Source organism: Rhinatrema bivittatum, chromosome 9 (genome assembly GCF_901001135.1).
Source record: "Rhinatrema bivittatum chromosome 9, aRhiBiv1.1, whole genome shotgun sequence".
Taxonomy (NCBI): Eukaryota; Metazoa; Chordata; class Amphibia; order Gymnophiona; family Rhinatrematidae; genus Rhinatrema; species Rhinatrema bivittatum.
This window is the reverse complement of record NC_042623.1, coordinates 131,476,827-131,765,184: the sequence shown is the minus strand read 5'-3', so window position 1 is coordinate 131,765,184 and position 288,358 is coordinate 131,476,827.

Genomic DNA, 288,358 nt, shown 5'->3' with positions numbered 1-288,358 from the left:
TTATTCTAAAACTCTTTTAAACTATCAATACTTGAACAAAACATTATTTTTGAAAGGAAATCATAAAGAAAGCAACATAAACAACTAAATTTAACCAAATAGTAGTTTGTGCTGCAAAAAACTATAACCATTTTTTGGCTCATGTCATCTGAACCTGAGGTAAACTATCATATTATCCAATGCTTCCAGAGAATGCACTCTGCCATTCTAAGTGGGGTACGTTCTGCATTTAAACAATTATTTATTTATTCAGTCATATATGCCATCTAAAGAGTTTCAAACTGTATCTGAATCAGGCTACTGTGGGAACTAATGCCTTTTGCAGAGATGTAAAGTGGATCCTCTGATAAAATTACTATCCTTAATTTCCTGAAAACTCTGGGGCTTCTGTCACCTTTCCGTCTGCCTTACAAGTATAAAAGATGAATTATTTTTTCAAAAAGTTTTGTCACTTACTTACTAGGAAGAACTCTGCCTCTCTGGGAGGTCCTTTCTTCAACCCACCCACCCCATGGTCTACTTTTCTTTTATAGATAGATTCATGAGTAAAGATTACATTTTTGGTCAATTAGGTAGACAAATTCCTTAAATTATGCTCATTAATTGCTGCTCCTCCCTTAATTAATCTTACATGATTTAGTGATTTCCTACTCTTTTACATCTGGAAGAGTAATTAAAAGCCCCTGTGTAATCCTAATTTGACCAATATTTCAGTTATTCATGGTAACTGGTATAAACCTTTTAGAAATTGCCAGTTCTATAAGCAGATTGGGGTAGATATTGTATGCCTTACTGAATCATTGAAACATAGAACATGATATCAGATAAAGGCCATACAACACATCTAGTCTGCTCATTCACTTCTCCTGCTCAGCTTTATAGTCACTTCCTTTTCCTCAGACAACCTCTGTGCTTGTCCCATGCTGTCTTGAATTCTGATACTGTCTTTGTCTCCCCCACTTTCAAAGGGAGGCTGTTCCATTCATTTACAATCCTTTCTGTAAATAAATATTTCCTTAGATTTCTGAATCTACTATCTCCTTTCACTCTAATCCCATGTCCCTTCATTCTAGAGCCTCCTTTTCAGTGAAATTCACCCACCACTTGTGCATTTATTTCTTGGAAGTTTTTAAATATCTCCCATTATTCTCTTTCCTGCTTTCCTCCAGGGTACACATGTTTAAATCTTTAAGTCTGTCCCCATATATTTGAAGATGACGACCATTTACCTGTTTAGTAGTTGCCCTATGGACCGACTCTATTCAGTTAACATCCTTTTGAAAGTGTGGTCTCCAGAATTGTACCCAGTACTCCAAATGAGATCTCACTGGAGACTTATACAGAGGCACTATAACTTCCCTTTTGCTTCTGGCTGTTCCTTTACCTATGCAAGTGTAATGAGACTAAAATGAAAATTAAAACTAATATTAGAATTACCTGACCAAAAGAAGGGCATCAGGAGAAAACTGGCATGGCTGGCTGATGTGCTGATGGAACATCAGGATAGTGCTGTGCCCGGCCTCAGTGTTTCAGGGTTCCTTATAAAGGGAAAATTGTTTTGTTTTGTTTTTTTTTCATTTGTGTTTTGTCCCAATACATCTCTGAGGCTGGCGTCCAGGGAAGAGGTTCCATGGGAGCTGCAGGAATTGTTTTGGTTGCTTATTTCGTGGTCGGAGAGATCTGAGTCAGGCTGGAGCACAGCCGTGACTCCAAAAAGGGGGGGGGGGGGGGTGTAGAGTCAGGAGCAGTTTTCGTGATCGGTAGAGTCAGGCTGCCGTGGCTACGTTTTGTTTTGGCAATCCCCCTAAAATATTATACACAAGCTGTTATATATTCATATTTATTAACAATCCCCCTAAAATATTACACACTTAAGTATGAATGTATAATATTTTAGGGGGATTGTTAATAAATATGAATATATAACAGCTTATTCAATGTGGAGGATTCTGTATACTGCACGTGTTCTTATGATTATGTTTTAAACACATTGGAAATATGAAGGTTTTGTTTAAATGATTGAATAAAAGAAATTTATGTGTATGATATTTGAAAATGTTAAGTGGGTTGATTCATTCAATATAGTGCCCCCTATTGGTGTATATGATGTTTATTGATATCACTTTTGGGCCAGTAGTGGTGCTGATTTAAAATAAATAAGTTAAAAATAGTTAAAATAAGTAAAAATAAAATAAAAGAGTACTTGGATACAGGTCAGGGGAACTTGACCAGACTCAGGATGGGATTTTAAACGTATAAAGAGTTTGCGATCCCAGCACCAGTATTTAAAACAGCCAAAAGCAATCTAAATAATTAAAAATAAATGTAAAGAAAACCTGAAAATAGATGAAACGAGCCATAAGTGAATCTCTGTGAGTTTTTAATGCCACAGGAGAGAAAATATTAGCAATTTTCAGCACAAGCATAAAGTGAATAAATATAATAAAAATGGATAGAATATACAAAAAAACACACTACTGTAAAGTAGTAGGGGACATCTAAATAAGCTTTTATCATATTCAAAATGTGAAGGAAAAGATAAATTTGGCAGTAGTTAACATCACCAGATTTTTGTGATAAAATGGGGAAAAACAATGGATAAGATCAACTTGGCATATATTAACCATCTATAAAATGCCTAAGTAACATTTTTAGAAGTAAAATATATTTTTAGAAAGCAAATAATTATACAAACTAGCTCTATTCTGGACAGAAAAATGAATCCAGTTTGGGTTTTCCCTACTCTAGAAAAGAGCTAAGCTGGGCTCAAAACTAAAACAAACAGCCATCACAATGGAAACCAGGCTACTTTGTGGCAAAAGCTAAGAAAACAACAACATGAGATGGTCAGCAGAACACCTAGGATATACTGTGACCAGCTCCCCTGAGGTTTTTGAGAATATTTCCATTAGTTTTAATGACATTAAAAAAATTTACCCTTTAATACCACCTTGAATAGGGGATACCAGTGGATATAGAACATCATATGAAGAACTTTAAAGTACCCTATGCGCACTACTTTTTTTAGTGACATCATTAGAGCAAGAATAATAACATAGAGTAAACTGTGTGACTATTTAGAATTATTGAGAGAGAGATGGTGCTCATAATGCATGTCAGAAGTGCTGTCACCAGGTTCTGTCTTAGAGGAAGAAATAATGTGAAAACACTTTAGAAATTGAAGCAACATTGATAAGTACACATGAATGACATTTATGTGAATGTATTTACATTTTTAAAAAATATAAAGAAGGATAAAGGAAAGCAGCAGAGTAGATTTAATGGTAATCATCATAGTTGGATCATAGGAAAAAGTCCCCAACTTTTATAGAGAAATATGAAAATGGTTGAAATTCTGGAATGAAGGATGAATTAATAGCAAAGTGCTGCTTATTCACTCCAGCTATACAGAGTTACTGAACACCTTTAAACCAAGATCATTTTAACTTCCCCTGTTGAGTGACAAAGTTTCCTGAAAAAAAAAAAAAGAAAGAAAACATTGATCTTTGATATTAAGATTTCTGCCAGAGTGTGGCAAGGAAAATGATTAAATATGTTTTCACAGTCAGTATCAGTTTGTAGTCTTGTCTAATATAAGGAACCAAAGGGAGCTAGATTCAAAAGTCCTAACTTCATACAGCAAATTTTAAAAGAAGCTCTGGAGGATGGGTATAGAAGATCTAGGACACAGTACAAAGTCTATTTGATTATACGATTGAATTTTGGACTTTAGCCACAGAACTCTCCTGGCAGGAAGACTGCCTGCATGCTATCTACCTGGAGGGGCCAGTGACGGATCTCATCGATCTGACTGGCTGAATTGATCATCATCTCCAAGAGCGCCACCGGGAGAATCGGATGCCCAGAAAGCCCTCTCGGGTTCGCTCCCGCTCGCCTCCGGCCACTAGCCCTACCTCCGGTAGGGTCTCCATCATGGCCAAGTCGGAAGAACCCATGCAGTTGGGCCGTGGGTGGCTGTCCCCGGAAGAGTGCCTCCGACAGAGACAAACAGGCCTGTGTCTGTGTTGCGGAGCACCTGGCCATCACCTGCAGGCCTGCCCAGTCCATCCGGGAAACTACCCAGCCTAAGTTCAGTTGGGGTCCTGAACTTGGGGGCAACGTCACCGGCCCCTCAATTGTCCTTACCAGTTACTCTGATTTGGGACTCTCGGTCCTTTCCAGTCCTTGCTCTGGCGGACTCTGGAGCAGGAGGGAATTTTATCCTCAAGGATCTAGTTCAACTTCTGGGTACAAATACCCGTCCTTTGGAGACCTCCTTGTGCATTGTCTCAATCTATGGAGAACCATTACCTGGTCGAATTTCCCTGACCACTGAGTCAGTTCAACTCCTTACTGGAGCCCTTCATATTGAAGAAACTGAACAATTGGTTTTAGAGAAATCTATCCACCCTATAGTCTTAGGACTACCCTGGCTCCAATGTCATGCCCCCCCAATTTGTTTGGGGGTCGCTGCAGCTGGTGGAATGGGGTTCCACCAGCCATCAGACTTGTTTACAAAAAGTGGTGCCACTCCTTGTGATTCCTTTGGCGACTACCTCTTCAGGTATACCAGCTTCCTATACAGACTTTGAAGATGTTTTTTTCAAAGCAAAGGGCAGACCTTCTACCACATCTTTGGAGGTTTGACTGCCCTATCGAACTTCTTCCTGGGACCACGTCTCCCCGAGGGTGTACTTATCCTCTGTCCCGTCCTGAGACCAAGGCTATGACAGAATACATCCAAGAGAACCATGCTAAAGGGTTCATTCATCTCTCAACATCACCTTTGTTATGAAAAAAGATGGATCCCTAAGGTTGTGTATTGATTACTGCAGCTTAAATGCCATCACCCGCAAAGACAAATACCTGTTGCCTTTAATCTCTGAGTTATTTGATCAACTACACGGAGCCTCTATTTTCACCAAATTGGATTTACACGGAGCTTACAACTTGGTGCGATTCTGCCCTGATGACATCTGGAAAACAGCTTTCAACACCAGAGATGGGCATTACGAATATCTGGTGATGCCCTTTGGCCTCTGTAATGCTCCCGCAGTTTTTCAACGAATGATTAATGAAATCTTCAGAGATCTATTATATGTCAAGGTTGTGGCATACCTTGATGACATCCTTTACTTCTCTAAGGATCTGGCTACACACCACACTGATGTCCGCATGGTTCTTCAACGTCTCCATGAAAACCACCTATTCATGAGATTAGATAAATGCCTGTTTGAAAAATCCAGTTTGCCCTTCCTTGGGTATATAATTTCACAATATGGATCTTGAAAAACTCAAAGGAATCCAAGATTGGCCTCAGCCCATGGGTCTAAAAGCTCTACAATGATTTCTAGGATTCACAAATTATTACTGCCATTTGATTCCTCATTACTCAACACTGGCAGCCCTCCTCTTACCACATTGACCCGTAAGGGCAAAGATACCCGGAACTGGACCCCGGAGGCCATTACAACTTTTCAACGCCTCAGAGGCCTTTCTAGCTGGATCTTGTCTCCATCATCAAGACCCAAACCACCCTGTCCAGGTCGAGGCAGGGCAGTCTTGAGTCAGCATTCAACCTTTGGATCCCTAGTTGCGTACTCATTCTTCTCATGCAAATTCTCTTCTGCGGAACAAAACTACAGCATTGGAGATTGCAAATTGCTTGTTATCAAATTAGCCCTAGAAGATGGCACCCGTGGCTAGAGGGTGCTCAATATAAATTCACCATTTTTATGGATCACAAGAATCTGGAACACCTGAACTGTGCCCAGTGCCTTAACACCCATCAAGCTCAATAGGCCCTGTTTTTTCTAGGTTCAACTTTGAACTTTGCTATCGTCCAGCTGGAAAAAGTCTTCAGGCAGATGCCCTGTCACGTTCCTTTGAACCAGAAGATACTCCTGAAGAACCCGGTCACATTATTGACCCAGCTTGTATTTGTTTGTCTGCGACTCACCAAGTTCCGACTGGGAAGACCGTTGTGCCTCATCGACTCCGTGAAAGGGTCCTCTGATGAGCACATGACTGTTTGCCGGTCATCCAGGATGAGAGCAAACTCTAGCATTGCTCCAGCGGTTCTTCTGGTGGCCCATTATGGTCACTGATGCTAAAGTGTACGTCGATTCCTGCAATATCTCTGCTCAACAGAAAACCCCTGTCGGTCAACCATGGGGTTTGCTCCAGCCACTTCCAGCTCCCGAAGAACCGTGGACACATCTCTCCATGGATTTCATCATGGACATACTGCCATCCAAGGGTCACACGGTCATATGGGTTACCATAGATAGATTCTCTAAAATGGCCAATTTTGTTCCACTACCAGACCTACCATCTGCTCCCGAATTGGCATGCCTGTTCTTTCTCCATATCTTTCAACTACATGGCTCGCCCAAGGACATTGTCTCCAATAGGGGCCCACAATTTGTTGCCCGATACTGGCACGCTCTTTGCAATAAATTTGGCGTTAACATCAGTTTAACAACAGCATACCATCCACAAGCCAATGGACAAACTGAAAGAATGAACCGCTCCTTAAAATCATTCCTCTGTACCTATATAAACAAGTGTCAAGACAACTGGTCTGAACTCCTTCCTTGGACGGAGTTCTCTCACAACTCCCATATTGCCACTGCCACAGGTACATCGCTCTTTTCCATCGTTTATGGGAAGCAACCACAACCACCACTAGGGATGTGCATTCGTTGTGAATGAATGTGCAATCTGCAATGTATAGGCCCCTATTCATTGCATTCGTGGGTTTGCGAAACCTATGGCGAACCCCCACGAATGCAACGAATCCTGAATGAATAAACCCCCCACCCTCCTGACACCCCAAGACTTGCCTAAAGGCCCTGGTGGTCCAGCGGGGGTCCTGGATTGATCTCTTGCACTCAGGCTGTTGGCTGCCAGTATTCAAAATGGCGCCAATAGCCTTTGCCCTTACTATGCCCATATGACAGGGGCTGCCATTGGTCTCTCTCCTCATCCAGACCTCATCCTTGTCTTGCCACTGCTTACGGATTGCCGCTGGCTCTGACTCCAGCTTGCTCTATGACACATCTTCAGTCTATGTCCTGGACTTGGCCTATTCAGGCTTTGGCCTGTACTTGCTCGGGTGCCCCCTGTCTGACTTTGATTCTATTGGCGCCTGGGTCTCCGGGACAATGCCTCATCCAGTATAGAATTCTTCATTCCACTATTGCTGCCTCTGGGCTGACCCCTCGGTCCTTTCATCGATAACGACATATGGAGACCCACCTAAGTCCAGACAGCCCTGATACCCAAAGACTCAACCCACGGGGAACGAGGGCTGGAATTAGTGAAGTTCCAGTCGGCCTCCGTCCTTCAGCCCACTCCGCCTGCCGACAGTGGGGACCCATAAGATCTCTCCTATGGGTAGCATCAATCCCACCTCTGCCCAAGAGTCCACCTGCAGTGCAACAAAGATAATGTATTCAAAAGACAGAGAAAGAAGGAACAGTGCTCCTCAGGCACTCAAGCAGTACACACTATGGTTACTAGCTGCACACACTACCAGTGGTGGGCGATGAACCAGTAAATTCCAACATCGATCCCAAGCCTCAAACCCAAGCTGCCTCCTCATTTCTTATTACAGCTAAGTGTGCACACACAGACTGAGATAAAAATACAGGTATAGATATTCAAAACTTCAGAGCAGGTCTAAAGTTATACAGCCTTGTGGGCCAGATAATGTGCTATTTAGCTGGATAACTTGAAAAGATATCCAGCTAAGTAGCACTGTCATTATCAAAACCAAAGATTCAAAGGGCTAATCCCCTTCCTTCTCTCCCTCCCATCCCAAAACAATACAAAGGCCCTCGGTACATACTCATCTGCTCTCCCCCCCCATCTTTGTCAAGACTTAGGATGGTGCCAGCATTGAAACTGGCCCCTGTCCTGATTTTCCATTAAAGAGGTTCAGGCCACCACCTCCCTTCCTGCCCCCCCCCCCCGGCCACAAGGAATCATGGGGGTACCTAGTCCCCCATCCCTCTGACCCTCCCCAGTCCCCCATGATACTTTTTAGATCGGAGACAGGAGCGAGGGACCTTCTGCCCTGCTTCTGGTGCCTCTAGTGCTGCTCTGACAGAAGCAGTGCTGGAATCATAAGCTTGCATTGAAGATTACGTTTCCAGTGCTGCCTCTGTCAGAGCAGTGCTGAAGAGCGGGGCAGAAGGCCCCCTCACTCCTGAGTCAGATGTAATAGTTATCAAAGAGGACTGGGGAGGGTAGGAGGGATGGGAGGAAGGCTCCCCTATGATTCCTTGTGGGTGGGTAGGTATGGGGTTGCAGGAAGGGATGCAGCCTGAGCCTCTTTAATGGAAAATCAGGACTGGGGCTGGCATACAAAGCTGGTCCCATCCCAAATCTTAACAAAGCTTTTGGGGGTAGATAAGTGAGTATGGCCTGAGGGTCTTTGTATTAAGCTTTGGGATGGGATGGAGGGGATTAACCTTCTGAATCTTTGGTTTTCATAATAACAGAGCTACTTAGCTGGATATTTTTTCATGATATCCTTTTAAATAGAACATTATCTGACCACACAAGGCCAGATAACCGCAACATTCAAACATAGCCAGTTGGGATTTTTGTTATCTGGCTATATGTAGCCAGGTAACTTTAGACTGGTATTCTTAGTGGAATGTTTCTCCTGCTGAATATATGGGACAAGTTATCTGGCTAAATGCAGACAGATAAACTGTTCACTAGACATGGTACTAAATATGGACCACTTAAAGTCTAGCTAGACAGAAGCTTATGCAAAAATAGGGACAGAAATAAAAGTAGAGTAAGAAAACAAGAAAGAAGACAACATATATGCATGATGACAGAGAGAGAGAGAAGAAGGAAACAGAAAGAACAACAAGCATTTAACAAAAGAGAAAAAGAAAAGAAATAACACAGCATACTTACCATTCCATAGAGTAAAGGTCAGAAATATCTACAAAAGAAATGTTTACAAAAGAATACAATTCTTTTATAGTAATTTAAAAATTGTTCAATATCTAACTGTAACTCAGGTCAGAATAAAAAGTAATTGTACTTATCTGATAATACAATCTTTTCAGATTATAGAACCTGTTCTAAGTAAATATGTAACATAATTGGTATAGTAAATACATTTCAAAAATTAAAGTTTCAAAAATCAACTTTGATTCTATCTGATTTTGTTTAAATCCTGCCTTCCCTCTTTAACTCAGAGAGTCTGATCAGGTGGGTTCCGAATCCCATTTCTTTTGGAGGAGACCTGGTAGAAAGGAAAGTGGTTCTAACTACCATCTTTGTGTATAATAACTAGTGATCCTACTTTTAGAATATCAGAAATCTCATTTAACACACTTACAGGGTCATTTATCAAATTGCGTTATGGCATTTTTGCATGCAAAAACGCCTTAATGCACATGATAAGCACCATAACGCATGGTGCGATGCAACATTTTAAAAGGGGAGGAGTTGGGAGTGGGATTTTAGAAAAAGTGGGCTGGCCTTGGGCATTTTTAGGCTGTGAGAGAGAGAGAGAGAGAGAGAGAAAGAGAGAGAGAGAGAGTAAGACTATCTATAAGGCCCTTCTAGTAGTTGGCTATTTATATCTTGATAGGAGGTCTACCTAGTAACTCAAGGTGAGGTTTAGGTAATAGTGTAGGGGTTAGGGGTCACTTTTACATGCAGAGTGAGATGTACGAACAGAACAGTATACCCTTGTGAAGATTTGATGTCCTTTGGAATGAGAAAACGTACACAAAGATGAGATTTGTACAATGTTCTCTCTACCTAGCTTGATGTTACCCAGGTAGAGGGTCCATCTCACTCTGCATGTAAAAGTGGCCACTAACCCCTACACTACTACCTAAACTTCACCTTGAGTTATTAGGTGGGCCTTCTATAGTAGGACCTTGTAGATTGGTTCTCTTTCTCTCTCTCTCTCTGAAATGAGAAAGTAGGCAAATGTATGCAATCATGAAGGTATTACCACAAAGTGTGATAAGTTAACACACTTTTCTGTAATACCTATGTTCTTCTTTATATAAATACATATTTTTGATTTACTTCATTCATTATGATTCAAAATAATCCGCGATCATGAAGTTAGTACGCTGCTGAATGCACATTTGAAATAGAAAAAATGTTTGCTGCTGAAAGGGATAAATAGCGGATCAAGACTATACTGCAGCCCCTGAAGAAGGAGGTTTTCTGAAACTTGGTTAGGTTGGGATTCAAGAGCAGCAGGGAGAATATTGAGCAGCAACTTGAACACCAAAACAATGGAATCAACAGTCTGAACAGCAGCTAAGTATTCAATATTTTAAAGAAAGAAAAAAAATCTTTGGCGGCTTTGGATTATTTTGAATCATAATGAATGAAGTAAATAAAAAAATAACAAAAATATGTATTTATATAAAGAAGCACAGACACAGTTTTTCACTCAAACATGTTTTTATTGTTGGTGGCACTACTATACAGAAATATAAAAGGTGATATTTCATAGTTTATGATTATGATTATAAACAAGTATCTATTGGGTAACTGGGATGATACCTATTAATAGTATATGAAACCATCACTATTTACTTTAACAAATTTATTGGTTTGAGCAGTTTTGTATCCACTACAATAAAAATTAAATAGAGGAAAGGGTTTATGCTGATAGGTAGTATTTGAAGGTAAACCTACTTCCAGTGGTATTTTTTTTTTAATGTTTTATTTATCAGCATTTTCAATAATCACAAGCAAAAATCTTGTAGAGAAATTACAGCACCAAAGGAAAAAAAAAAAAAGAAAAAGAGTATTTCAGATTTATATATCTGTAATTATATACAGCACTGTTTAAATAAAAGAAATATAGAGGCTCTGAAATTAGAATGTGACCATACAAGGAAAAATGTCAAGAAAAAGGTTACTTAGTGAGATTTAACAAACATTGTATTTGCCAAGCCAAGCTAGGGGTATATTAGGTACGTGAATCCAAGAACACCCTTAATTGGTGTGTGTGTGTGTGTGTGTGTGTGGGGGGGGGGGGGGGGGGGTGTAAAAAAAAAATTCTAATCTTGATATTTAACAGAACATTTACATGGGTAGTGCAGTAAAAACCATGCCCCCATCTGTATCACTTCAGAACACATATTTACAAATGTCTTTCTTCTAGCTAACACCAGACCTTTTGGCCATAAAATGAAACAAGCCTATTACGAAAAAATTGCCTTAGAATATTATTTTGATCTAATAAAAATGCAAAAGATACTAGAAGAGATCTTCTTCTAGCAACTAAAGTCTCTTGAGACATCTTGAGGACCTGAGAGATGTCCATAACCGGCAACTGGTCCTCCGCTTCTTCACCAGTACTTCTTACCAAAGGTAAGTAATAGGCTTTGGTAACCACTGGTCTGGCTGATTCTGGGATCTTCAAAACTTGAGAGATATACATCTTAAACAATTCCATAGGAGAAATCAAATTAATATCAGGAAAGTTCAGAAATCTCAAGTTGTGGGAATGCAAAGAGTTCTCTATATTTTCCAGCTTTCTATTATTTATCAAGACAGTTTGTACCAGATTTTGCTGCACTTTTTCAACACCTTCTATTCATTGCTCCAGGGCTTCTATCTTCTTATTTTGCTAAGATAACATATTAACATTTGTTATCTCTTGATTTTTTATTTCCAGGGTAATCGTGGATAGGGACACGATAGAAGCTTCCAAGGATTTTATAGCTGCCCATATAGCTGCCTCTTTCTTGATTGGCTGGGAACTGTGAACAAAGTGCCATAGATTGATATAGAAGCAAATGATGCAGTTCTGTACTGACATGATGCAGAAGCAAAGTTTAGAATGAAAGGATATGATGACTAATGCAAGTCACAACCATATCCCTCACAGTGGGAGAAAGGGTCTTTATCAAAAAGATCCAACATCACAATAAACTTTCCATACTTTTTTGTCCTGAACCATATTGGGTTACAAAGAGCAATGACTCTATGGTCACAACTCAAAGAAGAGGTCACAGAAAAAAACCAAGATGTTTCACATTTCAAACTGTTTCATAACATTTATGACATTTTCACTCAATAAGAATATATGAATGATGATTGAGAAGTGTCCTCTAAATCTTAACCATCCATGATTGACTTCAACCCCACGTTTAGGTTACAGATTATCATTTGTGTCCTTAAACAAGTTGCTCCCAGCCTCCAGTTAATTTGAAGGACATTTATCCGGGTAAATAGGCTGTCTGAAAGCTGACCACCCAATATATGAGTAAAATTAATGCAGCAGGATCAACAACATGCAAATTTTTACACACTGGAAAAGTAGAGGGACTCAGAGGTGAGGTTAGGTTAGGGGAGGCAACAACTTGTGTAGTTTTGCAGGGAAACATATCTGCAGAAAGAGTGAGTACAAATCTCTGAGGGCATTTATTTAGACAATTTTCAAAGGCAAAGTATCCCTGTACCTTCCCTTTGAGAACAGATGCAAAGTCTACTGGTAAAAGTATCCGAGGACTTCTCAACTCCTTGCAGAGTTTTGAACTAAAGAAAAAGCCTCCTCTATGAATTAAGAAAGCCTGTTTCTAGTTCTAGTTTGTCAAAGTTATTGATTTTCAGTGGATGTTAGACATGTAAAAAAAATCTTTTGGAAGAGGGGAAGAATATAGAGGTCCATATTCAAAAGCATTTGGCCGGCTAACTCAGAAATTAGCTAGCTAAATGAATATTTGGGCACATATCCAGCTTAATTCTAACCAGCTAATAAGTTAGATGGCTAGAATTTTGCCAGATAAGTTAGGGGTATTCCAGAGGCATAACTGGGAAGAGTTGTCTCTGCTGGCCAAGTTAACCAGCTAACATCAATATTCAGAGTTAGCCAAATGACTTAGCCAGCTAAGGGCTAGATTTTCTAACACCGCAGGGATTTGTGAATCCCGTGGTAATGGAGGGCGAAGGGGCGAAGTGTGTGTGTGTGTGTGTGTGTGTGTGTGGGGGGGGGGGGGGGGGCGGGCCTGTGCAAGCCGCAGCGTTCGCACCACTGCGGCTTTCGCACCACCGCTCCACCGCACCACCATGGCTTTCATACCCAATAGCGCCACCAGAAAGGTGGCGCTATTGGGTGTGCTACTGGCAGCGATAAGGGGTTCTACCCAGGGGCGGATTGTGGGAAAATAGGGCCCGGGGGATTTTTCTCCATACTGGCCCATAGGTACCCAATTACATATACAATATAATTTAAATATATAATTTACATATATTTTACATATATATTGTCACACCTCCATATTTCGGCATGGTCCTCCCGTATCAACACAGTGCTATTTGCCAAAACTCAAAGAATAACAACCCCATCTATGAAAAAGAATACCACAAATATTACACCAGAATCTAAAATATCAATACACCTCCTATCAGGTAAACAGAACAGGCCAAGCTACTACAGATCCCTACAGAGAAATCACATGCTAAAAGCATGCTTCATCTCAGTCTTTGCATGCAGAACACAAACTCTCACCAAATACAGAATAAAGCCACATAAAGTATAAATAGAAATGTGCAGACAAAAACTAAACTGTAAAACGTATCACGCCAGACTCTATACAGTGCAACAATGGAAAAACAAAAATGTCACCATTCCTCATGAAACAATAAAATCAAGATATATAAATCATGAATCATAATTTTAAAATCATACTAATAAAATAATTTCAAAACAGCTGATGAATAGAATATCCAATAATTAAAAACTCAAGCAAATTTTGAAACCTTTACCAAACACTAATAAAATATTTCAAACAGCAGACACATCACATACTACCCAATAATTAAAATGGTAGTCAATCAAGAAAAATGAACTTAAAAAGCCACTTTACTTACACTCTCCAGCAGTTCTCCTACTCCTTTCCCTTGCAAGCCACACCAGAAGCAGCAGTAGCTGCTGAAGCTGTCCTCACGGTCCTCTTCCTTAGGGACCACAACCAGTCTCTTCTCTCTCTCTCTCACACACACACACACACACACACCAGTCATCCCCTCAAGACCAGTTTCTGTCTCTCACACACCAATCATCTCCCCAACCAGTCTCTCTCTATCTCTCACACACACATACCAGTCATCTCCCTGATCAGTCTCACACATACACACGTCACCTCTCTGGCCAGTCTCTCTCAATCACACAATGCTCTCGCTCCCTCTTACACACAGGATTTCAATCACATACATGCTCTCTCTATTTCATTTACACACTAGCTCTCAATCACACACATGTTCTATCTCACTTGCAAACAGGCTCAATCACACACATGCCCTCTCTCACAGCCACAAGCCAGCCAAAAACATGCTCCATCTCTCTTGCACACACACACTGACACACACAAGCACCCTCCCTGACTCACATATACACCACACACATACAGAAGCACCCTCCCTTTCTCACATACACATTACACTCTCACAGAAGCACCTTGCTTTCAGACTTGCAGCATTTTTCACTTTTACTAAAAGTGAAAGTGATGATCCCAACCGTTAAATAAGAAAACCACATTCCTATCAGAAGGCGAAATGACACCCTTCCTTCAGGTTCTGTCCTCCCAAGGGACAGCCACCCACACCGTACAGCATCTCTTGTTTTACGCTTTCAGGCAATAAAGCAAGTGTCTTTCTTCAAACTATCAGTCGTATGATTATTCATGTGGAAAATATGGAATAGAAAGACATCCTTTGTCACCTTCCCTTTTAAATGGGAAGATTCCAGTCTTAGTCATTTAAAAATATACATTTTCTAAAGGCTTAAAAAAAAAAATAGCAAAACCGTTTCATTGGAACTATTCTAGTCTTCATGCTTAAATTATGCTTCAAAAAAAAACAAACAAACAAAAAACCCCACCTGGCATCAGTATCTTAAATTTGTGATTTTGCTGAGATGAACATTTTAAATATTTTAATTTTGTTTTGCTTTAGTATTTGTCTCTACCCACTTTGCTAAATTTTATTTTCCAGAAGAGGGATGCTTAAAATTCAGTAATTTCATCTTTCATCCAACTTTTCAAAAGTTGCGCTACCAGCACAAAAGTTGAGGTATATGTATTATCACATTTCATTTTTTTAAAATGGCAGATTCCTTTCTCACATACATACCACATACACACACACATACACACAGAAGCACCATTCCTTTCTCACACATCACACATACACACACAACACACACACAGAAGCACCATTCCTTTCTCACATACACACACACATACACACACAACACACACACAGAAGCACCCTTCTGATCTAAGGCCCCCAGCTGAATAGCTGGTCTCTGGTGGCAGTTAGCAGCACCGGTGTTCACTTCTTCGGCCCCCGCCAGCCTTCGGGGCCGAAGAAATTAAAATCGAGGCTGGCGGTGGATAAAGAAAAGAAGATGGGCGCCTCCCAGCCAGCCCCGGGAGGCGCCCATCTTCTTTTCTTTGGCCGCCGCCGGCCTCGATTTTAATTTATTCGGCCCCCACGGGCCTTCAGGGCCGGCCTTTGGGGGCTGGCTGTCTCCCACCGAAGAAATTAAAATCAAGGTCGGCCTCGATTTTAATTTCCCCGGCGGGGGCTGGCTGGGAGGTTCCCATCTTTAATCCTTCGGCCCGCGCTGGCTGATCTTCTTTTCTTCGACCTCCGCCAGCCTTGATTTGTATTTCTTTGGCCCCTGCCGGCTTGGTCTCCGGCAGGGGCTGGCTGGAAGGCGCTGAGGCTGGGCTGAGGAAGAGCCACGCGGGTCTAGACCATGTGACCAGCTAGACCGGCCCACCGGGGGAAGCCCGATCCCCCAATAGGCCAATCCGCCCCTGGTTCTACCTTTTCGCCATCAGCAAAGTCGTCGGGGAATCCGCCCCGACGCTGCCCCCACTCCTCCCCTTGCGGTGCGGACTCCGCCCCAATTTAGCTATCGCACGTGAAAAGGGACTTTTCGCGAGTGATCCCTTTAGAAAATGATCCCCTAAGTCTGATCAGGCCAAAGAGCTATCCTAAAGTTAGCCAGTTATAGTTAGCCAGCTTTTTTCAATAGCGTGGTCACACTATTGATATACCTCCAAAGACAGCCAGCGTTTTCCAGAGTGCATCTGAGTATGGACTGCCTAGTGTTCAGATGAGATTTTGTCCAGGATCTTGGCCATGCCTTCAGTGAGACTTTTGCTGTTGGGACATCCAGAGTGATCTATCCTGTGTTTCTGGGAAGACCAGAAGCTTTAGGAGACAGGTAAGAGGTAGCTGGTTTTAGATGTTGATCTGTAATTAAGCAAGCAAGGAGAATAAGGTGCTGTGCTTGAAATCAAAGGAGTCTGCTGCCAGACATAACATTTGTACAATACACCTTCAAATCAAGAACACATTAATCAATAATTGCTCTATCACTGATGTTATAAAATGGACGTTCCCATTTGTGGTATGTGGCCTAATTCTATATGAATTAGCTCAAAATTAGGGCTTCTATTCATAAAAGTCAATTTTAAAAGCCCTCCGCACACCTAAGCTGGGAGATATGTGTGTGTCTTGGGCCAATGCATGAGTATGCATGTAACTCCTGGTACATGCACAAATCAAAAACTGTAAAAAAGGAGCGGTACATAGGCATGATCTGGGCAGAGCATGGGCTGGACATGGGGTTCCAGGAATTTACCTTGAAACATGCACAACTATACCCTAGGGTCCTGTTGCGTTCGTGGCTGCTCTAAGCCCTCACTCCACCCTCTCTACCTCTGTGGTGACTCCCTCCGGCCCTGATGGATGGCTTGCTGCCGCGGCATCTCCATGCCGCCTCTCTCCGGCGTTCCCAGACCGGCTCGACGCTGCAGATCCGCCATGTTCCTGATGATGTAGGGTGCGCGCGCACACGCACTCCGAAGTATGTACCAGCAAGGGCGCGAACCTCAGGGGCGTCCCCCTGTATTGACGTCATCCACTTCCAACATAAAAGGTCTTCACTTTCGCTTACGATTCGAGTTAGCAAGGACGGACGAACGAATCACATACGGATTCGTCCCATCTACTCTGCCTCCTCAGACTTACCAGAGGTACCCGCTCATTGGGGGCCTCGCTCTCTTTTCTCTATGTCATATTGCAGATAGGAACAGGTACTCGCTCCTCGAGGGCCCATGTTCCTGAATACTCTGAAGATTCTCTACTGCCTGGAAGCTATCGCAGATACAGACATTTGTGAGTTGTTATTTCAGAATGCAGATAGGAACCGATACTTGCTTCTCGAGGGCCCATGTTCCTGAACACCCTGAAGATTCTCTACTGCCTGGAAGCTATCGCAGATACAGACATTCGTGAGTTACCACCGCTCTCTCAGAGCTTTCCCTGGAACCAGGTACTCGCTCCTCGAGGGCCTAACTCTTTCCAGCTACTGAGCATCCTTAAGAACCTATGTGAGTTTATCATCTACTACTGGCTATGTGTACAGCATACCCTGTTTACTCACTATCTATAGTCTTTCTACAGCTCAGCAACCCTGGGATCGCAGTTCCAGTATCTGAGGGACTTCAGTCCTGCCGGGCATATTAGCTCACTACTGCCACCTCTGGTGGTTCTACTAACCTGTCTAATAAAAGAACTACCTGTGTCTGTCTCCATACCCAAGCCTAGCTGGTGGTCCCTCTCAGGATATCCTCCTGGGGGCGCTGTCATCTGCCATCAGCCCAAGGATTCACCTATTTACATTCCTTTCCAGCTGAGTACCCTCTCTACCACTCCACTGGTACAGATTGCCAACTCAGCAGTCTATATCATATCAAGATTGCTAGTTCCGCCTATGGAGCATATCAGATTGCTAAACTCCTCCTTCCATGGGAGCCAGTCCCTAAGAGATTGCAACTCCGCATGGTGGCTCATAACTCCTCCACTTCAGGAGCTGAGTACAACAGATTACTGACTCCTCCCCTCTGGAGGAGCAAAACCTAACAGGTCCTTTACTGTGTAAATTTACTTCTGCTATGGACATAAGTATTAAAATAAAAAAAACTAGTTGAGTCAGTGGGGTTTTAAGGGTCAGGGTTAAAAGGGTAAAAGGGAGGCTACATAACGGGAAGGGGGGGGGGGGTTAGGAAGTCCAATTCATTAACTAGGTGAACTGGGAACAAACTGGGAAAAAGGGCTATTGTGTCGGCTCATATTGTTTTTAAAATCTCCCCCACTTACATGGTAAAGCTGGCATTTGCATTCACATATGCGCATCTACATATAATTGTGTGCACATGTGTACTCGCACAACTGATTTTATACCATGTGCGCATATAGGCGCGTATGTTATAAAATGGCTGCGTCCTTTCACGCAAGCCAGCATATGCGCCTACATGTACACCCATGTGGCTGTTTAAAAGTTATCGACTTAGGTTTTTATAAATTGTAAATTTAGATGTTTGTTTTCCAGATAATTAGGAGTTCTTTCAGAGTACAGAAAATCTTCATTTATCAGAGTTTACATTGCACAGGTACATTGTTGATTACCTTTTCAGATTGAATTAAATACATACATTTGTACAGCTGAGGAGTTGTCAGTGTGGAAAAGGTACAAAATAGAGTGGAGGACCAAGGCAGGCAGAGGGAGGGGTGAGAGAGTACTAGGGGATGTAATGTTTTTCTGGTGTCTATCCAATAAAACACCATCACCTATTTTATTTGTATTGCATCAGAAGTGTTTTATTGGTTTATCAATTTAAATCTAAAATCAGAAGCCCTACTTATAATGTATGTGGGTCTAACATTCAGGAATATTTCAGCTGATTGGACAATAATGAGTTTTGCATTTTGAGACAAGCATTTTCCCTTCCAAGCCATGGTGGGATAAAATTCTATTCATAAATCATAAAAATGAGCAGCCTAAAGTATTTACCAAGGCAGTTATCAAAATTAAACATTATTTTGTGTCCATCACCAAAGGTTCATCTTTGGTAACTATATGAAGTGCCACTAACCTACAACCAACAGAGTCAGGGGATCACATAATAATACAGAACCGAACTGAACTGTAAAATGCTAGATGCTAGTTGACAGAAATAGGGCCATTTTTCAATCTTGTATGTTTAATATTTGAGATAGTGAAATATAGAATAAGGTATAATGTTTACTGTGAACTCAGTGAATGCTCAATGCATTTTGCTTGGAAGATCCCTCAAATAAATTCCCTAAACTCTTTCTCTCTTAGAAATATAGAGTAGCTTGCTTTCTGTCTCTGCTGCTTTCTCCTATATTCTGTACTTTCTACCATTTTTTGTATATAGTCTATACATTTTGCCTCTCTTGGATCTATTTCCCATGTTCTTTCTCCTGCATCACTTTTATGGTGCCTTCCAACAGATAAAACAGAAACTCGTAGACTGCTCTGATGATTGATATTGTTGGCGTGGAGGATGTATTTCCACAGGGCACTGAGCAGCTTTCAGAAAACCAAAGGGATGTTATATTATTCCACCAGCCCTCCGTGCTTGCCAGGTAATATCCTTCCTTACACATTCCATCTCTCCTCACTGTGTAAGAAATGATGCCATGATAGAGCACACAGGGGAAAAAAATTATCATGCTATTAAAAGTTCTCATAAATTTCAGATCAGCATCTCTTCTAATCTGATACACAATTTTATGACCTCTATAAAGCTAGTGATTTGCAGTCATTTCCAGTATTCCAGGGTGTGTTTTACTTCTTTTTAAATTAAATACACCAACTTGGTGCTGAATTTCGAGTGTCTGCATAAAAAGAGGGTAAAAGGAGAGGGAAGGTACATCAGATGGGAATTGCAATTGAATCTTTATAGATGCCATTTTGATACTATGGTACTAAATATAATGTTGGAGAGGAAGCACTGAACTCTGCACAAGAAGACAAATATTCAGAGAAAAACAGCAAATGATGCAGTCTGCTCAATAGACACCAGGTTTAATGGCGATCTAAGGTACTGGAGGGAGATGAAGTTTAGACCTGGGCTCTGCCACTGACAGTATATGTGATCCTGTGCCTCAGATTTAATCCCAGCTCTAAAAACTGACTATAGGCCTGATTTACTAAGCTTCTTCCTCATAGGCACTGGAGAAAGATCTTAGTAAATCAGGTTGTGTGACCTTGGACAAGCCAATTTTCTCCTCATGCCTCAGTCACAATCCCAGCTCTGACCCTGACCCTTTGTGAGACCTGAGATTTCCTTTATTTCCCATTGACAATTATGATTGTTATAATTGGGAAATTCTAATATTTCTTCTCTCTCTCATAAATCTAAACAAGAACTCTGTGCAATATGGAGTTGCTGAAAAAATTTCTTGGCTATCCAACTCACAGGTGACTGTACTACTAACTACTAATCTATGATAGAAATTAAACTGTGGACAGATTTGCAAGGATATGCCGAATGTCCCAGTGAAATCAGCTGGTTCTTTGCTGTGGATGAGCATGTAAAACATTATGGTTTAGGTCATTCATTACTTTGTTTTTTCTCAGTGATTCATTTAGTTCACTACAGGTTCAAAAATGTCTTTAGTTTCATTCATTCATTCAGTCAATTGTTTTCCATTAAAGTTAATGGGGGAAGTAATGCATCTTATTTTGGGATTTAAAGTTGGGGTTTCCTATCCAAGTTTAATAAAACTTGAAGGCTAGCATCAGTAGCAGAGGGACAAGCACTCCAAGACATCAAGTATAGGGCAAAGTGGCATGAATAGCTCAAGGCACCATGACACAGACAAAACAGCCCAAACAATGAGGCACCATAAGTGGGGCAAATGGTACTAACAATAGTGGTATGTATATCAAAGGCACCAAACGAGTGACAAAGGGCACCAAAAGAGGAGTAAATGGAACCCAAAACAGTGGTATAAAGGCCCCAAAGCATTGAAAGAGGGTAAAAGCATCATAAACAGTGAAAACAGAGAAAACTCTGGAGAAGGTCCATATTCTGATATGCATATCAGATCTCAGGCAAAGGTATATGTAAAAGACTAAATGAATCATCTAGAAGCCTAAAGATGGTAAGCTATGGCAAAGCCAGAGGATATATCAGAAAGGGGCCATAGTGCTACTGATGTGCATATCAGTCCTCAGATATGGTAACTGGGAAAAAGAGTAGTTGAACTATCTTGCACTATCTTTGTAAACTATCAATAATATCATCTGTGGTACCTGAAGACCTGAAGGTTGCCAATGTAACACCAATTATTAAAAAGGGATCAAGGGGTGATCCAGGAAATTACAGACCAGTGAGTCTGATGTCTGTGCCAGGTACAATGTTAGAAACTATCATAAAGAACAAAATAGCTGAACATATAGATAAGCATAGTTTAATGGGACAAAGCCAACATGGATATAGCCAAGGGAAATCTTGCCTCACAAATTTGCTACATTTTTTTGAAGGCATAAATAAGCATGTGGATAAAGGTGAGTCAGTTGATATAGTGTATCTGGATTTCCAGAAAGCATTTGACAAAGTCCTTCATGAGAGACTTCTTAGGAAATTAGAAAGTCATGGGACAGGTGGCAGTGTCCTATTGTGGATGGCCAACTGGTTAAAAGATAGAAAACAGAGAGTAGGGCTAAATGGTAAATTTTCACATTGGAAAAAGGTAGAGTGCCCCAGGGATCTGTTCTGGGGCTGATGCTTTTTAATATATCCATAAATGACTTGGAAATGGGAACAAAAAGTGAAGTGATTACCGTATTTTTCGCTCCATAAGATGCACTTTTTTTTCTCCAAAAGTGGGGGGAAAATGTCTGTGCGTCCAATGGAGTGAATATAAAACAAAATAATAATTAACTACAACCCCCCACCCTCCTGACCCCCCCCCCAAGACTTGCCAAAAGTCCCTGGTGGTCCAGCGGGGGTCCGGGAGTGATCTGCTCTTGGGCCGTCGGCTGCCAGTAATCAAAATGGTGCCAGTGGCCCTTTGCCCTTACTATGTCACAGGGGCTACCGGTGCCATTGGTCGGCCCCTGTCACATGGTAGGAGCACTGGATAGCCGGTAGCCCCTGTGACATAGTAAGGGCAAAGGGCCACCGGCACAATTTTGATTACTGGCAGCCGACAGCCCAAGAGTAGGAGATCACTCCCGGACCCCCGCTGGACCACCAGGGACCTTTGGCAAGCCTTGGGGGGGTCAGGAGTGTGGGGGGTTGTAGTTAATTAAATTTAAAGGGCTGGGGTGGGGTTTTATTTCCCCAAAGAGAATGATAAAAGTTTTCTGATATGGGGAGTGGACTGAAATGGCCCTCCCCAGACCCGAAAACGAAATAGGGACAAAAAAAATTTGTATGCACACCACTAATTTACTCCATAAGATGCACAGTTGCCCGGAAAAAGAGTCGGTTTAGCACACCATTTTTATTTTACTTTTCCTCCTCTGAATCCTAGATGCATCTTATGGTCAGGGTCGTCTTTTGGAGCGAAAAATACGGTAAATTTGCCGATGACACAAAATTATTCACAGTTGTCACAGGAGGATTGTGAGAAATTGCAAGAGATATTGCAAAACTGGGAGACTGGGCATGCAAATTTAAAGTGATGCACTTAGGGAAGAGAAACTCAAATTATAGTTACAAAATACAAGGTTCCACATTAGGAGTCACCACTCAGGAAAAGGATCTAGGTATCATCATTGAAAATACATTGAACTATTCTGCTCTGTGTGCAGCAGCAGCAGCCAAGAAAGCAAATAGAAAACTAGGGTTTATTAGGAAAGGAATGGAGAATAAAACAGAGAATATCATAATGCCTCTGTATTGCTCCATGGTGCGACCTCATCTTGAGTACTGTGTTCAATTCTGGTCACCACATCTCAAGAAAGATATTGCAGAATAAGAAAAGGTACAGAGAAGGGTGACCAAGATGATAAAGGGGATGGAACAATTCCCATATGAAGAAAGATTAAAGAGATTAGGACTCTTTAGCTTGTAGAAGAGATGGCTGAGGGGAAGTATAATAGAGGTCTATAAAATAATGAGTGGAATGGAATGAGTAAATATTAATCAGTTGTTTACTCTTTTGAAAAATACAAAGACCAGGGGATACACAATGTAGTTACTGGGTAATACATTTAAAACTAATAAGAGAAAATATTTTTTTACTTAATGCATAATTAAGCACTGGAATTCATTACCAGAGGATATGGGGAAAGATATTGGTATAGCTGTGTTTAAAAAGGTTTGGTCAAGTTTATGGTAGAAAAGTCCATTAACAATTATTAAGGGAGAGTTGCAGAAATCCATTCTTATTCTTTCTTATTTATTTATTTATTTATTTATTTATTTATTTATTTAGCAGTTTTATATACTGACATTCATTAGGGATATCACATCGGTTTACAATAAACAAGAAACTACACTTTCAAGGCACTTGACAGGTAACATGAAAGCAGCTTGGAAACTATCTACCCTTGGGATCTTGCCAGGTTCTTGTGACCTGGCTTGGCCACTGTTGGAAACAGGATACTGGCTTTGATGGACCCTTGGTCTGACCAAATATGGCAAGCCTTATGTTCTTATGAAGCTAGAAAGCCATGAGTAAACTGAATTACAAATTACAATATAGTTAACCTTCCATAACAAAACAACACTAACTGCCAGCACTGAAACAGAAACAACCCTATCCATGAAAACAGACCAAGCCAGGCTGCTATAGACTCCAACACAGAAACTACATGCTATTATAATTAGTGAGGTTTGGGTGGACTCTTGGACACTGGGGCAGCTGACCACGCCCACAGGGGGCAGACTCGTAAGGGGCCACAGGTCAGGCTGAGCTGAGGACACACAAACACAGAGATTGATCTTTATTTAAACAATGTTGTATAGCCACCAGAGGTGGCAGTGATGAGTAATTGAAGTAGCCCGGCTGGGCTAGTATCCCTCAGGCGCTGGAACAGCGACTCCTCCGGTAGAAGTGCTGTAGTGGAAAGAACTGAGAATAATGAGTACAGTGGAATATGAACAAGCCCCAGTATGGAGAACCCCAGGATAGGAAGAGCAGGCCCTCGAGCAGTGAATACCTGATCCCTGAGAGCCGAGAGGCTTGTAGGAGATGTACTCAAACAGTGGTTCCACGTAGGAGATGGCACCAGGGCTGGAACGGAGGCAGGCCCTCGAGAAGCGAGTACCTGAACCCTGAGAGCTGAGAGGCTTGTAGGAGATGTACTAACACAGTGGTTCCATGTAGGAGATGGCACCAGGGCTGGAATGGAGGCAGGCCCTCGAGGAGCAAGTACCTGGCTCCAGGGAAAGCTCTGAGTTGGAGATGGTAGTACTCACTGGTGTTGAAGATAGCGAATCCTTCCAGGCAGAAGAGAAGGTAGGAGCAGGCAGCGAGTCAGGGAACATGGACCCTCAAGGAGCGTGTATCGGTTTCCTGATAGCAACCTGAAAAGCAAGTGAGGCCCCCGAGGAGCGGGTACCCTGTTAGTGTTAAGAGTCCAATGAAGATTGGAGGCAGAGTAACTGGGTACATAAGAACATAAGAAAATGCCATACTGGGTCAGACCAAGGGTCCATCAAGCCCAGCATCCTGTTTCCAACAGTGGCCAATCCAGGGCATAAGAACCTGGCAAGTACCCAAAAACTAAGTCTATTCCATGTTACCATTGCTAAGGCAGTGTCTATTCTCTAAGTGAACTTAATAGCAGGTAATGGACTTCTCCTCCAAGAACTTATCCAATCCTTTTTTAAACACAGCTATACTAACTGCACTAACCACATCCTCTGGCAACAAATTCCAGAGTTTAATTGTGCATTGAGTAAAAAAAGAACTTTCTCTGATTAGTTTTAAATGTGCCCCATGCTAACTTCATGGAGTGCCCCCTAGTCTTTCTACTATCCGAAAGAGTAAATAACCGATTCACATCTACCCGTTCTAGACCTCTCATGATTTTAAACACCTCTATCATATCCCCCCTCAGTCGTCTCTTCTCCAAGCTGAAAAGTCCTAACCTCTTTAGTTTTTCCTCATAGGGGAGTTGTTCCATTCCCCTTATCATTTTGGTAGCCCTTCTCTGTACCTTCTCCATTGCAATTATATCTTTTTTGAGATGCGGCGACCAGAATTGTACACAGGATTCAAGGTGCGGTCTCACCATGGAGCGATACCAGAGGCATTATAACATTTTCCATTTTATTCACCATTCCCTTTCTAATAATTCCCAACATTCTGTTTGCTTTTTTGACTGCCGCAGCACACGGAACCGACGATTTCAATGTGTTATCCACTATGACACCTAGATCTCTTTCTTGGGTTGTAGCACCTAATATGGAACCCAACATTGTGTAATTATAGCATGGGTTATTTTTCCCTATATGCATCACCTTGCACTTATCCACATTAAATTTCATCTGCCATTTGGATGCCCAATTTTCCAGCCTCACAAGGTCTTCCTGCAATTTATCACAATCTGCTTGTGATTTAACTACTCTGAACAATTTTGTGTCATCTGCAAATTTGATTATCTCACTCGTCGTATTTCTTTCCAGATCATTTATAAATATATTGAAAAGTAAGGGTCCCAATACAGATCCCTGAGGCACTCCACTGTCCACTCCCTTCCACTGAGAAAATTGTCCATTTAATCCTACTCTCTGTTTCCTGTCTTTTAGCCAGTTTGCAATCCATGAAAGGACATCGCCACCTATCCCATGACTTTTTACTTTTCCTAGAAGCCTCTCATGAGGAACTTTGTCAAACGCCTTCTGAAAATCCAAGTATACTATATCTACCGGTTCACCTTTATCCACATGTTTATTAACTCCTTCAAAAAAGTGAAGCAGATTTGTGAGGCAAGACTTGCCTTGTGTAAAGCCATGCTAACTTTGTTCCATTAAACCATGTCTTTCTATATGTTCTGTGATTTTGATGTTTAGAACACTTTCCACTATTTTTCCTGGCACTGAAGTCAGGCTAACCGGTCTGTAGTTTCCCGGATCGCCCATGGAGCCCTTTTTAAATATTGGGGTTATATTTGCTATCCTCCAGTCTTCAGGTACAATGGATGATTTTAATGATAAGTTACAAATTTTTACTAATAGGTCTGAAATTTCATTTTTTAGTTCCTTCAGAAGTCTGGGGTGTATACCATCCGGTCCGGGTGATTTACTACTCTTCAGTTGTCAATCAGGCCTACCACATCTTCTAGGCTCACCGTGATTTGATTCAGTCCATCTGAATCATTACCCATGAAAACCTTCTCCATTACGGGTATCTCCCCAACATCCTCTTCAGTAAACACAGAAGCAAAGAAATCATTTAATCTTTCCGCAATGGCCTTATCTTCTCTAAGTGCCCCTTTAACCCCTTGATCATCTAACGGTCCAACTGACTCCCTCACAGGCTTTCTGCTTTGGATATATTTTAAAACGTTTTTACTGTGAGTTTTTGCCTCTACAGCCAACTTCTTTTCAAATTATCTCTTAGCCTGTCTTATCAATGTCTTACATTTAACTTGCCAATGTTTATGCTTTATCCTATTTTCTTCTGTTGGTTCCTTCTTCCAAACAGTCTAACTTCAGTTAGTCAGCCTGAGTGACTCATTGCTCTCTTGATTAAGAAATGTTGGTCCCTTATTCAAACCCAATCACACTACCTCAGCCTGAGTGACTCATTGCTCTCTTGATTAAGAAATGTTGGTCCCTTATTCAAACCCAATCACACTACCTCAACACCTTTCCAAGGTGAGTAACTGAGCTGAACTATTCAACTTTTTTACTTAGGTATACACTGCTCCTAGCTTATTTCTAGCTTCTGGCTACTTTTTGGGTTGTTTTGTTTTTTTTTTTGTGTTTTTTTTTTCAATACAAGCACTCAGTTAGTATTAAATACAAACACTCAGTTCTTTAAAAGTCTGGAGAAAACTCAGTTCTGCAGACTTTTAAAAATAAACACACTACCTACTGCTACCTTATTGACTGACTAAAAATACAGTCTAACTTGTTTATTCACAGCCTACCTACTGCTACTTTATTGACTGACTATTTAAAAATACAAAGTCTAACTTGTTTATTCACTGCCTTTCTGACTATTAAAGGCACAAACACACAAACACACAAAATAATATTCCCAAATAGTTAACTTTGCCCCAATACTTTTAAAAAAGACAATGTCCCAAGCAAAAACTTACTGATTCCTTTCAGCCACCAGCAAGGTGATCCTCTCCTCTCAGTGCTCCCACTGGAATATGGGTTACTGAGCTCTTTCCTTCTAATTTATAATGTGCTTCTAAGGTAAATTAGTGCAAAAGACTCAAAGACTAGGAAACAGTATAGGCTTTAAATATCCGGGCAGCATGACGTCATCACAGGGGGATGTCCCTGAGGTTCGCGCCAAGTAGGAAATAAGAGTGAGGGCTGTGCGGCACGCGCGCCCTAAGGTACAGACAGAGCATGGTGGGAGGTAGCGCCCAAGCTGGTCCGGGAACGCCGGAGAGGACGGCAGACAGATGCCATGGCAGCCAGGTGTCCATTAGCAGCAAGAGGAGGAGCAAAAGGAGAGAGGTAGGAGAAGTGCAGCCATCGGGAAGGGACGGTTGCAACACATGGTGGCAGAATATCTCACCTTGGTCACTCGTGCAAAACATAGACAGACCCTCAACAAATGCAGAATAGAGAGACCATACAAAAACTGAACTGGAAATAGCAACAAGCCAAACTCAGTATGCAGTGCAACAATGGAAAAAAAGAAACATCACCATTCCTTATAAAACAAACAATTCAATCAAGAAACATAAAATATAAAACATAATAAAAACATACTAAGAAAATGAATATTTAAAAACAGCTGGCAAATAAAATATTCAAAAATGAAACACATAAAATTTTTTTAAAAGTTCCCCAAATCAATAAAATATGTTAAAAAAAAAGCAGAAACATCAAACACCCAATAATTATAACAAATTAAGATATAAGAAATTACCCATTGTTCATACTTGGTAACCTTTGATTTCCAGTCACCCTGAGATTGTTGTGGAAGAATGGGAGGAGGATTGCTGCACACATACTTCTTTTTCATAATACATGTGTTTATATTACCCTCTGGAATGCACAAACTGAAGCAGTCTCCTCCTTCAACCCGTGCAGCGAATGGGGCTTCTCCTCTTTCCTCATGGGATGTGGGCAGACACTCTTCCTTCTCCTTGTGGCTGTAGTCATTATGCCTCCTTATTTCCACTTGCTTGTACCCATGTAACACAAATTCTTATGTTGGACCCACTTGGGTGGCAAGAACAAGGAGTTGCATTCATTGCAGCCCTGCCTCTTCTGTGCCTCCCCCAAAACTGTGGTCCACTACTTCTACTTGCCCTATACCCTTTCCCCTTTACACCCCTCCATATAGACTTGCTCCCTCTCTACTTCCCAACCTTTTTCTCTCATTCATAATTCTTATCTTTCTCTTTCTCTCTCTCTCACTCTTCCCCTTCCTTTCCTCCTTTTCTCATGCACTCACTTCCTTTCCCTTCCCTCCCTCTCACTGACTCCCCTTCTTTCTCTTCTAGTCCCCTTCCCTTTGACTCACTCACTTCTTCCCTCCTTATCCCTTTCCCTCTCATTCTGCTTTCTTTCCCTTCCCTCTCGTTATTCCCTTCCCTCTCAATCACTCCCCTTGTAACTTGGATTGCCAACTGTTGGAAACAGGATATTTGGCTTGATGGACCTTTGTTCTAACCCAGTATGGCTCCCTGTGACTTAGTGAGGGCAAAGGCGATCGGCGCCATTTTGAAACCAGTCCAGCACCGGCAAAGAGGGTATGATTGAAGGGATGGCTCCCGGACCCCCCGCTAGTCCACCAGGTACATGTAAAATGTTTTTTGGGGGGTCGGGAGGGTGGGAGAAGCAAAGGGGTAATTTGTAAAGGGTCGGGGTGGGGGGTTTTTTTTCGGGCCATCGCGCCATTTTTATCAGTGGTAGCCAAAATGGCGCCGGTGGCCCGAGAGCGGGAGATCGCGCCGGGACCCTCCCCCACTGGACCACCAGGTAATTTAACATTTTGGGGGGGTTCGGGAGGGTGGAGGAGGGTAAAGGATTGGTTTTAAAGGGTCAGGGTGGGTTTAGGGGTTGTTTTGGTGTGCCGGTTTTCCTGCCCTCCCCCCAAATAATTTCCGTACTCGATTTAACGATTTTTCACGATAAATCGAGGGAATTCCTATTGTATCGAGTCCCTTACTGATTAATGACAATTTTAAAATTATTGGACGATAATTTAAATCGTTAAAAAACGATTCACATCCCTAGTGCAGATGGCAGTGTAATTACGAAACATATATAAATATACTCATATATATAAATATATATTCCAAAGATTGATTGTGCAAAGAGGGAAAAAATACTTCCTACAATGTTTTAAATTTGTCGATTGCTAGTTTTGTGGAGTGTCTCCTAGTCATAGTGTTGTTTGAAAGGATAAATAATGGCTCCCTGTTTACCAATTCTACCCACTCTTGATTTTATAAATTTCAATCATATCCTCTCTCAGTCATCTCTTTTCCAAGCTAAAGAGTCCTAATCTGTTTAGTCTTTCTCCATAAGGGAGCTTTTCTGTCCCTTTTCCATGTCATAAGAATATAAGAACATAAGATATGCCATACTGGGTCGGACCCAGGGTCCATCAAGCCGGGCATCCTGTTTCCAACAGTGGCCAATCCAGGGCATAAGAACCTGGCAAGTACCCAAAAACTAAGTCTATTCTAAATATTAAATAGATCTCAAGCTACTGTTCCTTATTGAGTTACAGCAGTTTATGGATTTCTTTTTCTAGGAACTTATCCAAATCTTTTTTAAACCTAGTTACACTAACTGCCATAACCACATCATCTGGCAAAGAACTGCAGAGCTTAACTATGCACTGAGTGAAAACATTTTTTTCTTTGATTTGTTTTAAATGAGCTACTTGCTAACTTCATGAAGTGCCCCCCCCTAGTTATTTGAGACAGTAAAATGACCTGTTCAAGTCCTTTCATGATTTTGTAGACCTCTATCATATCCCACTTCAATCGTCTCGTCTCCAAACTGAACAGCTCTCACTTCCTTAGCTTTTCCTCATAGGAGAGCCGTTCTGTGCCCCTTATCATTTTGGTTGCTCTTTTCTGCACTTTCTCCAGGACAACTATATATTTTTTGAGATGCGGCGATCAGAATTGCACACAGTATTCAAGGTGCAGTCTCACCAAGGAGCAATACAGAGGCATAAGACATCCATGGTTGTATTTGCATTCCCTGCCTAATAATTCCTAACATTCTGTTTGCTTTTTTGACCACCACAGCACTCTGAATGGACGTTTTCAATGTATTATCTGCTATGACACTTAGATCTCTTTCATGGGTGGCAATTCCTAAGATAGAACCTAACATTGTGTAACTACAGCAAAGGTTATTTTTCCCTATATGCATCATCTTGTACTTGTCCACATAAAATTTCATCTACCATTTGGAAGCCCAAACTTCCAGTCTCAGAAGGTTATCCTGCAACTTATCACTATCTACCTGAGATCTAACTACTCTGCATAATTTTGTGTCATCTGCCAATTTGATCACCTCATTTGTCATACCCCTTTCCAGATCATTTATAAATATATTTGAAAAGCAATGGTCCAATTTCAGATCCTTGAGGCACTCCATTGTTTACCTTTTTCCAATGTGAAAACAGACCATTTAATCCTATGCTCTGTTTTCTGTTTTTTAACCAGTTTGCAAAGAAATCATCTCCTTTCCCATGACTTTTTAGTTTTCTTAGAAGCCTCTCATGAGGGACTTTGTTAAACAGCTTCTGAAAATCAAAATACACCAAGTCTACTGGTTCACCTTTGTCCACATGTTTATTTACCCCTTCAAAAAAATGTAGGAGATTTGTGAGGCAAGACTTCCCTTGGGTAAATCCATGCTAGCTGTTTCCCATTAAAGCATGTCTATCTAAATGTTTTGTTATTTTATTCTTTATTTCAGTTTCTATGATTTTTCCTGGCACTGAAGTCAGGCTCACCCGACTTATAGTTTTCCAGATCACCCCTGGAGCCCTTTTTAAATACCATGGTTACATTGGCCACCTTTCAGTCCGCAGGTACAATGGATGATTTTAATGATAGGTTACAAATTAATAAAAATAGATCTGAAATTTCATTTTTTAGTTCTTTCAGAACCTTGGAGTTTATACCATCTGGCTCAGGTGATTTTTAACTCTTCAGTTTGTCAATCTTGCCGACCACATTTTCCAGGTTCACTGTGATTTGGTTCAGTTCTTCTGAATCATCATCCTTGAAAATCGTCTCTGGAATGGGTATCTCCCCAACATCCTCTTCAGTAAACACCAAAACAAATAATTTGCTTAGTCTTTCCATGATGGTCTTATCTTCTCTATGTGCCCTTTAAACCCCTCGATCATCTAACGAAGCAACTACCTCCCTAGCAAGCTTTCTGCTTTGGATATATATTAAAAAAATTTTTATTATGAATTTTTGCTTCTATGGCCAACTTCTTTTCAAATTCTGCTATGTCTTTTTTGAGATAGGGGTGGAAGAACTGCACATAATACTCAAGATGTAATCACATCATGGATCTATACAAGGGCATTATAATATTCTCAGTTTTGTTCTCTATTCCTTTCAACCACCACTGCACACTGAGGTGAAGATTTCAAAGTATTATCCAGAAGGAATCCAAGGTCCTTTTCCTGGGTGGTGACTAATAATACGGAACCCAGAATTGTGTACTTTCCCTATCTGCATTATATTTCACTTGTCCACATTAACTTGCATCTGATATTTAAAAGCCCAGTCTTATGTTCTTATGTTCAGTCTTCTAGTCTCACAAGGTACTTCTGCAGTTCTTCACAAACCACTGCTGTTTTAATGACTCAAAATGATATTATGTAATCTGTAAATTTGGCCACCTTACTCTTAGTTCCTTTTCCATATCATTCATGAATATGCTAAATAGCAGAGGTCCCAATATAGAGCTCTGGAGCAATTAACTGACAACCTTTCTCCGTTCAAAAAATGGACCAATTAATCCTATCCTCTGTTTCCTGTCTTTTATCCAGTTATCAATTCATATTAGGATACTGCCTCCAATCCCATGACTTTTCAGTTTTCTAAGGAGGTTCTCATGAGGGATTTTGACAAATGCCTTCTGAAAATCCAGATTCACTATATCAGGGGTGGTCAAATCCACTCCTCAAGAGCCACAGGCCAGGTTTTCAGGATATGCACAATGAATATGCATGAGATAGATTTGTATTTATTGCTTCCATTGTATGAAAATCTATTTCATGCATATTCTTTGTGGATATCCTGAAAACCTGGCCTATTTGAGGCTCTTGAGGCCCCAGAGTTGGCCACCCCTGCAATATATTATCTGGCTCACCTTTGTCTGAACATTATTTACACCCTCAAAAAAATCTAGTAATTGGTAAGGCAAGACTTCCCTTTGCAAAAACCATATTGACTCTTCCCCATTAAACCATGCCTTTTTGTGTGGTTAGTAATTTTGTTTTTAAGAATAGTTTCAATCATTTTGCCTGGCACAGAAGTCAGGCTCATTGATCCTTGGTTTCCACGATCACCCCGGAACCCTTTTTAAAAACTGGTGTCACATTGGCTACACTCTAGTCTTCTGGTACTGTGGCTGTTTTAAATGATAGGTTGTAAATCACCCGAAACAGGTCTGCGATTTAATTTTTTAGTTCCTTCAGAACTTTGGGATGAATATCATCCAGTCCCGGTAATTTGTTAATCTTTAGTCTGTTAAAATGAATTATTATCTCCTTCAGTTTCACAGTTATTCCATTGTCTCTCAGAGTCGTCACTATCAAAAAATGTTTCTGGTGTGGGTATGACCCTATCAACCTCCTCTGTAAAGACAAAGGCAAAAATGTTGTTGTTTTTCAGCAATTTCCTTTTACCCCTTGGTCATCTAGCGGCCCAACTGGCTCCCTCACAGGCTTTTTATTTCAAATGTATTTGAAAAAGATTTTATTAGTTGATTTTACCTCTATAGCAAGCTTTTTTTCAAATTCTCTCTTAACCTGCTTAATTACTTTTTTATATTATCTAACCTCTGCTCATGCTCTTCCTTCATTTGGGTCTGCTTTCCATTTATTGAATGATGCCCTTTTAGCTTTAATTATTTCTTTTACCTCATTATTAAACCATGCTAGCAGTCATTTGGTTTTCCTTTACCATTTGTAATGCACAGAATACATTTTGTCTGGGCCTCAAGGATGGTAATTTTAAACAGCATCCATGCCTCCAGTAGATTTTTAACCTTCTGGGTTGCTTCTTTCAGTTTCTTTCTAACACATTTCCTCATTTTATCATAATCTCCTTTTTATAATTAAATGCTACAGCAGTCATTTTCCTTAGGATTCACCCTCTAGTGATTGTATCATGTTATGATCACTTTTGCCAAGCAGATCCACCACCTTTAATCTCTTACACCAAATACTGAGTGTCTCTGAGAACTTGATCTAATATAGTTCCCCTTCTAATTGGTTCTATGATCAACTGCTGCATGAAGCAGCCATTTATGGTGTCCAGGAACTTTACCTCCCTTGCATGATCTGATGGACATTTACCCAATCAATATACTAGCCAGTCTAATCTCCGTTAGCATTTTGCAGTCTGTTTCCTCCTCCTGGCCAAGCAAGTAGTAAATATCCCCACAATTATATTCTTTTCTATTACCCTTGGAATTTCTATCCATAAGGGTTCCAAAGTGCAATTTCTTTCCATTGCTTATCCCTTGTTATGAGCAAGAAGGATTAGATCTGTTCTTTGCACCTCCTTTGACAGCTGCCCCTCTCTTTCTTGGCATCTCCTGTCTTCTCCCCTCCACCTCCCATTACCTTTCATATGCTCCCTCACTATACTCCTTACCAGTTGGTCTCAGCCACCCCAGTTTGCATAACCACTCCATCCCTCCTCACCTGACCCTCCTTGCCTCTCCTGCCCCTATCATCACTCACTCCACGCTCATGCCTATCATGCCCACTCACATCTCTGCCACGAGCCATCTTCATATCTAGCATGCACACATACTCCACTCTTTCACACTCGAAACAATAAAGGACAGACAAACAAAATATAAACAATAAACACTCTCACACTTTTTTCACACTCAGATGGAAACAGCAGACAATGAATAAAAGGTGCACAGTAGGGAACACACTGAAAGACCAGATAATTCAAACAGTAATCAGAATCAAATCTTTTCTTCTCATCTCTCTCCAGAGAAAGAAAAAAGCCTGCAAAGCCTGAGTTCAGCAGCCACCTATCTACTCCCAGCAGTGATAAAGAAGCAGCTGTTGGGGGCTGGCTTTTATAGTTGAAGAAAATATTGTATGATATTCAAATAATGCTTTGATTGATATTTTACTGCAGGGCATTTTTTTTATTTATCACATGAAGCAGTAAAATATTGGGTGATGCACTATTTCCCCATACACACCTATTTTTTCTTTCCTAAATAATGTCTGTTATTTTATTTAAATACCATACAACAATTGCATTTTTCTTTCACAATTTAGTAAATAGACTCCTATATTTGTAACAGAGATGAAAGAGGCTGAAGTGACATGCCTAAGGTGCATCAGTAGGATGTGAACTCTGTTTTTTCTGATAATCAGTATGCTGTTCTAAACATTAGGTAACTCATCCATTCAAATGATTACTACAGTTAATGATCTGCTACCTGGGAGGTTATACAAACTTAAGGCCCTATTTACTAGCAGGCTGATACAGTACAGTGTGCTTCGACGGAGCGCACTGTTAACCTGCCCTTGGACGCACGTTTTCCCTTACCCTAATCCAGTAAGGGGCGGAAAACAAGCGTCCAACCGATGGCACCTAATAGCGCCCTCAACATGCAAATGCATGTTGATGGCCCTATTAGGTATGCCCGCGCGATACAGAAAGTAAAATGTGCAGCCAAGCCGCACATTTTACTTTAAGAAATTAGTGCCTACCCAAAGGTAGGCGCTAGTTTCTGCCGGCACCGGGAAAGTGCACATGGCGATATTAAGTCGGAGGTCCCGAAGAGTAAAAAAAGGAAAAAAAAAAGGAAAAAAATTTTTTTAAATGGGCCGGCGGCTGTCGGGCTGAAAACTGGATGCTCAGTTTTGCCGGTGTCCGGTTTCCGAGCCCATGGCTGTCAGCGGGCTCGAGGACCGACGCCAGCAAAATTGAGCGTCGGCTGTCAAACCCGCTGACAGCCGTCGCTCCGGGTCAAAAGGAGGCGCTAGGGACGCGCTAGTGTCAAAATTTCCTCCCCTGCTGTTGAAACAGAGGGCTATGCTGGATATGCGTGAATTGACAAAATTTCCTCCCCTGCCGTTGAAGCAGAGGGCTATGCTGGATATGTGTGAAGTGTCAAACTTCCTCCCCTGCCATTGAAGCAGAGAGCTATGCTGGATTTGCGTTGAAAGTGAAGTATCAGGTATTTTTTTGGTTTGGGGTAGTACCCGCCGTAACAAGCAAGCTACTCCCCTGCTTTTATGTGGTTGCAAATCCTTTTTTCCACATTTCTTCTTGCCGTTGAAGCATAGAGCAATGTTGGAGTCGCATTATTGAATAAGGATATTCATCTCCAGGTAGCAGCCAACATTCCCTCAAGCCACCCCCATGCCTCTTGTCTTCATTCACATCCTCTAGACTTTATGGATCCACAGTATTTATCAATGCAAATCCAGCACGCCCCTTTGAAATCCTTCACAGTTTTGGTCTTCACCACTTCCTCCGGAAGGGCGTTCTAGGTATCCACTACCCTCTCCGTGAAGAAATACTTCCTGACATTGGTTCTGAGCCTTCCTCCCTGGAGTTTTAAATCATGACCCCTGGTTCTGCTGATTTTTTTGCAACAGAAAAGGTTTGTCGTTGTCTTTGGATCATTAAAATCTTTCAAGTATCTGAAAGTCTGTATCATATCACCCCTACTCCTCCTTTCCTCCAGGGTATACATATTTAGATTCTTCAATCTCTCCTCATAAGTCATTTGATGAAGACCCTCCACCTTTATGGTCACCCTTCTCTGGACCACCTCCATCCTGTCTCTGTCCCTTTGGAGATACGGTCTCCAGAACTGAACACAGTACTCCAGGTGAGGCCTCACCAAGGACCTGTACAAGGGGATAATCACTTCCCTTTTCTTACTTGATATTCCTCTCTCTATGCAGCCCAGCATTCTTCTGGCTTTAGCTATTGCCTTGTCACATTGTTTCGCCGACTTCAGATCATTAGACACTATCACCCCAAGGTCTCTCTCCTGCCCCGTGCACATCAGCCCTTCTCCCCCCATCAAATGCAGCTCTTCTGGATTTCCACACCACATATGCATGACTCTGCACTTCTTGGCATTGAATCTCAGCTGCCATATCTTCGACTACTCTTCCAGTTTCCTTAAATCCCGCCTCATTCTCTCCACTCCTTCCGGTGTGACCACTCTGTTGCAGATCTTAGTGTGATCCGCAAAAAGACAAACCTTACCTTCTATCCCGTCCGCAATATTGCTCACAAAGATATTGAACAGGATCGGTCCCAACACTGACCCTTGCGGCACTCCGCTCAACACCACTCTCTCTTCAGAGTAAGTTCCATTTACCATCACACATTGACTTCTGTCTGTCAGCCAGTTTGCAATCCAGGTCACCACCTTGGCACTCACTCCTAAGCTTCTTATTTTATTCACCAGTCTCCTGTGCGGAACCATGTCAAAAGCTTTGCTGAAATCCAAGTAGATGACATCGAGTGCTCTTCCTTGATCCAATTCCTTGGTTACCCAGTCAAAAAACTCTATCAGATTTGTCTGACAGGATTTTCCCCTGGTGAATCCATGCTGCCTCTGGTCCAGCAATTCTTCCGACTGTAGATAGCTCACTATTCCTTCTTTTAACAGCAACTCCATTACTTTTCCCACCACTGAGGTGAGGCTAACCGGTCTGTAATTACCAGCCTCTTCTCTGTTTCCACTCTTGTGAAGCAGGATCACCACTGCTCTTTCTCCAGTCACTCGGCACCACTCCCGTTTCTAGGGATCTATTGAACAGGTCACACAGCGGACCCGCCAGCACATCTCTGAGCTCCCTCAGTATCCTGGGATGAACCTCATCAGGCCCCATGGCTTTGTCCACTTTCAGTTTCCTCAGCTCTTCCCATACATTCTCTATTGTAAATGGAGTTACATCTACTCCATTCCCTTCTAGTTTGTTAACTAGCAACGGTCCTTCTCCAGGGTCTTCTTTAGTGAACACAGAACTGAAGTATTTGTTTAATATTTCTGCCATTTCTTCGTCTCTCTCCACACATTGATCCTTTTCACCTTTCAATTTCACTATACCACTTTGAACTTTTCTCCTTTCACTGACGTACCTGAAAAATGTTTTGTCACCTCTCTTAATCTCTTTGGCAATCCTTTCTTCCGCTTGACTTTTTGCCATCTTGAATAAAGACCAGAAGGCACAGATAAAGGGAAAAGGTAGTACCAACAATGGCAGGAAAACCCCAAGGCTTGAGAAGGGTGGTAAAGAGAAGCAAAAGTGGCATGAACACCGAAAGGCACCAAAAGAGAGGCAAAGTGGTAATATGGTGTTGGGCACCTTCAAAAAAATGGCACCATTCTTCAAGGGCTAATTTGAAGCTCGGAGTTTGTTGTTGCCAATGCCATAATTGCGCTCTTGGGAGAAACTTCCTTGAGAAGAAAGAGCAGGGGTGAAGGACTCCTTTAGGTGAATGCTGACTTTGTACGCCCCCTACTTCCAAAGCGGAGCCGTCTACCTCCAGAATGAATGGACGTGTCAGTTCCAGGTTGTGGAGGCAGTTTAAAAAAAAAAAAAAAATGCATCCTTCAATCCTTGTTACGGCGCCTGGCCGTGGCAGCCCCCAGCCAGTCCCCCTACCTCCTGGGTCTGCCCGGTGCGACGGCCCTCCCTCCATGGCAGGCCGTGAATGCTGGACCGTGTGGCTCAAGCAGTGTCCTCCTCCCAGCCAGCATCGGGGCATCCCCTGACGCAAGCGCATGGGAGGCCCCGCCTCTTAAAGGGGCCATGGCGGGAGAATCAACCCGGCCCCAGAAGATGACGTCTGCTAGGAGGGGTATTTAAACCCCACAGCTGCACTCTCACATTGCCTTCGAAACAGGTCTTCTCTGTTGCTGCCTGGCTTTGTTCATGCCTTGCCTCCGAAGTGCTTGCCTTGCCTCCGTGTTCCTGTCTTGCCTCCGAAGTGCCCGCATTGCCTCCAAAGTACCTGCCTTGTCTCCGTGTTCCTGCCTTGCCTCCAAAGTTCCTGCCTTGCCTCTGAAGTTCCTGCCTTCGTTCCTGTATCCAGTACTCGGCTTGATCGCCAGGTTTGACCTCAGCTCATCTTCTCACCTCTGCTTGTCTGCTGCCCGCCCTGACGTTTAGCCTGTGTCTCTGTTGTGCATCTTCGCTGCCTGCCCCGGATCTTCTGCCTGGACTTCATTCTGCCTCTTTGTGGAGTTTGGTTCCTGTCTCACTGGGTGAATGCTCTGAGTACCCGCTCCTCGGGAGCTCTTCAGCATTCATAGGCTATCCGCCTCTCGGAGGGCCATCCTGATCCCTTGGAACCATTCTGCGTGAGTTCTTCTCTTCACCAGCACCACCTCCCAGAGATGAGTTCCATTGAGGGCTGTCCCTCAGCAGTCATCACCACTCGCTCCGGCTCAAGGGTCCACAATTGTAACATCCTTTGTGTTAGCTCCTTTGTGGGTGAGAGCGGTGAGTGGTGCTGCTGCTATTGCAGACTAATTTGGGATGAATTGGTGATATTTGGCAAACCCTAAAAACCTCTGCAGGGCTCAAATTCCTACTGGATGAGGCCAGTCCTGGATCCATATGGAAACTCTCCATTGACACAATGCATCCCAGGAAGGGCAAACTCTCTTTCTTGAACAGCCTCTTTTCCAGTTTTGCAAACAAATTATTTTCATGCAGCCATTGCAGGACGATACATACATCCCGATGATGGATGCTGAGATTCAGAGAGAAAATTAGTATGTTGTCAAAGTTTACAACTATGCAGATATAGAGTAAATCCCAGAATATTTTATTAACCATCTTTTGGAAGAGTTCAGGTGCATAACATAGCCTGAAAGACATCACTAAGTACTCATAGGGGCGGATTTTCAGAGCCCTGCTCGCCTAAATCCGCCCAAAACCGGGCGGATTTAGGCGAGCAGGGCCCTGCGCGCCGGTATGCCTACATTCAAAGAGGCCTACCGGCGCGCGCAGACCCCGGGACTCGCGTAAGTCCCGGGGTTTTCGGAGGGGGGCGTGTCGGGGGCGTGTTGGGGGCGGGCCCGGTCGTCGCGGCGTTTCGGGGGCGTGTCGGCAGCGTTTTGGGGGCGGGTACGGGGGCGTGGCTACGGCCCGGGCGGTCCGGGGGCGTGGCCGCGCCCTCCATACCCGTCCCCAGGTTGTGGCCCGGCGCGCAGGAGGCCCGCTCGCGCGCGGGGATTTACTTCTCCCTCCGGGAGGCGTAAATCCCCGGAGAAAGGTAAGGGGGGGGTGTAGACAGGGCCGGGTGGGTGGGTTAGGTAGAGGAAGGGAGGGGAAGGTGAGGGGAGGGCGTTAGAGGATTCCCTCCAAGGCCGCTCCGATTTCGGAGCGGCCTTGGAGGGAACGGGGGTAGGCTGTGCGGCTCGGCGCGCGCCGGCTATACAAAATCGATAGCCTTGCGTGCGCCGATCCAGGTTTTTAGCAGATACGCGCGGCTCCGCGCGTATCTACTAAAATCCAGCGTACTTTTGTTTGCGCCTGGAGCGCAAACAAAAGTAGGCCTATTCGCGCTGTTTAAAAATCTACCCCATAATGTCCATGATGGGTTTTGCAAGCTGTCTTCCATTCATTGCCAGGTTTAATCCAGATCAAGTTATAGGCTCCCTGGAGGTCTAATTTGGTAAATATCCTAGTGCCTTGGAGCTGGTCAAAATGTCAGTGGCAGAGGGTATGGATCCTTCCTAGTGATGGCATTTAATCCATGATAGTTGAAACATGGCCGGAGCAAGCCATCCTTTTTGGCCACAAAGAAGAACCCAGCCCCTGCTGGAGAGGAAGACAGCCAGATGAAGTCATGCTCTGGGTTCGCCCAGATGTATTCTGACATTGCTTGGGTCTTGGGGAGAGACAAGGGGTAGATTCTACCCTGCAGAGACTTGGTGTCAGAGAGGAGTCAATCCCACAAAAATCTAGCCCTTAGTGTTCTTTCAGAGATCCATGACGTTCCTTAAAAGGAATGTGTCTATTGATTTGGGCAATAATTTTTAATTGTAAAGCAATTAATAAATGACAATAAATAAATAAACAAATAAATAAATAAATAAATAAATAAATATTGATTTACCATACAAAGTGCTGCTATTAACATGACTCTATAAATGTTTAGTTTACTGCCTACCTGATTTGATACCTCTAAATTATCTATTAATTGGGATGTTGTCCTGCTTAGAGATTGATTTAAATATGACTATTACACTAGACAATTTCAATGTACATGTTGATCAGATCCCAAATTCTTACATATGTGAATCATTTCTAGAGGCACTATCTGATTGTGGGTGAGAGCAATATGTCAGTTGTCCTACCCATAAAGCAGGACATACCCTGGATGTGGTCTTCCTGAATTTTTCTTTTTTTTTTTTCCAGTGATCCAAACCAATATCATAACCTAAAGAATAATTATTTATTTGTATTCCAGTTTTCAACACTTCAAAGCAGATTACATGCAGGTACCTGAAGCAATAGAGGGTGAAGTGACTTGCCCAAGGTCACAAGGAGAAGCAATGGGATTTGAACCCTGGCTTCCTTGGTTCATACTGTTCATCTGTTCTTTACTCACCATACAGCTTAAACCTATTTTTAACATTTCCATTGATACTAATGCTACAAAAATGATTCCCAGACATGAATTTATTGATCAAGATCAATTCAAAATCAAGCTTCTTAAGTTCTTGGAAGCCTTTACTGAAGAATTTGTTACTCCATTCACTGAGCTATGGAGTAACATTATCCACAGTTGCTGATGAACTAGCCCCAGTAAAGATTAGACCAATTCACCATATAAATTCTGTGCACTGGTACACGTATTTATTACAGGAAAATAAGATTAAAAAGAAAGTGGTGAAAAAAAAACCAAGCCAATTTAATCTAGATGCATTTAAAAACTCCATGGACGAATATCATGTCACCACTACAACCACTAAAAAAAATTACTATGGCAACCAAATAGCCACCTCATTAAACAATATTAAGGAACTATTTCACACAGTAAGACAACTTGTAACACCACCATCTCAGGCTCCAACTTTTCCCCCCACAACACCTAATATGTCTGTTCCACAACTTTTCTTATCATATTTTCAAATAAAAATCAATGACATCTGTGCTAATTTCTCATCAGACAATTCCACACCATTAGACAATATCATCCTTGACATGACACACTGGGACAATTTTTCCCTTGTAACCTCTTCAGTGATACATCAGATCTTTACTAATTTGACCACCTGTCCATTAGACGCATGTTCCATGGCATTACTGTAAGTAATTTGACATGATACATGCAATTTTATAGCAAAACTAATAAATCTCTCTCTCTCTCTTCAGGAAATATGCCCACTTCATTAAAAAAGGCATCCGTCTAACCGATACTAAAAAGACTTCTGTAGATCCTACAATCTTCTCCAAATACTGACTCATCTTATCACTCCCTTTTCTCGCAAAAATAATTGACCGAGTAGTCTTACAGCAACTCTCAATCTTTATGGACCAACACTCAGTATTAGACTATTATCAATATGGATTTTCCAAATCACATAACACAAGAGACCTTACTGCTAACTACCTTTGGCCTGGATTCATCATTCATCGCTGAATGATGAATCCAGTGAAAACGGGGGGCGGGCCTGTGAAAGCCGGCAGCCTTTGCACCACCACGGTGTCTTCACTGCCGGCTTTCGCACCGAATAGCGCCACCGCGAAAAGTGGTGCTATTCGGCGCGCTACTGGCGACAATAACATTACTAACCTTATCACCGCCAGTGAAGACACTGCCGAGTCCGCCCCCTCGCCGCCCTGACTCCGCCCCGACTCCGCTCCGACTCAAATTAGCATGCTATTGCAAGCAATACGGCTGTATCGCGTGTGATAAGCCTTTAGTAAATAACCCCGTTAGACACCGTATGAAGAGAATTTGAGAAGGAATAAACTATGTGCTCATTTTACTTGACACATCAGCCTGGTTTGATACTGTCCCACCTATCTGTTTTAGGAATAGTGGGTTCAGTACTGAGTTGGTTCAAATAATTTCTAACTAACAGATCTATTCAAGTAAGTTAACTCAGTGACCTCCACCTGGTCTTGAGATAATACTGGTGTCCCCCAAGGCTCTGCCTTATTGGTGACACTTCTTAATGTATATCTGACACACTATGCTAGCTTCTTGGGAGCCTTGAGGTACATTACAAGATATTTCCAAATGATATCCAATTCTGTTTCCTCTGAGATTTAACTGGGCTGCCACTACTCAATTTGTCTGCATACAATTTGTAGTTGGTTACATCATAAATTCTCCCTAAACATTGACACATTGGACATTATCAAATTTTCTGACTTTAGGCTGAAAGTTTCCCACAGTCCCTTTTTTATGGTAGTCACATCCCAATTTCTTCAAGAGTGTGTAAGCTTGGTGCCACTTTTCATCCTGCTCTAAATATGCATCCACACGTTAAAAACATGGGGGTAGATTTTCAAAGGGGTACGCACGTAGGATACGCGCGTACCCCCCAAAAACCTACCCCAACCCCCCCCTGCACGCGCCAAGCCTATTTTGCATAGGCTCGGCGGCACGCGCAAGCCCCAGGACACGTGTAAGTCCCGGGGCTTGCATGGAGAGGCATGCCGGGGGCGTGTCAGGGCGTGGCGGTCGTGACACGGCGTTTCGGGGGCGGCTCCGTGGGCGGCTCCGTGGGTGTGGTTTCGGCCCGGGGGCATTCCGGGGGCGTGGCTGCGCCCTCTGGAATAGCCCCCGGGTTGGGTGATGGCGCGCCAGCAGCCTGCTGGCGCGCGCAGATTTATGTCTGCCTCTGGCAGGCGTAAATCCAGCGATAAAGGTAGGGGGGGGGTTTAGATAGGGCCGGGGGGGGGGTGGGTTAGGTAGGGGAAGGGAAGGGAAGGTGAGGGGAGGGCGAAAGAAAGTTCGGAGCGGCCTCGGAGGGAACGGAGGCAGGCTGTGCGGCTCGGCGCGTGCAGGCTGCCCAAAATCGGCAGCCTTGCGCGCTCTGATCCCGGATTTTAATGGATACGTGCGGCTACGCGTGTATGTATTGAAATCCCGCGTACTCTTGTTTGCACCTGGTGCGTGAACAAAAGTACGCGCTCACACAAAATTATAAAATCCACCCCACAGTGCACACTTCATTTGCTAAACTGATACTTTTATGTCACGTAAAACCTATTCATGATATCACACTTTTCTGGACAGTCCTCCAATCCCTGGTCCTAGACTACTGTAATGCCCTATACACTGGGCTTCCTACTAACTCTCTGCATCCACTACAGATTATTCAAAACTCTGAAGCACACCTGCTCACTGGATTAGCTATCCCTGAACATATTACACCAGTCCTTAAATCTTTAGACTTGCTCCCCATCATCAGCACATTCACTATAAGCTTACAACAACAATAGTCTCTTTAACAAATATCTCATCCCTTTGGGTTACTGCCCTACTTAAGTCTATACCCTAACACATGCCTGCTCGATGTCCCCTCCTTTAAAGCTTTCCACCTAGGTGAAGTCAGAGAGAGGGCATTTTCAACTGCCAGTCCTACACTGTGGAACTCCTTGCCAATAGCCATATATTCCATTAAAGATTTTACAGTCTTCAAGAAAGCATTGAAAATGCAACTATTTAAACATGAGTAAAATGTTTAGAGTTTATACCTCAGTGCCAACACTCATTAAGATTTGCCAAGATGTTTTATTTGTTTTTATCTATCTGAAGGTAATTGATTGTGTACTTGTTATTGTTCTTGTGTTTTTATTATGTATGTAAATTGTATCCTGCTATGACCTATGGTGGGGTGGGTAACAAATTCAAATAAATAAATAAATAAATAAACAAATACTGCAGTACTGAAAGGCCAACTCACAAACAGGTGTTTCATTATTTCTGTGTGGTACAGGTAGGATGAAGGCAATTGTTACCCACATTAACTCTCAGCCTATTGTTTATTTATTTATTTATTTATTTATTTATTTAAAGTCTCTTCTATACCGATGTTCGTTCGCACATCGCATCGGACAGACACTAATTTGCCCTAGTACTGATATCCATAGGAAGTCCCACACAGACGGTAGGATCTTGTGGTCTCCCAACCTATGGAGGATATCCAATCCATGTAATACTCTTGAGGGCACTAAAGCAGGGCAAGGTCATTATAGAATGATATCCTGAGTACAGGGTCTTACAGCTCTCTTTTGGAGCATGATGTCACTTCATCTACCATGATATGCAAAGATGTTATAAACTTAATGAAAGCCTGAACATGTGGTGGGCAATGGCCTTGTACCCTGATGGGCACTATCCTATATCCTTCTGTCCATGCTGGAATTAGTGAAATGACCCATCTATATAAGATGTGCTGCCATTGACATAGCCCCAAACTCAAGCATTGGCTCAGATTGAAATAAACATATACATTGGCACAAAATGATAAGGAGGTAGATCTTTAAAAAGTATGTGCGCATGTACTTTTGTTCGCGCAACTGGCGCGAACAAAAGTACGTCGGATTTTATAAGATACGCGTGTAGCCACGCGTATCTTATAAAATCCGGGGTCGGTGCGCGCAAGGCTGCGCAAAATCGGCAGCCTGCGCGTGCCGGATTCCGGTTCCGATTCACATGTGGTTTTTTTTTTCATCGGGCCCGATCGCAGTTTTGTTTATTGGCTGCGCCCAAGCCGATAAACAAAAAACCCACCTGATCCTTTAAAACTAATACCTTAGCTTCTCCCACCTTCCCGACCCCCCCAAAAACTTTTTACAGGTACCTGGTGGTCCAGTGGGCGTCCCTGGAGCGATCTCCCGCTCCCGGGCTGTCGGCTGCCACTAATCAAAATGGCGCCGATGGCCCTTTGCCCTTACCATGTGACAGGGTATCTGTGCCATTGGCCGGACCCTGTCACATGGTAGGAGCACTGGATGGCCAGCGCCATCTTGTGCTCCTACCATGTGACAGGGGCTGACCAATGGCACTGATAGCCCCTGTGACATAGTAAGGGCAAAGGCTATCGGCGCCATTTTGAATACTGGCAGCTGATGGTCCGAGTGCAGGAGATCGCTCCTGGACCCCTGCTGGACTTTTGGCAAGTCTTGTGGGGGTCAGGAGGGTCCCCCAAGACTTGCCAAAAGCCTCTGGTGGTCCAGCAGGGGTCCGGGAGCGATCTCCTGCACTCGGACCGTCAGCTGCCAGTATTCAAAATGGCGCTGATAGCCTTTGCCCTTACTATGTCACAGGGGCTTCCGGTGCCATTGGTCAGCCCCTGTCACATGGTAGGAGCACAAGATGGCACTGGCCATCCAGTGCTCCTACCATGTGACAGGGTCCGGCCAATGGCACGGATACCCTGTCACAAGGTAAAGGCAAAGGGCCATCGGTGCCATTTTGATTAGTGGCAGCCGACGGCCCGGGAGCAGGAGATCACTCCCGGACCCCCGCTGGACCACCAGAGGCTTTTGGCAAGTCTTGGGGGACCCTCCTGACCCCCACAAGACTTGCCAAAAGTCCAGCAGGGGTCCAGGAGCGATCTCCTGCTCCCGGGCCGTCGGCTGCCACTAATCAAAATGGCACCGATGGCCCTTTGCCTTTACCATGTGACAGGGTATCCGTGCCATTGGCCGGACCCTGTCACATGGTAGGAGCACTGGATGGCCCGATGAAAAAAAACCCCACATGTGAATTGGAACCGGAATCTGAACCGATTCCGGTTCCGATTCACATCTCTAATTCCTACCATTTCTGATATCATTTTGCCCCTTTCATGGTGCCTTGGGGGTGTTCATTCCACTGTTGTTGGCACCCTTTGTCCCTCCTTTAAAGCCTTGGGGTACTGTAGCCATTGTTAGTGCCCTTTGCCACTCTTATGTTGCCTTAGGGTGTTCTTTTCACTATTGATGGTGCCATTTGCCTTTATTTTAATTACTTGGGGCTTTTCTTGCCACTTTTCATGCTGCCCTTTACCTCTTTCATGATGCTTTAGTGGGTTCTTGTCACTGTTGATTGCGCCTTTTCTCCTCTTTTGGGGGCAGGTTTTAAAAAAGTATGCCCGCGCGTACTTTTGTTCGCCTGACCGGTGCAAACAAGAGTACACTGGATTTTAATAGATACGCTCGTAGCCACGCATATCTTTTAAAATCTGGGGTCGGCGCGTGCAAGGCTGCGGAAAATCGGCAGTCTGTGCATGCCGAGCCGTGCAGCCTGCCTCCGTTCCCTCCAAGGCCGCTCCTACCTAACCCACCTAACCCACCTACCCCACCTCCCTAAGCCACCTCCCCAGCCCTATCTAAACCCCCCTACCTTTGTTTGAAAAGTTACGCCTGCCTAAGTCAGGCGTAACTCGTATGCACCAGTGGGCTGCTGGAGGCCTCGGCCACACCCCCGGAATGCCCCAGGGCCAGCACCACGCCCCCGACACGCCCCCCCCCCGGAATGCCTCCAAACGTCGCACTGCCCCGGCACGCCACCAACACGCCCCCCTAGCAAAGCCCCGGGACTTATGCGCGTCCCGGGGCTTGAGCGCACCACCAAGCCTATTCAATATAGGCTCGGCGCGTGCAGGGGGAGCTTAGGGCAGGTTTTCGGGGGGTACGCGCGTATCTTACACGCGTACCCCTTTGAAAATCTGCCCCTTTGTGTCTTGGGGTTTTGATGCCACTTTTCTTCCTGTCCTCTCTCTCAGTTTTTGGGGATGTTGCTATGTGCTTTCTTTTCTTAAACATTTGACTGTCTACTGTGTTAGTCCATATTGCCATGTGTGTTTGAAGACCAAAAGCGCCTAACTTATTGCCATATCCCTCAATCTAAGCTTTAGGGTGTTGATACCACTCATGCCAGAAATTATATTTTAAGATGATAATTCAGAAGAACTGAAACAAATCTGTGAACTTGGAAGATATAATAAGGCAAACTGACAAACTAAAAGGTTGCAAATCACGGTGGTATAAATAGAGAGTGATATTGGTTTCTATACAGTTTCTCTTTAGTAACAATCTGTGTTGCAGAAACTACCTCTGCAATGTGGTAGATTGGAAATTATCCTAACCCTGCCCCCCCCCCCCCTTTTTTTTTTTTAATCATGGCCCTGTTTCTGTTATAAATATAACATTTTGATAAATCTAAGGGTCAGTTTGTACCTGGGACAATGGAGGGAGAAGTGACTTGCCCACAAGAAGTGGCAGCAGCTTTTGAACCCTGGCTTCACTGGTTTGCAACCTGCTGCTCTAGCCACTAGGTTACTCCTCAACTCCAAATTACTGTAATTTGCACATCAAAGCCACTACAGAATTGCTCCAGAGATTTCTTTGGCTTTAGGTGGCTGTTTGAGATGCTTTTCCCCTGTTGTGATGCCTTGGGGTCTTCATGTCACTGCTAATGCCATTTGCACCTCTTTTGAAGTTTTAGGTTGTTCTTACCACTATTGGTGCTGCATTGCTCCTCCCAGGAGAGTAACTTAGAGTGTTGATCCCTCTATGTTACCGTTTTATGTTGGCACATGTATAGTTTGTAATCTATACCAATTATAGTTTTTCCTTATTGTGCCTTTCTGTAAACCGTTGTGATGGTGAATTAACTTAACGACGGTATAGAAGAGTTTTTAAATTAAATTAAAAGTAAATCATGGTGACTTATTCATGCCATTCTTGGTGTGACTTTGCCCTACTTTTAATGTCATGGACTGCTCTTGCTTCTGCTGCTAAAGTCTATCTGCAAGTTTCACTAAACTTGGATACCCCCTCCTCCATATTAGATCTCAAAATAGGATGCATTACTTCCTCCTTTGACTTTATTGGAATATGAATGACCAAATGACATAAACAAATGAATAACTTTCTGGTCTTGAATCAAACAAAACAAATTACTGATCGAAATGAACCAAATGAATGAACCAAACAAAAAACTGTCTATGCACATCCCTAATAAGAACAGCTGTAAGCTCTATCAAACAATACTTGGACTTGAGAAGGGCATTCAATGAAATTAGCTAGTAGTATATTTAAATCAATTTTAAAGAGCATTTTATTCAGTCAACAAACAATAAGTTATGGAAGTTGTTGCAAGAGAATGTGGTCAAGATTAGTTCTATAGCTGAGTTTTAAAAAGGTTTACACATATTTCTGAAGGACAAGTTCATACAAATTTTGGTATTACAGATTATTTGACTTTAATGTCTCTACTTCATACTTCTGGGAGTCAGCAATAGGGAACGTACTTTCCTATTAGGATCTGCTGGGTTCTTCTGAGTGACCCAAACTTGCCACTGTTGGAGATAGTATTCTGGGCTTGATGGACCATTGGCATGCCCCAGTATGATATCTCTTATGTTCTTATGTGCTATATTCCAGCACTGGAATGGCAGGGGTTCTGCAAGGAAGGACCAGGATACACTTTCATAAATATGTGAGTATTGAAGACAGAATTATCAGATGTTAATAAAATGTTAAGGTCAGGATCAACAGGATAAAAAAATATCTTCTGTAAGAGTTTTTGAGAAAAGGGAACAGCAACCAGCAATTGAAAACTCCCTCTGAAAAGCTATGAAAGCTATAATAATTATTGCATGACTGTAGCAGTACAGTGAGCTATTACCTTCCTCCATGCGTTTGCTGTTCACTTCTTTCTGCCTCTTTCTGTACTGTATTTCAAGGTTATAAGCAAGTTATGATACAACAGCAAATGTGTAAGATTAACTGCTGAAAAATAACTTAGCACCAGCGCAGAAAAACAAATTATAAAAATAGGAGGCATTTTATGCTTAAGAACAGAAGCCTGTTTTCATTTTTATCTTTCTGTAACCAAATACACCACATAAATAAGGAAATATATCTATGTATATCTATATAGAGAAAGAGCAATATATGAATTCATACATAAGCCCCTCTTTTCTTTATGAAGGTATTTTGTCTCCTTTTTGGCAGATTTCTCTTCTTTTTTAATTTCAAAGCTGGCAGCTCAGTAAATGACTAGGACAGTCACATCTCTGTTCTTGCTGAAGAAATCAATGCTAATCCTATTACTGGCAGTTATCACCTACCCCAGAAACGCAAGCTAAAAATATATAAAGCAAAAAAAAAAAATCTGAGATGTCAAAGTAGAAAGGAAGAGAAAGGGAGGGAAGGGGAGAGACAGAGAGAGGGAGACTAAGATAGAGTAAAGAAAGAAAAGAAAGAAAGCAAACTGTCCATTCACTTTCACAGCTATGATTTTGATCACTATTTGTCTTTGTAAAAGCAGGGTATTATGGTTTCTGGTTTCTTTCTGGTCTCATTTTTAGCAAAGAATCATTGATGTTACTGAAATATGTAATGTTACATTGCAGAACAAGAAACCTCTTCTAATGGTATATCATAGACTACTGTGTACTCATTATGGTGCAGTTTGTTGCTTTGGCTCCTTAGCGAATGAGACTCAGAGCTTCCATGTGGTACATATCACAGGTCCAGTCAAAGATACATTTCTGCTGGCCTCTTTGTTTTTATTTGTCTAGTGTATGGTGTATAGTCTCCATTCATCCATATTTGGGATATAGGGAGGACAATTTTCAAAGACATTTATCTGGGTAAGAATCAACTTTCTTTGCTATATTGGCCGGGCTTAAAATTGTTCTCTTCAAAACAGCTAAAGGTTTGCATGGGCTTCCACAATGTAAGTATTTTTAGCTGGGCTAAAATGAGGCATTCTCAGATAAAGGGGATGCTTAGTAGGGATGCACATATGTTTGAAATCAATGGGTAACATGCAACAAATGAGATCATTTTTGTTTCATTCATGGACCCTCAAAAGGAATGGAGGGTGCCACACAAATTGAAACAAAGCAATTATGTTTTATTTGTTTATATTTACATTCAAATCCATGGTACATTGAAAAGTGTTATGGAGAAAAAGCTGAATGGATTAACTTGTAACTAATCCTTGTCTGTATGTGGTAGTTTCTGGGCTAGAGCAGAAATAGGTGAACTAGGCAAGTAAACAGGATGGAATACCAATCAAGGATAAACTTTTTTTTAACTAGCGTATAACTGCTAGGGGTGTGCATTCGGATTGACCGCATTAGTGAAACGCAACTCATTTTTTTTTTTTACTTAAAAAATTGATTCGACATAAACGATCGGATTTCCCACATATCGAACATAGATATGTTCGATATGTGGGAAATCGCGATTGTTGAGCCAAAATAAAAATATAAACCCCCCCACCCTCCTTAATCCCCCCCCCCCCCCCCGACTTACCACAACTCCATGGTGATGGAGCGGAGTGAGGACGCCATTTCTGCAATCCTTGGCGAGAAGCATGTGACGTCGGCGGCACGTCGAGTGACGCCGGCGTCACGTGATTCCCGGCTCGTTCGCGCCGGATGGCTCGTTCGGCCCAAAAAGAACTTTTGGCCAGCTTGGGGGGGGCCTCCTGACCCCCTCAAGCTGGCCAAAAGTTCTTTTTGGGCCGAACGAGCCGTCCGGCGCGAACTCGCCGGGAATCACGTGACGCCGCGTCACTCGACGTGCCACCGACGTCACATGCTTCTCGCCAAGGATTGCAGAAATGACGTCCTCACTCCTCGCTCGATCACCAGGGAGTTGTGGTAAGTCTGGGGGGGGGATTAAGGAGGGTGAGGGGGTTTAAATTTTTTTTTGCACATATGTACATATACCCAACTCATTGGATTTTTTTTATGTCCATATTGGCCGCAAGTGGGACCCCCTTTCGGACATAAAAAATATGAACATAAAATTTTGCTCTGCACATCCCTAATAACTGCCATCTGGATCAAGTGATGCTGATGTCCTCCTACTGTAAGGTCTGAGCCTAAACATAAGAACATAAGAGCTGTTATGCTGAGACAGACCCATGTGCATTTAGCCTAGCATCCCATATTCAACAGTGGTCAATTCAGGTTGCAAATATCTGGGAAATCCAAGAAAGTAGACCTAATTTCTGTTGCTCAGTCCCGGAGTTAGCAATAGCTTCCTTTAGTCTACCTGGCTAATAAAGTGTTATGGGCTTTTCCTCCAGGAACTTGTCCAAATCTGTTTTAAACTTTGCTATTCTAGTTGCCATGATCACATTCTCTGGAAATGGCTTTTAGAGCTTGATAATGATCTTGGGCTTCCAGGGTAAAAGACTTCGGCTCTACATCCAGTTTGGCTCCGCCTTCCGGCCTATCTCTTCACAGCGGAGTGCTCTTCTTCTGCCATCCCACTCCGCCAGGCTGGTCCAAGGGTCCACCGATATGTCTGCAACAGTTTGCAAGGCCATGGACCCGGCGGATATACCTGGCCTCCAGGCCATCCCTGGAATGGCTCAGCGCTTGCAGCAGCAGCAACACTGCCTGGTTGTTCTTGCGACTACTGTGGAATGCTTGGCGAACCATTTGGATGCCACGCCTCCAGAACCTCCCCAGGTGCCACCTCCTGCTCCTGTGGTTAGTGTGAACATGCCTACTCAGCTGCCGGCACCTTCTCGCTATTCTGGGGAGGCTAAAGCTTGCCGAGGGTTCTTGAACCAATGTTACATCAGGTTCTCTCTCTTACCCAACCAGTTTCCTACAGACTCTGTGAAGCTGGCGTACATCCTGTCTTTGCTTGATGGGAAGGCGCTGACTTGGGCCTCTCCCATGTGGGAATGTAATGACCCTTTGCTAAACAGCCTGCTGCAGTTCGTAACCAGCTTCAAACAAGCCTTTGATGAAACCACACGCTTATCTACAGCCACATCGGAGCTATTACAGTTACGACAAGGGTCCCGTTCCTTGGCAGATTACGCTATTGAATTCCGTAACCTCGCCCTAGAAGTAGGGTGGCGGGAGGATAGTCTGCGAGGAGTCTTTTTGGAGGGCCTGTCGGAGCGTATCAAGGATGAATTGGCAGCTCTGGATATTCCTGATGATATTAATGAGATCTTCGACTTGGCTGGGCGAATTGACCGCCTCTTACAGCAGAGGGCAAAATAGGGCCCCCTCCTCTCCAACTCCGAGGTACGAGATAACGATTCTGCTCGCACGTTTTTTTTGCAGGATCTAGAATATACTGAGGAATAATCAAGGTGCAGTAGCATGATGGCTCAATACAGAGTCAACATGAAATTTTCTGCTTTTTTCTCCACTCCTTTTTCAATTTCTACCGATTCAAGGTACTCCTACAGGGCTTACTGAGCTTGAGGGCTCTCTACCTTCCACTCTTAATGAGTTCTTAGTGTCTCTTAGCCCTGATACCCATGACTCCAAATTTGGGGTTGATTATCATGCAGAAGCTGAGGGTGGGGAACTTGCATCTGGTGATGTTTTAGCCGCTACTCCTTGTGATGGGAAGTCTTCTGCATTAAGAGGTAGTCCTAGACTGATTGTTGCAACCATCCCTTCCTGATGGCTTCACTCTGTCTACCTTTATTTCTTTGTACCTCCTCTCGCTATGGATGGACGCCTGGCTGCCACGGCATCCGGCGTCCCTAGACCAGTTTGGGGGCTGCCTCCCACCATGCTCCGCTGGTACCTTAGGGTGCGCTCGCTGCACGGCCCTCACTCTTATTTCCTACTTGACGTGAACCTCAGGGGCGTCCTCCTGTGATGACGTCACGCTGCCCGGATATTTAAAACCTACGATGTTTGCTAGCCTTTGAGTTAGCAAGGGGGAATCTTACAGATGGGATTTGCTCTCTGTACCCAGCTACTCTGCCTATCCAATTTTCCATTGGACTCTTAATGCTAACGGGGTACCTGCTCCTCGGGGGCCTCACTTGTTTTTCAGGTCGCTATCAGGAAACCGTTACTCGCTCCTCGAGGGCCCATGTTCCCTGACTCGCTGCCTACTCCTACCTTCTCTTCTGCCTGGGAGGATTCACTATCTTCAACACCAGTGAGTACTACTATCTTCACCTCAGAGCTGTTCCCTGGAACCAGGTACTCACTCCTCGAGGGCCTGCCTCCGTTCTAGCCCTAGTGCCATCTCCTACGTGGAACCGCTGTGTGAGTACATTACCTTCAAGCCTCTCAGCTCTCAGGGATCAGGTACTCGCTCCTCGAGGGCCTGCTCTCCCTATCCTGGGGTTCTCCATACTGGGGCTTTGTGCATATTCCACTGTACTCATTATTCTCAGTTCCTTCCACTACAGCACTGCTACCGGAGGAGTCACTGTTCTAGTGCCTGAGGGATACTAGCCCAGCCGGGCTACTTCTGCTGCTCACCACTCCCACCTCTGGTGGCTTCACCACATTGTCTAATAAAAGATCAATCTCTGTGTTTGTGTGTCCTAAGCTGATCCTGACCTGTGGCCCCTTACGGGACCCCCCATGGTCGTGGTCAGCTGCCACAGTGTCCAAGGGTCCATCCAAACCTCACTAATTATAACACTGATTAATCGCTTGGAGGTGAGCTTCTCCAGGGTTATGACATCCAGACTACTCATTCTACAGCTTCAAAATCACCTTTGATCATTTGGAGACTGGACTGCACTAACAAAATTAGAGAGCTCTCTAACTGCTAAATTTGAAAAGTCTATCTTCATTGGTTGAATTATAATCCCAAGTTGTCTCTCACTCTTTTTTACTTAAGGAGCATGGAGATAGAATGATAGAATGTCAATCTCAGTGCAAAAAACATTATTAGATAATGATCTGTCTCATTGCAGAGATACTAGTAACTTACATAAAAGATTAGAAAATATGGAAACACGGAGAGGCAGGAACTGGAGCTGGAACATGGAGAAGCAGGAACAGGAGCTGGAATACGGAGAAGCAACTTGCTGACTCTGGAGAGTGTGACTTGTTGCTGAGGCAAGGTTTGGGCAGCAGGAGCTGCCTTAAGTAGGGCCTCCTGCTGTCGTGAACATCCAGGGCCACAGGAAGCTTTCCCGCTGCGGCCCCTTTAAGTACTGTGGCAAGTCGCACTTGCACGCCTAGAGGAATTCAGAGCTGGCAGCATGGCGACGGCAGTCCTGCCTCCCTGCCAATTTGGGAGGGAAGCAACTGTGGCAGCTCCAGAACACCGCAGAGAGGGTGGGGCTGACTTGAGGGGTAAGCATGACTGGCTGTGTGGTCCCGTGGCAGACCATCACAACAGTACCCCCCCCTTCTAAGCCCCCCCCAGGGCTGCCTTTTGAATCATGCTCTTGGTTTGGATCCAGAGGTTATAAAGCTCCTGTGCTGTCAGCTGAGCGGCTGGTGAAGGGACGAGCAAGGGTAGAGGAAGTGGCGGAAGTGGTTGTCTTCCATAAACTAACAGAAAGGGAGAGGACCCAGTAGCCGTGTTAATGTGGGAGTTGTGCAAAACCTCTGCTCAGGGGAAGAGGAACAGCCCAATTGTCTTGTCTTTCATTCACGAATGCTTGCAGGAACGTTTTAAGGGTCTGATTCATATGTTTCACTTGTCCATTTGCCTCCAGGTGGTAAGCTGATGTAAAGTCAAGCTTGATATTGAACTTGCAGCAGAGGGACTGCCAATACTTGGAAGTAAACTGGATGCCTCAATCCAAGGCAATGTGAAGAGGCAGTCCATGAAGGAGAAAAATGTCTGTAATGAAAAGCTTGGTTAGCTTCAGGGCGGATGGCAGGGCAGGAAGCGCAATGAAGTGAGCCATTTTGGAAAAATGGTCAATCACAACCCAAATGATGCAGTTGCCACTAGAGAGGGGGAGATCTACCACAAAGTTGGTAAAGAGGTGGGCCCAAGGTTCCTTAAGGGCTGGCAGTGGCTGTAACAGACCCCAAGGTCGCCCCACAAAGGGCTTTTGCCAAGCACAGGTGGGGCACAAATCCACATAGGCCTTCACATCCCAGTCCATCTGAGGCCACCAATAGTATTGCCTGAGTAATGCGAGGGTCCATGCCTGACCTGGGCGATCCGCTACTCGTGAGTCGTGAGACCATTACAGTACACATTTCCAAAGCTTAGAGGGGGACCACTATTTTCCCAGTAGGAACAGTGAGCGATGCGGCTAGCAGAATCCATACTGGATCAATCACATACCCCGGGGGATCTGGTTTCTCCTCAACCTCAAAGGTCCGTGAAAAGGCATCCGCTCTGATGTTCTTGGCGGCTGGTTTGTATTTTACCACAAAGTCGAAGTGACAGAAAAATAGGGACCAGTGAGCCTGGGGGACGTTCAAACGTTGGGCATAGCGAAGGTGATCTAATTTTTTGTGGTCAGTGTAGACTAATGGTGTGTTGCACCCGTTCAAGCCATTGGCACCATTCCTCGAAGGCCAACTTTATGGCCAGTTCTTTATCCCTAAAACCGTAATTCTTCTCTGCGGGAGTAAACCTCCATGAGAAATAGGAACAGGGGTGGAACGTTCCTTTAGGAGAGAGTTGGCCTAAGACTACTCCTACTGCGATGGCGGAGGCATCAACCTCCAGGATAAATGGACAAGTCGGATCCGGATGACGGAGACATGGTTCCTGCACGAAGGCCTGTTTTACTCTAAGGAAGGCAGTGGTCGCTTCTTCAGGCCTCTCCTTAGGGTTAATGCCCTTCTTGGTAAGGACCATGAGAGGGCCAATCAGACAGGAAAAGTTGGGAATGAAGTGCCTGTAGATGGCAAACCCAAGGAATCACTGTAGAGATCAGAGTCCGGAAGGTTAGGGCCAGTCTCTGATACAGGCCATTTTCTCTGGGTCCATGCGGAACCCGGTGCTAGAGATAATGTATCCAAGAAAGGGGAGGGACTCCCGCTCAAACATACATTTCTCGAACTTAGTCTAAAGTTGGTTGGCACGTAGTCGTCTGAGCACCTGTCGCACATCCAGTCAATGAGAATGGAGATCCTTGGAAAAAATGAGGACATCGTGAATTAGACCACCATGGTGACGTACAGATCTCTGAAGATTTCATTCATCATGTGCAGGGGCATTACACAAGCCGAAGAGCATGACCAGGTACTCATAGGGGCCATCACGTGTGTTAAATGTGGTCTTCCATTCATCTCCAGGGTTTGATGCACACCAGGTTATACGCTCCTCGTAGGTCCAGTTTAGGAAAAATCTTGGCTCCTTGCAAGCGATCCAGCAACTCTGCGATGAGAGGAAGAGGGTAGCGGTCCTTCTTAATAATTGCATTGTTGCAGGGCCGGAGGGTGCTGTCCTTCTTGGACACGAAGAAGAACCCCGCCCCTGCCGGTGATGTGGAGGGGCGAATAAATCATCTCTTCAGATTCTCCCAAATGTATTGTGCCATGGCCTCTGTCTCTGGAAGGGACAGAGGAAACACTCTTCAGCATGGAGGGACAGCACCAGGGATCAAGCTGATGGCATAGTCATAGGGGCGGTGTTTGGGGAGAATCTACGCCTTCTCCCTAGAGAAGACATCTGAGAAGTCAGCGTACTGTGAAAGCAGGTCCAGAACGATGGCAGTAAAGAGTACCTTGGGAGGCCATGAGATGGGCAGGAGGCAGTCTTGATGGCAGCAGGAACCCCATTTACTGAGCTGGAGGGTCTCCCAGTCAATAGTGGGGGAGTGCAGTTGCAACCATGGTAACTCAAGGATGACTGGGTGCTCGGCCATCTTGATCACATGAAAGGTAATCTCCTCCAGGTGCAGCAAGCCAGTGTGCAGATGCAAGGGAAGCATGGTCTCAGTAATTCACCCCGGGAGGGGGGTCTCCCGAGATAGAGGAGATTACGAATGGCCTGTCCCGCAGGGTTGTCGGTAACTTCAGGTGTTCCACCAGGCTCTTCATGATAAAGTTCCCTCCAGCTCCGAAATCAATGAGGGCCTGGGTCTGGAATTCCCAGCTGTGAGAGTAAAGAGCCGCAGGAAGTACAAGTTGGGGAGCGGGGTTAGTGAAGCCCCAACAGGTTCCAGGCTCATGAGTTTCCTGGCTTCTCTGGACATTGAGCTAGGAAGTGACCTTTTTCAGCACAATACAGACATAAGCCCATCGCCCGACGACTTTATTGCTCCTCAGTGGGCATCATCCTAGCTGCATGGGCTCATTGGTATAGACTGGAGTGGAGGCAGTGGTGGTGAGTGGGTGAGAGAAGGACGGCGCCAGTGGGATGGGATGGCGCGGAGTCTGAAGTTCTCGGGCTCACTGCTGAAGGCGACGGTCCACCCTTCCAGCCAGATCAATCAGTTCATCCAAGGATTCAGGGAGATCTCTGGCCACCAGCTCATCCTTAATGTGTGAGGACAGACCTTCTAAAAAGATACTCTTTACAGGCCACCCTCCAACCGAGCTATATTGCCATGGTGAGGAATTCTATGGCATAGTTGATAAGGGGCCGCTCCCCCTAGCAAATATGTAACATGTCCAAACTTGTCTTGGCTAGACGACCTGGCTCATCGAATGTCTGTTTAAACGTCTGGATGAAGCACTGAAGGTCCTGAAGAAGTGGGTCCCCACGCTCCCACAGGGGAGAGGCCCACTCTAAGGCCTTCCTGTCAAGAAGGAAGAGAATAAACGTGGTCTTGACGGTGTCCATGGAAAATTGTGCAGGCAGCAAGGTAAAGTGCATAAAGCACTGGTTAAGGAACCCGCGGCACTGCTAGGGGTTGCTGGCATATCTAGGAAGAGCCAGGAGGTGGAAGGAGGAGGCCACAGTTGCCGCCTGAGGAGGAGGAGAGTTAGTAGGAGCTTCCGAGGTATTGAGGCGGGCGTTTATATGGTCCAGCGACGTCGCCAACATCTCCAGGAACTGCTGCTGAAGCTTCTGAGCCAGTCCTGGTATGGCCTGGAGGCCTGAGAGGTCTGCCAGGTCCATGGCCTCAGCAAGCTGTTGCGATGTGGACCCTTGGACCAAGCTGGGGTTGGTGCTACCAGCAGAAGGACGTCCCCTCTGTGGGTCCCCGTTGTCGGCAGGCGGAGCAGAATGGTGCATGGAGAAGCAACTTGCTGACTCTGGAGAGTACAACCTGTTGTTGAGACAAGGTTTAGGCAGCAGGGGCTGCCTTAAATAGTGCCTCCTGCTGACATGAACATCTGGGGCCACGGGAAGCTTTCCTGCCATGGCTCTTTTAAGTACCATGGCAAGCCACGCATGAGCGCCTAGAACAAGTTGGAGCAGGCAGTGCGGCGGCGGCAGTCCTGCCACCCTGCTGCCTGGGAGGGAAGAGATTGTGGTGGCTCCAGGATGCTGTGGAGAGGATAGGGCTGCCTTGGGGGGTAAGCATGGCTGGCTGCGGGGTCCCACGGTCGGCCATCACAAAACACAGATGCACTGGCATATTAGGCACACAAGTCCACCATCTGGCCAGACCTAACCAGTGGCTCAGTGCGATCCGTCCAGCCCACTAACTAATGTGACTAGTGAATGAGTCTTTTCAATGACACAAAACATTGTGAGCTCTCAATCGCTGAAGGCTAGCACCACAGCTGATGAAAAAGCTAGTGTTCCTGAAAATCAATATGCCTTTGTTTGGGTTTCCAGATTTGCCATACGAGATGAATGAAAGCACTTTGTATGCCTTGTTGCTCCCCTCCTGCCTGCCATGCCCCAAACACCACTACAGTAATATGAGTGCATCCACTTCATCTGTCTGCCATGCTCCAAAAAACACCAGAAGAGCCTGACTGCACTGCATCCATTTCATCTGCCTGACATGCACCAAATACCAATGCCTGCCATGCCTCAAAAATACCACCACAGGGGCTCTTATTGTATCTACTTCATTTGCCTAGTATGCCCCAAATACCAACATGGGGGCTGACTGCACTACAAACACTTCATCTGCCTACCAGGCTCCAAATAACAACACAGGGGCTTGAAATCACTATGTACATTTCATCTGTCTGCCATTCCCAAAATATCTACTCAGGGGCCTGACTGCACACATGCTTCACCTGCTTGCTAGACCCCAAATATCAACACAGTGGCCTAACTACACTGTATCTACTTCATCTGCCTGTGGAGCCCCATATACCAACATCGGGGATTAAATGTGCAACCTACACTTCATCTGCTTTCCAGGTACCAAATAGTACCATGGGTGCTTGACTGCACACACATCATCTTTCTGCCATGCCCCAAACACCATCACAAAGGCCTGACTGCATACACTTCAACTGCCTGACACGCCCCAAATACTAACACAGGGGGCTTGACTGCACATATACTTCATCTTTCTACCAGGCCCTAAATACTACCACAGGGGCCTGACTACACACACACTTCATCTGTCTGCTGGACCCCAAATTCCACCAGAAGGGCTTGATTGTACTACATCTACTTCATCTGCATGTGGTGCTCCAAATACCAACATAGGGGCTTTAAAGTACTATATACACTTCATCTGCTTGCCAGGCACCAAATAGCACTATGGGATCCTGACTGCACAAACATCATTACTTGCCATGTCCCAAATACCACCACAGAGACTTGACTGCATACACCTCAACTGCCTGCCATGCCCCAAATAACAACACAGGGGCCTTCCTGCATTACATCCACTTATTTGCCTGCCATGTCCTAAATATTAACACAGGGATCTGACTGCACACACACTTCATTTGCCTACCAAGCCCCAAATACCAACAGTGGCCTAACTGCACTGTATTTCCTTCATCTGTCTTCCATGCCCCAAATAAAACCAAAGGTGCCTGACTGCACTGCATCCACTCCATCTGCCTGTGGTGCCCCATAATACTAAAACAAGGACTTGACTGTACTATGTACACTTCATCTGTCTTCCAGGTACCAAATAGCACCATGGGAGTCTCAAGTGCACATACTTCATTTGTCTGCCAGGTGCCAGATACTACCACAGGGGGTCTTCTGATACTATTCCACCTTCCTGCTTTGCTTATTATATATGAGCATGGGGATTTTGGTGTGTCAATGTTTGCTGTTTTTTAGTTTGTCCTTCCCAGTGAAAAAAAATGTTATACACTTTTTAAAAAGTACAAGATTCTCCTCCTTCCTCGTCTTTTTGTATGGTTCTTCATTTTAATCCTTGCCTTGTTTACCTCCATATTTGTTGGTTAGATTGGGTAGTTTTGTTCACAGAGAAAAATGTGAATAAAAACCAAATATTCAAGTTTCTCCTCCCCCCTTCTTCTGTTGTACAGTTCTTCCTTTTGTTCTACCCTTCCACAATCCCAGACTGGTTCTCTCACTCTGTTTGCTGCTTTCACTGGGGTACTTTGTCCGTACAATTCCTAGGCCAGAATGAAGAAATAGAGGCAGAACAGAAAATATACAGATTAGAGATTATTCCCAGTTTCTGAATATGATAAAAGCTCCAGAAAGAAGAGAGAACTAGAAGCAACACAAGAAAATTGAGAAGGGGAAGAGACTGTATTCAGGTAATTTAAAAATTACCAGGAAAACAACATTGATGAGTGTGATAGAGTGTACCAACAATGCCCTCATTCTACATTAAGAATCCTGGCTCAGGGTTTTAATCTAGTATTCCATAAAGCAGAATGCTGCAAGGGATTCTGGATGAAGGGAGCTTCCCTTCACCCTAAATTATTTTATCATCAAGACATAATGTACATAAGTTATATGCCATAATATTATTTTTTCCATATATTCCTGTTAAAATTGTTACCATGTTATATTTGTTACCTGGTTATCATGTTATAATGTAAAATAGGGCAGAACTCACCCTATCCGCCCAGTTACCTGTAAACCGATGTGATATCTCGATTGAATGTCGGTATATAAAAGAAATAAATAAATAAATGAATAAATAAATAAATCATAAAAACCCAGGCCTAGAAGCTTAGAGAGGCCCCACAGAGCTGATAGGACCTCACGGTACACCCGTGCACAGTATGTCTACATTATTTTTGTGCCTGATGCAAGGTGAGCTATTATTTTGATTTCTGAAACTTTGATGCACTGTAAATATAAACATGCACCTGAAGTAAGTTAGTCCAGTCTTATATTCCTGAGCTATTTCTGAGGCTGCATCCAGTCCTAATATGCTATATGTGGTGTCTGTTTGGGGATTTAGTTTTGCTTAAATTGGAAGTGCAAGTAAAATCCCACAGTCTCCCAGAAAAAAAATTAACCTGCTGACATAGTTTTCTTTCTTGTGGCTTTCTGACTTCAATTTCTACTACAGTAGGCCAAGGGGGGCTATCCCCGCCTGAGCAGTCAGGAATCAAGTAGTAAGTTAGGACCGGGCAGGCTAGTAGGTGTTTTTTGTTTTCTCTGTCTCATGTGAGTTATCCATTTTAGAGCTGGTAAAATGGAGCTGGTAATCCAAGTCATGGCAACAGGACAGCAAGAGCTGCAAAACACTGTACAAACACAAATAGATAAACAGTAGCAGCAACAAGACCAATTAACGCAACAAAGCACAGTCTTAGCTAGCTGAGTCCCTGCAATTTGCTATGTCCAGAATACCTCAGGCATCTTCACCTTTGCATATCCTGTTTAAGAAGAAGGGAGGAGAGGGCAAAGAGGTCTTTCTAAAGAACTTTGAATAGACCCCCCACATGTCTGCTTGGCTGGAAACCAACTGGCCAACTTATTTGGCTAATTTTCTCACTGGCAGGAGTCATGTGGTGTTTCAAGCCATCACTCTAGATGGGAAGGCGTCATATGAGGACCTCAAGGCCACTGTACTACAGAGAGCTGTGTACTTCCCAGAATGCTACTGGCAGCAATTCCAATGGGTGGCCCTACAACCCAGGGAGAGCCCCTGAAGCCTCTTTCATCATTTGAAAGATGCCAGGTGGAAGTGGCTCCAGCTGGAAACAATATCTGGACTGGAAGTGGCTCACCAAATACTCCTGGTGAAGTTACAAGATGATCTGGACCACCCATGTAGAGTTGGGTTTGCCGACACACCAGGCTCACCCTGCAGAGAGTTCTGGAAGCAACATAATAATTCCCTGGTGTGGTACACCGGATAGAGGACTTTAGCAATGAACTTCTGAGATAGGAGCTTGACGTCCATACCCAGTTTCCAGGTGCCAATCTCATCCACATATTTTAAATGTGAACAGAAAGGACACTTAGCAAAGGTCTATTGGTATGGCTGAAGTGAACCTATGGATGCTTGCCTACTGACCTAGCCAACGTCCAAGGAAGAAGTAAACATACTTAAAAATAATGATCTAAAGCAGCAATGATCCACAACACAGAAAAAAAAGGGAAATCTTGAAAGGTGGGAACAACCCAGAAATGGGGCATTGCAGACCCTCTCTTTTTGTGCCCTTTTATGTGGAGAACAGGCATGAAGAAGACCATTGTCCATAAAGGCAACCGGAAACAAAAAAAGTCTTTAAGTGAAACAGGTAGGACAAAACCCCATTTGTCCCAATGGGAGTGTGCATTCTATAAAATAGAAAGTCATTCAAAGGAAGAATGTCCTTGGCTTGAGAACCTGGAGTTTGAATGCAAGTTAGCGAAACAACATGAGAAGGAGCAAAGAACAGGTACAGAGTCTCAGAAAGTTAATGACACATGGGAAAATGCTTGGGATCACAAGCTGTCAAAACTCCAATTTTGTGGGTGTTCCATGTGCACGACTTAAAGACTTTATAATCCAGGTGGAACTGGAGGGAGCTGCTACCTAGCCCTTGATAGTTGTAGCAAATCACTCATTCACCAGGATTTACTATGCCAAGATCACATCAACTATAAGAAAACAGAGACTTTGACATGTATACATGGGGACTAACAGAAGTGTTCAACCTCTCATGTTCTCTTCATGTCTCCCATAGGACAAGCCATGTTAGAAGTGGCTGTCCCCCCCCCCCACCCAAACTTCTGTACCCAGTAGTTCTGGGTTGAGATTATCCCAATTTTACAACCTTATGGAGACAACTCATGGGTGTTGGGGATAGTACAGCCAAAGTGGGGAGGCACTTGAGACAGAGCCAGGGATGCCCCAGGCATGTCTGGATGCTTAATCTGACATGGCTGAGCTGGGGGTGGGAGGGGGGGTATGTGACGAAGTGTACCAACAAAGGGCTCCTGAAATCACTTATGGATTTATGGAGCAGTGCAGCAAGTGTGCAGAGCAATGGATAGCCAGGGCAAGAGGAAGAGATTGTGAGTAGGTGAGTACCATAAAGGAAGAATGGTTTCAAAAGCCTGAGGAATGGTTCAGTAAGTTTGCAAAGTAATGGATGGCCAGGGCAAGAAGAAAAGTTAGCAAGTAAGAAGAAGCCCGGCTCAGTATTTTAACCCAGCCCTCCTTAAGGCAGAATGCTGCAAGGGATTCTGAGTAAAGGGAGGTTCCCTTCAACCTACCGTAAGAACCCAGGCCTAGAGGCTTAAAGCGGTCCCAGGGAGCTGGTAGGACCTCACGGTACACCTGTGCGCATTATGACTACCTGAGTTTTGTGCCTGATACAAGGTGAGCTATTATTTTGATTTCTGTAACTTGAAAGTACTGTAAATAAATACAAGTAAGTTGGTCCAGTCTTATTGTGTTCCTGAGCTATTCCTGAGATCACAACTGGACTGAATATGCTATAATTAGAACCCAATTAGATGTTTAGAATGTGACTACACTTTCAATCAGAAAGCAAATTAATACAGAAACCCAAAATATCACCTAGAAGTAAGATCAAGCTTAAGTAGAGAATGACAAACAAGCTCATATTACAAAAATTATACTGATGACAGATTATTGTCTTGTACTAAATCTGACATGTGGCAAGTACTTCCCCAGAAAGACAGACATCTCCCATGCTACTCTGCCTTGCTGCAATATGTATAAGCGGTCTATTAAAACAAATAATTAAATAAACAAATAAATCCCTTATTCTTCACTTTAGTAGTCTTTCTTCCACTCAACATCACTTGCTGCTACCACTTTGCTACCTACCAACTCCTCCTATAGCACTCTTGATATGCCTCCCTGCCATGACTATATGTACCAGCATAGGAGTTTTGGTGCCTTCATGCTGTTTGCAGTTTGGATCTCAGCTTACTGCTCTTTGCTTGCTTGTTGGTTATTCTGGGGTGTTTTGTCACCAGGGAAAATGTGAAACATTCTTGCCAAATCCCCTTCCCCTACAGTACTTGCTAACTTTTCTTCTTGCCCTGGCCATCCATTACTTTGCAAACTTACTGAACCATTCCTCAGGCTTTTGAAACCATTCTTCCTTTATGGTACTCACCTACTCACAATCTCTTCCTCTTGCCCTGGCTATCCATTGCTCTGCACACTTGCTGCACTGCTCCATAAATCCATAAGTGATTTCATGAGCCCTTTGCAGCTCCACTGTACTGGCTGTGTGTACTTATAAATTGCATAGCTTATTCTTTAACACAAGCTCATGCTACTGGACTGGTGGACTGACCAGGTAGCACTAGCCACAGTCAGGCATCTCCTACTCTGCCTGGGTCCCATTCCCGTTCCCGTCTCTAGGTGTTGCTCTGGCTGTACTTTGCAATGCCTACTTGCTGCATCCCTCCTCAGGCCCTTCATGTCATTCCAGCTGCTGCTTGACCTTTACTATTTGTTAGAAGTGCTGGATCAGCCAGGTGAGGCCATACTTCTGAATGGGAGAAGTATCCCCCACTCTTTCCATCCACTATGTTCCTTCCCACCCCCGCTCCTCTTCCAACATAGCACTTGCCGACTTTTTGTACCACTCGGACCGTCCATTTTTCTGCTTGCTTGCTGCACCTCTCCTGCATGAAAGGCCTGAGGAGTGGTGCAGCAAGCTGTCTAAACGGCTTATGAATATGGACCCCCTGATTAATATACTGGTATCCCAAAAGGAACACAAAAAAGTCTGAATTCAATTGAAAGGGTTGGATTGTATAAAATTTAAAAATCCTATATTGCTTTTCTCTTACCAAGGAAGTATCAATGTCACCTCCATGCCATGTACAGTTTCACAAATCTTGAAGTCTCTGCTATTTTGTGCTACGGTGTTCAATCATCAGAGTTTCCTGAACACTTCTCCTGATAGTTCTCAGTTTTTCTTTTTGTCTTATATACATATAAGAGATCACAAGGACATTGAACAATATAACTACATTTTGGAATTACTGTTTGAAAAATGTTTTACATTTTTTTTTTACCTGTAATGGAATGTACAAAACACTTTGTATTAATGACTTAAGGACAGAGGAGGCAATGACCACAATTAAAATTCTTACAAATTTATTTCCTATGATATCTGCATTTAAATCTTATCAGATGGCACTAGTTTGTTCCTGTGATTACAGTCCTTAGTAAAAGCTGTAGTCATGTTTTTTTCTTTTTTTTCATCAAAACAATCTAGCCCTTGGTCTATATGTCAATGCTTTCTTATGATTTTCCTAATGTTAGTGGCTAAATAACAAAAACTGACTGGAGACCACATTCTTTAGTCCTTTTCCCTACCTTCTAATAGGTCATCTCTATTAAATTCTTTTGCCCTGAGATGGCCTATTTATATACATTTTTTGGGTAACCTCTAGCTCTAAAGCTTTCCTTCATTATAGTGGTTTGTTTTTGAAATTCCCTACCCATTATGTATAATCTCCTGAGTCTCAAACTGGCTGACTGGGAGATTTTCCTCGAGGCTTCTATTGTGCTGGCTTTGAAAATGTCATAAATTATTACAATATGTAGGTTTTCATTATATAGTTGTATAAAACCTATTGTTATCTTTCCTTATTTAAATATCTAAAAAAGAGATCTCATACAGGTTGCTATTCATCTAGAATCATCCCTTGATTTTAGCTATTGATGAAAACAGTAAGACCATCCACATTTCTCTTCCACAGTATCAAAATATCATCTATATATCTTTTCCATAAAATAATATTTAAAAATGGATGGTAATATAAAAATAACTTTTCAAAATTTGCTGGATAGAAGTTAGCCCGTGTCCAGGACCATGGTTACCCTCATGGCTGTACCATTAATCTCCTGATATAATGTGTCTTGGAACTTAAAATAGATTCTTGAAAATGCTATCTCTGCCAATGCACAAATAAATTCTGTATGTATTGTGACTGGAGTGGTGGACCCTTGGACTGGCCTTGCGGAGTGAGAAGGAAAGGCCGGGAACCAGCACGGAACCAGACGAAGAAGGAGGATCTTCACCCTGGAAGCCCGAGATCCCCCCCGGGAGGAGCCCGTGAGGACTGGGGCCGCTGGGACTTAGGAGAAGACTTACGAGATGCAGGAACACAGCGTCAGGACGGTCCGAGTACTGGGCGGGCGGCAACTAGTATCATGTAGAGACGAGCCAGAGTCAGGAGCCAAGAAGACAATCCGAGGAAGAGACAGGGCAGGAACCAAGAACAGCGAACTGAAGCAGGAACGGGATCTGGAAGCACAGAAGATCCGGAGCTGGAACTGAAGCGGGAGCGGGAGCAGGAACGAAACAGAAGAAGAAACAGAAGCTGGAACAGAACTGGTGCAGAGGCAAAGGCAGGAACAACAGGAACAGCAACTAGTAACCCAAGTGGGGAACCTCGTTGCAAGGCAATTCTGTTAGACGCCGGGTTTAAATCCCCGCTGGCGTCTGACGTCATTTCTGAGGGCGGCCCGTGGTTTGGCGGGAAAGGCCCTTTAAAAGCTCCCCCCTCACGCGCGTGCCTAGGAGGGGTGGAGCTAAGAGTCGAAGCTCAGCGGCGTGGCCTGTATAGGCCCAACGAATAGTGGACCTCGCCGCCGACTGCCCGGGGAAAACGAAGGTAAGGGCAACTGGGACTGCAACAGGTATCCTCAGGTTTGTTTCCTTGTTCCTTAATGTCTCTTTTATAACTATAGTGGCCTTCTTTTTGTGGTATATTTGTATACAGCAACTCAAAGTTCATGGTAACTGTTGTACATGCATAAATAATCAATGCAAAGCTACACATGTAATTTTACTTTGATTATTGCTGCAAATACTAATGTCTATTTATTTATTTATTTATTTATTTATTTATTTATTTATTTGATTTTAATTTTTATATGCCACACTCTATAAGGAGTCTTGATCGAGGTAGTTTACAATATACATTCATAATCTAGCAACATAAAACAGTCCATGAACAGTTATCATAAAAAGAAAAGTAACATAATTATACATAAGCAAATTCAACAACAAAGCCTCAGTTTAAAAACATATAAATTAAAAACAATGCTAATTTACATTGTAAAAAGCTTTTTCAAAAAGATAAGTTTTGAGATTTTTCTTAAACTCGTTGGTTAAACATACTCATGGTATTTTCTAATTGCCTCCTATAAGATTTAAGAGCCTAATATGAGATTGAGTTATTTTCTCAGAGAACCATATTCAAAGTCATTTAGCCAAATAACTCAAGGTATCCATAAAAAGTTGCCTTTTAGAAATATTGGCCCACTTATCCGGCTAAATTATGGCTGGATAGTCATTATCTGGCTATATTTCAGCTGGATAAAAAAAAGAGGCATCCTGGTGGTGTTCTGGGGCACACCTAACTTACCCCTAGATTTAACAAAATGCTATAAATATAGCAGAAATAGCTCCCACAATAAAAAGAGGATATGGATAGGCTAATTTCCCTGCATAGGCAATTTCCACAAGGTGTGATATATTTATTACACCTGTGCTATTTTTCACTTCATGTGCTGATCAATGCACCATAGAGTGCATTACTAGGAAAAGGCTTCTATTGTATATGCCATTGTTAGAGAGGGAGAGAGAGAGAGAACCCAAGGGGAGGGCCTCACTGGGTGCACCTATTTATTTCTCTATAGGAGGGCCATCTAATAGGTCGAGGTGAGGTGTTGGTGGTGGTTTAGGGGCCAGTTTCACATGTAGAGTGAGATGTACAAATAGCACAGTACACCTTGGCGAAGAAAAACTCCTCACTCCAAATGATGTCAAATCTTCACCAAGGTGTACTGTGCTGTTCGTACATCTCACTCTACATGCGAAACTGGCCCCTAAACCACCACCAACACCTCACCTCGACCTATTAGATGGCCCTCCTACAGAGATATAAATACTTGTAGATAGTCTCTCTCTCTCTCTCTCTGTTTTACTACACCATGCGACAGTACAGATGCGAAGCGTTAAGTTACCGCGTGATGTGGGCATTATCAATGCGTTACTAATTCATTTTGATGTACTTAGGGGTCGAGCTAGTTATCTGACTAATTTAGCAAGTCTAAAGTTATTCAGTCTTGTGTGGCTGGGTAACCTGCCATTTAAGACATTTTCAAATATATCTGGTTAAGTGACACCGTCAAATATTTTAAAAGTACCTTTTGGGCCTGTGGCCCTATTCCTGTCCCCTTCCCCAAGATCTCATACTTGACCCTACCAGGCTGTGCACCCCCAAATCCCACTGATGTTAAAAAATTAATGAATATCCACAGATCAGCACCCCATTCCAATCCCACCTGTGTTTTTTTAAAATTTAACTATTGGCTCTCTCTTGCTTCCCCCCAACCACAATAACTGTGAACCCTGCCCCCCACCCATCCACCCATGGTCAAAGAAAAACAGGTCTGAGATACTTACGAGCGCCCGACAGAGCTCTAACATTATAACTTACGCCTCAGTTTTAGTTTATGCTTCCAATGTAGCTGCTGTCTGAGCTCTGGAAGCATTAACTGAGGGGGTAGCTTATGCTTCTAGTGCTTCTCTGTCAGAGCTGCGCCAGAAGTGGGTAGATTTGAACCTCACTGCCAGCTGGGCATTTCTTGGTCTGGGGTCTGGGAGGATGGAAGAGAATGTCGGGGGGGGGGGGGGGGGGGGGGTTTGACCAGGTTTTACACTGATGTAAGTGAGAGGGTGAGCAAGAGTGAGCATCATTTTAAGTTTAAAAATAAACAGAAAGACGGTGGGGTGGAGGTACTGACCTACTGATTTTATAAATTTTTTTTAAACATTGGAGTGTTTGGAGTGGGGATGCATGACCTACATAAAAACATAAGACTTTCCATACTGGGTCAGACCAAAGGTCCATCATTCCCAGTATCCTGTTTCCATCAGTGGCCAAGCCAGGTCACAAGTACCTGGCAGGATACCAAGGGGGACAGATTCCAAGATTCTTATCCCAAGAATAAGCAGTGAATGTCCGTAATGCTACCTTAGTAATGGATAATGGAGTTTTCTTCCAGGAATTTGTTCAAACCTTTTTTAAATACAGCTACACTAATACTTTCACCACATCCTCTGGTGATGAATTCCAAAGCTTAATTATGCGTTGAGTAAAAGAAATATTTTCTCTTATTACATTTAAATGTATTACCCAGTAACTTCATTGTGTGTCCCCTGGTCTTAGTACTTTGAAAAAGAGTAAACAACTGATTAATTTATACTCGTTCCATTCAACTCATTATTTTATATACCTCTATCATATCTCTCCTCAGCCATTTCTTTCTCCAAGCTGAAAAGTCCTAACCTCTTTATCCTTCTTTATAGAGAAATTGTTCCATTCCTTTTATCATTTTGGTCGCCCTTCTTTGTACGTTTTCTAATTCTGCTATATCTTTCTTGAGATGTGGTGACCAGAACTGACACAATTCTCAAGATGAGGTCACACCATGGAGTGATACAGAGGCATTATGATATTCTCTATTTTATTCTCCATTCCTTTCCTATTAATCCCTAGCATTCTATTTGCTTTCTTGGCTGCTGCTGCACACTGAGCAGAAGATTTCAACATATTTTCAACGATATCTAGATCCTTTTCCTGAGTGGTGCCTCCTAATGCGGAACCTTGCATTATGTAGCTATAATTTGGGTTACTCTTCCCTAAGTGCGTCACTTTGTATTTGTCCACATTACATTTCATTTGCCACTTGCTTGTTCATTCTCCCAGTTTTGCAATGTTATCTTGCAATTTCTCACAATCCTCTTGTGATTTAGCAACTTTGAATAATTTTGTGTCATTGGCAAATTTGATCACCTCTCTTGTTCCCATTTCCAAGTCGTTTATAAATATATTAAAATGCAGTGGTCCCAAAACAGATCCCTGGGGCTATTCACTTTTTTCTATTGGGAAAATTTACCATTTAGCCCTACTTTCTGTTTTCTATGCTTTAACCAATTGGCAATCCACAAAAGACACTGCCCCCTATCTCATGACTTTTTAATTTCCTAAGAAGTCTCTCATGAGGGACTTTGTCAAATGCTTTCTGGAAATCCAGATACATATATCAACTGGCTCACCTTTATCCACATTTTTATATATGCCCTCATACATGGCACCTAGTAGTGCCATATATGAGGGCATATATAAAAATATGAGTGCTATGTATGACATATTGGAGAAGGGGACAAGATTCAGGCTATAGGTTTGAAAGTCACTTTTTTAAAAAGTTGATAGAGCTACTTAACTGGGTATCTTTGAAGATAGTTGGTTAAGTGACAGGTTATCCAGCCTAAATTTAAAACCTAACCAGTTATATTCAAACATATTTGATTAAGCTTTTTAAGTTCTCCAGCAACATGTAGCTAGATAACTTTAGGCAAATATATTCAATGGGATGTTTCTCTCGAATATCTAGGTCAAGTTATCTGGCTAACTTTACACAGAAAGCTTTGTCTGCTCATTGGCTTAGTGAATATGGACCTCTTTGAGTTCTATTCTAAATTCTTGAATTCCCCCTTTCTTTTCTTTCTTGTAGATTTATTGAAAGGGATTTGTTTAATCTTATTTGTTTTAGTTTAAATCATAGCAAGCTTGACAGGATTGTGAATTTGAAGATGCAATGTAATGTGCATACATTTTAATTTGCGCAACATGAACATTTTTGAAAATGTATGAAAAAAAAAAGAATAAAATGATAAAAGTCTGAAAAGTTTTTCTATTTTTCTTTGTTTCTCCTTTCCTGGTCTTTCAGAGGACAAAAAGGGACTCTGTGTATTGATGCTGCCTACTTTTCTTTGAGTAAATGAAAAGGCCACAGAATCTCCTGGGTGGCACAAGACTAATGTCATGCTAAATAATAATGCTGGCTGGAATTTTCTCTACTAGCTTTGCATAACTCCAGGGTATAGCTCCCCAGCACCAGTACCGGCTTCTTCTCTCAAGTATGGGGGCAGGAGACACAAGGGAATACAAATATGAAATTATTATTAAGCACATGGCAGCAGAATGTTGATTACTCCCACTCACCTCTTTGGCCTCTGGAAATGTGTTTAGGAAGATGAACCAAATGGCCTAGAAATGTGTTTGTCATGTCATTGCAGGGAAAATTTGGCTCTTTATTGACTTAGGTTTTTTTTTTTTTTAGTTGTTTTTTTTTTTTAGAGAGAAGGAGATACAGAGGGGTATTTTCCAGGGAAAAGAGGGGATAAATGGAATGGCATAGATGTGTGTAGGGTTTGAAAGTAATGCACAGTCTTATGGGAGTTTGCTATTCGTAGGAGGTTCATACATTAAAAAATTGACCAGGGCATACATGAAAATGTTATAATGAAACATGTGTGGGTATGGATTACCTGTTCATAGACAAGTCCACAAACACACTTATGTAAAGCACACAAAAAAACTATATGCATAAGAATATTTCAATGTCTTCATACTAGTTTTACTTTGAAAATAATTTCTGCTATAAGGACATTCTGTTTTTAGGAGCACATAATTAGTCTCTCATTTCTTTGGAAATAATTATTGTGGAAAGAATATTCTGCTTCTTAGCAGACGTTTGACTGTCAGTAGGATGTATAACTAATGGTCCCACCCCCTTGTTATATAACCATGATTGCCACTACTGTGGAAGTTTCTTTTACAAAATTACTAATCAATGTAGCTGGGGAACAAATAGAAGGATTATTCTGGGTACAGTGGTATGACCCTCTGTGGGAGGGGAAGTTTAATAGCAGGGTGGGGGAAGAAAGACCATTGGGGTTCTAAAGAGGGAGAAAGAATGAATAAAAGAAGAAACATCAAAGAGAAATTGATAACAAGAGAAGCAAGAAGAGAGATGAGAAGATTATAGAGTAGAAGGCAGGGGAAAAAGCTTTAGAAAGATGGTAATAGGCACTTTATCAGAGAGAGAGAGAGAGAGAGAGACTTGTTATAGGGCTGCCTCCCTAGACAGGTATTTGTATCCCTATGGGAGGCCCACCTAGTAACTCGAGGTGGGGTTTAGGTATGAGTGTAGGGGGCTGGTGGCCACTTTCACATTCAACGTGAGACGTACGAACAGAACAGTGGTCTCTTGTGAAGATTTGCTGGCCTTCGGAGTGAGGAAACTCACTCCAAGATGAGATTTGTACAATGTTCTCTCCACTTAGCTTGATGGACACTCTACCTGGGCAACAACAAGCTAGGTGGAGAGAACATTGCACAAATCTCATCTTGGAGTGAGTTTTCTCACTCCGTAGGTCATCAAATCTTCACAAGAGACCACGGTTCTGTTCGTACGTCTCACGTTGAATGTGAAAGTGGCCCCCTACCCCTTACACTCATATCTAAACCCCACCTCGAGTTACTAGGTGGGCCTCCCATAGGGATAGAAATACTTGTCTAGGGAGGAGGCACTATAGCAAGTCTCTCTCTCTCTCTCTCTCTCTCTCAGGCTGTCCAGAAACACTGTGATATATACTGGCAATGTAGCCCAAATTGGGCTAATAGTGCAACTTGCAATAAGAGCTTTTCGCAATTTGCGATACACATGCTTATTAGCATAAGGTACACCCCTTTTTGGTATCGCATGTGATATTGGAAAATGAGGCCCATAGTGAGGGCAAAGGGCCGTCGGTGCCATTTTGAATGCCGACAGCCCAAGTACAGGAGATCGCTCCTGGACCCCCGCTGGACCACAGGGACTTTTGGCAGGTCTTAGGGGGGGTCAGGAGGGTGGGGGGTTGTAGTAAATTAATTTTGGAGGTCTTGGGGGGCGTCAGGAGGGTGGGGGTTTTGTTAGATTTTTACTTTTTTATTAAAGATTTGTCTGCGAGCCAGATGCAGCCATCAAAAGAGCCACATCTGGCTCGCGAGCCATAGGTTCCCTACCCCTGCCTTAACGCATGCAAAAACGCCTTATAGCATTTTGATAAATGAGGGGGTAAGTTCTCAAAGTTCTCAAAGAGTAAGGTCGTTAGATGGGAAAAGGAAAAGGAGGCCAGCTGAGGATGTCATCAGAGGTGCAGTAGTTATGGAAGATGAACCCAGAAAACAAAGCGGAAGCTGATCCAGTTGGCTGTATTACAGTGAAAACAATAGGAATCGGATGATGATAAGAAGCCCTTTATTTCAATGCCCAACTTTGGCCGAGTTTCGCGGGATGAATGTCAGAGCATCCCGCAGGAACTAGTGCATGTTCGCATGTGATATTGTGACATTGTGACATTTTGAAAGCAGCCCAGCAGGCAAATTTTAAGTCCTGCAAATTGAATTGCCCCTGAGGCAGCTCTATGAGCAAAACTCGGCCAGAGTCGGGCATTGAAATAAAGGGCTTCTTATCATCATCCGATTCCTATTGTTTTCACTGTTATGGAAGATGAGATAGCATTTGGAGGGCTACAACATAGGGAAGAGGAGAGGGGTAATAGGAAAAGATCCCTGAAACTATAGACCAGTGAGTCTGATATCTCTGCTGGGAAAATTGGTAGAAACTATTCTAAAGGACAAAATAACTGAACATAGTTTAATGGGACAGAGCCAACATAGATTTACCCAGAGCCAGTGTTAGCATTTTTGCTCCCTATAGGAAGAATTGTAGTTATGTCCTCTCCTCCTTCTGTTGATTTTTTTAATGCTTAATTTTTGTTTTTCCAATGAAGGCCCGAGCAAGGGCCTTAAGTGCCTTAGATTATTTATGTATTTATTTTAAAATATTTATAGTCCATCTATAGTCTAGAATTTATGCTAGGTGGGTTACAATAAACATTAAAACAATAAAAACTACAGAGAACATAGAGGGACATTCAGGTATCAGTACACTCAACACCCATAACTATAGGCTCTATTCACTATTATCTAGAGCCAGATGTAAATGCCTCCTTAAACAATATTTCTTTCAGTTTCTTCCAAAAAAGTTTAATATCTGCAATATTTCAGAGCTCTTCAGGCACACTATTCCACAGAATAGGTCCTATTAGAAAAAAAGACATGCTGCCGAGTCTCCTGAAAGTTAGCATCTTAATGATAGGAAGTTCTAGAAGATGATTATTAGCAGAAAACAAGGATCTAATGGGTACATATACTGAAAGCAAAGCAGACAAGTAACAAGATGCAGAACTTTACAGTGATTTGTAAACCATAACTAATACCTAAAGAGTATGTTGCTCTGTAGGTAACCAATGTAATTGCATCAGCATTGGTGTAACATGTTCTTTAGCTCTGGGTTCCCAGAATTAAGCATGCTACCAAATTTGCAATAAGTGCAGTGCATGCAAATGAACTGTGGGAAGCCCCATATAGAGAAAGTTCCCACAGCATACAGTTGTTAAGATGGAGGTGTGCAAAAATCAGTATGATCTAACAATGATTTTAAATGACAAAGTAGTTTTAATTTAGAGTAAAAATCACATGAGGTGGGTGGCACCTTATAGACTAACCGATTTATTGGTGCATGAGCATCAGATGCATGAAATGAAGTACAGAAGTAGGTAAAATATATGGAGATGGTGGGAGGGGGGAATACAGAACAAGGAAAAGACAATGAATAAGCAGGCAGGGTGTAGAAACAAAGTGATAAAGCAATATAGTCCAGGCTACTGACAACTGAGGTAAATGTGAAAAGATAGAATGATCTGAGAACAGTTAAGTTCATAGATAGTTGTGGTGTTCCTTGAAGCCATTGTCTCTGTTCAGACCTAGGGTGACAATGTTAATTTTTTTGATGAGTTCCAATTCAGCAGTTTCATGCTGGACTGTTCCTTTGAAGTTTCTTTTTAGTAATATGGCAACTTGAAGATCAGATAGAGAATGACCTGGAAGGTTGAAATGTTCTCCTATTTATTTCTGAATGTTGTCGTTTCTAATGTCAGATTTATGTCTATTTATTCTTTTCCTTAGGGATTGAACTGTTTTCCTATGTAAACAGCAAAGGGACATTGCTGGTAGGTAATGACATATATTATATTGGAAGAAGAGCAGGTAAATGAGCCCCAGATGTTATAGTTGATGTTTTTGGGTCTTGTGATGGTGTTGTCTGGGTTAATAAATGGACAAAGTTGGCATCTGGGTTTCCTGACTCCTCCTTACTTTCACTTTTATGAATAGGAACCACTTCTGCCCTTCTCCAGCCCTCTGGAACTGTTCCCAACTGAAGAAGAATTGAAAAGTCCAGTGAATGTTGCTGCAAGGAATTCTCTAATGGCCAAATTTTCAAACTTGGCACATCCTGAAATGGGGGAATATGCGTGAAGCCGGGCCGAGCGCACACCAAGTGCATTTTCAAAATGGCCTGGCTATGCGTGTATGTCCTGGTATGTGTGGAAGTGCTGGGGTTTTGAAAAGGGGTGGGCAGGCCATGATAGCACCATTTTGTGTTTCCCGGTGACTTGCGTGCTGGCAGCTGGCCAGCGCACACAACTTACTACGAAGAGGAAGTAAATTGGAAAACAAAAAAAATTCGATAGATAGGGTAGGTTTAGGGGTCAGGAAAGAAAGGAGAAAAGGGAGGAAGGATAGGTAGGGGGATAAGGAAGTTCCCCTCCAGTCTGCTCCTTAATTGAAGCAGACTGGGAAGGAACTGATGTAGGCGTTGCCGCATGGTTTTTACTAAAACTCCCCTCCCTTGTGTGAGCGGCTGAGCACCTGTGCGCGCTGATATAAAATTAGTGCATCTTTTAAAATCTAGCTTTAAGTTCCCTCAATATCCTTGCATGTATCCAGTACAGCCCCATTACCTTATCTACTTTAATCTTAGTTTACTCCTCCTGAATACACTGTTCAGAAAACTGATTAAGGTTTACCTCGCTGCCAATCTTATTTGTGTTTGTTTTATGTGGTCCTGCTCCAGGTCCTTCCACAGCTCCAAAACTATCAAGATTGGAAATCTCTAGGAACAGGGGAGACAGATGCAAGAGGAGTTCTGGTCCTTCATTCCTGTTAAGGGCCTTCTTTTCACTGGAGCTGCCTCTGGTGACATCGGAGGGCCACACCTGAACTGCCCATATATCACCTGGGCCTGCAGATTGTTAGCAGGGGACAGATGCGAGAGGTGTTCTGGTCTACCATTCCTATTGGGGGCCTTCCTTTCTCTAGAGCTGCTGCTGGTGATGTCAGTGGAAAGCACCTGAACTGTTCATATAATACTTGAGTCTGTGGTGTGCAACCGCCAGCATGTATCTCCGACGCTGCACATCCACTTTTGGAAAGTGTTCTTTGTTCATATTGAAATCCTCTTTGGTGAGTAAATTCCTTTCTTAATTTCTGATTTTCTTGTTGGCTATTTATGGGAAACAAAAGGAAGGGAACTCTTAGGCCCCTCCCATCCATGTCTAGGTTTCTTCCCTCAGTATCTCAACCAGCCATATCTAAATTTATGATTCCCAAGAATATACAACAATGCAGGGACTCTCAGCTTGGCACATCTGATGTTGTTGCTAGTGGGGATTCCATCTCCCTTAGCCTGGATGCTGGAACTTCTCCTGGGCTTCAAGAATTACCCCAGGTTGGAAGGCAGAATCTAGTATCTGAAAAGGTTTCTGTCTCTACTCCCAGTGGTGGGATGATCCTGGGGTTTGGTCAGTCTGAGCCAGGTAATCACAGTAGTATTTCTACCTCTATTCCTGTACCTATGGCCATAACTTTTGAATTTTCTCTTAAGAAGCCCGCAGTCATCACTATGGACTCATTGTGGTACACTATTATTGGAATGTGCAGTTAACTTTCAGGGGAGATTGACTCTGAATTATCTAAGTATAAAACCCTACAAAATATTTATTTACTTAGATTTTTATATTCTGCTTTTCGACACTTCAAAGTGAACATCAAAGCGGATTACATTCAGGAACATTCAAGTTCTTGGTCGGAACAAAATCTTAAAGATCATGATGAGAAATTTAAGCTCCGGACTGACCAATATGAGGAACTGCAGCAGTGTCAAATGTCCTTAATCAGGGACATGAGTGGTCTTGTTGTCAAGTTGAACATTTGGATAGCCATTCAAGGAGTTTCAATTGAAGATTCTTCAAAGTTTATTTGTTTCCTCTTGAAATATTAAAAGGATTTTATCTGGATATTCTTAAAATATCTGCTGAATCTTTCCCACCTGTTTCTAGAGTATTTTACCTTCCAGATAAAATTAAAGATAAAGGAGCTACTATTGTTAATAATTGCATTTGTGATAATAAGGTAGCTAGATTACATTTAACTGCTCTTCTACAAAATTGTCAGCTGGAAGATAAATATGTGCAACTCTTAGTTGTTTTTGCTTTGGAAGCTGATAAAGATTGGACTTTAAAGATGTATTTTTCTGTTAGGTCTTGGCTTTTCATAGTTTCTAAAATTTCAATTTTTCCTGATGTTGCCAGAGTCACTCAACTTAGATGCAAAGTGTTTCTTAATTTGCCACAGAGAGTGCTAGCTTTGGGCACTATCTTTGCCTTATGGTTTCCTTGTAAGTATCAAGTAAAATGCAATGGTATTAAATAAGTATTATTTTTTTTTATCTTACTCAGCTAGAAGGTTTCCCCTCAAAGAAAGAACTAGCACCAGCTCTTAGTTAAGATCTTGACTGGTAAACCTACCATTGAGAAATATAATTATTGGGTTAATTTTTCTTATTATTATTTTCCTGAGAGTCCCCCCAGTTTGGGGGACTAATGTTATTTGTTATATTACATTAAGCTTTTCTTTTGCTATTCAATGTTTCTGTTTTACTTTAATGACAAAAGATTTTTCTTTGGCTTGTAAATTTAAACGTCTATAAATAAATAAATAAATAAATAAATACAAGAAGGAATTCACTAGGAAGAGAACAATATCAGTCATCAGTCCACGGGTACAGAATATTCTGCCAGAGCTATTACAAACTGATTCAACTCAGAAATCTTTCAAGAAGGCATTAAAAACTCATCTTTCTTCCTCAGCATGCAAAGATCGTATGGGGGCCCCAGAACTGCAAATCTCTTTTACTTCTTTGAATTTGGTCTTTCTGCCTGCATTTATTTTCATGTCTTATGCTTTTGGCGTATTGCGCTGTTTTATTATTTATGAATGTAATTTATATAAGCCGTCATGAACTGTATTGAAATGCGCTGGTTATACATTTTTAAATAAAGAAAATAAACACCGAAAATAAATATTTGTTATATAAATTCACTTTTCCCTCATGAGTCTAAACATATTCTTACCCTTTGCCTATGAGTTTCACAATCCCAGCTTTGTACTTCCTTCTATCATTAACATATCTAAAAAAAAAAAAAAGTCTTGTTCCCCCCTCCTTTTTACCTTATTTGTTATTTTTTCTTACATTTCAATTTTTGCATTCTTGACTACTTTACCAGCTTCTCTTAGGGCCTCATTTTCTAAAGTGTCGCAGGCCTGCGATACCTTAGAAAATCGTGCTAATGGGGGGCGGTCCTGCACTAGCCGGCAGCGATCGCACCGCCACGGTGCGATCGCTGCCAGTTTCGCACCCAATAGCGCCACCTTCTCACTGTCCGCGCCGTCGTCGCAGAGTCGGCCCCGGTGACGCCCCGACTCCTCCTCTTCTGGGGCCGACTCCACCCCGATGAAGGTAGCGCAGGCGTGCGCCACCTTCGCTAGCTATCGCTGTTAGCGCAAGCCTGCTATAGCCTTACAAAATAAGGCCCTTAGGTTTTTCAGATTTTGTTGCCTGTCTTCCACTTTCTATGATCTCTTGTAATTTATGATTACTAACTTTTTCTTCTTTACCTTTTCAGCTACTGCTTTAGAAAATCATAGTAGGATCTTTTTCCTTTTTTTCCTTTATTTACTTTCCCAACAAAAATATTAGTTGCCCTTATAATATCTCCCTTCAGTTTTGTTCACTCCCCTTCTACTTCTCCTAGATTTTCCCAGCCAGCTAACGACTCCTTGAGGTATTCCGCCAATTCTGAACCAAACCCTCCAGTGATCACTGGATCCTAAATGATCGTCAACTACAATATCAAAGACCCTGTTCCCATTGGCCTGCACCAGATCCAGTATTGCCCTCTCCTATGTGAGTTCTGTTACCATTTGACAGAACAGACACTAGGGATGTGCAGAGCAAAATTTTATGTTCATATTTTTTATGTCCGAAAGGGGGTCCCACTTGCGGCCAATATGGACATAAAAAAAATCCAATGAGTTGGGTATATGTACATATGTGCAAAAAAAAAAATTTAAACCCCCTCACCCTCCTTAATCCCCCCCCCAGACTTACCACAACTCCCTGGTGATCGAGCGAGGAGTGAGGACGTCATTTCTGCAATCCTTGGCGAGAAGCATGTGACGTTGGTGGCACGTCGAGTGACGCGGCGTCACGTGATTCCCGGCTCGTTCGGCCCAAAAAGAACTTTTGGCCAGCTTGGGGGGGCCTCCTGACCCCCCCAAGCTGGCCAAAAGTTCTTTTTGGGCCGAACGAGCCGTCCGGCGCGAACTCGCCGGGAATCACGTGGCGCCGCGTCACTCAGACGCGACATCACGTGATTCCCGGCAAGTTCGCGCCGGACGGCTCGTTCGGCCCAAAAAGAACTTTTGGCCAGCTTGGGGGGGGCCTCCTGACCCCCTCAAGCTGGCCAAAAGTTCTTTTTGGGCCGAACGAGCCGTCTGGCGCGAACGAGCCGGGAATCACGTGACGCCGGCGTCACTCGACGTGCCGCCGACGTCACATGCTTCTCGCCAAGGATTGCAGAAATGGCGTCCTCACTCCTCGCTCCATCACCAGGGAGTTGTGGTAAGTCGGGGGGGGGGGGGGGGGATTAAGGAGGGTGAGGGGGTTTATATTTTTATTTTGGCTCAACAATCGCGATTTCCCACATATCGAACATATCTATGTTCGATATGTGGGAAATCCGATCGTTTATATCGAATCAATTTTTTAAGTAAAAAAAAAATATGAGTTGCGTTTTACTAATGCGGTCAATCCGAATGCACACCCCTAACAGACACTGCAGCTGTCCCAGTCAACATCTAACAGATTGAAATCCCTTAGCAATGGGAACTCCCCTTTGAGAGCAATTTGGTGAATATTCTCCATTTAATCTCTGTTTATCTTCTCTGTCTGCGATGAATGTCTATATATTACTGTAAACTGCCCTGCCAGGGGAAGTCTCTTCTTTAATGGTGTCTATAATGGGGTAAATAAGGCAGAGCCTTATGATGGAGCTGGCAGAGGACACTCTCAGAAGCCCTCTCTCCAATTGGGTATTGCAAGAGAGGGGACTGAAGCCCATCCAATATCATCTCCTGCAGGTAGGTAGGCAGGGAGTGGTAAAAGAGGGAAAGGGTACTGAATGACTGGATTTCTTCTGCTGTATAGTAAATAAGATTTATTAGCAAGAACAGCAATAAAATGCAAAGAACCATAAACAATGTTGACAACAATACTGAAAATTTATTTTATATATAAGATTTTTTATTTACACTAAAGGTGCAACTATTTCTGAGATGTCAGTATGTTCACCGTCCTTCAATCAAAAATGACTGTTCAAGAATAACTGTCAGATAAGTATTCTGCAAGTACTTTAAGGTGTTAACTATTAACCCAAAATATGAACCGTAGGCGCAAGAATTTAATGCTTCGTATTTACTGTCCTTTTGCAGTTGTCCTTGTTCCTGCTGCCAGTCAGTAGCAAAAAGGTATCTTTTACTTTAAACTATAAGACTGTAGCTGCAAGTATCTTGTTATTTATATTTTCCTTTATCAACCTTGTTTACTCAGAGTTGTTTGCTCCTGGCCACTGTTGGAAACAGGATGCTGGGCTTGATGGACCCTTGGTCTGACCCAGCATGGCATGTTCTTGTCTTGTATTCGTTTCTTTCTTTGTCTGGGTAAATGTACACACTTTCTTGTGAGTCGGTTTAGCTAGACTTTAGGCTGTGGTGCAAATATACTTAGCTCATGTCTGTAGCTTGGTTTCTTTGTAGTTGGTTCCTGTATCTTGATCCTGTATTTTGGCTCCCTCCAGGTCCTGCAATTGATGTGGATGCTAGATCCTTAATTGGGGCAAACTGGGAGGGAACTGGCCAAAGGCCCATTCGTGTTACCGTGCCTGTGTTAAAAAATTCCCCCCTCCATGCATGCGAGTGGGTACCCGCTCGCACATGCACACGCTGATACAAAATCTGGCATGCATGTGCATGCGGGTATCAGATTTTATAGCATACATGTGGCGATGCAAGAATATTATAAAATCAGTGCGTCCATGTGCGCATGTTGGGAACCGCGTATACATTGACGCCCGTGTGGGCCTTTAAAAATGTGCTTGTGTATGTGTAGAAAATAAAAAGATGGCTAGTCCAGCAGCAAGAGTGAGGGCCTTCCAGTCTTTTGCATCAAGTGACACATGTATGATTTTTTTTACCCACCAGTGAGAGGTTGTGTGTGTGCAATCAGTGCAAAGAGCTCCTGGCTCTCAGAGAACAAGTCCGATTTCTGGAGGTTAGCGTGGCAGACCTAGAGGAGCTGAGGCAGACAGAGAGAAATATTGATAAGACCTTCAGGGATCTAGTAGCAAAGTCCCAAATCCAGTTCATCAGCCCTGGAACTGCCTTGGATCATAAAGGTCTCCTGGTTGGACAGCATCACCCTGGTGTAACAGGAAGTGATCCTATACCAAGAACCTACTCTCCAGGTGATGCATTGTCCTCTCACACTGAGGACAAGTCTCCCCAGGCTACTGCTCAAGAGGGAAGGGCTAGCGCGGCCTTCATAGTTGGTGACTTGATTAAAATATAGATAGCTGGGTGGCTGCTGGACTTGAGGACCACCTGGTAACTTGCCTAACTGGTGTGAAGGAGGCAGACCTCATGCATCATCTGGATAGGATTTTAGACAGTGCTGGCGAGGAGCCAGCTGTCATGGTACATGTGGGCACCAATGACATAGGAAAATGGAGGAGGGAGGTTCTGGAAGTCAAATTTAGGATGTTAATTGGAAAGCTGAAATCCAGAACCTCCAGGGTAGCATTCTCTGAAATGATCCCTGTTCCACGTGCAGGTCCCCAGAGGAAGGCAGAGCTTGGGAGTCTCAATGCATGGATGAGATGGTGCGGGGAAGAGGGATTCAGTTATGTAAGGAACTGGGCAAACTTATGGGGAAGGTTGAGACTTTTCTGAAAGGGACGGGCTACACCTTAACCAGAGTGGAACCAGTCTGTGGCGCTAACTTTTAAAAAGGAGATAGAGTAGCATTTAAACTAGAACAAGGGGAAAGTTGACAGTCATGCAGCAGTGCATGGTTCGGCGGGAGGTATCTTCGAAGGATACTAATGAAACCGAAGAGTTGGCATCCCCACAGAGAGGTGCCAATAAAAACAAATGTTGTCCATGTGCCTTTAAAGGATCGCCTAAGATAAAGAATTTCAATTTATCCCTATAAACTGAAAAGCAAGCTGTTAATATAAACAAAAAACACACTTTGAAATTTCTATCTGCCAATGCCAGATGTCTAAGATGGGAGAGAGAGTGTATAGCAATGAATAATGAGATAGACATAATTAGCATCTTACAGACATGGTGAAAGAGGATAACCAATGGGACACTGTATATCAGGGTACAAATTATATCACAATGATAGGGAGGATCAACTTTATGGGTGTGGCACTTTATGTCCAGGAGGGTATAGAATCCAACAGGATAAAGATCATTCAAGAGACTAAATGCTCAGTAGAATCTATATGGATAGAAATCCCATGTGTGTTGGGTAAGAGTATAGTGATAGGAGTATATTACCATCCACCTGGACAAAATGGTCAGACAGATGATGAAATGCTAAGAGAAATCAGGGAAGCTAACCAATTTGGCAGTGCATTAATAATTGGAGATTTCAATTACCTCAATATCGACTGAGTAAATGTAACATCAGGACTTGCTAGAGACATAAAGTTCATGGATGTAATAAATGACTGCTTCATGGAGCATTTGATTCAGGAACCAACAAGAGAGGGAGCTATTTTAGATTTAATTCTTAGTGGAATGCAGGATTTTCTGAGAGAGATAACGGAGGTGGGGGCCACTTGGCAATAGTGATCATAACATGATCAAATTTAAACTAATAACTGGAAAGGGGACAATAAGTAAATATACAGCTCTAACACTAAACTTTCAAAAGGAAAACTTTGATAAAATGAGGAAAATAGAAAAAAACTGAAAGGTGCAGCTGCAAAGGTTAAAAGTGTTCAACAAGAATGGACATTGTTTAAAAATACAATCCTAGAGGTGCAGTCCATATGTATTCCACACATTAAGAAAGGTGGAAGGAAGGCAAAACGATTACCGTAATGGTTAAAAGGTGAGGTGAAAGATTATTTTAGCCAAAAAAACAACCTTCAAAAATTGGAAGAAGGATCCATCTGAAGAAAATAGGATAAAACATAAGCATTGTTAAGTATAAAACATTGATAAGACAGGAGAAGAGAGAATTGAAATGAAGTTGGCCATAGAGGCAAAAACTCATAATAAAAACTTTTAAAAATATATCCGAAGCAAGAAACCTGAGAGGGAGTCGGTTGGACCATTAGATGACCGAGGGGTTAAAGGGGTTCTAAGGAAAAATAAGGCCATTGCAGAAAGACTAAATGAATTCTTTGCTTCCATGTTTACTAATGAGGATGTTGGGGAGATACCAGTTCCGGAGATGGTTTGCAAGGGTGATGAGTTAGATGAACTAAACCAAATCACTGTGAACCGGGAAGATTTTGATCTTTAGAATAGTTTCCAGTATTTTTTTCCGGCACTGAAGTCAGGCTCACTGGTCTATAGTTACTCGGATCACTCCTGGAGCCCTTTTTAAATATTGGGGTTACATTGGCCACCCTCCAGTCTTCAGATACAATGGATGATTTTAATGATAGGTTACAAATTTTAACTAATAGATCAGAAATTTCATTTTTGAGTTCCTTTAGTACCCTAGGATGCATACAATCTGGTCCAGGTGGAGCGAGGGCGAAATCTACGCCCACGCGTAGTTTTTAAAATCTGGCCCAAACTGAATATTAGGAATTATTAGGAGGGAAATGTGAAATGATGATAAAACAGAAAATGTCATAATACCTCTGTATTACTCTATGGTGAGGCTGCACCTTGAGTACTGTGTACAATTCTGGTCGCCGCATTTCAAAAACGATATAGTTGCACTGGAGAAGGTACAGAGAAAACCAACCAAGATGATAAAAGGTATGGAATGGCTCCCCTATGAGGAAAGGCCAAAGAGATTAGGGCTGTTGAGCTTGGAGAAGAGATGGCTGAGAAGGGATATGATAAAGGCCTATAAAATCATGAGAGGTCTAGAACAGGTAAATGGGAATTGGTTGTTTACTCTTTCATATAATCGAAGAAGTAGGGGCACTCCATGAAGTTAGCAAATAGCACATTTAAAACAAATCAGAGAAAATTCTTTTTCACTCAATGCAAATTAAGCTTTGGAATTTGTTGCAGAGGATGTAGTTTGAGCAGTTAGTGTAATTGGGTTTAAAAAAAAGGTTTAGTTAAGTTCTCGGAGAAGTCCATTAACTGCTATCAATCAAGTTGACTTAGGAAATAGCCACTGCTATTATTGGCATTAGTAGGTTGGGATCTACTTAATGTTTGGGTACTTGCAGGTACTTGCAACTTGGATTGTCCACTGTTGGAAACAGGATACTTGGCTTGATGGACCCTCAGTCTGACCCAATGTGACAACTTCTTACATTCTTATGACTTTTACAGCAGTTGCATTCACACTGTTGGTTTCTGCAGCAGCTTCCTTCCCTGGCACAATAACTGTGAAACAAGGGTAGCTTTTCTAGTTCTCCAATTAACTTGGATTTCCTTTGCTAAGGTTTATCAGATTCAACTGATGTCCTATGTAAAGTTTAAGACTCCAGGTTGCAGGTTGCTGCAGCCTTTACCACTGACACAGATAAACTTTATATCTCTCAACAGAACAGGTGGTGTCAAATAAATGTTCATTTTCAAATTCTTCAACAAGTCCTGTTTTAATAAGTTGTCCTGTCTTAGTAAGCTGAATTTGAATAAACACGTATCTTCAGCTGGGCAGTTGCCATTAACTGACTCTTCATTTTTTTCTTTTCTACTCAGCACAAGCAGTAAACCAAATATACTTACTAGTAAATTTTAAAAGAAAAGCAAGCAAACGAATGCCTCATTTTATAAAGTACATGCATAGCATTTAAAATACTCATGGTGCACAGATGACGAGAGAGAGAGAAAGAGAGGATCGCTCTGTCACTCTCTATATACCTACCACTGTAGAGGGACATTTTGAATTGGGGTGGGTTTTTGGGATGTGTGTTGGGGTTAGGCTGGCTGCTGTTACAAAAGCATTCAGAAGTATTCATTGTAAAATTGACATCACTAAAGATTTTTAGTCCTTATAAGCTATGAAAACTCTAACAAGAAGAGTTGATTTGTACACTGTGGGGTAGATTTTTAAAAAAAAGCGCGTTCGCGTACTTTTGTTTGTGCACCAGGCGCAAACAAAAGTACGCTGGATTTTATAAGATAAGCGCGTAGCCGCGTGTATCTTCTAAAATCTTGGATCGGCGCGCGCAAGGCTGCCGATTTTGGGCAGCCGGCGCGCGCCGAGCCGCGCAGCCTGTCTCCGTTCACTCCGAGGCCGCTCCGAAATCGGAGCGGCCTCGGAGGGAACTCTCTTTCGCCCTCCCCTCACCTTCCCCCTCCCTTCCTCTACCTAACCCACCCCCCCCCGGCCCTATCTAAACCCCCCCCCCCCCTACCTTTATCCACGGATTTACGCCTCCCGGAGGGAGACGTAAATCCACACGCGCCAGCGGGCTGCTGGCGCCCCGAGACTCGACCCGGGGGCGGTTCCGGAGGGTGCGGCCACGCCCCCGAAACTCCCCGGGCCGAAACCACGGCCCCAGTCCTGCCCCCTAAATGCCGCGCCCCGCCCCCAAAACGCCACGTCATCGGGTCCCGCCCCCTCGACACGCCCCCGACACACCCCCTTCCAAAAACCCCGGGACCTACACGCGTCCCGGGGCTCTGCGCGCACCGGCGGCCTATGGAAAATAGGCGCGTCGGCGCGCAAGGCCCTGCTCGCGTAAATCCGGGCGGATTTACGCGAGCAGGGCTTTCAAAATCCGCCCGTGTGGTTTCTGCTAGCTGCGTTGTGTAAATCAAATCCTTTTCATTAAATACCTACCAATAATTAAAACTAAGGAAAAAGAATATTTTCCACACCAGGAAACGTTTGATTTCCAGTCACACTGAGATTGTGTGGATAGGCTAGAGGGTACACCAGCTTTCTTCTCTTTCTCATACATATACAATAACACACTTTCATTCTCTCATACAAATACTCCCACTCGCATACTCTCCCCCTCTCTCTTACAAGCACATAAACATGTTGATGCTTACTCTTTCACTCATAGGCATACAGATTCTCTCTCTCACACACACACACACACACACACACACACACACACACACACATACACTGATTTTCTCTCTTACTCTGGGGCCTCTCTTGCCTTTGTTTCCTTGGCTGCCAGCAGGATAGGCTCTGCTGGCAGCTCTGCCAGGCCCTCTTTCTCTGCTTTCTTTGGCTGCCGGTAGGGTGGGCTCTGCCAGCAGCTCTACTGAGGTCTCTATCTCTCACCTTTGTTTCTTCCTCCATTGCAGCCCCTCCAGTTCTCTCCTTTTCTTCAAAACTGCCTCCCAGGAGTGCCTCCCCGTGCAATTGCAAAGTTTGCACACCTGGTAGCTCCAGGCTATCTGCTATATTTTTTGAAGGAGTTAATAAAACATTCATTTATGTATCTATATATTTAATGCTCTTATTTTTCACAACTTCCATAAAAGAGAAGTGTGGATTACACAGTAGTTTTAAAAATACAGTATGTACAGATAAGTAAGCAATACAGCATAAACAATTTTAAAATATTTAATACATATAAACATTTTGAATAAACCTAAAATAAAAACCCTCATTTCATGCTGTCATGCAGATTTTAAATTTCTTCCTAAATATTTTAAAATCCTTTTGCAACCTGAGTTCAATATTTAATGCATTCCAAAATACTATACCAATTTGTGAAAATGCTCTAATTTTTTGGCTATGACACTCCTTTATACATGACATTGATGTCCCGAAAGGAGAGCATGAACTAAATTATAAGGTTTAATTAACCCCCCCTAGAGCATGTCCTTCAATTTTCAAAGCTTTAAATTAAAGAGCATCTTAAATTTTACTTGTTCAGCTATTGGAAGCAAATGTAAGATTTTTAAAAATGGTGTGATATATTTATGATACTTTTGTACCTGTTAAGACTCTCGCAGCACCATTTTGAATTAACTGCAAAACTCTGTGATGTATCTTATGCAGACCTATGAACAAAGAATTGCAGTAAATTTATCTTTGATAAAACAAGGGCTTGAAAAACTTTACGGAAATCAGAAGGAGTTAACAGAGATTTCAGAGGATGATGCATTTGTAATTTAGAAAATGCAGACCTCACAACCAGACGTACATGTGACTTAAAGTTGTATCAAACTAGACTTCTAAATTTCTAGTTTCAGTTGTTATGGGGATTATTGCATCCCCAAATCCAATCTCCTGAATATCATTTGTAGGGTGTTGACTAATTTGGAAATCTATGGTTTTCTTGATGTTTAAAACTAATTTACATTCACTCAACCAGGCCTTTATTGCTGTCAAACATTCATCAAAACTCTGTAAAGGAAGTGCAGCCTCTGAGGAATATGACAAATAAAATTGTAAGTCATCAGCATAAATGAAAAAGGAATATTACATTTCTGAAAAAGAGTCTCCATAGGCTGTATGTATGTATGAATGTATATATGTGTGTGTGTATATATATATATATATATATATATATATATATATACATCATTCCTTATAGAGTGGGATTCAAACACACACCAATGATTTTATACAATCTTTGTATTACAAATAGTTTTTATTATTGCTCAAAAAACAAACATATTCAGAATAAATTACGGCGATTATCGTATACCCGCAACGTCCTTTAAGTACATTCATTAAAATACATCTTAACTCACTCATACCTCCATACATACTCACTCATACTAATAACTCAACCATAAAATTACCCCCATACCCACACTTTGTAAATTTACAAGAAAATATCCACTCAAAAAACAAGTGTACTCCTGTTATATGTTCCCTAATTGTAGAGTATTAACAACATCCTTCTAACTCCCTTACTCCTATAGATGTTCTTGTCCAATATATTACCTAGTTACCAAGCTCTTAGCAATTTTTCTTAATCCCTGGTTACAGTATATTTAAAAAACAATTTCTAGATCCCATCCACAGTATATTTAGAAAATTTTTTTCTAGATCCTGACAAGGCCCTTGTTTCGCCAAATGGCCTCTTCAGGGGAATTCAAATTTATAGAATTGATTGACTCAAATTGCATTTATTAACAGGAGCCACTCTACACTAATTATCTTGTTGTGACTAGGTCTCACAAATCTCGCTAGACCACAGGAAACACTCTAAAAATAAATTGGAAAAAATCTTTTCTCTTAGGAAAATTCCTTCTTTCAGTCCCATAAATACCAAACTATCAGGGTCACTTATCAAATAGTGTTATGGCATTTTCGCATGCATTAAGCACCTTTGACTCATGCGAAAACACCTTTAATGCTTGCGATAGCACTATAACGTATGGTGCGATGCAAATCAGAAAAAGAGGAGGAGTTCACTGTTTTGCAAAGCCCTATCACATGGCTTTAACTACACATATGAGAGAGAGAGGGAGAGAGAGAGAGAACATAATGTCCTCACACTAGATAGGTATTTATATCTCTATGGGAGGCTCACCTAGTAACTCGAGGTGAGGTTTAGGTATTAGTGTAGGGGTTAGAGACCACTTTGACATTCAGAGTGAGACGTACGAACAGAACGGTGCTCTCTTGTGAAGATTTGATGACCTTCGGAGTGAGGAAACTCACTCAAAGATGAGATTTGTGCAATGTTCTCTCAACCTAGCTTGATGGACTCTCTACCTGGGGGGATAGTTTGTTCTTCATTGCTTCTCTTTTTGTTTTAATTTGTGAAAAAGGCACATTTGCTTTTTTTTTTGTTTGTTTTGTTGTTTTGTTTTGTTTTTTTTTTTGGGGGGGAAGTATTACTGCTTAGATTAATAGAGAAATAGTAAAAGGGAAAGAGCAACTTGCTGTAGCTTTTTTCCTTCCACCTTCAGATTTAGTTGTTCAAATTAAAACAATTTTTTGTTTGAAGCTTTTGGAGTTGAAGGTGTTAATTGTATCAGGGCCCAAATTATTTGTATAGATCAGCCATTTTGATAAATCCAGGTCTTAGTCAAAAATCTTCCTGGACTGGGGTTCTGCTGTCACAGATGCTTACCTCATTCATGGGGTGAATGAGCTCACTTTTCAGCCCCTGCCCTCTGCGTCCAATCAGGAAGGATGACCTTCCCCAAAGGAGCAAGAATTGAACATAGTCCCTTTCCAAAAATAGGTATCTTCTGGCAATCAAACACCTCACATTGCCAAGCCTATCACAGGTGCTTGCCACATTCATGGGGTGAATGGGCTCACTGGTGTTCAGCCCTGGAATGAAAGTCCTGCAGTGGTTCTGGCAAAAAGCTTTCCTCACTGCAACTAAACACCAAGAGGCCCTCTGGCAGGGTGTGCACAGAGAAGATTCTCTTCAAAAAGCAAAAGCCTGAAGAGGCAGGTAGGCCTAATCAGGAAGAGAAAAGCAGACATCCTTACTGCTCTGTGTCTGTCCTGAACAAACTCTAGCCACTCCTTAGATCATAAAATGGCTAAGTTATAAAGGCAAGATCAACCAATCCCAGCTCTCCTAAGTGGGAGGAGGGCAAGGGGGGTGGAAGGCTCATGTGAGTTGAAATATCTAGAATAGAATTAAGATCAATTAGTGTCGGATTGGAAGGTCTTCCAAATGTGTTTCTTGTAGGAAAGCAATATGTGTTTGAACAGAACAGTGCTCTCTTGTGAACATTTGATGACCTTTGGAGTGAGGAAACTCACCCAAAGATGAAATTTGTGCAATGTTCTCTCAACCTAGCTTGATGGACTCTCTACCTGGGTAATATCAAGCTAGGTTGAGAGAACATTGCACAAATCTCATCTTTGGGTGAGTTTCCTCACTCCGAAGGTTATCAAATGTTCACAAGAGAGCACTGTTCTGTTCATACGTCTCACATTGAATGTCAAAGTGGCCTTAACCCCCTACACTAATACCTAAACCTCACCTTGAGTTATTCATAAAATGGTGGGCCTCCCATAGAGATATAAATACCTATCTAGGGTCAGGGTATTATGGCTAGTGTTTCTCCCTCTCTCTCTCTCTCTCTCCCAAAACCACAGCTTAATGCTCTAAAATCAGCATTAAAGCCATGCAATAGGACTTCACAAAACAGTCAACCTAGCCCATCCCTACCTCTTTTTTGGATTTGCATCACACCATACGATATGGGGCTATCACATGCGTTAAAGGCATTTTCGCATGTGATAAGCACTTAACGCATGCGAAAACACCTTAACACATTTTGATAAATGAGGGGGTAAGGAAGTAATATCTCTATTTGTTGTGAGGAAGTTTTTCAGACACCCCTCCTCACTGGGAGCCAGGCTGGAATAGCAGGTTCTTGAAACTAAGACTTTTCAACATGAGCAGTCTCCTTTCAGAACATCTAAGAGAGACAAGATCATTGAGACCCCATCTAGATCTCTACCTACATGGGACCAGGACACGAGACTGGGTGTTTGAGATTGAGTTGGAGACTGTTTTCTCTATGCTAGATGGGGACATCTTTCATAGGAATCCTGAGAAAGCTGCTGGGAGAGCTTCCACCACCATGGGAAGCTCTGCCAGGTTGCTGAAGTATTGGACACCTACCCAAGATGAGACACTCTAACTGTATTACATTCAACTGTAGCTGCACCCTTATTGAAAGATAGACTTTAATTTGACTTTTAACAATCAGTAAAATTATTTAACACCCAGTGCCTGGTTTTACCTGTTTTGTCACAGCAGCCCCTCCAGGGGATGCCTTGATATCAACACAGAAAGAGAAAACACACCACTGTCTGGGCCATAGACGAAAGTCTCCTATAAAAAGAATCTATCTCTGGGAAGTAGACTGCAAGACATGGGAGGAGAGATAGCTGGAGGACCCCTGAAGATATAAATATGTTTGTGTACACTGGGATTAAAAAAAGCTAAGGGTTACATACATATTTATTTATTTATTTATTTTTGGTTTTTATATACCGATGTTCCTGTATAATATACATATCACACCGGTTTACAAGGAACTCAAACTGACGCCTCAGTGGGCAGTTTACATTGCAACAAGATAACAATATAACAGATAATATGGGGGGGGGCAGCGGAACTTGGCAAAGGATACGGAGATTAAGCATAAATAGCTAAATAGAGGTAACTAAATATACAAAATATACAAAATACAGTAAACAATGTACATAAGGTGAGTTGGGTCAGAGGCCAGGCTGATATTGTTTTCTTCCGGCTTTTAGATTCCTGGGAAAGCTTGTGCAAAAAACCAAGTCTTTAGTTTCTTTTTGAAAGTAATGTGGCACGATTCGAGGCGAAGGTCTAGAGGGAGCGCGTTCCAGAGTATGGGGCCAGCTGTGGATAGTGCGCGTTTCCTTAGGGAGGATTTTGCTGGCTGGGCGCGTAGCATATTTCTGTACGCACTTCTTGTCGGTCTCTTGGAGGTGTGAAGCTGCAGTTGAAAAGTTAAATTGAGAGGAGCGATGTTGTGTAGGGCCTTGTGAATCATCATAATGGTTTTGAAGTGAATTCTGTATTTGATAGGTAGCCAATGTAGGTGCTGGAGAATGGGGGTGATATGGTCCCTTTTTTTGGTGTTTGTAAGAATTCTGGCCGTTGCGTTCATGACCATCTGAAGCGGTTTGGTGGTGCAAGCGGGGAGGCCGAGGAGGAGCGAGTTGCAATAGTCTAGTTTCGGTAATATGATGGCTTGTAGAACCAGGCGGAAATCTCTGTAGCGTAGTAGAGGTTTTAATTTTTTTAATACATGCAATTTAAAAAAGCACTCTTTTGTCGTGTTGTTTATGAACTTGTTGAGGCTGAGTCTGTTATCTAGGAGTACTCCCAGGTCTCTTACTTGCTGCGAAGTGATGTCTTTGGAGTTGATAGGCGATTGGCTAGCCTTTGGAGTGATAGGTGGGACGTGATTTTCAGGGGAGATAAGTAGGATTTCCGTTTTGTTAGTGTTTAAAACCAAGTTGAGTCCTGCAAGTAGGTTGTTGATTGATGTGAGGCAGTTATTCCAGAATGCCAAGGCTTTGTGTAGAGATTCCGTGATAGGGATGAGTATTTGTATGTCATCCGCGTAAAGGAAGTGAATTAGCTTGAGATTGGTAAGGAGGTGACAGAGCGGAAGAAGATAGATATTAAAAAGAGTGGGTGAGAGGGATGATCCCTGTGGAACACCCATCTTGGATGCAGTAGGGTGAGACACTTTGTTATTTATTTTGACCTTGTAAGCTCTATTTTCTAGGAATGATTTGAACCAGTTAAGCGCTGATCCTGTGATGCCAATGTCGACTAGACGCTGTAAGAGGCACGAATGATTCACAGTGTCGAATGCCGAAGAGAGATCCAGAAGAGCGAGGAGGCAAGGTTGACCTTTTTCCAGATTGAAGAGGATAGAGTCTGATAGTGTGGCTAGTAGCGATTCAGTGTTCCGGGTCTTACGGAAGCCGAATTGGTTTGAGGTAAGGATGTTGTTTTCATCTAGGAATTCTGAGAGTTGTCTGTTTACAATTTTCTCCATAATTTTGGCGATCATTGGCAGGTTTGCTATGGGTCTGAAATTGGCTGGGTCCGCTGTGGCGAGGTTGGGTTTTTTGAGGAGAGGTTTGAGCATTGCCATCTTGAGTTGGTTGGGGACATGGCCTTGGGTAAGCGAGCAATTAATGATGTCTGCGATGGGTTTAGCAATGATGTTATGTATGGAACTCAGCAGATTGGAGGGGATGTGATCTGCTGGATGAGACGATGGTTTTATTTTCTTAATTATGTTCTCTATTTCTAGTGTGGTTGTTGGCTCGAAGGAGTCGAGAGCTGCTGTGGTTGAGTGCACTGCTTGAGAGCTAGAGATGATTGTGGAATTGGGAAGCGTCAGGGTCCCCTTGAGGGGGGCGACGAGTGTGGAGATTTTTTTGTCAAAGTAATCAGCTAGTTCGTTAGCTTTGTTAAACGCTTGTTCATCTGGTATGATAGGCATGGATGGTCTAGTAAGGGCTGATACATATGAGAACAGTGCTCTTGAGTCGAAGATGAAGTGGTGTATCTTTTTGGCGAAGAATTCTTTCTTGGATTTGTTGATATCATTTCTATATGAGGTTAGGCATGATTTATAGGAGAGGAGGGTTGTGGTAGATGGGTTTTTCCTCCATTGGTGTTCCTTGCATCTGAGCTCCTGTTTGCGTGCCTTCAGCTCAAGGGTGAACCAGGGTTTCCTATTGTTTTTGTCTGGATTGATGGATTTTGTCGTCATCGGACACGCTTGATCTGCTACCTTGCTGGTGATGCTGTTCCATGATGTCAAGGCTGTGTTGGCGTCTGATAGGTCCAGATGAGCTAGTTCCGAAGTTAGATATGAGCTTAGCTGATCTCCGGTGCAAGGTTTCCTGAAGGATATGGTAGTTGAGTATGTTGTTAGTGGAGGGTGCTCCTTGATCTCAAGCGCGGCAGAAATGATTCGGTGGTCAGTCCATGGTACCGGTATGCAAGTAGGAATTGAGTGGGGTGAAATTCCTTCGTTTATAAAGATAAGATCTAACGTATGACCCGCCTTGTGGGTGGGCTCGTTGATGATTTGTCTGAAACCCATATCGTTGAGTGAGGAGAGTAGTGTTTCGCAGTTGGTTGAGCGGGGAAGGACATCCACGTGAAGGTTGAAGTCTCCCATCAGGATGGATGGTTTGCCGGTATTAAGGTGTTTCGCTGCTAGCTCAATAATAGGGGAAGGGTCTGTCTCCAGTAGGCCTGGGAGGGCGTAGACTAGACCAATTGCCAGATGTTTTGAGTTGAAAAGGGCAAATTCAGTGTTGGCTAGGTTGTTAGTGGCCTGCAGGGTCAGACCAATTCCTTTTTTGGCAGCAAGGAGGAGCCCTCCTCCTCTTTTTTTGAGCCTAGGTATAGAGAGGAAGTCATAGGCCTGAGTTGGAAGCTGATTTAATAGGACTGTGTCGGTGGCTTTTAGCCAGGTTTCAGTGATAGCACAGATGTCAGGTTTTGAATCCGTGAGGATGTCGTTGAGGATATGAGTTTTCTTGGAGATGGATTGTGCGTTGAACAGGGTGAGTGAGAATAGAGCCAGGCCAAGTAGTTGGGTAACAGGTGTTAATAGGATGGGCCTGAGTCTCTGTTGACGGTTGTGCAGGAGAGTGGGGGGCTTAGGAACTCTCCTTGTGTGGTTGTAGATGATGGGAATTGTGCGTGAGTGCATGGTGGCAGGTATGGAAGGCCGATCGTGAGGGGGAGGGGGGGAGAGAGGGGTCCTGGAGGGAGAAGGGGTAACTGCGTGGGCCTTTCCCTGAGCTGGAATCTGTGTCAGGTGTGCAGGACTGAGAGGAGAGAGACTAGTAAATGGGCCTGTGGATCCCTGTATACCAGGAAATGGGACCAGGGCTCTGAGAATTAGAGTGGAAAGTGGTGATATTGGGCCAGCGTCAATCCGTGGTTTCTAATCCAGTTGCAAAGGTGAGGGCTGACCGGCAGGGCTGCACGAAGGGGCGCACAAAGGGGCGGGCCCCTTTGTCGCGCTCCTTCGGCGCGCTCCTTCGGCGCGCGACGCCGGGAGGATCGGTGTTGTTTTTAAAAATCCCCTCCCTCTGATGCTGCTGACGTCGTCGAGGCGCCGATTGGACGGCTCGCGGTTCGGGGGCGGCGAGAGAGAGGAAGGAGGCGGACTTGCCTGCCTCGTGGCCGACGCTGGAGCCCCGGCGGTGAGTGCGGCGATTTAGAGCAGGCCTTACCCCGGTGGGCTTCAGCGCCGGATGCGCAGGCCGATCGTCTCCGTCCGCACCTGGGGTGGTGGTCGCCGCTGCGTTTGGGTGCCGGCAGGAAGAGCATATGGAGTACAAAGAGCATGCCAAATTTAAAACCAATTTGGTGGGCACAAGCAGGCTCCCAATCTCTGTCTCTCACAGGCACACACACAAGCAGATTCTCAATCTCTCCCTCACAAGCACCCACTCAAGCAGACTCTCAATGTTTCTCTATATTTCACAGGCATACACACAAAAAAACTCTCATACACACTATAGTACTTCTGCTTATTTTTCAGCCGCACTGGCCTGGATTGAAGCGGAAGCCCATCACCCGGTTTCTCTTCTTTTCTTCTTGTGGACTCTGCTTCTGCGTCTTTCTTCTCCTCTTTCAGCACCACTGATCTGAGCTTGCCACTGCCATGTGTCTTTGATAAACTTTGATAAAATAAGAAAAATAGTTAGAAAAAAACTGAAAGGAGCAGCTACAAAAGTAAAAAGTATGCAAGAGGCGTGGTCATTGTTAAAAAATACCATCCTAGAAACACAATCCAGATGTATTCCACACATTAAGAAAGGTGGAGAGAAGGCAAAACGATTACCGGCATGGTTAAAAGGGGAGGTGAAAGAAGCTATTTTAGCCAAAAGATCTTCATTCAAAAATTGGAAGAAGGATCCAACAGAAGAAAATAGGATAATGCATAAACATTGGCAAGTTAAATGTAAGACATTGATAAGACAAGCTAAGAGAGAATTTGAAAAGAAGTTGGCCATAGAGGCAAAAACTCACAGGAAAAAGTTTTTTAAATATATCCGAAGCAGAAAGCCTATGAGGGAGTCAGTTGGACCGTTAGTTGATCGAGGGGTTAAAGGGGCACTTAGAGAAGATAAGGCCATTGCGGAAAGATTAAATGATTTCTTTTCTTCGGTGTTTACTGAAGAGGATGTTGGGGAGGTACCCGTACTGGAGAAGGTTTTCATGGGTAATGATTCAGATGGACTGAGCCAAATCACGGTGAACCTAGAAGATGTGGTAGATCTGATTGACAAACTTAAGAGTAGTAAATCACCTGGACCGGATGGTATACACTCCAGAGTTCTGATGGAACTAAAAAATGTAATTTCAGACCTATTAGTAAAAATTTGTAATATATCATTAAAATCATCCATTGTACCTGAAGACTGGAGGATAGCTAATGTAACCCCCATATTTAAAAAGGGCTCCAGGGGTGATCCGGGAAACTATAGACCGGTTAGCCTGACTTCAGTGCCAGGAAAAATAGTGGAAAGTATTTTAAACATCAAAATCACAGAACATATAGAAAGACATGGTTTAATGGAACAAAGTCAGCATGGCTTTACCCAAGGCAAGTCTTGCCTCACAAATCTGCTTCACTTTATTGAAGGAGTTAATAAACATGTGGATAAAGGTGAACTGGTAGATGTAGTGTACTTGAATTTTCAGAAGGCATTTGACAAAGTTCCTCATGAGAGGCTTCTAGGAAAAATAAAAAGTCATGGAATAGGTGGTGATGTCCTTTCATGGATTTCAAACTGGCTAAAAGATAGGAAACAGATAGTAGGATTAAATGGACAATTTTCTCAGTGGAAGGGTGTGGGCAGTGCAGTGCCTCAGGGATCTGTATTGGGACCCTTACTTTTCAAAATATTTACAAATGATCTGGAAAGAAATACGACAAGTGAGGTAATCAAACTTGCAGATGATACAAAATTGTTCAGAGTAGTTAAATCACAAGCAGATTGTGATAAATTGCAGGAAGACCTTGTGAGGCTGGAAAATTGGGCATCAAAATGGCAGATGAAATTTAATGTGGTCAAGTGCAAGGTGATGCATATAGGGAAAAATAACCCATGCTATAGTTACACAATGTTAGGTTCCATATTAGGTGCTACTATCCAAGAAAGAGATCTAGGCGTCATAGTGGATAACACATTGAAATCAGTGTGCTGCGGCAGTCAAAAAAGCAAACAGAATGTTGGGAATTATTAGAAAGGGAATGGTGAATAAAACGGAAAATGTCATAATGCCTCTGTATCGCTCCATGGTGAGACCGCACCTTGAATATTGTGTACAATTCTGGTCACCGCATCTCAAAAAAAGATACAATTGCGAAGGAGAAGGTACAGAGAAGGGTGACCAAAATGATAAAGGGAATGGAACAGCTCCCCTATGAGGAAAGACTAAAGAGGTTAGGACTTTTCAGCTTGGAGAAGAGATGGCTGAGGGGGGATATGATAGAGGTGTTTAAAATCATGAGAAGTCTAGAATGAGTAGATTTGAATCGGTTTTTTACTCTTTTGGATAATAGAAAGACTAGGGGACACTCCATGAAGTTAGCATGTGGCACATTTAAAACTAATCGGAGAAAGTTCTTTTTCACTCAACGCACAATTAAACTCTGGAATTTGTTGCCAAAAGATGTGGTTAGTGCAGTTAGTATAGCTGTGTTTAAAAGAGGATTGGATAAGTTCTTGGAGGAGAAGTCCATTACCTGCTATAAATTAAGTTGACTTAGGTAGTAACCACCGCTATTACTAGCAACGGTAGCATGGCATAGACTTAGTTTTTGGGTACTTGCCAGGTTCTTATGGCCTGGATTGGCCACTGTTGGAAACAGGATGCTGGGCTTGATGGACCCTTGGTCTGACCCAGTATGGCATGTTCTTATGTTCTTATGTTCTTTTTTGGCCCTGCCGATCTGGGCTCCAGCTGGTGTCACTGCCACGTGTCATCTTTTCTTATTTTTCAGTCCTGGTGACCTGGTCTTCGGCAGTTGCTGCTACCATGTGATTTCGGCGGGCGCTGATGCCACATCTCTATGTCTTTTCTTCCTAATTGGGGGTGGGAATCCCACCAGTGCCGACGAATAGAATCTCTCCCTGCTGGCAGGGGGCAGGAACCCTGCCAGTGTGCTGACAAACACTGCATCTCTTTGCCACATTCTGATGTTCTAACCTCCCTGCTCAAGCATTGAGCATCATCAAGGATGATAACTTGGCATTTGATGATATCAGGTAGGCAGATTGGAGAAGAGGGTTGCCATAATGGAGCATGTCCAAGTAATAGGTGGGCCAGATTAAAAAGCTTTAAGGGTAGGATTTGGCCCACTGGCTAAAGTTTGCCCACCCCTTGTTTTTGGCCTGCTAATATTTGAAAGGTGCTGGCAAGAAGACACAAAGTTAAACAGGCTTCAGAACAGTTAAACAGGCTACTTGGTCAGTATAGATGCAGAAAAAGCATTTGATAAGGTTGACTGGGATCATCTCTTTTGGATTATGCAATGCTATGGATTTCAGGAGTCCTTTTTACAATATGTCCACAAATTGTACGAAAGACCTATGGCTAGGATATTGGTGAGTGGGGAGATAACCGAGGAATTTGAACCCGACAAGGATGCCCATTGTTGCCTCTTCTATTTCTTTTAACACTTGAGGCTCTTGCAATTGAACTTCAGGAAAATCCTGATTTTACAGATATTTCAATGGGAGGCGTAGAGTACAAACGTAATCTTTTTGCGGATGATATTTTATTATTAGTTCAGGATTTGGACAACTCAATACCAGCAATCTTGGACATATTTCATAAGTACGGTAATTTTGCAGGATTGGTGGTAAATCATCAAAAAATCAGAAATATTAGCAGTTAATTCAGCTATGACAATCATATTGGGACTTCATGTTCCTTTTGCGTTAGCTTCTAAAGAATTGAAGTTCTTGGGGATTTATATCCCAATGGATGGGGCAAATATATATGAACAGAGAATATTGTTCCAGTTCTCGGAAAACTATATGATTATATGGATACTTGGCAACATTTACCTTTAACATTGATGGGGAGGAATGCATTATATAAAATGGTTTTAAGGCCAAAACTTCTATATGCATTACAAATGTTGCCATGTTGGATGAAGAGGGAAAATATTCTTTCCTTGCAAAAACATTTAATTTGTTTTTTTATGGAAGAAGAAGAAATCTAGAATACTATTAAAAAAGCTATATCGAGTAAAGGATTTGGGTGGTATTAATTTACCAGAAGTGTGTATGTATAATGCAGCTTGTTATATGCGAATATTGGGAGATTGGATATTGGTCAGTAACCATTACACAAATAGCTCTATGGAATTGAGTTTGATTACTCCCTTCTTTCTATAAAGGTAGCTCATGTTTCAGGGGATTCTCTACCTAAGACAATAAAATTGCACCCATTAATCAAGCCTGTCAGAAAGGCTTGGACATATTTTAGGAATAAATGGTCTTTACTGAGTAAATTTTCTCCTTTAGTAACATTTAGGATTAATCCTGATTTACAACATAATGGAGAACACATATTTCTATTGTGGTCTATGTATGGTATTCATAGCATAGCTGACTTTTTTTTACTAGAGACCTGCAACCAGATCCTTTTGCTACCTTAAAAGACAAATTTCAAATGCATTCAAATCATTGATATAACTATTTACAAGCTAAGCTCTATGTATCATCATATTCTGTTACTACAGGTCAGATTAGTAGAGAAATATTTTTATGAAAAATTATCGACAATTATTGTCTGGTAAAAACAATATAAAAAGTTAATATACTTTTTGCAAATTGTCTATAACAGAAGATGTATGAGATCTCAAAAAGGGTATTGGTCGGAGGTGTTAAATACGCCTACAATGACAAAGGACTTAATTTACTTTTACTCTCAACCTTATAAAACCACCATTGACGTTAGACTTTGGGAGCTGCAATTAAAGATCTTACATTCTGCATATCTGGATATTAATTTATATTATATGGGTATAGTAGATTCTGAAATATGTATAAAGTATAAACATGATAAATGCATGATTTTACGTAATTTTTATTTTTGCCCTTCAATACAGGACTATTGGAAAGAGGATATAAATGCTATTAATCTTTTCTTCAAAGTTACAATCCCTTGTACATACTCACAAGCATTACTTGGATTCATGGAAATGTATACAAACATTGTAGGCATTAATAGACAACTAATCTTTTTTGGTGACACAGAAATGTATACTGATAGAAAATTTCCAGATTGAAAAATGTGAATTAAGGAGAGCTCCGTTGTCAATTTTTAAGGAATTCATGAGTAATTGGAAAGCTTTCTTTCAGATAATTCTTCTTGATGTATTGAAATCTTTAGAATGGTTATATAAGAAGCATGGTTGGATGAATGGTTGTGTGTATATATGTAGTATGTATGAGACATATATAAATATCTAATCATAAAGAACAGGAGGATCCAGTTTTGATTTATTAAGGACTTTGTATTACAATTGTTACAGATTTTTGACCATGTATACTGGAAACATTGAACCTCATATGTTATACGGGGTTATTGCTGTATTCTTAACAACATAAGAAATTGCCATACTGGATCAGACCAAGGGTCCATCAAGCCCAGCATCCTGTTTTCAACAGTGACCAATTCAGGCTACAAGTACCTGGCAAATACCTAAATACTAAGAAGATCCCATGCTACTGATGCCAGTAATAGCAGTGGCTATTCTCTAAGAGGTAGATCTTAAAAAAGTACGCGCGCGTGTATTTTTGTTCGCGCAACCGGCGCAAACAAAAGTACGCCGGATTTTATGATACCCGTGTAGCCGCGCGTATATTATAAAAGCCGCGCAGCCTGCTTCCATTCCCTCCGAGGCCGCTCCGAAATCCGAGCGGCCTCAGAGGGAACTTTCCTTCTGCGTCCCCCCACCTTCCCCTCTCTTCCCCTATTTAACCCACCCCCCAGCCCTACCTAAATCCCCCCCTACCTTTGTTGTGCAAGTTATGCCTGCTTGAGGCAGGCGTAACTTGCGTGCGCCGCCTCGGCATCCCCCGGCACAGGCCACCTCCCTCCCGCCCCTTTTACGAAGCCCCGGGACTTACGTGCATCCCAGGGCTTTGTGTGCGCCAGCGGCCTATGCAAAATAGGTGCGCCTGCGCGCGAGTGCCCTGCGCGCGTAAATCCTGCCGGATTTACGCGCGCAGGGATTTTAAAATCTACCCCTAAGTCAACTTGATTAATAGCAGTTAATGGACTTCTCCTCCAAGAACTTATCCAAACCTTTTTTAAATCCAGCTACACTAACTGCACTAACCACATCCTCTGGCAACAAATTCCAGAGCTTAATTATACATTGAGTGAAAAATAATTTTCTCCGATTAGTTTTAAATGTGCTACTTGCAAACTTCATGAAGTGCCCCCTAATCCTTCTATTATCCAAAAGAGTAAATAACCAATTCACATTTACCCATTCTAGACCTTTCATGATTTAAAAAACCTCTGTCATATCCCCCCTCAGCCGTCTCTTCTCCAAGCTGAACAGCCCTAACTCATAGAGGAGTTCCATCCCCTTTATCATTTTAATTGCCCATCATGCTGGACCAACTCCCTCCTATCAGGAGAAGGGAAAAATTGGCATGGTGCAGATAGCTGACTCAGTTACCTTGGCTGCCGCATGCTTTTTTGTTTGTTGGGTATTATTACTGATTATGTTTATAGAGAAATAGTAGAAGTGAAACAACCTTGCTGTAGGGTTTTTTTCTTCTGCATTTAGATTTAGTAGTTCAAAGTGAAAGTTTTTGTTTGAAGCCTAAGGAGCTGTAGTTTGCTTCCAGCGTTAATTGTATCAGGGCATGAGTTCCTTATATAGGTCAGCCACACTAAGAAACATCTGATATATTTATTTTAGTTATTTATTTGTTTTTTTTTATATACCGTCGTCCGGTGGGGCCATCACAACGGTTAACAAAGCATAACATATACAATTTCTAATACATATAAGTACAGTGCTTAGTTAAAATGGCAGAACATAATAGAATCAAGGTTACATTTAAATATTAAAAGAAATAAATATTAAAAGCAAGACAAGAAGGAGAGAGAGAGATGGCAGAGTGCTACGCAAAGCACCAGTATAAAACTCTCTCTCAAATTATTTTACTGACAGTAAGACATTATGTAGGGTATATTTCCAACCCCTAAACTAGGTCACACAATTGTCAAAATTTCTATGATTGGCTTTTTTTTTTTTTTTCTTTAATTATTAATTTCAACAATTACTTGGAGGAGCTGCATTACAAATGGAGGTACTCTTTCTGGCTTGATTTCAGCCGCTGAAACCTTATTTTTAAGGGGGGAAGTTTTTTTCATTATTTTTGTTTTTGTTTATTTTTAAAAAGGGATATATGCATTGCTTTTTTGTTTGTTGGGTAATATTACTGCTTAGTTGGATAAGATAAACTCTCTTCTCATGTTGTCCTTAGACATTTTCTCAGCCTTTAACTGTGTCAATCATTCTCTACTCTTACATAGAGTCTCTTGGTATTGGATCAAATATACTTTATTGGTTTGAATCATATCTTTCTCAGCAATGATTTCAAATAAAAATTGGACAGCTTTGCTGGACTTATCCGGCTAAGTAAGTTATGACATTTATCCAGACAAGTTTTTATCTGGGTAAGTAGCAGCAAAGCAGTTATTTAGCCATATAAGTCTTAAAGCACTACTTTTTTGACTAAGTCAGCTGGATAAGTAACACCTTTTAGACTTATCCGGCTATCTGACATATTCCCACTTTTTTGAACATGCATGCACATGAGTACATTTATGCATATTTAATAATCTGAGTACATCATATGGACACAGGTTATAAAATATTTGAATTCTGTGTGCACCCATATATATGCTTATATGGGCGCACAAATGTTTTAAAATTATCCTCTCTGGATAATGTTTGTCATATGATCCACACTTTTTGAATATTTATATGGAGGTGCTATGGCCAATATTTAATGCCATCATTTTGTTTTCCTGATAGACGTTTTTCACTGAGAAAAATTACAAAGTTTCTCATTCTGAGTATTTTTCATCCTTCAGTTTTTTATGTTTAATTTATGCAGTTCATTAACACTGTTTTTATTGTTCACAGCTGTCCTCTGAATGATATTTAAATTGAATGAATTGTTTGTGAGCCTGAACCCTGTAAACGCTTTTTAGAGTGAAATGCTGGCAGCGTCAGCTGTTTCTTTTAACCATCTTCAGTGGCATTTCCTAATTATATATATTGAGGAGTGTATTGGCTATTGAATTAAGCTAAATGACTATTATGTGAAAGTAGGAGATTTATCATGTACAGCTTTTACAGTTATTAAAGGGTGAATTTTAAAAGCTGGATGCACACTGAAATTGGGAGATGGGTGTGCATCTGGTACTTGCGCATGTCCACCCAATTTTATAAGGTGGCCAGATGTGCACACAAGTGCTATGTGTGAATTTCCCATCAGACAGAAAGGTGGGTGGAGCATGGTCAGGGGCGTGGGCATTTCAAGGCGAGGCCACAAGTTGTGCATAAAAGTAGCTACATGCCTGGACACATGCCCAGGTACAGTGTTGCGGACCTTTACTTCTGCTAGGGAGGCGGCATAAGTCTCACTAAAAAAAAGTTACAAGCATCTAAGAAGTGTGAGAGGGGTATGAATTAACTGGGGGGAGTGCAAGCTAACAAACCAGGGGTGTTTGGAGGGCCTAGCTGAATACTGGGCTAACTGGTGGACAAACTGATGAAACTGATCATCAGCTGGACGCATGTCTGTTATAAAATATTCTTACTTGTGCATAATGCAAGCCAACTTTTGCAGCTGGGTGCACACAAGCTTAAAATTATGCACGCATATATGCATGCCTAGGCTATTTTATAACATGTATGCTTATGTGCGTACTTGTTATAAAATTACCATGTATCTAGGTGCATGCCGACCAGCAGCGGATTCACGATGTCGGACCGGCCCGGGTATTCGCCGCCCAGGCCGGCCCAGGACACATCATGTGGTCTGCCGAGTGTGGCTCTGTCATGGCAGCGCATGGCAGACCACATGACAGGAGCGATCGGCCCACCGGGGGATGCCCGATCCCCCGATAGGCCAATCCGCCCCTGATGCCGACCCACGCATCCATTTGAAAGATTCCATCCTTGGTTTTCACATTATAATTTAAAATTTCACATCATAATTTTTAAAAAGGGGAGGTTTTTTAGACCTGTAAATGAAAGCTCAAGAACTGAACAGCATAGTATATATAAGCAAGTCTAACCCCACTCCAGTATGCAATCCTAGCATGGGAATGGCCACACACAGCAGGAGGATCAGTGGGGCTGTGGTGGAACTCATCTCACTACGGCCCAAAGAAAAAGTCACCTCAAAACCTCCAGATGCTCCTCCTCCTTCCTGCCTGCGTGGCCCTGGAAGAAAAATGCTGCCGGATCTGCGCAGGCAAGAAGGAGGAGGAGGAGCATCGGCCATCTACAGAAGAGGAGAAGCATTTGTGGCAGGGCTGTTGCGGATCCCCCACCTCGCAGCGGCCTGTGAAGAAGAGGCCCAGTAACAGGGCTGCCGCGGATTCCACCTTGCAGTGGCCCATGGAGGCCTGGTAGCAGGGCTACCATTGATCCAACCTCACAGCAGCCCAAGAAGAGGAGGCCCGGTAGCACGGCTGCTGCAGAGCCAATCCCATGGTGACCCACAAAGAGGAGACCCAGTGGTGATAGGGAGTAAGAGCTTGTATGTGCGGGGAGAGAGCATGTGAGAGCCTCTCTGTGTGAGTGACAGCGTATGAGAGTGAGAGCCTGTATGTTTGTGTGAGACAACATGTGAGCATAAGATAGCCTATGTGTGTGTGTGTGTGAGAGTGATCCAGCATGTGAGAGAGCTGTGTGTGTATGTGTATGAGAGAGAGACAGTATGTGAGAATGAGAGCCTGAGTGTGTGTTTGAAAGAGAAAGGGAAGAAAACAGGTGGAGAGAGAAGAAACAGAAAAAAAGACCATGTAAAAGGTATTGGCAAAAGACCAAGAAAGGGAAATGGAAAAAAAGCCTGTGACCAACCGATTAGAAAACTATCAGACAACAAAGATTAAAAAAAATAAATTAATTTTTACTGGATTGGCATATGTTAACTTTGGGAATGTGCAAATGTAGTACTTTCTCTATTCTGATGTCACAATGTATGAGAATAGCATGGAGGAACTGGAAGCCCCACAATTTTTTAATACTGCGAAGCCTACACAGAGGAGGCAGTAGATTGGGCTTCAGTGCCAGTAGTAGTGATCAGCGCCTCCCCAATAGCCACACGACAGCAGTGACAGTGGCGGCAGAGGAATGAGTGAGGTTTTGAGGTTGATGGCAAAAGAAAGAGAGGGGGGGTCTGCCTTCAGTGTGTGCATGGGAGTCTGCCTGGGTATGTGTGTGTATGAGAATGAACAGGTGCCTTCCTCAGGTCTGTGTGTGTGTGTGTGTGTGTGTGTATGTGTATGTGAGAGAGAGAGAGAGAGAGAGAAAGAATGTCTGCTGTCTGGGGATATGTGTGCGAGGATGAATGTGTGCATGCCAGGAGGTGAGGGTAGGGGGATTGTGAGAATGAAAGTGAGCCTGCTTGGGGGTCTGTGTGAGAATGAATGGGAGCTTGCCTGTGTGTGCGCGCGTGTGTCTGCGTGTGTGTGTGTAAGTGAGGAAGCCAGTGAGAGTGAGAGCATGTGTGTGTGTATGAGAGAATCCGGGAGAGTAAGAGCTTGTGTGGCGGAGGGTACGGGGAAAGAGATGGTCTTAGTGCCTGTGCATGAGAGTGTGTCTTTGAGAGAGAGAGGTTGTGGGTATGTATAAGAGCATGTTTGTGTGTATATGTGACAGTGTATGTGTGAGAGAGAATGGATATGTGAGTTGTGTGTAGGAGAGAGAGGATAAAAGTTTGTGTGCCCCCCTAACCCCGGAGAATCTCAGGTGACTGGAAATCAAGAGTTCCCAGGTATGGACAGCAGGGGCTTTTTTTTTTTTTATCCTTATTAGTTTTAATTACTTGGTGTTATTTGATATGTGTGCTGTTTTGAAATATTTTATTGGTGCTTGGGAAATAAAAACAATGTGGGGCGGATTTTAAGAGCCCTGCTCGCCTAAATCCGCCCAAATCCGGGCGGATTTAGGCGAGCAGGGCCCTGCACGCCGGTGAGCCTTTTTTACATAGGCCTACCGGCGCGCGCAGAGCCCTGGGACTCGCGTAAGTCCCGGGGTTTTCTGAGGGGGCATGTCGGGAGCATTCCGGGGGCGGGCCCGGGGGCATGGCCGTGCCCTCCGGACCCGCCCCCAGGTCGCGTCCCAGCGCGCTAGCGGCCCTCTGGCGCGCGGGGATTTACGTCTCCCTCCGGGAGGCGTAAATCCCCCGACAAAGGTAAGGGGGGAGTTTAGACAGGGCCGGGCGGGTGGGTTAGGTAGGGGAAGGGAGGGGAAGGTGAGGGGAGGGCAAAAGAAAGTTCCCTCCGAGGCCGCTCCGATTTCGGAGCGGCCTCGGAGGGAACGGGGTAGGCTGCGCGGCTCGGCGCGCGCCGGCTATACGGAATTGATAGCCTTGCACGCGCCGATCCAGGATTTTAGCGGATACGCGCGGCTACGCGCGTATCTACTAAAATCCCACGTACTTTTGCTTGCGCCTGATGCACCAGCAAAAGTACGCCAAATCGCGCGGTTTGAAAATCTACCCCTATATATATAATTTTAATTAATAGAAGTTATTCTATTTGTCAGTAATTTTAAAATATTTATTTTATTAGTATGGTTTTACTATTATAATTGATGTTTTATGTTTCTTGATTTTATTTGTTTTGTCAGGAATGGTGGTTCTGTTTTTCCATTGTTACACACTTAGGGCCTGATTTTAAAAAGCATTTACTCAAGTAAAACAGGGTTTTACTCGAGTAAATGCACTTTACTTGAGTAAGTGGGCTTTTGAAAATTGCTATAATATATGCCATTGAATTGTCCATAGGATTTACTTGTGTAAGTGCACTTTACTCCAGTAAATGGCTTTTGAAAATTGCTACAATAGTAGTTACATTTACATGTGTAACTCCTTTTGAAAATTACCCCCAGAGTCTGGCTTCTTGGAGTTTCCATTTCAGGTTTGTTTGTATATTGCTGATTCTAATTTGTGATCCTTTATTTTGTCTTTGGTGAGGGTATGTCTTTGCTCTGTGTGTGTGATCAAGATGAAAGATTCTGCTAGCATGTAGTGTGTGTGTAGAGATCTATAGCAATCAGATTTGTTTTGTTTCCCCAGTAGGTAGTGTATTGGTATTCTGGGACCCAGTGTAATAATTACCTGTGCTTTTTCATAGGTAGGGTTCTTGTTGTTTGAGTCCTTGGTGTTACTACTGTTATGATAGATTTGCTGTATAGATTTTGAGTATCTTTTGTTGCTGGGTTTTGTGTTTAATAATTTGTATTTATTAAAAATGCATTAATCGCCTAACACAAAAAGGCCTAAGTGATTTACAGTAAATACATACATAATTAAAACAAACAAATAAAGGATTTAAACATTTAAAAGAAATAAAACAATAAATACATAAAACAAACAAACATTTCAATAAACATAAAATAATAAAAAACAGAGCAGAATCAGAGAAAAGCCTGCTGCAGTAAAAAGAATTTTAGGAGGAGTCTAAATTTTTTAAAGTTATCTTGAAGGCGAAGGTCCACAGGCAAAGAGTTCTACAGAGCAGGTCCAGCTACTGAAAATGCTGTATCTCTTGTTGTTGGATTGCAATTAGAAACTGTAAGACATATGATGTATTGATAAACTATATTTCATGCAAAATCATATACACAAGCTGAAAACTATTTTATGAAAAAGAATGTGGTACCTCATATATCGATTGAGCTTCTCAATATTATCAGAGAATGCTCACAACGGATGTACAAGCTTGCACAAGTACTATCCACCAGTTAGGGGGTCATTTTCCAAGGAGTTACCGCGGGAGATAAATTCGCAAATCGCGCTAACAGCCGTTAACGCGATTTGCGAATGCAAATTTGTAATTTGGTATTCAGGGGGCGGGGTTGGGGCGGAGCATATGTAAAGCAGGAAACAATGAAGACCGACGGTTGCAACAGTACTCAAGGTGTGGTCTCACCATGGAGCTATTTGGGGCATTATGACATTCTCCATTTCATTCACCATGCCCCTCCTAATAATTTCTAACATTCTGTTTACTTTTTTGACTGCCACAGCACAATCAAATGACAATTTCAATGTAATATCAAATATGATGCTCAGATCTTTTTCCTGGGAGGTAACTCCTAATATGGAATCTAATAGTGAGTAACTACAACATGGGTTATTTTTTCCTATATGCATCACCTTGCACTTGTCCACATAAAATTTCATCTGCCATATGGACGTCCAATCTTCCAGACTCAAAAGGTCCTCCTGCAATTTATCACAATCTGCATGTGATTTAACTACTCTGAATAATTTTGTGTCAACTGTAAATGTGATCATCTCACTTGTCATATCCCTCATCAATTTATTGAAAAGCACCAGTCCAAGTACAGATGCCTGAGGCACTCCACTGATTACCTTTTTCCACTGAGAAAATTGACCATTTAATCCTACACTCTATTTCCTGTTTTTTAACCAGTTTGCAATCCATGAAAGGACATTGCCTCCTATCCCATGACTTTTTAGTTTTTTTTTAGAAGCCTCTCATGAAGAACTTTGTCAAATGCCTTCTGAAAATCCAAATACACAACATCTAATGGTTCACCTTTATCCACATCTATTAACCTCTTTAAAAAAATGTTACATATTTGTGAGGCAAGACTTCCCTTGGGTAAATCTATGCTGGCTGTGTTCCATTAAACCATGTGTTTCTATATGTTTCGTGATTTTGTTTTTTAAAAAAGTTCCCACTATTTTTCCTGGTACTGAAGTCATGCTCACCAGTCTTTGTTTCCTGGATCACTCCTTTAGACCTTTTTAAATATCAGGATTACATTGGCCACCCTCCAGTCTTCAGGTACAATGGACAATTTTAATAATAGTTTACAAATTTTTACTAATAGATCTGAAATTTCATTTTTTAGTTTTTTCAGAACTCCTCTGTTTGCAAATTAATTTCTCTAATAGTGTCAGATTTTTTTTTTGGTTGGCTAACCTGTATAGACCTGTAGGGGTCTCCTTTCAACTCACAGGGCTTCAAATAAAAACTTTCCTGATTGAACCACTAAATCTAAAATCAGAAGAAAATATCCTCACTGCAAGATAGCCTATTCCCTTCTACTATTCCTCTCTAAAAGGTGAATGATGCCATCCGCTGGGGTTGCATCGGAGTTAATCAATTCCAGAGCATTCACCCTAGCGTACAGCGCCATTTTGATGTACGACAATGTGTACAGCATTACCATACATCAAAATGGTGCCATCCGCTGGGGTGAATGTGCTTAACTCTGGCGTGACCCTAGTGGAAGGCATCATTTGGTTTGCAAGTGTTGAAGAAAAAAGAAGAAGAAGAGGCTCTGAGGGCCAGGCATTGGGACCCAGCCTCCTTGCTGAGGCCCCATTGTGTGGCCTGGGTCCCGGTATGTGGGCCAGATCATGGTGTAGGGCTTGGGTCTGGACCCCGGCCTAGGCTGAGGTCCTGGCATTGGGACCCGTCCTCTGGGTCAGGTCACAGCATTGGGTCTGGGTCCAGGCTGAAGCCCCAGTATCAGGACTCGGACTCGGAGTTGGGTCACAGCATTGGATCTGGGTCTGGGCTGAGACTCCAGCATCGGGACCCGGCCTCCTGGCTGGGTCTTGGCATCGGGCGTAAGTCTGGATGCCAGCCTAGGCTGAGGCCCCGGCATTGGAACCTTGCCTCTGGGTCAGGTCATGGCATCGGGTCTGGGTCTGAACTGAGGGCTCTGTGTCAGGACCTGTCCTCTGGTCCAGATCACATAACCGGGCCTGGGTCTGGGCTCCTGCTTAGTCTGTGGCCCCGGTATCAGGACCCGACCTTCGCATCAGGTCATGTTGTTGGGCCAGGGTCTGGGCCTTGGCTCCAGTGTTGAGACTTGGCCACCAGGTCAGGCCTCAGCCTCAGCCTTGAGTAGGCTGAGGTTGCAGCAACCTACTGTGCCCGCAGCCTATGAAAAGCTGAGGCTTCAGCCTGGGCCTAGGCTGAGGCCGGCGGATCTCCTCTAGATAGGGAAAGAGGTGGCTGAAAAGGATCCTGGCCCCGGCATTTTTTTCGGGTGGGCGGGCAGGAGGACCCAGGAGATTTCATTTTGATTTTTTGGCCATTTTGGGGTTGGGTGTTTTGGTTTTTTTTTTTTACTTGTTTCATTTGTTTTCTTCTCACAAATGAAAACAAATAAAACAATCCAGAAACCAAAATTCATGGAAGAAAAACCTCCCTAAGGTTCTATCTTAGGAGTTACCACCCAGGAAAGAGATCTAAGCATCATAATGGATAATACATTGAAATCATCACCTCAGTATTCTATGGCGATTAAAAAAGCAAACAGAAAGTTAGAAATTATTAAGAAGGGAATGGCAAATAAAACAATGGATGTCATAATGCCTCTGTAGCGCTCCATGGTGAAATCGCATCTTGAATACTGTGTGCAATTCTGGTCACCGAATCTCAAAAAAGATATAGTTGCACTGGAGAAAGTGAAGAGAAGGGTGATGAAAATGATAAGTGGCATGGAACAGCTGCCCTATGAGGTAAAACTAAAGAAGTTAGGGCTGTTCAGTTTAGAGAAGAGACAGCTGAGGGAGTATATGATAGAGGTCTAGGGGGCATTCTATGAAGCTAGCAAGTAGCTCATTTAAAATGAATCGAAGAAAATTATTTTTCACTCGGTGCATAGTTAATCTCTGGAATTCATTTCCAGATTCCAAGCAAACCATCCCTCCTGCTGCTAATTCAAAACAATCTCAGGACACCTGGCTATCAAATGCTCCCAGGTATGCAGAGCAAAAAAAATGTTGTAGCCTTATTTTTCATTACTGGGTCTTTGTGTCTGCTATTTTGAAATATTTTATTGGAATCTAGAAATTTTTTATATTAGTTTTTAATTATTGGATATTCCACTCATCTGCTGTTTTGAAATAATCTGTTCTTTTTGTTAGCATGGTTTTACTGCTACTGATTTTATATTTCTTGATTTGTTTTATAAGGATGGGTGATGTTTCTTTTTTCCTTTATTACACTGCATACAGAAACTCTGGCTTGTTGCAGTTTCCAATTCAGTTTTTTTTTGCATGCTTCTAGTTATGCGTTTTGGTTTCTTTATTCTTTGTTAGGTGAGGGTCAGCACATGTGATTTAGGTGAGGTTTTCTGCTGGCTTGTAGTTTCTGTGTAGGGCTCTATAGCAACTGCCTTGGTCTGTTTTCCTAATAGGAGATGTATTGGTGTCTTAAGGCCTGGTGTAATATTTTTAGTGTTGCCTTTTCTTAGGTAAGGTGGTTACTGTTAAAGTGCTGGAAATTGGTGCTGTTTTGGTGTGGGATGTTTACTATTTATGCAATTTCTGTTCATACAGAATACGTATCTTTTCCTTGTGTCATTTTAAACAATAAAAATAATTACCGGACCTTTACTTTTTATTTCCGCCGTGAATTGTAATGAGCAGTGTGTCACACATTTGAGCGTGGCCTGTCAGGTGTGTCACGATGGGAAAAAGGTTGAGAACCACTGCTATAACCAATCAAAATAACAGGTCCTCAATACAGTATACAATGGAGAATATACATCCAAATTGTAAGACAATAATACAGTAAAAGAATCAAGAACATAGTACATATAAAAGAGGCAAAGTGTATGCGAGCTTCAAAAGTAAAAATACAGCCGCATAATGGAACACCAAGCTGAGCTTATAAGTCTCCTGAAAATGATCAAAATAGCAAAACCTCAATACAGTATATGATAGAGAGCATGTATATAAATAAATATTAAACAGTCAAAAAACAAAGGTATGATGCATACCAAACAGGCATAATGTGCACAGGCTTTAGAAGCAAAAGTTCAGCTGCATAGGAGGAAATCTACTATTACACAGGGAAACAGCGTTTAAAAGACCTTTCAAAAATACAAAAATCTATACTGTTTAGATGTATGTTCTCCATTGTATACTGTATTGAGGACCTGTTATTTTATTGGTTACAGGACACCTTGCTTAGGCTACACAATTTAAAATACTTTGTGGACTCTTAATTGGTATTTCTAATTTTCAATTATTGAAAGGATTCTGGATACGGGCTCAGAGGTTGAGAAGAGCAAAGGAACTTACATCATTTGGAGTTTTCATTATCCTTTGCATTTTGATGCATTTTGCTGTTTTTGACTGAACCTAATATATCTTAATATAAAGATTCTTTATATTAAGATGTATATATTTTTAATATATATATCGCACATCTATAAGTTTTAAATGTTTTTTCTAAAAAAATTGAATGAGATTTAGCTATAATTACCATAATAAATGTTAATATTATTGGGCATAAAATTGTAAAGAAAATTGAAGAATTGTGTTTTACTGTTCTTGTATATTGGGATATTATATGTTAGGAATAATATAGCGGTTTTGGGTAGTTTAAAAAATGCTCTAACACAAATGGAAAAGGTGTTCTTATTTTCCATGACATTTCCTACAATAATTGAGTGTTAATTTAATGCTACATGATAAGGGGCCCTCATTTGCATAAAATTTCTGTATTTCCATGCTTATTTACAGTTTTTTAGGATTACATGTGATATGTTATCTAGCGCACACTATTCCATGTTATCACAAACTAAAACACTTTTAACATGCAAATTAGCCCTTTTAATGTGCACTATTGCACTACTACAGCTTCTTAAATCTACCTATTATTTTGGCTATCTTATATAGAGAACTCAAACCCCAATAAAATTAACTCTCAAGACTTCAATGAAAAAAAATCCCTTTGAATTATTACATCTAAATGCAGAAGAAAAAAAACCTACAGCAATATACCTCTTTCCTATTTAATATTTCTCTCTAAACCTGTGCAGTAATAATAGCCAAGAAATAAAATAGCACAGCAAATATACCTTTAAAAAAATAAAAATAAAAAGACAAGGTTCAACTAAGAGGAAAATCAACACTGTGGACCCTACCCACCTGATGCTGAAGGACCCAGCTGTGGGAATAAGACTCTGGGAGCAGCAGCATATCATTTTGCATGTTTTTTCTTTCTTATATACTGGCAACAGATACCAGATCTGGCCAGAGTGGTTCACAATTATAAAATCACATAAAATTGAAATCAATATAACACTTCTTCTTACTCATTAAAAAATCAAAAATTAAAATAGCGCCGCCCCTCACTTTAATAGTAAAATTATTAACAACAATGTTATTATCCTGCCCATCCAAGCTAAACCCTTCCCCACATCTACTCAGAGACCTGTCTTATAATGGAAAGAACCATGCCTTCACCTTTTTCCTGAAACTGAGATAATTCTGTTTCATATTTTCCAAGGAGGATATTTTCTAGGAGGATTTACGGGTGTAGGGGGGTTACACACGCCGGGCCTATTTTCAAAAGGCCCAGCGGTGCACGTAAAGCCCCGGGACGCGTGTAAGTCCCAGGGCTTTATTGAATGGGAGGGCGGGGGCGGAGCTGAGGCCTCCGGCACAGCAGGGCTCCCCAAGGGCTCAGGGCATGCAAGATGCACTATTGTGCATCCCCTTGCGTGCGCCGACCCCAGATTTTACAACATGCGCGCGCATGTTATAAAATTGGGCATACATTTGTGCACGCTGGGTTGCGTGCACAAATGTACACCCGCGCGTAGGTATTAAAATCTGGCCCACAGTGTTTCATTGCATTGTAAGATTGAAAATGTGGAGAATTTCAATGGGAGATTAAATTTGAGGTTTTTAAAGTTCCTTGTTGCCCTATGACTATACCAATGGAGTTGCTTAACAGATTCTATACTGTATTTCTACAAGTTTCTAGAGAAGTTGTCCCATATGTTAATAAGATATACTAGCTGCCTGAATGTCATGTTTCCTCTTCTGAGGAAGTTGCTTATGCTGTTTCTCCTTTTTTTGAATTAACAGGTTTTTTGGAGAAATTTAATTCCTAGGTCTAAGATAAAGCAACTATGATGATGGAGTTTTCTTGTGAAATGGAAAAATAATGGACTTTGAGGTTGCTTTTCTAGGTGCAAGATACTCATTTCTTGGGATACAGCATATCGGTATATCCAGAATTAGAAAATGAGACCCAAAAATGCAGAAAAATTTTTTTGTCTATGAGAGAGTCTTAGCTTTGGGGCTACCTTCCAATTAAGATTTTCCTGTAAATGTATTATTAAGTTGTAAGGGGTCAAGTATTTGTTCTATGACCCAGTTCAAATGGGAAATTTTCTTTTTGGGTAGGGAGATGCCACCATCTTGATATCGCCAATGGGGGACTATACTAGTTGTGGCTTTTTTATTTTGTGCTATTATTTGAAGATGACCTCCCCATGTGTGGTTTATAGATCAGGAGTCAGAATTTATTCTGTATGCTTTTTTCCCTTTAATTGTTAATTTTAATGATTATCGGTGTTTTCCCATTGTCATGGTTATTTTTGATTGTATATTTGAATTGCATAAAGATATAAAGAAATAAAAGTAATGAAGAAAAAATTATCCCCCTGCAAAAAAAAAGGTTTAAGCAGTTGAAATCAAGCCAGAAAGCTTATCTCTGTTTGTAATTGAGCTCCTCCAAGAATGGCATATATTTCGGAGCTTGGCCCTGATAAAATTAACAAAGGTAGCAAGCTTCTTTCAACTCCTAAGACTTCAAATGAAAACTTTCCCTATGAACTACTAAATCTGAAGACAGAAGAATAAGGTCCCAGTAGTTGAAATCAAGCCAGAAAAATTACTTCTGTTTTTAATTGAGCTCTCCAAGAATGGTATTGTACTGAACAAATGTAGTACAGGACATAGGCATTAGGGATGTGCAGGGTCTAAACATTTATTACAGTTTTTCAATTAGTTTCATAGATCACAGTCATTTATCAGGTCCATTTTAAATAAAATAAAAAAGGGGAAAGACCCATGTCTTTTAATGTAAAAGGAAAATGTATCAGGCCCAGGCCTGACATTGGGACCTGGCCCAAACCCCGGGTCCATTCAATAATGCTAAGGCCTGACACAAGGCTCAGTCCAAGTCTGGATCATTTCACCAAACCCAAGGCCTGGTCCCAGTCACTGAAGCCTATGCCCAGGTCCAACACTAGAGCATGGGCCTGATGCCAGGTTCTGAATACTGACACCCAGGTCTAGGCCGAGATCCAGCGCCAGACCTAGCCATGGCCATATCTCATTACCGACACCTAGGCCTGGACCTAGGCCTAGGCTGTTTGCTTCTGATTCAGATGAAGAATCATCTTGTGTGGGATTCTCATCAGAAATGGAAGAAGTAATAGCTGACGAAGCTTTAGGAGGATCAGTTAGTCCTGTCTTAGCCTCCACTTCAGTGCAGCAGGGGAGAGATGAAACTGATGAGGAGGAGGAGGAGGAGGAAGGACAGTCAGTGCAGGCACAGAGGGTGACTGAGGTCCCCCCACGGCATTGCTTCTCAGGGTGCACCCACTACTTCAGCTCCAGTGCCAGCATCCACCCCCAAGGCTTTAGAGAAGGGAGGATCACGAAAGACATCTGCAATCTGGAGCCACTTTAAAGTGACGGATGGACCCGCGTTTTGCTCGGTGTAATTACTCTGGCAGGGATATTAGCAGAGGCAAGCAAATGGGACATCTATCAAATTTTGGCATGACGCATCATATGAAGAACAAAACACCCAACAAGAGTCCTGCCATCTGGGGATGGTGGCAGTACCAGTCAGGGGACCCCTTCCAAGCAGCGTAAAGTGGTTCAAAAGCAGCAGAGTCAGCCTATGCCCTCATCCCCTTCTAGCAGTCAGGTGGCAGGCCAGCAACCCCCTGACATATGGCAGAAGCGACAACCCACCATGGAGGAAATGGGGTGGAGTACGGTAACGCTATCCTGGGGTAGGAGGCAGGCAGCCTCAAAAGTTGTAACCAGGAGCATTGAGGAAATGATTGCCCTTGATGACCAGCCCTTGCAGTTAGTGGAGAATGTGGGTTTCAAGCGTTTTCTGAAGGTCATAGTTCCAAATTACAAAGTCCTCTCCAGAACCACATTTAGCAGAAAGGTCATCCCCAGCTTGTACAAGCAGTGTTGCAGTCGCATGCAAGCGCTGCTAGCTAAGGCAGAGGGGAGAGTGCATTTTACCTGCGATATCTGGACTGTCATGAATGCTGTACACTCTTACCTCTCCCTGACAGCACACTGATGGGACCTGGCTGAGGCAGGGGCAGCCAGCAGCTTTATTACTGAACAAGTATCAGGGTGGAGGTGGGCTTTACTCCACAACCACCTGACGGACCAGGCCCATACCGCAGCCAGTATTCTAGCATGCATCAGACAGATGCTGGAGGGCTGGCAACTACACCAGCGAGACATGAATCCCCAGGCAGGGTTCTTTGTCACAGACAATGGTGCAAACATGGTTAAGGCAATAAACAACGGGCACTTTAAGAACATCCGATGTTTTGCACACACTCTGCACCTGATAGTGAAGTCAGCTCTGGGGCTGGATTCCAATTACAAAGAGAATGAATACCTGCATAGGTTAATACAGAAGTGCAGGAACATAGCAGCGCACTTCCTCAGAAGTGTGAAGGCAGGGCAGGTTCTACGACAAAAGCAGACTGATTTGTAGATGCCACACAAGCATCTCATTCAAGACATTGCAACCTGGTGGAATTCCACCTTTATGATGCTTGAGAGGTTAGTGGAGCTGTCGACACCCCTTCATGAACTTTCTGGTACAATGGACATAGGTGTGCAGAATCCCCTAGGGCATCATGATTGGTTAGTCATGAGTTAGCTGGTAAACATCCTGCAGCCCTTCAAGGATGTCTCGGAGGAGCTGAGTTCCAGAAGTGCCACCATGGCTGACATAATCCCTATAGTTAATCTCCTGGATAAACATTTGGAGGCCTTTAAACAGGAAGATGGAATGACAGTTGAGTTGCTGCATTGTCTGGACATTTTGCAGCAGCAGGTGGAAGAGAGATTAAGGACTTTAACAGAACAGAACACATACATGCTCGCCACAGTCGTGATCCCTGTGTGAAAGGGAAACTCGCCCTACAGTACGATAATCTCTTATTGGTGAAGGACCTGCTGTTAGGAAAAGTCCATGAAGAGGAGCACCATAGGCAGAGACAGATTAGGCGTAAAGCAGAGGTGGAAACAGCTGGCACTTCAGTGAGTTGTGCTGCTAGCTCAAGCAGGAGCAGCATTCTGTCAGCGACAGATAGTACCTCCGTCTCCACTTCAGAATGCCAAAGGCATGTTGCCCATAAAGATTCATCTGTTGTGCGACGGGCGAGAGAGAAAGCAGCTGGCATGAGTGACTCTTAGCCCAGCCAAGCAAAAGAGACACCAGCACAGCTGTCAGTGACACGGTATCTCTCAGAGCAGACAGAGAACATGCAGACAGATCCGCTGGCATATAGGGCATACAAGTACACTGTCTGGCTACACCTAGCCAAAGTGGCTCAGTGATATCTGTCATGTCCACCAACCAGTGTGCCCAGTGAACGTGTCTTTTCAATGACAGGGGATATCATGAGAAGTCACCGCTCAAGGCTGGTACCAGAGTTGATGGAAATGCTAGTGTTTTTGAAAGAAAACCTGCCTTTGCTTCGGTTTCCAAATTTTCCCTGTGAATGGCAAGATGAATAAAAGCAATTGAAAGCCTTGCAGCAGCTCCAACTGCCTCCTATCTTCCAGATAATATAAGCACTGCAGCACATGTACCTGACCTGAAATGCTGTGCCTGATCATCCACTGTCCAGGCCATACGCCCCTACAAGGGCCTGACCTGAAATGCTGTGCCTACTATCAAGGCTTTATGTGCCTAGGTGGGATTCACCTCTGTCCTCAACTGCTGTGCCTGTCCATCCAGGCCTTATGTCCCTACAAGGATTTGACCTCGATTGCTTTGCCTGCTGTCCAGGCCTTATGTCCCTTATGTAGGGACATAAGGGACATAAGGGATTCACCTCTGTCCTTGACTGCTGTGCCTGTCTGTACAGGTATTATGTCCCTACATGGGCTTGACCTCAGTCCTTGACTGCTTTGCCTGTTCGTCCAGGTGGAATTCACCTCTGTCCTCGACTGCTGTACCTGTCCACCCAGGTCTTATGTCCTTAGGTGGGATTGACTCTGTCCTCGACTGCTGTGCCTGTCCATCCAGGCCTTATGTCCCTATGTGGGCTTGACCTCTGTCCTCGACTGCTTTGCCTGTTCGTTCAGGCCTTATGTCCCTAGGTGGGATTCACCTCTGTCCTCGACTGCTGTGCCTGTCTGTCCAGCCCTTATATCCCTAGCTGGGATTGACTCTGTCCTGTATTGCTGTGCCTGTCTATCCAGGCATTATGTCCCTATGTGGGATTGACTTCGATTGCTTTGCCTGTCCGTCCAGGCCTTATGTCCCTACAAGGTTTGACCTCGATTGCTTTGCCTGTTCGTCCAGGCCTTATGTCCCTACATGGTATTGACCTCTGTCCTCGACTGCTGTGCCTGTTCGTCCAGGCCTATGTCCCTAGGTGGTATTGACCTCTGTCCTCGATGCTGTGTCTGTCCATCCAGGCCTTATGTCCCTATGTGGTATTGACCTTTGCCCTCGACTGCTTTGCCTGTTCATCCAGGCCTTATGTCCCTACGTTGGATTGACTCTGTCCTCGATTGCTGTGCCTGTCTGTCCAGGCCTTATGTATCTACAAGGGTTTGACCTTAATTGCTTTGCCTCTCTATCCAGGCCTTAGTCCCTATGTGGGATTCACCTCTGTCCTCGACTGCTGTGCCTGTCCGTCCAGGCCTTATGTCCGTACAAGGGATTAACCTCGATTGCTTTGCCTGTCTGTCCAGGCCTTATGTCCCTACGTGGGATTCACCTCTGTCCTTGACTGCTGTGTTTGTCCATCCAGGATTTATGTCCCTACAAGGGTTTGACATTGATTGCTTTGCCTGTTCATCCAGGCCTTATGTCCCTACAAAGGTTTGACCTCGATTGCTTTGCCTGTCCGTCCAGGCCTTATGTCCCTACATGGGATTCACCTCTGTCCTCGACTGCTGTGCCTATCCGTCCAGGCCTCATGTCCCTACCAGGGTTTGACCTCGATTGCTTTGCCTGTTCATCCAGGCCTTATGTCCCTACATGGGTTTGAATTAGATTGTAAGCACTCTGGGGATAGGGAAATACCTACAGTACCTGAGTGTAATCCACTATGAAGTGCAGGAAATGCATGAAAAGAGGAATATAAATAAATTAAAAAAAAATTACTGTGCCAGTCCATCCAGGCATTATGTCCTTACAAGGGTTTGACCTCGATTGCTTTGCCTTTTCGTCCAGGCCTTCTGTCCCTACTTGCTATTGACCTTTCTCCTCGACTGCTGTGCCTATCCGTCCAGGCCTTATGTCCCTATGTGGTATTGACCTCTGTCCTCAACTGCTGTGCCTGTTCGTCCAGGCCTTATTTCCCTACTTGGTATTGAGCTCTGTCCTCGACTGCTGTGCCTGTCCGTCCAGGCCTTATGTCCCTACAAGGGTTTGACCTCGATTGCTTTGCCTGTCCGTCCAGGCCTTATGTCCCTACGTGGTATTGACATCTGTCCTCAACTGCTGTACCTGTTCGTCCAGGCCTTATTTCCCTACTTGGTATTGAGCTCTGTCCTCGACTGCTGTGTCTGTCCGTCCAGGCCTTATGTCCCTACAAGGGTTTGACCTTGATTGCTTTGCCTGTTCGTCCAGGCCTTATGTCCCTATGTGGGATTCACCTCTGTCCTCGACTGCTGTGCCTGTCCGTCAAGGCCTTATATCCCTACAAGGGTTTGACCTTGATTGCTTTGCCTGTTTGTCCAGACCTTATGTCCTTAGGTGGGATTCACCTCTGTCGTCCACTGCTGTGCTTGTCCGTCCAGGCCTTATGTCCCTATAAGGGTTTGACCTCGATTGCTTTGCCTGTTCATCCAGGCCTTATGTCCCTAGTGGTACTGACCTCTGTACTCGATTGCTGTGCCTGTCTGTCCAGGCCTTATGTCCCTACATGGGCTTGACCTCTGTCCTCAACTGCTTTGCCTGTTCGTCCAGGCCTTATGTTCCTAGGTGGGATTCACCTCTGTCCTTTACTGCTGTGCCTGTCCGTTCAGGCCTTATGTCCCTAGGTGGGATTGACTCTGTCCTCGATTGCTGTGCCTGTCCATCCAGGCCTTATGTCCCTACGTGGGCTTGACCTCTGTCCTCGACTGCTTTGCCTGTTCGTCCAGGCCTTATGTCCCTAGTGGTATTGACCTCTGTACTCGATTGCTGTGCCTGTCTGTCCAGGCCTTATGTTCCTATGTGGGCTTGAACTATGGTCTCGACTACTGTGCCTGTCCGTCCAGGCCTTATGTCCCTACGTGGGCTTGACCTCTGTCCTCAACTGCTTTGCCTGTTCGTCCAGGCCTTATGTTCCTAGGTGGGATTCACCTCTGTCCTTGACTGCTGTGCCTGTCTGTACAGGTATTATGTCCCTACATGGGCTTGACCTCAGTCCTTGACTGCTTTGCCTGTTCGTCCAGGTGGAATTCACCTCTGTCCTCGACTGCTGTACCTGTCCACCCAGGTCTTATGTCCTTAGGTGGGATTGACTCTGTCCTCGACTGCTGTGCCTGTCCATCCAGGCCTTATGTCCCTATGTGGGCTTGACCTCTGTCCTCGACTGCTTTGCCTGTTCGTTCAGGCCTTATGTCCCTAGGTGGGATTCACCTCTGTCCTCGACTGCTGTGCCTGTCCGTCCAGCCCTTATATCCCTAGCTGGGATTGACTCTGTCCTGTATTGCTGTGCCTGTCTATCCAGGCATTATGTCCCTATGTGGGATTGACTTCGATTGCTTTGCCTGTCCGTCCAGGCCTTATGTCCCTACAAGGTTTGACCTCGATTGCTTTGCCTGTTCGTCCAGGCCTTATGTCCCTACATGGTATTGACCTCTGTCCTCGACTGCTGTGCCTGTTCGTCCAGGCCTATGTCCCTAGGTGGTATTGACCTCTGTCCTCGATGCTGTGTCTGTCCATCCAGGCCTTATGTCCCTATGTGGTATTGACCTTTGCCCTCGACTGCTTTGCCTGTTCATCCAGGCCTTATGTCCCTACGTTGGATTGACTCTGTCCTCGATTGCTGTGCCTGTCTGTCCAGGCCTTATGTATCTACAAGGGTTTGACCTTAATTGCTTTGCCTCTCTATCCAGGCCTTAGTCCCTATGTGGGATTCACCTCTGTCCTCGACTGCTGTGCCTGTCCGTCCAGGCCTTATGTCCGTACAAGGGATTAACCTCGATTGCTTTGCCTGTTGGTCCAGGCCTTATGTCCCTACGTGGGATTCACCTCTGTCCTTGACTGCTGTGTTTGTCCATCCAGGATTTATGTCCCTACAAGGGTTTGACATTGATTGCTTTGCCTGTTCATCCAGGCCTTATGTCCCTACAAAGGTTTGACCTCGATTGCTTTGCCTGTCCGTCCAGGCCTTATGTCCCTACATGGGATTCACCTCTGTCCTCGACTGCTGTGCCTATCCGTCCAGGCCTCATGTCCCTACCAGGGTTTGACCTCGATTGCTTTGCCTGTTCATCCAGGCCTTATGTCCCTACATGGGTTTGAATTAGATTGTAAGCACTCTGGGGATAGGGAAATACCTACAGTACCTGAGTGTAATCCACTATGAAGTGCAGGAAATGCATGAAAAGAGGAATATAAATAAATTAAAAAAAAATTACTGTGCCAGTCCATCCAGGCATTATGTCCTTACAAGGGTTTGACCTCGATTGCTTTGCCTTTTCGTCCAGGCCTTCTGTCCCTACTTGCTATTGACCTTTCTCCTCGACTGCTGTGCCTATCCGTCCAGGCCTTATGTCCCTATGTGGTATTGACCTCTGTCCTCAACTGCTGTGCCTGTTCGTCCAGGCCTTATTTCCCTACTTGGTATTGAGCTCTGTCCTCGACTGCTGTGCCTGTCCGTCCAGGCCTTATGTCCCTACAAGGGTTTGACCTCGATTGCTTTGCCTGTCCGTCCAGGCCTTATGTCCCTACGTGGTATTGACATCTGTCCTCAACTGCTGTACCTGTTCGTCCAGGCCTTATTTCCCTACTTGGTATTGAGCTCTGTCCTCGACTGCTGTGTCTGTCCGTCCAGGCCTTATGTCCCTACAAGGGTTTGACCTTGATTGCTTTGCCTGTTCGTCCAGGCCTTATGTCCCTATGTGGGATTCACCTCTGTCCTCGACTGCTGTGCCTGTCCGTCAAGGCCTTATATCCCTACAAGGGTTTGACCTTGATTGCTTTGCCTGTTTGTCCAGACCTTATGTCCTTAGGTGGGATTCACCTCTGTCGTCCACTGCTGTGCTTGTCCGTCCAGGCCTTATGTCCCTATAAGGGTTTGACCTCGATTGCTTTGCCTGTTCATCCAGGCCTTATGTCCCTAGTGGTACTGACCTCTGTACTCGATTGCTGTGCCTGTCTGTCCAGGCCTTATGTCCCTACATGGGCTTGACCTCTGTCCTCAACTGCTTTGCCTGTTCGTCCAGGCCTTATGTTCCTAGGTGGGATTCACCTCTGTCCTTTACTGCTGTGCCTGTCCGTTCAGGCCTTATGTCCCTAGGTGGGATTGACTCTGTCCTCGATTGCTGTGCCTGTCCATCCAGGCCTTATGTCCCTACGTGGGCTTGACCTCTGTCCTCGACTGCTTTGCCTGTTCGTCCAGGCCTTATGTCCCTAGTGGTATTGACCTCTGTACTCGATTGCTGTGCCTGTCTGTCCAGGCCTTATGTTCCTATGTGGGCTTGAACTATGGTCTCGACTACTGTGCCTGTCCGTCCAGGCCTTATGTCCCTACGTGGGCTTGACCTCTGTCCTCAACTGCTTTGCCTGTTCGTCCAGGCCTTATATTCCTAGGTGGGATTCACCTCTGTCCTCGACTGCTGTGCCTATCCGTTCAGGACTTATGTCCTAGGTGGGATTGACTCTGTCCTGTATTGCTGTGCCTGTCCATCCAGGCCTTATATTCCTACGTGGGCTTGACCTCTGTCCTTGACTGCTTTGCCTGTTCGACCAGGCCTTATGTCCCTAGGTGGGATTCACCTCTGTCCTCGACTGCTGTGCCTGTCCGTCCAGGCCTTATGTCCCTATGTGGGCTTGACCTCTGTCCTCGACTGCTGTGCCTGTTCGTCCAGGCCTTATGTCCACTCCTAACGGCTAAACCCTCGTTGCAATGGGAAACCTCAGTCTCTGGCAATTTAAACTAGTAATCCTTCACAGCATGGATCCTTAGATAAAACAGTTTTCTTTAGTTTCCGGGCAGGGAAGAAAACTTCCTCCGTCTTGCTTATGAAGTCATGATCTGTTTGCAAATGCTTAAATCCTAACAATTTGTACCATTATACACTCTCTGGGCCAAACCATTCCAGGGAGCCCTTTCCTGCTCAAAAGAATGGGAACTCTCACCGTTGTTGCAGCCTACCTCTTACCACCTGTTGACCCATGTTCAGAACAAGAAAAGATCTCCAAGGTACTTAGACTGTGGCAAACACAACACAGTGAGACCATGCACACAGTGAGACCCTGCTCCAGGTCGCCACGCTTTGAAGGTTCGTGCTCCACTCTAGGGGCCAACCCATTCCAGGAAGCCCTACCCGGCTCAAAGGAAAGGGAACTCTCCCCGGGTGTAGCCAGCCTGTATCTACCCTCTGACCCATGTTGAACCACTGTTTATATGGTAATCTCCTCCGCCTCAGCCTTGAAAAGTCTCTTGTATATCTGCTAACTCTACCAGATTTTAAAAGACCAGCGAGAGCTCACTAGACGCCATCAGAAACACCCCACTCTAGGGGTGAACCCATTCTAGGGAGCCCTTTCCTGCACAAAGGAAAGGGAACTCTCCCCAGGTGTAGCCTGCCTGTATCTACCCTCTGCCTCTGTGCCTTGCTGCCATACACCAGATGAGTCACTCAACTCCTTGTGGTGTTCTAGGCACTATCATGGTTTCTCAGTGTGTTGGTGCTAGTCTTTCTGCTTGCTATGTTCCTCCTCCATTTTGCTGTAGGATATCAATGCCACTTTTCTTGCCCCTTTGCCTGTCGTGCTGCCTTTGAGGGTTCATGCATCTCTTAGCGGTGCTCTCTTTTGAAGCTGTGGTGTGTTTTTGACACTCTCGCTGCTGTTTTGTGCCTCTATTAAAGCACTCTTCTTGTCACTCCTAGTACCCCTTTGCCTCTTTAAAGTACTTTAGGCTATTCATGCCACTTTGGTGCCACTTTGCCACAGTCTAAGTACCTTAGAGCTGTTTTGTTGTTCTGATGATTGCTCCCCAGAAGTTTCATCAAAATTGATAAGAAAACCCCAATTCTGCAGCCAAAAATAGGCTGCAAATACTTCCCCCATTGACTTTAATGGGAACCGGAAAGCAAATGCATGTATCAACGTATTGGGGCGCCATTGAACGAATGCAATGTATCTGGGCCCCGACGAATACGTATCCCGAATGCAACAAATACTTTCTAGCTGCACATCCCTAATACTTGCTGCTCCTTTGGAGCAGAAATAACTTCTGGCACGTGCTTCCATGGGACAGGGCCTAACGGCCGCTGTCCCGGTTAGCCCTTGCCCCACATCTCCCCGCCCAGACTCCGCCCCAGACTGCCCCTTTAGCATGGCCCGGAACTTCTGCACATATCAGGAGGTACATGTGTGGCCGGGCTGTTTGTAAAATGTGCTTGGCGCACGCAAGGCCCAGCCATGCACATATCCCCCAGATTTTACGCTCGCGGCCTTTTTAAAATTTGGGCAAAAATGATTAAACAAAAACAATTTGTTATCTGAAACAAATGATTGTGACCTACAAAAAAATAAATGAACTAAAATTAGATATTTGTCTCTGCACATCCCTAAGTATTAGTTTCAATTTAATACCTTTGTAACAAAGTGCAATCCTGTTAGTCTGGCTCACAGCACTTTTCTCATGATGTAGGACAGGCTTTCCATCATGCATTCAGAAGACTCCAGTGGAAAATCCCTACTGTTTTACAATAACTTGGTCATGGCAAAGGTATTCGTTTGCTTCAGGAAGAGCCAATGAAGACATGCATTTCACCAAAACACAAAACCTATTTTAAAATTAACTGCTAGGTAAATTCCATCTGACTAAAATTCGGAAGTTGAATGATTTCTCATTTAGTTTAAAAAGAGAACGCTCATAAGATTCTTCACCCAACACAAAAAAGGATGTCCCAATGGATGTGTACGGGTTGGCAGTGGCCTCGGGAATTGCTAAGGAACATGAGCCTTGACTAACTTATTTCAGGTGCAAGTATTTATTTACAGTGCTTCAAAGTTACAGAAACCAAAATAGTAGCTCACCTTGCATCAGGCACAAATGTCAGGTAACATAGTCCATATAGGTGTGTCGTGAGGCCCAGTCAGCTCCTTGGGGCCTCCTCAAGCTCTGTAGGCCTTGGTTGTTATGGTGGGTGAAGGGAACACAGGGTGCCTTCTCATGTAGTTAAACTACCCAAAAAGCCAGCTTGCCTACTGGTCTATACTTTCTCTCTTATATATCAAGGGAACCTATATAGTGATCTGTTTTCAGTGGGAAAATACACCCCCTTTATGATAATGATGGTGATTGAAAGACCCCTTAACTTTCTGACCGAACATGTTATATGCAAAAGAAAAAAATCATCAAAGAAAGACACATGCACACCAATTCTACCACTCTCTCTTTTCCTTCCCCCTCCCCTACTAAGAGGAGTGGTGGCAGAGAGAGAACAAAATACTAAGATGCACATCAACTCCTCCATCATTTCTCTTCTTCCCTCACCTCCCACTGAAGTGGAAGCAAAAGAAAAAAATTCCAAGATGTATAAAAGAATAAAACAACTAGATATGCCAATGTGAAAACTGTTGAATTACTTCACACCCAACAGGTGCAACCCTCAACCAAATGGAAGGGCAAAAGGGATCACCCAATCAAAAGCCCCGTACTTATCATCTGGGTACCTCCAGTCTCGCTTATTCATAATAAATAAAAAGACAAAATGTATACAATTAAATAAACTAAATAAACTCCTTCTAGGGAGAGGTTTAGGAAAAACACACTAACAAACATTTATTTATAAAAAATATTTATATTCCACCTATTATTGAGAATATATTGCTAACTGGATTACAAGTTTTAAATAATAATTAAAATAAAATTACAATAAAATGTAAGCATACAATAAAACTAATAGCATAACAAAATTATAATAAGCTGCCAGAAATAAAAAAAGCCTTCAGCTGTTTCCAAAACACATTTATATCATCAATTGCTCAGAGAGAGTCAGGCAAGGAATTCCAATGAGAAGGACCTGAGTCAAAAAACCTCGATTCTGGGTTTCTTTTAGAAGTGCTCACTTAATAGATGGGACATCCATTAAAAACTTCACATGAGAATGCAATGCACGTATCGGTTGGTATACTAAATTCATTGATTTCCCCATACTTTTTTTTTTAATCACTGCTTGAGACTCCAGAATATTTGAAATGTTTCCAGATGAAGAGAAATCTTGGGTTTTTACTGTTTAAAAAAGGAAGTACCCTAAAGTGGAAGTGAGGTAGTGGCATCTAAGTCAGCCAATAAGATTCTGCCAGCAACGATCTGTCCCTGAAGATCCCTTGGACCATCCTACATGACTGAAGAGAGGGTGCCCTTTGGATTGTGGGGACCGGATCCTTGCGAGATCTCTTTTCCTCCAAAGGGTCTATTTGTTCTCTGGGCACCATGCAATGACTCCTGAAACCCTCCACTGGGCTTCCATATCCCCAAGCAACTTAAGTGTTTCAGGAGGAATGCCTGCACTTGGGGGAGGGAAGTCTTGGGGCAACAAGGGACTTATCCCCAGGGGTTTCTGTCATTGCAGGAAGAATGCTGTGTGAGGACGTGACCCTATTCTCCCCTTTCTGCATGTGTAGGACCGGGCATTTAGCCTGGTCCACCTTAACTCCCATAAAGGGAAAGAGCTGTGTGGGCAGGAACCAGCTGGGAGGGGGAATAAAAAATGTGAGCCCAGTTGGGATCAGGAGGCCTCTATGTTTTCAGGAGAGGGCAGCTCCTGTAAAACAACATCCCTGACCTAACTTGAAGGAATTAGACGTGTACTGCCAAGGTAGCAGTCTTTGTGCTATTGAAGTGCTGTTATGTTAATAGAAGTTAAAGTTGTAAGTAGAAAAGATGGAGTCAGCACGTTCCCTGAGTCCAGCCATCCTCGCAGACTGCTGATTAGGGATGTGAATCGTTTTTTGACGATTTAAAATATCGTCCGATATATTTTAAATCGTCAAAAATCGTTCGGGCCACGATACAATACCAATTCCCCCGATTTATCATTAAAAAATCGTAAATTGGGGGAAGGGGGAGGGCAGGAAAACCGGCACACTAAAACACCCTAAAACCCACCCCCGACCCTTTAAATTAAATCCCCCACCCTCCCGAACCCCCCCCCCCAAATGCCTTAAATTACCTGAGGGTCCAGCGGCGGTCCGGAACGGTCTCCTGCAATTGAATCGTGTTGTCTTCAGCCGGCGCCATTCTGCGCCGCCATTTTGCAAAATGGCGGCGCAAAATGGCGGCGGCCATAGACCAACACGATTCGACTGCAGGAGGTCGTTCTGGACCCCCGCTGGACTTTTGGCAAGTCTTGTGGGGGTCAGGAGGCCCCCCCAAGCTGGCCAAAAGTCCCTGGGGGTCCAGCGGGGGTCCGGGAGCGATTTCCTGCCGCGAATCATTTTCCGTACGGAAAATGGCGCCGGCAGGAGATCGACCGCAGGAGGTCGTTCAGCGGGGATTTAGCTACGGACCGCCGCTGGACCCCCAGGTAATTTAAGGCATTTGGGGGGGGGGTTCGGGAGGGTGGGGGATTTAATTTAAAGGGTCGGGGGTGGGTTTTAGGGGGTTTTAGTGTGCCGGTTCACGATTTTAACGATTTTCACGATACTCTAAACAGCCAAACGGCGACGATACAATTCCCTCCCCCTCCCAGCCGAAATCGATCGTTAAGACGATCGAGGACACGATTCACATCTCTACTGCTGATAAAGAGGGGAGCTGCCCTGGCACAACCCCATAAGTAGTCTCAAGGGATTTCTGGATTAGGAGCAGTACTTGTCTTCTATGAAGAAGGAAGAAACTGCTGCTCAGCAGAATACTTAACCCTATTTCCAGCCTTTGCCGAAGAGCCGGGAAAGGACTGAATCTCTTCATAGGTTTGGCAAAGGCAGCCTTGGCACCGCTGTACTTTTCTTAGCCATTCCTTCGGCACGCCGCTCAAGGCTTCCTCTATCTTTTACATGGTCAGGCCCCCCCTCCCCCCTTTTTTTCTCTTGAACTCTTTCACTTGAAAACATTTTTTCCTTTTCCTTTTTTTTTTAGAAAAAAGAAACGCCTTTATTCAGTAAAAAGAAAAATAAAGAAAACAGTTCTGCTCTGCTTCATTCCCAAGCCTTATCCATGAAAAAAACAAAACAAAACAAAACAAAAAAAAAAACAGAGGAAAACCAGCAGCAATTACTGTCTTGCTAGCTGATAAGCTGCTAGGAGGGAAAAATAAACTCTCTCTAAATTCTTCTGCCCGCATCCACCCCAAGGCTGACAGTAGCATCAAGCACGAAAAATAATTCCAGACCTTTCTAGCCCTCATGACAAAAATATCACAAAAACTGCTGCCTACATGTGGCAGACCCCTCGGTCTGGCTAGCAGATGTCACTCTTCCTGTATTTTAAAGCTCTTGTAAGAAGTCATCCATACCCCTCAGTCGCTTCCACCTGAACAGTATATTGAGCCCAGCCATTTTAGGACACCGGGGGATCGCTTTCAGTAAGGAGGTTTACGTTTTATAGTCTGGTGAAGCCTCCCAGCTTCACCGGGATGGAGTTTCTTTTAGAAGTGACACCTCATTGTGCACTCCCTTCCCAGAGGGTCCTTCTCCTACAAATTTACAGAGCAGATTCATTTTTATGCCTGATATCCTTTGGGGTGAAAGGGCTCTCACCAGAGGGCCAAAGACCTGTGAGCCCCCTCTAAACTCTAGGTGGGCAAGCACCGGTGATGGGTCCTACTGCGAGAGACAGTGAGGGCAGAAGATGTATCCAATTAAACCTTAAGAAGTATTTTTTGGACTTGAACAGCCTGGGGAGGATTTTGGATCTCCCCTCCTTACAGGGATTGCAGTGCTGAGATCCCAGTGATCTCAGAACTGCCCGATCCCAGTGAATGTTTCCTTTGAGATTCCACCCCCCCCCCCCAAGTAAGAAAGGAAAAACAAGATCAGGAGACCCACCCCCCCCCATCTGGATCTCCGTCCAAGGGACCAGGACAGGCTGGGTGTCCTGAAAGGAGATGGAGTAAGGTAGGACTTCTTGCTGTGAAGTTGGGGACCTTTCCAGTAGGATTCCCAGACAGCCGCTGGGTGAACTTTATACAACTAAAATCGCCATGGGGCTCTACTCAGAGGTCTGACTAAAGGACACTTACCTACAGAGGAAAATACACTTGTACTATCAGTCAGATGTAAATTTACTCTTATGGACAATGGACAATTTATTAATTACCAATCAGAAAACATGTATTTAAACACCTAGATCCTGGTCCTTTCTATTCATTGCAGCCTCTTATCTCCATGGGAAGCACCTATGGTTTACACTCACACTGGGAGCAGCACAACATCGTCTGGGCCATAAGCAAGAGCTTCCCCCCATAAAAAGAATCTCCCCCCCCCCCCCCCCCCCAGGGATTAGGAGTCAAGCATGGCGGTAATTTGCTAGCCAGATCATCCCTGAAGAAAACAAATTAGTTTGTGTGCCCTTGGGACTACACACAGAAAGCTCAAATTTTAAACTAAAATGAAAGCAAAGAAAAACATTCTCAAACTGGGGAGAAAAGAAAGGAGGAAGGTGCTCTGCAGTGCTGCTCCCGTTCTACCTGGCTCCAAAAACCTCTGAAATAAAAAAACAGAAGGCTACCTTGGGAACAGATATGCTGAAGAGCGGCAAGAAAGGCTGGAATCCTGGAAACAGCAATGCCAGGAACTAGCAAATGGCAAGCATAAAAGTGGAACCAATGGAGTAAAACAGAAGCCTACTTGCTTCCTGTTGCAGGTAGTGTGATGTCGCCCCTGCTCCAGCCTCCCTAGCAGACTGAACCTTTGAAAAGGGAAGGTCAGAGGAGGAGGAGGAGGAGGAGGAGGAGAACTGCTGCAGCAGCACAAGAAGCAAGAAATTGTTGGCCAAGGCAGTTGTTGAACCCCACCCCGGTGTGCCTATCCTGCACTGGTGGGGACAGAAAATAATTTATTGCTCTTTGGGGCTGGAACCTGTCATCGGCTAGGTCTCTCCCAAGGCCGGATCCTTTGTGTGTGTGTGTGTGTGGGGGGAGGGGGGGGAAGATAAATTTCCAGGGCCCAATGTAAGAGGGGTGACTTCTTTACACATTCCCTTTTGTTTCCCCTGGGGAGTTGGTGTCTTTAATGTGAGTGCAGTGAGTGCAAAAGAAATACTTCGGCAGTGTCCGAAATAAAAGTCTTTACTGTTAACAATGGTGATGAATAATTCAAAGAACTCAAACTGCAGCACCACAGGTGTCTCTTCTCAATTTGTCATAATTTTTTTCCTCTATCTGTGCAGGACTCACTTTGTGTCGGGTAAGGGAAAACATCCACTGTCTTGGATTAAGTGAAATGCTGCTACCAGATGGGTAGAGTCTTTTAAGCTGGGTAAAACCCCTTCCAAACTAACAAAAACTAGCAAAAATCTATGAGAGTAAATCCTCTCTTTCTCTCCTCACGGTGGTAAACAGTAGATGGGTGTCCCCAGTGATGTTGGTTTACTTTACTCACGGTTAGGAGATATTCTGGATCTTCTTCATTCTACATAGCCTCTTTAGTACTCTCTCTGGATCCCTGATGGGAAGGATCCTTTTTAAAGCAAGCAGTTCTCTTGCTTCTGGCAAGAAGATGGGGCAGCCGTACTTCCTCCTGGATCTTCTGACAAAACAGTTCTTTTCCCTAAAAATCTGAGTTTAAACACAGGAGTCCTCCTCACAGCAGGTCACCACCACTTCAGGGGCAGGTCTTCCCTATCCCTGGGCATCCCACATACAGGGTTCCCCAATCCCTGTGTGCAAGAAAAGCCCAGGTGTCCAGGGAGGCTTCTTCAATTAAAGACTCAAAATCCCTGAAAATAGAGAAATCTTAACTAGAAGGTGGTGGACTGGAAAAAGAAACCCGTCCTGACCCTGGTCAGGACCTACAGGCTGGGCTAGCTGCTTTTACTGACTGGGCCTGCAAAACAACAATAGGCAAAACTCCTCTCTAGCTCTGAATTCTTTACAAACCTAAAGGGACTGCCTCCTGAGCTCGCTGTAGAGAGCTCCTAAATAGACTCCCAGGGGAATGGCCATTCCATATCCCCCCCCCCTATGGAGCGGCTGTATCTGTATGGAACCTCCCTCTATTCCAACTTATTCTCTTGCTAGCTAAACCTAAGGCTTGCCAAGGTCTCATTGGTAACCCGGAAAGGTGCCTGGGTTACACTTGGGACCCAGGGGTAGGGGCAGAGCTTAGGAAAGAAGACTGCTACTATTACTGACGATACTGCAGGGGTCAGCTCTCAGAATGGAAACCCCCCACACTGAGAGTGTGATGCCTATCAGATAGAGAAACACTCCTTAACTAGAAAGCTAGACAGCTTAAAACATTTCAGGTGCCTAGGCTGGGGAAAGACTACACCTGCAATAGCTTCTGAGAAGCACTAAAAAAAAGGTCTAACAGAGATTCAAACCTCTTCCAGAGTGCCTAAGAAGCTTCAGAAACCTCGGTCACCAGAGAGGAACCTAAGGGGTGAATTTTCAAAACACCGCGTACACGAACACGGCATATATATGCATATGTGAAGTGTTCATGAGAACTCATATTTTCCATATAGGTTACATACACACGTTTATCTGCCTTCAAGAGCAAATGTATGCATGAAAAAAAGTGGGCATGATATGGGCATGTTGGGGCATAATTTGTACTTACGCACGTAAGTTGCTATTTTATAAAACATGTATGTGCAAACATAACAATACGCTTATAGATTTACTCCAGATATTTTATATGCCAAGTTCAAACTTGCATAGACTTTTCTTGACCAGGTGTTTGGTAGGCTAGCTTACCTGGTTGAGTGGATACAGCAGCAGGCTAGGAAGATAGGCAAAGGGCCTGGGGATCAAACTGGCAAACCCTTGCCCTTGCCCAGAATGATCTATGTTATAATGAAAAATGTGGTTTTGAGTCTCCTGCAAAGTTTTGGGTGAGCCATTCACAGAATGGCACAGCATTGCTGATAGAGTTTATGGGAGTGTGACTGGGACAGACTGGGCCATACTAAGGAGGGAGGGAGTTTTCACTCCCTCAGTATGCAGGTAGTCTGTGATGTCGAGGCAACATCATGGACACTGTGTCCTGGTTTCCAGGATCCTATCACAATGTTTATATCCTCTTGCAGTCAGAAATTCATGATCACTTCCAGAAAGGGCACATCGCTAGGTAGGAATGCAGTTCTCACTACCACCATATAGCAACTTCATTTTTCTCTCCCTCATATCTAGGTAGACTGACAGCATTGGACCAGGAGGTCCGCTCCAGGCTTGACCAAGGAATTTCGCCACTGCTTAACACTAAGTGATACCTAATTCTGCTCTTCTCTGCCTTCTCCCCTGCAAATGATAGAGGATAGTCACTCAAAACCTGGCTAACCCACAGACTGCAGCAGATGTTCATTACAACAGGGGCCCAACGGCAGAAAAGGGAAGTCATCGGGGGAGCCTTTGGACTACTCAAAACACATTTCTGATGCATGAATAGATTTGGGGGATGCCTTCTCTATAATCCCACAACAATCTGTATGATCTTTCTAGTAGAGATGTGAATCCTTTTTTGTGTTCGTGTTTTTCTTTGTTTTTTGGCCGCCATAGGAAATGTCGTTATTTTGCGGTTTGGGGGTTTTTTTTTCGTGAAAAATCATTTCTTGGGTTAGTGCGCACTAACCCAAAAAACAAATGCACATATCTACTTTCTAGCCTACTGCATGCATCATAACTTGGCCAAAACCCAAGTCCTGCTTTCTCCAGAGGGACTAGATGATCTTCTGGATGAAGATGAGGAGAAGAAGGCATATGACCCAAGTCAGGAGGAATTGCAGGAGATACATTTCCTGACACATCTCTAATACAAAAGACATTTTTGATGGGGAAGGTGCATTTATTTACAATAGTGATATATGTACAGAAAAAATATTAATGCTTCCTTGGGTGCCTCTTCTTTTTGGGAGAAAGTTCTTGTGCCTTCACCTGTCCCAATGTGGTGCTTCTCCACAGTGATGTCTTCTCACTGCTGACTGTACTCTCAGAGGGCATGGAAACTGGAGGCAGAGGCAGGGGATGATAGCTGCAGGAGAAGCATTGAGGACTGTGTTGCTCCAAATAGCAGATGTTAGTTTGGTGAGAAGATGGCCTGGCAGCAGTGGTGGGCCTTTCCTTTTCAGCTGCCACACTAGGTGAAGCCATCTATTATTACAGCAGATGGTGAGGATCCCACCTGTGCCCTTAGAGAGGGGAAGCCCCTCTTTGCAAAGGTGGTGGTATTGCTGGAGGAGGCTGCATTGGTGCAATTGGTCATGGCATATAAAGAGGTTGAACCATTATTGCTGGTGGCAAGCAAAATAGAGAGCTGCCAATAGGTCAGACAGAACTAACTCATGGGAAGGTACAATCCATGATGATGATGCAGAAAATGCTGGTGAGAGCTGCAGCCAGGGATCCATTAGATACTAGGGAGCATTCCACGGTGGTAGCTGCTGGCAGAGTGGCATCTGCTACAGCATTGCCCTTCATACTGCAGTCTGGGCCTTTATTTCCTCATGCATATCCTGCAGCTCTTGATGCATGCCCTGCATCACCTCCTGGAAACATCCTTCAAGCCCTGGATATCCTGCCTTAAGCCTGCTATCTCCTCTACCACTCTAGCATTTATTTGTAGCATATGCCTGTGAGCTGGGCAGGCAACACCTCTTCTCTACTAGAAAAGATGTCTTCGTCAGCTTGCCTGCCATTTCCTTCTTCAACTGCATGCCACCAGATATCCATAGTGCATGCCAGGTATTCTTCTCCTCCTCCTACATGAAAGCCTGGCAATGCTCTATATATGTGTGGACATCTGCTGGCTCCTCCTCCCCTTCCTCACTGTCTTGTTCAGGGTTTGTGGGCAGCACCCATGAATGCCAACTTGGTCATCTGAGACCACTGGGTAGGGAGCATTGGAATCATAGCCTGTCTCCTCCCATGAAAAAAGAGAAAAATAAACAAACTTTCAATATTCACTCTATGTGGGATTTTCCATTTGCACTCATTGGACCTTATTTTTAGGCAAGAGAGAACAACTCTGTGGGACACATTCTACCACCTCCTACTACTCCACAAAATTTTTATCAATCTTTTTATCCTGTGGCTGAGAAAGCTACCATGAGGCATTTGTAATGCATCATCAAATATGGACAGAGGACAAATATAATGCTGTGGTGCTTAACTGCTAGCTTTATCATCCTTGTGAACCATTTCATAACTCCTAAAAGGTACATATAGATAGATATGCAAGGGGATACCCATTTTCTGTCCCTAGGAAATTGTCCATGAATCTTGCAAAAGATTCAGTAGGTAGCTTCAGCTGGTCTGAGTGCCCTCAGTATGACAGAGGTCTCACTATACCTTGCATGCCTGTGATGTCAGCAGAGTGTCAGTGTACAATGGAGAAGCATGACTCTGCATTGAAAGGGATATTAGGTTTGGTGAAATAGTTACATCAGACATCTGTAGATCTTCATCTCTGGGGGTGGACATGGAGTTTAGCAGACATCAAATAAAAGAGACTCAGAGAATTAAAATATTAACTAACTTTAATATAGAGTATAATAAAATTAAAAATGTTTTCAATTTTAAAAAGAAAATGGGAAAGGGGTGGGAAAAACTAGGGAATAAATTATTTATATATATAGTTATGGCCCAGCAAACTCAGGAGCCCAGGTCATTGAATGGCCTAGAGGGCTGGAGGCTGCGGTGGTCACCTCATGCCCATCAACTCAAGAACAGTGCAAAATCCTCTTTAGCCTGGACTAGACCCTCCATCACCTCCACCAGCCTCCTGAGGTCAACTCTGACCCCACACATTTCCTCTCCCATCCTCTGCACTGCCTTGCCCATAACTGCAAAAGACCAGTCCTCCAGACCTGGAGCATGTGCTCCAACCACTGAGATGACCTGTGCAGCCAAAGGGTGCAATTCAGGTGAAAGGAGAAAGGTCACCAGCAAGCTAGTCACCTCTTTCACTCAGCAATGGATGGACATCTCAGGACCAGCTTCCCAAAGTCTCGGGACAAAACAGGAAGGAGGCCCTACTATAAAGGGGAGAAGGATATCTGGCTCTATTGGCCTGAGGCCTCTCATGATGTTTGTGTGTGTGTGTGTGTGGGAGGGGGGCGCTAGAGTTTCTGTTGGTGGTGGCAGGAATTCTCCTACAGTGGGCACTGATGCTGCTGCAGCCGGAGGAGCCAAAGGTGCCATTTTTACCTCATTTTCCTCTTCCTTAGAGTTGGTGTTATTTGTGAACAGAGATAAAAGTGTGTCATTCCATCTTCTGTTTTGGACAGAAGTTGGATTAGTTGGAGCATTGATAAAGTTAGAGAGGATAACATTAATGGGAGAGTTAGAGTCAATGGGTAATTACATATCAGTAGAATATCCATCTGCTTTATGGGTAGCTAGGCTATGTAAGGGATTCCTGAAATATGTGGGCTTCTTATTAGCATCCTTTTCTGCATGCAGCAAAGATATTGATAGGGGTTCAGAGATTAGCATAGAGACTGGGAGGTATGTGTAGGAGTGCACCTAAAATTCCAAGCCATCAACAGCCATGATGCAGGCACAAGACAATGGGTTCTATTAGGATGGAAGGCATGGAAGGCATTTACATACTCTGATAAGGATTAAAGCAGAAGCTTCTAACACCCCCATGACATGTTGGGTTTCATGTCAAGGAAGGCCATGTTCTAGGGATGTTTAGGTCTGGATGTCTACAAACATGAGAGAACCAAGCAGATAATGGCGGAGACAGGGTTTTGTTGAGCAGCAGGACAATAGTGGAGCCTGTGATGGAAGCAGGAAATAGAATATGTCCATATGACGAGAAGCTATTGAATTTACCTACAGTCTGGTATGCAACTGGTCGCGCCACTCCCCCTCTTTGCAGTGAAGCTCCAGGGCCGCCTTCTTAAATCTTAAATCTATACTTCATGTGGGCGGGGGTGTCCATGGAGGGGGGGGCCTTAATTTAATATTTATTTTCAGAACCAGGAAAGAGGTTCTGGGATCTGACATGGGGATCCCGGAAGATTATCTGCTATGTTCAAGGAGAGTAGGGGGTTGATGAGGGAGGGTACCTGTACCAACAAGGCTTTATCTGAAATTTGGGGAGGGGTGGGGGAAGGGAGACAATCAGGTTGCATACCCATTTACATCTCTTATGTTTCGTTTTCTGACAGCACTACTTAACTGGATATCTTTGAAGATAACTGGTTAAATAGATAATTATCCTGTCACAAAAAGCCAAATAACTAAAAATCTAACTGGCTATTTTCAAACATAGCTGGTTAGATTGTTTTTGTTATCTGGCTATATGAAGCTAGATAACTTTGGGTGAATCTATTCAGTGAGACATTTATCCCACTGAATATCTGGGACAAGCTTTAGTCTGATAACTTATCCAATCTCCAGCTTACTGAATATTGGGCCATTAATAGCCAAAGTCATACCAAGCTGATATAAATGCTGAAATAAAGAACATTTATTATTTATACTGGAATCTAGGGGCAGGCTGAAGCAAGATCCCCTAGCCCTGCAAAAGTGTTACTTAAAGGACTATGTGCCTGCAGGTTTGGGTGATTATTTTTGTGCTTTATAAATAAATTCTTCTGAACCTTTCTGGTATGTTTACTCTAATGCTCACGCACCCTAGTTTTCCATTGCTTTGGATGAACTTTAATATATCATTAAGATGGGCAAAGTGTTAATAAACAGATCTATTTAAAACATTGGAGTAAAACTTTTGTGAGCATTTCATAAAGACTGTCAATTGCGTTAGCATGTAGAGAAGTCAGGAAATCTAGCTGCAGTAGCCTAACATAGCAGAGAGACTGAGATACACTCTAAGCATCTTCTGGTTTTTTTTTTTTTTAATGTAGGCCAACCATAAATATAAAATCACAGATTTATGCAAAACCCACCCATCTGTCCCTCAAACAGAATGACATTCCCGTTGGGCTCATATTTATAATAGCTGGAACACCCTAGGAACTCTAGAGAATACCAGCAAATAAAAAAAGAAAAAGAAACAGTTTACACAAACTAGCAAATCTTTGCAGAGATCGAGGCCCCCTCCATGTTTATCAGGTCGAGGGCACTGTATTTTGATGTCAATAAGCAATTTTTCTTGCCTGGTCTCCTGCCTGACCCTTTTAATCCATCAATATATTATTAGAGATAAAGTTGGTGGATGCCTGCTGCAGTCAGAAGATAAATGACACCTCTGAAGTCAGGCATTAAAGACTAGATTAAGGCCTCATGACGCGGGCTTCTTTGCTCATCTGTGCACTTCTGTCCAACCTATCACACTGAGTGACAAGAAAGAAAAATAATGAACTGGGGCCAGGGATAGGGAAAAAAGGGAAGAAAAAGATTCATTCTATTCCCCCCCCCCAGCCCCCAAACACACCAACTACATTAGCTTGCATTTAGGATTAACTGTATTCAAGAAAGGGAAAAGAAAGCAGAAAAAAAATGAAGTGGGAGATCAGAGAGCTCTGTAATTCTGAAAAGAGAATGTGGAATTTCAGGAGTTGTCAAACATGTGTATGCTAAGCACCGTATATAGAAAAAGGAATATTCACAGTAAATATTTCCAAACCCACTGCCCCCCAACACAAAGACATTGATGTTTAGGATATCTTTTATCATGCATGCAGACACTGAGAGATGATTTATGAATTAAGCAAATATCTCTCATCGAAACTGATATCTTTTTTTGTCTTGCACATTTTTTTTCTGCATGCATTTACTGAATTCAGATTTTAGGCAACATTAGAGTTCTTTCCAACCTGAACAAATTAAATAATTGTTGACAACTTTCCCTGCTTTTCCAACAGATACTAGTGAAAACAGTAGGGTTTCTTTTGCCCAAATCTTATATTTCATGGAAATACAATTTTATTGTGTACAAGAATTAGTTGTAATTTTGTAGGGGTGGGGAGGGTTGCTGGTGGTTTTGCACTATCCTTAAATTAGCATTTATGTGTCCATGCAATACTACTACTACCACTTATTTTTATAGCACTACACGATGTATACAGTGCTGTACAAAAACATGTAAGAGACAGTCCCTGATCAGTAGAACTTGCAATCTAATTAAGAAAAATAAACAGGGCAACACCCCCCCCCCAAACCTGGGAATTTGTTTTATTAAGAAAATGGTTTAATATTATTAATCAAGCTGTAGGGGAATAATCAGTGTTTAAGATTTAAAAGCAGTCTCAAAAAGGTAATGTGACTGGATATACAGTAAATAAAGCATGAGAGGGAGCATGATGCACTAACTCTAGAAGGTAGGGGTGTGCATTCGTTTTGAACTTAAATGTAAAACGCAACTTTTTTTTTTTTAACTTAAAAAAGTGATGAGGCGAAAACGATCGGATTTCCAACTTATTCAACATAGCTATGTTGAATACGTTGGAAATCGCGATTGTTGATCCTAAATAAAAATTTAAACCCCTCACCCTCCTTAATCCCCCCCCCCAAGACTTACCACAACTCCCTGGTGATCCAGCGGGGAGTCAGGACGCCATTTCTGAACTCCTTTGCGAGGAGCACGTGACGTCGGCGCCACGTCGGAGTGACGCGGCGTCACGTGCTCCTCGCAAAGGAGTTCAGAAATGGCGTCCTGACTCCCCGCTGGATCACCAGGGAGTTGTGGTAAGTCTTGGGGGGGGGGGGGGGGATTAAGGAGGGTGAGGGGTTTAAATTTTTATTTGCACGTATGGACATAGACTCAACTTATGGAATTCTCCATATGTCCATATTGACCGCAAATGGGACCCCCTTTCGACTTATGGACTTATGAACATAACCTTTGCTCTGCACATCCCTACTAGAAGGCTATTCCAGGTATACATTGCAGCCAAGTGGAAAGCACGGAGTCAGGAATTTGTGGTAAAGGAGAGGGAATTGTACGGAATGACTTGCCTGATGAAGAGAGTGCATGAGGAGGGATATAAGGAGAGATGGGAAGTAGTAAGGAGCTGCAGTGTGAAGGCTCTTGTAGGGGAACTGAAGAATGTTCAAAAATAAGGTGTAAAATAAAATATAACGAAGGGAAGGCAAGGGGATGGGAAAGCTGTAACCCTGGCAAGGGAAGATTCAGGGTTGCTCCTATTTTCCCAAAGAATGATCCCAAGATTTGTGGAACTATTGGCTGGAACATCTCATTGCTCCCATATGGACCTATCAGGCTGCTTACTGCTCCAAATAAAAGCCTAAGTATGTAAAAAATATCTCCACAAAACACAAACAAATAGTGTAGGGGGAGTTAAATGTGTAAAATTAAGCTATATGTGGGTGGCAGTGGAGAGAACAAATTATGCCTTGAAAGGCCCATTTGTCAGTAAAGATTCCAGTAGAGCAACCAAAATGATAAGAGGCATGGAATGGCTCCCCTATGAGGAAAGGCTAAGGAAGTTAGGGCTGTTCAGTTTGGAGAAGAGATGACTAAGAGGGGATATGATAGAGGTCTACAAAATCATGAAAGGACTTGAACTGGTTAATGTAAATTGTTTATTTACTCTCTCAGGAAAGACTAGGGGGCACTGCATAAAGTTAGCAAGTAGCTCATTTAAAACAAATTGAAGAAAATTCTTTTTTACTCAGCTCTGAATTCATTGCTAGAGGATGTGGTTACAGCAGTTAAAAAAGGTTTGGATAAATTACTAGAGGAAAAATCCATAAACTTCTATTAACCAGCAAGGAATAATATCTTGAGATCTATTTAATGTTTGAGTACATGCCAAGTACTTGTGACTTGTATTGGCCACTGTTGAAAACAGGATGCTAGGCTTGAATGACACAGTTTGGCATATCTTATGTTCTTATGTACTAGTCACCACCCAAAGATTTTCAGACTTAATCTGGGATCTTATTTCAGATGTGAAGATTGTTTTGCATTGGGATGGGTTGCCACTGGCCATCTTCTACTCTCTTGTGCATTGGATGGTATGCTTGACAGTGGAGAGGAGAAGATTGACCAGGTGGTCCCAACAGCTTGATCTTGGGGCTTTGCACCAAGGTGCCCATAAATAAGTAGATGGGGTGAGAAAGCCAACCAAAAATGTAGCATTAAAATCCTGAGGAATGCTAGAAAAGATGTTAGCCTTGGGCATTTTCCGAATATGTGATGTACTGATTTGCATATATGATAAAATGGGCACAGGAATTCTGCATGAGTGATGGCTTCCTATACCCCTCCTGTGCATAATGCTCTGTGCACAGTCTTCCATGACAGGTCTTCATAGTGCTTGGGCATTACTTTACTGTAATAGCTCTACCATGCTGCCCAGCTTTGCCCCCTAGTGTTCTTCACCAGACCAATTCTGTGGAGAGACCAGGGCTAGGTAGTGGATGCTATGGAGGACCTATTAATACATTGCTTTCCACGATATGGCCTTAAAGGCTATGGCTTAAATATCCATAGCCTACTGAGTCTTCGGGTTGTGGGGGAGTGAACTGATTGGGTGGGTGGCTCTGAGTGAGGCCTATATCTAGTTCTGGAGGAGAGGGCTGGAAGGTGGGTGGTGACCTCTGGCCTGGGGATTCCCTCCCCCTCCCGATAGGGTAGACAGGCTCATGGGTGCTTTGATAGCAATTATGCAAATAATCCCAGCTAAGGATAATATATCTTTACTCCTTATCTGTTGTGCCAGTTCAGTAGACTGCACCCATGAACTATGGTCAGCTGTTAAAAGGTGGCCAACTTTTGTGATTGCAGCGAAGGCGAATTGATTACATGTCTGAGGGATTCCAACAGCTCCACATCCAGAGTGGGATTGTGAAGAAGCTCTTCCAGATAATCCTCCCCCAAGGGCAACCAATTTCCTTGTCATGGAAATCATGCTTCATGACTTAAAAATGTCTTGATAGAAAGATGGAAGCATCGAGAGGCAGTGAGCATACCCTCCCATATGGATAACAAAATGCTGCCAGTTATACTGCAACCCGCCCACCTGCCAAAAGAAAAAAGTGGCCTGGTGAGTGCCACAAAGAAGGGAGTTCTGAATATAGAAATCTCTAAAAGGCCTGAGGACAGACATTAGGGTAGATTTTAAAAAATTGCGCGATCGTGTACTTTTGTTCGCGCACCAGGCGCAAACAAAAGTACGCTGGATTTTATAAGATACGTGCATAGCCGCGCGTATCTTATAAAATCTGGGGTCGGCGCGCGCAAGGGGGTGCACATTTGTGCAACCTGTGCGCGCCGAGCCCAGCGCGCGCTGCCTGTTCCCTCCGAGGCCGCTCCGATTTCGGAGCGGCCTTGGAGGGAACTTTCCTTCGCCCTCCCCCCACCTTCCCCTCCCTTCCCCTACCTAACCCACCCCCCGGCCCTATCTAAACCCCCCCTTACCTTTATTCCACGATTTACGCCTGCGAAAAGCAGACATAAATCTGCGCGCGCCGGCCGGCTGCTCCGCTCCGTGTTCTGGTCCCGGGGGCTGGTCCAGAGGCCGCGGCCACGCCCCCGGAATGCCCCCGGGCCGAAACCACGCCCGCATTGCTGCCCCCAAAACGCCGCATCACACCCCCGAAACGCCGCGTCATTCTGCCATGCCCCCGACACACCCCCTCCCGCCCCTTTTAAAAAACCCCGGGCCTTACGCGCATCCCGGGGCTCTGCGCGCGCCGGCGGCCTATGCAAAATAGGTGCGCCGGCACGCGAGGGCCCTGCGCGTGTAAATCCGGAAGGATTTACGCACGCAGGCCTTTTAAAATCTGTCCCATTGTGAACTAATAGAATACCCCGCAAAAAAGATACTCAAAATCTATACAGCAAGCTGTAACATATCGTAACATGCAAGGAGAGCGGAGTAAAGAGCACACACATTTAGAAATATAGCAACAAAATATTGCCGCACATATCGTAACATAACAGTAATATATCCAAGGACTCAAACAACAATAACCCTACCTGGGAAAAAGCAACACTGTAAATATTACACTGAGTCCCAGAATACCAATGTACCACCTACCGAGGAAACAAAACAACCCTGATTGCTATAGGTCCCTACACAGACAAGCTAGCAGAATCTCTCATCATGGTCACACGCACAGCGCAGAGACAGACCCTCACCAAATACAGAATAAAGGATCACAAATTAGACAAACTGAAATGGAAACCCCAAGAAGCCAGATTCTGAGTGTAACAATGGAAAAACAGAATCACCATTCCTCATAAAACAAATAAAATCAAGAAACATAAAGCATCAATTATAATAGTAAAACCATTCTAATAAAAGAATATTTTAAAACTACTGATACATAGAATAATTTCTATTAATTAAAATAAAATACATTTTTTAAAAATTTCCCAAGCACCAATAATATATTTCAAAAGAGCATACATAACAAATAACACCCAGTAATAAGGATTTTTAAAAGCCCCTGCTGTCCATACCTGGGAACTCTTGATTTTCAGTCACTCTGAAATTGTCGAGGATTAAGTTAGGGGAGCGCACAAACTTTATCCTCTCTCTCACACATACTCACATGTTCATTCTTTCTCACACATACACTGTCACAGACACACACATACATGCTCTTATATCCACCATAACCTCCCTCTCTCTCACAGACATTGACACACTTTCAGACTCTAAGACCCTCTCCCCCCCCAACACCACCCACACACAAGCTCTCACTCCCCTGGATTCTCTCATACACACATACATGCTCTCACTCTCATTGGCTCCCTCACATACATACAAACACACACACCCAGGCAAGCTCCCAGTCATTCTCTCTCTCTCTCTCTCTCTCTCTCTCTCTCACACACACACACACACACACACCCACACTGACCCCCAGGCAGCTCCCATTCATTCTCACACTGCTCCCTCCCCACCCCCCAGGCATGCACACATTCATTCTCTCTCTCTCTCTCTCTCACACACACACACACACACACACACACACACACACACACACACACACATACACACACCCAGGCAGGTACCAATTCATGCTCACACACACATACACCACACACAGGCAGACACCTATTCTCACACAAATAGACCCCAGGAAGACACCCATTCATTCTCATACACAGATACAGCCTCAGGCAAGCACCCATGCATTTACAGACATACACCCCCAGGTAGACTTTTATTCATTCTCACACCGCTCCCTCCCCACACCCCAGGCATGCACACATTCATTCTCACACACACACACACACACACACACACACACACACACACACACACACACACACACAGACCCCCCCAGGCACCAATTCAATCTCACACACATACAACACACACAGGCAGGCACCTAGTCTCATACAAACAGACCCCAGGAAGACACCCATTCGTTCTCATACACAGATTCAGCCTCAGGCAGGCACACATACATTCACACATATACACCCCGAGGCAGACTCCTATTCATACACTTGCACACACTGAAGGCAGACCCCCCTCTCTTTCTTTTTCCAGCAACCTCAGAGCCTCTCTCATTCCTCTGCTACTACTGTCACTGATGCCATGTGGATATTTGGGGAGGTGCTGATTGCTGTTACTGGCAGTGAAGCCTGTTCTGCTGCCTCCTCTATGCAGGCCCTGTGGTATTAAATATTTGCAGGCTTCCACTTCCTCCATGCTGATCTCGTACATTGCGAGATCGGCATAAAGAAAGTGCTACTCTTGCACATTCCCAAAGATAACATATGCCAATCACTAAAAAGTAATTTCTTTTTTTACCTTTGCTGTCTGATCTTGGTTTTCTTATCAGTTGGTCACAGGCTTTTTTTCCCACCTTCCCTTTCTTGTTTTTTTGCCAATTCCTTTTACAGGGTCTTTTTTTTTTTCTCTCCATCTGTCTTCTTCCCTCAAATACACAATCAGGTTCTCATTCTCACATGCTTTCTATTTCACACATATACACACACACACAGGCTCTCACACTCACATGCAGTCTCACACATCCACAGCTCTTACTCTCACATGCTCTTCTCATACATACATACACACTGTCTCTCTCATGCACATGCTGTCTCACTCTCACACGCATAGGCTCTCACACTCCCACATGTGTCTTGCTCAAGCAGAGGCTATCATTGTCACATGCTGTCCTTCTCACACAGAGGCTCTCACATGCTGTCTCTCCAAACATTCAGGTCCTCACTCCCACACACAGTCTCTTAACTCACTCTCACACACACACACACACACACACACACACACAATCTCTCAACTCCTCATACACATACACACACACACACACACACTCTCAGGCCCTCAGCCTCTCTCTTACCTCTGGGCCTCCTCTGCGTGGATTGCCGCAAGATGGACTCTGCGGCGGCCCTGATCTTCTCGGGCCCTGATCTTCTCGGGCTGCCCGCAACATGGGATACATAGTGGCCCTGCTATCAGGCTGCCACCTCTTCTCGGGCCACCGTGATGTTGGATATGCAGCGGCCCATTAATGCTGCTCTTCTTCTGTATGCGGCAGATGCTCCTACTCCTTCCTGCCAAGCGGCTCCGGCAACGTTTTTCTTCCGGGGCTGCGCAGGCAGGAAGGAGGATGAACACCTGCAGGTTTGAACATGATCTATTTCTTCGGGCCATGGTGAGATAAGCTCCACCACGGCCCCACCGATCTTCCTGGAGGCCAGGCCCAACTTCTAGGTCTCAGCCCAGGGTCAGGCCCAGGCCTGTAGGTTGGAACCCAGTCCTTGGAGTCTTCCTTCTTCTATCTTGTTTCTTATTTCTTTTGCCTTCTTGAAAGGAAACTGCTGGAAACTCACCAGAGTAAATTAATTCCGGTGCATTCTCCTCAGCAGAGAGCACAATTTTGCTGTATGGCTGTTAATTGAAGTGATGTACAGAAAAATGTCACCCTCCACTGAAGAGGATGTACTGGAGTTAATTTACTATGCTTTATCCCCAGTGGATGGAGTTATTTCAAGAAAAGAGAAGAAACAGCCAGAAGAAGGAAGACTCCGAGGCCTGGGCCTGACCCTGGGCCGAAGCCCTAGCATCAGAACCTGACCTCTAGACCAGGCTAGACCAAGCCCAGGCTCCAGCCTAGGATGAGGCCGAGGCACCAGCATCTGGCCTAGGCCCCATCATTGGGACCAGGCCTCATATTTGTGTAGGACCTAAGTCGAGGTTGTGGCGACCTATCATAGCCTATGCTTATTTATTATTATTATTTAACAGTTTTATATACCGAAGTTCTAGCAACAAAGTTGCTAATCAATTCGGTTTACATTGTAACAATAAATTGACAGAATGTAGAATAATGTCTTACAGAGAACAGGGAAGATTTAACTTGGAAATAAATAAAATAACTTAATGAGAGCAATAAATAACTTCAATGGAGCAAGGAAAGTAAAGTTTAAATACAATATAATATAGGAGAATATATATTCGGAATTGTCAGAGTCGGGTCTGAGGTCGAATATTGAAAAGTTCAGAATAGTTATTGGGATTAGGAGAATGCTTGATTAAACAACCAAGTCTTGAGTCTCTTTTTAAAGGTGGGAGTCGATTGTTCCAATCTCAGGTCAGGAGGGAGAGAGTTCCAGAGTTTAGGTCCAGCGGTGGAAAGAGCTCTTTTACTAAGAGAAGTTTTGAGCGGATGGGCCTTTAGCGTGCCTCTCTGGGCTAGCCTCAATGGACGGGAAGAGGTGTGTAGTTGTAAAGGGATAGTGAGTTCAATTGGAGAAGAGTTTTGATGACTTTGTGGATTATTGTTATGGTTTTATAGAAGATTCTCTGATTGATGGGGAGCCAGTGAAGGTTCTTTAGGATGGGTGTAATATGTTCCCTTTTGTTGGATTTGGTTAGAATCCTTGCGGTGGCATTTTGTAATAATTGTAGTGGTTTCAAAGTGTTAGCGGGTAGACCAAGCAGTAAAGAGTTACAATAATCTATTTTCGAGAATATTATTGTTTGTAGAACATATCTGAAGTCTTGGAAATATAATAGGGGTCTTAGTCTCTTTAATAATTGAAGTTTAAAGAAGCAATCCTTTATGATGTTATTGATGAAAGTTTTGTAGTTCAGCAGATTGTCCATGGTGACCCCAAGATTTCTGACCTGGGTGGAGAAGGCTGGAGGAGAAAAGGAGTGTGTGATGAGTGAAGAATGGTTGCCATCTGGAGTGATGAGCAGAAACTCTGTCTTATTGGAGTTAAGTATCAAATTAAGCTTTGTTAGGAGATTGTTGATGGATAGTAGGCAGGAATTCCAGAATTGGAAGGTGTTTTGTAATGAATCTTTAATTGGGATAAGGATTTGGACGTCATCTGCATAAATAAAGTGTGTAAGATTAAGATTAGAAAGGAGCTGACATAGAGGGAGAAGATAAATGTTAAATAATGTAGGAGATAAAGATGAGCCTTATATAAGGCCAGGCTTCCGCCTGGGCCTAGACTGAAGCATTACTACCAGGCCTCCAAGCCTAGACCTTGCAAAGGGCCTAGGCTGAGGTCATGGTGACCTTCTGAGGCTTTAGCCTGGGCCTAGGCCTCACCAGCAGATCCCCCCCAGACTGGGTAAGTGGGATCTGGGAAGGATCCTGGCCCCGGCATTTTTGCAGGTGGGAGGGATGGGTGGTGGGGACAGGAGGCCTTGGGAGGCAAAATGGCTCTCCCTGCTGAGAAGGATACACTGGAGTTAATTTATTCCATAGCAACCCAGTAGACAGCGTGATTAGAAGAAAGAAGATAAAAGACCTAAAGAGAGGACCTCTGAGGCCTGGCAAACAAAAGTACAGTACAAAGGCCACTTACCTCAGTAGTCACTTGGATTAACAAAACTTTCAAAGGTACATAGTGCTGGCATAGACTGGATTTCTGTGATATTTCAGATTGAACACCGGTATATAAAAACAAACAAATAATAAATAAATAAATCTCCCTGGGGCCTCTTCTACACTTCTGGGCCCTGCATTCTTATGCTTTGCTGCAGGGATCGTCTTTGGGTCCAGAATCTCTTGCTATTTTGGGTCAAAAGGAAAATTGGGACAGATAGCTGTGGTTGGTCCTTTAAGGCAGTGGTTCTCAACCTTTTTTCTGTCGGGACACACCTGATAGATGGTCCTCACATGCAAGACACACTGAACACTTGACAGTCACAAAGCTAACCCCATCCCACATCCAACCCTCAGTAATGGGTATAAAGCACAACTAGAACATTTTCCATACAACTCACCATACAAAAAAGATATTCTGGTGATATCTCAATAACAGCAACACAAGCTCCCTCTACTACCAGGCGCAATAGCCCTTCTTATAAAAAGACAGCAGTTCACCACCAATGCGCGTCCAATTGAGAAAACAACAAATAAAAAAAGGTATTTTATGTGCCTATATACAGGTTAAAATATCTCACCTCAGTCATACACACAAGATCGACCTTCACAAGTACAGAAAGTCCACAAATTACAAATATGGAGACAAACTGTAATGAAAACCCCAAAAAAGGCTCTGCATGCAGAGCAAACCTGGAGAAATGGAAACAGAAATATAGCACCTTACAAAGTCCCAGGATCTGCAATAATGCACATAAACTAATCCACACAAAGTTACACCTGTAGCATGGCATGCACTCAAATGGAACAATCCTACCAATAAAAAGGCAATACTACAAATATTAAACCAGGTCCTAAACACCAATACACCTCCCATTAGGAAAACAGAAAAGCCAAGCTGTTATAGATTCCCATCAGAAATAATTGCAAAACTTATATGAAAAAATGTTTCAAAACAGCTGATGAACAGAACATCATCTAACAATTAAAAAACTCTTAAAAATTATTAAAACTTCTTCAAACACCAATAAAATATTTCAAAACAGCAGACACATCACATAATACCCAATAATTAAAATGGCAGTCAATCAAGAAAAATGAACTTAAAAAGCTACCTTTACTTACCCTCTCCAGCAGTTCTCCTACTCCTTTCCATTGCAGGCCACACCAGAAGCAGCAATAGCTGCTGAAGCTGTCTTCACGGTGCTCTTCCTTAGGGACCACAACCAGTCTCTTCTCTCTCACACACATTCACACACACCAGTCACACCCTCAGGACCAGTTTCTTTCTCTTACATACCAATCATCTCCCCAACCAGTCTCTCTCTCTCTCTCTCTCTCTCACACACATACACACACACACATACACACAGACACACACACACGAACACACATATCAGTCATCTCCCTGATAAGTCTTTCTCACACATACACACGTCACCTCTCTGACCAGTCTCTCTCAATCACACAATGTTCTCTCTATCTCACTTACAAACAGGCTCAATCACACACATGCCCTCTCTCTCTCTCACAGCAACAGCTAGCCAAAAACATGTTCCATCTCTCTCTCGCACACACACATTGACACACAGAAGCACCCTCCCTGTCTCACATACTCGCCACACACACACAGAAGCACCCTCCCTGTCTCACATACATGCCACACACTCACAGAAGCTCCCTCCCTATCTCACATACATGCCACACTCACAGAAGCACCTTCCCTGTCTCACATACATGAAGCATCCTCCCTGTCTCACATACATATTCCCCACACACAAACACACAGAAGCACCATTCCTTTCTCATATACTCACCACAAACACTCAGAAGCACCCCCCTGCCTCACATACACACCATTCACACACAGAAGCACCCTCCCTGCCTCACATACACATCACACACACACACAAGCATCCTCCCTGTCTCACATACACACCACACACACACACACAGAAGCATCCTTCCGAAATCAAATACACACCACACACACACAAGCACCCTTCCAATCTCAAATACACACAGACATAAAGGCCCCCAGCTGAACAGCTCATCTTTGGCCCCACCGTCCTGGTCTCCAGTGGCAGCAGCCAGCGGCTCCAATCTTCGGCCCCATCGGCCTGGTGTCCGGTGGAGGCTAGCAGCGCCGTTATCGTTTCTTCGGCCCCGCCGGCCTGGTCTCCGGCAGCAGCAGCCAGCAACTCCTATCTTTGGCCCCAATGGCCTTGTCTCCAGCGGTGGCCAGCAGCACCGGTCTGTTTCTTTGGCCCTGCCAGCCTGGTCTTCAGTGGCGGCCAGCAGCATCTGTCTTCGAGTCTTTGGCCCCGCTGGTAGCATTGGTCTTCGTTTCTTCGGCTCCACTGGCCTGGTCTCCAGCAGCAGCAGCAACCAGTGACTCCGATCTTCAGCCCCACCGGCTGCGAATAGCACGCGACACACCTGCCGATGCATGGCGACACACTGGTGTGTCACGACACACCGGTTCAGAATCGCTGCACTAATTAATCTGCTAGTGACCTATAAGGGAATGATTAAACTCTCAATAAGGGCTGGTACAATAGTATGATTTAGAAAAGAGACTGATTTTTACTGGGAAAGTGTCTCTTGCCTAAAAATCAAGGGTTGAGCTACGAGTGGGTGGGGTAAATACAGACACTAGAATTAACTGACTCTGGTTTGCTTATTATCTCACACACACAATCCCTAAAGAATATATCCCACTATTTCACCTGTCTCCAAACTTTTTTTAAGTCCTAAAATTTCCCAAAGCTATACTTTGGGAAATTTTAACCACCATTAAGTTGATCTTCACTTCTCCTCTTTTATTGCAAAGAATGCGGGGCCTCTGGAAGCTGAGTGTTGTGACCGTCGCTGCCCGACTTCTCCACTACGCCCACCTTACCTCTTTGGCGACTCCCTCTTTGCTTGATGGAAGTTTGGCTGCCGTGGCGTCATCTTGCCAACCTCCTCCGGCATCCCCGGACTGGCTAGTCGCTGCTATCACCATGTTTCCCAGAAGCTTAAGGGTGTGCGTGCGGCGCGGCCCCGACTCAAATATCAGCAGTGGCGCGAACCTCAGGGGCGTCCCTCTGAGATGACGTGATCTTCACCAGATACTTAAGGTCTCTGAATTCACTAACTAATCGAGTTAGCAATGGAAAGGTTTCCTAGCTTCCTCCAGGTATCGCTGCGGATGGGATTCACTCTCCGCATACCTTGCTACTCTGCCTCCTTGGACTTTACCAGAGGTACCCGCTCCTCGGGGGCCTTGCTCTCTCTCTTGTTTTTCAGGTCGCAGTCTGGAACCGGTACTCGCTCCTCGAGGGCCCATGTTCCCGGATTTGCTACTGAATACCACTTCTGCCAGGAGGTTTTCACTGCCTACAACACCAGTGAGTTACCATCTCTCTCTCAGAGCTTTCCCTGGAACCAGGTACTCGCTCCTCGAGGGCCTAATTCATTTCCAGCTCCTGGGCTGCTTCTAAGAGACTATTGTTTGAGTGTTACCATCAAGGTTCTGTTCCTGAACTCTGCATACGCTGCCTACTCACTATATTCAGTTTCTCTACAGCTCAGTTATCCAGGATCGCTGTTCCAGTATCTGAGGGACTACAGCCAAGCCAGGCACTTCCAGCTCACTACTGCCACCTCTGGTGGTTCAATATACTGTTTAATAAAAGAACTAGTGTGTGTCTGTCTCCAAACTCTGAGCCTGACCGGTGGTCCCTCTCGGGATCTTCCCCCAGGGGCCTGGTCATCTGCCACCGGCCCAAAGATCCACCCACAACTATCTCAAACACTAACACTGAGGCTCTGGCGTTTGAAGCCTGTATCACTTGCTGTGACCTCTGGAGTCCTCTCTCGGGGTATGCTGGGAACAGTATGCAGATAAGCCTTCTGATCCTCTTTCAGGCCACTCAGGGCAAGACTACATCTTTCCTATGCTCAAAGAGCTACATTAGTTACCAGTTGACTCACAATTTATGTACAAACTTTTACTGCTAGTTCATAATCTTCTTACTTTAGAATCCTTTCCATGGGTCAATGCACTTTTGTGAGTTTATTACTTTTGCCAAGCTCTATAATGATTTGAGAGAGGGCATTGGATCTGCCTTCTGTTCATCAGGCTCTTCTATTGGAGACGTGAGAGTGAACATTCTCAGTCACTGCCCTATACCTTTGGAACTCCCTTCCCATGACATTGCATCTTGTATGTTGCACTATGTCCTTTAAAGGAATGCTGAAGACCATTACAAATTTTACAAAACACCACTGCAAGAGTTTTAACTGGCAAAAGTAAAAGAGAACATATCACTGATACACTGGCCGAATTACATTGGCTGCCCATTGAACAAAGAATACATTACAAAACTCTGTGCACCATACATAAATTAGTACATAATGATAACGCAGACTGGTTAAACACAGCCCTTCGTGTACACATCCCTAACAGGAACCTAAGATCAGCAAACAAAGCACTGCTAACTATCCCATCAGTCAAAACAGCAAGACTAACACAAGTAAGAGACAGGGCACTATCCTTGGCAGGACCCATACTATGGAACTGCATGCCCTTGGAGTTAAGATTACAAAGAGACAGCAAAACCTTTAGAAAAAGTTTAAAGACCTGGCTCTTTAAACAAGCGTTTAAAAAAGAGAAGGGGGACTAGAATAAAATGCCAGGGCAGGGCAAAGCACGAACAATCAAACACCCACACACGCATTGCAGGATCAACTAAGGGTGTAGTTTTTTTTATTAAATAACGCATCACTAAAGTTACAAGTTTAAAGATAGTTTTGTACTCAAAGCTGAGAATGACCTGGACATGATTCATCACATGTAACAATTAAACATTTATAACAAACTATGTTACCGAACCCTATGGCACCTATGTAAACTGACAAATTTTAGTATCATTACTTTTGTGTGCCTTATTGTAAATCGTTGTGAAGGTCCCTGCTGAACGACGGTATAGAAAAGATGTAAATAAACAAACAAACAAATAAATAAATAAATACATTTATTTGAGAGTGCTTTTAACTGACATATCAGAAGGCAGTTTATTGTAGTGAGATGACATCTTCTGTATATTGTTGTATTATGTATGTTGCTTTGTTGTGAACTGCTTTGAGCCTTGGTGTATAGTGGTATACAAATTTTAAAGAAATATAAAGATTAAATCCCCAATCACCACCAAATTATCAAACTTTATACATAATGAAGTTAAGACCTGGCAGACAATAAATCAGGAAAAAAGCTGAACTCTATAGCCTAACTACTAATCTCTCACATCCCTGACCAAAATCCATTGGGAGACAGGCAATATGTAAATAATTCTTACATGTTAATAAAACCCCTCCTCTCACTTATCCCTCCATTTCTGAAGACAAATATATATCTAGGAGGGCACAATTGAAGAAGTAAGACTGTATCAGCCTCTAAATGCCAGGACTCTAATACATATTAGATAAAACTGAGCATCTGCTAGTAAATTAATAATTACATCATCCTTATTTCATACAGAACGTGCATTCATATAACCAATATAAAATGCTAGAGAAGAAAAGTTCCTAGACCAAAAATTAACAGATTGCTGAAAAGGATATATTAGTGCATCTAAACAAATCCCAGTTACAAAATGTTTCTTTTTAGAGAGACTACTATATCTATCCAATCTCAATACAGTGGCAATCCCCTGTACCTCTGCCTCCATGGCCAAATAAGTTCACATATTTCTGAGCAAATTAAAAACCAACCAACATAAAAATATATTTACCCCCCAAAATATCCCAATCTCCTCCATTGAGTACATTTATAATTCTTTGCTATAGGGTCTGTGTGAAAGGATGTGCAAAGGAACATGGCCCTTTGCCTTGGGAGATGACATTTGATGTGGTGAACAGGGCTGGCAGGCATCAACGGGAAATAGCATGCTGGCTAACTTGCAGAGAGATGTAAGGATCCTGTTCCTGTTTTGCCTTGCGGCCTCCGGGCCTTCTCCTTACCTTCCTTGTGGCCTTTTCAGCCTTCTCATTCCTTGCCTTGCCTTGTGATCTTCAAGTATTCTTGCTCCTTGCCTTGCCATGAGGCTAAGGGCCTTCTTGCCCCATGCCTTGCTCTGTAGCCTACCTAGGCTTATCTCGCTCTGTGGCCTATCTAGGCCTTACTCTGCTCTATAGCCTTTACAGGCTTCTTTCCTCAATGTGCCTACAGGCCTCTGTGTTCTTTTTTCTGTGTGTCCTGTCCCTGTCCAGTCCTGCATTTGCCCTGTCTCTGTCTCTATTCTTCCCCAGTCCTTGTCCTGTGTCTGTCCTTCATTGCACCAGCTTCTGTTCCAGTACTAGCTCCAGTCTTTACCTGCACTCCGTTCCAATTCAACCTCCAGTGCTTGTCTGCACTCTATCCCAGTTCAAGCTCTAGTCCTTATCTGTACTTACCATGATGTACTGTCGCCACAGAGACCTGCTGGCTCCTAGAACCCAAGGGCTCAACCTGTGTGGGAGGGGGCTGGTTAGGTGGAAGACCTGTCCATGCCCTGACTTGCTGTCTTGTGCCATTCCTCGGGTGGTATAGCCCGAGTTCAGTCCAGCCAATCCTGCCAGTGGTATATCTAGCTAATGTTGTGTTCCACGGCTGTGGCGCCCCTCGACCGCGGCCCCCTACCTTGTCTGTGGCATTCCCTCACTGTGGGAGCCCCGGGGGAGGGCTCTGATTTGGGCCATCAATTCCGCGCGGCCTCCGGTGCTGCTCGCTGCAGGGGGAGCCATCCTGCTCCCCCCTCGCGGAGTCCAGCGGCGTCTCTTCTCCGCGGGGGAAAATCCAAGATGGCCACCGCCATCCTTAGGCACGAGGCCGTGCCTCCTCTACAGATTTAAAGGGACCTAATCCCTTTAACTAGCTTCAACTGTTCCTGATCAGCCTAGGCAGGGGAAGTATAAAAGGAAGCTTCCTCTGCTCATCCAGTGACTTGGCAACGTCCTCCAGCACTGTCTAGTCTGCTTGCTTCGGTGAGTTCCTTGAGCTTTGGATCCTGTTCCTGTTTTGTCTTGGTGTTCCCGGTTCCTGACTTCGGATTGGCTTACAGTGATTCTCTGGTGTACGACTTCAGATTGGCAAGTGGTGATTCTCTGGTGTATGACTTCGGACTGGCAAGTGGTGATCCTTCGGTGTGTGGCCTCGGACTGGTGAGCGACGACCCTCTGGCACTCGACCTAGGACTCCTTCTAGACTACCGTCTCAAAGGACCCGCCTAAGTCCCAGCGACCCGGGTCCCTATGGGCTCCTCCCGGGGGGACCGCGGGCTTCCAGGACTAAGCTCCAATGAGTCAAAATTTCTGATTTCGTTTCATTTTGTTCTCAATGCAAAACGATTGAAAATACAATGAAATTTCATTGTTTTTCATGTTTTCTTTTGAAAAGAAAATGATTGATTTGTTAGACCAAGATATAGGCCCAGGTTCAAAGCCAAGAGCTTGACTAGGCATAGTCCATAGCCTGACACAGGAGCCGTGGCCTATGTCTGAATGTGACGTTGGGGTCTTGGCCAAAACCCCATAAATTAAACAAACTTTCCTGCTGCGTCGGGGGATCAAACATCATTTTCCAGGCCCAGGCCTGAGGCCTGGCCCTCAGCCTAAGCCAGGGCTTGAGTCCAGGCTTTACGCCGTAGCCTGGTCTGGAGACCAGATCTCAATACCGGGGCCTCAGCCTGGACCTAGTTCCAATGCTGGCATCTGGCCTGGAAGCGGGAGCTAAACTGAACTACTCCACCTGAAGAAGATCAGCTGGAGAGGAGTCCCTCAGAAGAAAATCTGCTGGAATAGGTCACTTCTAGACTGGAGTTATAGGATTGGCCTCATCCTAGGAATAAGTATAGCTGAAACTCATAGAAATGTGAAATGAGGTTACTGTTCCCTCAGGCTGTAGAGGCAGTATATTATTAGCACACAGCATTAAAGATGTTTTTATATTGCACAACTGCTGAATAGAGGTACTGGACTTCCCCAGAGACAGAACTCCAGATGTGGTAGGAATAGAAGTCTGGAGTTGATTCTGTGTAGCTGGATTGGAGTTTCTGAGACTTGGTCACGGACCACGGAGGCTGGTCACGGACCACGGACCACGGACCACGGAGGCTGGTCACGGACCACGCGGAGAGTGGTCCGTGACCAGCTGGGCTCTAAGGGCTGATTAATTCAGCCCATAGAGCCCAGCTGCCTTCAGCCTATAGCTGAAGGCAGCTGGGCTCTATGGGCTGAATTAATCAGCTCTTTCTGTCTCAAAACGTCTGCAGACTGAGACAGTGGCACCAGTTCAGGACTACCTTGTGCATTCATTTGCACCTGGTTAACTTGGCTGGATCCAGAAGAAAGGTTTGCCTTTACAGGTAGGGGTTTAACATTTTCTGGAGACTTGGATTTTCAAGGGATCTGAGCTGGGATCTTCCTCATCAGATTGCATGCTGGCAGGCATTGGTATTTGCATATCAGGAGGCATTTTAATGGAATCACAACCCAGAAAGGTTTGCTTTGGTTGAAAGCTCCCAAAATTGCATTTCTGACATTCCTAATAGTTAGAATGAAAAACACTACACCTAAGACAATTCAAAGACAATGGTGAGTTACTGCTCTGGCATTTGCAACAGTCCCAATAGCAATCATAAATGCTGAGGGCATCACAGTTCAGAAAAGTCATAACAGTCACTGGGTTCACTACCTGGTGTTACGATTCCTGCCTGCAGAGTTCCACCACGAGCAGGCCTTCACCTACCTTCTGTGCTGCCTTCTCATGTGCGGCCGAGGCCGCTGACATCTGCGGCATGGAGCCACCCTGGGAGGCCTTGCCTGCACGGCCGAGTGCCACCCACGTTCTTCCTAAGCGGCCAGGGGGCTGCTGTTGCCGATGCGCCATCGCGGTTTGGACCACCTCTTCAGGGCCTTCACCAGTGGCAGGGAGCCGCGAGTCAGCATTATCTTCAGCGGCAGGAAGCCGCAGACTTCTGTCCTCTTCGCGGTCTGGAGGCCGCTCCCGATGCCTTCCTGCTTCAGCTTCAGGCCTGCTTCCTGTTCCTGTACACAGCAGCAGCGTGGCTGCTGTCTGGGGTGCTGCTTCTCCTCTGTTGCCTGCTCCTAGGTGCCAGTGCGCGCCTCTTCACCACATTTAAAGGGCCCGTGGCCGGATATGCCCCGGGTCCCACCTGATGATGTCTTCCTGTGCATCTTCCTGCTAGCCCTATAAAAGGGCTTCTCCAGCACTCCTGCCTTGCCTTGCATTGGAGTTTCTTGCTCCTGGAAGTTTCATCTTCCAGCGCTCCATCAGATTTTCATTCCTTGTTCTTCGTTGGAGCTCCATGTCCTGAGTCTTCATTGCTTCCTGAGTCTTCGTGGCTTCCTGATGTTCCATGTCTTCATGTTCCGAAGTTCCTAGTCCAGGCTTCCTGATATTCCAGACTTCCTGATGTTCCATTTCCTGATATTCCAAGGTTCCGTTCCTCCTTCACTGTCCTGAGTCCTCTTGACCCCTCCAGTTCCTCTGGTTCTCTAAATGACACCTTGTTGGGGTAAATCCATTTCATTGGTTCCTGTTCTCATCATTGGAGTTTTGTCTCGGCTGGATTCCCTTCCTGTGCTTGTCCCACTCTCCGCGTGGTCCGTGACCAGCCTCTCCAGGTTGTGTACGGCGCGCAGTGGGACAGGGTGGTCCGTGACCAGTCCATTGGGTCCACCCGTGTCAGTGAGCTGTGTAGGACGCCCTGAGAGACAGTGCTAATGTCTGAACCTTCCAATCTCCCCGTCTCATCCAGAGTCTTCCAAGCTCCTCGTCTCGTATAGAGTCTTCTATGTCACAAGGCCTTCGTCTGCCAGTGTCCTCAGTCCGGCCTACTGCTTCTTGCCGAAAGAGCTGGGAATGGTCAGAGGACTGTTCAGTAACCAACATTGTGTTCTTGGCCTTCCAGAAGCATGCAGGTCCGGTAGAAGGTCAGACCTTTGTCTTCACCCATGCTTGGACCTGCCTCGCGTACCTCGGTGCTGCTCTGGAGTCTTCTGGGGTCATGCCGAGGCCCAAGGGCACACAATACCCTCCAGATGGGACCACTCTCCTAGCATTCCCAGAACACCTGGCATACCACATATCTTCACTGGGCAGGATTAATAAAATGCCATTAGACACACTCTAGAAATGGTAATGGGTTCCAACACTGGCATCTCTCACAGGTCCAGTGACTACTTTGATAAAGCATGCTTTTAAAAACTTGGCTTTCCACAGTTATCTACATGTTTATTAACCCCTTCAAAAAAAGTGAAGCAGATTTGTGAGCAAGACTTGCCTTGGGTAAAACCATGCTGACTTTGTTCCATTAAACCATGTCTTTCTATATGTTCTGTGATTTTGATATTTAGAACACTTTCCACTATTTTTCCTGGCACTGAAGTCAGGCTAACCGGTCTGTAGTTTCCCAGATCGCCCATGGAGCCCTTTTAAAATATTTGGGTTATATTAGCCACCTTCCAGTCTTCAGGTACAATGGATGATTTTAATGATAGGTTACAAATTTTTACTAATAGGTCTGAAATTTCATTTTTGAGTTCCTTCAGAACTCTGGGGACCATCTGGTCCAAGTGATTTACTACTCTTCAGTTTGTCAATCAGGCCCTACCACATCTTCTAGGTTCACCGAGATTTGGTTCAGTCCATCTGAATCATTACCCATGAAAACCGTCTCCGGAATGGTTATCTCCCCAACATCCTCTTCAGTAAACACCGAAGCAAAGAAATTGTTTAATCTTTCCATGATGGCCTTATCCTCTCTAACTGCCCCTTTAACCCCTCGATCATCTAACGGTCCAACTGACTCCCTCACAGGCTTTCTGCTTTGGATATATTTTAAAACGTTTTTACTGTGAGTTTTGCCTCTTCAGCCAATTTCTTTTCAAATTCTCTCATAGTCTTACATTTAACTTGCCAATTTTATGCTTTATCCTATTTTCTTCTGTTGAATCCTTCTTCCAATTTTTAATGAAGATCTTTTGGCTAAAATAGCCTCTTTCACCTCCCCTTTTAACCATGCTGGTAATCATTTTGCCTTCCTTCCACCTTTCTTAATGTGTGGAATACATCTGGACTGTGCTTCTAGGATGGTATTTTTTAACAATGTCCATGCCTCTTGCACACTTTTTACCTTTGTAGCTGCTCCTTTCAGTTTTTTCTAAATATTTTTCTCATTTTATCAAAGTTTCCCTTTTGAAAGTTTACCACGAGAGCCGTGGATTTGCTTACTGTCCCCCTTCCAGTCATTAATTCAAATTTGATCACATTATGATCACTATTGCCAAGTGGCCCCACCAGCGTTACCTCTCTCACCAAATCCTGTGCTCCACTGAGAATTAGATCTATAATAGCTCCCTCTCTCTCGTCAGTTCCTGAACCAATTGATCCATAAAACTGTCCTTTATTCCATCCAGTAATTGTATCTCTCTAGCATGTCCCGATGGTACATTTACCCAGTCAATATTGGGGTAATTGAAATCTCCCATTATTACTGCACTACCAATTAGGTTAGCTCCTCTAATTTCTCTTAGCGTTTGCCATATTTGCCATTATCCTCTATGGCTAATTTCAGAGTGTACTTTCTATTTTGTGGCATTGTTTGCCTGAAATGGCCTTGCTTAATTCATTTGTCTTGCTTCTTCCCTGTCCATATGCAAGTCCTGCTTAAAACTCACCTTATTGAGATTTTCAATCTAAATATCCTGACTTTTTTTTAAAATCCAAATAACCTGATTCTTTCTGATATCAGCCCTCTCACAATAAACATGTTTTGCTGTAATTGTTTACTAGAAATGTATTTGTCCTGTTTGTTTCAGCTCTATTAAAATTCCATTGGACAGTGATTGTCTCTTATATGTATTTGTATATTACTGTATTTGCATAGCGGTACTATAGAAATGCTAAATAGTTATTGTAGTAGTAGTAGCAGCAGTAGCAGCAGGTAGTATGTACTTGTTTCAGTTAATGGAAGCTTCAGTTCATGAATTTCTCAACTGAACTATGTGACATGAAGTTTCTGGGAATAGAAAAGAGAAATTTCATGATTGTCTCCTTTGTGAAAGTCAGACGGGATGGGGCAAAGAGGAAGAATCTGTTGCGAACTAAATGGTTTGGAGTAAGGGACGAGGACATATGTAATGGTTCCCTGCTGAGAGACAGATAGAATTATGAAACAAGAATTTACCTTCCCTGGGAGGAGAAAAATGTTAAATGTGTGATATTCTAAAATATAAAAGAGTTTATCTCACTTATCATCCTATATAGACTGATTCTCCGCTGGCATTGGATATCAGTAATATTGTCTAAAACTGTTGAGGAATGTGGCTCTTAGAAAGGAGGCATCAGACTGAGAGGAAAGTGAAGCAGGTCACCGTGATTTTTAATCATCACTTCCTTCATTCATCATGTGTCATGCATAACATCTTTAAGCCCAGAATGAACCAGAAGCCCCACAAATATCCCCTTTTGTCAATATTCATGTGACTGTGTTTGCTTGAGCAGTTTAACCAGAGTATTTCACAATGCCAACTTGTTTTTAATAGATGAATGGCAAAAAAAAAAAAAAAAAAAAACCAACTGTGAGCAGACTCAGTTTTCTCTTTCACTCTTAAATCTCTGCATTTAAACATACCCCATGATAAAGACTTTATCCCCCCCAAAAAAACCCTTCTTTAAAGTTATTTCAATTTTTCCTGTAAAGCTTTGGAAAATCTGTTTGTTTGAGGGCAGAATTAGATGTGACCAGAGCTTTATTGTGACATAAAACCATATTTCTTCCCCAGAAGATTAAAAAATAAAATTGGTTAATAAGAAAAGCTGTCAGCAACAGAAAATGGCTGACATAATCCGTTTATCCTGTGAGCAATAAAGATAATGGTCCTTGGGAGTCTATCCACTCTCTCATGTTATTTTCCCAAAACATTATCTCCCAAGCATTCTGATGGATTAAGAAGTCTTATGGGAGATAGGAAGAAAATGACAGATCCAAATAAACCATATCCCTTTGCTTCCACTCTTCCTTGTGCTCTCTCTTTCTTTCCTGTGTTTTCAGTTTTTTTTTTTTATCCTCTTTCTCTTAATTTCTGCCCTTTTCTTGTGGCTCTCTTTTGCCTCTCTCCCCCAGTTTTTGTCTCTTTTATGTATTCTTTTTCTCCTTCTTTTCTTCCTTTCCTCTTTTTATGTTATTCGTTTTTCACCTATTGTTTTCCATTTTCTATATCCATTTGTCTATATTTGTATCTCTCATGTTTTTTTCACCTTCCCTGCTTTTATCTTCCTCTGTATTTTTCTCTCTCTCCATGCCTCTTTCTATCTCTCTCTTTGAGGTAGATTTTAAAAGCCTGGCATGTCACAGTTAGGAGCTGGACTCACACGTGCCTACCGACGTTTACAAGCTGCCCAGATGTGTGCGTATCTCCCACTGCATGGACATCTCACATGTTTTCAAAAAGAGGCATGATGTGGGTGTGATATGGGTGCGATGTGGGTATTTCTTTCGAGGCATGACCTAAAGATGTGTGCGTAAATACTTACGCACCTCGGCGCACGCCCAGGTCCACTGACACATAACATTACTTCTCCTATGAAGGAGATGTAACTTAAAAAAAATAAAAGAAATTAGCCATTTCTGCTGGGTTTAAAGGGTCCGGGATAACAGGGGGCGGTGCAGGTTATCAAACCAGGGGGCTTGGAAGCCTATCTCTTAACAGAGTGAACTGGTGGATGAACTGGTGAAAGTGGTAATAACTAGAGGTGTGAATTGTGTGATCGATCGTCTTAACGATCAATTTTGGCTGGGGGGGGGGAGGGAAATCTTATCGTCGTGTTTTTGTTTTTTTTTAAATCGTTAAAAATCGTAAATCGGGGGAGGGCGGGAAAACCGGCACACCAAAAAAACCCTAAAACCCACCCCGAACCTTTAAAACAAATACCCCACCCTCCCGAACCCCCCCAAAATGTTTTAAATTACCTGGGGTCCAGTGGGGGGTCCCGACACGATCTCCCTCTCTTTCTGGCCTCGGCTGCGTTGAGAAATGGCGTCAGTGGCCCTTTGCCCTTATCATGTGACAGGGCAAAGGTAGCGCCGGCGCCATTTTGGTTCCTGGCTCTCGACATCACGCGTGCAGGAGATCGCCCCCGGACCCCCGCTGGACCCCCAGGGACTTTTGGCCAGCGTGGGGGGGCCTCCTGACCCCCACAAGACTTGCCAAAAGTCCAGCGGGGGTCCGGGAGCGACCTCCTGCACGCGGGCCGTATTGCCAATCTTCAAAATGGCGCCGGCGCTACCTTTGCCCTCACTATGCCATACGGGCGACGTGCAGGAGGTCGCTCCCGGACCCCCGCTGGACTTTTGGCAAGTCTTGTGGGGGTCAGGAGGCCCCCCCCCCAAGCTGGCCAAAAGTCCCTGGGGGTCCAGCGGGGGTCCGGGGGGCGATCTCCTGCACGCGTGACGTCGGGAGCCAGGAACCAAAATGGCGCCGGCGCTACCTTTGCCCTGTCACATGATAAGGGCAAAGGGCCACCGGCGCCATTTCTCAACGCAGCCGTGGCCAGAGAGAGAGGGAGATCGCGTCGGGACCCCCCCACTGGACCCCAGGTAATTTAAACCATTTTGGGGGGGGTTCGGGAGTGTGGGGGATTTGTTTTAAAGGTTCGGGGTGGGTTTTAGGGTTTTTTTGGTGTGCCAGTTTTCTCGCGCCCTATTTAACGATACAATACAAATGCCCCTGACGATAAATCGGGGGCATTTGTATTGTATCGTGCACTCTAACGATTTTGGACGATTTTAAAATTATCTGACGATAATTTTAATCGTTCAAAAATGATTCACATCCCTAGTAATAACATGGATGCGCACCAGTTATAAAATACCCTGACTCACATGGTAGAATCGAGATTTGCATGCCTTGGCATGAGCCCACTTACAATTGTGCACACTTGTGCATGTGCCCAGGCTATTTTATATGTGCATGCATATGTATGTGCACAATATAAAATGGCCGCATATCTGGGCACGTACTGACACACATAAGCCAAAGTGCACCCGAACACCTGTTGGAAAGTTACAATCCCTCTGAATTATTCCAAGTAAGGTATAAAGGGGTACATTTTCAAATGCTTAGTCTGAATAATCGGCAAAAAATTAACCAGTTAATAGGAACCTTCATTTTCAGTTTTTAGTTTTAGGCCATTATTCAAAGCCATTTAAATGGAAATGAAAGGTTTTGAATATTGATACACTTATCCAGCTAAGTCACTATGACGGTGGGGACCCGTAGGCCCTTGCCTACGGGTTGCATCAACCCCACCTCAGCCCAAGGGTCCACCTCCGACGCAACACTCATATTAAATCTGTGTGCCTCTTTGGGATGCTAGTTTTCATTTTTTTGTCTGAGATGATGATTAAGCCACTCCACTTGGTATCTTGATCATATCATTGTGGGGAAAATGTGTTAGAATGCTGACACCATTGCAAGTCCCAATACAATGGAACAATAAGCAATAGCTTACATAATGCCTATAGTTACAGCCTTGCCTATCTGAAAACCAAGTAACATCATCACTTTGAGCATTTCCCTCCATTCCCTTTACTGTAAACCTTGAATACAGTATCAGTTCAATAGGTATGCCTGGCATGAGAGCAAAAAAGACAACTTTGCACAAAGTTGGGATGCCTAGATGACCAATAGTATCTATATCTTCAAAACGATTCTCAAAAGAATCAAACCTGCCTGTCACCCCTCTGACACCATCCCCACAAAAACCCTCCTTTCCATTCCGAATACCATTGCCAAACCCATAGCAGACATTATTAATTCCTCCCTCGCTTCAGGCGCTGTCCCAGACATGCTCAAACAAGCAGTTGTCAAACCCCTTCTTAAAAAACCCTCTCTTGACCCCAAAGACCCATCTAACTTCCGTTCCATTTCAAATCTTCCTTTTATTTCAAAGATAATGGAAAGGTTAGTTAATTCCCAACTCTCTGAGTACCTTGAAAACAATAAGATCCTACATCCAGCCCAGTTTGGCTTTCTCAAGCACCTTAACACTGAAACCCTCCTCCTCACCCTCTCTGACCACATCATCAGAGGCATGGATCAAGGCAACTGCTACCTATTGGCACTACTGGATATCTCTGCTGCCTTTGACATGATTAACCATACCTTCCTCCTAAACCGGCTGTCTCAAATAGGCATATCCGGTCTAGCTCTCCTATGGTTCAAATCTTATTTATCCAACAGAAAATTCGCTGTCAAAATAGGTAACTCAGAATCTGCACTCTACTCCCTATCCCAAGGCATACCACAAGGTTCCTCTCTATCCTCCACTTTATTCAATATATACCTCTCTCCTCTCTGCCAACTCTTAATGAGCCTCGGACTTAAATTCTACCTTTATGCGGACGATGTTCAAATCATCATCCCTATTCACGACTCATTATCTGATGCCCTGAAGCACTGGGAAAAGTGCCTCACCTCCATAAACAATTTCCTCTCAAACCTTCACCTAGCCTTAAACACAACCAAAATCGAACTCCTTCTTATAACCCAACAGCAAACCTCTAAACTCTCGATATCAAATGCCCTATCCTCACAGCTTTACGTTAGAGATCTTGGAGTCCTCCTCGACCAGCAGCTTAACCTAAAAAAATACATCAACTCTGTTCTCAAAGAGGGCTTCTACAAGCTTAATGTTCTAAAAAACTTAGACCTCTTCTCCACTATCATGACTTCCGGACCGTCATCCAGAGCATACTCTCCTCCAAATTTGATTACTGTAATGCACTTTTACTTGGCCTCCCCTACTTCACTATAAAACCCCTACAAATGCTCCAGAATTCAGTAGCTAGGGTCATCACTAATACATGAAAATCCGCTCATATCACCCCCATACTCAAAGACCTTCATTGGCTCCCCATCCCGTCACGCATTATCTTTAAAACACTATCTATAATTCACAAATCCATTTTCTGCCATAATGCCAACTGGCTTGATGAACCTCTCCACCTTACACACTCGGACCGACCTACCAGGGACATCAATAAAGGCACCCTCCAAATACCCTCAATCAAAAAGGCCCATCTTACCACTACAAGAGAACGTGCCTTCTCCATCGCTGGTCCTAAGCATTGGAACTCCTTCCCTAAAGTGCTCCGACTGGAACCTTGCTCCTCCAAATCTAGAAAGAAACTAAAAACTTGGCTTTTTAGACAAGCCTTCCCTAACTAGTCTTCGTGTACTGTCCACCTGCAACCCTTGTCCCACAGCCTCACTTCCTTTATGAGCCTCTGTTTTTTCTCTACTTGCATACCCTTACACCTCCTTCTTTCTACCCCTTCAAAATTTTCCCACAGCGCATATGTTAATGCTCATCCCTTTACTCTGTACTCCCCTGAATATACGTTACCACCAAGCCCGCTTGGTATTTTTCCTAAATTATTTGCAAAGTTGAGCTATTTTCTCTGTCGTTTGCATTATTATCACTCCTGTTTCCCCCACCCCTGTTCAATGTATTTTCCATCTATCAGTTGCTAATGTAAACCGGCATGATGTTGCATACTAATGTCGGTATATAAAAGTTTCAAATAAATAAATAAATATCATCAAAGATGCACAAACAAACACAATTTATCATTTTCCTTAGCAAAGGTCATTCAGAGAGTGGTAACCTAACAACTGTTGACCTTCTTAGCAGAATCATAAGGCTTGGAACTTAGGCAAGCAGGATTTTGTGCAGATCATAGTATGGAAACTTTTTTGGTCTCCATCAATTATAACAGTTTTTATTGGGTTGATGGAGGTGAATAGATCCTAATAGTTCTGCATAATTTGTCTTTAGTTTTTAATTTACTTTATCAATCAATCCTCTTGGACAAATGTATATATTTAGGTCTATAAAGACAAGGGCTGCAATGGATTACTTTATTTAAATCAGGAAGATTATAAGAACATAAGAAATGCCATACTGAGTGAGACAGAAGGTTCTTCAAGCCCAATATCCTATTTCCAACAGAGGTCAATCTAGCTCACAAGTAACTAGCAAAATTCCAAACAGTAACTAGAGCCTATGCTCCTGTTGCACAGTGATAAGCAGTGGCTATTCCCTAAGTGGGCCGGATTTTAAATGCCCTGTGCGCGTAAATCCGGCCGGATTTATGCTCGCAGGGCCCTCGCGCACCGGCGCGCCTATTTTGCATAGGCCGCCGGCGTGCGCACAGCCCCGGGACGTGCATAAGTCCCGGGGCTTCATAAAAGGGGAGGGGGAGGGGGCGTGTCTGGAGGGGTGTCTGGGGATCAGGGGGCGGTTCGGGGCAGGAACGGGGGTGTGGCGCCGGCCCGGGGGCATGGTCGAGGCCTCCGGACCAGCCCCCGGGTCGGGTGATGGCGCGCCAGCAGCCCGCTGGCGCGCGCAGATTTACATCTGCTTTCAGGACCAAGACACGGCTTGGCTTCAAGAAAGGGATTCTCTCTGGAGGCTTGAGCTGCAGTAGTGAAGAAGGCATTGCACCACGAAACGCCCTACTCAGCCCAACCTTGGGACTGGTTGTGGATCACGACATGGCACGCCAGGAAAGGTGGTGACGTGGAACCTGGGGTTCAGGACATCGGGTCTTGATCACAGACATCAGGAACAGGAGACAGACATCAGGAACAGGAGACGGACATCTGGACTGGAACACGGACACAGGAATGGATCACGGACATCAGGAATGATCACGGACATCAGGACGAGACATGGAGCTCTGACAGGAAACGAAGAACACAGGACCTTGAAGAACAGCTGGAACAGCGAGACTCCTGGAGCAAAGGACAGGAACATCCAGGAGCAACTAACTCCTTGCAAAGGCAAAGCTAGAATGAACGCTGGGCCCTTTTGTAGGGCTGAAGAGGACAATGCCCAGGGAGGAGCCAGCAGGGGGCCACACCTGGCTGGCCCTTGAAGAGCAGGAGAGAGGCATGCGCCCACACTCTAGGAGATCCAGGAGAAGAGAGCAAGATCCGCTGGTGGCGTCTTAGCCATGTGGAAGGCCCAGAATGGAGCAAGGCAGGTAGCAGAGCAGCCCTGCTGTGGAACTGGAGGAAGGCAGGCTGCAGGAGCGGCTCCATGCCACGAAGACTGAAGCACGAAGGCTTCAGGCACTGGCAGTGATGGCTTCCCTGCTGGCTGAGGACCCCGGCAGCAGCAAGGATGGCTTCCTTGCCTTTGAGGACCCCAGGAGTGGCTCCAGCAACATCGGGTAGCGCAGGAGCAGCAGCGGCGATCCCAGCTGTGAAGGAGAGCTCTCGGTGGCTCGGCCCTGCTCTGCAGGGCAGGAGACAGTTGGGGAGATACCCGAACACAGCGGCATGACTGCCACGGAGGGAAAGGCATCAGCGGCCCGACTGGCCGCGAGTGGTAGGGGACCTGCCCGCGCTCTTTGCTGGCAGGTTCACAACAGTACCCCCTCCTCAAAGACTCTCCCCAAGCCTGTTGTCAACAGCTTGGGTAGAAGAAGGTATTCCACATACTGTCAGGGAGCAATCAAGGATCCAAGTACAGAAGCTGGAACTTCATGGCGAGGAACTGTAGCGAGAAGAATATTTGAGCAGAAGCCAGGACAGAAGTGGTCAAGATCCATACAAGATGTACACAGAACACTGAATGCTGAAGGTACGGGTCGGGCAGGATACAGGATTGCAGAACCACGAGATGGCAACTCAGTTCTTTAATTAAAGTAGCAGGGGCTCAGGCTCCCTCCAATCTTGGCTTTGAATGGAGGTCTTTAATACTTCTATAACGCTGAAACTAAAGCTATAGTGCAAGATGAAGTAACAAGGCATAAACTAAACGCTGAGTTGAAGGTTCCAGAGACTAGTACTCCAGCGATACAAAGTGGGCAGGACTGAAAACATGGAGTCTAGGTAATAGTTTAGAGTGTGTTGAGCAGTAGTCTTGGTATCACTAGAAGGTGGGAAACATCCCAAAATTAGTTCAAGTTGGGTTAGCAGTATGGTGGAACACTCGGTGTTGGACACCGACCAATAGTTCAAGGATTAGAGCTTAGGGATTCTGGTGAGCGGGTGATTTGGCAGTCTCTAGATAATAGGAAGTAGAGGCAAGTGTGACTTCCTAGTATGCATAGTTAAAGATGGCAGGTAGAATGCTTAGTCTCTGCTGGCGGTCAATGGACTAGGAGTATACTTGGCAAGGAACATAGGGTGAAACACTTAGAATTGAACCCAAACTGGTGGTTCAAGAGTCAATACTTTAGAAATCCAGATGACTAGATAGTTTGGCAGTCTCTTAGAGGATAGGTTTGTGGATGCAAGCGTGACTCTTAGCATACAATATTGAGGTAGCAGGTAACTGCATAGACAGACTGCTATTAGTTACAGAATGGGTGGAAGTCCGTAGGGTAAAGTTCACTTGTTGGTAATTGGATTCCATAATGTAGATGTATAGACATTGCTCAGGCTTAATTGAACTGGTAGTGTAAGTCACTGGCGGTGAGAAACAAGATTAAGGCAGAGCAGAAATATTGTAGGCACCAAAGTTCTTGTAATTGCCTTTTCAGGGGTGGACCCTTAGGCAAGGGTAGAATCTTAGCGATGCTTGGTGAGTTGACACTCGAACTAGAGCAGTCCTTGACTGATAGTAGAAGATGGACATCCTCTGGACTACTTTAGAGCAAGCTGGAAGTTGATGTACTTTGAAAAGGCACACTTGGACAGGCACCTTACTAGATGTTGAAGCTTGCAGAGGATTCCAGAGATGAGGTCGCTGGACTTGAACTCGGAGTGATGAGTGAAGCAAGAAATCTAGTAGTGGTGGGACTGAAGAAACTGAGTGAGATGAACGAAGAAATCTGCTGGTTCAACTCGAAGAAGAGGTGACCGATGCTCCAGGCCCCATTGGACGGAAGACAACAGATGGGGTGCAGGCGCCTCCTGAAGGTCATCTGGAGAGAAGTGCCATAGGCTGGTGAGTCAGACATCTCTTGCAGGATGGTGAATTTGATAAGTGACATGCAAAGGATTTCCATAAGATAATCTCTGCATGCGAGTCTTGTGGGTAGAACAAGAAGTGCTCAGAGGGAAAAAATAAAAAATTCTGGACAAGATGGTCATGGAGAACAGGAACCAGAAGCTGCAGCTTGGAAAATGCTGGTGAACCTAGGTGCAGGCACCTCCTGCAGGTAATACAACAAGTGTACCCAGACCAAACAAAGTCTCAGGAAGGCACTTGGTGGAAGTAGAAGCTAGAGCCTCTAGCGGTGAGGAAAAAACAAAAAAATTCAAGCAAGCTGGTGCCTCCAGCAGGTTAGTAGATTTTCAGAGAAAAAGCTGGAATAAAAGTTTAAAAAAAAAAAATTTTGGCAAAGAAACTCCGGAACTCGGCATGGACCCATCACAAGGACACAAACGTCGAACACATGGCCTTTGCAAACTGATATGGAGATGGAGGCCTTGAGCATGGGAAAGCTCAGAGGGCTTCACATCTGTTGGGAAGCGCTAGGAGAGCGGTTCCGCTTACCAGGGGAATGTGTGTTCTTGGACCATGGCTTGACCCCAGAGGAACTCCGAAGAGGTACCACGGCAGGCGAGGCATGCCCAAGCATGGGCTGCACAGGAGCGAGGCTGAACTGAAGACAGATGCCTGAAGAGACTGACCCTCCTCCAGACCTGCAGGCTTCGGGAAGACCATCAACGCAATGGTGGTCTTATGAACAGTCCTCCGACCGTTCCAAGCCCTTTTGGACCTGCCACTGGGTAATGGCAAGAAGTGGCAGGCCAGATGGAGGCCAGGGCAGCAATGACCGGAACATGGAGATTCAGACGAAGACTCAGGAATGAGGTACTTGGATGCACAGATGAATACTCAAGAACAAGGTACTTGGATGCACAGACGAGGACTCAGGAAGAATATAACAAACAGACTCACAGTCTCTAGAATTCTTCGAGCCCACTTCATCCTTGGAAATCGAATCCATCATAAAGAAAATGAAGCCCTCATCGCACCCAATAGATCAAATTCCGACAAAATTCCTTCTCACTATCCCAAACATCATCGCCAAACCTCTGGCTGACATCATTAATTGTTCTCTTACCCACGGAATTGTCCCGGACGCTTTAAAAACAGCCTCTCTGAAACCATTGCTAAAAAAAACCTAACTTGGACCCATCCAACCCCACAAATTTCCGCCCCATTGCCAACCTACCTTTCATAGCCAAGCTAATGGAAAAATTGGTCAATACCCGACTCACAGACTTCCTCGACTCCTACGACATTCTATTCCCATCACAATTCGGATTCAGGAAACGCAGAAACACTGAATCCCTCCTACTCTCCTTAACGGACAACATCCTGATGGGCCTCGACAAAGGTCAATCCTACCTGTTAGCGCTGCTAGACATCTCAGCAGCATTCGACACAGTTAACCACCCAATCCTCATCAACCGTCTGATAGAAATAGGTATCTCAGGCTCGGCACTCCTCTGGCTAAAATCCTTTCTAAGCAACAGATATTACAAAGTAAAAATAAGTAAAAAAGAATCACCTCCTGTAGCTTCCAAACAAGAAGTCCCCCAGGGTTCCTCGCTCTCACCGACCTTATTTAACATCTATCTTCTCCCCCTATGCCAACTACTCAATAACCTCAACCTCACCTACTTCATTTATGCGGACAACGTGCAGATCCTAATCCCCATCAAGGATCCTATCACAGACACTCTAAACTACTGGAAAAGCTGCCTGCACGCTATCAACCTCCTCACAAGCGTCAGCCTTGTCCTCACCACGTCCAAGACTGAACTGCTGGTCATCTCCCCCAATGATAATAACCTACTAGCCAACACCACAATTACACCTCTAGTAAATCAAGTAAGAGACCTCGGAGCCATCCTAGACTCCAGAATGAACCTGAAGAAATTCATCAACAACACCACCAAGGAAGGCTTTTATAAACTACAGGTCGTAAAACAGTTAAGACCCCTATTACATTTCCATGACTACCGCTCAGTCCTTCAGGCCATACTATTCTCGAAGAATGATTACTGTAATGCGCTTTTGCTTGGTCTTCCAGCCTCAACTACCAAACCTCTTCAGATGCTGCAGAACTCTGCAGCCAGGATCCTCACAAACACTCGCCGTATGGACCACATCACACCAATTCTCAAAATACTTCACTGGCTACCCATCCACTACAGAATCCTCTTCAATACACTGACCATCATACACAAAACGATATTTCAGCAATCATCTCTCCAACTCAGCATACCCCTCAAACTTCACTCCTCAGCAAGACCAACCAGATCAGCATACAGACTCGCTACAGACTCCTCCTAACAAATCAGTTATACACAACACAATCGAAAAATGAGCGCTATCAACTGCTGGCCCACATCACTGGAACAATCTCCCGCCAGATCTCCACCAGGAAAGCTGTCATTTCACATTTAGAAAAAAATTAAAAACCTGGCTATTTGCCCAAGCACTTCCTTGAAGAAACTATCTTGTAACCCACACAGTCTAACACCCATCAGTAGCGTCAGTTTTTTTCGCCTCACGGAGAAACTGTTTTCCGGTTAATTTACGCTCTCTTGTAACTCGCCTTATCGACTTATTTAAACAGTAACTCGCCTTATTGACTTCACTGCAAATATAGTATTCATTGTGGGGCGGATTTTAAGAGCCCTGCTCGCCTAAATCCGCCCAAATCCGGGCGGATTTAGGCGAGCAGGGCCCTGCGCGCCGGTGCGCCTATGTTCAATAGGCCTACCGGCACGCGCAGACCCCGGGACTCGCGTAAGTCCCGGGGTTTGGCGAGGGGGGCGTGTCGGGGGCGGGCCCGCTCGGCGCGGCGTTTTGGGGGCGTGTCGGCAGCATTTTGGGGGCGGGCCCGGGGGCGTGGTTACGGCCCGGGGTGGTCCAGGGGCGTGGCAGCACCCTCCGTACCCGCCCCCAGGTCGCGTCCCGGCGTGTTAGCGGCCCGCTGGCGCGCGGGGATTTACGTTTCCCTCCGGGAGGCGTAAATCCCCCGACAAAGGTAAGGGGGGGGGTTTAGACAGGGCCGGGCGGGTGGGGTAGGTAGGGGAAGGGAGGGGAAGGTGAGGGGAGGGCAAAAGAAAGTTCCCTCCGAGGCCGTTCCGATTTCGGAGCGGCCTCGGAGGGAACGGGGGTAGGCTGTGCGGCTCGGTGCGCGCCGGCTATACAGAATCGATAGCCTTGCGCGCGCCGATCCAGGATTTTAGCGGATACGCGCGGCTACGCGTGTATCTACTAAAATCCCGCATACTTTTGCTTACGTCTGATGCGCCAGCAAAAGTACGCCAATTCGCGCTGTTTGTAAATCTACCCCTGTATATATTTTTACCATGTTCACAACTGCTTCTGCTTACATGCGCTGCTCTCCAATTAGGAATTGTTAATCTTTCCTTTTACTTCTCTTCAAAAGCCTTGTTGTACATTGCCTGTTGTAATGTAACTTTCGCTCTCAATGTTTTTACTGGTTTAAATGGTTTACCCCCTAGTTTATTGTAAACCGGTACGATAAGACCTGGTCTTGAGCATCGGTATATTAAAAGAATTTAAATAAATAAATAAATAAGAAGGTACTTGGATGCCCAGACGAAGACTCAGGAACAAGCTTCTTAGATGCACAGACGAGTCTCAGAAACAAGGTATTTGGATGCACAAGGTTTTCAGAACACTCAAGCAAAGTACTGGGTTGAGACTGTGATGCAGCATGCCCTACACAGTCCACCTACAGGACTGGTCGCAGACCATGCTGGACTCAAAGAGCCTCTAGACGAGATGGTGGAAGCTGATACTGGACCGAGGCGTGCCCTACACAGCTGCCAGTGGTTTGTCGCGGACCACGCTGCAACGGAGCAGGTTCAAAAAGAGTCTTAGGCATGGAGGTTGCAGGCACAAGGTATCCGAGGGCGAGAAAAGTTCAAGACACAGGACCAAGATACGACTTGGCTTTAAGGAAGGGATTCAGGACTAAGACACGGCTTGGCTTCAAGCAAGGGATTCAGAACCAAGACACGACTTGGCTTCAAGCAAGGGATTCCCTCCGGAGGCTTGAGCTGCGGTAGTGAAGAAGGCATTGTACCATGAAGCGCCCTACTCAGCCCACCCGTGGGACTGGTCGCGGACCACAGCATGGCATGCCAGGAAAGGTGGTGATGAGGAACCTGTGGTTCAGGACATCGGGACTGTATCACAGACATCAGGAACAGGAGATGGACATCAGTACTGGATCACAAACATCAGGAACAGGAGACGGACATCAGGAACAGGAGACGAACATCTGAACTGGAACACGGACATCAGGAATGGATCACAAACATCAGGAATGGATCACGGACATCAGGACAAGACATACAGCTCCAACAAAAAATGAAGAACACAGGACCTTAAAGAACAGCTGGAACAGCGAGACTCCTGGAGCAAAGGACAGGAACATCCAGGAGCAACTAACTCCTTGCGAAGGCAAATCTAGAATGAATGCTGGGCCCTTTTGTAGGGCTGAAGAGGACAATGCCCAAGGAGGAGCCAGCAGGGGGCCACACCTGGCTGGTCCTTGAAGAGCAGGAGAGAGTCATGTGCCCGTGCCCTAGGAGATCCAAGAGAAGAGAGCAAGATCTGCTGGTGGTGTCCTAGCCACATGGAAGGCCCAGAATGGAGCAAGGCAGGTAGCGGAGCAGCCCCGCTGTGGAACTGGAGGAAGGCAGGCTGCAGGAGCGGCTCCATGCCGCGAAGACTGAAGGAGGAAGGCTGCAGACACCAGCAGAGACGGCGTCCTTGCCTGCGAGGACCCCAGGAGTGGCTCCAGCCGCATCGGGGAGCGCAGGAGCGGCAGTGGTGATCCCAGCCACGAAGGAGAGATCCAGGAGGCTCGGCCCTGTTGTGCAGGGCAGGAGACAGCTGGGGTGAAGCCCGAACACAGCAGTATGACTGCCACGGAGAGAAAGGTGTCAGCGGCCCGACTGGCCGCGAGAGGTAGGGGACCTGCCCACGCTCCTCGTGGGCAGGTTCACAACAGTAGGGCATCACAAATAGCACAAAGGAGTCAAAACCACCAATGCATACAGAGCAGGGAATTTCAAACAGCACAAAGGTGTCAATATGGAGAATATGGAGAATTGCAAACAACACAAATGTGTCATAATCCTCAAAGTGTACAGTGTAGGGAATCACAAACTGTACAATGGTGTCATAACCCTCAAGATATAGACTTTAGTCAATCACAAAGAGGACAAAGTTCTCATATCTCTGAAGGTATGGAGTACAGTCAATCACAAACAGCAAAATAAAAAACCCAAAAAGAGGTGGAGTGGGAGGAGAAACTTTATTTTCACATTTTTATTTTGGAGACAAAACACACCAGTATTATAAAAAAAGAAGCAAGGTGGGAGAAGTAGGCTGGGATTGTAGATTATTAGAACAAAATAGTAAGGTGCAGAACCAGAAAATGCAAGGATAAACTTGCAATTTATTTTCTTTTTTTCACATTTTATATTGTGATTATGATGCTGTGAACTATTCTGACCAGTTTTTCTACATGTGTGATATAAAAAATAGCTTGGAAATAAATAAATAAAGCACAAACAACCTTGCATTATAAACATAATGAGAGAAATAATAAATACACATAAGAAACAAAATAACAATAAGGAAACAATAAATTAATTTTCCTCTTACATTAGCCTACATAAAATTAAGGGAGGAAAAAGGAAAAACAGGAGAACCTAAGAAACAGGTTGTAGAAACAGCCATAGCATCACAATATTCATGCACTTGTTAGACCTGCTAGCAGGCCTTTAACTAGGAACTGGCAATGATGTTAACAGAATTTTGGAGTGTAAAAGCTCTCAACTGCTCTGTGGCAAAGAAAACAACATTCTTCATTATACTTAATCATAGATTTACAAGGGTATCTTAATACAAAAGAAACTTCTAAAGCACAAACTTCCTGCCTAAGATGTATGAATGCCTTCTTCCTCTCCTGAGTTATTTTAGCCAAATCAAAATAAATTCTAATAACCTGTCCTAAGACACATTCATATTTCTAAAATATAGCCTCATAATAGTGTTCAGTAATGAAAGAAAGCAATAAAGTAGTACACTTAGAATTCTAAGGTTTGGGGTTTTCTAGAAAATTTGTAAGATTTAACATATCTATAGAAGTTTGATAAACCTGACCCTGTTGAGTTCTTAACTGTCAAATTGATGGAAGAAAAAAAAAAAACCTTATTAAAAGGAGATATAATCTCCTCTGCCATATGTAGACCTTCCAAGTATTTTTTAAAAGTCACACAAGGCATTTTACCAGTTATCCTTGGAAAATTCAATAGCACAGGTTCAGATGTCTTACACAGTTTTCCATAAATTCAACTCTTCTAGAAAGAGCACCATGCGCTTGTATCAAAGTAGCATTAAAAGTCTGAATGTTTCTAACCTCACTTTCCAAAGTTTGGATTTTGATACTATGTTCTCAGTTGCCCCTCATGTTTTAAAACGAAAGGTTCAACTTTTTCAAACAGTGAATTTTATTAAATCATTCAAAGTACTAGTAAAGCTGGTCATTAGGTCCCAGAGGGAATCCATTGTAACCATCGCCAGCTTCACAAATATACAGGGAGACTCACCAGGAAACCTATCCAGGATAGTCTGCACAGGACTCAACGAAGATGAAACAGCTTTAGCCATGTTGATAATGGCATCATCCAAAGATAGGCAAGGTTGCCACTGGATTAGAGCATATACTGCCAGGTCCCAAAATAGCTAGCAAAGGAAGAATTTGACCAGGCACTGACAAAATCATGGCGCTCTCCAGTGTATTTGCTTTGGCGACATCATCTGCCAGTGCTCCGTTAAGCCCACTTTGGATACCGCATCTCTCACTCAATGGTGAATGGAGGTCAAGGGGGCTACGAGATGTCTCCTCCCCTGATGATTCCTGCACTCCCTTACAATGGGGATTTCATCCAGTTCCCCCATCACAGAAATCCAGGAAATGAAGCTAACAATCGATTGCTGGCCAAGAAAGTGAGGAATCTCTGAGAGAAAGAATCTCACGTTCTCATTTCTTTTGTATGGCATTGAGTTGAAGAAAAAAACAATAAGAAACAAGTTAAGCCAGCGGCTACTCCAAATCCTCTTCATGTCACCATCTTGACTCCGCCCCAGTTAGTAATATATTTACATTTTAATTTGTAGACAAAACACCCCAGTATTATAAAGAAAGAAGTAGGGTGGGAGAACTAGGCTGGGATGCAAACAGAAAACAACATGGAGGCACCAAAACTTCCAAAGTGGTACATCTGGAGTATGGAAGGCAGGCATAGTAGACACCCTCCCTTCCAGTTAGGATGAACATTTTGAAAATACAAGTCAATTAGTGATATTGAATTACATAATTTAACCCTGATTTTAGTGACTGACTAATTTTAGTCTTATTCCTGGTCATTCACAAACTAACAAGAGTCATCTAGTTACCAATATAATAATCTATGGGGTCAATTTTAAAAGTGTTGTTCATGCAATAATGCCTATGCAAGCATATGGGCTGCACATGATCAACATAGATTTTAAAAATCACAAAAAATGTGTGTATATGTATGTGTGCAAGCAAAAAATAAGGGGGTGGGGAATGGACGTTCTGGGGTAGACCAAAGATTATGCGCATAACTCCCTATGTTAAAACAATGGCTGCAGCAAGCTACAGCTTATCAGCTGCATACATTTTCTGCTGCTCCCGATGAGGAGGAAGTCTACAGCAACTATAAATCATTGCTTAAGATTGAAAGAATTACGTATTAGCAATATGCAAGAACTATTGGCTCTGGATAATCAGGAAAGAACTTCGATACTGAGTTATAGGGAAGCATTGGATCAAAGAGATGACACCCTAGACGTTATTGAGGCCAAGGGTGTACCAAATTGTCTTTAAAATTGCCATTTGTTAGCTTTATTCAAAGATTTTGGCATATTGAAAAATTACACAGAATCTTGCCTTAAAAGAAACTTTTACAAATTTTGGAAGAAGGTATACTATTGCTATCAAGTAGCTTATAAGGCAAAAATTATACAATGTCATAATTGTGAGAAATGCAATTTATATACAGATACCTTGAGCCAGCAATTTTAAGAATTCCCTTCGGTTAAAAATGTTTGGTTTCATGTTGTAAATTGCTTTTCAATATCTTTCCTCATTTTTTTCCAAGGAGGTAGAATTGTACAAAATATTTTAAGGAAAGCTGTTCTCTTAGTGGCTTTGCCACTATTTAGCCAGATAAATTGGAACTTAGGGAAAGTGTCACTACTTAGCCAAACTTGTCCAGTGCACATTTTTTGCATACACAAGCATGTTTGTGCGCATAATGTCGTCTTATTTTATAACCTGCACATATAGGGGCGAATTTTCGGACTCCGCGAATAGGCCTACTTTTGTTTGCGCTCCAGGCGCAAACAAAAGTACGCTGGATTTTAGTAGATACGCGCGGAGCCGCGCGTATCTGCTAAAAACCTGGATCGGCGCGCGCAAGGCTATCGATTTTGTATAGCCGGCGTTCGCCAAGCCGCGCAGCCTACCCCCGTTCCCTCCAAGGCCGCTCCGAAATCGGAGCGGCCTTGGAGGGAATCCTCTAACGCCCTTCCCTCACCTTCCCCTCCCTTCCTCTACCTAACCCACCCGTCCGGCCCTGTCTACACCCCCCCTTTACCTTTCTCCGGGGATTTACGCCTCCCGGAGGGAGAAGTAAATCCCCGTGTGCCAGCGGGCCTCCTGCGCGCCGGGCCGCGACCTGAGGGCGGGTACGGAGGGCGCGGCCACGCCCCCGGACCGGTCCGGGCCGTAGCCACGCCCCCGTACCCGCCCCCAAAATGCTGCCGACACGCCCCCGAAACGCCGCGACGACCGGGCCCGCCCCCCGACACGCCCCCGACACGCCCCCCTCGGAGAACCCCGGGACTTACGCGAGTTCCGGGGCTCTGCGCGCGCCGGTAGGCCTATGTAAAATAGGCTCACCAGCGTGCAGGGCCCTGCTCGCCTAAATCCGCCCGGTTTTGGGCGGATTTAGGCGAGCAGAGCTCTGAAAATCCGCCCCATAATATTCATGCAGATTCTAAAATACTGTAGCAACTTTGTGCGCGCCCATATACACGCGCATAGGGGCATGCGCACAGCTTTGAAAGTTATCCTTACAGTATTTTAGCAAATCATCCAATTCTTTCTCCCACAGCATGAATCCATTATTTTGGTCCTTTGCTGAGATAATATTGAGCTCATAAAAATTTCTCCTTTCCCTCTCCTAACACACCATCCCCATGCCTCCGTTTGTACTTCATTACTTTTTTTTTTTACTCCCCTTCCTTCTTACCTATACAAAACCCATCAGCTATCATTTTCTTTGTCAAAAACTTGATGTCCTTATCCCTCAAGAGGAAGGAATAGAAAAAAATGGTTTGATTTGAAAAGACAGAAGCTCAGTATCATGATTAAAAGAAAATCAAACAAATTCATTTCAGTTGTAAAAGGTTAACAGCCTTTAGGAAGCAGAGTTTTAATCACTCTTGTCTAGACTGAATCACAGACCTGAGAAGTGAAATATAGTTAAATCCTTGCTACCAAAGAGCCGCTTAAAGACTCTTCTATTTAATCATGTCTGTTCACTAGTTATGGATTTTCATTATGATTCCTGATGTTGTTGCAGCATGTAAAATATTAATGTCCATAGTAATGATGCATGAAGCTTAGAGTGTAATTTCTTCACTCTTCTTGTCTGATATTAAATTGTTACCTCTTCATCATTTGTATAGAACTGCACGTTTCAATTAATCTTTTCATATCAGCAGCCTTGATTAATATAGATCATGATTCATTAGCTTTTCATCACTGTAGTTTTAACAGATCATTTATAAAGATCTTAAATTTCAGGGTAAGCTGCATCCAAAGGGTTGCTCTTTCCTATTACAGCAGAGCCCTGCTTCGATGAGTTGCATTTTTACATTAGCAAGTTTTTCAGTGACTGGAATTTCACGAGATAAAAATACCAAATATATATACATCTATTTTTTAGGGGTGGGAAGTCATTTGCAACAAAATATGAAATACAGATGATATTTCCTATTTCATTGCATTTTGGGGAAAAAAGAAAATTGATAGGAAAAAAATACAAAATTTCATGTTGCTTTTCCTATCTTTTTTGGGGGGCAAAGGTTAAAAAATGTAAGAGGGAAGTAAAACCCAGAACCCGCCCCCAATCCTTCCCATTTATAAAAAATCAGAGCCTCCCCCCCTACCAGTGAACTCCCACCACCCTCCCAATCCCTCCTAATCCCACAAACGCCCAGTGGTCTTGAGGGGGTCCTAGAGTGCACTCCCGGGCTGGTGGCTGCCCTCATTCAAAATGGCACTAGCTGCCCTTTGCCCTTAACTTGAGAATTGTGAGCTGTGTGTATGGTGAAGCCACTGCTATATATTACATTGTGGGTTAACCTAACTGGTTAACTTAGGTGATGAGCAGGGGTGATATGATACAGACTTTCAGATACTTGAAAGGTTTTAATGATCCATGGTCAACAACAAACCTTTTACACTGGAAAAAAATCAGTAGAACTAGGGGGTCACAATTTGAAACTCCAGGGAGGAAGACTCAGAACCAGTGTCAGGAAGTATTTCTTCACAGAGAGGGTGGTGGATTTTTGGAATGCCCTTCCAGAGGAAGTGGTGAAGACTAAAACTGTGAAGTATTTCAAAGGGGCTTGGGATAAACACTGTAAGGTAGATCCTAAAAAAGTACGCTGGATTTTATAAGATACGCGCATAGCCGCGCGTATCTTATAAAATCCAGGGTCGTCGCGCGCAAGGCTGCGTAAAATCGGCAGCCTGCGTGCGCCGAGCCGCGCAGCCTGCCTCCATTCCCTCCGAGGCCGCTCCAAAATCAGAGCGGCCTCGGAGAGAACTTTCCTTCCACATCCCCCCACCTTCCCCTCCCTTCCCCTATCTACCCCACCCCCCAGACCTACCTAAATCCCCCCCCTACCTTTTGTTGTGCAAGTTACGCCTGCTTGAAGCAAGCGTAACTTGTGCGCACCACCTTGGCATCCCCCGGCACAGTCCGCAGTGCCAGGACACTCGTGACCACCCTCCCGGCCCGCCCCCGAACCATCGCCACTCCCCCAGACCCACCCTGGACCGCCCCTGATCCTGGACATGCCCCCTCCTTCCCCTTTTACGAAGCCCCGGGACTTACGTGTGTCCCGGGGCTTTGCGCGCGCCGGCGGCCTATGCAAAATAGGTGCGCTGGCGCAGGGCTTTTAAAACCTAGCCCTGTGGATCCATAAAGGCTAGAGGATGGGAATGAAGAGAAGAGCCAAGGGTGTGGATTACTGGAGTGGAGGCTACTACCTGGTGATTACTACCCTTATTCAATAAGCCTTTGCATGGTTAATGCAACTCCAACATTACTCTCTGCTTCAATGGCAGGGGGAAATATGGAAAAGAGGATTTGCATTCAGACAACAACCAACAAGGATTGAACTTCACAATCTGGGTAAACAAATAAACGTGGGGGTAGCTTGCTTATTACAGCAGTAACTACACTAAACCAATTAATCCTGATACATCACTTTGAATGCATATACAGCGTTGCTCTCTGCTTCAACGGCAGGGGGAAATGTGGAAAACAGGATTTACATTCAGATAACATCCAATAAGGCATTGATCTGGGCAGTCTGGGTAAACAAGCATTAGGGTAACTTGCTTGATGCGGCTGTTACTACCCTTAAACATTATGCCTTATGCTCACCTTTGATGCAACTCCAACATTACTCTCTGCATCAATGACAGGGGATGGCAGGAAATTTGAAACAAACAGTTATCAACAAGGGCCCTGAACTTAGTGGTTGATGAAACAGATAAGTATGGGAAAATAAGTGTGGGAGCTTGCTGGGAAGACTAGATGGGCCGATTGGTCTTTTTCTGCCGTCATTTCTATGTTTCTATGAGAATCTGTTATCTTTAATGCTGTGAATTAATTCTGCATTGAATTCTAAAATCCCTGTGTCTCATATCCTGTGGCTAGCAACCAGACACCAAAATACAACACAAACACTCAGATGAAAATAAATGCAAATTTTTTTTCAGAAGCACACACACATACACAGCCTTAATTTCACATACAGTCTCCCTCTTTCACACAACCACATAAAGCCTCCCTCTTGCACAAAGAACCACACACATAAAATTGACCTTCCTGTTTCTCACACACATGCACACATAAAAAACAGGCAGGGCAACAATCAAATCCATTTTCAATAGAAACAGGCTTTATGAAAAATTTCCACCATCTTTGCAGATAATAGTACTCATGAAGTTCCACAACATGTGTATTTTTACCAACATATTGCTGGATGCAGTGTTAGGGAAAGCAACAATGAGTGTAGTTTTGCATTTACAATATTGCATACATTATTTTGCTTGGAAAATGTATCCATGGAAAAAGTAGACAGAAATCTCTGGGAATACTTTTCCCATGGCAATAATCAAAGTAAAATTAAACCAATAGCTTTGCTTTGATTGTTCATGCTGATTCCAAGGTTAAAAACTACCCATCATGTTTGCATCCATGTCATCAGTTTTATCATTGCATTCAAAATCTCACACTCACTGGCATGCACAGACTCTCACACACACTCACACATACTTTTTTGGAAGTTTCTGCGCAGTGTAATGAACACCTTTGAAAAATTTCTGTACTCAATAGTGTATATCTTTCCAATCTTATTACTCAAGATTTATAGAATATGTTCTGCATTTACCTTCCTGAATTCCGTGCCATTCCTGGGTCAGACCAAGGGCTTGATGGACCCTTGGTCTGACCCAGCATGGCAATTTCTTATGTTTTTTATGTTCTTCTGTATAGGGCGTTTTGCATTGTGAAGTGGGATCCAAAACCTTTCCTATTTTAGCCCCTATCTATGATCTCATCAAGATGAAGGGTTACACTGTGAGGCTGTGGAAACCTGGCACATATCATTACAATGCTGGAATTCATTCCAAAATGAGGATAAACAATGCCTTCGGGTTAGGATTTCCACACTCTCTCAAGAAACACTGTCCACACAAGAGGTGATGTCAAGGCCTGTGCTTCCATTAGGCAAACTAGGAAGTTGCCTAGAGCACCAAAATTCTTTGGGGCACCAAACTCCCACCAGCATGAAGCCAAGAAGGGTGCTATGCCAGAGCCAATACCTCCAAAAAAGGGAGAGATGTACTGGAGTCGCCGCTGCTGGTAGGAGGGAGCACTGTGCTGGAGGTACATTGGGAGAGGGGGATGCATGACCAAAGGTTCGCCTACGATGCAAAATATTCTTGCATCAGCCCTGGATGCTGTTCCAATTATATTGCTCTATTTTTCAGTATATTTTTAGCCCATTTCTTGACTAATAAGAAAGAGTATAAATTTGTGAATAATGAACCACAAGTAACAAAGATACAGTTGCAATATCTAATACTCTGTATTCCTTCTGATTCACTAGTAGGAATCAACTATTATCTGTGAATTTTATTTGTGTTGGCAAGTGACGGGCTATTTGAGACCTCTGAGGACCAGCCTCTACCCCGATCTCCTCAAACTTAATTTCTAATATGGATGGGTGGGTCTATATGCAGGAATCACTTACAGTCAGATGTTTTTTTTCAGCCAGTGTCTGGTTGAATTTGCCATCCCAGCAGCCAATTTTGCAGTACAGTATGGACTTTTGAAAAGATTTATCCATTACTTTGCAGATATTTATATTCGGGAGAAATGATAAAGGAAATTAGACACAATTTCCAATTGTGTTTCATTTTGTTCTCAAAGCAAAATGATTGAAAATCCAATGAAATTTAGTTGGTTTTCACATTTTATTTTGAAAACAAAATTGATCCGTTGGGCCTAGGCCCAGGCTCGAAGCTGGGGCCTCACCCATGGAATATGTCATATATCAAAATGGCGCCATCCGCTGGGTGAATGCACTGGAGTTAATTAATTCTGGTGCCAAAGGAAGAAGAGGAGCTCCGGGGATATCTAAGTAGCTTCCAAGAACTATCATACATCATGGTTGACACTTAAAATATTTTAAACTCAATGAACAAGGTAAAATATATATATGCTTACAGAAACATTTCAGCTATATTTAAAAATATTTCAAAAAGCAGTACCCAGTAACAGCGACACAAACTCCCTCCACTACCAGATACTCTGTGATACAATGCAAAAGAACCTGCTAAAAAGACAATCAAGACTTATTTAGAAAACCTGCTATAATAAAACATCACTAACTCCCAGGTCTCAAAGAGCAACCCTACCTATGCAAATATTATATAAGGCCCTAGAACACTAACATACCTCCTATTGGAAGGTGCAGATTGGAAAACAGAACAAGCACAGGAGGCTAATGAATAAAACGCGAAACTTGGGAGTGAGTGCCAAGATGGTGGCCTGGATAGCAAACTAGTTAAAGGACAGAAGACAATGTGTGATGATAAGTGGAACTTACTCGGAAGAGAGAGCGGTGATGAGTGGAGTGCTGCAAGGGTCGGTGTTGGGACCAGTCCTGCTCAATATATTCATGAGCGACATCGCGGACGGGATAGAAGGTAAGTTTTGTCTATATGCGGATGATACTAAGATCTGCAACAGAGTGGACATGCCGAAAGGAGTTGAGAGAATGAGAAGGGATTTAAGGAAGCTGGAAGAGTGGTCGAAGATATGACAGCTGAGATTCAATGCCAAGAAGTGCAGAGTAATGCATATGGGGTGTGGAAATCCGAAAGAAATGTATTCGATGGGGGGTGAAAGGCTGATGTGCACAGAGCAGGAGAGAAACCTTGGGGTGATAGTATCTAACAATCTGAAGTCAGCGAAACAATGTGACAAGGCGATAGCTAAAGCCAGAAGAATGCTGGGCTGCATAGAGAGAGGAAAATCGAGTAAGAAAAGGGAAGTGATTATCCCCTTGTACAGGTCCTTGGTGAGGCCTCACCTGGAGTACTGTGCTCAGTTCTGGAGACCATATCTCCGAAGGGACAGAGACAGAATGGAGGTGGTACAGATGGGCGACGAAAAAGATGTATGGTCTTCATCGAACACCTTATGAGGAGAGATTGAAGAATCTAAATATGTATACCCTGGAGGAAAGGAGGAGCAGGGGTGATATGATACAGACCTTCAGATACTTGAAAGGTTTTAATGATCCAAAGTCAACGACAAACCTTTTCCATTGCAAAAAAATTAGCAGAACCAGAGGTCACGATTTAAAACTCCAGGGAGGAAGACTCTGAATCAATGTCAGGAAGTATTTCTTCACGGAGAGGGTAATGGATGCCTGGAAAGCCCTTCCAGAGTAAGTGGTAAAGACTAAAACTGTGAAGGACTTCAAAGGGGCGTGGGATAAACACTGTGGATCCATAAAGTCTAGAGGATGTGAATGAAGAGAGGGGGGCTTGAGTGAATGACGGCTACTACCTGGAGATAATACCCTTATTCAATAAACATACACATGGTTAATGTGACTCCAACTTTGCTCTATGCTTCAACGGCAAGAGGAAATGGGAAAAAAGGATTTGCATTCACAAAAAAGCGGGGAGTAGCTTGCTTGTTATGGCGGTTACTACCCCGAATTGTTTAAGCCTGATACTTCACGTTCAATGCATATCCAGCATAGCTCTCTGCTTCAACGGTAGGGGAATGAAGAAAAGTGGATTTATATTCAGACAACAACCCACAAGGACTGAATTGCATAGGCTGGGTAAACAAATAAGCGTGGGTATAGCTTGCTTATTGCGGCAGTTACTACCCCTAACCAATTAAGCTAGATACTTCATTTAGATGCATTTCCAGCACTGCTCTCTACATTAATGGCGGGGTGGAAGGGAAATAGAACCAAAAGGTTACTAAGGGCCAAGAGTAACAGATAAGTATGAGGAAAAAAAAAGTGTGAAAGCTTGCTGGGCAGACTGGATGGGCCGTTTTGTCTTCTTCTGCCGTCATTTCTATGTTTCTATATTTCTATGTAAACAGAACACCTCACCTCTGTCACACATGCAAAACATAGACAGACTCCCACCAAACAGAATTAAGGGACCACAAATTATAAATAGAAATATGTAGACAAAAACTGAACAGGAAGCCCCAATGAGCCAAACTCTGCATGCAATGGAGAAAATTAAATAGAAATGCATTTCCTCCTGTAATGTGCAAAATACAAAGACAGAAGAGAGACACATTTCCCAAAGCTGATGGAAAAACAAAAGACTTTCCACAAAAGAATGAGCAGGAAAATCTCTGTATAATCCTGAGGGAAACAGGAGAAACAGCAGCTATAGCAGCAAAATATGTTGTATCCTGCCACCAGGACAGAAATGTAATCTTATCAGGGACAATACAGACCAGCACAAGAACCTGGGAATTGTCCTTGTTGTTGTGCATTCTGTATCCTGTAATTATATTTTACTGCTATCATCATTATGTAAATATTTATCTTTTGTCTTTTATTTTAAACATTAAACACTACTTTGACAACACATTTACAAACTGTTATGCCAATAAAGTTCCCATCAGTCAAAACAGCAAGACTAACACAAGTAAGAGGCAGGGCATTATTCTTGGCGGGACCCATACTATAGAACTCCATGCCCTTGGAGTTAAGATTACAAAGAGACAGCAAAACCTTTAGAAAAAGTTTAAAGACCTGGCTCTTTAAACAAGTGTTTCAAAAAGAGAAGGGAGAATAAAAGCCAGGGAAGGGCAAAGTACATACAATCAAATACCCCCACACACACACTATGGTAATCACTAAGTGTGTAGTTTTTTTAATAGATAGCGCATCAACAAAAGATAAGTTATAAGTTTAAAGATAGTTTTGTACTTAAAACCTGAGAGAGACCTGGACATGATTCATCACATTTAACAATTAACATTGATAACAAACTATGGGCCTCATTTTCTAAGCGGCTCGCACGCGATAAGGGACCTTTCGCACGCGAAAAGTCCCTTATCGCGTGCGATACCAGGTTGGGGGCGGAGTCAGGGCGGAGTTGGCCCCGGAAGAGGAGGAGTCGGGGTGTCACCGTGACCGACTCCGTGACGACGGCGTGCACAGCGAAAAGGTAAGTGCCTTTTCGCTGACTATTTCGCTCCCAATAGCTTCACCTCCTATGGTGGTGCTATTGGGTGCGAAACCGGCAGCGATCGCACCGCGACGGTGCAATCGCTGCCGGCTAGCGCAGGCCCGCCCCCTGTTCGGCCCCCGCCCCTCATCTTTTAAAGTATTGCAGGCCTGCGATACTTTAGAAAATGAGGCCCTATGTCACCGAACATTATGGCACCTGTGTAAACTGACAATTTTTAGTATCATTACTTTTATGTGCCTTATTGTAAACCGTTGTGACGGTCCCCACCAAACGACGGTATAGAAAAGATTTAAAATAAATAAAATAAATAAATTAATTAATGTCCCTCGTCTTCCCCCCCACCACATCACCATCTCCCATTCCCAGTAGCCTCTCTAAATCTCAATGCTCCTTCTTCACAGAAGGGGAAAGAGAAACTGGTGGGAAGGAGGACCACTGAAAAAACTGCAGGAGACAGGGTGGAGAATGGGGAATGAAAGTGCCATTCCCCACATAACAACCTGTTCCCAGTAGTCTCTCTCAACTCTTTTGTAGGGATGCCAAGGCAAGGGTGGTCTATCCCACTGAGTGAGAATCTAGGCTAAAGAGTGAGATTTTTCAGGTGGTGTGTCTGGGGTATAAATTTGGGCTTTCTTAGAATTTCTGTAGGCTGCTCCCTGTATCATGAGAGGCAGATGGTGTTTTTCCTGTCACAGTTGGACTTTGCTATACTCAACTTGGAGAATATATATGATTGAACTCTCTACCAGCTCCCAGTCTCCTGCTGTCTTTGTCTCCTCTCCCTGCCTGTGTGTGGCTCCAGGCACTAGGATGGTCTCCTCTTTCTCTTCATGTGCACTGTCTGGTTTGGCTCCTGACCTGGGCCAGAGCAAGGGTTTTAGGCATCTAAGGTGAAGCCTTGTGCCCTCCATCTCCCTCCCTCCCTTCCATGGCTATCCACAGAATTAATAATTATGCTTCCATAACAGATTTTACATGAAAAAGGATATTCAAAGTACAGTCTTCTGAGGTAAATATATCATTTAATTACCATGGGATGAGAACATATGAAAACATATAAGAAAGTGTGAGAAGATATGAGAACCGGTTCCCAATAAAAATAATTCTTATCAGATAAATATATTTCAGGAATTATTTTACCCTGCTTATTACTACTTTATATAGTCATTTAAAATTTCAATTTAGAACTGATTCTCTGCATGTACTTTTTCTTTTACAGGAACAAAGAAGAAGATTTCTACTAAACTGTGATTTCAGATAAGTATTATCTCTTTAAATGTGTGCTTGTTTATTGTGATAGACTCAGTCCCTGGTTTGTTGGTGCACTTAGCTTGTGTACTCCCTCACGACAGCTGCTAGGGAGAGGAGCTAGAGCTCACTGATTGCGCACAGCAGGAACAGAGGAACACCCTAATGGCCAGTAGCTTTTGTGGTTTTGAGCTAGCCTTATCTCACTCTTGAGCACAACGTCTGTCCTTAGCATCTACTATCCTAACTTTAAAAACTTAAAAGACTAACTCTCCCTTTCATAAAAATCATTATCTGTGTTTCAGTGTAAACTATTGTATCTGCATACCTTAGCGATATATTATCTAGATATAATAAACAAGGATAATTAGAGTCCCTGTCTATCTTAGTACTGAGATGGAGCTGCTTAATAATGTTTCTTTGAACTAATTTGTGTAATACTAAAGAAATTAGTGTAAATGCTGTGTTTATTTTAACCTCTCATACACACTCACTCACATTTACTATTGAGATTTGTCTCTGACAAATACGTCCAACAGAAAATCACTATTTAGTATTTTCCAGTCAGGAACTTTAATACTAAAAAAAAAAAAAAATAAAAATTAGTAAATGGAGCTTATCAGGCTTTATTTTTGAGCAATACCTCACACCTATCAACAATTTTTATGCTGCACAGGTTTCTGTATTAATCAGTTGGATTATATCTTTCAGCTTCCCCTTTCCTTTATCTACAGGAGAGGGCAAGTCTTAGGGTTTGCTCAATCCTTTTTGTCCTTTATTTTCAGGATGATCAGCCTGTTTTAAAAAGGGCTTAGCTATTTATAGAATATTTTTTATATTCTTAGTGTAATTTAACTAAGTATCACTTACTTGCTTTCCATTTCACTTGCATTCTCTTTAAATGCCAATAAAAGTCTGCGGTTTAGCAGTTAATTACAATTAACTAAAATCATTTTCCTTGCCTTTTCTTTTTAAAGGTTTCTGTAGGTTTAAACACTTTCTCACATTCACGATCACACACACCTATATATTCCCTAGCTATGATGTGTGTTTTAACAATTGCTAAGCCTCAAATCTGGGCTCTAGTAGAGCACATCCAATGCTCTCAGCACTGTTTTTTACAGCTTCCCCTCAGTTCTAAACTGTAGGCAGCTTTTTTTTTACTAAGCTGTGATGTCACTGATTTGATGAAATCACTAAAAATAGTACTGGACCTATTGAGATTTTATATATAAGATCTTAATTTTTACATAAAAGCTCTCTGGCACACATGAGTGTGACATAAAGAAATTTGGTGACCATCCAAATCTTTCTAATTAGAGTTAAATTTAAAAACACTTTGTTGCTTTGTCTGAAGGTTAGTGTCCTTCCTCAAACCCATTCATCTCCCACTTATTGTAAAAATCTTGTATCCAAGGAGTTACTATAGCAATTCCCTGGTGATGGCTTCAGAATGTTCAGGTTAAACCAATTTTTTCAAGTAACGGAACAAACAAGTGTGCTTACTGTAAACGGTGTTTCCGTAGATAACAGGATGAATTAGCCATGCTGTCATGGGAACTGTCCATCAGGGCCCGGGAGGCGGAGCTTCTTAAGCAGAGGTTAAAGTTTTGCATCCTCTGCGGCTGTGCGTGTGTTCCCACGCAGGAAAGTAACTGATTCTCCTCAGTCTGTAATTAAGCTTAGGCGTAGCCGTAGAAGAAAAAAGGGCGACTGCCAGGGAGGAGGGTGGGTCAGCATGGCTAATTCATCCTGCTATCTACGGAAACACCGTTTACGGTAAGCAAACTTGCTTTTTCCCGTTGATAGCAGGGCTGAATTAGCCATGCCGTCACGGGAGTCCCAAGCTCCTGATCACGCTACCCCACTTGAGTCATTCTTGTGCGTGATCCTAAGAAGTGGTAGTCGACCCCTTGTTTCATTGTGCAATTCTTCTGTCCTCTTTTTTTTTTTTTCTTAAGAGGAAAAGGACTGCAGTACAGCTCGACCTAACTTTGCATCAGTCATTGATTGTTGGTCTAAGCAATAATGAGAAGTGAATGTGTGAAGAGATGACCACGTAGCCGCTTTGCAGATGTCTACATGTGGAACATGGCGGAGATTTGCTATGGATGTTGCCATAGCTCTAACTTGATGAGCATTTGGAAAAGATGCTAGAGTTAGATTTTGCTTATTATAGCAAAATTGGATACATTGTCTGTTATGGTTGTGGACCCTTGGGCCGGCTGAAACAGTGGATGGTATGCTGCGGAGGCCCACAGCGAGTGTCTCAGCCGGGAGGCGGCACTGAAGAGACTTGGAAGAGGCTTCACGACTGGAAGTCCACGGTCCCCCCAGGAGGAGCCCGTAGGGACCACGACCTCTTGGACTTAGGTGGGACCCTATGCAACCAAGGGTCCGGACTGCGGCCAAAGAGATGGATGAAGCACAGCTGGGCCCAGGTAGTTGAAGAGTCTTCACCCTCGGAAGCCCGCAGCTCCCCCGGGAGGAGACCGTGAGAGCCCGACCTTCTGGGACTTAGGAGAATCATCTGAGCCAGCAAGTACCGGATACCTGAGAAGAAGGAAGAAGCTGAGTCAGAGTCCAAGAGCGAAGCCAGGTCAGAAGCCAGAAGTCCGATGTCCAAACCAAAGCCAGGGACGTAAGCTGAAGACGAAGTTGGGGGACGGAGCCGGGTCAAGCCAGAAGTCAGAGAACGAACCAAAACCAGGAGCGGAAGCTGGAGACGTGGTCAGAAGACGAAACAGGGTCAGAAGCCAGGAGTCAAGAGTCAGCGGAGGCGAACCGAAGTCCAAAGCAGCAACTAAAAACACAGAAGACTGTAGAACCTCGTTGCAAGGCCCTGAACTGCTGCAGCTGCCGGGTTTAAATAGCCCGGCAGCGTCTGACGTCATCAGGGGCTGTTCCAGTGTTCTCCCACGCTGGCCCCTTTAAGAGGGAACCCTAGCGCGCGCGCATGCGCCTAGGGGTGGAGCCAGCCGGGGATCAGCGTCAGCATCTCCCTTGTAGGGAGAAAGCCGCGGAGGGCTGTGTCTTTGGCCTTGGAGGCCGAGGGGGGGGGGGCATCATTGCGGCTGGGCAGGCCGTGTGGTAGGTGCAGGTCCCGGGGCACGGCCCGGGACTGTAACAGTACCCCCCCTCTTACGCCCCCTCCCTGGAGGCCTGGGTTTACCTGGGTGATCCGCATGGAACTGACGAAGGAGGTTTTTATCCAGGATATTAGAGGAGGGCTCCCAGGAATTCTCCACGGGGCCGTACCCCTCCCATGAGAGGAGGTATTCCCACCGGCGGCAGTGGAATCGAACATCCAGGACATCCTTCACCATATAGGTACCATCGGTCTCGGCCTCAGTGGCAGTGGGCTCTGGAGGCTTGGCATGAAAGGTAGAAAGCACCACAGGCTTAAGCAAGGACACATGGAACATGTTGTGAATGCGCAACGTGGATGGTAGTCATAGGTGGTAGGATACAGCTCCAACTCTCTCTGCCACTGTGAATGGACCAATATATCTGGGAGCCAGGTGCATAGAAGGGACCTGCAACCGAATATTTCTCGTGCTCAACCAGACCTTACTCCCTGGAAGGAGGACTGGGGCCGGGCGCTGTAGTCTGTCAGTGTACTTCTTTGCCCTGGCGGAGGCTGTCCGGAGTTTTTCCTGGGTAGACGTCCAGAGGGTGTGTAACTGTCGTGCCGTGAGTTGGACCGCAGGCGAGGGTACTGTCAGTGGCAGAGGCAATGGAGGCCTAGGGCTCTTTCTATAGACCAGATGGAAGGGGAACAGGTCAGTTGCAGAGTGTTTGTGGTGGTTATATGAAAACTCTGCCCAGGGTAACAAGGTGACCCAGTCATCTTGTAGGTCTCTGACGAAGGCCCGGAGGAAGGTCTTCAGAGTTCGGTTTGTCTGTTCGGCCTGACCATTGGCCTGGGGGTGGAAAGCAGTGGTGAGGTCCAGCCGCACTCCGAACTTCCTGCAGAGGGACCTCCAGTACTTTGCCGTAAACTGTGGACCACGGTCTGAGGTAATGTGCGAAGGGAGTCCATGTAGTCGGAAGACGTGCTGTGTTGCGAGGCTAGCTAACTCTGGCACTGAAGGCAGTTTGGCGAGAGGCACAAAGTTAGCCATTTTTGAGAAATGGTCGACCTTGACCCAGATCACGGTCTTCTGTCGGAAACCAGCAAATCCACAATAAAATCTGTGGACAGGTGAGTCCAAGGTTCCGTGGGAATGGGTAACGGTTGCAGGAGCCCCCAGGGGTGTCCATGCAGAGGTTTCTGCTGGGCACAGGTAGGACACGACTGGACATAGTTTTGTATGTCCTTCTTGACCTGCGGCCACCAATAGAACTCGGTCAGAAGTTCTAGCATCCTGGCAAATCCTGGGTGTCCGGCAGACAGTGAGTCGTGGGCCCATGCTAAGACTCTCCTGCGGGAACGAGAGGGCACCACAGTCTTACCCGTGGGAGCCACCTCGGAAGTGGCCAGCAGGACTTTGGCAAGGTCCAAAATGTACTGAGGTGGGTTGATGGTGTCTTCTGTCTCCGTCGTACAGGAGAGAGCGTCCGCCCGGACGTTCTTGGAGGCTGGTCGGTAATGAAGGGAAAAATCGAATCGGCTGAAAAAGAGTGACCTGTGCGCCTGCCATGGATTAAGACGCTGGGCTCGGCTCAGATATTCAAGGTTCTTGTGGTTGGTGTAGACAACTATCGGGTGTTGGGCCCCCTTTAACCATTGGCGCCACTCTTCGAAAGCTAGTTTGATGGCCATCAGTTCCTTATCACCAATGCCGTAGTTCCTCTCTGCGGGTGTGAACTTATGTGAATAGTAGGAACATGGCAGGGATTTGCCTCCGGTGGACAGTTGACTTAGCACAGCCCCAACGGCTATGTCAGAGGCATCGACCTCTATGATGAACTGGCGTTGGAGGTCGGGGTGGCGAAGGCAGGTGTCCTGGAGGAATGCTTCCTTTAATTCCTGAAAGGCCCGCGTGGCTGTGGTCGGCCAGTTCTTGACACCGGCTCCCTTCCTGGTGAGGGCCGTCAATGGGGCCACCATCTGGGAATAATGGGGATAAATTGCCGATAAAAATTGGCAAAGCCGAGGAACTGCTGGAGTGCCTTAACCCCCACTGGTTGAGGCCAATCCTCGATGGTGACAACCTTGTCCAGGTCTATGCGGAAGCCTGTAGAGGATATGATATACCCCAAGAAGGGTAGTGATTCTTGCTCGAATTGGCATTTCTGAAGTTTTACATAGAGTCGATTCTCTCGCAACTTCTGTAGTACCTGGTGGACATCTTGACAGTGCGTTCCCAAGTCACTGGAATATATTAGGACATCGTCAAGGTAGACAGTTACGGAAGTATGTAACATCTCCCTCAGGACCTCATTCATGAGATTCTGAAAGACTGTCGGGGCATTGCAAAGGCCGAAGGACATGACCTGGTATTCGTAGTGGCCATCCCTGGTGTTAAAAGCAGTCTTCCATTCATCTCCAGGATGGATGCGCACTAGATTGTATGTCCCACAAAGGTCCAGCTTGGTGAATACCTTGGCTCCCTGCAAGCGGTCGAGGAGTTCAGGAATCAATGCAGGGTCGGAGGGACCCATCCTTATTCGCTACGAAGAAGAACCCGGCTCCAACCGGGGACTTGGAGGGCCGAATAAAACCTTGATCCAAGTTCTCTCAGATATAGGCAGACATGGCTTGTGTCTCCAGAAGGGACAATGGGTATACCCGTCCCCGGGGCGGTGTGGTACCTGGAAGCAAGTTGATCGCACAGTTGTAGAGGTGATGCTCTGGAAGGTTCTTGGCTTTCTCTTTGGAAAAGACATCGTGGAAGTCTTGGTAGTGCGAAGGCAGGGCCAAGGAGGCCATCAGGAGAGGTACTGGTGGCCGAGGAATCGCTGCCAGGCAGGAACTGAAGCACGCTGGTCCCCAGGATGCCAGCCAGAGGGACTCCCATGAGATTACCAGCGAGTGCTTCCAAAGCCAAGGTAGCCCCAGGATGACCGGATGCATGGATTTCTCTAAGATGAGGAAGGATTTCTCCTCCTGATGCAGCATACCAGTGCATAAGGTGAAAGGCTTGGTGTGGGTAGTGATGGTGCCTGGAAGGAGTTTCCCTTGGATGGAAGACACGCGAAGAGGGGGCATTTGGGGTTGAACCCAATTTCTGGAGTTGTTGGACTAAGACCTTAAGTATGAAGTTTCCCCCTGCTCCAGAATCGATCAGGGCTTGCGTATCAAACTCCCCCTCAGGGAGGAGTAAGGTCACCGGCACGATGCATGGGGAGTCAGAGGTGGTGTGACCTAGGGTTAGCTCCCCGACTGTCCCTAGGTCCGAGCATTTCCCGGACGCTCGCTACAGCGGGCAACAAAATGGCCCGTGCCACTGCAGTACAGGCATAAGCCCAGAGATCGGCGTCTCCTTCTTTCTTCTTGGGAGATAGGCCCCCGACCCACCTGCATGGGTTTGGTGTCGTGGGCCCCTGGAGAAGCTGGTGGAGAACTCCTGCTCCGGGAGGGAGTGGTTCCAAAGGTCCCAGGTCTACAAGCCGACCTCTTCTCCCAGAACCGGCGCTGGATGCGGTGGTCCACGCGACCCGCTAGGTCGATGAGTTCATTCAGGTCGTCAGGGAGGTCCCTGGCCGCCAATTCATCCTGGAGTCTCAGGGAGAGACTTTCCAAAAAGATACCGTGCAAGCTATCAGTGCCCCAGTTCAATTCGGCGGCAAGAGTTTGGAAGGCCACGGCGGGTTCCGCCAAGGGCCAATTAACCTGACGCAACTGAAGCAGCTCGGATGTGGCAGTGGGTTTACGGGAGGGCTCATTGAAGACCCGCCAAAAGGCAGAGACGAAGTGCACCAGGTTGTCTAGGCAGGAGTCCTGGCGCTCCCAAAGGTTGGAGGCCCACACCAGGGGTCTCCCATCCAGCAGAGAGATAATGAAGCTTGTCTTGACCTGGTCTGTCAGAAACTGAAGCAGAAGGAGGTTAAATCGGATATAGCACTGGTTCAGGAAGCCTCGGCACAACTTCGCGTCTCCTGAAAACCTCAAGGGTACTGGCATCTGTATGGGTGCTGTAGATCCGGAACTAGTCCCAGCTTCGGGTACCGGAGGACTAGCAGCCATGGTTCCGCCTACACGGTCGGCGAGTCCCTGCACCGTTGCCATCAGGGTGTCGAGGCAGGTTTGCTGCTGTTGCAGCCTCTGGGCAATACCCGGGATGGCTTTCAAGCCTGCAAGATCCGCCGGGTCCATGGCCTTGCAAACTGTTATGGTTGTGGACCCTTGGGCCGGCTGAAACAGTGGATGGTATGCTGCGGAGTCCCACAGCGAGTGTGTCTCAGCCGGGAGGCGGCACTGAAGAGACTCAGAAGAGGCTTCACCACTGGAAGTCCGCGGTCCCCCCAGGAGGAGCCTGTAGGGACCCAGACCTCTTGGACTTAGGTGGGACCCTATGCAACCAAGGGTCCGGACTGCGGCCGAAGAGATGGATGAAGGATGGCTGGGCCCAGGTAGTTGAAGAGTCTTCACCCTTGGAAGCCCGCGGCTCCCCTGGGAGGAGCCCATGAGAGCCCGAGCCGCTGGGACTTAGGAGTATCCTCTGAGCCAGCAAGTACCGGATTCCTGAGAAGAAGGAAGAAGCCGAGTCATAGTCCAAGAGTGAAACCGGGTCAGAAGCCAGAAGTCCGATGTCCAAACCAAAGCCAGGGATGTAAGCTGAAGACGGAGTCGGGGGAAGGAGCTGGGTCAAGCCAGAAGTCAGAGAACGAACCAAAACCAGGAGCGGAAGCTGGAGACATGGTCAGAAGATGAAGCAGGGTCAGAAGCCAGGAGTCAAGAGTCAGCAGAGGCAAACCGAAGTCCAAAGCAGCAACTAAAGACACAGAAGACTGTGGAACCTCGTTGCAAGGCCCTGAACTGCTGCAGCTGCTGGGCTTAAATGGCCCGGCAGCGTCTGACGTCATCAGGGGCTGTTCCAGTGTTCTCCCGCGCTGGCCTCTTTAAGAGGGAACCCTAGTGCGCGCGCATGCGCCTAGGGGGCAGGGCCAGCCGGGGATCAGCGTCGGCATCTCCCTTGCAGGGAGAATGCTGCGGAGGGCCGCATCTTCAGCCTTGGAGGCCGGGGGAAGGCGTCCTTGTGGCCGGGCCAGCCGCGTGGTAGGTGCAGGTCCCGAGGCACAGCCTGGGACCGTAACATTGTGCTATCTAGCTAGAGATGGTCCGTTTATTTACCGGAGGTCCTGGTGCATTAGAATTGAGGGAAACAAAAAGTTGAGAAGAATGGTGATCAGAATGCGTTCTATCCTTGTGGTAGGCTAATGCTCGTTTGCGGTCAAGCGTGTGAAGCATACGTTCCCTGTCATTTGAATGGGGCTTGGGAAAGAATGTTGGTAATTCTATCGTTTAATTTAAGTGGAATTGCGATACTACTTTTGGAAGAAAATTTGGATGAGTTTGCTTTCTGGTGGTAAAATTGCAGATATGGAGCGTAGTGGACTAAGGCTTGTAATTCACTGACTCTCTTGCAGAAGTGACTGCTACTAAGAATACCACTTTCCAAGTTAAGTATTTTATGTGAGCAGATTCCATGGTTTTAAATGGTGGCAACATTAGCTGTTCCAATACTACGTTCAGATCCCATGGAACTGGTGGTTTAGCCATTGGAGGACGTATATGCAGGAGGCCTCTGATGAAACGAGACACCAAGGGGTGAGTGGATATAGGTTGATTTTGATACGGCCTGTGATAAGCCGCTATTGCACTAAGATTAACTCTTATCGAGGAAATCGCCAAGCCATAAGTCTTGTGGGGGTCAGGAGGGTCCCCCAAGACTTGCCAAAAGCCCCTGGTGGTCCAGCGGGGGTCTGGGAGCGATCTCCTGCACTCGGGCCATTGGCTGCCAGTAATCAAAATGGCGCCGATAGCCTTTGCCCTTACTATGTCACAGGGGCTACTGGTGCCATTGGTCAGCCCCTGTCACATGGTAGGAGCACAAGATGGCGTGGGCCATCCAGTGTTCCTACCATGTGACAGGGTCCGGTCAATGGCACGGATACCCTGTCACATGGTAAGGGCAAAGGGCCATCGGCGCCATTTTGATTAGTGGCAGCTGACAGCCCGGGAGCGGGAGATCGCTCCAGGGACTCCCACTGGACCACCAGGTACCTGTAAAACGTTTTTGGGGGGGTCGGGAGGGTGGGGGAAGCTAAGGTATTAGTTTTAAAGGGTCGGGTGGGTTTTTTGTTTATCGGCTCGGGCGCAGCCGATAAACAAAACCGTGATCGGGCCTGATGAAAAAAAAACCACATGTGAATCGGAACCGGAATCCGAACCGATTCCAGTTCCGATTCACATCTCTAGTAGGTAAAAAGCCTTCATTATTATTGGCATAACTTCTTTAGGCACTTTCAAGACCTGAGAGATGTAGTTCTTAAAAAGTTCAACAGGTGAAATAAAACTTAAAATAGGAAAGTTCAAACTTCTGAGAGAGTTTTCTATGTTCTCCAGCTTCTTAGCATGTCCTTGCTCTGATTGGACTTTCTCAACCATAGATATCCAAAATTCAAATGTATCCAACTTAGGCTGTTTATTACAAAGTGCACTATCTTAGCATAGGTATTTGCACAAACTGTGATAACTTTTTTGCACAAGTGCCAGAATTGTATTTCCTACCTAAAACCACGGGGGGGGGGGAGAGAGAGAGAGAGAGAGAGAGAGAGAGAGAGAGACTAGCTATAAGGCCCTCATAGTAGTTAGGTATTTATACCTCTATATGAGGCCCACCTAGTTACTCAAGGTGAGGTTTAGGTATTAGTGTAGGGGTTAGGGGCCACTTTGACATTCAAAATGAGAAGTATGAATAGAACAGTGCTCTCTTCTGAAGATTTGCTGACTTTTGGAGTGAGGAAACTCAACCAAAGTTGAGATGTGTGCAATGTTCTCTTAACCTAGCTTGATGGACTTCAAGTTTGTGATATAAAGGTGGGGTCACACTCAGTCCTAGGTCTAGGTGACAGACAAGATTCTGCTAAACCCCAGAGTGGATTCTTTGATGGGAATGAAGAATAAACTTCCAGGGCCCATGATGCAAGATGATGGTCTTTCCTGTGGGTGTTATCTCAGTACATAAACTGGGTGGATGTAAGTGTTAATAATTCAGATGGGATACTCATGCTATGTTTTCTAAACAAAAATATTTTACTGTAAGTCTTCTTCAGTGGTTATAAGCTGGCACCAGCACATTTCCTCACTGCTACGCTCTCGTCCAATACATTTCTTTTGCTCAAATCTTTGCATATGCTGTTATTAATTTGACTATGCTTATTGAGAATGTGTTTGTTTTATGATGATTTGTTATATTGTTGAGATTGATTTGTATTGTTTTTATTATTTTGTTAACTGCTTTGGTATTTGTGTAGAAAGGCAGTATATCAAATAAAGTTAACTAAAATCCAAATTCAGTTAAATCTGTTTAAGTATCATTCAGAGTGTAAGCTCTGGGATATTCTCCTTTTCAGCATATGGAAAGTAAAGCTGCATTGATCCCTTAGCTGAAACTTGTTCTCCCTTTCCAAAAAGGAAAAATATCAAATGTTATAGATGATTCTCCAAAGACTCCAGTTCTCCCAGTCTTTTCTTCTTCCAGGAGTAGAAACCCTGGGGGTAGGGGGGTCTCCAGATTAAACTCCTTTTCACTCCATAGAACTCTTTTCAAATGTTCCCTTGGATCTTTCAGACTTATAGTCCCAAAAATCAGCACAACAGGAAAAAGCAAACCACTCTTTCTCCAGTCCTTGGCAGGAAGAGTAGATATAACTTCCTTCTAAATGCAAAGATAAATCGTATAAACATCTCCACAAGCTTAATGGAAAGGCAGTGTTACCTCATTCCAACCACTGAATGTGAATTGGAAAAAGTAGGTTTCTGTCTTTCTAGCCTTTCCCAAAGCAAGGGGTTTTTCTCTCTGATCAGGACTATTGGAACCAGGAAAATCAGAACCAATGAGGTGCTATCACTTCTCATCATATCAAGCAAGGGTTGTGAGGCCTGGCCTTACAGACATAGGGAAACAAAGAAAAATAGATCCTCTTTCTTCAACTGCCAACCAAAAATACCACACTAATCTCTCTAATACCACCTGTTCTTGAGCAGGCAGGATTCCACCACTACAGCAACCTCATAGGGGGTGTTGTATCAGAGTGGTATGCTCCACCTTCTACTTCCTTACGAGTCCTAAACTAGGGCCCAATTCTAGTGGAGATCCCAAGGGGGTCACTACATGGAATAATCATGAGACTTTCCTGCAACACAAAGAAAAAAAGAAAAAAGAAAACATGAAATGAGCAGGGCCAGCATGACCATTAGGTGGGACTAAGCAACCGCCTAGGCATGCAAGAGCACCATTTTCAAAAATGTAAAAGGAGGGGCGACAGCAGTCATAGAGCTCTCGCTGGGTGGGGGAGGAGAGAGAGAGAGAGAGGGAGGGAGGTGGGTTATATAAAGTACCACTGTCAGTGGGAACATTCAACTTAGGGTGAGTTTGGAAGGGGGCAGTATTACATTGGTCTTCCTAGGGTGCTACAGACCCTTGCATCGGCCCTGGAAATGAGGTAGGTGAGATTAAAGTCCAAAAGCAGAAAATTAAAAGGCAAATCCAGCATTTACTCTCTCTCTCACCACTATTCTCTTTTCAAGAAAGGACTGTTGCAGCCACTAGTCACACTGGCCATCATCACCTGTATCAGCTGGGCTGCTGAGTCTAACACTGTTTAAATGCAAACTCCTGACCTAATGCAGAGGAAGACTATCAAAACAAACTCATATTGATTGAGCAGTTGAGCCAGCACTTTTCAAACACAATTCCTAATCTCATGCACATAGATAAATCTCTGCTGAGGCTGGTGGGAAGATCCAGATTACACTGCTGCTGTATGGCTGGTGGAAGTTGGAAGATGTGGGTGGACTAAAAAGGAGGTAGTTCAGGCATGCAGAATTCTTCAGGCATCACCGCTGGAAAAATGTGAACAAGCCAGCAGGAAGGAGAAAGTATAGGTTAGATGGGGTTTCCTGGGACCCATCAGCTGAATGTGAGCAGCAGCAGCAGCACCAGGGGTAATAGAGTTTGCTGTGCCTCATCAGCCAAATATGGGCAGCAGCAGGTCTGACAGGAATCAGTGTGAACTTTACAGGTAAAGATAAGCAGCACTAGGGCTAATGGGGACTGCTGCGCTTTATTGGCCAAATATGGGCGGCAGCAGCAGGACTGGCAGGGAGCGCCATGCCCTATCAGCCATAGTCATAGCTGAGCTCATGGGGATTCTAGAACCCCGTGAAACATATAGGAAGAATAATGTTATCAGAAGATGAGATGAGTGAGGCAAGGGGAGGAGCAGCAGTAGTGACGAGGCTGATGGAGGAATGAAAAATGGAAAAAGGGGGGTGGGGGGGGGTGTTGGAAATCAGACCCATTAATGTCTCAGTACTTTGATAACTTGCTAAACCTTTCCATCCAGTTATCATCATGAAAAATTTATGTTTATTTTCTGTCCTTATTACTTCCAGTGATTCCCTCATTAGGGAAGATCATCTGCATTTTCTTTTCTTAATCCTTCCCATCTAGTTCTCCTTAATATTTGCAAAATAAGACTGTCCAAAGTCAGTTATTAGCATTTCAAAACTTGGAGTGCAGTTTGCTATGTACTTAACTCAGAACAAAAGGAAAACTTCTCATTTAAAATTTTCTCAGTAAAACACCTATTACCAGCATAACATTAATCAAAAATTCAGCTATTTATTCATGAGAATCTCGATGTGAAGAGGAATGGTTTATGAGGGGAGAGCAGCATTTCTTTTCAACCCAAATGTGCTTATTAATGAAAGGAGGGAAGCCAGCTTATCATTGCAACATACTCTTTTCCCACATTTGCTATATGATTGCCACTATTTTTCTGTCTAAATGGAAATAAATGGTTCTTATTTAAAAACATAACAAACCCCCTAGAAATTAATTATTTTAATTGTCCCCTGTTGCAGATGGTGTATTCTAGCCAACATTCTGGTATTTTCTGGGTGCAGGGAGACTCATTCATTCATATCAGGCTACAGGAGTAGTAATGTTAATCAGAACCTGCACCAGTGACAAGTATGTGAATGAGTTTATGGACTTCAAAGAAAGCATCTGACAGCTAATTTTCAGCGGGGAAGGGAAATTATCATCCAAACTTCCAGGTAGTCCCACTGTTGTTAAGAAACAGTTCCATGGGTGCCAACATGGGGGACAAGAAGCATCATCTGCCCCTTCCCCTGTATTTTGATGTCTAATTATTTTGCAAATATTTATATAATAATATTTTTGTATATCCCTTTTTATTTTTCTTATGCCATTCACATAACCCCTAAAACTTTTCTGTCACTCTGACATTTTGGACCAAACTCACCGTTTTCTTTTTTCTTTCAAATAATAAATCAGACAGAGCTGCCTAGAGTAATTTACCTAAAATGGAGTCACCTCTGAAAGAAATACAGTGCTAAAGTTAGCCGGTTAAGTTATCAGGATGTTTGCCCTGCTGAATATCCCTGAGTAAAGTTATTTGGGTAAGCCTACCCAAAACAATTTTGAAACTTAACCCTGAAAACTTTAACTTAACTGGTGATACTGAAAGAATATTGGTGGTTAAGCAACAATTAGAGTTTTAAAAAAAAAAAAAAAAAGCTCATAAGCAGCTCTGGCAGCCTGATCCCCCTCCCTCCAAGCAGTGAAAAGATTGCCAGTTTTGCTGGCCAATCTCTTCCCCCCCATTCCGAAACTCCCATAATATTTAAAATTGTGGACCTTAATGCTCGAAAAGCATTCTGCCTCTTCTTCCTCCCCCAAAAGTTCATAAAGGGAATCATGTCAGGGCTGCAGCAATGTTCCCCTCCCCCTCCCCCTACACCCCATCAAGTGGACCCTAACCCTCGGAGCTGACAGAAATGCTGGTAGTTTATGTGGCCAGCATTGCTGCCAAAGGAATTTTGGGTGCACTGGGGACCAGATGCAAGTTCCAATCTCCTGATTGCAATTAGAAATTTGGGGGTGAAAAGGAGGGGTGGAAGGGTTAGGGTCAGCTGAGCAGGGACGGGGTAAAGCGAGGAGGAGGGATATTGCTTTGGCCAGGTCATGATATGCTTTATTGGCTTTTGGGGGGAGGGAAAAGGGGTGGAGGTTTTTCAGCCTGGAACTTTAAATGCTTATTTTGGAGGTGATCATAGGGGCTCAGGACTGCCAGTCTTTTCACTAGGTAGGGGGCGTAGGATTGGCCTGCGAAGCCTTCTCAGAAGCTTTTTATTTTAAACTCTAAACGCCGCTTTATCCAGTGAAATATTTTCAATATCATCGATTAAGTTAAAGTTAAAGTTATCTGGAAACACTCTTCTGGATAACTTTCTCCCTCTTCCTGCCTATCTCTAACCTGTAAAAAGGAGATAGAGCAACTTTTAAACTAGAACAAAGGGAAAAGCCGACAGTCGCTCAGCAGCGCATGGTTCGGAGAGAGGTATCTTCTTCAAAGGACACGAATGACACATCAGAATTAGGGCATCCCGAGAGTGAGGTTCCATTAATAAGAAAAGTAAGCCAAGTGCCTATAATTAAAAATTCACCTGAACCAAAAAATTCCAATTTATCCCTATCAATTAGAAAGGAGAATGAAAATACAAACAAAAAACACACTTTGAAATGTTTGTATGCTAATGCCAGAAGTCTAAGAAGTAAGATGGGAGAATTAGAATGTATAGCAGTGAATGATGACATAGACTTAATTGGCATATCAGAGACATGGTGGAAAGAGGATAACCAATGCGACTGTGCTATACCGGGGTACAAATTTTATTATAATGACAGAGAGAAGCATCTGGGAGGCGGGTTGGCGCTTTGTGTCTGGGATGGCATGGAGTCCAACAGGACAAAGATCCTGCATGAGACTAAATGCACAATTGAATCTTTATGGGTAGAAATCCCTTGTGTGTTAGGGCAAAGTATAGTGATAGGAGTATACTACCGTCCACCTGGCCAAGATGGTGAGACGGACGGTGAAATGCTATGAGAAATTAGGGAAAGTAATCAAATTAGTAGTGCAGTAATAATGGGAGATTTCAAATACCAGCCTAAGAAGGTGTCAGCAAGCCTGACGTTATATGTCCTTACTAGGTGTACCCTGCTACGCGTTGCTGGGGCTGAGCCTGGTTAAGTTGAAAAAACAGAACAGAGCCAGGGGATATCTGTAATATGTTTAATTTTGCAATGCTTGTGGGTATACAACATTTTTTATTGTTCCGTCGTTAGTGCAGATATACAAATTGTCAGGTTTGCCTACTCGTGAACATGCAACATACAATTGTCCATGTGAGAAGCAATCGGTTTGTAGATGTAAACCGCAGAGGTGTAAAGATTGTCCTTGAGCTTTTTTGATGGTTATTGAAAATGCCAATCTAATTGGGAATTGCAGTCTTTTAAATTGAAATGGCATATCTGTTGGAATGATAGGATGCGAGGAATGAGTACATCCTCACCTTTGAAAGGTCCTGTCAAGATTGTAGCTTCTATGATATTGTTCCTTAAATTTTTGATAGCAAGTCGTGTGCCGTTGCAAAGCTTTGGTGGGTTGATATTTCGTAGCATTATTATTGGTACGCCGATTTTCAATTCTAGTATGTGAGGTGGCATGCCTGGGAGGTCGAGGGAATTTAAAAATTCTGTGGGATAATTAACTGCTTCATCTGATTCCACAACAGTGTCTATGGACTTGTATGTGATTGCCTGGGTTTGAATGTTAGCTTGAATAATATTGTTTAGTTCGTAAACATCTTTGTTCTTTGCTGCAAGAATAGCTCGTTGACTAAGCCAAGCGTGATTCTTGTAATTGTGTTGAATATTGGGAAAAACCTTTTCCATCAAATCTTTTTTTGTTGTGACTAAATTACAGAAGTTAGGAGGTAATGAAATTTGTCCCGAGACAAGATCGACTGGCATGGTTCCGTTCTCAATGTGTAGTAATTGTTCTGAGAATTGGTGCATCGATGGATCTTTTTGCAGCTGGACATGCATATTTATTGTTAAGTGTAATGTGGTGACGTGTTGCCACAAAGTTGAGTATTTGAGGCAAGCATTTATTTCATCCGCCGGTGTTGAGTGAGATATTATAGGTAAGGTTTATCTGAAATCTCCTGCAAGCAATATCAGGCATTAAAAAGCAGTTACGACGCAGATAGATAAGAAATGAATTGGTTTGTATAAACGTGGTCAGTCAGTGGGAGGTTGTGATCCCTAGGGATAAAAATAGGGGAGTGCCTAATCCATCTAGTAATGTGTCTGTAGAGAAGTTTCTTTTGGAGGGCTAATTCGCTAGCTTTCAGAGATTAGTAAAGGTTACAGTTTGTGTGTGGTTTTTTTTTCCCCCCCCAAATGAACATCACCAGCAAAGAATAGTTTAAATATGCAAGCACAACTTCCTGGCCCCCTCCCCCCTCCACAACCTGGCGAAATAGAGCAACCCACGCTACAGCCCCCCTCTCGGGAGATGTGGAGAATATGTGCCCCCCCCTGTGAAAAACGCGCAGCGAAAAATAAGAATGGTCTCCCACCGTGCTCCTCCCCGGCTACCTGTGTAAACTGCCAGCCTGTGGCGAGGGTGTGTGCTAAGGTTTGTTCCGCCGGCTGCCATGTCACAAAACTTCACCGTTGAAAGTGGTGCATCCGGATTCCTGACCTAGTAAGGGCAAATGTCCGCTGAGGATATGGCGCCGACGGGCTCTTGCCCTTACTATGTCATTGTTGTCTCCATATAGCATAGTAAGGGCAAGGTCAGCCGGCGCCATTTTGGTTGCTGGCATCCGATGGCCCTACTGAATGCGATGTGTCCTGGACCGTTCCTGTGGTGCCGGCGGAGAAGCACGGACTTGTTTCAGGTGTAGTGTGTGATCGGAGTGCAGTGCGTGGGTGGGTGGAAGAGGGTACTTTAATTTAAATTCGGAGGGTGTGTGAAATGCGTGGCTTCCCAATGTAGCAGCCAGGAATTCGTGTTTTGGTGTGTTTTGGGAGGGTGGGTGAAGTAAGTGACATTGGCAGGCGTGTGGGTGGGGGTGTGTGGGGTGATCAGTGTGGATTTCTGTGTGTTATGAGGGAGTGTGAATGAAAGACAATAGCCCTGTGTGGGGGTGTGGTGTGGTGTGTGAGTGTGTGTGAAAGGTGTAAGAGGTTGTGCTTGCGCTGACGGCCACCAGATGTCGCTGTTTTGTGTAAGCAATATTTAAACTTGTATTACCTGTCACAGGTGTGACCTATATGTAATGTAAGTGTATAAGATACTTCCCGTATGGGAAGTGAATGTTGTGTGCAAATTTGAACGCATTCGGTTAAGCGGTTGGCGAGATTAGTGATGACGTACAAACTATTTAACATTTTTATTTATATAGATTATAGACACCTTCACCATTCTTTAATACTTCAAAAAAATTTTTTATATAAAGATGTTTTAGCTTTTAATTAAAATAGTCCTCCATCCATGGATATCAAGATGACTCAGACTCTTAGCAAGCAAACATTCTTATCGCCCTACACAGGCCGGTGTTTCGTGTCACGGACGTCTCTCTGGAATGGACTCATGGACGTCTCTCTGGAATGGACACACAGACATCTTGGAATGGACTCATGGACATCTCTCAGGAATGGATTCACGGAGCATAGACATCAGACATGGAATAGACATCAGGATTCGAAGTCACGGACATCAGGACATGGAACGGACATCAAGACATGGGACAGACATCAGGATTCGGAGTCACGAACATCAGGATATGAAGCAGACATAAGGATCTGGAATCACGGACCTCAGGACTTGGAACAGGCATCAGGCTGAAGAGAACTCCTCAGAAGCATCTGGATAGATGCGAAGATAACGAAGGAATGGAGCGAGGCCCTCTTATAGTGCAGACCCAGGAAGAGGGGTCTGCACTATAAGAGGGCAGTCGGTGTGGCTGCAGCCACTTCCTGTTGCTAGCCCTTTAAAAGGAGGAGAGAGGTGCAGCCGTGCGCCTAAGGAAGGTCAGAGGCAGGCTGCAGGACTCTGGAGAGCAGCTCTGCAGAGCAGGAGGAAGCAGGCCATGTCGGCGGCATTCTAGCCACATAGGAGGAGGGCCCAGAGGCAGGCGAAGTCTGCGGTATCCCTGCCAGTTCAGAGGGCAGGACTGGAGGTGGCACCCAGCTGTGAAGAACCTTGAGGGCGGCCTCCTGCCTGCAAGGGAAGCGGCGTCCAGGAGCAGGCAGGCCCGAAATGGCAGCGGCGGCTTTCAGGCCACATGAGGCCTGATCAGCAGTGGCTCTGAGCTGTGAGAAGCAGCGGAGGTAAGGCCCTGTCCACGGGTACCGCGAGCAGAGGCACAAGAAGAGGGAGGAGAAAGATGGGATTGGGGGAATCTGGGATCAGGAGGGGAAGGAATGATGCATTCATATTACTTCCTTCCAGCATCAATTTTTTTCTGTCACTCCACACTCCCGTCAATTTCCCTCACTCCTATCCCACACCCCCTCTACATTGTAGTTGCATAATGTTTGGTTCCATATTGAAAGTTACCACCCAGGAAGAGGATCTGAGTGTCATAGTGGATGATGCGTTGAGGTCCTCAGCTCAGTGAGCAGCAGCAGTAAAAAAAACCAAACAGAATGCTAGGAATTATTAGGAAAAGAATTGAGAATAAAACGGAAAATGTAATAATACTTCTCTATCGCTCCATGTTGAGACTGCACCTGGAGTACTGTGTTCAGTTCTGGTCACCACATCTCAAAAAAGATATAGCAGAATTAGAAATGGTACAGAGAAGGCAACTAAAATGATAAAGGGGATGGAAGGGCTCCTTTACAAAGAAATGTTAAAGACATAAGGAGGATATGATAAAGGTCTTTAAAATCATGAATGGAATAGAAAGAGTAAATGTAAATTAGTTATTTACTCTTTCAAAAAATGGAGGTAGATATTCAAAATTAAACGTTTATATAACTTAGGCCTGGATTTATCAAAATGCTATAAATATAGCACCTGCAATAAAAAAAAAGGGGCATGGTTAGGTTAATTGCGTAGTCAATTTCTGCAAGGTGCATATTGATTAATATATCGGGGGGGGGGGGGGGAGAGAGATTCTGTATAGAATCAGTCTGACACTCTCTCTATAGGTACCACTGTAGAGGGGCCTTTGAATCAGGGTGGGTTTCGGAAAGTGGGATGGGGTTTAGGGGGGTGTTGTTGCAGAAACATTCTGAGGTATTCATAGTAAAATTGACATCACTAAATATTTGAGTCATTATAATGGATGAAAAGTACAAGTAGAGGAGCTGATTTGTACCCCCCCCTAAACCCCATCCCACCTTCCGAAACCCACCCCGATTCAAAGTGCCCCTCTAGAGTGGTACATATAGAGAGAGAGTGTCAGCTGACTTTATACAGAGGTGCTCTCTCCTCTCTCTGTCTCCCAAACACAATCTGTAGCAGCTGGGGATCCTGATTGTTGTGGCAGGGGCTTTTACAGACTTCCTGCTTCCCCTATTATGTGTTTAGTTTATTATATTTTATTTTACTTTCCTTTTTCCTTTTTCCATGATGCCTTTCACACCCAGCACCTTTAAAAGACCTTCTTAATGCAATGGGAGCTTGCCATTGGCTCCCCACCACATCCTCCTGAGCCCCATGCTTCTTTCTTCTCTGCCTCAGCTGTAGGCAAGAGTCACCACAGCAGCACTGGTTCAGGCGGCTTCCCCAAGCACATAATGACAGTAACTTTTAAAAAGATGCACGGGCGCACATAGGGATGCAGCCATTTTATAACATGTGCACGTATGTGCACGCATGTTATAAAATAGCCTGACCGCGTGCACAGGTGTGCGCAATTTTAAACGGACACACGCCTGTGCGCGTAAATGCCACTTCTACCATGCTAGTGGGGGGATTTTAATAGACACAAGCACAGACGCCATTATCAATTTTCCCAGTTTGTTCCCAGTTCATCCAGGTAAGGGATAGGACTTCCAATCCCCCCTATTTTATTAGCTTCCCCTCTGCCCTGTTAGCCCCTACCTTTAAATCCCACTGATCTACCTAGAATTTTTTGTTTTGCGACTTACACAATGTCCAAGCGGCAGGGGACCCTGGTGCGCGTCTGTGCATGTAAGCATTTACACGCTAATTTCAATGTGAAACCCAGGAATGCCCATGCCCCACCCGGACCACACCCTTACCTAACCCCTTTTTTGGAACTTTTAATATGTGCACGTAGCAGCAAGTACACACATACTCGGGCAGCTTTTAAAATTTGCTCGGCATGCGCAGTCAAGTCTTGTGTGCATATCTCCTGCTTTTGGCACAGCCGGGCTTGTAAAATTCACCTTAATGTGCATAAAGGGCTACATTTTCAAAACAATACATGCATAAAAGTCCAAAATTTGCATATATTTTCACTTTTGCACACACATGCACAAAAAAAAGGGATTGTCTAGAGGCGTTCCAGAGCAGAGCCAGTATTTATACGCATAAATTGATATTTTAATAGGCCTGCACGTAGATTTGCCAACTTGCTTGTGTAATTTCACACCTGCTAATTAACTGATGTAAATGTTATTAAACATTTTAATTGTGTAGTACTGATTGAGTGGGAGGTCTGGGTGAACTGGATGAACTGGATGAAGAATGAAGAGGATCTCAATGACATGGAGAAGAACTGGGTGAACTGGTGAATTAATTGGCAAAACTGGTAATTTCCTTGGCAAATGCATGATTCAAAATACACCGATTTATGCAACTAAGTCCTACTTTATTTTCTTGCATAATATATGCATGCATATATTTTTTAAAAAGGAAAATAACACATGGTCAATGAATTGATAGTCCAAGAAAACAAACCGGTAACCGATCCAATGTGGCTAGCAGCAAACAGACAAACGATGGAATCGGTAAAAAATGGACTTTATTGAATCTTGCCCGACTCTGGCTGAGTTTCGCTCTACGAGCTGCCTCAGGGGCTATTGCAAACAAATAAAAGGACACACAAACATGAATATGACATAAAAATAGAAAAGTAAACGTATTGCACTTAAAAATTGGAATCACATTGCTAACTTGTTTGTGTGTATAAATATACATATGCAAATATTTTATAGGACAAGTGTATATTTGTATGTACAGATATTAATTCAACAAACAAAATAGATAACTACATATAATATCTATATAGATATACATAAAGTATATATGATTATAAAGGGAGTACATGTGTTGGTGTAAAGAACTAAAAAAAACAGCCATGAAGGAATCATAATATATTATGTGTATGAAAAAACAAAATGAACCAGGGTGTATAGAGCATAAGAACAAAACAGTATGATAAACAAAACTGAAAAATATAAGATGAAAAATGAAAAAATAAAAGAAATAAACAAAATAAATAAACAAAATCCAGTGAAGTAAATAATTAAATTCCAGTCTGAGATCTGTGGGAATTCCATTCCCACAGATCTCAGACTGGAACCTTGCCTCTTAACTTTCAGGAAAGGACTTAAGACTTGGTTATTCAAGCAAGCTTTCCCAGACACAATCTAATATCAAATATAATCTAATATCACGTCATAGATACAAACCAAGGACTTCAAATACTCAGCCATTAATCATGCCATTTTTACATAGCATTTAATTTATTTGTATACCGTTCAACCGTTTATTCTTTCCTATCTCTTCCTTCTTATCCAAGTTCTGCTACCCTTGTTATTTGTAACTGCTCCTTCGATCACCACAGTTCTAGTTGATGTATTTAATGCACTCCCGTTTCATGTAAACCAGCAAGATATGTGCTCATGATTGCCGGTATATAAAAAACCTTAAATAAAATAAATAAATAAATTTGAAAATAAATTTGAATTAAATAAATGAAAAGGTGTGGATGGTTCACAGAATTTATTTTTTAATCCCTATTTGAACTTCACACATATATCCCTATTTGAACTTCACACATATATCATAAGTACCTTTTTGAACCACTTGATTTGGCTCAGATCAGTGCAGACGTTGTGTGTATCATAGTCGGAGGAACATAAATCAGTGAACTGACTATCAGACCTGTTCTAAAAACAGATGCTGTCAATCACAGACCACTGTGAGGATAGTGATATCGTAATTCTTTCAAAGGAAACAAAGAACATTAAAGTATTATAATATTGGGGAAAACATTTTTTGTGTAAATGATTTACTATATCGTTAGTGCTTAACTTTTACATGGTATGTATGGTATTGTCTTCAAACGTATCTATAATCAGTTGCTTAAAATTAATAAATAATAAAAATGCCCAGAAAAAGTGTCACTGCTATAAATTCTAAATAAAATTCCATAAAATAATAGTTAAGTACCACGCACTATTATGGACTTAATTCAACCTTTAATCAAACCCGGAAGATGACAAGCCTAAGAAAATGCATTTAAACTCACAGAGAATTAAACCGCACAATAAAATTTAAATGTCTGATAATTGTGTTTCAAAATGATTTTAAAAAAAGGTAAAAGTGACCCTTTTGTAAACCAGCATACAACTACTCTCTGCTATAGCAAATGTTGTGTAAGACTTAGATAAGCCGCCTCGTAGCATACTTATGCCCCACCGAGCCTTCTAGTAGGGGTATGCATCCGTTTTCCAAGTATTTGTAATCCGCAACTTATTTTTTGCAATCTGAAAAATACGTGGGGAGGCGAAACGCATCGCGACTCCCCACGTATTCAACAGATATCCGTTGTATTCGGCCTCCTAAATAAACATTTAAACCCCCCACCCTCTTGACCCCCCCAAGACTTACCAAAACTCCCTGGTGGTCCAGCAGGGAGTCAGGAAGCCATCCCTGCACTCGTTTGCGGTTTCCTCATGGCGCCGATAGCCTGTGTCACAGGGGCTGCCGGTGCCATTGGTCAGCCCCTGTCACATGGTCACCGGCGCCATCTTGTGCTCCTACCATGTGACAGGTAGGTCAGTGGCAGGAGGTCGCTCCAGGACCCTCGTTGGACCCAACCGGAACTTTTGGCCAGCTTGGGGGGGCCTCCTGACCCCCACAAAACTTGCCAAAAGTCCAGCGGGGGTCCGGGAGCGACCTCCTTTCATGCCGTCCGTCCGATCCCAATACTCAAAATGGCGCCGTCATAGTGAGGGCAAAGGCGATCGGCGCCATTTTGAGTATTGGCGGGACGGTGATTTAGAGTCTCAAAATGGCGGCGATCGGCGCCATTTTGAGTATTGGGATCGGACGGACGGCATGAAAGGAGGTTGCTCCCGGATCCCCGCTAGACTTTTGGCAAGTCTTGTGGGGGTCAGGAGGCCCCCCCAAGCTGGCCAAAAGTTCCGGTTGGGTCCAACGAGGGTCCCGGAGTGAACTCCTGCCACATGACCTGTCACGTGGTAGGAGCACAAGATGGCGCCGGTGACCATGTGACAGGGGCTGACCAATGGCACCGGCAGCCCCTGTGACACAGGCTATCGGCGCCATGAGGAAACCGCAAACGAGTGCAGGGATGGCTTCCTGACTCCCCGTTGGACCACCAGGGAGTTTTGGTAAGTCTTGGGGGGGTCAAGAGGGTGGGGGGTTTAAATGTTTATTTAGGAGGCCGAATACAACGGATATCTGTGACACAGGCTATCGGCGCTGTGAGGAAACCACAAACGAGTGCAGGGATGGCTTCCTGACTCCCCGCTGGACCACCAGGGAGTTTTGGAAAGTCTTGGGGGGGGGGGCAGGAGGGTGGGGGGTTGTAGTTAATTTAGTAGTAACGTATTTACAGATCGACAACTTATTGAATTCGCCATACGTTCGCATAGAATGGAATTGACACCCCACGAATACGTATCGCGTACGCAACGAAAACTTTTTGCCTGCACATCTCTACCTTCTAGTGCTCGTAACAACATGCATGCCTGATTTTAAACATCAATGTTACTAACGTTGGACTTATGTATGTTAAATATGGCAGTGCTCTAAAGCCCACTACATAAAAATAGCCTAGTGCCATTAGAATAAATTAAAACTAAATTAATCTAAATTAAAACTAAACACGAACGCACTGTTACAGAATGAATTCAAACTTATAGCAGAAACGGAGAGAAGCAAGCCTAAGAAGGGACATTTAAACTCGCTAAGAGTTAAAATAAGTGAGTAACTCATTTAACGAAAACAATTTGTGTATAAATGTTCCCAAGGGTTTGGAGCAAGGTGTATTATAAAGACATAATAGCCCTTTATTTTCATATATTTACCTTCAGTGAACGGCATACAGCTACTCGCCGCTCAAGGAAATGCGTAAAACAGAACTGAGCCGTCTCGCGGCATTATTATACCCCACCACACCTTCTAATACTCGCGATAACATACACACCTAAATTTAATATGATTTAAGCAGGGTCATTAGTAATCCTGGTGTGAGTGTCCCAATATTATTGAAACCGAGGGAATGACATACATTCTTTCAAGGCATTGCATGTTTTCGCACATAAGCCTATATAAATGTGCATTTGTTTCGAAGAAGAGATACTTAATTTTATAATATGCATGTATCTGATATACGTGGGTTATAAAATATTAGCATAAATCTGTGCATGGTCTTATACATGCATATATGTCATCACATGCAGTTGTTTTTAAGTTCTGTATTTCTGAAGAGCACTCACTGATGGCAACTTTGAAACAACTATGCGGTAGCATATATGCATGTATATGGTCGTGTGGAAATTTATGATAATATTTTATATCCCACATGTATCAGATACATGCATATTATAATATACATGTATCTCTACCCTGCAACATATTTGCATATGTTTTCTTATGCTTGAATATACATGCAATGCCTTGAAAGCGAGTATTTCAATGCTTTGAACATGCATACTTTTCCTACCAATTTAAAAAGTATACACACATTTATTTTATGCATGAAAATGCATGTGTACGTAAAACCCAATTTACATACGCAAGTCAGTATATTTTAACATGAACGTGCAATTGAGATGACCAGTTTTCTGATTCCTCCACCAGTTTGCCTAGTTCTCTAAAAACACCAATGTTTTCACTGTATAAGGTAGTATACCTCTATATGCAACCCGATCTATAACTTGGGGAGGGGGAGGGGGGGAAGAATTCAGGCTGAATAACCAGGAGGGTCTCAATGTCTTAGAGAAGGAACATAAATACTATTTTTTACTACAATAATTCAAAAAGATTGAAACACAGACTATGCTATATCAGTCAAAAACAACCTGCTTCTTCTGCCTGTGGAGATCCTGGGAGGGATCTCTAGCTCCTTTTGCCTGGCTTTTTCAGCTGCGCCTAACCCTCTGACTCATTGGACATGCTCCCAGGGTTTATAAACCCCTCAGAAGCCTCTCCCCCAATAAGCCATGAAAGGAATTCCCTAACCAACACTCCTTCTACTATCCATAGCTTAGCAAAATGTATTTTAGGAAAAATCTTAGTGACAGCCATCACATGTATTTCTACAGTCAAAATGGCCATAGAAGAAAGTACTTTTTATAAAGAGATATTAATACACCAAACGAAATTCAGTGTAATAATGGCAGACTTTTTTTTTTTTATAAAGGTCTGACTAGTAGGTCAGAGAGTATAGGCAATAGATCAAACTTGAGGGGAGAACTCACTGCAGTTCTTTCAACTACAGCCTGATCTGCCAGGCCAGCTCCTAGTTCCTGCCATGCCAGCTCTCCCTGCCCAATCTGTTGGCATTTCAGATCTCCAGCATAGAGGAGAAAGGCATCCCCTTTCAGCTGTCATTCTACTTGTTGCATCTCTCCATGTCATTACTGGCAACAATGCTTCCCCTCAAAGGACAGCAGGAAAGGGAGGAGCTGCAGTTGCTGCTGGGCCCTAGCTCAATGATGTTTATAAATGTTGCTAGATTTAGTGTGTACTTGTGAAGGGGTATACACAAGAAAACCCTAGGATATCTTAAGGACCATATATCCAGACTTTTGGCCCAGTCCACCTTAAGCCTCTGACAACAGGGAATCCAGGTCCAGGCAGAGACCCCTGAAAGGTGGATATCTAGTCAGGCCCAGGAGGAAACAGGTGGCCCTGTTGAAACAGGAGGAATCTTAGGAAAAGCCCAGACTGTAAGTTATGCTCTGGCTATTTTGTTTACAAGCTATGAAAAGATACAGAGTTGTTTTTCTGTTGCAAATTAATAAAAGTTCATGAATAACCAGCCAGAGCCTAGCTTGCATCTATTCTCTGGCCATTCTGCTTGCACACAGTGCCACAGCACTATAAACAAAGGAAAATAGAAACCCCCCCACAAAATTTTGTTTTATAATTTCTTTTAAAAGATGACTTAAAATGATCTAGACAATGTTCATGTCATTTTAAAAGAAAGCATATCCTTATTTATTTTCCTGCTCATAGATATACATTTTTGTTAGCTTTAAATAGTATGCTGTTCAAGAGTTCTAAAGTGTATTCATTTTTCCTCTAATAATAATTTCTTAGGGACACCTTCCCCTTTATATTGTTTCTCTATAGTTTCCAGTTGCATTAGCTGAGCTTTCAAAGAAACAATTTTGACTTCTTTCCTCTTTATAATAGCTGAAGTAAAAAATGTAATTTGTCCTTAGAGAACAGCCTTAGCTGAATCTGGACCATAAGCAAATAACATCATTATTATAACTGAACTGTAAACATTCCTCCCATGCTTCAGTGAGTTTCACTTTAAAATCTTGATTTGTCAAATGAAATCTTTTTAAAGACCAGCTTTTATTTATTCTCCAGTAATATCAGTGTATAAAGAGATCTGGGCTTGATATGAAAGCAAAATGAAACAATATTACATTACATTTAATAAATCAGAGGAAATAAACCAGAAATCAGTAAGAGAATTCGATTTATAAGCTATAGAAAAAATGGTGTAGTCTTTTTCTCCCTTGTGCATCTCAGACCAGTCATCACACAGCAAAACGACGTTAGTATTATAGCAGCAGATTTATTTTCTAATTCAGTTTCAGACCTGTCCAAGTTAGAAAGGACACAGTTAAAATCTCCTCTCAGACAAACTAGATATTTACTTTTCAAAAAGTCATTAAAAAATCATGGAAAAACACTGAAATGTCGGTATTAGAAGCATATACATTTGGCAAAGCATGTTTATATGTATGTATATATATTTACTTAAAATAATACATTTTCATTTTTTACAAAGTTGCTCAAAATTGGAAAAAAAATAGCTATACCTATTGCTTTTGGGGATTTGGTCTTAAATATCACATCAAAACATCCAATTTTGCATGTCTACCTAGTTCTAAACCTATGGAAAAATGTTATCTGGAGATGATTCTTTATGAGAAAATGTTTGGCTAGTATAGTGTGGTTATGACACACTGGATTCTTGAGGCTGCTAACCAATAAAAGGGAAGGAAGGCAGAGATGCTACTGATGCAGGAACCAGCACAGGGGGCAGCCCAGCAACAGGTACAGATGGGACAGCAGAGGGTAAGTCTAATATCACCACCTAGGAGGCAATGCAGGGCCTGCCAGGAGCAAATATTTCATCCCCACATCACATTGCTGTGTCTTCCAGAGAAGGAAGTGATCAGGAATGACCCGAGGCTCTTGATATCTCTGGTCATAATGGCTTTATATGAAGAGTGCAATGAAGAGCTTGAGTAAGTACAAACAGGTGTCATGCTATATCAGGCTTTGTGAAACTCCTGCGCTCTTTCCATTTCATGGCTTCTGGATCTTTCCAAACATCAGTCAGTGTTATAAGGGAAATGTTCAAAGCCACCTTTTCCATATGCTTGCAAGAAGTACAGCTTCCCCACATAAGGGCAAGAATGGCAAATCCTGAAGTGGGATTTCTATGCTATGATGCAGTAGCCCCATATCCTGGGGGTGACTGCACTCAGTTAGCCCTCATGCCACCCTGTCATAGAAAGAATCTTACTGTAATCAGAAGCTCTTCCACTCCTTCAAAGCGCAAATAGTCTGTGTGATGCACTAATGCACATCCTCGATGTAGTGCCGAGGTAGCCGGGAGCCAACCACAATGCCTATAACCTGTGGCAATCAGCTTGATTTGAGTAATTTGAGGATGGGAGGTATAGCCATGGCTGACTACTGAGTAAAAAATCTTACAAGCTTTTTTTTAATTCCAGTTTCTGTTCATTGTCTTTCATGCATATGCTAGGGAGATATAAGTCAGCCAAGGAACAGTGCATCTATCATTCTTAATTCCTTTAGTAGCAATCTCTCTCTATACCCTTCACTGCCTTACCCTGCCACAGTACTTTGATAGTGGGGAGTAGAGGGATTCGAGAGAGGCCAAAGACCTGAGGCAACCTCTTTTTAGAGACAGCTTTTCAATCTTTATCCCTGACTATCTCAGTCATATGCCTCACTGTTCTTGTTTCTCTCATGCAGTATATGCTCTTCTTCATTACTTAGTAAGTGAGTTGACTTTAAAGAATGTTTTTTCCCATTAGTGCAGTGAATGCTGATCAGCTCCACAGAAGTTACTAGTAGTGGTGTTTGTATGTGTAGAGAACCCTACTGGGTCTGTACTAAAAGAAATGCTCCATTTGCGTAGATAGAAGTAGATCTCTCTCCCCCCCTCCTAGTTCTTTTTATCAGTTTCTTTGGAAAGCCCCTTCCCTCTACCCCTTTCCCCTCCCCCCCTCTCCCCCCTCCCCCCACTAGTTCTTTTATTCAGTTTCAATGTAAAGCCCTGTTGGCCACTTTTTGTTCTATGGAAACCGATGTGATGTTTTCTTAACGAATGTCGGTATACAAAAACTTTAAATAAATAAATAAATAAATAAATACATCTAGTTACAGCATGTTACGGCTCCCCTCTGTGAGTTGTTACATTGGTAATGTCCTGGCTTTACCAAAGCTAGAGAAAACTATTTTAGGGCATGGATTTTTTGGTTAGCCCTTTGAGGAGACAGCATGCTCTGCCTGCTTCTGTTCTGTTTTCTTTTGTGTGTAATTTAGTTGAAGAAATTTGCATTCACCCTTCCTTTTTCTTTTTGTTTAGTATTTGAAGCCTGGGTTTTTCTTTTGTCCATTGCCTGAATTCACCATGACCAAAAGAATTTAGATACATCAGGAGAGGAGTTTTAGAGGAATCTCTAACCCAGAGATATACAGTGATCCTTCAAAGGTCCTTCAAAGAAAGAAAGGAGAGCAGTGGCGTCCAACTGGTTTTATCCTCGAATATATCTTTAGGATGTTCAGGAGAAGAATGGAGAGGTACCATTTAGGTTAAAACAATGGCAATAGCCTTGGAGAGAAATGTCCCCCCAAGTGGAGACCTTGGAAGATTGTGGGCTAATAGAAGGTATAGGAAGGTTGGAACATCTTAAGCCCTTAAAATTGAAGTTGACCCTTGGACTCCTCAGTGGGGACCTCAGTCTGGGCGTCATTATATCTTTTGGCACCTGAACAAGGACTCTGTGGGGTTAAAAAATGATTTTTAGTGATTCTGTGTTAAAATACCAATTTTTGAGACTTTTGGACACTTTAGAAAACGTTGGGAAAATGAATAATCTAAATGCAACCCCTGTGATGTTCTCAGATATCAGTTCCAGAGGTGATATCTCAAATTTCTATTTCTATTATAACTCTGTGGTTATGCCACAAGATGTAATTTTCAGAGTTTCCTGAATGAGAAAAAAGCTTACGTTCATGACCTTTCACATTGATTAATTTTCCCACTTTTAAGTATTTACACACAGCACTGATAATCATAGTTTAGAAAATAGTTACATCACTATTCAATGAAACACATGAGAATTGTTGGTGGTTTCCAATGTTTCTCATTACTGATAAGATGCAATTGATGAAATAAAGTTCTTTACCACTTTTATGACATTATACAGTCTCTCATGAAGTCTATTTATTTATTTATTTATTTATTTATTTATTTAATAAACTTTTTTTTATACTTTTTTATACTTTTTTATACTGATGTTTGGAACTAGCCATCACAACGGTTTATAGATACTGGGGTAGATTTATAGATACTGGGGTAGATTTATAGATTTATAGATACTGGGGTAGATTTTTAAAAACTGCGCGATCGCGTACTTTTGTTTGCGCAGCAGGCGCAAACAAAAGTACGCTGGATTTTATAAGATACGCGCATAGCCGCGCGTATCCTCTAAAATCCTGGATCGGCGCGCGCAAGGCTGCCGATTTTGGGCAGCCGGTGCGTGCCGAGCCGCGCAGCCTGCCTCCGTTCCCTCGGAGGGAACTCTCTTTCACCCTCCCCTCACCTTCCCCTCCCTTCCTCTACCTAACCCACCCCCCCGGCCCTATCTAAACCTCCCTACCTTTATCCATGGATTTACGCCTCCCGGAGGGAGGCGTAAATCCATGGAGGGACTCAGCGCGCCAGCGGGTTGCTGGCGCGCTGAGTCCCAACCCAGGGCGGTTCCGTAGGGTGCGGCCACGCCCCCGGAATGCCCCCGGCCCGAAACCACGCCCCCGAAACGCCACATCCCGCCCCCAAAACACCGTCGGCCTATGGAAAATAGGCGCGCCGGCGCGCAAGGCCCTGCTCGTGTAAATCCAGGCGGATTTACGTGAGCAGGGCTTTTAAAATCCGCCCGACTATGTACTATATAGCACTATAAACTATACTATATAGTACTTTGTTTCTCTCTCTATATATATATCTAGTATATTTATATATATATAGTATACTATATATATATTATATATGTATATATTTAGTATATAGTATATAGATACTATATACTAAATCAGATGTTAAATCCAATTAAAATAGTTTCTTTAATTACTTGATGTCTTCCCTCCCATTGGATTTAGTGCAAGTTGAGTACTTCCCTCCTAAGTATCAAAGATGTAGTTTTAATACATTTAGGGCTGAATTTTCAAAAGCATTTACACACATAAAACTGGGTTTACTTGGGTAAATGTGCTTTATTCAAGTAAGTGGGCTTTTGAAAATTTCTACAATATATGCTATTGAATTGTCCATAAGATTTGTTCATGTAAGTGCACTTTACATGCGTAAATGACTTTTGAAAATTGCTATGATAGTAGATACTTTTAGATGGGTAAACCCTTTTGAAAAGTTAGGTTTTTGTCTCCTACCTCATTGTAATATCAAAGGTGATACCTTTTACTCCTCTTTCTCCAATCTTCAGTAGATGTTCATGGGCCATTTTGGTGGACCATCTCTCCTCCTCTCTTTCCTCTCTTCTTCTTCCTATCAGGATGGTTGGAAGTCATCCTCTCTTGGATCTTGCTGATCTCAGGTTCCTCTAACAGGAAGGAAACCTTGCCCGTTGAATTGAAGAGCAAACTTTAATAAGCTTAACTGAGTCTCAATTTATTGGGTATTCCCAACTTAAATAAATCAATTCAGGGGGGCACTCTTGCGCGGAGATCAAGATGGCCGCTTGAACTTTAAGCTCTGGGAGACCTTGCTAGATTACGCTGGGGAATTACTATTTACAGGCGTCTTAATCCCATTTTTTGCTTACCAACAGACAAGAAACATTGCATCAAATAAATCTGGTAAGATTGAAGCCACCTTTGCAGCAGTGGCAGGGACTAAATGGGCGAAACAAGATCCGCCCTCACCTGACAAAACTGTTCCTTCAAAAATCATGGCGTCTGCCGACCTTGTCCTTGTGGAATTGAAGCAGTTGAAGGACATGCTGCAGTCCAATATGGACACTACAGCAGTGATCCGGTCAGATCTCCAAGCATTATCGTCCCGATATGATCATTTAAATAATCGCTTGGAGGACACGGAAATCCAGGTTTCATCACTTCTGCTTACGATCACCCCGGTCTCAAAGATGGAAAAAGAGGTCGAGGCCTTGTGACAAGACATAGAGGATCTTTCGAATCGTAACAGGAGAAACAATGTACATCTACTGGGAATATCTGAAGGAAAGGAAGGTACAGATATTCTCACATTTCTCACTCGGCTGATCCCAGACGTCTTGCATATCAAATTCTCTCTCCCCTTTGAAATAGAGAGAGAACACCGCATACCATCGCGTCCCCTATGCATCTCTAAATATCCAAGACCCATAATTTTTAAGGTCTTGAGATACCCACAAGTACTGCAAATGTTTGAGGCAGCTAAGTCGAACTCGCCTCTTAATTATCAAGGAACTTCTATAATATTTGTTCCAGATTTAGCAAAAACGATGGCCACTAGACACAAGGCTTTTCTGGCAGTATGCCCTTGGCTTCATTCTCTAGAAGCAAAATTTGATCTCTGATACTCAGCCATGATGCGGGTTACTCATCACAATCAGACAAAACTTTTTCATGTTCCTGCTGATTTAGATGACTTTTTGAAATCATTTGAACATTCCCAAGAGATGGTTACTTGAATGGTTCTGCTGTTTGTTTTTTCCTCGCCTCTCATCTCTCTGGAGGATTTTTTGATCCCCATTGACACCCATCACGGGTATTCCTTTTTTTTTTTGTAGTTCCCGTGAGTCTCTCAGGTGGTCTCTGATCCCCCTTGAGACCCTTTGTTTGATAAATGGGCGGCCAGCCCTCACTACGAGAGTTGGCCAGCTTTTACTGGCATCTTTCTCTTAGCTCTTATATTCAGCTTTGTATACACCTTGGCTCTTTATTTATTTTCTTTTTTCCCTTTGATTCATAATTTCTCTACACCTCTTGAGAATCAATGTTATCTGATTACCTTGCAGCTGATACATCATATCATTGACAGTTTCTCTTCTAGCCAGAAGCTACAGACCTACCTCTATTACAGATGGCATCCTCCATAGACTCCATAGTGATTGTTTCACTAAATGTAAATGGGTTTTCACATCCTATAAAGCAAAAAAAAATCCTGACCTATCTTCAATCGCTCCATGTGGACACTCATACAGGAAACTCACCTCTCAGCTTCGGAATCTCTTAAACTCAAACAACAATGGGTGGGCCAGGTGTACTTCAGCGCCACAAACAGAAAGAAAGGTGGTACAGTGATACTCATCCACAAGAGCCTCGATATGGACATTATTCATCAGTCTACTGATCTCGAAGGGAGATGGAATCTTCTCCAACTTCGCATTCAAAATCAGCTATATACCATTCTGAATATATATGCGCCGAATGCAGATAACCCATTTTTTTTCCACAATGTTTTTATGCAATTGCTTACCTCGGATCCCTCTTCCTACATCATAGGAGGTGATTTTAATCAGCCACTTGACTCCTTCAAGGATAAGAAAACAGAAGTCCGATTTACTAAATCAAAATCTTCTCAAACCATATAACATCTCATGTCCCAATTCTTTCTGATCCCTGGCGCTTACAGCATCCGATGACTAAGGATTTCACCTTTTATTCTTTTCCACACTCTTCATACTCTCGGATAGACTTTTTCCTCACCTCTCATTGTTTAATTCCGCATATTGTCAAATCTCAAATTTGTCCTATTTTGGTTTCAGACCATGCGGCAATTATTCTACAACTTAGACTTACTTCGCCTATTCCGGTGGACAAAAGATGGAGATTCAATTCCTCACTTCTATCAGAGTCAGAATTCATCACACTCCTCGCCAATGAAAACTCGGAGTACTTTGCTTTCAACTCAGACTCTGATGTCTCCAAAGATACTTTATGGGAAGCTTATAAGGCAACCATTCGGGGTGAAATAATAAGCTACTCGGCTCATAGGAGACGTCTACAGCCTCAGACACTTCATCAACTCCAACAAGAAGTTTCTGATTTGGAACAATCACATCTCTGCTTTCCCACAGCGTCTTCTTTATCGGCACTTCAAAAAAGTGAAATATGAATACAATAAACATCTCAGCTCTCAAGTCCAGCTACATCTCTTTCACTCTAAAGCTCAAAACTATGCTGGGAACAACAAATGTGGACATTTGCTTGCTTCTTACCTCAAGAAAAAATCAGAAAGGAACAGAGTCATTAAGCTTGTCACCCCTTTTAAGACAGAAGTTATATCAGATAATGATATTCTCAAGGAATTCCGAGACTTTTATGCTCGACTTTATCAATCCAAAGTTAGTCCATCATTGGAGGAATTGGAAACTTTCTTCTCACAACTTTCGTATCCCATACTAACTCCTCTTCAGAGACAAACTCTAGACATGCCTATTACCATAGCTGAAATTTCGGCGGCTATCACTTCTCTCTCTCTCAACAAAGCACCTGGACCAGATGGCTTCATCACAGATTTTTATCATGCTTTCAAGCAACTTCTCTCCCCTCACTTGCTCACTTATTTCTCTTCTAAATCCGCTCAAGATACTGGTTCCTCCACATTTACTGATGCCTTTATAGTAGTGATTCCAAAGTCTGGCAGACATGCTTCCAACCCAGCTAACTGTAGGCCAATCTCCCTCTTAAATGTAGATTACTAAATTTTTACGAAAATCTTGGCTATGAGACTCTCTAAAGTTATGGAATCTGTGATACATACAGACCAATCTGGTTTTATTAAAAATAGACTTATTGCCAACAATGCCAGAATGTTTTTTCACATCCAAGAATCACTTTTTTCCAAACTCGTTCCAGCTGAAGCTGTATCTCTTGATGCAGAAAAAGCTTTCGACCGCATTGAATGGTCATTTCTCATTGACATGTTACATAGGTTTGGCTTTGGACCTATTTTCATTTCCTGTGTTCAGCTAATGTATAGGGCTCCCAAAGCCTTCGTATATGTTAATAACCAAGCATCACCATCATTTCAACTTTTTCGAGGCACCCGACAGGGATGTTCTCTTTCCCCACTTTTGTTTAATTTGGCTTTGGAACCACTACTACTGGCTATTCACCAGTCACCACATAACACTGGTATATCTATTGGTAATGAAATTATAAGCTTTCAGCATATGCTGATGATGTACTACTGTTTTTGACTAATCCTGATGTCTCTCTTACTCATTTATTCACATTGATTGATGTTTACTCTTCACTTTCCGGATGTAAGGTAAATTGGAAAAAAACAGAATATTTATTGTTGAATTCCCTTTCCACCACAATTGACCTCTCTCACCATTCTGTTCAGAAAGCCGCCAAGGGATTAAAATACTTGGGGATCCAATTTTTCTCCAATCCACAGTCTACATTTACAAATTGTGAACAGTCCATTTTAAATCAATTGTGAGATATCACTCTTCAATGGTCCCCATTACATCTGACTTGGTGGGGGAGATTAGATACTATAAAGATGGTTTTGGCCCCAAAAATTACCTTGACTTTATCCATGGTCCCGATATTCTTTCTTAGAGATTTCTATCATCAAATTGATAAGATTCTCACTAAATTTTTATGGAATGGCAAAGTGCCCAGGATTGCTTTGTCAAAATTGAAAACTTCCAAATCACAAGGAGGGGTCAATTTCCCTGATTTTTATGCTTATCATATGGCCTTCATTCTGCAACAGAATTTTCATTTATTCACTATAGAGATCCCCCAAGGGGAGCTACCCTGCTGGATTCCAATAGAGACCTTCCTTATCGCTCCATATCCGATTCACAGTTTTCCAGGCATGCTACTTACCGCTCACAAATCTCACAGCAGAATAATGCATTCTCTACATAGGGTAGTAAAGGAATTTGATGGGATCTGTCCACCTAATCAGGCAACCTGAAGTAACTCGATAATGACCCCTATTTGGAATAACCCTAAGATTAGAGTAGCTGGTCACCCCATTAATTGGAATGCATGGCAAATTCAAGGGATATGGTTTCTTTCATCTATTCTGTCCAAGGGATCCCTGCTACCATTTTCCCAAATAAAAGAGAGATTTCAATTGTCTTCTACTCAGTTTTACGCTTGGTTACAACTGCGTGATGCCACCAAGTCCTTGATTATTTCTAATCTATTGCTAGATCAACTCCCATATCTTCTTAAAATATTTGCAGAGTTCGGCCCTCGAGGTCATTTAGCCTCTAGATTGTATTAAATAATAAAAAGTCTCTCACTGCATTCCAAGGTCACCCAATTATATGCTATATGGTCTTCTGACCTTAGTATTCAGTTGTCAGACAAAATGGGGGAATACCTTTGGTCTTCCTCTGTTCGAACCTCACTTTCAACTAGCATTACTCAAACTTCCTATTTTATACTCCACAGGGCTATCTGGATCCCCTGGAAATTACACAGGGCGGGACTTCTCTCGGCCATTACTTGCTGGTCTTGCTTAGCAGGAAAGGCTTCAACTGATCATATGCTATTCTCTTGTCCTTTCGTTAATCTGTTTTGGCGACAAGCATGGGCAAAAATATCTACGATTCTATCCCTCCATATGCCCATCTCTTATGCTATGATAATTCTAAAAGGCGCTCACCCAGATATCAATCTTCCGCTTCCACACTGGAGATTATTAGATTTTCTTCTCATAATAGCGCTTCATAACATCACCTCTAATTGGAAACGCAATGAGTTGCTTTCGGAGCATTTGTGGTGGAACACAGTGTGCCTTTATAGTAAATATGAACGGACTATGGCTATTAAATACAATCGTCTGGCTAAGTGGAATTTGATGTGGAAACCCATGGATAATCACAACCCATACTATTCTTCTTGTATTTCATTTCTCTGGCATATAATATCCATTTTTATGTGATTTGCTCAGGAGGTTTCTCTTCCTAATTTTTCTCTAATTTCTCTTTTTCTTTTTTCTTTTTTTTCTCTCTCTTCTCCATATTTTTCTTTCTCTAATTTTTCTTTGCTTTTCTCTTCTTTCTCTCCTTCTTCAGCAGTTAATTTCTATATCTGATTCTCTTTCTTCTTTCCTCTTAATAACTTCCATAACTCTGATCTTGTTTTCTTCATTTCAAGTTACTCTTGCAATATGGTTTCATTGGTAGTACATGTAGGTTCCTCCGTTTGAACCTACATGTAACAATGTTCTGATTTTTCTTATTCGGCCGGATTTTAAATGCCCTGCGCGTGTAAATCCGGCTGGATTTACGTGAGAAGGGCCCTCGCGCGCCGGTGCGCATATTTTGCATAGGCCGCCGGCGCGCGCAGTGCTCCGGGACGTGCGTAAGTCCTGGGGCTTTTTAAAAGGGGTGTATCGGGGGCGTCGCCAAATGACGTGGCGTTTCGGGGGCGTGACGCGGCGTTTGGGGGTTGGGCCTGGGGGCATGGCGCCGGCCCGGGGGCGTTCCGGGGGCATGGCCGCGCCCTCCGGAACAGCCCCCGGGTCGGGTCTTGGTGTGCCAGCAGCCTGCTGGCGCGCGCAGATTTACATCTGCCTCCCGTAGGCGTAAATCCATGGATAAAGGTGTGGGGGGGTTTAGATAGGGCTGGAGGGGTGGGTTAGGTAGGGGAAGGGAGGGGAAGGTGAGGGAAGGGCAAAAGAAAGTTCCCTCCGAGGCCGCTCCGATTTCGGAGCGGCCTCGGAGGGAACGGAGGGAGGCTGTGCGGCTCGGCGCGCGCAGGCTGCCCAAAATCGGCAGCCTTGCGCGTGCCAATCCCAGATTTTATAAGATACGCGTGGCTACACGCTTATCTTATAAAATCCAGCATACTTTTGTTTGTGCCTGGTGCGCGAACAAAAGTACACGATCGCGCTATTTTTTAAAATCTACCCCTAAGTGTTTGTATATTTGTTATGGAAACTTAATAAAAAATATTACAACAAAAAAAAAATACATCAATTAAAAAAGATAGAGTGGATTGGGAGGGTGGAAAGAAACTCCCATCTAAATCAAATGCTCCATGGAGATAGAAATTAATTAGTAGAAAAATTAGAGAACAACACATGTAATGCTGGCTCTGCAAACACAAAAGGGAAATCTACAAGGTTAAATGTTGCCAAGCAATTATAAGCCAATCATCAGCTTTCACATGGGGGAGCTGTAAATTCTCTACATTATCCCTAGGTCTTTCCCTACACCAATAGGATATTCTTCTAGTAGGGGAGTAATGGGATACCTACATAAAGAAGGCCATTGTCTCTGACATAGGGGGAGGGGAGAAAAATGGAAAAACTCATGCTATTCATAAGGGGGCAGAGCCAGTGTTGTCATTCAAGGAGGAGCATGTCAGCCAAGCAAGGGGTGTCTACTGAGATATATGGAGAGGATGAGATTTCCATCTCAAGATGGGAAATAGCTTACTACTGGAGAGAAAAAGAGTTTTTTTTCCCCTAGCATGGGGCTTGCAGGAATTTTCTTCCACTGCCAGATGGCGCCCACAGCCCAAGCCACCATCACTGCTATTTTCTATCATCAGAGCTCTTCTAACTACTGCAGATTTAGGTAGATTCATGAATGAGGAGTCATTCTGATATGGAAATATGCGCAAGCAGAAGAGGCCAGCTGGATAGGAAGTGGTTGCCCTAATACAGCAGCAGAAGACTGGAACTTCCAGGAAGAAGAACCATTTGCTGCCAACCCACAAGAACATAAGAACATAAGAAAATGCCATACTGGGTCAGACCAAGGGTCCATCAAGCCCAGCATCCTGTTTCCAACAGTGGCCAATCCAGGCCATAAGAACCTGGCAAGTACCCAAAAACTAAGTCTATTCCATGTAACCATTGCTAATGGCAGTGGCTATTCTCTAAGTGAACTTAATAGCAGGTAATGGACTTCTCCTCCAAGAACTTATCCAATCCTTTTTTAAACACAGCTATACTAACTGCACTAACCACATCCTCTGGCAACAAATTCCAGAGTTTAATTGTGCATTGAGTAAAGAAGAACTTTCTCCGATTAGTTTTAAATCAATTTTTAATCAATTGTTATCTTGTTAAATGTAAAATAGGGCAGATCTCGCCCTATTCAACCTGTTACCTGGAAACCGATGTGATATCTCGATCGAATGTTGGTATACAAAATAAATAAATAAATAAATAAATAAATAAATGTGCCCCATGCTAACTTCATGGAGTGCCCCTAGTCTTTTTATTATCCAAAAGAGTAAATAACCAATTCACATCTACCCATTCTAGACCTCTCATAATTTTAAACATCTCTATCATATCCCACCTCAGCCGTCTCTTCTCTAAGCTGAAAAGTCCTAACCTCTTTAGTCTTTCTTCATAGGAGAGCTGTTCCATTCCCCTTATCATTTTGGTAGCCCTTCTCTGTACCTTCTCCATTGCAATTATATCTTTTTTGAGATGCGGCGACAAGAATTGTACACAGTATTCAAGGTGCGGTCTCACCATGGAGCGATACAGAGGCATTATGACATTTTCCGTTTTATTCACCATTCCCTTTCTAATAATTCCCAACATTCTGTTTGCTTTTTTGACTGCCTCAGCACATTGAACCGACGATTTCAATGTGTTATCCACTATGACGCCTAGATCTCTTTCTTGGGTTGTAGCACCTAATATGGAACCCAACATTGTGTAATTATAGCATGGGTTATTTTTCCCTATATGCATCACCTTGCACTTATCCACATTATTTATTTTTTTTATTTATTTATAGCTTTTATATACCGGCATTCGTAAAACACATCATGTCAGTTTACAGGTAACTGAGAAAGGAAATTACAATGAACAATGATAGAAGGATAGCTAGATAAAAGATGTAGGAACCTTTTTTATATGGCTAACGAGCGTCATAGAACTTGGTTAGAAAATCAAAATGAACTAATAAAATTGGTTAGATAGTCAACATGAACTAAAAACAATATTGAGTTGATATATGAAATTTTGTACAATAGAAGGCAAGGCAGAAGAATTTTGGGGGGGGGAGTGGGGAGGGCAAAGGGGCGGAGGGGAGGGGGGAAATGGTAGGGATGGGTGTGATGCGAGGGAAACTGTGGCATTTTAGAGGAGGAGTATTAGGGAGAGGAACATTGCTTAGGGGATAGGGCAGGGTGGGTGGGGAGGGCAAAGGGTGCTGTACATGTTGGGTGGGGCGGGCAGAAGGGTGTTGTACATGGAATAGGCGGTCATTTATTATTCCTGTACAAGGGGTGTTGAACTGGGTGTTGAACTGGGTGTTGAACTGGGTGTTGAACATTAAATTTCATCTGCCATTTGGATGCCCAATTTTCCAGTCTCACAAGGTCTTCCTGCAATTTATCACAATCTGCTTGTGATTTAACTACTCTGAACAATTTTGTGTCATCTGCAAATTTGATTATCTCACTCGTCGTATTTCTTTCCAGATCATTTATAAATATATTGAAAAGTAAGGGTCCCAATACAGATCCCTGAGGCACTCCACTATCCACTCCCTTCCACTGAGAAAATTGTCCATTTAATCCTACTCTCTGTTTCCTGTCTTTTAGCCAGTTTGCAATCCATGAAAGGACATCGCCACCTATCCCATGACTTTTTACTTTTCCTAGAAGCCTCTCATGAGGAACTTTGTCAAACGCCTTCTGAAAATCTAAGTATACTACATCTACCGGTTCACCTTTATCCACATGTTTATTAACTCCTTCAAAAAAGTGAACCAGATTTGTGAGGCAAGACTTGCCTTGGGTAAATCCATACTGACTTTGTTCCATTAAACCATGTCTTTCTATATGTTCTGTGATTTTGATGTTTAGAACACTTTCCACTATTTTTCCTGGCACTGAAGTCAGGCTAACCGGTGTGTGTAGTTTCCCGGATCGCTCCTGGAGCCCTGTTTAAATATTGGGGTTACATTTGCTATCCTCCAGTCTTCAGGTACAATGGATGATTTTAATGATAGGTTATAAATTTTTACTAATAGGTCTGAAATTTCATTTTTTTAGTTCCTTCAGAAGTAAAAAATGCCAATTCAGGCACTGCCTGCCTGTCTTGATATTTTCCCACAGCCACAAAACTGGAGAGGCAGGCAAGGAAAGAGAGGACCATAAGAAAGTAATGATGGGTGCAATCATGCACTTCAAGTCTAGCTCATCCACTCTGCATCAGCTGTGTACCCTTGCTCGTGGTGGGCAAACCTCTCCTCTACCTCTCTGGGATACCACCGGAGCCCCACCTAAGTCCAGGTGGTCTGGGTACCGAAGGGCTCAACCTGCGGAAACCCCGGACTGTTATTGGTGAAGCTCCAGCTAGCCTCTGTCTCCTTGTGTGCTCCACCTCCTGGCGGCAGGTGCTCTCTGGGTCCGACCAGAGGGCCGTACCAATCCTGCACCAGGATAAGGGTCCACCTCCAGTGCAACAACTACATGATCAAGGATGGGAGACAACCATTGGTCTTCGCATCTTGAGTGCATAATGTCAGTCAGATTACTAAGGAATATGAACACCAGAAAGAGTAGAAGCTATTTACCTGAAGAGATTGTTCATTCCAGTGAGCATAATTTGGAATATCTATTATCCAACAGTCTTCAGACAAAGTATATTGCAGTAGTGCAGAAGACTAATGTCACTGAGACTATTTTCAGAATGACTGGACTGTAAATTGCAAACCAAGACCACCTCAGAGACATAATCAGTTTATTTGTTTGCCATGTGTTTGTTTTATAGGGTCTATTTGTTGGAGACTTTCACATGGAACCTGGTTATATCTTTCTGAAGTTTCATTTATTTTGAGACTCGTGAGTATCATAGACTTTGGGTTGAGTTGAGATGATAGACTACAGTAAACTAGATTGTTACAGCCTCTGGCCGCGGCGGTCTGCGACCGGGACCGGCCACTCACCCGCGGTGTCGGGCCCTTCCTGGGACAGCTGCAGGAGCCAGCAGCCATCGCTGAGATTTCTTCGCGGCATGCCGAATACAAGATGCCCGCTGTTTAGCTGACTCCGCCCCCACCGGGCTGCTGATGTGATTTAAAGGAGCCATAACAAGAACTGGTCATGGCTCCTCATCGGGACTGTTTCCTGGTACCCTGTATTTAAGGCAAGGTCTGCTCCTCAGACCTTGGCCTTGGTATCTTGACTCTTGGTCCTGTGCCTTGAGTTCTCGGTCCGTAGCCTGCTCGTCTTGTTCCTGTTTGTCTTGGTCCTTGTTCCTGGTTTCCCCTCATTGGACGGATTTCTTCTGGCTTCTACTCCTGGACCGGCTTCCGACCATTCTCTGGCTCCGACCCCTGGACTGGCTTCTGACCATTCTTCTGGCTTCGACCCCTTGACCAAGGTCCAACCAGTCTTCTGGCTTAGTCCCTCGGACTGACTTTGGACCCTTCTCCGAAGAGCTATGCTTGAATCTGCTTCAACCTGCTGGAGGCGCCAGCCATCTGGACTACACGACCTGCAGGAGGCGCCTGCATCCAGATCTTCTTCGGTCTCCAGGAAGTCTTCTAAGTCCCAGTGGCCGGGTTCCTATGGGCTCCTCCTGGGGGAATCACAAGCTTCCAGGGTGAAGTCTTCATTTCCACGTCTACATCATCATGCCTCACCTTCCGACGGTAGGGACCTAGAGAGTTTACTCTCCTAAGTAGCACTGACTCTACCTCAGACCAAGGGTTCCCTGCCAGATCCATAACAGAATACCAAGGCCATGGACCCGACAGAGGCCTCTGATCTGCAAGTTTGTCCAGGTCTCACCCAAAGGATGTTGGAGCAACAGCGGATATCAGAGTCCTTGGCATTTTCAATCGGTCAACTCCACGCTCGCCTGGATGCAGTGGTCACGGCTCAAACCAGTCCTCCACCAACACCGACAGCATCCATAATACCGACGTACCCCCTATCCGGTAATTCCTTTAGCAGCACTGCCACGTTACTCCAGTGAACCTTGTTTGTGTCTGGGGTTTCTCGACCAATGCAACATGCACGTCCGTCTTCAAGCTACTCTCTTTCCAGATGATTTGACGAAGACGACTTACATTTTGTCCCTGTTAGAAGGCAAGGCATTGGCGTGGGCCTCTCTGCTGTGGCATCATTCAGATCCAGTTCTACAGGATTTCCCTCAGTTTTTGGAGTTATTCAAAACTGTGTTTGAGGAACCCGGTAAAGAGGCAGCCGCAGGGGTCGAGCTGCTTCATATCCGTCAAGGAGGACGTACGCTCACTGACTATACGATTGCATTCAGAACTTTAGCCTCTGAACTTCATTGGGAGGAACGCGTTCTTCGGGCCATCTTTCTTGAAGGACTATCCGCTAAAATTAAGGATGAGCTGGCAGCTCGGGAACTCCCTTCTTCATTGAACGCCCTCATTGAACTGGCAACTAAGATTAACCACCGTCTGCAAGAAAGGATTCGTGAGACTCTGGATTTGAGCGGGCATAGGACAGCCCCTTTTTCTTCACATGCTTCTTCTTCTCCAGTTCCCCATACTTTACCCTTCTCTGAAGGAACTACGAAAGAACCTAGGCTGTTAGGACGTGGTCCTCTCTCCCCAGAAGAGCAACAAAGGCGTCGCAAGGCCGGCCTTTGCCTATATTGTGGAGGCTCGAATCATTTCATTGCTGGCTGTTCTTTACGTCCCAGGAAATTACAAAGTGTAGGGACCTCCGGGGGAATAACCCTAGGCATCACTTCACCAGCCCTTCCACTTTCATTGCCAGTTACCTTTTGCCTCAGAGGTCAGAAATTCACCACGCTGCTCTGGTAGATTCTGGAGCCGGAGGAAATTTCATCTTGCAAGATATTGTCAAACAATTGCTTATTCCTATCCGTCCATACCCAAGACCGCTAACCGTCTCTTCTATCCACGGAGACCCCCTTACCAGGAAGAATTACACACCAAACGGTTCCCCTGAATTACTTCATTGCACCTAACTACACGGAACAAATCTCTCTATATGTCATCCAGAAAGCTATCCATCCAGTCTTTCTCGGTATTCCCTGGCTGCAACGCCATAACCCACAAATCGACTGGACATCTTTGAAAGTAACTCATTGGGGTGCTGCATGCCAAGGAACCTGCCTTAAAGAAACAACCTCTGCCTGCAGCTATTTGTGCACCTCTATCCTGGAGGGATTGCCAGCTCACTACAATCAGTTTGCGGATATATTTTCCAAGAAAGCCGTGGACATTTTGCTTCCACATCGAGAATTTGACTGTGCCATTAATTTAGTCCCTGGAACCACCCTGCCTCATGGAAGAGTTTATCCCTTATCCGTCCCAGAGATGCAGTCTATGGCTGAATATATTCAGGACAATCTTAAAAAAGGATTTATCAGACAATCAAAATCCCCAGCTGGGGCTGGTTTTTTCTTTGTTGGGAAAAAGGATGGGACTTTGCGACCCTGTATCGATTTTTGGGGGCTTAATGCTATTACTATTAAGGACCACTATCCATTGCCCTTAATAGCCGAACTCTTTGACCGCTTACACGGAGCCAGGGTGTTATCAAAATTGGACCTACGAGGTGCATACAATTTGATCAGGATACGAGAGGGCGATAAGTGGAAGACGGCTTTTAACAGCAGGGACGGCCATTATGAATATCTCGTCATGCCGTTTGGTCTAACTAATGCTCCTGCAGTCTTCCAGCACTTTATTAATGAAATCTTTCGAGACTTGCTCTATGTATGCGTGGTAGTCTACTGGACGACATATTAATTTTCTCTTGGGATTTACAGATGCATCGACAACATGTGTTACAAGTTTTGCAACGTTTAAGAGAGAATAGACTCTTTGCGAAGGTTGAAAAATTCAAAAAATAATCTCTGACCTTCTTGGGGTACATTATTTCCAATCTGGGCTTTCAAATGGATCCTTCCAAGCTAAAATGCATCCAAGAATGGCCTCAGCCTACTGGGTTACATGTGCTCCAACGCTTCCTGGGGTTTGCCAACTACTATCGTAGTTTCATCCGGAACTTTTCCAAACTGACTGCTCCCCTCACTGCTTTAACTCATAAGGGGGCGGACATCAAGGCATGGCCTGTGGAAGCTGAAGAAGCGTTCCGGGATCTCAAGAAGTCCTTCCTGCAGAAACCTTGCCTTTGGCATCCGGATCCTATACGTCCATTTACAGTAGAAGTAGACGCCTCCACTGTTGGAGTAGGAGCCGTGCTCAGCCAAAATGACACATCTGGAACATCTCACCCATGCTCCTACTCTTCTAGGAAATTCTCTCCAGCTGAATATAACTACTCAATTGGGGACAAAGAGCTCCTAGCCATTAAGATTGTGCTAGAGGAATGGCGTCAATGGCTTGAGGGAGCACAACATCGTATAACCATTTTTACGGACCATAAGAACCTAATATATCTTCAAGAAGCCCAACGTCTTAACCCGCGCCAAACTCGATGGGCGCTCTTCTTCTCACATTTTAATTTCGAGCTCCGCTATCGACCCGCTAGTAAGAACATTAACATTAATATGCCCTGTCCCATTCTTTCTCTGCAGAAGACTCAGAAGAACCCATTCAACATATCATTGACATGGCTCATATCATCCTCTCTGCTACCTTTACGATACCACCTGGGAAAATGGTGGTACCAAAAGGCTCTGTAGTAAGGTGCTAGCTTGGGCACACGACTCCCAGTTGGCCGGACATCCAGGACGTGACCGGACTCTGAATCTTCTTCGGCAATATTATTGGTGGCCTGAGATGCACAAGGATGTTCGAGTGTATGTTGACTCTTGCACAAATTGCGCCCAACATAAAATTCCTACAGGGAAAACTTGGGGTCTCTTACAACCGCTTCCTATGCCTATGAAGCCATGGACTCACATTTCCACAGATTTCATCCTAGATCTCCCACCCTCTGAGGGCAATACTGTAATATGGGTCGTTGTAGACCGATTCTCCAAAATGGCCCACTTCACCCCGCTACCCTCCCTCCTGTCTGCTCCCTACCTGGCCCAACTGTTCATGTCTCATATTTTTCGCCTCCACAGCCTGCCACAGCACATTGCATCTGATCGTGGCCCGCAATTCACGGCCCGATATTGGTCCAATCTCTGCAAGAAGTTTCGTATTTCTCTGGACTTTACAACAGCGTTCCATCCACAAGCCAATGGTCAAGTGGAACGGGCTAATCGTACCTTGAAACAATTTCTACATTTATATGTTAACACCCGTCAGGACGATTGGGCAGCGCTTCTTCCTTGGGCTGAGTTTTCCCACAATTCTCATGCCTGCACTTCAACTGGGGCTTCTCAGTTTCAGATTGTTTTCGGTCGCCAACCCCGGCCACTGTTACCTCTGCCATTGCCTGTTCCCTCACCTGCAGCACAGCTAACGGCAGCACAATTGAAAAGACTTTGGGTGCATACTCGGCAAATGCTAATACGGGTGGCTCGTACAGCAAAATATTTGCAGACAAGCACTGAAGACCAGCTCCTCGTTTCCGCCCAGGAGAAAAGGTGTGGCTTAGCACCAGGCATATTCGTCTACGGGTTCCATCCATGCGACTAGCTCCTCGCTACATTGGGCCCTTCCCGGTGCTGTGGCAGCTGGGCCCAGTGACCTATCAACTTTGTCTGCCTGCCACATTACGAATCCACAATTCTTTCCACTTGTCTCTTTTGAAGCCCTTGGTTCTTACTTGGCCTACTTGGAAGGTGCCTGCTGCTCCGCCGCCCACAGCGGAGGAAGGCCCTATATACCAGGTTCATGAGGTTCTCGATGTCCGGAGACGTGGCAGAAAGTGGGAGTATCTCCTAGCTTGGGAAGGATTTGGGCCTGAGGAAAATTCCTGGGAACCTGCTCAGAATATTCTGGACAAGAACCTTTTACACAATTTTCATCTGGATCACCCAGGAAAGCCCAAGCCTTCTAGGGGGAGGCCTAAAGGAGGGGGTACTGTTACAGCCACCGGCCACGGTGCTCCGCAACTGGGACCGGCCACTCACCCATGGCATCAGGTCCTTCCTGGGATGGCTGCAGGAGCCAGCAGCCGTCGCTGAGATTTCTTCACGGCATGCAGAATCCAAGATGGCCACCGTTCAGCTGACTCTGCCCCGGCTGGGCCGCTGATGTGATTTAAAGGAGCTATGACAGGAAATGGTCATGGCTCCTCTTCGGGACTGTTTCCTGGTGCCCTGTATTTAAGGCAAGGTCTGCTCCTCAGACCTTGCCTTGGTATCTTGACTCTTGGTCCTGTGCCTTGAGTTCTCGGTCTGTAACCTGCTCGTCTGGTTCCTGTTTGTCTTGGTCCTTGTTCCTGGTTTCCCCTCATTGGATGGATTTCTTCTGGCTTCGACTCCTGGACCGGCTTCCGACCATTCTTTGGCTCCGACTCCTGGACCAGCTTCCGACCATTCTCTGGTTCCGACCCCTGGACCGGCTTCTGACCATTCTCTGGCTCTGACCCCTGGACTGACTTCTGACCATTCTTCTGGCTTCGATCCCTGGACCAACGTCCGACCAGTCTTCTGGCTTAGTCCCTCAAACCGACTTTGGACTCTTCTCTGAAGAGCTACGCTTGAATCTACTTCGACCTGCTGGAGGCGCCAGCCATCTGGACTACACAACCTGCAGGAGGCGCCTGCATCCAGATCTTCTTCGGTCTCCAGGGAGTCTCCTAAGTCCCAGTGGCTGGGTTCCTACGGGCTCCTCCTAGGGGAATCACGAGCTTCCAGGGTGAAGTCTTCATTTCCACGTCTACATCACCAGGCCTCACCTTCCGACGGTAGGGCCCTAGAGAGTTTACTCTCTTAAGTAGCGCTGACTCTACCTCGGACCAAGGGTTCACTGCCAGATCCATAACATAGATGACCTGACTTTGCAAGCAATCTAAAACTGAAAAGGTTATAGCTGCTATTGCAGGGATGGTGTTATTTCATATCACAGCTTTAACTAGATCATAGAATCTTTAAAAAAATTGATAGGGTTCCTACAACTTGTTGATTATGTTATTGCAGTATTTAATTTATTATTATTTGTCATTTTTTAATTATCTTAGTGATTTGGATTATTATTGAAGCTTTATTTCATATTAAAAATATTTTACTATACAAGGTATAAACATTATAAAAAACTGTTCCAGCATAACATTGGTTTATTTCTTATTCCCTTAGTACCTCCTTATTTATATTTCATGGAATGTGGATCATAGCTGCAGAACACAATCCTGGAACTTAGTGGGCTTATGGAAGGTATAGAAAGGTTAGATATCTTAAGTCCTTGAAACTGAATTTAACCCTCGGACTTCTCCTTAGGGACCTCAGCCCAGGGGTTACATATGCAATGAGAATTTGGGATCATCACTATATGGAACTAGTGTTAAACCCTTTGAGCTAGGATAGGAAAGTAGAAGGAGGGGTGCACCGTTTGGAACAGCTCTTCCACTGTGGGTGCTGGAATGGCCAGATCCCTGATGTTATAAAGGCGAGTTGTGGCATAGCTGCTATGTGTGGCATTTTGGTTAGGTGTTAGACAGAGTAGACATAAAAATATAGCAATTCTTTACCAGAACAGGCAAGTTTCGATGAGGAGAATCCTGCTGTCTGTGTAATAAGGTTATCATGATAATTCTGGTTTCCTAGAGATTGCGAGAGGAAAAAACTTAATTACTTAATTACTTAAGTAACTTAATTACTTCAAAAGACAATTAAACACAAAATTGGCCCATTCATCCATTGCCCAACATTTAAAGTAATTGTTCACTCTGGCAAAACAAGCAAAATAAACATGCAATCAGACTCAAGCATACTTTCACACTGGACATCCCAAACACTAACACTACTACCAATCTGAGAAACTTTATATTTCTTCTGTCTTATACAGGAGAATCTTTCCAGGGGTTTTAAACCTGAGGTTCACATTACTATTACTAATCTGAGATTTTCTTCACAGCACCATGGAGATAAACTGTTCACTAGGCCAAGCACTGTTAGGGAACCAACTGCTCCATGTCCCAAGGGTATGCGAAGGAGTAGCCTAGTGGTTTGAGCAGTGGGCTATGAATCAGGGAAACCAGGATTCAAATCCCACTACTGCTCCTTGTTACTTGTTCAAGGTCCTTGTGACCTTGGCCAAAGCACTTTAGGGATAGGGAACATAAGATATGCCATACTGGGTCAGCCCAAGGGTCCATCAAGCACAGCATCCTGTTTCCAACAGTGGCCAATTCAAGTGACAAGTATCCAAACATTAAATAGATCTCAAACTACTATTGCTTATTAATTAATAGCAGTTTATGGATTTTTCCTCTAGGAATTTATCCAAACCTTAGCACACTGAACTAAATAAGAAGTGCCAGGTTGCACTGAGAAAAATGTTTTATAAATCAGGGTAATGTACTGTCCACTGCATTTAGCGTTTCTTCCATTTGTACTGTACATTTTATGCCAGAGAGTGAACCTGAGGTGTAATTCTATGTGTGTCTGTGTGTTTTGCTCTGATTTTCCACATCTGTGTATATCCATCTCTTTGATTTGCCTGTGCACAAGTTTGTGTGACTGTACTTGTGTGTCTGTGTGTTTGTGGGTGTTGTGCGTATACACATGTATGTATATTTGTTTAAATATTTCAATATTGCTGTTTATACTGTAAAATATATGAATTTTTGACTAGAGGAGCAGGCAGTAAATGGAAAAGGGAGAAGTGATAGATAATGATAAAGAAAAACAGAATTTTAAGATGTAGTGAGATATTGAAAATGCTGCCCATATGCAGCCCTCTTTAACCTTCCCTCAGTGCTATCAGCTGGTTTTTGTTGCTTGCTGTGAGATGAAGTGCCTGTTATTATTTGGCAGGTTTCTATCACATTGGAATCTGCCCAGCGTAGGTCAGGGAGTCCGCAGGCTCCACTCCTCGCCACTCTGCTACTGAATTACTTTCCCAGGGCACAATGGCTGCTGAATGACTGGTTGCTTTGTCATTTAAACTGCATAAAGAGGCAAAAATGGATTTTTATTGTGGATCTTCATCTCTAATAAAGCTCGGAGGAGCTTCTTTCTCTCTGGCTGAATGCCTGCTGAATGCTTTCAATCTAACTCTGTGTTTCATGGTTCACTCTGAATAGCAGCAGGAGAGGAAAGAAATGGGAACAGGAATTGAGGCTGCCGCAGGTGGGGGACTTTAACTGATAAAATAACATTTAAAAACATGGGAAAAGCAAAAAAATGATAGAAAGAAAAAAACTCCTTTTTGTACTTAGGGACAAAATTGCCTACAGAATATATATATATATGTATGAGTGTATGTGTTTCTCTGTTCTTGCATATGTGACTCTGTGTGTGTCTCTGTTTTTCTCTCTGTGTGTATGTCAAAGATTCTGCCTGGTTATGTGTGTTAGTGTGTTAATATAATCAACCTTCTACGTGGTTATTTATATATATAGTATGTTTGGGTCTGGATCTGTATGGGATCAATTTTGAACAGGTTTAATGGTATAACTTTGGGAGGTAGCTGATTAGCCTACTGAATGGCCACATTTTCCCAGGGTAGTCACATTTAGCTTGGGGAAAGGAATACAGCTTCACAGACATTCCCAGGGCAGGCAAAAAGCTGGTTAGCATTAGGGATGTGCAGAGGGACCGCATACATTACATTCGGTATTCGTATTCGTGGGGGGGCAGATAAGTTGCATTCGGCAAGGGGGGGCCCCGATCCGTTCATGCATTCCATTCTTATTCGTTTCTCGGCTAAAATTGAATTAACTACAACCCCCCACCCTCTTGACCCCCCCCAAGACTTGCCAAAAGTTCCTGGTGGTCCAGAGGGGGTCCGGGAGCGATCTCCTGCACTCGGGCCGTCGGCTGCCAGTAATCAAAATGGCGCCGATAGCCTTTGCCCTTACTATGTCACAGGGGCTACCGGTGCCATTGGTCAGGCCCTGTCACATGGTAGGAGCACAAGATGGCGCGGGCCATCCAGTGCTCTTACCATGTGACAGGGTCCGGCCAATGACACGGATACCCTGTCACATGGTAAGGGCAAAGGGCCATCGGCGCCATTTTGAATACCGGCAACCGATGGCATGAGTGCAGTAGATGGTTCCCGGACCCCCGCTGGACCACCAGGGACTTACAGGCTTAAAACTGGGTTTTACATATGTAAATGCAGTTTACTCTTGTAAATGGGCTTTTGAAAGTTGCTGCAATATATGTTGTTAAATTGTCAATAGGATTTACAATCATAAGTGTACTTTAAGGGGTGAATATTAAAAGAGTTGCTTGCGTTAAAAGGCCCATATACATGAGTAACTCATATTTTAAAACAGCCCAACAGCCCAATTCTGCACGTATGTTTGTGTGCAATCATCCCAACATGCAGGAAAATGAAGTAGAAATGCATGTCAGGGGTGTTCTGGGGTGGAGCCAACATTTACGTGCATAAATACGGATTTTAAATCCTATCCCCACATCACATCTTGGGTTCTTACCTGCACCTATTTAGTTTTGCTCTTATTTATTTATTTATTTATTTGTTTGTTTGTTGTTTATTTAATAGCTTTTTTAATACCAATATTCGTGGGTACATCGTATCGGTTTACATATAACTGAAGGAAAATACAAAAAACAGGGACAGGGAGAATGGAGCAGGAGGAGAAAAACAACGAAGATCTACTATGAACCAGGGAAAGGCTGAAAAAGGACAGAAAATAAAACTAATATAGGAACAGTACCTTGCAGTGAAACAACGTAAAAAATGGTACAGGGATTTGCAAATAAACACTATAAAATCTTGCAAAATATACAATATATGTAATAAATGTTGTGGGAGTCTCAGTTTAGTGGACCCTTGGGCCGACCTGCTGGAGACTGGGAATAGATGGTCAATGTCTCTAATGAATAGCAGGCCAGGAGGCAGATGTTCAGGCGGAACATAGATGCTCTTCATCCTGGAAACTGGTACTCCCTCGGGAGGAGCCAGTAGGAGCCCAACCGCTGGGACTTAGGTAGCTTCACCCTTGGAAGCCGAAGCCCCCTCGGGAGGAGCCAGTAGGGGCCCGGCCGCTGGGACTTAGGCGGGTCGGGGACCAGGCCCTTACCTCCTTGTTCCCGGACCTGCTCTCAGCTCCAGAGTCCTGGCTTGCGGCCTGTTTGGCGGCATCCCCGCTGGGGCTGCGCCACCACGACGGTGTCTGAGGACGCCCTGCTCCTAGGCGCACGCGCGCACCACTTGGGCGCCTTTCTAGCCCGTTTCCCACCAGTGGTGACTCCGCCCAGTTCCTGACATCAGACGCCGCGGCTTTGCAATCTGTTGTGGGAGTCTCAGTTTAGTGGACCCTTGGGCCGACCTGCTGGAGACTGGGAATAGATGGTCAACATCTCTAATGAATAGCAGGCTGGGAGGCAGATGTTCAGGCGGGACGTAGATGCTCAAACATCACATCACATCACATCGGTTTCCATAGAACAATATTCTATTATCTGAAAGACTAAATAACCGATTCACATCTACCCGTTCTAGACATCTCATGATTTTCCTCTATCATATCCCCCCTCAACCGTCTCTTCTCCAAGCTGAAAAGTCCTAACCTCTTTAGTCTTTCCTCATAGGGGAGCTGTTCCAGTACCCTTATCATTTTGGTCGCCCTTCTTTGTACCTTCTCCATCACAACTATATCTTTTTTGAGATGCGGCGACCAGAATTGTACACAGTATTCATGGTGTAGTCTCACCATAGAGTGATACAGAGCGATACAGAGGCATTATGACATTTTCCATTTTATTCACCATTCCCATTCTGTTTGTTTTTTGACTGCCGCAGCACACTGAACCGATGATTTCAATGTGTTATCCACTATGATGCCTAGATCTCTTTCTTGGGTGGTAGCACCTAATATGAACTTAAGATTGTGTAACTATAGCATGGGTTATTTTTCCCTATATGCATCACCTTGCACTTATTCACATTAAATTTCATCTGCCATTTCAATGCCCAATTTTCCAGTCTCACAAGGTCTTCCTGCAATTTATCACAATGTGCTTGTGATTTAACTACTCTGAACAATTTTGTATCATCTGCAAATTTGATTACCTCACTCACCGTATTTCTTTCTAGATCATCCAGGACAACATTGGACCTTGCAGGTCCTTTGCCGCTACTATTGGTGGCCCAAGATCAATAAGGATGTTCAGTCTTATGTGGAATCCTGTAATCTGTGTGCCCGTCATAAGAGAATCCCAGGTTCATCTCCAGGTTTACTCCAGTCCCTGCCGGTGTCTACCGAACCATGGACCCATATTTCAACGGACTTCGTGGTCGATCTACCCTCATCTGGTAGCAACACCGTCATTTAGGTAGTCATCGACTGATTCAGCAAGATGGTGCATTTTGTACCACTCCCAGGGTTGGCTTCTGCACCCCAGTTGGCCCAGCTATTTGTCCAACACATTTTCAAACTGCATGGCTTACCCAAAAGCATCCTCTCAGACCCAGGACCCCAATTTACCGCAAGATTCTGGAGGGCCCTCTGCTAGAAATTTGATGTCACCTTGGATTATACCTCTGCATACCACCCACAAACCAATGGTCTAGCGGAGAAGACGAATCAAACCCTCAAACAGTTCCTTCGCATCTATGTTAATGATAAAGAAGTCGACTGGGCAAGTCTACTCCCGTGGGCCGAGTTCGCCCTCAACTCGCATCCTTCCACTGCCACCGGATTTTCTCCCTTCCAGTTGGTTTATGGGAAGCAATCCTGTCCGCCACTGCCGGTTCCATTACCGTCACGTCTCCGGTGGCCCAGTTTTCGGCGGACGAACTACATCACCTCTGGATCTCTAACCAGCACGCCCTGCTCAAAGCCAGTCAGATGGCGAAAAAATACACTGACTGCCGACGAAGACCGTGTCCTCCGCTGAGACCCGGTCAGAAGGTATGGCTGAGTACACAATTCATCCGACTAAAATTATCTTCAGCACGACTGGCCCCTTGGTTCATTGGACCCTTTCCCATCTTCCATCGGATTGGTGCAGTGTCCTATCAGCTTCAACTACCACCGTCACTTAAAATCCATAACACCTTCCATGCTTCTCTTTTGAAGCCCTTGGTGCTGTCTTGGCCTCCTGACACCACCTACCAGGTCCGAGAGGTGCTGGACGTTTGGAAACATAGGAAGAAATGGGAGTATTTACTAGCCTGGGAGGGGTTCGGCCCCGAAGAACATACGTGGGAACCTCTAGCCAGCATCCTAGATTGGGACCTTCTTACTCAGTTCCATCTGGACCATCCGTCCAAACCCAGGCCTCCTGGGAGATGCTATAAAGGGGGGGTATTGTTGTGCCTCGCGGTCGCGGCCATCCGTGACCACAACCCCCTACCTGATTCATGGCGTCGGGGCTGCTGCAGCAGCGCCGGGGAGTCCAGCCCGTTCCCCTCGCGGCGTCAGGCCATTCTGCACCACTCCCGGGACCAAGATGGCCGCCCTGCCCTTAGGCACGAGGCCGCGCCGCCTCTGAGGATTTAAAGGGGCCTCATCCTCCAAATTGCCTGCACCTGCTCCTGATGGGCTAGGCACAGGGGAAGTATAAAAGGAGACTTCCACCACTCACTCCTTGACTTGGCTCACTCCGGTGAGTCTCCTGGTGCCTCTGGTTCCTGCTTCTTCTCGGACTTCTCTTCGGTGTGTGACTTTGGACTGGCAAGCGGTGATCCTTCAGTATGTGACTTCGGACTGGTAAGCGATGATCCTCTGGTACTCGACCCCAGACTTCCTTAACGGACCTTCCACCTTCAAGGGCCCACCTAAGTCCCAGCGGCCCGGGTCCCTACGAGCTCCTCCCGGGGGGACCACGGGCTTCCAGTGGTGAAGATCCAGTTGGCCCTTGCACCACCTTCATGCCTCTCCGACCTCTCAATGGTCCACCTAAGTCCCAGCGGCATGGGTCCCTATCGGATCCTCCTGGGGGGGGGGGGGGGCGGGCTTCCAGTGGCGAAGATCCAGTTGGCCCTTGCACCGACTTCATGCCTCTTCAACCTATCAAAGGTCTATCTAAGTCTCCTACGGCGAAGATCCAGCCAGTCCCAACTTCTGTTCCGCCTCGCCACCCGACGGGGGAACCTGAGGAGCCATCTCCTAAGGTCATACCAACCTCCCTGTCAGTCTAGGGGTTCACGTCCCGCCTGGCCATAACAGATTGCCAAGTCCATGAACCCGGCAGAGGCATCTGCCCGCCAGGCCATCCCTGGAATGGCCCAACGTTTATTTGGCGTAAGAGTAACACCAATTGCAATTCCAACAATGTAATATATGTGATCATCTGCCCCTGCCCCAAACTATGTTGGCCACACCACATGCCCAGTTCGGGTTCGATTAAGTGAGCATAAATCACGGTATACCACTGCTAAAATGACGGCCCCCATGGTACAGCACTTAACATCTGCAGCTCATGATATACGGGAACTTAAATGGACAGTACTCGAACAAGTGTCAATCCCTTTCCGGGGTGGTGATTTGAGCGCCCGATTGAATTATCGGGAATTATTCTGGATTTACACTTTAAGGTCTTTTAGTCCCAGGGGTATGAATGATGAATTAAACTTGTCTTCAATTCTTTGATAAACAGACGATTGATAGCTACCCCGGGTATTGGCATTTAAAAATACGCCAGCAGTTCTTGAACCTTTTTTCAACAAGGTCCGACGTTCAGGCCCGATGTACAATACTGCTTAATTCGGTAGGTTTCTACCAAGTCCGGTGCATGTACAGCACGTACAAGGAGGCGGGGTGTTACAATCCCATAGGTTAGATTTGCGAACATAGAGATTTCCAATAGGATGGAGTTAAACACATTTCTGATTTGTTTTCATCAGAACACAATGGGCTGTATATAAAAGAAAATTTTTTGGACCTAGGTTCAGTTGACATCCGGACCGGACAACGGTAAAGGTACCGCCAATTGACGGAGTAGATACTTGAAGACTCCACGGGAGAACGCATCAAGGAAGGAATGCGGTTAGAAACAGAGACATCTCTACACACGTTTAAGGGAAGTAATTTTTAATTTTTTCCATCAATAGCGGGTCAGACATCACCCGCCGGAACATCCCCTGAGGAAGGACGTGGATCGTCCAAAACATGTACATGTCGGGACTCTTATAATCTGGGAGGTGTGACATAGAAAGAAAAAGGAGGAAGTTCTCTGCAGAAAGAGTGTTACTCGCAATTACATAGATCACACCGAAAAGCGTATAAGTGGTGGTGTCGTGGTAGCTCAAAAAAACCTAAAAAAACATCAAGGAACATTATTATAACATCTTTTTGGAGACATCTTCCGGATGTCATTTAGACTTTTGAAGAGATCAGTTAATCAAGTTTTTAATAGCACACACACACACATACACACACACACACACACACACACACACACATATATATATATATATATATTGTTACGATCACGCCCATCCGCTCAGCACGCTGTGGGGCTTTGCTGGGCTTCAGGCCTCCGGCTCCGCTCATATACCACGTCCTGTCCGCTTGCACAGCTCAGGCACAGCGCTGCTATGGACTCCTCCCGGCCTCTAGTCAGAGTGCCAGGCCTAGTCCTAGCACTCCCAAACAGTACACAGAAAAAGGTCTTTATTACAAAAAGGGTTTTAATGTAGTCCTGTAGCCTCGCCTGGTTGTCCTTACAAGCCCCCAAGCCTAACTGCTTAGGTTCTCCTTAGCAAGCTCAGAATTAAACAGCATTTAAACCACAATTCCTTTCCAACCTTTCTCAAACATCCTTTTATAAACCCAGGATTTACCATCCCCAAACCTCCTGGTTATTCCACCTCCATAGAGGAACAGCTGGAGCTTTCCTCTCCCCAGCTTACCTCCATCTCCTCCTCCTCAGACTCTGAGGAGCCGGGCTTTTGTGGCCAGCTCCACCACGGTGGCACGCCCTCTTCCTCAGCTTCCATAGACTCTGCTGAGTCATAGGGATCAGTCCCTATTTCCTCCAGGTCCTCGTGGTAATTGTCGGCAGGGGAGGCGCCCCAGGCCTCCCCTCGTGGTGTCAGGCCACTCTGCACCGCTCCCAGGACCAAGATGGCCACCATGCCCTTAGGCGCGAGGCCGCTCCTCCTCTGAGGATTTAAAGGGGCCTCGTCCTCCAAATTGCCTTCACCTGCTCCTGATGGGCTAGGCACAGGGGAAGTATAAAAGGAAACTTCCTCCGCTCACTCCTTGACTTGGCAATGAGTCTGCTTGCTCCGGTGAGTCTCCTGGTGCCTCTGGTTCCTGCTTCTTCTCGGACTTCTCTTCGGTGTGTGACTTCGGACTGGCAAGCGGTGATCCTTTGGTGTGGGACTTCGGACTGGCAAGCGACAATCCTCTGGTACTCAACCCCAGACTTCCTAATGGACCATCCACCTTCAAGGGCCACCTAAGTCCCAGCGGCCCGGGTCTCTACGGGCTCCTCCCAGGCGGAGCCACGGGCTTCCAGTGGCGAAGATACAGTTGGCCCTTGCACCAACCTCATGCCTCTCCGACCTCTCAAAGGTCCACCTAGGTCCCAGTGGCCTGGGTCCCTACGGGTTCCTCGGGGGGGGGGGGGGGGGCCGTGGGCTTCCAGTGGCGAAGATCCAGTTGGCCCTTGCACCAACTTCACACCTCTTCGACCTCTCAAAGGTCCATCTAAGTCTCCTTCAGCGAAGATCCAGCCAGTCCCAACTTCTGTTCCGCCTCGCCACCCGACTGGGGAACCTGAGGAGCCATCTCCTAAGGTAAGAACATAAGAACATAAGAAAATGCCATACTGGGTCAGACCAAGGGTCCATCAAGCCCAGCATCCTGTTTCCAACAGTGGCCAATCCAGGCCATAAGAACCTGGCAAGTACCCAAAAACTAAGTCTATTCCATGTAACCATTGCTAATGGCAGTGGCTATTCTCTAAGTGAACTTAATAGCAGGTAATGGACTTCTCCTCCAAGAACTTATCCAATCCTTTTTTAAACACAGCTATACTTACTGCACGAACCACATTCTCTGGCAACAAATTCCAGAGTTTAATTGTGCGTTGAGTAAAAAAGAACTTTCTCCGATTAGTTTTAAATGTGCCCCATGCTAACTTCATGGAGTGTCCCCTAGTCTTTCTACTATCCGAAAGAGTAAATAACCGATTCACATCTACCCGTTCTAGACCTCTCATGATTTTAAACACCTCTATCATATCCCCCCTCAGTCGTCTCTTCTCCAAGCTGAAAAGTCCTAACCTCTTTAGTCTTTCCTCATAGGGGAGTTGTTCCATTCCCCTTATCATTTTGGTAGCCCTTCTCTGTACCTTCTCCATCGCAATTATATCTTTTTTGAGATGCGGCGACCAGAATTGTACACAGTATTCAAGGTGCGGTCTCACCATGGAGCGATACAGAGGCATTATGACATTTTCCGTTTTATTCATCATTCCTTTTCTAATAATTCCCAACATTCTGTTTGCTTTTTTGACTGCCGCAGCACACTGAACCGACGATTTCAATGTGTTATCCACTATGACACCTAGATCTCTTTCTTGGGTTGTAGCACCTAATATGGAACCCAACATCGTGTAATTATAGCATGGGTTATTTTTCCCTATATGCATCACCTTGCACTTATCCACATTAAATTTCATCTGCCATTTGGATGCCCAATTTTCCAGTCTCACAAGGTCTTCCTGCAATTTATCACAATCTGCTTGTGATTTAACTACTCTGAACAATTTTGTGTCATCTGCAAATTTGATTATCTCACTCGTCGTATTTCTTTCCAGATCATTTATAAATATATTGAACAGTAAGGGTCCCAATACAGATCCCTGAGGCACTCCACTGTCCACTCCCTTCCACTGAGAAAATTGCCCATTTAATCCTACTCTCTGTTTCCTGTCTTTTAGCCAGTTTGCAATCCATGAAAGGACATCGCCACCTATCCCATGACTTTTTACTTTTCCTAGAAGCCTCTCATGCGGAACTTTGTCAAACGCCTTCTGAAAATCCAAGTATACTATATCTACCGGTTCACCTTTATCCACATGTTTATTAACTCCTTCAAAAAAGTGAAGCAGATTTGTGAGGCAAGACTTGCCCTGGGTAAAGCCATGCTGACTTTGTTCCATTAAACCATGTCTTTCTATATGTTCTGTGATTTTGATGTTTAGAACACTTTCCACTATTTTTCCTGGCACTGAAGTCAGGCTAACCGGTCTGTAGTTTCCCGGATCGCCCCTGGAGCCCTTTTTAAATATTGGGGTTACATTTGCTATCCTCCAGTCTTCAGGTACAATGGATGATTTTAATGATAAGTTACAAATTTTTACTAATAGGTCTGAAATTTCATTTTTTAGTTCCTTCAGAACTCTGGGGTGTATACCATCCGGTCCAGGTGATTTACTACTCTTCAGTTTGTCAATCAGGCCTAGCACATCTTCTAGGTTCACCGTGATTTGATTCAGTCCATCTGAATCATTACCCATGAAAACCTTCTCCATTACGGGTACCTCCCCAACATCCTCTTCAGTAAACACCGAAGCAAAGAAATCATTTAATCTTTCCGCGATGGCCTTATCTTCTCTAAGTGCCCCTTTAACCCCTCGATCATCTAACGGTCCAACTGACTCCCTCACAGGCTTTCTGCTTCGGATATATTTAAAAAAGTTTTTACTGTGAGTTTTTGCCTCTACAGCCAACTTCTTTTCAAATTCTCTCTTAGCCTGTCTTATCAATGTCTTACATTTAACTTGCCAATGTTTATGCTTTATCCTATTTTCTTCTGTTGGATCCTTCTTCCAATTTTTGAATGAAGATCTTTTGGCTAAAATAGCTTCTTTCACCTCCCCTTTTAACCATGCCGGTAATCGTTTTGCCTTCTTTCCACCTTTCTTAATGTGTGGAATACATCTGGATTGTGCTTCTAGAATGGTATTTTTTAACAATGACCACGCCTCTTGGAGATTTTTTACTTTTGTAGCTGCTCCTTTCAGTTTTTTTCTAACAATTTTTCTCATTTTATCAAAGTTATCAACCTCCCTGTCAGTCCAAGGGTTCATTTCCCACCTGGCCATAACAAACACATCTTCTAGATTCACTGTGATTTGGTTCAGTCCATCTGAATCATTACCCATGAAAACCTTCTCCGGAACTGGTATCTCCCCAACATACTCTTTAGTAAACACTGAAGTAAAGAAATCATTTAATCTTTCCGCGATGGCCTTATCTTCTCTAAGTGCCCCTTTAACCCCTCGATCATCTAACGTTCCAACTGACTCCCTCACAGGCTTTCTGCTTCGGATATATTTAGAAAAGTTTTTACTGTGAGTTTTTGCCTCTACGGCCAACTTCTTTTCAAATTCTCTCTTAGCCTGTCTTATCAATGTCTTACATTTAACTTGCCAATGTTTATGCTTTATCCTATTTTTTTCTGTAAAGATGCATGCATTGCATTGTAAAATTTGTGTGACTACATTTTCTTGCCTATAAAGTGGTCATTTTGTTTAAACTTTAAAACTGTTGTTGTGTGTTTCCCATCCAGAAAAGAAGTAAGACTAGAATTGTTGGAAGGATTTAGACCTAAATGATTTTACAAGCAGATTGACGCACAGTTTCCTAAGTTGGACATAGTCTTACATGTGTGTCACACCCCGTAGTTGCATCACTATTAAGCCCTGGGTATTCCTATATTCAAAAGGCAGTCTAGTGTAAGTTAGAAATAGGGGATGCTCCATTCAAATGCAGCCCCTCCCAATGAAGGTGCTGAGATGGTTCGCTTCCTGAGAATTAGCAAAAGTAGCTTGTAAGAGTGAGCTTTGGGGGCAGTCCCTTTAGGTTTGCTGAGAATCAAGAGGTAGAGAGGAATCTTTTCTTAGGTTTTTTTTTTTCCGGCCTTATCAGAAGAGCCAGGCAAGCCCTGCCTGGTGGTCTTGACCAGGGTTGGAAAGGGTTTCCTTATCCAGTCCACTCACTGGTTGGTTTAAGATTTTGCCTCTGGGTCTATTTTTCAGGTTTTAAGATTTTAAGTGGTAGGAGCCTCACTGGACATCTGGGCCTTTCTTGGACTCAGGACACAGGGAAGCCGCCTGTGTCTGGGATGCCCAGGGATAGGGAAGATCTGCCACTAAAGTGGTGGTGACCTATTGTGGGGAGAAACTCCGATGTTAAATTCAGTTGGGGATAAAAGATTTTGAGTTCAAGATCCAGAAGGATGTTTTGGTTGCCCTTCCTTCCTGCTTGAATCAAGAGGGCTGTTTGCTTCAAGGGGATTCCTCTCATCAGGGATCCAAAAAGAAGACATAAGAAATAAAGAGACTGTGTAAGACCTAACGAGATCCTGAAGATCTGTTAACTGTGAGTAAGGGAAATGAAACATTACTGTGGACACCCATCCAGTGTTTTCACTACCCTGGGGAGAGAGAGAGAAGATTTACTCTCTGTGTCAAAGACTCTTTACAATTTTTATCAGATTGGAAGGGTTTTTTTTTTTGTTTTTTTTTACTATTTTAAAGAGACCTTGCCCACCTGGGAGCTCCACTTAACCAAGCCTTAGAGAGTGGATGTTTCCCTGGCCCTGATATGTGAATCCTGCACAGATAAAGGAAAAGAGACTATAAGAAAAGATAATTCTGGGGTGCTGCAGTTTGAATTATTGTGCTATTAATCAAGTTTACTTAGGGAATAGCCACTACTATTAATTGCATCAGTAACATGGGATCTTCTTGATGTTTGGGTACTTTCCAGGTTCTTGTTTGGCCTCTGTTGGAAATAGGATGCTGGGCTTGATGGACCCTTGGTCTGACCCAGCATGGCAATTTCTTATGTTCATATGTTCTTAACAGTAAAGACTTTAATTTTGGACACTAACACAATGACTACCGAGTATTTCTTTCGTTTTCACTGCACCTACTTTGAGGATGTCCCCTCTTCCAAGGGAACATAAAGGAAAGGGAAATGTGTAAAAAGGAGACCCAGTCACATTGGGCCCTGAAAGTCAATCTCCCCCCCCCCCCCCACCTATAAAGAATCCAATCCTGGAAGTAAGAGAGATTGTGAAAGAGCTAGCCGGTGAGTGGTTCCATCCCCAAAGAGAAACACATTTTTAATGACCCTACTCATGTAGGATAGGCACAACAGAGTGGGGTACACATGCAAGACCATTCGGGCTAGGCATGCTAACTGCATTCAAAGGGTAAGCTCTCTAGGGTTGGCACCTACAGCTGTAAATATGCACTTTGCAGCTGTGCGTCTCAGGTGGCTGTAGTTGCCTGTTGCAGAGAGCATAGCCTTGGATTTCACTAGGCCAAATGGCTTTGCATGCAAAATGGGTACTATCTAGCAAGTGCTAACCTCCGTACTCCTGATGAACTGCACTTAAGTGGAATATCTGGGAAACTCCTTGGCCTGAGGTAGAGTAATAGTTTACTCACATTTTTGGTAGCCATTATATTGTATTGCTCTGCCCATGTGGTTGTGTCTACCAGATAAAGCGCAGCAATATAATACCATTTGGATACCTTCATGGTGAGTTTACTCCACCTCTGACCAAAGAAGGCACTATCTCTCTGGGTCTTGCACCTACAGCTGAACAAAACATAAGCTGTCATGACAAGCTATCCCCCACTACATAAAGCATTCATGAAAAGCAACAGATTTGCTGCATACCTTCTCTAATAGCCTCCAAGGCCTACCAGTGTTTCTTGACATGCCAGGCCGATAACATATAGCATTCCTTGAGAAACATTACATGCTCTCCACAAACCATCTACTTGTCACACAATGGATCATCCAATCTGAGATATTGTTCACTGTAGCTGTTGCTTCCAAGTTATCTTCTAACTGGGCAAAGGCCTTTCATTGAAACGGCACACACACATAAGGAATGTACAGAACCACCAGACAGGTTCTCATAGAAAGGCGCACAAGCATATGTGATCTTTGATTACAGATACTATTTCCTACTGCACACGTGCTTCCTATACAACCAATAATTTATAAGTCATGTACATTTCATCAATAAACAGAGTTAATGGCAGGGCAAAGCTATGCCCTACCTTGAACATACCTTGTCAGAATCCTTCGAGACAACTGCTTCTCCTGTTTACCTAGCACCCAGAAATACACTTGTTGAAGGCATATATTGTATAGGCATGTACTGTACAAGCATATACATGAGACCAGGGTTGCCAATCTCCAGGCCTCTGAAGCCACAAAAAGGCAAGGTATTCAGGATAGCCTTTATGATTATGCAGGAGAAATATTAGTTTCCAGTAGATGCCAATCATGCAATTATATCTAATGCTTATTCATAATGGCAATCCTGAGAACCTGATCTGTTTCAGCCTCATGAGGCCTGCAGCTGACCACCCCATCTATAGACTTACTGGTATATACAAACCTGGCTATTTGGAGACATTCAGCATACCTGACCTTCTTCACTATATCCACAAGGCATAAGATGAACTGAGACAAATCTGGCATCAAATAACAAGACTAGCACACAGCTTTCTTGCACACATGTAATGTATGCACTTGAACCTTTACTACTGCAGTCTGCCAGCCAGGCAGCACACAAATGGTCTACAATGTATCATGCCACAGGTGTGTGCATGTGTGTGCACCTTATTGGGACCAATGTCCATTATTAGAAAAATCTTGGTATGTATGACATGTCAAGGGCAGGCAGTATCCTAATCCTTGCCAATTGATCAGATGTGACTCATTCAAAAATCCTAAAGCACCCTGTGCTGCAAACATTATTTTATTTATTTATTTTAAGAACTTTTATATACCGACATTCATAGGCATATCACATTGGTTTACAGAAAACGGGGGAAAAACTAAAATATATAACGCAACTGAGAGGAAGTATAAAGTTACATGTAACAGGGGTCTGAGGAACTTGGAAAGGTAGAGGAAAGGTCAGGTGACCTATGCAAGAGAATAAATGTAAGAACTATCGAAATATAACACTCACACTATGTACATATAATACTTGAGTTTGCTTCTAGAGAACGAGGAGGGAATGTTTCATGGAGGCGTCTCTGATTAAAAACCTAAAAGATTAATCAGGCATAAGGGAAGGGGATTAGGTCAATAATGCAAGGGTACGAAATAGAAGGCAGGGAATAGTTGAGGAGGGCAGTTATACAAAGGATACAATTAGGGATCGAGCAGAGTTAGGTGGGCATCTGTGTGTGTGTGTGTTGGGGGGGGGGGGGGGTAGGGTAAGGGTGCAAGGGCGAAAGGAGTAGGGATGTATAGAGTAGCGTAACTGTCTAGGTTTGATTAGTGTCAGGGTATGCCTGCTTGAAGAGCCATGTCTTGAGTTCTTTTTTAAACTTGTATTCGGATGGCTCTAAGCAGAGATATGTGGGGAGAGAGTTCCAGAGGGAGGTGCCAGCAATCGAGAAAGCTCTTTCTCTGGTGAGGGCCAGGTGAGCAGTTTTGAGGGATGGGATGTGTAAGGTTCCAGCCAGGGCAGTTCTGGTGGGGCACTCAGATGAACGGTAACGTGGCTTTTCCTCTAGCCATGGGATGTTATGTTTGTGCAGTGAGCTGTGTAGAATAGAGAGGGTTTTGTATTGAATGCGGTAGTTGATGGGCAGTGAGTGCAGGTCTTTTAAAATGGGGGTTATGTGGTCTCTTTTGCAGGTATTGGTTATGACCCTGGCCATGGCATTTTGCATAATCTGGAGGGGTTTGATCGTGGAAGCGGGGAGTCCCAGGAGTAGGGAGTTGCAGTAGTCCAGTTTGGTCAGCATGGTTGTCTGTAGAACGGTACAGAAATCATGAGTGAGAAGGAGGGGTTTAAGTTTTTTCAGGACATTTAATTTGTGGAAACCCCAAACAACAGATGAAGGCCAATGCCCCTTTGGATATCAAAACACATGTTGTGTTTGCTCCGCTATAGCTCTTTGTCAACCTAGATATGCAGGGATGTGTGCATATTCATTGATGGATGGAACAAAAATGCTTGGCATTATATCAGGGAAGGTTTAGAGTGCAAACATATAGGAGATATAAAAGGAAAGTGGTATAATTTAAAGGCCTGGTATTTGTCCACAAGGATGCCATCACTATCTCTGAACAAGATCTACCACATCTCTTCTTCAGTGATGCAGAATGCCCTGCAGGACCTATGAAGAATATGACTCATGTGGATTTGTTCATATGCAGAAAGTTGCAACTGTTCTTTCATGCACAACCATGTAATGCAGGTATGTGATGAGTTTAAGTGGCATCTTTAGTGTTTAAGCAGTCCCTTTAACAAATAAGCAGCCACTTACACTCATCATGCACATACCTTACATGGTAGTGCATGAAACATCAGCTGGCAATCTTATGCATATGAACCAATCCACATGTGTCATACTCTTCATTGTCCCTGCAGAGCCTATGACAGCATATGAAGGCACTGATAGGGCCAAAGGCTTGGCACAGACCAGTAGGGGTGGGAAGTGAGAAAAATTTAGTTTCATTTTGGGGGCTTTTTCCCCACAAATTTTGTTTCATGCAATGTTTATTTCATTCATTTAGTTAAAAAAACAACAACAAAATAAACATTGAACACCCCCCCCCCCCCACAAAAAAAAATGGGGCCTCCCAAATATCAATGTTAGCCACTTAACTAATGCGGTTGTCTCTGGTTGGGCCATAGAGCTGTCCTAAATATAGCCAGTTATACATAACCAGTTAACTTTAAAATAGCCAGGTATATTCAGTGGTGTGACCATGTCGCTGAATATACGCTGCTAGTTAGTTGGATATGTTTATCTGGCTAATTAGCCGAGTCACACACGGCTGAAAATGGATCCCAGTGTTATCACATGCTGCATTATTTTACCCTTGATATTTCAATTCATCGTATAACATTCCCCTGTAATGTGTGATGAAGCCATAGTGTGCCTTGATAAATCTTCCTATTAGCCAGATAAGTTAGCCACCTAACTCTGAATATCAGAATTAACCAGATAATTTAGACAGCTAATGTAACTCCTCCCTGAAATGCCCCCAAACATCCCTAAGTTATATGGCTAACTTTTAGCCGGATAATAAGATAGCCAGCTAAAATATAGCTGGCTAAGTACCCAAATATTCATTTAGCTGGATAATTTCTGAATTATCCATCTAAATGCTTCTGGATATGGACCTCAAGAAGAATATGGGGCCCTCCATGAAGTTACCAAGTAGCACATTTAAGATAGAATTTTGATAAAACAAATCTTTGAATAATTTTTTTCATTCAAAATGCAAATAAGGTCTGGTATTCATTTCTGGAGGATGTGGTAAAGGCAGCTAATATAACTGGGTTTAGAAAAGGTATGGACAAGTTCTTGGGGGAAAAGTCTATCAACTGTTATTAACCAGGAAGACTTGAAGAAAGCCACTGATTATCAATGGGTATAAGCAACATAGAATCTATCTACTATTTGGGATTTTGTCACATACATGTGACCTAGATTGGCCACTATTGGAAACAGGATATTGGATTTGGTGGACACTTTGTCTAACCTAGTATGACTGTTAATAGAAGAATGGGTATACATTCATCAAACTGATTGACAGGTGAGATAAGGATGAAGTCAGTCATCAGTGTCCACAGGGGATCTCTGAGGAAGTGAAGGGAATGGAAAAGTTAAATTAGTTGGATGGATGGGCAGACTATCCAGACCATATGGTCTTCTGCTGTCATGTTTCAATGCTTCTGTGTTTCTATATTTTACTTTTGTATTTGCATATACCCACACCTCACCTATAACTATGGCTAAGCTGCCCATTGCCACCAAAGTGAATCAGCCTAGCCCTTCCCATTCTCCATCCTAAACCACACCTCCACCTGCTTCAAAACCACAACCCTATGATATCATCAGAAATGGCCACTGCCACCTTTGATGAAGTTACAATTAATAGTCACGGCCACTTTTGAAGATATCACAATTAATGGCTTCTAAATGTTTTTGATGATATCTTCAGAAGTCCAATCAAACTACACCCCTAAACCGCCTCCAAGATATAATTCCTGTCACTTTTAATGACTGTTTTGAAGGAGTTAATAAACATGTAGATAAAGGTGAACCGGTAGATGTAGTGTATTTGGATTTTCAGAAGGCATTTGACAAAGTTCCTCATGAGAGGCTTCTAGGAAAGTAAAAGGTCATGGGATAGGTGGCGATGTCCTTTCGTGGATTAAAAACTGGCTAAAAGATAGGAAACAGAGAGTAAGATTAAATAGACAATTTTCTCAGTGGAAGGGAGTGGGCAGTGGAGCGCCTCAGGGATCTGTATTGGGACCCATATTTTTCAAAATATTTATAAATGAGCTGGAAAGAAATACGACGAGTGAGGTAATCCATGAAGTTAGAATGTGGCACATTTAAAACTAATCGGAGAAAGTTCTTTTTCACTCAACGCAGAATTAAACTCTGGAATTCGTTGCCAGAGGATGTGGTTAGTGCAGTTAATGTAGCTGTGTTTAAAAAAGGATTGGATAAGTTCTTGGAGGAGAAGTCCATTACCTGCTATTAAGTTGACTTAGAAAATAGCCACTGCTATTACTAGCAACAGTAACATGGAATAGACTTAGTTTTTGGGTACTTGCCAGGTTCTTATGACCTGGATTGGCCACTGTTGGAAACAGGATGCTGGGTTTGATGGACCCTTGGTCTGACCCAGTATGGCATGTTCTTATGTTCTTAATGGACCCTGACCGCTTTTTGATGACATTACTGGAAGGTCCAAACAACTTCTACTGGGGTGGTGATTCAGCTGAAAACAGGAGTTCCTGAACCCAGAATTCCAAATTACTGCTACAGTGTGAAGCTTTTTCTCTCTGGACACAGTGACAAGGAGAAATCTCCCTTTCCCTCTTTTATTGAAAAATGTGCATGCCTCTCAGGTATTCAGAGTAAAGTTTGTGCAGATCCATTGTAGTACACAAGAAGAATGATTAATAGCAAGAGTTAGAAAACCTAAACAAGTGAATAAAATAAGTGTTGAGTTTTTAAATATAGACTAAGATTTTTACAGCAGTGCACAACAATCATACATGAAGAGCTGTTAAAGAAAATGTATAATGACCTAGGTGCAATAGGAAATGTTGTTGGGATAAATCCTCTTTTTCAAGCTGCTAAAAAATATAATGAAAGAATGACTAGAAACATGTAAACAAATGGCTTACAGGCCTGCTGTTCCTGAGTCCAGGATTCCAAGTTACAGCAACAGAGAGATGTGCAGGAAACTCTCTTTCAATCTATTCAGGAGGCTTCAGTAAAAATGTGCATACACAATATGCATTTTCACTTCCTGCCAGGCATTCAGAGATAAGTTTGAACAGATCCATTGTAGTACACAAAAAGAATGATTAATAGCAGAGGTTAGGAATAGCCCAAGAAACTTGAACAAATAAAGGGCTAGATTTACTAAGGCTTTTCTCCCATTCTGTGTCTATGGGAAAAATGCTTAGTAAATGACCCCCAAAGTGAATAAACTGTGTTTACAGCTGGATATAACAACCATGCATGAGATGCTTTTAATGAAAATTTGTTATGATCCATGGGGTAATAGAGAATTTTGGTAGGAGTAAATTTTTCAGTCTGCTAAAAATATAATGAAACAACCAGACAACAAGAAGCAATGGCATACAGATCAAGATGCTTAATCTTTACATAAACATACAAGTATACAGGAAACAAAACAATAGAATTAGTGTAGAAACCCCCTTTTCTTCCCCCTCCCCTCTTTCTCATTGGTTGCTCTGATGACTGAGAACCATGTAGCTCATGCATGCAAGTATGGGCAGGATGTAGAAAGAAACTACCTGATAGCTAGCACATAATAAAGGTCATGGGAGAACACAATCGCATAGAAAACAGTAAATGCACGTGAAAGCTTTATTTTAGTGATTCTAAAAATAAAGTGGATCTGTATGAAAACTTTAAAAGGCAAGAGCCAGGAATAAAGAGGGGCCAAAAAATGTTGCTTTCTTATGAACCTTGACACTGAATCAGGTTACCTATCGGTACAAATGGAGCACGTGTTATTGCACAATGTAAATGATGGTAGAAAATAAAAACAGAGGAAATGAGAGGAAATTCTGCAGAAAAACTAGAAAGAATGGTTAGGCTCAGGGATGATGCCCTAATATTGAAATAAATAGATTGATAACTAGATGGATAAGAGGAATGGTTAAAATTTAGATTGGTCTTGAGGTTATCTGCCAGATGACTCTGGGGTAGATTTTCAGACTGCGCGAATAGGCGTACTTTTGCTGGCGCATCAGGCGCCAGCAAAAGTACGCGGGATTTTAGTAGATACGCGCGGAGCCGCGCGTATCCGCTAAAATCCGGGATCGGCGCGCGCAAGGCTATGGATTCTGTATAGCCGGCGCGCGCCGAGCCGCGCAGCCTACCTCCATTCCCTCCCCTCACCTTCCCCTCCCTTCCCCTACCTAACCCACCCGCCCGGCCCTGTCTAAACCCCATCCTTACCTTTGTCGGGGGATTTACGCCTCCCGGAGGCAGGCGTAAATCCCCGCGCGCCAGTGGGCCGCTAGCGCGCCGGGACGTGACCTGGGGGCGGGTCCGGAGGGCGCGGCCACGCCCCTGGACCGCCCCGGGCCGTAACCACGCCCCCCCGGACCTGCCCCCGAAACGCTCCCGACACGCCCCCAAAACGGCGCTGCGCTCGGTCCCGCCCCCGACACGCCCCCCTCCGAAAACCCCGGGACTTACGCGAGTCCCGGGGCTCTGCGCACGCCGGTAGGCCTATGTAAAATAGGCTCACCGGCGCGCAGGGCCCTGCTCGCCTAAATCCACCCGGATTTGGGCAGATTTAGGCAAGCAGGGCTCTTAAAATCCGCCCCTCTATGTCACGTTTTGTGTGTCTATGTACCAATATCTTAGGCCTGGATTTTCTAAAATTGCAGGCCTTAGTGAATCGCATGGTACCGGGGGGTGGGGGGGTGAAGCAGGGGGCAGACCTGCGAAAGCCAGCAGCGATTGCACCTCCGCGGTGCTATCGATACCGGCTTTCGCAAACCAATAGCGCCACCGTGAAAGGTGATGCTATTGGGTGCGTTACTGGTGGCGATAAGGGGCCTTACCTTTTTGCCATCAGCGATGTCTTCGCCGCGTCCGCCCCGGTGCCGCCTCGACTCCTCCCCTTCTGGTGCCAACTCCACCCCAACTGCCCCGATCTAGCTATCGCACGCAAAAAGGGACTGTTCATGTGCAAAAAGTCCCTTTTCGCATGCGAAAGCTATAGAAAATGACCTCCTTAGCTCCTTCAATAACTCAGCTGGTAGAGAGGAGGACTACTTTTTGCTGGTTGCTGGTTCAATTCCTGTTCAAAGGTTGCTGGTTCAATTCCTGTTCAAAGGAACATCTTCCAACCTTTGTTTAACTGGCTTGTTGGTCTAGGGAAATGATTCTTGCTTTGGATGCAAAAGGTCCTGGGTTCAAATCCCCCATAAGCACTTTGTTTGCAGTTAAAGTAAATCAGAAGAATCATCTGCATACTGTTCCCACCTTCTTTAACAAGAAAACTCCAGAGATCACAGTGAACAATCCATGTTTCAAATGCCACAGCCCCAATTTTCAGAGGCCCTGCCCCCTTTGCAGTAGAAGAAGACTGGAAGTATGTACCATTAGGTGTGAAAATCTCAAACCTCTCAATTCTTTGAGTAAACATTAGCTTAATGGTGGTTGGAGAGGATTGGTAAGTATAGTGTTGGGAAATCATAGGACTTAAAACAGTTTGGAGAGAGGTGAAATGGGATATATTCTTTAGAGTTTGTGTGTGTCTCAGATAATAAGCAAGCTAGAGGGAGTTAATTTTAGTGTCCGTCTTTCCCTCCCACCCACCCCTAGATCAACCCTTATTTATTGGCAAAAGATGCTTTATCATTAAAAATCAATCAGACTCTTATCTAAATCATACTATTTCACCATCCCTTATTGAGAGTTTATTCATCCCTTGTAGGTCACTAGCAGATTAATTAGTGAATACACTTACGCATTTAAAGTAATCTAATTCCAACTCCCTTAGCAACTTAAACTTAACTAGGAACTCAAGAAAATTAAGATGAAGGCAGCAGTCCAGCAGCAACTTAAGAGGGGGGTTTTCCAGTCTTTTGCATCCAGTGTCACATGTATGATTGTTTTACCCGTAGGTGAAAGTCTATATGTGTGCACCCAGTGCAAAGAGCTCCTGGCCTCAAAGAATGAGTCTGATTTCTACAGGCTAGCGTGGCAGACCTGGAAGAGCTGAGGAAAACAGAGAGGTACATTGATGAGACCTTCAGCAACATAGTAACCAAGTCCCAAATCCAGTCTGGCAGCCCCGGTGCTGCCTTGGATCAGAAAGGTCTCCCAGTTGAACAACATCACCCTAGTGGAGCAGGAAGTGATCCTTTAGAAAGGACCTGCTCTCCAGGTGATGCATTATCCTTTTGCACTGAGGACAAGTCTCCCAGGGCTTCTGCCCAGGAGGGAAGGGTTGGGTTGGTCATCATATTTGGTATTTTGATTTTAGAAATATAGATAGCTTGGTGGCTGGTGGATGTGAGGACTGCCTGGTAACTTGACTGACTGTTGCAAAATTGGCGGACCTCACACATGACCTAGATAGGATTATAGGCAGTGCTGGGGAGAAGCCAGCTGTTGTGGTACATGTGGGCACCAACTGCATAGGAAAATATGGGAGGGAGTTTCTGGAAGCCAAATTTATGATTTTAGGTAGAAATCTGAAATCTAGAACCTCCAGTGTGGCATTTTCTGAAATGTTCCCTGTTCCATGTGCAGGTCCCCAGATGCTCCTCTGGAGCATCAAAGCATGGATGAGATGATGGTGCAAAGAAGAGGGATTCAGTTTTGTAAGGAACTGGACAACCTTTTGGGGAAGGGGGAGACTTTTCTGAAAGAACGGGATCCACCTTAACCAGAGTGGAACCAGGCTGCTGATGATAACTTTTATAAAGGAGATAGAACAGCTTTTCAACGAGAACAAGGGGGAAAGAAGACAGTGACTCAGGAATGCATGGTTGGGAGGAATCTATCTTTGAAGGATACTAATGAAACAGGAGAGTTAGGGCATCCCAATAGAGAGGTTCCAATAATAGAAAAAGTAGTCCATGTGCCTATAGGTAAGAATCACCTGAGGTAAAGAATTCCAAATTATCCCTACCATGCACCTGGCCAAAATGATAAGACAGATGATGAAATGGTAAGAGAAATCAGGGAAGCTAACCAATTTGGCAGTGCAATAATAATGGGAGATTTCAATTACCGATAATCCACAGAAGCAAACCTTGCACATAAGCAAGTACTCAGATGAACTGGTGCAGGTAAGAGTACAAAGTTCCATTCAAATGTTCAAGGAAATTTATTGTAAATCCAAACAGTTATAGTTCATTCAATTCGGCAACTCCATTCAGAGTAAAGTAAGGTCATTTGAAGTCCCCCGACACGGTCCCGTGTTTCGCGGTAGCTGCATCGGGAGGGACCAAGGCATATTATAATCTACAATAAAATAACATCTATAAGGAATGGAACATGAGAGGCCGCAAAACAGTGTATACTATTAATAATCACATACCTTTGAGGACAACCTCAGGAGCGCAAGCGCCCTTTAACACTGACAGCCATTTAAAGATCCAAAAAGGCGCGAAAGACAAACTCTCGTGAGATGCTGTAGCAGACAGAACCACACATGCAATTAATGACAGATTAATAAAACAGATGCCATTCTATCTCTTTATTGAGACCATTGGGGGAAACCGTATCTAAAGTAAAGATCCAGCGTTGCTCTCTATGACCGAGTATACCAGAGAAGTCTCCCCCCCCGTGAGGGGCGTGAGACCACCTCCAGAACTAGGAAGGAGAGGGCAGTAATGGGGTGGTCAGCCTGGAGCCAATGTGACACTAAAGGCTCATCGATTCTGGAGGATCTAATGTTAGAGCAGTGCTCAATGATGCGTGTTTTGATCATCCGGGAAGTTTTGCCCACATATAACAGTGGGCACGGGCATCTCACCACATAAATAACTCCTCTAGTAGTACAATCTGATTGAGAAGTTAATTTAAACACTCGTCCAGTCCTCGGATGTACAAACTCTGTCAGGGATTCCGTATACCGGCACGTAGTACAATGACCACAAGGGGAATGCTGGCCACTTGCATGTGCTTGCTGGGCAATGGATGGACCTGCCGTGTGTACAAGCCGATCCCGTAGGTTGGTCCCTCTTTTAAAAGTAAAACGGAGGGGCCCATGCATGAACTTGGTGAGGGAAAGCGCTGACCAATGCCTTTTGATCATGTTAGCTATAGTCCTCCCTACAACAGAGAAAGGAAGGATACAGTTGTAGGCCATTTCCTCAGTGGCTGTGGAGGGGGTAAACAGCCATTCCCGATGAGTGTACAGTGCCCTCTTGAATGCCTTTTTGATAACCCTCGATGGGTAACCCCTCTCAGAAAAACGGATGGATAAACTCTGCGCTTGTGCAAGAAATTCAGCACGGTTAGAGCAAAGGCGGCGGAGTCTTAAAAATTGCCCCGTGGGAATATTATCTCTAAGTGCCCTCGGGTGACAACTGTTGTATGACAGCAGAGTGTTCCGATCCGTTTTTTTACGAAATAAAGAGGTCTCAAAATGGTCCTCTACCCACGTGATGGAAACATCCAAGAAGGAAACATGTGTAGGATGAATATTAAAATTAAACTGAATATGGGGGTTGATAGAGTTCACCCAGTCAAGAAATATATAAAATTGTATATCCGAACCAGTCCATATTATAAAGACGTCGTCTATATAGCGTAGCCATATATGGATGAATTGAGACCACTCAGAAGGATAAATATGAGAAGATTCATAGTCATCCATATATAGGCACGCAAGGCTCGGTGCCATCGTTGCCCCCATAGCAGTCCCCTTGCTTTGTTGGTAAATTTCATCCTGGAATTGAAAAATTTTTTTTGTCAATGCTATTTCCGCGAGTTGAGTCAAAAAAGCAGTAGTAACCCGATGTGGTAAAGGACGAGCGTTCAAAGCTTTCTCAATCACTATAAGAGCTTCATGTTGTGGGATGTTGGAGTAAAGTGAAATAACGTCTAAGGTGATGAGAAACAGAGTGGACTGAGAGACCTCTAATTGGGCTAGAATAGACATGAAGTGGAAGGAGTCCCTCACGTAAGATCTAATATGAGGTACCAGCGGTTTAAGAAAAACGTCTAAAACTGTGACAACGGCTCCATCATCTAGTTTCACAAAATCACCTTCTGCTCTCAGTAATCATTGCAACACAGAAAGCACCAGTCCTGGGTTGTAGTTGCAGCATACTTATGGCAAACTTACAGGTACCAGAAGAAGGAAGGCTTAGGGTTGGTGTGTGGGAGTAGGAGAGGGACGGGGAGAAGGGGGAGTAGGGGGAGGGGAAGGGAGGTCTGAGGATATGTCTGTACCTAAAAGATGTGTAACTGGGGAGCCGGTGGCAACTGGGGGCAGGCTAGAACTGGACTATTTCATATTACATTTCAGTGTAGAGGATTTTTGGAGGAAGGGATGCTTGGCTCAGTAAGTCTCACTACCTTAGCTTGTGTGGGGAGGGACTGTCATTCAGGCCACTAGATCCATCAAGTGGTTGTTTTTTTTTTAACTGGAGATAATAGGCATGTGCAGAGTCAAAAAATGAATTTTGGTTCATTCATTCATTTCATAAGTTGCAGTCATTTATTCAGTTCATTTCAAATGAAAAAAACAAATCATTTATTTGTTTTATTTGTTCATTTGTTTACCATTATAGTCAATGGAAGAAGCAATGCATCCTATTTTGGGTTCCCAAAATTGGGATTTTCTAATCATTATTAATGTTAATGGTGGGCAGACATCATCAGAAGGGTGAAAGCATGCTAACATGCAAACACTATGTCAATGAGGTACCAAAAGTGGCATGAAGAACCCAAGGCCCCACGATGGAAAAACCAGCAACAGCAGTGGAAGAGTTTCCCCAAGACACTGTCAGAGAAGCAAAACAACAACAGGAGAGGCCAGAATACCACAAGGCTCTAAAAGTAGGGTAAAGGGCACCAATCCCCAAGGCAGTACGAGAGGGGCAAAGTGGCACCAAGTATGGCATGAACAACTCAAAGTATCATGAAGGTGGGACAAAGCACCAAAAGAGGCAGAAAACACACCAAGGCAGTGACAGACGGTCAAAACAATTGAAAGAGTAGCATGAAGAACACAAAGATTCATGAGATGTGCAAACTGCAAAGCAATCACCCAATGTGGCAAAAAAAATCCTAATGAGGGGCAAAGGGCACCAACCAAATTGGAACAAAGCCCTAAGCAAGGAGAAGCCAGAGGAAATACCTGGAGGAGGCCTAATGTCATTTCTGTATGGCATCATTAGATGAAGATGCTGTCTGTTCAGGCTTGGATGGCTGGCGCCATCTTGTGCTCCGACCATGTGACAGGGGCCTACCCATGGCACCGGTAGCCCCTGTGACATAGGGCAAAGGCTATCGGCACCATTTTGAATACTGGCAGCCGATGGCCCGAGTGCAGGAGATCACTCCAGGACCCCCGCTGGACCACCAGAGAATTTTGGCAAGTCTTGCGGGGGCTACCAGTATTCAAAATGGCGCTGATAGCCTTTGTCCTTACTATGTCAAGGGGCTACTGATGTCATTGGTCGTCCCCTGTCACATGGTAGGAGCACAAGACGGCACTGGCCGTCCATTTCATTCATCAGCACTCCAGGAGAGAGGGGGTGCTAGCATCACCATTTGGCTAGGGCCTACAATGTTCAAGGGGCCTACTTTTGTTGGGAAAAATTTAAAAAAAAAGCTAAATATATCTATTTCTACATGCATAAATAAAAATTTCAATTGTAATTGAAGAATTTGCTTAAAAAGCTCGTAAAGCCTTCTTAAATAAATAAAAATTATTTAGGAAATTTAGAAAACGATTTCTCTTATTAAGTATCACATCAGAATCTTACATAGGAGCCTTCTTTTCTTAGCTGGCACGGGCCTAATTCCTGCTCCCCTCAGCCCTGTTCATCAGCTCTGTGCATAGCACTAAGGCTATAGAAGGTGTTGACAGCTGATGACCTCATGAGCCAACAACAATCCTCTTTCAGAAGCCTACAACTGTTCAAAATGTATAGTCCAACAGCTCCCAGAAGTATGATATGGTAGGCAGGATATCTTTTGCACTTTCATTGTTGTTATGTAGAAAGATAAGCATTTAGGGGCACCTGAGGCCTGGAGGGACCCATGTATGTAAAAAGAACAAATCACTGACTATACATGCTTCTGACAGATGCCTGTCAGGCTGCCAGATGTCGATAATCTTCTGTGAGGAGTAATAACTCTTACCTCATTAGCAGGTAGGGACAAGTTTGGCATAGATATCATTGACGGTTGATGATGAGCAGGCCAGAAATAGCAATACTGGGCCTCAGTTAGTAACCAAAGTGTTGGAGGTAGTTTGTAAACAACAATGTCTTAACAGTTGTGGGTGTCTGTGTGGGGGTGCTGGGTAAATGGCATCTTGTTTTAGCCTCTGTCTATATATATATTTACATTTACATTTTTATTGGATTTATGAATTGCCTATCACACAAGTGGTCTAGGCGATTTACAACAATAATAAGCATAAAAAAATTCACATACAAAATAGTAAAATAGTGTATAGTAATATAAAATGAAAATAAAATACAAAAAATGCTCTTCAAACTAAAATAAAATTAAAAATATACACTCATAGCTATCTTCCTTACCACACCAATGCATACACCAGAGTAGGCACTGTGTGTGCACAAAATTAGCATACACTGGCTTTGGACACTAGCAATGCTGTGCTTCCACTTTTTATGATGGTTGCTACAGCTATTCTAATGTTAGGCGGGGAGAAAAGGACCTCGCACATTGTAAACAAAATTTCCACTTTGGTCTGTCACTATTTATTCATTCATTTGAAGGGGGGGGGGGGGGGTGCAAATTGGCAGTGCCAGAGTTCAGAGAACTGTGCCACTTTGCTGGATATGTAGATATCTACCTGAATAGTAAATTCCTCCCCCCCACCCTAACACCTGAGGCTCTCCCACCCAGTGGGCCGGATTTTAAAAGCCTTACGCATGTAAATCCAGAGGATTTACGCGCATGGGGGGGTTACGCGCACCGGGCCTGTATTATAAAGGCCCAGCAACGCGCGTGCAGCCCTGGGACGCGACTAAGTCCCGGGGTTTTACAAAAGGGGCAGTCCGGTGGCGGAGGTCAGAGGCCTTCGGCACAGTAGCCATTTGCCTCTGTGATGGGGGATTGCATGCCGGCAGGCTGCAAGCGCACGCAACCTGCGCCTGCCCCGAGGCAGGAGCAGAAGGTAAATTACAATTTGGGTGGGGGGGGGGGGAGTTAGGATAGGGCTGGGGGGGATAGGTTAGGGGAAGGGGTGGGAAGGTTAGTTTAGGGGGAGGGAACGGGAAAGGCTGCGGGTATCGGCGCATGCAAGATGCACTAGTGTGCACCCCCTTGCACGCACTTGTTATAAAATCGGGTGTACATGTGTGCTGGGGAGGCTGTGGAATTTGGGGGAGGGGGAATTTAGATGATGTAAACTTATTTTGGTAATGCAGGGATGGAAGGACGAGGGAGGGCAAAAGTGCCCTCATGCCTGGAACTTTAGGGGTAGAGTTTAAAAGGTTGCGCACATGCGTCCATGTGCGCACGCTACCCGACGCGTGCACATGGATGCCTGATTTTATAAAATCGGGGGTCGGTGCGCACAAGGGGATGCCCATTTGTGCAACCTGCGTGCGCCGATGCCTGCAGCCTTACCACGTTCCCTCCCAGGCCGATCCAAATTAGGATCGGCCTGGGAGGGAACTTCCCTACTTCCTCATCTAACCTCCCTACCCCTTCACCTAACCTTTCCGCTCCCTAGCCCTATCCTAACCCCTCCCCAAAAAGTTATTTTACCAGGCGCAGTTTGCTCGTGCCAGTAGCCTGCCGGCACGCGATCCCCCGGCACAGCAGCAAATGACTGCTGTGCCGAGGGCCTCTAGCCCCACCCTGCCTCCTGTACCGCCCCACCCCAGCCCCGCCCCCTCATCATCCCTTTCCCAAAGCCCCGGGTTTAATACGCGTGGCCGGGTCTTTTTAAAATAGGCCCAGCGCATAGGGCTTTTAAAATCCGGCCCTTAATGTTTACCAGATAATGGATTGGGGGTGGGGTCTGGGCCAACGGCTTAATCATTATTTGAGGCGGGGGGGGGGGGGTGGCAGGAGGCCTGCCCCGCCCCTATTGATGTTCCCATTTTCTAGACATAGGCCTGCTTACCCACTTATCTCTAGAAAATATCCTGCTAACTAGACTGTGAGCCTGACACATGAGACAGTATCTCTTTAGGTTTATTCTGCTAAATGTACATGCTGGGTAGACCTACAGAGATTACACCGTATGTTGCTGCATATATTTTGAGTGCATAGATTAGGTGGCACTTTAATCCTGCTAATTATAGGGGACAGATTCTGCTGCTAACTACTGGAGCTGTATTACTTGTACACAACCCAGTCTAATGATTATGCACCTCTTATTTATTCATTTATTTGCCTTTTTTATACCGGAGTTCGTTCGCACATCACATTGGTTTACAACAATATAAAAAGCATAGGAATAACATAAAATACAATGTTGCATCTTAAAATTAAAAAATAATTAAATAATATATGCAGTAAAATAAGCGTAAAAATTAACAATAAGACCATAGTAAGTAGCCATAATTAAAATCTAAAATCATAAAACTATGGGAAAATACAAACAATATAAAACGATTATAGAAGACTCTGCTTTAAGGCTTTAAATGGAAAAATCAGTAGATATTATGAGAAGGCCTGCTGAAATAACCAGGTCTTCAACTTTTTAAAAAAAGTATGTGAGTTGGCCTCAAGTCTCAATTCCTGTGGTATTCGTTCTCAATAGAGGGGCGTGCTAGGGAGAGTGCTCGATTATGAATGGAGACAAGGTGCACTAATTTGGGTGAAGGTATTGGTAATGTTCCATTGCTGGTAGATCTGGTAATTCTAAGCAGCTGTCTATTTGCAGCCTGTGAGAACACCATGACAGTTGCTGTGTAACAACTAGGGATGTGAATCGGGCTTCGGACGATTGAAAATATCGTTGATATTTTCAAAATCGTCAGAAATCGGGAGCTCTCCCAAAACAATAGGAAAACCCCATGATATTGATCGTGGGGCTTCTCTTATCGTTTTGGGGGAGGGCGGGAAAAACGGCACACAAAAATAACCCCTAAACCCACCCCGACCCTTTAAAAGTAACCCCTTAGCTTCCCCACCCTCCCGACCCCCCCAAAACCTTTTTTAAGGTACCTGGCGGTCCAGTGGGGGTCCCGGGAGCAATCTCCCACGATCTCCCGCTCTGGGCCGTCTTCCTGCTATCGGGCCGTCCTTTGCCCTTACCTTGTGACAGGGTATCCATGCCTTACCTTGTGACAGGGTATCCATGCCGGATCCTGTCACATGGTAGGAGCACTGGATGGCCGGCGCCATCTTGTGCTCCTGCCATGTGACAGGGGCTGACCAATGGCACCGGTAGCCCCTGTGACATTGTAAGGGCAAGGCTATCGGCGCCATTTTGGTTCCTGGCACCCGACGGCACGAGTGCAGGAGATTGCTCCCGGACCCCCGCTGGACCCCCAGGGACTTTTGGCCAGCTTTGGGGGGGCCTCCTGGCCCCCACAAGACTTGCCAAAGTCCAGCGGGGTCTGGGAGCGACCTCCTGCACTTGGGCCATATTGCCAGTATTCAAAATGGCGCCGGCGCTACCTTTGCCCTCACTATGTGACATATGAGGGCAAAGGCTAGCGCTGGCGCCATTTTGAATACTGGCAATACGGCCCGAGTGCAGGAGGTCGCTCCCGGACCTCCGCTGGACTTTTGGCAAGTCTTGTGGGGGTCAGGAGGCCCCCCCAAGCTGGCCAAAAGTCCCTGGGGGTCCAGCGGGGGTCCGGGAGCGATCTCCTGCACTCGTGCCGTCGGGTGCCAGGAACCAAAATGGCGCCGATAGCCTTGCCCTTACTATGTCACGGGGCTACCGGTGCCATTGGTCAGCCCCTGTCACATGATAGGAGTACAAGATGGCGCCGGCCATCCAGTGCTCCTACCATGTGACAGGATCCGGCCAATGGCACGGATACCCTGTCACAAGGTAAGGGCAAAGGGCCATCGGCGCCATTTTGATTAGTGGCAGCCGACGGCCCGGGAGCCGGAGGACGGCCCGGAGCGGGAGATCGCTCCCGGGACCCCCACTGGACCACCAGGTACCTGTAAAAACGTTTTGGCGGGGTCGGGAGGGTGGGGGAAGCTAAGGGGTTACTTTTAAAGAGTCGGGTGAGTTTTTTGTTTATCGGCTGGGCAGCCGATAAACAAAACGCGATCAGGCCCGATGGGAAAAAACCAACATGTGAATCTGAACCGGAATCCGAACCGATTCCGGTTCCAATTCACATCTCTAGTAACAACTGTGGAGGAGTCACGGAGGTGTGGTGGATAGAGATTCCTCACTGCCCAAGAGCAGACAGTGATGATGCCTGCTGTTTCTTGGGACCAGGCAGACTTCACCAGACTGACTCCCACCCATGCACTGCCTTGGGTTGCTGATTTGTACATACCTCAAATCATCCTTAGCTAAGAGGTATGTATAGATCAGCAACCCAAGGCAGTGCATCATTAGCTAAGAGGCTGCCCTGGACGTCTTTGCTGCATGGTTCCCAAACAGCATACTATAGTTCTTGAGGACCCAGCAATCAGTATCTCGTTGTCCTCAACGATGAACTTATATGCATGAAGATGAGGCCGCCTGGATGCCAGAGGCTTGGGTTGCCACTTCTGCTTCCAGAGAAGTGTCACTTTCCTCACTCTTGGTTTCGCTCCCACTCCCCGCTCCCATCCCTTCCTCATCCTCCTCCCTCAACTGCCCTGCCAACTCCCCCCCCTTGCCCTCTCTTTAGCCCTACCCTGCCATTCTCCTCCTGCCACACTTACCTGCCTATCCCTTTCCTACTTCTCCTCCTCCTCCTCCTGCACTCCTGTCCTCCTCCACCTCCTCCCTTCCTCTCTTTTCTCCCCAAAATCCCACTCTTTCTCCCCAGTTCCTCACTCTTCACCACTCCTCCTCACCATGACCACTTCTCACCACCAGCACTCCTCCACCACCACTCTTTCACTACACAAAGACAAATTGATACCCTTGACAAACACACAAAAACTTCCACACACAGATAAAAACAAGAGACAAAGGTAAAGGTAAACAAATGAGAACACTAAACAGGACAACTCACTCAAAAATCGCTAAACTCTAACTCCAACTCCACTAAACTCCAACAACTCACCTCCTCTCCTCTCTCTCTCCCATGTCTGACACAGCCTCAAAGAGACAGCTGCAGGAAGCTCGTATATATAATCCAACAAATAGCATGCCAGACGTAAAATTACACGTGATTTGTAAAATGACGTGTGATGTGCTAATGTGTCACACAGCGCGATAGTGCGTCACCCAACATGATAAAATATAGCAAGCTGTGAAACTTTCCTACATGATATGGTATATCAGAAATTGCCCTAACCACACCCTTTTTCTTATTGCGGACACTAATGCACCATATTTCTGCTTTATTTATAGCATTTTCATGATTCTAGGCCTCAGTGATGTATAATTTTATATAAAAGCATGGAAATGTTACACATAACTGCAGTAGTATCTTGAAGAATCTGCCATTGAATTTGCTAACCGTTGTGACAGAATCTACCCATAATCTGCCATACTATGGGACTTGCTAATATGCTAAAGTTAGACAAAATTCTCTTGACATACACTATGAAGAAAAAGAAAAACTAGTCCCTGGATTCTCACCTTGCCTTCCACTGAAATAGCTTTTCATCTTTTCTCTTTTCCTGCTTCTTACAACAACCCTCTTTGCCTGGATAATATTCTTGGCCAGATTTATTTTCTGAGTCTGGAAAACTTGACACTAAGGGGATTATTTTCGTTTCAGATTCACACTAGTCCATAGTAATAGCCAGCAGGCACAGAAGTGAAACTGAGAGATTAGCTGCACAGTGGGAGGGGTAAAATAGAGATGCAGAGGAGCAAAAAGGCAGCAGCTAAGCAAAACTGCTGCATAAACACCATTAAGAAGATTTAAGCATTCTTTTTTCACTTATCAGCAGTCTTGGAAGAATAAAGCAAAAAGAAAAAGGAAATAAGTACATAGGCCTCTTATCCATGTGCACTTCCACCACATTCTGTAGAAAAGAAAGCAGGACAAGACATCAGCTCAGCCTGCTCTGTACTACAGGTACCCAGGAAACAAAATGGATGATCTGACAAGTTCTTCTTATGCTTGAGAAATAGAAATAGGCACAACAATGTAGGGGGAGATTGCAAGAAAATATTAGCCCAGGGAATATTTTCAAAACCATTCCAATGAGTATTTGTCTGAGTCTGCTGTGCACTTTCCCCCCCATCATTTGCTTCAACAGCTCCCAAAAACATGTCAAGCTAACCCTTGAGAGTTACATCATGTGACCTGGAACATGGAAAAATTGAACCAATAATCTCCAACATAAATTTCACATTTTTCCTAAAGAAAAACTGAGTAGTAGAGCACACCCTGAGTTGGATTCTCCCTTCATTCCTTGCAATTGGTTGGGAACCTACAAGTTTGGTTACATCTTTCACACATACATCCTGGACTAGTGAGAAAAATGTTCCGATTAGAGCAAAAAAGGTGAATATATTTGATCCTCAGCCTTTTAATTAAGCATTTAAAAATTTCAAACTTGGAAAAATGCCAGTTATACATGTTGAAGGCATAATTAAGCTCTGAAAAGAAAAGAACTAGAAAAAGTGAAAACCACATGTGTTACCACATGGACATTACATTTGTAGATCGGAAGAACTACAAAAAAAACCCCCATATTCATTTCCACCAAATATATTCCATGGCCTCAAAGCAATTCCCTATGAAGTGTGATATGTGTGATGTGGCTTTGCCAGACACTATTATCCCCAGTATTTTTCCAGCAATGCTCAGTGGGAGGGGGTTTGTTGATATCTAGCATTCCTCCCCTTGAAATGACCCCACCTTTTGGGGGTAAGGCTTGTGCTCAGTTTTCAATGGGTGGGTGGAAGGAGATTGGAGAAAGATAGGCATTCTGAAGTCTTAGCATCATCCCTGGGGGTCCAGTGGCTTGAATGAGTTTTATTGCATTTTGAGAAGATTTGTGGAGGAAGATTGATCAGTCCAGAGGTAAGGGCATCCCCTCAATACCCCAAAAGGCTGCTTGAAAGGATCTTTTTGCCCAGGCAACTGTTACGCGCGCCGGCCGCAGCAGACCCGCGGCTTGGCCCCCTCACCACTTTCAAAGTAATCCAGCATCTGGTCCCTCGTCTCTGGCGGCTGTGGGCTGCCGGCTCCATCCCCGGGCCATCCCTGGTGTCTCCAGCTCTGCTGCAGCTCCTGATGCTCTGCGTCGGGTCTCTCCACATGGCCTGCGGAGAGACGCCATCCCGACCAGCACTGCACCCCTCCCTAGGCTTTATATAGGGTCATCGGCGGGAACCTGGCCGCGGCCCCGGATGATGACGTCAGTAGAGCTCCGCTATATAACATGGGCTCCGCTCTCTCAAATTGCCTTTGCAACAGGTCCCCTTGCTAGTCGAGTACTCATTGCCTCTTCAGTTCCTGGTTCCTGATCCTGATTGCCTTCATTCCTGTTTCCTTGTTCCTGCGTTCCTGTTCCTTCATCTCTCCTTCGGATTGCTGACCTGGTTTGATCTCTGCATTGCCTGACTATTCCGTTGCCTCTCTCCAGCCCCGGACCCCTGCATCGCTTGACTATGCTGTTGCTTCTCTCCAGTCCTGGACTTCTGCTTCGTCTGACCATCCTTTTGACTCTCTCCTCATCTAGACCTCAGCCTTGCTTGTCACTGCTTCCAGATTGCCACCAGCCCTGATCCCAGCTTGCTTAAAGATGCCTCTTCAGTTTTTGTCTTGGACGTGGTTCATTCAGGCTTCAGCCTGCTCTTGCTCGGGCGCCCTCTGTCAAACTGTGTTCCTATTGGTGCCCAGGACTCCGGGACTCCGCCTCATCCAGTACAGACTGATACCTACACTAGCTGCTGCCTCTGGGCTGACCTCGATCCACCCATCGACGACCACTGACGGAGGCCACCTAAGTCCAGCCGGCCCCGGCACCCAAAGGCTCAACCCGTGGGGAACGAGGGCTGGTATTGGTAAAGCACCAGCTGGCCTCTGCCATCAGCCCTCTCTGCCTGCTGATGGTGAGGACCCTTAGGATCCCTCCTATGGGTAGCATCAATCCCACCTCGGCCCAAGGGTCCACCTACGGCGCAACAACGACCAGCTAACAGCATGAGTGAAGAGAAGTATTGAGAAGAGAACTCAAGAGACTTGAAGATTTTTGCAGCTGGATTACAGTTTAATTGTTTTGATCTTGTTTTGGATTTTTCTAAAGTTTTTTTAGAGTTTGGGAATATTTTCTATCTTGATCCACTTATGCTGGAGCTTCACTCTAGCTATCTTACAAGGGGAGGATATTTTTGCTATGGATGAAGGTACAAGAGAAGGGAGAGTTTTGAGAAGATAAAAAAATGGACAAGGAAACCATTGTTTTCATTGTAATATTATTTTTTATGCTATTTGTATTTTCATGATTTTGGTCTGGATACTTCTATTTAATTTATAATAAACTGATTATTTTGAACACCACTTTGGACTGATTTTTTCTCATTTTTCTCAGGGTACCGGCTGAATGGATGGTTTGATCTTTGCTTTCTACCCATTTTACTAATTCTGGCTTCCTTGCTGATGTACTGGACACTATTGTACCTAGAAGTAGGGATGTGCTATCGTCAAGGATGAATTTGGCAATTAGGGACCTTGAAACCCGAACGTATTTTTTCTGAAATTTCGGCAAAAATTTGGTTTCACGTTAGTGCGCACTAACCGAAATTCAGGTCCCCCCGGAATCACAAAAGCCCAAACTTGCAGGAAATACGATATTTCCTGGAGCAGGCCAAAAACGAAGCCCGAACCTATTTTCAAAACATTTTGAAAACACTACCTGTTTTATCATTAAAAAAAGTCAAAAGCATGTGTGTAACTTTTTAAATGTTGTAAGATTTATCTAATCAGTTCAGATTTAATTTCTATGTAACAAACTGTAGTTGACTGCAGATTTTTTATATTACCTTAATTTTTGATGAGGACTTTATGTCATGCATTTTACAGCTTTAAACTTTGCAGCTACTAGATTACTTGGCTGTAGTGTCTATACACAGGATTCTGACTTTGGAGATAATAAAAAGTCAATGAAATGTTAAGATTTTATGCACTGAAAGATTTCTGATAGTTTCTCTGTAGTGGCAGAATATATTTGGCAGAAGTGAATAACAATTATTCAGTAATTTTTCTAATATATAAATGTAACGTTCATATAGTAACACATGTGGTTATCACTTTTTCATAGTTCCTTTCTATTGAGACAATAACTATTAATTCCACAAGTATCACTGGCATTTTTCCTAGTCTGAATCTTTTACATGCTTAGTTAAATGGCATAGAATCATTCTCCTTGTTAGATAGTTTCTGGATTCGTGGAATTTAAGATTTTTTTTTTAAATAACTAAAAATATACATATTCACCTTTTTTGCATTTTCTCACTAGTCCATTTTTTTTGTAGCCTTTTTTCTATTTAATGTTTGTTTGCATATTCGGCAGGTGAATTTCTTGCATTATGGTATCATAGTACCCAAAATATTAAATTTTGTACTCTTTTATTCATCTGGTTTTTAGCTATATTGGCCTATTTCTCATGACACAACTGGGAACTCTATTTGGAAAGTGGAAAAGCACACCTTTGATGTTTTGGTTTTTTAAATCACTTGTTTAACTCAATCTCAGTGCATGCATTTTGTAAATTTTGTTTTTGTAGTAAATGTGGTTAAGTAAATTACAGTTTAACTTCATCTAAGTGCTTTAAATTCAAATACTGTTTATTCATGCAATCGTACATATTACTTTTTGTTCAAACTGGTATATGGCTTCAAGATGTCAGTATTATGGGGTGCATTTTAAAAATGTTGCTTGCATTAAAAGACCATTATAGTTGAGTATATGGGCAGTGCGTGAGAAAAGCATATTTTAAAAGCTGCAAATCGCATGTGTATATGCACAAGTGTGAGAAAGGGGTGGAGTTGGGGCATGTTGGAGTGATCCAGGATGGGGTCAAAATCTGTATTTTAAATTTGGTGGCTGCAGCGAGCAGTGAGCTATTAGCCACACATGTTTATTTCTGCTCTTGATGAGGAGTAAGTCTGCATAAATCTCTGTTTAGACCTAAATCGCCTGGGTGAGGAGTCTGGGTCAACTGGGGAGAGCACAGGCTAAAGAAACAGAGAGGTCTGAATGACCTTGAGATGGACTTGTCAAATTGGTTGATTAATTGGTAAAATTTGGAATGTCCTTCACGCGAGCATACTTTAAAATCTGCTTACCTGCATGCATTAAATCCGTCAAAGTCCTAAGGAAGATACATAAAATATGTTTGCTTAAGTAACCGCTTAAAAGTAGGAGCACACTTACGCATGATAGGCGTACTTTAAATCATATGCGAGCAACTGTAAGCATGATTTAAAATTCCTGCATATGTGCGCTCGCAAGCCCATAAGTGTGTGTATGAGTTCCTTGTGCACTTGCTTTAAAGTTACTGTCCCTGTGATATTCATTTGATTATTAAAATTTCTGTAATCTATTATTTAAATTTGATTGCATATCTATACTAACACTCACCTCAACTCTGAAGGGCAAACTCAGGTAAGGCAGAGAGGTGTGAGGATTTGTAAGTTACAACATGACTGAAAAGACATTGTGCCTTAATGGTCATTGCAACCATGACTGAGAATGGCATTATGCCACAGTGGTCATTGTGACCCCATAGCCAAAGGCAGAAAAGTTACCTTTTTTCACTAAAAGAGACCATTTTGCATTGTTCCTTTAGAAGAGATACTCTGCAATCTCATTAAAAGCCAAAAATGTCTCAAGTGTATTCGTATTTCTCACTTTGAGTAATAATTTCAATTTATATTATTAAATGATTTCATCATAAAAAGAAAAAGTGGTTAAAACAAATACTTCATATCTAAATGTTCACTTATAAGTAACCTCCTTCTAAGGTAATTTAAGTCACCATAGAAGAAATTATACAATTGCAGGTTGATTTTAAAAGCATTGCTCACGCAAAAATGCCTACATAGGTGTGTATGTGTGCCACATGTGAGCAATGCAGATTTTAAAAAGAAGCAAAATATGCGCATATGAACATGTGCACACATGAGGAATAAGGGGGCGGGAAAGGGGGGGGGGGGAGAGCATAGGTGTTCCAGGACAGTAACAAGACTTACGTGCATAACTCCGAAGTTTAAAAACGAAACCCACAGTGCGGGTACAATAGATATCCACATAACTTTACTGCTGTTCCTGATGAGGCGCGAATCTGTAGATCTCAAGTTTTAGGGATTATAGGAAAGGGTGAGGGGTCTGGGTCAACTGGACAGTGTGCAGGGTGAAGAACCAGATGAGTCTGAAAGACCTCGCTATTAAGTAAACAAAATGGTAGACATATTGGAAAACTGCGAATGTGCTTGAGTAAGCATGTTTTAAAATTCACTGACATATGCATGTAAAAGACAACATGGTCCTACTGAAGATACACACACACTAGCTGTGATCAAGTAACTCTTAAAATTAAGAACATATTTATGCGTGACCTACCCTCTTTAATATCTATCTCTTATCCCTCTGCCAGTTCCTCGCAAAACTAAACCTAACTCATTTCATATACGCCGATGATGTGCAGATTCTGATCCCCATAACAGAATCCCTCCCCAAAACCCTCAAGATCTGGGACAGCTGCCTTCATTCCATCAACCGCCTCCTCTCCAGTGTAAACCTCATCCTCAACAAGACCAAGACTCAACTACTTCTCATCTCCCCGGATCACAATAACTTTTCCCACCCTGGCCCCTCAACCGCCACAATGGCCCAAGCGAGAGACCTCGGTGTTATACTAGACAACCAACTGAACCTAAAAAAATTTGTTAACAACACTACTAAAGACTGCTTTCACAAACTACAAATTCTAAAAAGACTCAGATCCCTCCTCCATTTACAAGACTTTCGGACGGTCCTCCAGGCTACCCTCTTCTCAAAAATCGACTACTGCAACTCCCTCCTTCTTGGCCTCCCCGCAACCACCACAAACCCCCTTCAGATGCTCCAGAATGCCGCCGCCAGAATCCTAACTAATTCCAGCTGAGGAGATCACATTACGCCCATCCTCAGGGATCTCCACTGGCTCCCTATAAACTTCAGAATCCTTCATAAGTCTCTCACCATTAGACACAAGACCATCAACAATCAACAATTACTCGAATTAAAAATCCAGCTACGACTCCATACCTCAGAAAGACCGGTTAGAGCGGCCTATAAAGGAACCCTTCATGCACCCCCCCCCCCCGCCAAATCCACTCTACACACCGCCACCAGGGAATGTGCCTTCTCCATAGCTGGGCCATCGCTATGGAACGTCATGCCTCCAGACCTACGCCAGGAACACTGCCCACTTACCTTTAAGAAAAAACTTAAAACCTGGCTGTTCAAACAAGCCTTTCCTTAACCTTACTACTTGTTATGTTACATTCAGTACTTTATTTGCATATATTCTATAGATATTATTGATATGTATATATGTATATAGTTATTGTTATTATGACAGAGTTCACTCTTCTGTCCTCTCACCTTCAGCATTCGATACATATTTACTACTCTTGCTCTCTTCTCTCCTCACTTCCATCCTCCAAGTTTCAGCAACCCTTGTTCATTGTAACTCTTCTCTTAACCCAATCAGTAGCTTCCTAGCTACGATCAAGTTTTTGTTAAATTTACCTCTGTTCAATGTAAACTGATGTGATATAACTTGCGTTATGAATGTCGGTATAGAAAAAGAATAAAATAAATAAATAAATACGAACGTAAGTGAAAGCATGATTAAAAATTCGAATGTATCCTGGCTCGTGTGCTTAGATGCACATATATGGGCAGTTTGGGCACATGCACCCTCATTTTAAAATCGGCCTGTCAGGTTCTTACCTGCTAATTGTCTTTTCTTTAATTCTGACAGACCAGTCCAGATAAGTGAGGTTTGCCTCTCCTACCAGCAGGTAGAGGCAGAGGGGAAATTCTTTGACCTGATGCTTTATCTCTATATAATGTGGTGCAGCAGGGAAGGTGCCAGTAGTCTGTTGCCCAGGCTAATGCGCAAGTTCAACTCTGCAATCCAGGAAAAACTTTACTTAATTCTTAGGGCAAAAAACAAAAGGTTGATCCAGAATAACCAACAAAAAAGTGAATTTGACCTTAAAATCTTCTATCTTCCCTCCTTGGGATATATATTGTAGAGTGCACTTGTATTCAATACATCTTCTTATATACACTTATATAAACAGTATATACCCGAGAATCCTTCTTTTATACTTTTTTTTACCAACATTCTCTTTCTGGGGTGGGATCTAGATTGGTCTGTCAGCACGCAAGGAAAGACATTTAGCAGGTAAGGACTTAATTGCACTTCCCTCATCACCCTGCAGACCAGTCCAGACAAGTAGTATGTACACAAGCAGTACTATTTCAGGTGGAAGTATCCCAGAGCTGCTTCTAGGACCCCTGTAGCTTTCTTGAAGGTTTAGCCTATATTTTTATTTATTTTATTTATTTAAAAACCTTTCTATACCGTCGTTCAGTGATATACCATCACAACGGTTTAGAAATAGGCACATGAATAAATTCGAAATAGATTGTAATTTAACCAGTAGGTGCCGAAATTGTTCAGATACATGATTCAAATACTATATGCTATATGTAATGTGTATTGAAATTCCATTTATGGACTATCCATATATGCAATATACTGTAATTCTTTAACTTAATACTTAAGTATGATAAAAATAAAAAGAACGCATATATGTTCTCTGGTGACTTTTTTGCCTGTGTGTATAAGTCCTTTTCTTGTCTCTTAGTACTACCTATTCCCCATTCTCACTTTGAAAAGCTTTTTTGAAAAGCCACGTTTTTAAGCTTTTTTTTGCAAATGAATGCAGCGACACCCAAGTGGCTGCTCTGCAAATATCTGTGGAAGTTACTACCCAGGATGCTGCCTAGGCCCTCATGGAGTGTTCTCTGAATCCTTCTAGGATTAATTTCCTTTTTACTATAGAGGCTGTTGCTATTGCTCCCTTTATTCATCAATTAATAGAAGCTTTGGAGGCTGCTTTCTCTTTGCAGGTTCCTGCAAAGTCTGTCTGATTTTCTGAACTGATTACCTGCAGATATCTCAAAAGTATCCTTTAAACATCCAGGAACCTGAGTTCCCGCTTACAGACTAGGCAGTCTCTTTTTCTGAACCCTGGTAGAAAAACTAGTTGATTCAGTTGGAAATCTGATATTACCTTTGATAGAAAAGAGTATACTGGCTTAATTGTGACCTTTTCCTTAAAAAAAAGGCAAATACAGATTTCTGTATGATAAAGCTTGCAATTCTGAAATTCTTCTTGCTGAGCAAATTGCTACTAGGAATGCTGTATTTAGAGTAAGGTCCTTAATTGAGGTCAATTTGAGAGGTTCACAAGGTGCCTGTACCTGTGCTCTTAGAATCAATTTTAGATCCCAGGGTGGTACTTGCAGCCTCCAAGGAGGGTGCATGTGTCTTTCTCCCATCAAAAATCTCACCACATCTGGGTGTGCCTCCAGAGAAGAGCCTTTAATCTCTCCTCTGTTGTTAGGACTCTTAGAGGTAGATCTTCAAAAGATACGCGAGCGTGTACTTTTGTTCGCGCAGCAGGCGCGAACAAAAGTACGCTGGATTTTATAAGATACACATGTAGTCGCGCATATCTTATAAAATCCGGGGTCGGCGCGCGCAAGGCTGCGTAAAATCGGCAGCCTGCGTGCGCCGAGCCGCGCAGCCTGCCTCCGTTCCCTCCGAGGCCGCTCCGATTTCGGAGCGGCCTCGGAGGGAACTTTCCTTCGCCCTCCCCCCACCTTCCCCTCCCTTCCCCTACCTAACCCACCCCCCCGGCCCTATCTAAACCTCCCCCTTACCTTTGTAGGCAAAGTTACGCCTGCTGAAAGCAGGCGTAACTTTGCGCGTGCCGGCTGGCAGCCCCGCTCCGTCCTCCGGTCCCGGGGGCTGGTCCGGAGGCCTCAACCACGCCCCCGGGCCTCGACCATGCCCCCGGGCCCGCCTCCAAAATGCCGCGTCGTTTCGGGAACACCCCCGGACACGCCCCCTCCCGCCCCTTTTCGAAAGCCCCTGGACTTACGCGCGTCCCGGGGCTTTACGTGCGCCGGCGGCCTATGCAAAATAGGCACGCCGGCGCGCGAGGGCCCTGCGCGCTCCGGATTTACGTGCGCAGGCCTTTTAAAATCCGCCCCTTAGGGAATTCACCGGGCTATCCTGTAAGAACTGAAAAATCATAGGCACCTTAGTTTTGTATGGCCTCATTCTAAGCTGAGCGCACTATCTTTCAGATTCTTATGCATGTGAGTGAAGTCAAGGTTTTCCTGACCCTTAGCAGTATTGATATGACCTGTTTTGAATATTCTCTCTTGCTCAATTTCTTCCTCTGAAGAGACAATCCATAATAGAGAATGGGGTTGGATCCTCCATGGTCACAGGGCCTTGTTTTAACAGACTCCTTGTGTGGCTGAACCTTAGTGGCTCCCGCATACTGATCCTGTTCAGGTCTGCATACCAATGATATTTCACGCATTCTGGTACTACCAGCAACATATTCTCTGGGTGGTTTGCGGTTCATCATCCAACTCTTCCCACCGTTAGCCACAAGGGAGTTAGTGCATCTATTCTCCTGGGTATAGCATCTGCTCAAAAAAATCTGTCTGCAGATTTTACGATCCCTCTATTTGTGATGTGGGGAGGTTCTGCAGGTTCTCCTCTACCAAATGCATCAGTCACTCTATTTCTCTTAACATATGTCTGCTCTTTGTAACATAGTAAATGATGGCAGAAACCGACGCAAGTGGTTCATCCAGTCTACCTAGCAAGCTTTTTTTTTTTTTTAATACATTTATTTCATTTTTATTCCGTTAAGGGTAGAAATGGTGCTCCATGCAGGTTACCCCCCCATGTCTTCTCTTTCGAGGAATAACTACTGCCCTGCACAGGTTACCCCCAATGCAGGTTACCCCTTATCTTCATTTCCATCGTTTAGCCACTAGGAATCTGCTGTGTTTATCCCAAGCTCTTTGGAATTCCATTACAGTTCTTGTCTTCACTACCTCTTCCAGGTGGGCATTCCATGCATTCACCACTCTTTCTGTGAAGAAATATTTCCTGATATTGCTCCTGAGTCTACCCACTTGGAGCTTCATTTTGTGACCCCTAGTTCTACAGCTTTCTTTCCACTGGAAAAGGCTTGATTCCTGTGTATCATTCATACCATTCAAATATTTAAGTCTATATTATATCCCCCCCTGTCCCTTCTCTTTTCCAGGGCATACATATTTAGGTCCTTCAGTCTCATCTCATATAGATTTGTTATGCAGATCCCCGCACCATTTTGGTGCCTTTCTTTGGACCACTTTGATTCTGTCTCTTTCTCTTTTAAGATATGGTCTTCAGAACTAAACACAGTACTGCTGGTTATGCTTCTCTCGATGCAGCCCAGCATCCTTCTGGCCTTAGCCACCACCTTATCACATTGCTTTGCTGCTTTCAGATCATCAGTCATTATCATCCAGAGGTGTCTTTCCTGGTCTGTGCACATCAGCCTCTTGCCCAACCAGAACAAAGAGCTCCTATGGATTTCTGCACCCCAGATGCATGACCCTTCATTTCTTGTTATTGAATCTCTGCTGCCAAACCTTTGATTAATCCTCAAGCTTTCTCAGATCACTTTTCATTCTCTCTGCTTCTTCAGGTGTGACTACTCTGTTGCAGATCTTAGTTTTATCCACAAAAAGACAAACGTTTCCTTCTAACCCTTCTTCTATGTTGCTAACAAAGATGTTAAACAGAATTGATCCTTGAGGCACTCCACTTATCACTCTTCTCTCCTCTGAATAGGTTCCATTATCCACCACTCATTGTTGACAGTCAGTCAACCAGTTTGTAATCCATTCTAGCACCTTGGGAACTCCCAGGCTTCTAATTTTGTTCATGAAGCTTTGCTGAAATTCTGAAATATTACATCAAGTACCTATCCTTGATCTAATTTTCTAGATGCCCAATAAAAAAAAATCAATCAGATTAATTTGAAATGAACTTCCTTTGGTAAAATCCAAGTTGCCTTGGATCCTGCAACCCATTGAATTGTAGATAGTGGACTGTCCTTTCCTTCAGCAGTGTTTCCATTAATTTTTCCACCACTGAGGTAAGAATTACTGACCTGTAGTTTCCAGCCTCTTCTCTGCTCCCACTTTTATGTAGTGGGACCACCACTGTCCTCCTCCAATCATGTGGCACCACTCCTGTTTCTAAGGATTTATTGATCAAGTCTTTCAGAAGACCCACCAGAACCTCCCTGAACTCATTTAGTATCCTGAGCTGTATCTTATCAGGCCCCCTGGCCTTGTCTACTTTCTATTTTGCTAGTTCAATCCAAACACTCTCTTCTGTAAAAGGAGTTGTCTCTATTCCACTCCCATCCATACTCTTGTCTACCATCAATGGTCTTCCTCCAAGGCCTTCTTTAGTGAACACCAAACTGAAGTATTTGTTTAATATTTCTGCTTTTTCTTCATCTTTCTCCACACAATGACATCTCCTTTCAATCTTACATCTCTGCTATCAACTTGTCCAGTTCCTCCAGGAACTGATGGCACTCTTTGTCCAACCAGTCTAGGTATTCACTCTCTTGTCTGGTATGAATTCTTGGGAGTGGGTTCCCTCGCTTGATTACTCTTGCTGGCTTTTCCAACTGCCAAACCTCGAGTCTCAGGTCCTCCCTCTGACCCAGCTCTTGAGACTGGGGAACTCCCACTATACAGGAATATATGTCTGTTCTTTCCTTCCAGCCCTCTGACTGCATTTGCTTCATTTATTGCTGCACTATACTGACTGCTCCACTCCAGGTTATCCAGTGGCTGCACTCCTTAAACTGCAGAGTAGTTGCTTGCTGGAAGAGGGCCCCACCCTGTTCCTATTCACTGCATTCACAGCCCACTCTGGCAGCTTTTACAGGCTGCACTCTGCTCAGCATAGCCTTGCTGCACCAATCCTTGGTGCCAAGATCAGGCCTCAGGGCCTGTAGGATGCCCAAAAAATGATTAACAACAAGATGGACTGGTTAAACACAGCACTACTCTCCTACACCCCACAAAGAAGCCTCCGATCCACTGACTCGGGCCTCCTCATCATTCCCACCCCCAAAGCAGTACACCTTTCCTCAATCAGAAAATGCGCCATATCAGTAGCCGGCCCCACTTTATGGAACTCTCTTCCACCCCATCTCAGAACAGAACCCTCGACTCAACCCTTTCAAAAACACCTCAAAACATGGCTATTCCTGAAAGCCTTCCCACCAGAAACGTAACCCCCCCCTCCCCCTATTCCAAGAATCCTTGCCTAGGCCCACCAGTAAGCAAACCCTCTTTCTTCCAAGCTGCCCTTCTCACAACAGCCCCATTCCATGAACGTTTCTCCCATCTAAGCCTTGTTCCCTACATGCAAGTCACCCATCTTCCTTGGCACACGTGTAAATTTAGTTCCCTGTTAACTGTTTTATATGTTCCAAATCAATCTGTAAATAGTTAAATGTTCCAAATCATATTGTAAAATGTTATCCCTTCTATGTTATACTGTAAGTTATACTGTAAAAATAAGCTGCCCATGCCTTATTTACTGTTCAGTTTATATGTGAACTGATGTGATATCTCGATCGAATGTCGGTATACAAAAAGCAAATAAATAAATAAACACTACTGGGAGTCCTGACACTGCTCCCGTGAGAAGCCCAGAAAAGTTGGGTGTGAAGAACCCTGAGACAGGGGGGGTCACAGAGAGCCCTAGGAAGGGTGACACAGACTGTCCAGGAGGAGGCAGTATTAAGTGGCCAGGTGGCACTACAGGAGGTTCTCCTGAAGACCCTTTAGTGTACTCAAACACCACCAGGCAGCCAGAGCCAGCTCCTATGAGAAGCCCAGAGAGAAAGGGCATGAAAAGGCCAGTGAGAGAGGAGATCCCAGAGCAAGGAACTGTGGAGATCCCAGAGGGAAGCTGTGGAGGAGAACCCAGAAGAAGGAACTGCAGAGAGCCCAGAAGGTGGCACAGCAGACAACCCACAGAGTGAGGCTGCAGAGGAGCCAGCGACCGGCATGGGCAAGTGGCCAGAGTGCACGGAGAAGATACAAGAGGAATCACTAATGGAAGCAACATAGCCAGTCCAAGAAGTTCTGCTGAGATAGAATTTGAAAACGGAGCCAGCAATAGACTTGGTTACAGGACTGGGGGTGCATACTGTACATTGGATGGTGGTTATAGGGCTGTCTAGGATAACCCTGAGAGGTGGGGGTAAGCATAACCCTAGAACCCTAACCCCAAGACTAACTGGTGGGTGGCCAGAGAAGAGGGGTTGGAGAGGTGAGGCACTCCTCTAGATGGGATCCAGGGGGAGTGAAAATGCTTGGACCAATGGTCCAAGCTGGGGGGGGGGGGGGCTATGTTGCAGTAGTGCTCCTCTGATCCCCCTTAAACCAGTGCAGGACCAGGCTAGGTGCTTCATACTCTTTAATTCCCCTTATGAGAGATAGTTCTGTGGGCAGGACCCAACAGAGGAGGAATAAGATCTGGGACCCAGTTGGGTTAGTCAGACCAGGCCCAAGACTCTAGGAGGAAGGCAGCTCCTGTACAATATTGCTGTCCAGACACTGAGCTGTAATCAAGCTGTATGAGTACTGAGGGAAGTGGTACTAACTGTGAGTAATTGGAGTGCACTGTTCTGAAGGGAAAGGCAGTCTACTAATGTGTATGTGTTTGTGAAACTGAATAAAGATATAGTGTTTTAAGAAAGGCTGGAGTCTTGCTGTGTTTATGTCTCCAGGCCTGGGTTGGTGGTGGTGGTGGTGGTGGTGGGGGGGGGGGGGGGGGGGGGGGGGGCGGGGACGGAATCACCGCTCGGTCCCACACCACCCAATAGCCCAATAGCACTTCACAGGTGAGCAATGAGACCCACCAAAACGTTCTTCTCATTAAAAGTTCTCCTTCTCTCTCTTCTCCAAGTTAGAAGAGTCTCCCCCAAAGAACATGCTCAGGAGAGAATATATAGGCTCACTGAGACCATTTCAAAAGGGATGGGGGAGAGTCCCAAAGCTGAAAACCCCTCAGACAGCAAAGGAAAAATAGTAGTGTAGGAAGCAAAGGCCCATCACGTTTGTTAAAAAATTAAAAGGAATTGTAAGGACTTTTACCATAGACCTGCTGATACTACTGGAAATTCAAAAACAAGACAGAGATGCTAAACATTGAGCCCAATTTGCAAAACTGTCCAGTGTACACCATTTGTGTGTGTAAGTGGGTCTGCATAGATTTATGCTAGTATTTTATAAACTGTACATACATATGTTTCACTTCACATGCATATTTTTAATATATAGAAACATGCATACTTTCTCTACCCATTTTATAAAATTCTGTACATGCTGGGCTTGATGGACCCTTGGTCTGACCCAGTATGGCATGTTTTTATGTTCTTACATGTAATAATTATAAAAATGTACACATAATAACCCAGAATTAAACACACAGGCAGATATTTTATAAAGTATTCACATATTCCATTTCTGAAAATACCTACTTGCACATGTCCATGAGGTCGCCAATTTGCCAACACCTCTACCAGTTCACCCAGACCTTCTTCAGTTCACCTACACCCTCCAGTACTTCACCCTGAACCCCCATCCGTTCACCCAGATCTCCCACCCAAAAACTACAGACAAAAGACAAGTGAGTTTTCAATTGTGTGAGTCAATTAGCAGCTGTAAAAGTATGAGGAAATGTCTGGTAATATATGCGCATATATATACACCCCCCCCCACATGCATGTACTTCCAAATCCCACCCTGGAACACCCCCAAACTGCTCCTGTTTTTCCTGTCCACATTTAAGCCTGACATTGCAAGCATGTGCGGATTCGAAGTTTATGAAATAGCATGTACGTGTGCACATGCTACTTTTATGTGTATATGCTAATTATTATGCGCACAACCCTTTGAAAATTACCTTCATTAAAGAAAGTAGCTGAAATTATTGGAGACTGCAGAGAAATGCAGTCTGTCACCTGGAAATACATTGAGCCTTTTAAAATATTTGTTTCTGAAAGAATAAAAATTGCCACTTGAAATACTTATTAATACTGAAAGCATACTGAAAATTGCATCCAGCATCTGAGAATATAGGTCTGGGAGAGTATTGTTAGAAAAAGAAATAGGAGTGACAGCAAGTCAAGAGCAAACAACAGCCAAGCAGGAACAAGAGGAATAAAAAAAAAAAAAGGAAAAGTCAAAGGGAGCATTAGGAAGAAGATTCTTCCAGCCTGGCTAACTCAAGGCAATTCAGACCTGAAGAGAGAGATGGCAGGCTTTCCAAAGCCTTTTAATGGCCTTAGTCTTCTTATAATTATCCCTGCCCTGGAGGAAGTTAATAGTGAGCCACTCCAAGTTAAGATGGAGCTTGATCTACTGCTGAGGCTCTAATCCTGCACATATATTGAATGCTGAACTAATTCGCTGCACACTTCCTCCGGTTACTTACAAGCTATTTTCTGTCAGTCCAGCAGGGGCTGGATTCCCTAGATAGTAGGGTTATCAAAAGGAAGGAACACTTTCTTCTTTTGTTATAAATCTGAGTTTGGCTGATAAAATGCATCTGGAGCTCAGTGTATATGGTAGTATCCCAAGCTACCAATTCTGTAACCTAGTGGCCAGTGTCCTTGAAGTAGTACATGCCCACATTCACTCAGTTCATTAGCAACAGAAACATTCATCATTGCTGACAAACTATAGGAGCAGAGCATATATGCTTAAACAGCCAGGTTTAACCATGGGTTGGAAGAATGCTTTTTATATTTTTTACTAAGTGCATTTAAATCCCAGTAAGTTTAATTTTCCCATGAGCAACCAACAAAATTTTCAGCACAACTTCTGAAGATTAATGGTATGTAAACTGTGTAGCTATTTTGTCATCACATCACAAACTTATACCCACAATGGGGCCTCTACAATAAAGCTAGGGACCTTTGTTTTCAGTTTTATTTTATTTTGCTTGGTAATTTATCAGTCTTTAATACAACAAAGACAAAAACAGTAGAAATCAGTGGGGGAAAAAAAAGACTAATTTTTTCAGAGTAAATATAATGTGTGTTCTTTTTTTAATAAACACTTAAAAATTCCCACGAACCTTCTTTTAATACACTTCACAGTTCAAGCAGTAAGCTAGTCCATTCTACAGGGGCTGCCACTGAGAAGGACTGAAGCCTTGTCTCGACCAAAAGTGCTTCACGTTCACGGAGGGATGTCACATCCAATAGCGTCATTTGGGAGGAGTGTAGAGAGCTTCTTGGAACATAAGGTTTAAATATTTGATGAGTCCATGGAATTGTAGGATGCCAAAACATTTTTTTATGTACCAGTGTAGCTATTTTATATCTGATCCCCCATTGGATAGGCAACCAATGGAGGTCAGATAATACTGGTATAACATGCTCTAGAATAGACCTGCCAGAGATGAGATGAGCGGGTATTCTGACCCATGTCTAGGTACTTTAAAAATGGCTCCATCTGCCTGGGACAGCACCAAAGTGACACCACTTTGGTGCCTTCCTCCAGTGCAGCTGGAACCAGTTTTACCATATTCCGTGTTAAAAATAGTTTTTGTTAATTTTATGCAAAAAGGGGAAACATATGCAAATTGTAAAGGGGCGGATTTTAAGAGCCCTGCGTGCTGGTGCGCCTATGTTCAATAGGCCTACCGGCACGCGCAGAGCCCCGGGACTCGCGTAAGTCCCGGGGTTTTCTGAGGGAGGCGTGTCGGGGGCGGGGCCGAGCGGCACGCCGTTTTCAGGGCGGGACGCGGCGTTTCGGGGGTGGGCCCAGGGGCGTGGTTTCGGCCCGGGGCAGTCCGGGGGCATGGCCGCGCCCTCCGGAACGCCCCCGGGTTGCGTCTAGGCGCGCCAGCGGCCCGCTGGCGCGCGGGGATTTACTTCTCCCTCTGGGAGGCGTAAATCCCCCAACAAAGGTGGGGGGGGGGGGGGGGTTTAGACAGGGCCGGGGGGGTGGGTTAGGTAGAAGAAGGGAGGGGAAGGTGAGGGGAGGGCGTTAGCGAATTGGCACTCAGGTAGTTGTGTGGTTTCTCTTTTTGTCATTGTTGACTTATTACAAACTGCCACAGAATGAACATTCTCGAAAGCCTTAACACCTCTAAATTCAATCCTTTGGACAAAGCTGCAGATAGCCCGCCTGCCTTCCGTCTCAGCTATCTTTCTGCTTGTACTCCAGCCCTCCCTTCTTCTGCTGTTTCCTCATCCCCTTTCCTGCTGTCCTGGAGTGGACAGAAAAAGCAGTCAGAATGTTTGATCCTTCAAAGATCTTTTAAATACTTATCAAACTAAAGATGATTTTGACATTATTCCTGGAGTGATGTCCCTGTAGAAGAATTTCATTTTTCTATAAATGTTCTTGCATCTGCATGTGTGGCCAGCGAAACACAATTTACAAAGACCTGGCTACTCCAAATTGTCCAATTGCTGAGAACAAAAATATTGTCGCTGCCCTCACTAGCTGCTGAAGGTACTCAGCAATGGGCCTCAATTCTCATGGAGAGCAAAATGATCTAGCTGACTAACTAAACATTTAATCAACGGGTAAAGATTGTCCTGTGCAGGGCAGCTGTATTTAGATGTTCACAATGGTGATTTCAGGAGGCATGCTGGAATCAGAATAGTGAACTACATGCATATATTGAATTTTCAGATATGGGCACTTAGTTGTTCCTGTATACCCCTGGCCACAGATAAGGATGGGCAAGATATTCAGATCCTATAGTTTCTCTTTGAAAATTTGTTATAAACTGTGTCAGTACAACATACCCATGGATTTTGTTGCTAGGTTCCTTAGGGCTGGATTTACTAATGCCACAAGGCATAGTGAATTCGGCAGTAACGGGGGGGGGGGGGGCGAAATGGGGGGGGGCGGTCCGGCGATAGCCGGCAGCGATCACCCCTCCGCAGTACGCTCGCTGCCGGCGTTGTGCCAAATAATCACACCCTAAAAGGTGTGGTTGTTTGGCGCGAAACTGGCAGCGAAAACGCAGCATACCTTTCGCTGTCGGCGAAGTCTTCGCGGGGTCAGCCCCGGTGCCGCCCCGACTCCTCCTCTTCCGGGGCTGACGCCGCCTCGACTCCACTCCAATCTTGGTATCGCACGCAATAAGGGACTTTTCACGTGCAAAACGTCCCTTATCGCATGCGATCCGCTTGGAAAATGACCCCCTTAGTGAATATTGCCCCATAATATACCAGAGATTATGCAAAACTTCTGTGACACAACCTGGCCTGTGATATTATTACAAATTTTAGGACTTAGTTTAATAATAGAAATAAAACAAAATTTCAAGACTTTTTTTTTTTTTTTTTTTACATGGAATCCTACCCTTTATTTCTTTTATATTTTACATTCCAAAGTGGATCTGTCATTCCATTAGAGAACACTCACTTGAAAACTCCTATCCAACTGCCCAAGTCATCATCTTTCTTCTGGTGCCTAAGATAATTAGCTGATTAATAACAATGGTACAAGGGCAATCCCCAGAATGCTTCTTACTCTGTTTTTGAAGATCCTGTAGGGGAAATGCTCTCATATAGTCCACCTTCCAAATCCAAGGTGATTGGCTGAGGCACAAAAAAGCATAGACCTTTTGTCTATATCTTTGTTCTTTTTGTTCCTGAGATTTGTTAAAAACATTGTAAACAAACTGCACTATTCAAGAAAACAGCTTGCACTTCTCCCAGAGTGCCTCCTGAGCAACAAAAAGGGAGTAGACAGTGCTTGAACAGAGTAGGAGTTTAATTCTGCTACCGCATGTGATTAAATTACAATACAAGCATCATAAGAGGAATAAATTAGTTCCATATTCCAAATGCTTAAAGGACCATTCTTTTCTTTCTTCTCTAGGCTGCAAGTACTGAATGCATGGAATTTTTAAAAGTGATATTTTCTTGCTCACTTATATCTTAGGAGACAGTGCTCTGGATCAAACACAAAGAGGTCAATTTTCAAAGCCATTTATCTAGCTAACTCACAAGTTATCTGGCAAAATGGCAAGTTTTTGAATATTGAGTCACTTATCCAGCAAGATTTAGTTGGATCTGTCATTATCAGGCTAAAATCTATCCAGATAAAAAGAGGCATTCTGGAGCAGGCCTAAGTCATTTGCTGAGTACCTGATTTACTAAAGGTTTTTCCCATAGACACAAAATGGGAGAAAAGCCTTCCTTAATCTGGCCCTAACTTAGCTGATTTTCAGTTCTATCCAGCTAAGGCCCTGATTCACTAAGGCTTTTCTTCCATTCTGTGTCTATGGGGGAAAAAAGCTTACTAAATCTGCTACTAGGTTATCTGGCCCTTGGT